This window comes from Amia ocellicauda, chromosome 6 (assembly GCF_036373705.1).
Source record: "Amia ocellicauda isolate fAmiCal2 chromosome 6, fAmiCal2.hap1, whole genome shotgun sequence".
Lineage (NCBI taxonomy): Eukaryota > Metazoa > Chordata > Actinopteri > Amiiformes > Amiidae > Amia > Amia ocellicauda.
This window is the reverse complement of record NC_089855.1, coordinates 18,975,436-19,263,793: the sequence shown is the minus strand read 5'-3', so window position 1 is coordinate 19,263,793 and position 288,358 is coordinate 18,975,436. Positions and strand designations below refer to the sequence as shown.

At 37.2% G+C, this 288,358-nt stretch overlaps 4 protein-coding genes across 6 annotated transcripts in view; all 4 read left to right on the top strand.

The window, feature by feature from the left end:
• Positions 1-2,244, top strand: part of LOC136751168 (T-cell surface antigen CD2) — an 8,511-nt gene extending 6,267 nt beyond the window's left edge. Inside the window, exons 4-5 of one of the 2 annotated variants that reach the window (XM_066706532.1) lie at positions 108-185; positions 1,289-2,244. In XM_066706532.1, the coding sequence (XP_066562629.1) occupies positions 108-185; positions 1,289-1,530 (320 nt within the window). In that variant the 3' untranslated portion in view covers positions 1,531-2,244. Of the gene's footprint in view, positions 1-35; positions 186-1,288 lie in introns of both variants that reach the window. The other variant, XM_066706531.1, reaches the window with a different exon arrangement.
• Positions 2,245-34,881: 32,637 nt separating this feature from the next.
• Positions 34,882-64,117, top strand: ptgfrnb (prostaglandin F2 receptor inhibitor b). The gene is made up of 9 exons (XM_066706530.1): positions 34,882-35,207; positions 38,382-38,747; positions 39,229-39,636; positions 40,596-40,982; positions 49,007-49,429; positions 53,185-53,589; positions 54,930-55,037; positions 61,467-61,772; positions 62,228-64,117. Exons 1-9 carry the CDS (start codon positions 35,147-35,149, stop codon positions 62,392-62,394), a joined length of 2,631 nt encoding a protein of 876 aa, XP_066562627.1. The 5' UTR covers positions 34,882-35,146; the 3' UTR covers positions 62,395-64,117.
• Positions 64,118-73,324: 9,207 nt separating this feature from the next.
• LOC136751165 (immunoglobulin superfamily member 3) lies at positions 73,325-97,954 on the top strand. 2 transcript variants are annotated; one of them, XM_066706526.1, is made up of 11 exons: positions 73,326-73,492; positions 76,805-76,934; positions 77,380-77,757; positions 78,372-78,782; positions 80,114-80,512; positions 81,182-81,577; positions 84,501-84,875; positions 85,610-86,005; positions 90,615-91,013; positions 91,648-92,037; positions 96,565-97,954. In XM_066706526.1, the coding sequence occupies exons 2-11, from the start codon at positions 76,862-76,864 to the stop codon at positions 96,783-96,785; spliced, it is 3,438 nt and encodes a 1,145-aa protein (XP_066562623.1). In that variant the 5' UTR covers positions 73,326-73,492; positions 76,805-76,861; the 3' UTR covers positions 96,786-97,954. The 2 variants fall into 2 exon arrangements, with proteins under 2 accessions (XP_066562625.1, XP_066562623.1); XM_066706528.1 differs by lacking the exon at positions 91,648-92,037 and having other exon boundaries at positions 73,325-73,492.
• Positions 97,955-161,579: 63,625 nt separating this feature from the next.
• On the top strand, positions 161,580-286,882 carry igsf3 (immunoglobulin superfamily, member 3). Its single transcript, XM_066706529.1, has 10 exons — positions 161,580-161,926; positions 162,603-163,260; positions 188,476-188,859; positions 237,845-238,258; positions 240,944-241,330; positions 244,759-245,160; positions 249,271-249,675; positions 280,311-280,718; positions 282,491-282,913; positions 283,056-286,882. The coding sequence occupies exons 2-10, from the start codon at positions 163,203-163,205 to the stop codon at positions 283,304-283,306; spliced, it is 3,132 nt and encodes a 1,043-aa protein (XP_066562626.1). The 5' UTR covers positions 161,580-161,926; positions 162,603-163,202; the 3' UTR covers positions 283,307-286,882.
• Positions 286,883-288,358: the final 1,476 nt, after the last annotated feature.

Below are 288,358 nucleotides of genomic sequence, written 5' to 3'. Positions count from 1 at the left end.
GTCACACCGTTGGTAATTGCTTAAATATTATTAAGGATCAGACAATAAAGAGGATAAGATTCTTGGCCTGGATTTTTGGACATTTATTGCTGTTATTGCTGGAATAGGAGCCCTGATACTTGTGGTGATCTCTGTCCTACTTGTCTGCCACTGCAAAAAACGAAGAAACCAACAACACTCTCAAGGTGAGAATGTGCAGAATCATGTGCAAAAACAAAACGCATTGTAGGGGAGTAAAAAAGTAACTTCTCAACACCAATAATACATTAATAATTTTAACAAGTTTGATGTGGATTCTGTGAAAAACAATGGGTCGCATAAGAAGCTAAAAAACTATATAAAGCTATGAAGCTATGACTAATTGTAGTATTAAAATATAATCACTGAAGGAACTCTTTAAAGGCCAGCTACTTTGAAGCATGAAGCATCTCTCATTCATATTTTCTAATTCAAACTTTTCCAAGTATGATGTCAAAGAGGAACCATTTCACTTGGTGACTCAGTGCTATAGGGTGCCAAACTGTTTCACTCATCTCAAGGCATCCAGTACCAATATATGGACTCCTAAATAGACTGGTATAAGCTAACATTTTATATAATTGTCTAGTTTTGACAATAAATGGTCTTTTTGAGAACAGTGGTTTACATATAAGTCAACCCTTATCACAGTAAATAAAAAGAAGGTGAAAGGATGACTGAAAACTTTTTTTTTTTTGCTAATCTGAAGTGACCTCTGTTTGATAATGTATGTATGTATGTATGTATGTATGTATGTATGTATGTATGTAGCATAATGACATGATCTGCTAAACCTTTAGAAAATTAAAACACTTAACAACTTGGAATTGACTACTGATGTTACACACTTTGAGGAGACAACACAAAAGGGGTCAATTAACTAACTACAAAATAAAAATGTGAAGACATGTTGTGAGAAAATTTGCCTTTTAATCTGCAAATCAGAATTCAACCAGAATGCCATAATTGTCCCACAGTAAACCAATACTTCAATCCTACAAACAATACAGAAAATTCCACAGTTGTTTTACATCTTTAAAATGATGCCATTATTCAGGTACTGCACTGCCAACTCCAACAGACGGAGATGGCAAATAATTTAAAGTGAAACAAAATACATAAACAGACTCTAGCTTGTTCAAAATCTGCATCTGGAGCTGAGCAGAGCACTGGGTTTAATACAAATAAATAAATAATACATTTTACAAAGATATTCTACATATCCAATGTGGTGTTTAATGTTCTCCTTCTCTCTTTCTTTTTCTTTCAGTAAATGAAGTACCACCTTCAAATATGCCACCTTCACATCAAAGACAGGCAAAACTGCAACCCCCTCCAAGAACCCGCTCTAAAGCACAGCCACAGAGCAGAGGCCAAACCCCGGCTCTGCCCAAACCCAGAGCCCAGGCTAGGCCCAAGCCTCAGCACAACATCGACCCCCTGTTAGTAGAGGAACAGCCCCCCCCCAGACCAAAACCAAGGTCAAAGTCTGCAAATCCCAACAAGTGTTAGAGGCCAACCCTCTTCCTTTGTAAAATGTATTAGTAATTCAAACAAACAGTAATGTTGATACTCTCCCTGCTATTTACTTTTATATTTTTGTATTGCCTTCTTTAACATTTCATTTAAAAAATCAATAAGAGATTCAATAAGGTGTTTTATTTCAAAGTTTGCCTCCTACCCTGAAACAAATATTTATTTCATGATAAATACAGCACAGTTCAGTTTATTATAATTATTATGTAGACAGTGTGTTATGCAATGAAACCTTCTTCAAAATTAATCTATGATTAAATTCAATACCTGTGTGTAAAGTAGTTTTTCAAAATTAACTAGATTTCTGTTGTTGTTTCATTTTGATTATAATGTCCAAGGAAGTCAAATAGAACCAACTGAAAGTGCTTTAGATTGTTTCTGGAAACCAAAAAAACATTGACCTACAACTGACAGGTGATATAAAACTGAAGCTGGACAATTCATGGAAACCATAGAATTAATACAAATAAACAAAAGACTATATCAGTAGTGAAATAACTATCTTAGCAGCTCTACTTAATTCACAGATTAAGACAATTACATGTTAATTTACTTATCTATTCTGTTTCCTAGATTTCATGTAAATCTATGTAAATAGTAAATGTTGCAAAACACAGCTTGGAGCAGTGTTTGTATGATTATAATTGATATATTAATTTAATGTTTAATCTACCAAATGGATTACTTTACCTGATTATATATATATATATATATATATATATATATATATATATATATATATATATATATATATATAGTGATTACAAACTACACATTTGTTCTTCAGTTAAATCCTTTAATCAACAATATTAAAGTTCAATTTCTTTTCAGCACAACAGTCTTTTCTGTTACATCAGATTAACATTTAGGAACCCAACATGACATATATTTCACATAATGCCACATTAATTGGGATATATTATATATTTTTGGCAAAGCAGATACATGTTATATACAGCTGTAGTTGACAGTATATACACACATCTTTTGAAACTATATATTTTATTAAATATTATCATATGGATACATTGGAAACAATATTTTTAATAGCTGTATGAGATACTTGCGCTTATATTTTGTAAGTCATCCTGGATAAGGGCGTCTGCCAAGAAATAAAATAATAATAATAATACTTCTGTCTGCCTTTTTGTTCCATGATTCTTTTATTTAAGTTAAGTTTTTATTTAAGTATTTTATTTATACAAACATCTGCCATGGATTTATGAGTTGAGGTTTTGAGGTTTTCCTGTTTTCACAGAAATGCATATATTAACTGTGCATTGTAGTTCACAATGTGGTTAAGCTAACAGCACTGGCAATCGGTATCTAAATGCATATTTGCTGAGTGTAACAACTGTATTGCCTTTTTATTCAAGTGCACTTCTAGGGTACAAATTACATACATATTTCCACTGCTACAAGAAAACAAATGTATTTGATGCAGTATAGTTGTATAGTTTTTTTTGTTTTGTTTTATCTCTGAATGTTATTTCTCCTACCCTCCTACGTTATTTTAGAATGAGTGAACTCTGTAAAGAATAGAAACAAAAATACATCTCTGGAAATATTTATGCGCATGAACCAGACCTCAAGTGGTCTGATTACACCTAATCTAAAGATAAATGCATCATCCTTGTGCAACTAGTTGCTAATTATATTGTCACGGCCACAGACCAGCACTCTTCTCCCACTCCAAGCACTTCCACTTTTACCCACTAGATGTCACCATCAACCTTCCTTACCAGTCACTTCTCCCAGCTCCCTTCAATCAATCAATCAATCAATCAATCAATCAATCAACATTCCTGAACACCATGTGCACTTGTTCAATCACCCTCTGCCCCCATTTGCCATGCAACTCCCAAACCTGGTTCCTTGCTTCCCTCTGGTCCACATATAAACCCCTCACTGTCTCTCACACTTTGTGAAGTTTTGTCAGTGTTAGCTATATCTCTGAGCAGTCTCCCCGTACCTTGTTATAACCTTGTATCCATAACCTCCTGATTGACATCCCAACCACGACATTGCTCTTCCCCTGATTGCCTGTTTGCCTGATCGCCTGACCCTTGCCTGTGACCTCGACCATGTCTTCGTTTTACCACTGATAGCTCTGTCCTTCCGATATCCGACCCCCGCTGTCTTGACCATCCCATCAGCACCGCAGCTGCGTTCCCCTGTTTCCATGCCCAAAGTCAAACATCTTTAATTCAAACATCTTTTTACCATATATTATCATATGGCACAGGTATATTGATTATGTATTTCGAATTTGGTTGGGGACAGATCTACAATGAAAACAGTTTGTTGACTATATAAATTATGTCAATAGTAACTTACAGTTGAAGTGTAAGTTCAATATTCAAACACTACAGTTTCTGGATCTTGACATTTCGAAGGGAGTAAATAACACCTTACAAACCACTGTGTTTTCAATGATGGATTGAAATTCTTAGCTACGAGTAAATAGCCAGCACCCACAACATATGATAAGAACAGTGATAGGACAGTTTCTACGTATGAGAAGAAATTGCAGCACTGAGGTTAGTTTTTAAAATAAATCCAAGAAATTGTATTGTAAATTCAGAAATTGGGGATATAATACTGAAATGTTAATAAATGGCCTAATAGTTAATAAATGCAAGAGAAAAAGCCATAGAACAAGACTCACTCCTCAAAAAGAAAACTGGTAAGAAAAAGAATGAAAACTATATATATATTTTTCAATTGAATTTAACTATTTGTCTAACGATGTTAGAAGAATACTTTATAAACATTGGCATATTTTGAAAAGTGATTCTTTGTTGAATGAAATAGTATAGAATGTCCCATGTATTACTTTTAAACATTAAAAAAATATCAAGGATAAATTGATACATTTGCTAAGTCCAAAACCAGACTTGGAAAGTATGTGGTTGCCAAAGTGATAACTTTAAATGTGGTCATTTTATACATTATTCCAATACCCAAAATACAAAATACATCTCTCATCCTTGTTCTGGTAAAAAAATTAAGATACATGGTTTTATCAATTGCAATACTGCTGGGGTTATCTATATGTTGACATGTCCCTGTGGATGCTCTGAGGAAGATAAGTAAAAAAGCGTACGCATCATGATGTTCACTTTTTCACCAATAAATTAAGTTTCATCAGTGAATATCCTGTTTTTAGACAGGAGCTGCTGTCCATCCTTCCTTGAATGGTTTTCCATTAGAGGATAATCTGTTTCATATATATAATATATCTCCTGCAGCTCCATGACAAGGGCGTGTATGAGTGCTACATAACCCAACATCAATTCTGTGAGCTATGGATCATTCAGCTATAAGACCAGCCTCACTGGTATGATGTCAATATGAAGCACCATTTAAGAGAGAACGATCAAGACACCAAATCGTTGGTCTTCTGTTTCAAATGCTGAATTACTTTTTGTGCTGCACCCTAGCATGGGATAATCTTTAGTGCAGATCCATTTGTTAATTTCCCTCTGCTGAGCTAATACTGTACTTCATGTGAAACTCTGGGTCATTTTTCTGTAGACTTGGTTCTCTCAAGGAGAAGCTTCATTACATTTCCTGTTTTAAATCTCCCTTTTGGATATTTTGTCCCACTGCTCAAGAAGGACTATTAGTAAATTGTTTCATACAGCTGCTCTGATCTGTTGATGACTGAGCGTTGGGTCCACTTGGCATCTGGTACATACTTACACTACAGTACAGCCTTCCCCTACTTTCATTCCACATACGTAGGGAACTGCACTCTGAGATTAATGTACTGGACACAAAAACCTTGTCTCTCAGCAGTAGTCCTGATTTCATATGATGACAGATTCTCCAGCTAAAGGAATAATTAGCCCATAAAGTGCAAACAAGAACCTTGTTGAAATAGTGGCTTGGTTAAATCTCCCTAGACAGCTGCTATTACAGCTGCTATAGAAACAGTTTTCCCGAGCTTAGTGTATTAGTACAACTTCCAAGATTTGCTTAGAAAAATCTTATTTATTATCTTATTTAAAACCAGTCATGTCTGTATAAATTTCCCAAGACCGTTGTTTTTCATCCAACAGCAGCTTTCCCCCTCTTCCACAGTCCAGATAAGCTTTTGCATCGGTGCAGACGTGTTACCTCTTTCCCAAACTCTCCCCACTCACACACAACCAGCACAAACAAAGATACACCTTTATCTCCACACCTAATTAGCTAATTCAGATATGCAGTTGTTGTCAATTAGCTAATCAGGCCCTGGAAAGAACTGGCTAGAACATAGGAGGTTTTTTTTCTGGAAACAGTGCCCTCTGCTGTCTTAAGCTCACATACCTATTGTCCACCACCTCTCCACACACCTCATTACACACCCTTCCCCTCAGCTCAACCCCCCGGGCTAGAGCTGCAGACCCAACAAAACAGTGAACCCTAGAGAGGCCATCTGCATTGCCATGCTTGCTGCCACGGCGATGTTCGATCTTAAACTTATAAGGCTGCAACGACAGAAACCACCTGGTAACTCTGGAGTTCTTCTCCCTATTAACCTTCATCCATTTGAGGGGTGCATGGTCAGTGACCAGTGTAAATTTCCTTCCCAGTAGATAGTACCGCAAGGTTTTTATAACCCATTTCACCGCCAGACATTCTTTTTCCACAATGGCATATTTACGTTCTCTGGGTAGTAACTTCAGCCTCAAAAACAAAATAGGATGTTCCTCTCCATTCTTGTCTTGTGATAGGACTGCTCCAAGACCCTCATCAGATGCATCTGTCTGCAGTATAAAACTGTTTTTAAAATCAGGCACCCTTAAGATTGGATCACTGCAGAGAATTTTTTTCAGAAAAGCAAATAATAGTTCTGCCTCTTCATTCCAGGTAACCATATTTGACCCTTTGGCCCTGGTCAGCTCAGTGAGAGGGGCTGCTATTGTTGCAAAGCCAGGTACAAACCTTCTGTAATACCCCACAATCCCGAAAAAGGCACAAACTTGCTTTTTGTTCACTGGCCAGGCCAGTTTTGAATGGCTTCATCCTTACTTGTTTGCAGCTTGACAAATCCATTGCCCACCATATATCCCAGGTATTTAGCCTCCTTTAACCCAACGTAACATTTCTCTGAGTTAGCCGTCAAGCCTGTTTCTCTAAGGCTGGCTAACACAAGCTCTACCTTACTCAGATGAGTCTCCCAATCCTACAGTTAAATTATTATGTTGTCTAAATAGGCTGATGCAAACTTTATATGAGGTTGTAGGATCCTATCGACTTGTCTTTGGAAGGTAGCGGGAGCCCCATGTAAACCAAAGGGCATCACAGTATACTGATACAGCCCATCTGGGGTTACAAAGGATGTCTTTTCCTTTGCTGAATCAGTAAGTGGTATTTGCCAATATCCCTTAGTTAAATCAAGAGGTTTACGTATCTAGCTTTTCCTAACTTCTCAACAATCTCATCCACTCTCAGCATAGGGTACGCATCAGATTTTGACACCTCATTCAGCTTTCTGAAGTCATTACAGAAGCACCATGTTCCAGTGGGCTTAGGCACTAATACAATGGGACTTTTCGATTCTTCAATAACTCCTAGTTGAAGAATTCTCTTCACCTCCACACCTACATTATCTCCATATGCTTCTGGAACTCTATAGGCTCTCTTATTTATCTTAACACCGGGATCAGTCACAATATCATGGCTCACCATGTGAGTCCTTCCTGGGAGAACTGAGAATATATCTGACTTACGGTGCAACATCACAAACACCTCGTTGGCACTGAGTCTCAGTCAATGCAGGGCCTATGTTAACTTCAGGAACAGGTGACTTACCACGTGCTGTCCTGTCCCCATTTGCCACATATGCCACTTCTCTGTCCTTCCAAGGCTTCAACAGATTAATTAATTGAACAGAAGTATTTACAAGTTGCCACAGAGAGACACAGGAAAGTACAGATGAGAGGCAGCCATCTTATTGTTTGACTAGTTTCAGACCAGTCTTAGCATTGCTCATTTTGTTTTAAGTTTGCATAAATTGAAGTTAGCATTGTCTGTAGTTTGCCTAAACTGAAGTCAATTCAGTTCAGCTGCTGTGTTGGTGAAAGTAAACAGTACTTTCTCTTTCCGTTAACACTGGTGTAGCCCTGGTCTCATCAAGAATGTCTTGCGGCCCACATTGAGTGCCAACACCCTTAATTTCCCTTTTTGTTGCATTTCCATACAATACCACCTCCTGGACAAAAGTTTTCTTATTCCATTGATTCTGGTCAGCTCATTTTTCCTTACGTGTTTTACGTACTTTACTCTCAGGAGGTAACAGCTCTTGCCCAGTGAATGGGAACACCTGGATCCAGCCCTCTTGTGGGTCACTCTCGCCCTGTACTACTGGGGAAACCTAAACCCCATTCATTTTCACAAAATCTGCAAAACCTGGGTAATCTCTACCCAATATCACCTATGTGGCAGTTTGGGTATAACTCTAACTCTCATAGCGTTTTTTCTGGCATTAAAATCAATGCTAACTTCACAAGTGGGGTAATAGTTGATGTCACAATGTACACACTGGTTTTAAGAATATTGTCTACTTGCTCAGGCATCACTTATTTAGGTGAAACCACTGTGATAGCACTTCCAGAATCAGCGAGAGCTTGAGCCGGTTTCCTGTTCATCAGAAGTTTTACTATAAATGTATGGTCAGCTAGGGCCACATTTGACTCAATCAGGCCACAGTAATTTTGTTGGGACACTGTATTGCTATTGCATTGCATTTAAAACACTTGTAATTTTTATACCGTTCTGCCAGTGGTGGCGTACCATCTCCCCTATAGTCCCCAATTACCCCCAGTGCCTTCAGAGCCATCAGCCACTCTTGCACTCCCCTTTGTTCTCGCTTACCCAGAGTCTTGTCAGGACGCTGCTTCAGCTGAGTGGCCGGAAGGACACTCTTGACTGAAGTGGGGCTTGGGTAAAAGGCCAACTCCTCTGCTGCCAGAAAACATTCCACGACTGCAACAAAGTCATCCAGGGTGGAGGGTTAATTTTGTCCCACACACCTCCTCAGAGGGGCAGGCATAGCCCTCAAGAACCTGTCCATCACGAGTATTTCTACGAATCTGGTAGCAGTATGTACATCGGGTTGCAGCCACCGTTTTTCCAAGTGGATTAAGTCAAACATCTGTGACCTGGGTGCTTGTTCCTGTTTAAAACTCCAGGCATGAAAACGCTGAGCCCTGACAGCGGTAGCCGCAGACCAGTCAGGGTGCCCATGCTGACCCCTGTCCACTGCCAAAAGTGACTACAATGGGCACGTGAGCATCAGAACTGGACCACGGAGCAATGGAAGAAGGTGGCCTGGTCTGGTGAATCATGAGTTCAAGGTGTTGACTTGGCCTCCAAATTCCCCAGATCTCAATCCAATCGAGCATCTGTGGGATGTGCTGGACAAACAAGTCCGATCCATGGAGGCCCCACCTCGCAACTTACAGGACTTAAAGGATCTGCTGCTAACGTCTTGGTGCCAGATACCACAGCACACCTTCAGAGGTCTAGTGGAGTCCATGCCTCAACGGGTCAGGGATGTTTCGGTGGCAAAAGGGGGACCTACACAATATTAGGCAGGTTGTCATAATGTTATGGCTGATCAGTGTATTTGTATTCTGATTTTTGCATCTGTTTTATAATAAATTGGAATGTTACAATTCCTGGTTAGTTGCTTTTTTTGGACTTGGACTTATAACACTGTAGCAAAACTAAGTTGTATTGTTAGCCCTTCATGTGGGAATAATGGTATAACGATCATTGTAAGGTTCATTGTGAAAAGATGTATTGTACCAAACCTGATGGTATGTAACCATTCAGTTTATTTTAATTATTTATTTCTGCACATGCATGTAAAATATAGTTTGTTACAAAGCTCTGAATGATTGTAATACCTATAATGTAGCTAATGTACCATACAATGGACCAGTAAAAGACTCGATCAGTACAATCACTACTATCAAACAGTCCCACTCTAGCCTACATTACCTTCTATAATACAGTATCAGTACCATTTTAAAGTAGCACGGTACAACTTCAGTACCATGGTACAAGAAAATCTCAAGTACCATGGTATAGTACCAGGGTACATGTACCATAGTACATGTTCCATGGTTCAGTACCATGGTACATGTAGTGTATGTACCATGGTATTTGTTCCATTGTACTGTCAAAAATAGTACTGTTCCATGCTGAAAATGTGATTGATTCAGACTCATCTTATTAATTTGATTTAGTAAATCAATTAAGAACAGGTTGAAAGAATATGTCCTGCATATAAAATGTCTGTTACCAAAATAAATGTCCAAATAAAAGTGTGAAAGTGAAATGCAGACAATTGTGTAAGTGTACTCATGTTTGTTAAGCATTAGAGCTTTCACAAATATAAATGATAATATAAATATGCCCATGTGAGACGTGGGCCGAGCTGTGACCCGGATGTATAAAGCCACTGCAGGAGGGTTTTCCTCATTCGCGATAAAGCCTTTGTTGAGGAAACACTGTGCAAAGTCTTGTTTTCACAATCATCTCCCCTGTCATATATTTTATCATTCTCTAACTGTTTATTATGTTCCTGAAACCTAGCAAAAGTGTTGTTAAATGGTGGTTGTGATGCTTGCAGTGAATGTGTACTAAGTTGCTTTAGTCTTGTGAATACAAGAGGAGATGCTAGTCTGCGCAACAAGGTGCCATAGTTTGCAAACATGCCACGATGTCCGGCCATGTTAAATTGCTTTAATAAAGCGTGTTGCTTTGTAGCCTGTGTTTAATGCTAGCAGAGGTAGTTGTTGTTTACATGTGTATGAATGCTATGCTATTAGAAAAGAGTACATCGTATTAAGGTGAAAATGTATTGATAGAATTTATTTATTATACATATATTTTAGTTTATATATTATTGTAAAGTCATATTTCCTGATGGTGTGCACATCTCAAGACCATGTTATATTGTCTTGTATATAGTATGTATTGTATATTTTTCTATATTTTATTGTATTGATTCACGATAAAACCTTTGTTGAGGAAACACTGTGCTGGATGGTTGTGTGACATGGGCTTTTTTTAGTTCCGAGCGTCAAACACAAATTAATACAATTTCAATTTGTCAAAAAACGTTTTTATATTGTTCAGAACATGCTGCTTTATGTGAACATACTGAACATTCATGCAATTCATCACTTACTTTTTCAAAAAATGTCAACCAAACATGAAAAAGCTCATATGGTTTGACTGTCCCAAGCTTTCACAAAGTTTAAACTTGAATAAAACTAAGGAAAATAAATGCAACTCTCCTCAATAAAGTACAGCTAACAATTTCTTGTATTCTTGTATTTTATAACTAATAGCTAAGCTTAATGTATGTTTTGTCTTTTTTAACACTTTTTTTGTCTATCATTACATGAAAACAAGTGAGCTAGGCTGGAGCCTAGTTTTATAGCCGGGCCGGCCTTGAACGCCTTGCTAATCCGAGTGTTATTAATTTTCTTCTTTTAGCTATAGCCTAGGTTACAAAAGCTAAATATTATAGTATTCTGACATAAATAAATCCTGGTTTTAAAGATAACAATAATATGAATGCTGTCTATATTATTATAATTAATTATTATAATTAAAATTAGCTAAATCTAATTATTGGGTATGTATTTAAAATATTTGAATACACTGTTTTGTTTGTTAACAGATACAAAGAGAAGAAACTCAAATGGGAAATCAAAACATTCAGAGTGAAGTCTCTTCCACCATCACGAAGAGAAAAGCTTAGAGAATTATGGAGAAATGCACAGTTAAACACTGTTTGTTTGAATGTTAAATGCATATAATACATGTTTTTGCATTGACAAATTGTAGTGTGGTGTGGTTCATCCTATGGTGTGACACTATATCATTTGGTGTGACATTCAGAATTGTGACCAAAAAAAGGCTTTGTTAGTGATAAATCATAAACATTTCAATGGAATACATGTAAAATAATATCAGCAAGAGACACAAGCATTTTGTTAGATTTATAACAAGGTTTGTTCGAATTAATCTAAAATATGTTGAAAGATTGAGAACAGATGTCTGACTTTGCGTGATGGTTACAAATAATAATATAAAATGTAATGAACTTTCACAAGGAAATGCTGAATCTCAAGATAGTAATGATAGAGAATTATGATAAAGTGAGTTTCTTAAGAAACGTATACCCCATTTTCATTCTATATACAATAACTTTCATGTCACACCATATGACAATTTTAGGCACTAATACAACAAGTTGGTGAATAAATTCAGATTCCGATACAAGATCTTAAAGAACACACATATTTTTGGAAATCTAAGAGTCAGTATAACACAACTCAATAATTTTCATGCCTAATATTTGAAGAAAAAAAAAATCAGGCTTATACGTCGACCACCCATGTATGGTCCAATATTACTGGATACATGTCTCAAGACATAGTAAAAAGCAATGTGTTAAAGTGTAACACAAAATGAAAGGCTTCTGGATTGGTAGTGAAGGTAAACTCTCCAGACGGTAGTGTTGCCTCATGCTGCAGACAGAAGAACACAGTGACCTGCCAGACTGCTCAGACAATGCCATCGTCTGCTGCTCATCCAGCATGGAGCCCAACAGCAACAGATCTATGGATCCCTGTAACTGCCCAGTTAGACCTTCCCCCCCATTATGGGCTGAAGAATATAAAATATCTCTGATGTGTAATAGGTCTTTATATATTATAATGTACTGTTTATGATTCATAATAGAGGGACATTATACTTAATTAACCTTTGGTAATAGAATCAATTATTTATGGCTTTAATTTGTAGTTCATTTTATTGTATGTGTAAATAGACAAAACTTCACAGTGATTGAAGATTGAACTAATCGAAAACTGGGAGAGGAGACAGGTATCGAGAGGGCGATGGAGGTGCATTTATACTGTGGTCACAGTATGTTTATAACCACTCGTATTACCACGTGTGGCTGTGTTATTGTCGTTGGTGCACTTCTGAGCTGATCGCCTCTTCTCAGTGGGGGGTCTCTTGCAGGTAGCGCAGATATTATTTATTTATGTATTTATTGATGTATTTATTGTCTGTCGTGTAGGAGTTGTGCATCGGCTATTGAGTTTAAGGCATTTATATTAAATGCTGGATTTCTAAATCATATTCAGGCCAGACGACTCTCAGTATATTTTTCTTGACCGGTTCTAAAAATATATAGAGATAAGTTTGGCACCATCCCACCTCATCTTGTTCGCTATGGCTTCAACAAATCTGAAACAGACTGCCATGCCATCATCGTCATCACCGATCGTTCTTTACGGGTGACGTCACAGTAGTTTAGCAGACTATATAATGCGTTCCAAATGAGCGATACGATCATTAGCTGTTAGTTCAGTTAGAAGAGAAACATCTATTCTTGAGTTGGTACGTGTTGCACTTTTTGTTGTTATATTTCTATTTTAATATTCTATATCATTGGAAAGGACATGGTGTTGAGCATATATGAAGTTAAGAAAACTCTTAGTCAGCTGGTTTAATTGCTAACCGCAATATATGGGTAACCTGTCTGTGTTTGCCTTGCTTTGCTTTGCTTAACTGCCTTTTTGTATGTTATTATGCAGAATAATTCCGAATGAAGAAGATGAAGAAAAAACGGTGCCCTATCGGACAAGGTAGAGTGTGTCAATTGTGCTGAGACTCTGGGATGCCATGTGTGTCTGTAGGGGGTATCCCCCTTCGTTTGAACTTTTCTGTAAGATAGCTTTTAAATAAATAACAGTGTTAAACATGTGCTTTGGTTTAATAATACCCATATCTCTGGAGTGCTGAAACAGCCATAATAACCCTTGGTTTATAGGGAACCTGAATGAGGATATATTTTGTGTTCAGGAAATAATAAATAATCATGTGTGTAAACTGACAAGTATGCTACTTAAAGCAGTAGGACATTTTACCTTATTTTGTAAAACATCTACATGCTGTGCCTTTTATATATGTATATATTTAATCTTACCGCTTCCATAGAGAGTGCTGTACCTGTGTCTTGTGTTGGCATGTGGACGGCTGAATGTCTCCTAACAGCCTGATGTGCATCTCTCTTCCAGTCCGACCCACCAATTCTGGCAAGGCAGACCCGGGACCAGATGCTCTCTGGGTTAAACGTCTGTTAGCCAACCTCGAGGACAGTTTCCGTAAAGCGCTGCCGTTCTTTCGGCAGTACTTGGTCGACAATCCTCAGGTGAAATCCTTAATCACAATGTATATAGTCTGAAAGAATAAGAAAAAACTGGAGCTGGAAGCACAAATCTAAACACCCACAATCTAAGGATAGCCTCAACAAAGCTCCCCCCTATTCCTTCATCTATAAATCATACAGATGCATATATAGTTTCACTTGACTGTTTTAAATAATAGGGCTCAAATGAAGATTTAAATTTATCTAAAGTTAGTATAAGGCATAACAAAATGCAGAAAACTGCAGTGACAAGTACAATCTATATTAAATTCAGTTCTCCTCAGGTCTTTCTACTGACTGAAAACCAGTGCAGGGAGTATTAGTTTTTTATTTTCTTGCTCTTGTCACAGGTGGCTTTAAAACAACGGCTTGTTATTCTCGAGGCAGTGGAGACAGTTTCCAGAAAAGAGCCACTGTCTTGCACAAAGAGGCTGATGACCGCAGTAATTTCTCTGATGCTGCCTAAGATGACTGGCTCCATGCAGCCGGCATTGAAGGCCCACTATACGACTGAGGTACGACTCATCAACAGCTTGTTCACACTTTCCACAATACATAAAAAACATCACCATCATGTCAGATAACCCGATGCATTTTCTCCTGCAGACCTATGTACACCGCAGAATTGCACTGTGCTATGGAATCATAGCCCCCTTGATCCCTAAAGCGGAACTGGAAGCATTCCTGGAGAGTGACATCATGCCCAAAATGATGGACTCCGTCACCTCCAAGGTAGGCAAAATATATCTTAAACAAGAACCACAGTATGATTGTCCCAAGGTGCCTGTTTCATTGCTTCTGACAAGCTTCAGACTGAGATGCTGTGCTCTTCCTCTTCCAGGACATTGCAGTGAGGGGGAGTGTGTGCTTCACTTTGAATCACATAGCACGGGCAGTCAAGGCGGCTGGAGTGGCCTTCACTTCCAAAGAGAAGGTGTTGGGTGTGCTGATGGTAAGTGAGGTTTCCTTGTGTTCTGAGCACGATTGTAGCACTGCCACCCCTTTCAGATTATTCTTGAGTGTGCAGGCGGGGTGAGACTGTTTTGCGAATTGTCATCTGGAAAAGGCTGCAGTCTTAAACCAGGGTGTTGTGAGGAATGTATTACGGCTGTTTTCTGAATCCTGATTTTGAATCAAGACTTAAGCAAATCATAGATCCTGGTTGATGCATAGTTACTGATGTGAACAGTCATTATTAAGTTATAAAATATATTGCACAGGAATGTAAGCCTTCCACCAAAGTTATTATATGTCAATCTGAAACTGGTCTGATCATGCTAAAGCGATTGTTACTGCTTAACTTATTATACAGCTCTGAAATATAAGCGTAGGCCATTACCTTTTCATATACAGCCACTCATCATTCATTTCCCATAGATGGTTGTCTATACAAGTCTGTTGTGTCTTCAGTCGCAAATGCTGTGATGTGAATGTGTCAGAGCCCATTTTCTTCCACTCCCCTCAGGATTTTATTAAGGATCAGCCTACAGACGGGTCCAGTCCATCCATCTGCAAGCAGGTCCTGTATGCCTGCTTCTTCCTGAGGTAACTCTTCCTTAGAAAGCTACCCTTCACTACAGCTCTCATGGCTGAAATGTGTTTGAACTCTTGACACTTAATTGTCAGTCAGTGCCTGATTCAGTTTCCCCCATTTAACACACCACTCACCTAAAACACACTCAGATGTGTGCTGTTGACAAAGAAGCCTCACTATCAATGTGTATAGAAAGGCTTGACCTGAATGTGTGTGCTTCTTCTATTGTGAAACTCTGATGGGTTGCATCAGCACAATGTTTTGGTTGAAATTATAAATTTAAAGCAACATGGCTTTGATTGTGATGCTCTGCTGGGGTTCCTATAACCTGATATTCTCACTCTTGTTCCCCAGCCAAGTGAGACCGGTCTTAAGGAAGCAACAGATTGCTCTTGTGCGGCTGAGTGTTGTTGAAATCCTGTCTCTCCCCAGGTAGACCCACAGTGGCCATTCACTTGAGGTAATGACATGTAACATTTGAAGACCTTCCTTCAACATCTGTAACACAAACACTGTACAATTTTTGTATCTCATACATTTTATTTGTGTTGTGTAGAAGGTGTACTCTGGCAATGCAAGGTGTCTCCTTGTCCTGCTCAGAGACATTCTGAAGCAGGACTTCACCCCCGACACACTTTTGGAACTGCTGCAGGTCAGTGCTTTTACCTTGCCTTAAACTAGTGACCATCGCATTATAGGCTGTCAGAGAGTGGACAAGGCTAATTTAAATGGATGGGCTCTGCAGGCCGACTCAGCCATTTAGTCTGTACATATCACTATTGTTCTCTGTACAAACAGCAAATTACAATTGATGCTGAACAACTCTGTGTGTCTACAGGTGCCATTGATTTGAGGGGTGATAGAGAAACAAATAGGGACTGCAGTATTTAGTGTGATGTGGCACTGTCGATTTTCCTACCTTTCTAGCACAGTTTAGAATCAGAGTAAAATCTCTATAGAAGTAATAGTTTCATAGTTTGTTTCTTAGAGTTAAGTCCTTAGATTAAAAGAAAGAAAGATTCATCTTGTGGGTTTGTTCAGTTCTTGTTATACTTTTGTTAACGTCCTCTCTCTCCCCCCCTCATGCCCTCTCGGTCTCTCTCTCCCTCTCTCTGGCCTCACTCCATCCTTCAGCCCCTGCAGGCCTTGTGTTTGTCTCCACACGGCTTGACAAGATTCAGGGCCACGGCAATGGTCACGACTCTCCTGCGGTTCTACCAGAAGGAGTCTGAATCCGTCCAGGTGAGTGCTGATCCAGGCCTCTATGCTCTGGACGTGAGTCACATTGAACTGTGTCAGTGAAGCAGAAGCTCGTGCTTTTGTCGTTACAGCAGAAACTGGTCGTTGCATTGATCTCTGGGTGGCTGTTCTTCTCTACAGGTACAAGGGAACGTCCCAGTGGGCCAAATACTGGCATCCCTGGTCCCACGATGCTTAGACCCTGAGCCGGAGGGCATAAAGATGGCTTTGAAGAGCATCAATGCCCTTATGCACATATGGCTGCACGGGGAAGGTAATGTAAAAACACCTGAATGCGTTGCTATTTAAGTGAACAGCTCAGTAAAGTGAGTACTGCTGTAGACAGTATTTTTACAGTATTCACTTTAGTATAGCACAGAGTGTGTGTGTGTGTGTGTGTGTGCCTGACAGTGTACAAAGCCTAATCTTTTGGTTAATTCTTTTTTTTTTTAAAGGTTGTGACTTTTCCAGGGATTCGCTGGATAACATGATGCGGTATATGGATGAGAACTCGTCTGTCTCATGCACCTGTGCTGATCTCACCCAGGTAATGCCAGCCTCCAATCCTGCTGCTATTACAGAATCCAGGTTGCCGCAACCCAAGTCAATATTTAGTACTTTAGTGTTGCTTTCCCTCAGCCAAACCTGGCCCACGGGTCTTGGGAGGGGAGCTGTAACCTAATCAGTGACTTTAAGAATGCCTGTGCTGTGTCGATGACTGAGGGGTGAGTGTGTCTCTGTGTTTCAGGTGATCGGCAGGTGCCTCCCTCAGCTGCAGATGGAGACCATGGTTCACAGTCTGATTCAGGGACTCACGGACTGCCAGCCCAGCTCTGCCCATGGCTCCTGCACTTTCCTGGGAAGCCTCTTGCAGGCTTACCCCACTGAGCTAACTGGAATGGTGAGAGGGAAAGTGTTTGAATGTTATTGTGTCTGTTACAGCTCTGAATGTGTCTATACCAAGTGTTTGGGCTTACAGCTGGACTGGAAGTTCAGCTCAGGCCACAGGTCTGTCAGCACTGCTTATGTTCTTGAACCACCCAATCTGCACCAACCCTGTCAGGGAAGAAGAGCCCATATATGTCCTGCAGTCTGTTTTTTTATAAGAATCAGATGTTAATTTTGTGATATGTACTGTTCATTATGTCAACCAATAGATGCCTAGAGTTTTTTATACATGCCATCAGGACAAAACTGAAAAAGCCTTGGATCAAAAACAGGAACTTCTAGCTGTCCATGTTTAGAATAAGTCTGCTTCACTAGGATGCTTTCTTGATCCATTTGAACAAGGATCTGGCCTCACGTGCTTTATCTGTGGCAGGCAGTAACTATGAGTGTGTGTAGGGAAACAGTGTGTGGATTATAACCTGTTCTCTGCTGTGTGTGTGTCTCTAGTTTGCGCCAGTGATTCATGGCTTCCTGGGCCTGTGGGATGTGGACGAGAATGTGAGGAAGAGCATGAGGCAGGTCGTTGGCCAACTGGCAAGAATGGACAAAGTCGCGGCCATCAATTCCCTAATCGGCTACACGTCACTGGCCGACAGGTAAGGATTGACGACATTGTCTTAACTGTCCTGTGAAGCCGATGGATACAATTCTCAAAGTCACACAGCTTGTAAAATGTTTGTGCAAAAGTTTCAATGATCATACATTCAGTATTTGTCAGATATGTGATAGTAATCCTGAATTACTTTGAGAAGTAGAGCCACACAATGTCCACGTGCTTTTTGTCTGCATTTTCAGATATAATGTTTTATGAGCATAAGCTCAATTCTATCATGTGTCGGGCTCTCATTCTTTTTAAGAGTGAGCGATGGTCAGTCACTTATTGCAGGGCAGCACACAATGAGGGTTTGGTTGTGTTTTCCAGCAACGTTCAGCACCTGCGGTGGTACAACGAGCTGTGGGAGGCCCTGGCTGTCCACAGTTTGAATCCATGGACACTCAGCGCACTGGTGAATTATCTCCAGACGGCGATCAGAGGTGGTCACACGGTGGCTGTAAGTGAATTCCAAACCCAGCATGACAAGGACACGTCCCAGAACTGTCCCTCAGACTCTTAATCAATCTGCTTTTCTTTGCCTTGCTCAGGCCTGTGCTATACTGGACAACCTTTCCAAATTCAGACCAGAGACCTTGAGGACGCAGTTTGCGGAGCTCTTCAGCGTCCTGCTGCCTCTTCTGGGTCCTGAGGCTCCCGCTCCGGGAGCAGGCCTCTGTGTTAAGATGTAAGAACGTGTGGGAGCCTGTGATGGAGCATCACATCAGAACAGAAATGGTCACTGTTTCATATGTATTCATTTATCTCTGATGTACAGTCAAGTGTCATTGATCCCCTCTCTCTCTCCAGCACTGCTGTGCAAGCCCGGAAAGTGCTGCTGTCTAGAAAAGAGCCGGACCAGGAGGCAAATCAATTTGAACAGAACAGAGCCTGGGAACTGATCTGGGAAGAAGGTCGGGAGGCAGAGGGCATCTTCCTACTGACAAGGTAAGACAAGCTGGACTCGAGCATTAGGACCAGAGCAGATACAAAAACCTTTGCTACAGATGTTCATTAATACCTGATTAATAGGGCCAATAACTTTCTAAAGACACCCTTTCAGAGGGGAAATGTAGATGGCTCATTCAGGCTGATTATAATCAAACCCCTAGCAGGGATACATTGAAAAAATATAATTAGCTACAGAAAAAGCTTGCAAAATAAATGAGTTGGCAGTAAAACAAGTGTATAAAGAATGCCCTCTGATCCTTCTGCTGTTGAACTACAGTGCTCTAATGAGGTTTGCTGTCCTAGTCCTACCAGATGTGGTACACAAGCTCTGTCAGCAATACAGCACCATGGGAAAGAGCCAGAAGCTGTGTGTGGCAGCCTTCTTCTGCGCGGTGAGTATCTTCACACAGGACCTTCATGTGATCCTATAGAGATGAGGAGTGCATGTGGACCAATGAATGTACTGTAGTTTTAAACTGAAGACCTGCTCCCTTAGCTGGGACAGTGAACTTGCTGGTGCCTGCAGATTCTCCATACTCATTCGTCTCTCTCCTTTCCTTTTTACAAAGCTTCTGCAACCAAGCTTCTCACACCTGCTTGACAGCAGCTTGTTAGCAGTGGTGATAAAGAAGATGCTGGAGATCTCAGAGGAGCCCCTGGAGGACATCCACAGACTGGCAGTGCAAGGGCTGAAGGCTCTGCCCAAAGAGGAGGTACAGAGAAATGATCCATTGTCCACCAGTCTGTACCCTCTCTATGAGGATCCCATCTGCAAGAGAAAGAGAAGCTGCAAGCCTTACATCCACCAGTCATGCATCTAATTATTGTCATTTTGTTGTCCATTTGTTTTTAGCTAGGTGTGTAGTGTACCTACATACAGGGAAAGGTTTTCATGTGTTTGGTGTTTGTATTTATGTAAATACTGATATACATAGTGTAACATATATCAAGTACTTTGCTTAAATGTATGATATCAACTGACTCTTTCATACTTTTCTTAATTACATTTTAACTGGTTGAGGAGACAATGAGGGCTGTAGTTTTGGAGAATAATGTGGGAATTGGAGTCCCTGCTCAGATGACAGAGTTGCAGCAATGCATGTGTATATGGAGGCTGATCACAGCCCTCTTCTCTGCTCAGATTCTCAGGCATGCTTTGGAGCAGCTGCATCTGCTGACTGGTGCCCTTTCAATGTGGGTGATGGATGGGAAGCCAGTCGTCCTGAAGGCCATCTCCTCTCTGGTCACCCTCCTCCAGCTTTGTGAAGTTGGAACAGCCACAAAACTCATCCCCAAGGCATACCACACAGCGAAGGAGTGTCTGGAAAGTGTAAGTCTTAGAATGAATCACTGGCCTTTGTTTCCTTGGTTTCAGTAGTGAAGAAGATTCTCTTTTGTCTTGAATCTGGTCACACAGGATACGGCCGTCAGGACACTGACTGTAGTAGCTCCACCTGACTATAACTAGTGGAGCTCCCCGTCAGTCTCTGGGGTCTATTTATTTACTACCAAGTCACATTACAGAATGAAAGACAGTGAGGACAGTCCAGTGCTGAAGTGCCGTGCCTGTCATGTGTTTGTGTTGCAGGTGAACTCTGAGATCCGCAGGGCCACTGTGGTCCTGCTGGGAGTGCTGTTGGAGAGGGCTTTTGGGAATAAAGCATTACAGAAGCAGTGCCACGGCTCCCTGGCCAGGCTGCTGCTTCACCTCGGGGACTCCTGCCCAGCCATCTCCCAGGTAAATGCGCTGGGCCGTGAAGACTGTCTGTGGGGGTTGTGGAAATTGAATATTTAGGGGTAAAGGCAGTACACACAAGCTGACAAGCTCTGAGTAAAGAAAAAACAGTGTCAGTTATCTTTGTAATACTCCAAGTGATAACACTTTCCTGCTGTCTTGCTGGTGCCTGAATAACCAGAGCTGTATTGTGGTTCCCCCAGGCTTGCCAGCTGGCTCTGCAGCAGTGCGCACCATATTTCTCAGGTCTCACAATGGTGATGGAGGACCACTTTAGCCGTGAGACCTTCATCTTCACAGCCTTCATCAGGGAGGTGAACTCTGTCCTTGTAAGTTACTGTACGACTGCTTTCTCTTGGGATTCTTGGTGGGGTTTTACTCATTGTGTGTGGGAAAGTATTCCACGTGCCGATGTTGGATGCTGTTTTCTGGAGCACATGGAGAACTGCCTCTTGTATTTTCTGCTGAAAGTTGTTCTTGTACTTGTAGCAACTGCGGTACCCTGATACAATGGGCGTGTACCAGAATGTTGCCCTACGCCTCACCAAGAGCTGTCACCCTAACATCCGGTCGAGTGCAGCTGTCTTCATCGGTAAGAAAGCCAGAGCAACAGAGCTTTGTGAAACATGTCTTTGTTGATGTAGGCATTTGGATATATATATTTTTTTTTGCACTGTTTCACACCTGTTGTTTTTCTGTGTCAGGGGCTCTCCTTGAGAAGATGGAGAAAGGCTTCTTCAACTTCCTTGCAAAAAAGAAGCTCAATAAAGGTAGTAGAACATCTCTGGTTCATGACTTTGAGTGCCATGTTCTTGCTTGCTTTGATGCAAGAAGGTTCCGTGGTTAAATAACATGAAAGAATATATGGAAATGAGAATAAAAGAAAATCATGTGTGCCTTAAGCTGTTGGACCAGTGCTTGATAATTGTGTTCTTGCAATTGAGATAACTAAAACTTTGATGGCCCAATAATTTTGAAAATCCCCAATAAATCCAGATATAGCATTGTAATGCTTGAATTAGATTAGATGCATTAAATAGCAATGCTATTTCGAGAAGCATTTTTGATTTGAGACTTCAGTACAAGACCCTATAATGAATCAGTGAATCTGCAAAACAAAATGCATCTCCAGCATGTTTCTCTTCCCAGGACTCTCTGACCTTCTAAAGGACCTGTATTCACGGGTCCAGAAAGCAGCAGCGGAAGTCAAGACTGGCTTCCCCCAGGCCTGATGCAGGCGCTGGGGACACTTGGGTGCCTCCTAACCATTGAGAAGGTAACTGTACTGTGACAAAGAAAGACAGATATTGTGCTGGGAAATGCATTCAATGTCATAAAAGCATCATTTTAATTTCATTTTGTGATGTACTTATCTTAGGACAATCCACAGGTTGGGCCACCATGCAGGTCCCTCTGGGCAGCAGTCTCAGAGAGAGGCTTACTCTTTTAATATTGACTGTTTAACTCCAGACGTTTTTCAAAGTGCCCTGATTTGTCCATCTGGAAAATGTGTACTCATCTGTTAAATCAAAACTTCACTGTCTTCCCCACAGCGGAGAATGTTCCTGACAAAGAAGATAATCTCTGAGGTAAGCACTAATTTCTATCACTCTCCGTAGGTAAGGTGCAAGTCACATGAACCTAATTTTCAGCTCTGTCTTGTGGACGACTGTGTCATTGACTGTGTGGAAGTTTCTGCTTAAATACTGAACACATTTGAATTAAATGTTTGTGGGCAATCTTAGTCAGCTGTGCTCTGTATGCAAGACGAATGTCCGAATGACTGCAAATCACTGTCTGATGCCCTCTCTCCTCATTCCCTAACAGGCAATTGAAGCTGAGGAAGACCATCTCTATGGGAAGCCAAATTGTCATTTACAGATATCTCAAAATACAATTAGAGATATCTTAAATTTAATTCAAATTTGTATTAAAACATCAGCAAATGTATGAAAACACAGCTGCTGAGGGTTGGGACTGGTCATCTGCACAGCTGCCTGCAGAGACTTATGGCAAGCCAAATTGTCATTTAGAGATATCTCTGAATTACAGATATCTCATTTTTCATTTGAGATATCTTGAATTGCTTTTGAGATATCTCAAATTAACTCTATTTGAAGATATCTCAGATTGAATTTGAGCTCTCAAAATGAATTTGAGATATCTCAAAATGAATTTGAGATATCTCAAATTAGACAGGAAGTCAATTTGAGATATCTCAAATTCATTTTGAGATATCTCAAATTCATTTTGAGAGCTCAAATTCAAGATTCAAATTCAAATTCAAATTCGAGATAGCTGGAATAGGACAGGAAGTCAGTTTGAGATATGTCGAATGTGAAAATGCTGTATGTTTTGTATGAACTTCCTGTCTATTTTAAGATATCTGAAATAGAACAGGAAGTCAGTTTGAGATATATCGTTTAACGCTTCCATTTCAAGATATCTCAAATTGGAGCTTTAAATGAGATATCTCAAATCGACTTCCTGTCCTATTTCAGATTTCTCAAATTCAATTTGCGATATCTTAAATTCACTTCCAATTTGTGCTGGTTTGTGCATCAAAAATAATTGTTTGTACCAACAAGGTTCTTGAGATATTACACATTATATTTTAATCACTTAACAGTGGTCTCTGTCCTTTATGCTATGATTGTGCCGATTTGTGCTGTAAAATGGATGATTTGATTAGCTGTTACTAGTTAGAGGACCCAAGAATTGACCCAACATTCTCCATTTTGAGACACTATTTTAATTCCCTCAGCAAAGTAAGGCGAAGTATACAATTGATTTTGGCATACTAACATTTGCTTTAATGATAATATTTTATATAATGTTGAATGGGAAAGTATTAGTAAGTATTAGTACTGGTTAGGCATTGAATGGAGGCAATAATGTTGCGTTATATGCACATTAGGAAAAGAGAATGTTGCTGCCATGCTCTTTAAGGAGTGAGTTTATTTGTTTTTCAGGAGCATAACTTTTCTCCACGTATTATTATTAATTTGTATACATTGAATGTACAGCATATATAATCATATAGCCTAAGTGTAGAAACTTATACTGTATATGTTGAACATTGTGCATTAGTATGTGCTGCCATTTGCAGATTTTTATTTACCGACTTACAAATATTAATCGTTGAGAAACATCCTACAATCATATGGCTCCTCCTGGGGCGGGTTATACTAATGGGATCCGATCCTGGATCCGGGATCCAATCTTGAGCTTGATCTCAATTGTGTTGTACAAAACGGATCAGGGCTCAATCGAGCTCATAGTAAGTGATGTGTTGCATAACAAAACCTGGTCTTAAACAATTTGGAATTTACCATACATTAAATATTAATTAATTAATTCATGAATTAATAAATATTTTGTACTGTGTAGGCAAATGTTACATATGGATATGAAACTATTAATAAAGTGTAGTTATGGTGGCAGTTGATACCAAAACAAAGGTTTTATGTTTGTATGACAACAAAATGTAGAGATAACTCAATAAACACAGCAGTGGATGTCCTGGGAAGCAGCATTACATCATGTACCCTTTAAGTTTAAATTATAACATCTCAAGACTGTAATTTACATGTTGATGACTTTCACTTTTGTCTTTTCTCATTCATAGATATCCTTCTTCAGGCTAGCAGTGTGTGTAAGGGCGTCTGCCAAGAAATAATAATAATAATAATAATAATAATAATAATAATAATAATAATAATAATAATAATAATAATAATAATAATGCCTTTAACAACCTTCTGGCTGTTGTACGCACAAGTCCTCATCACCAGGAATGTAATATGTTAAAGCAGCCATAAATATCATAGGTCATTCGGTTTAACTGTCTCAATTTAAAAGAACTGAAATACAAAACCTTTATTATTATTTTTAACTTGAATCAAGAAATCAAGACGCCTTTGGGCAAGATAGTAAATTAAACAGGCTCAAATGTACTCAAAAGAATGCTGAAAGTTGAGTAGTGTGGTTTGTCCCAAATTGCTGCATTTAAGTCATACCTGGCACAGAGGGAATCCTGCTTAATAATTAACCTTTCTGAAACCAAAACAAGGCCAGAGAAAAAGGCACAACCGAAACCATTATCTATGATTGTTTTCTTACGCAACAGTTTATTTTTTCAAATATTAGCAACAGCAGAGGAGGGGAGATTAGACTTGTCACGAAGATGGATTATTGTTTATATGCCCCTCTACTGCATATGATATTGAATATACTGAACTGACTATTATTGTGTAGAACAATATAAATCATGCATACACAAAAAAGACTATAAGTGTTATGTTCACATATATATTTTTTAATAAGTGTGGTTCTGATCTTCATTCCCCTATGCATGCGTTATTTTATGTTTGCTGAAGGGTGATTTTTTTTTTTTTCTCCAAACCTTTTGCTCCAGGTTATCTAAATTGAATACTTAAGGTGCAAATTTAGATATAGAAGATGTTCTTTTCACAGAAAATTAATTCCTCTTTTTTTCTGAAAGTAGATACTAGATATAACCTTTTTTACACTGACTAAATTTCTGCTGTGCAACTTCCTTTTAATAGTGAAACTGACCTGGAAAACAAGGTCTTTGACTCCTCAGAGATTTCAGAAGTGTATTTTGTATATAAAGAATGTAGTATATTGTCTGTTCTCTTGTTGTCTGTCCTTTTTAAAATATATACTAAATCAAAATCAGGCACTTTTTTGTGCATACTCTCTCAGGATATAGGCCTAATGTATTCATGTATTATATTCACATTTTAAATGTGATTATCTTAAATGGCTGAAAAATACATATTTTTAATTAGCATACTTTCCATCTTTCTCGTCAATTGATAACATCCTGACAATGTATTTAACGTAAGACATTGAATTGTATTGTTAATATTGCTATATTTGAAGTATGAGGTTGGGTGACATCTCCCTCTTGTGTCCAAAAGAGAGATTAAAACCAAAATAAAAATATCCTGTTACCATTTTCAAGCATGTGGGAAATAATAATAATATATAATAAAAATGCAATTATATTAAATATGTAAAGAACAATTATAGATACATTACTTAAAAGGCTGTGACAACTTGCTTTACTTTTTTCTGAATCCCACTGTTTACTCTTTAGGGTATACTTTCTTGACATATTGACATATGATCCATATTGTATCCTGGCTGGATTGTGATTGTTATACCTTGCAGCGATTTAGTTTGATCCTTACAGCTTCTGCCTGTTGCACTGAGGATGGCTGCTAGTTTGTTTTTCATTAAAACTACATTCAGATCAAACATATTCATAGACAATTTTGAAGCCAAATTCCAGAATGAAGTGTAGATCTCTGAGAAACGATATACAGTATGTGTATCTGCCTAGATTAAAATTTTAAGATTGGTTGCTGAAGGTGTAACACAAGTATGTCTACCTTACACAAATAAATGTGTTAGCACTGCAGCTAATATAATTCAAATTAATATCCTTTTAAGGGTAACTTATTTGTAATTGTGTTACTTATTTTCTAATTCTTAAAACTGTACTTTTTCTAAGTAGGAAATCATGTCATACTGTTTATGAATAATGTCAAATTCATTTACAAAATCGCTGGCAAAATTCCTGGATTTTTGCCATGCTTATATATTATTTATCACAGAACAAAGTTCTCTCCTTGAGAGAGTTATTATGCAGTTCAGTTGACTGACTCTAAAATGGGCATTAAATGAAAAGCCTGCATTTAACAAAACCTCTCAATTACCCTCTTCTGTCTGTAAACCAAGATAAGAAAATTCTTCTCATTCTTTGCATAAAATTTGGTGCTGCTAGGTGGCGATATTATCACATTTATTCATATTTTTCAAATGTCTCTTTTACTTTTTTTAAATTAGATTTGTATGAATAATAATTGTATTGTGATATACCACCTGCAAACCAAATGTGCTTTGACATTTGCTCAGACAGAATTACCTTTTGTAGAAAAGTAAACAGTAAGTGCAAGGAACTTTTTATATTGTGAATTCAACAGTATAACACAATGCAATCTGTGTGTATGTAAAGGACAAAAAAACAAAAAACACAGGCCTTGCTGCATGCTTCAATGTTTTAAGTCTCATTAAGATACAGTGGGGGAAAAAAGAATTTGATCCCCTGCTGATTTTGTACATTTGCCCACTGACAAAGAAATGATCAGTCTATAATTTTAATGGTAGGTGTATTTTAACAGTGAGAGACAGAATAACAGCAAAAAAATCCAGAAAAACGCATTTCAAAAAAGTTATAAATTGATTTGCATGTTAATGAGGGAAATAAGTATTTGATCCCCTATCAATCAGCAAGATTTCTGGCTCCCAGGTGTCTTTTATACAGGTAATGAGCTGAGATTAGGAGCACTCTCTTAAAGGGAGTGCTCCTAATCTCAGCTCGTTACCTGTATAAAAGACACCTGTCCACAGAAGCAATCAATCAATCAGATTCCAAACTCTCCACCATGGCCAAGACCAAAGAGCTGTCCAAGGATGTCAGGGACAAGATTGTAGACCTACACAAGGCTGGAATGGGCTACAAGACCATCGCCAAGCAGCTTGGTGAGAAGGTGACAACAGTTGGTGCGATTATTCGCAAATGGAAGAAACACAAAATAACTGTCAGTCTCCCTCGGTCTGGGGCTCCATGCAATATCTCACCTCGTGGAGTTTCAATGATCATGAGAACGGTGAGGAATCAGCCCAGAACTACATGGGAGGATCTTGTTAATGATCTGAAGGCAGCTGGGACCACAGTCACCAAGAAAACAATTGGTAACACACTACGCCGTGAAGGACTGAAAACCTGCAGCGCCTGCAAGGTCCCCCTGCTCAAGAAAGCACATGTACAGGTCAGTCTGAAGTTTGCCAACATCTGAATGGTTCAGAGGAGAACTGGGTGAAAGTGTTGTGGTCAGATGAGACCAAAATCGAGCTCTTTGGCATCAACTCAACTCACCATCTTTGGAGGAGGAGGAATGACCCCAAGAACACCATCCCCACCGTCAAACATGGAGGTGGAAACATTATGCTTTGGGGGTGTTTTTCTGCTAAGGGGACAGGACAACTGCACCGCATCAAAGGGACGATGGACGGGGCCATTTACCGTCAAATCTTGGGTGAGAACCTCCTTCCCTCAGCCAGGGCATTGAAAATGGGTCATGGATGGGTAATCCAGCATGACAATGACCCAAAACACACAGCCAAGGCAACAAAGGAGTGGCTCAAGAAGAAGCACATTAAGGTCCTGGAGTGGCCTAGCCAGTCTCCAGACCTTAATCCCATAGAAAATCTGTGGAGGGAGCTGAAGGTTCGAGTTGTCAAACGTCAGCCTTGAAACCTTAATGATTTGGAGAGGATCTGCAAAGAGGAGTGGGACAAAATCCCTCCTGAGATGTGTGCAAACCTGGTGGCCAACTACAAGAAACGTCTGACCTCTTTGATTGCCAACAAGGGTTTTGCCACCAAGTACTAAGTCGAAGGGGTCAAATACTTATTTCCCTCATTAACATGCAAATCAATTTATAACTTTTTTGAAATGCATTTTTCTGGATTTTGTTGTTGTTATTCTGTCTCTCACTGTTAAAATACACCTACCATTAAAATGATATTTCTTTTTCAGTGGGCAAACGTACAAAATCAGCAGGGGATCAAATACTTTTTTCCCCCACTGTACATGGTAAACTTTTCTATCATAAAGGTAAGAATAAATGAAAAATAGCTTAATAAGGTCAGTGTTGTCTATTGCTTAAAATTCAATATATTGTTTCAAATGGTCAGTTTGGATGAAAAGTAAATGTTCATTAAGGTTCTAAAATGTGTATTGTGTCTAATGTGTGATGATATAATTTATTTGGCCAATCCTTTGGAAATTTACTTTTGCTTTTATTTCTGTTAAGGAAGGTGTGTGAAAGTACACAGTTGGAAACCTTGTCTTTATCTTCAATTGTCCAGACAGAAGAGAGAAAATCCAAACAGGCAATATAATCATTGGTTTGGTCAAAACAGAATACAAGGTGACTCCATGATACACTCACCTAAAGGATTATTAGGAACACCATACTTATACTGTGTTTGACCCCCTTTTGCCTTCAGAACTGCCTTAATTCTACGTGGCATTGATTCAACAAGGTGCTGAAAGCATTCTTTAGAAATGTTGGCCCATATTGATAGGATAGCATCTTGCAGTTGATGGAGATTTGTGGGATGCACATCCAGGGCACAAAGCTCCCGTTCCACCACATCCCAAAGATGCTCTATTGGGTTGAGATCTGGTGACTGTGGGGGCCAGTTTAGTACAGTGAACTCATTGTCATGTTCAAGAAACCAATTTGAAATGATTCGACCTTTGTGACATGGTGCATTATCCTGCTGGAAGTAGCCATCAGAGGATGGGTACATGGTGGTCATAAAGGGATGGACATGGTCAGAAACAATGCTCAGGTAGGCCGTGGCATTTAAACGATGCCCAATTGGCACTAAGGGGCCTAAAGTGTGCCAAGAAAACATCCCCCACACCATTACACCACCACCACCAGCCTGCACAGTGGTAACAAGGCATGATGGATCCATGTTCTCATTCTGTTTACGCCAAATTCTGACTCTACCATCTGAATGTCTCAACAGAAATCGAGACTCATCAGACCAGGCAACATTTTTCCAGTCTCCAACTGTCCAATTTTGGTGAGCTTGTGCAAATTGTAGCCTCTTTTTCCTATTTGTAGTGGAGATGAGTGGTACCCGGTGGGCTCTTCTGCTGTTGTAGCCCATCCGCCTCAAGGCTGTACGTGTTGTGGCTTCACAAATGCTTTGCTGCATACCTCGGTTGTAACGAGTGGTTATTTCAGTCAAAGTTGCTCTTCTATCAGCTTGAATCAGTCGGCCTATTCTCCTCTGACCTCTAGCATCAACAAGGCATTTTCGCCCACAGGACTGCCGCATACTGGATGTTTTTCCCTTTTCACACCATTCTTTGTAAACCCTAGTTTAAACCTGGTTGTGTGTGAAAATCCCAGTAACTGAACAGATTGTGAAATATTCAGACCGGCCCGTCTGGCACCAACAACCATGCCACGCTCAAAATTGCTTAAATCACCTTTCTTTCCCATTCAGACATTCAGTTTGGAGTTCAGGAGATTGTCTTGACCAGGACCACACCCCTAAATGCATTGAAGCAACTGCCATGTGATTGGTTGGTTAGATAATTGCATTAATGAAAAATGGAACAGGTGTTCCTAATAATCCTTTAGGTGAGTGTACATCAAACAAGGTTTAAAATGCTGAGTTCATTTCTGCACATAAGAGTAGCTTAAACATGCTGGAATTACTAAAACCAATTTCCCAAAGTGGATGCTTTGATATTTTTTGGAATATAAACAGTCCTCAAAACTCTATGTATTACTTGGCTAACCATGTGACATTCATTGTTTAAGTTTATTTAACTTTTTTCTTTCTTTTCACTGAATATAGCTTACAAGTTCTGCTTACAAAGTTTTGTTCGTATTATTCTTAACAAAATAATGGAGTTTATGGCACTCCTATACTGCACAATAGTAGGCTGAGTAGGGTGGGACACAGGAGTGAATTGAATCCTTAACACAAGCCGGTATTATAAGCTGAGGGTGAAGCACATTGTTATTTGGGTATGTTCAAACAAGTTGTTAAAATTGACTTTTAAACCTTTTTTCTAAAACTGGGGAAATGTATAAGTTTTTTTAGAACAGGTTTAGCTTTTTCTTCAAGTGGGGTTCGACTTTAGGTATATGGCAGGGGACTTGCATACCTTACATTTTAGGATTGAATCTGTAGAGAAGCAAACACATCTAACTTAATGGTAGGTATGCAAGTGTTTTTAAAGATAAAAGCTAATTAAATTAAAATTTTAACCTCCCACTTACCACAGATTACAAACCCAATACTTGTAATGGTTTTCAGCCAGAAAAAGAGATGATCCTCTGTTGACCAAAATGTCTGCATCATGTACTAGGTTTGTAACTTGCTAGTGGCAGGAAGGTAGAAGTAGCAAAACAGTTATTTTAGCAAACCATGTTCCTGTTAGCAAACTGAGAACACAGTGCTAACCTCATGTCAACTAAAAATAGAAATTGTGCCAGCCCTGCATTAAAAATATATTTAACCTTTCACCACTGACCTCATCCACTTCAGTGCAGTAGCTCCCAAATTAGTGTAAAGGAGTCTACTAATAAATAAATAATACAATTATTGATATTGAGGTGTCCATAAAAGTTGATTTAGCAAGCACATGCTTGTTTACACTTAGAAAAATTAGTTACACATGTTTTTAAATACGTGATATTCAAATGTCTACATACCCCAGACATCAGTATTTTGTGAATTCTCCTTTAGCTTTGAAAACATGGAGGAGTTTCTTCCTGCAGCCTTTTAAAACATTCAGCTATATGCTTGACCACTCCTCTATTCAGAATCTCTCCAGCTCCTCCAGACGTGTGGCTGGTGTTTGTGGACTGCTTTTATCAGCTCATGTCACAATGGTTCTGGAGATTGTGATGGCTAGTTGACAATGCTGAATGGCGCGGATGAGTATTTAGGATTGTTTAAAAGTCCATCAGTGACCAAGCACAAGTTTTTGGATAGAGGCACCAGGTTTTTGAGTAACATATATTTTTAAATCCATTAGTAGTATATTTCTAAGATGGGAACCTGGTATGGAAGACTGAAAACAGCCCCAAACAAACACACATTTGCATGCTTTACAGTGGGTATGATGTTCTTCTCCATTTAAGCTTCCCTTTTTCACCCACCAAATATACATACATATGCACCCTGGTTTGTGCCCAAGACTTTGTGTGTACATTTGTATTTTCACGACAAAATTGAAATTGACACTTTCTCAGAGCTATAAATAAAAGTATGTATAACACTATGCATTGCTACAGACTTCTATTTGTGTCCTGTTAAATCTCATAACATCACCAGCAGTTCAATCTAAACTTCCCTCCATAAGTATTCTGGGACATCAATAACCACGCTTTATTTGAATAAGTACCTCTTTTTCTAGAAGACTTGTTTTAACATTGGAACAATTTGCAAAGAGTATTCTCATAAAGCTGTGACACCATATATTTTTCTACTTCCTGATTAGAGAGAACTATCATTATAGGGAAGAAAGGGTTGTAGTAGATTAACTCACAGTTTTAGGCTATTATGAACATAGAGGCAGCATGACGGTTGAAGTTTCTGGGGAACCATAACTCAGAATTATAGTCCTTACACCAAAAGGTATTATGAGTAGAAATGCAGTAACTCTTTCTTTGACAGAATGACAGAAGACCCCTCTAAGAGATTTGGGTTGTAAATACTTGTAATTAAATTACAACAACAGGGAAATATTGATGAAAATACTGCTATTTTAATTGTAACTTTTATTGCCATTACTTCCAGAACTACTACTATGCGTAGATCCTACAATGATGAGTCACCTGAAACAGAATCCGTTAAATGTGTGCTGTAATTTAAATGGTCCATGTTATACTTTTTAACTTTTGACTTTTGGGGTATTACTTCTTCTGCTGAGACACCTGTTAAAAAGTCTTTCTCAAAGTTGATTCCCTGTAGAAATATGTTTTCCCCATAAAGGCAGTGATAAAAAAAGTAAATCACTTTTAATAGGAAAAAGGACATGTTTGTCCAGTTGAATCTTCTGTTTTTCATCCCATCTCAGCTCTGTTTATTGAATTCAACCCGTAATGGAATTGGTATTTTGCCTAATTGCCTTTATTAATTGTTTTAAGATGTTCAACATTTGCAGATTTCAAGTTAATTACAACAATTGACTGTTAATCTGAAATCTCGAACTGTTGAAGAGCAGAACACAATCGAGAAGGTCTAATTTGGTAACTTGCGAGTTCTATTAAGAGTTAAATTAAAGAAGTGAAAGTGCTGTTGGAATGAAATCCAGAAGACATTGATCTACTGAAGGTGAAGTACTGGCCTCTCCATACAGTCTGAAAATATGTTGAGAAATGTATTATGCTTACATGAAACGTGCCTCATATTTCCCAATTCATCTCTATATATCAGCAGATATAATTATCTGATTTTAAGGTCTGACAAACTGATATTTTGGGGTCTTCATACATCACATCAGCTTTACTTTATAATTACATATTTGGTAATTCACTTGACCAGGTGACAAGGCATTTAAGAATGATTTCTTTATTTTACAACTAGTTTCTACTTTTCATGTCAGTAACAGGAGCTATGCTGGCTTCCTTCCTTCCTTCCTTCCTTCCTTCTGTCACCCCGGTAATTTCATGTTTAATATAGCTTTGACCTTTTACTGTAGTTTTTGTTAAATTAATAAAAATATTAGTCTTTCTTAGGATTTTGTGTGACAAAAAATTCACAACAGAAAGACACACATATATACAAGAAGCATTGGAAACATGCATTGAATACAATGTGCCTGGGCTTTGATGACTTAGAGAAAGCATTTGATTCAATATATACAAACTCAGTCATCAGTGCTCTAAGAAACAAAACATAGAGGAATCCTATATAACTTTTCAAATATATCTATAACAATGCTACATCAACAATCCGACTCCACCAAGAACAAGATCTGCAAGAACAAGATCTGCAAAGGAGTATGTGGCCAACTCCCCCCAATCATGACGCCCTTGACCCCGGAACCCACAATTTCCCGCTCAGTAACGAAGATCACCAAACAATCTGCCCCCCCCCCCCCCCCACAAAGATCAGACAGGCAGAAACACAAACACACTGCAGCCCCACTCACAACACAACAGTCCCAGATTGCTACAGTGAATAATATCACATCAATTTTTTTTTATTTGAATTGAGAATTGTCCTACAATTGAACATCTTTAATAGTATTTAAATATGGTGTGCACATAAAAATAATTGAGTGTTAATCATAAATCTTGGATACATTTCTTAATCCGAGCTTACTTCATCACGGCTTACATTTGTGCATCTGTCATTAAACATAAGCGTAGACCAAGATTAGTACTCAACTAAGATTTGTTTTAATGTGCATTTATGCAGTACGATTTAAGACCTTAACAAGCAAGCAACCCAAACAAGAATAATATGCATTATATTCCCTGTCTTACACGGAAGAATAGTTCTTATAAAATATGAAATGGACTTGATTTGGTAAACTTTATTTATTTATTAACAGTTATTAAAAGATTTCACTATACTTAGCAAACTGTAATTTAACCCATGGTTGTTTACAAAAGATGATCCCAGGTTTCATGTTGTTTATATCATTAATACAACAATTCCCTGAATAATGAAAACTTGGGGGTGGAATTTACTACAGCAGTGTTCATGGCCAGGATCATTTGAAGAGCTGTGGAATGTGCCTAGGGTGAGAGTCTGAGCCTCGCATGGAAGTTAACTCTTGGCACAAAACATGGTTTGCTTAGTCTTGTAGTATCACCATAGAAACTGCTAGAACCCCCCAGTGGCTATTGTTTTTTCCTGATAGCACACAGTTATTGATCTACACCTCATTGTTCAATTAATGCCATTCCAGTTTCACACACTGTGTAAAATGTGTTTGGGGGTATGCAAAGTGTCTCTTCTTGCGCTGCCACATTTCCATTTGTGCTCAGAGATTTTTTTATCATTCTTGGGGCAAGTTATGATATGTCAGAGACACATGTACTGAATACAAACACACACACAAAACCCATCTAAAATGATTGGTTGTCAATGTAACTAGTATGGTATAATGATTGAATTTAAAAGGGAAAACAGCTCATGCTCACCAAACACACTTACAGTACAGCTTATGTGACGTCTTTTATTTAAAGTATCTATCAGGTATAAACAAATACAACCAAACTAAACAGACATCCAAAACTATATCAACATATATAATAACACATAACTATATATGTGTGTTAGTGCAACAAAGGTTGTTATGGTCTCTGTTAAATATAAATCCCTCATACTTTACACGCACAATGCTGTGGACATTACTACCTGTGGTGGTTAAAGGAAAAAAAGTTCAATCCCCAACTTGTTTAAAAAAAGAAGAAGGGAAAAAAAACGACTTCCGGATTCGCGCGGTCCCCGACTGAACTGGAATAAAGGCGTGAAAATGAATCATCGTGTCCGTCCCAGACGCCAGGACGCGCTGGTTCTCAAGGGCTGTCAAGTGAAAACGCGTGTAAATACTTTTTTTTGATACACCTTTTGATCTTATTTCTGCTCTCAGTAAGTTTTCGTTTTCGTGAGGTGAAGTTGGCAGTAGCATAAATCCAAGCAAAGCCCTAAGGGATCCTGTCTGCGGGGCTGCTGGCCGGTGACAAAGGAAATCCAGAAGGAAAAAAAAAAATGACGCTTTTTACCAACACGGACCACATCGTCCGATTTGTGTTATTGTCGTTAACGTGTGGTAAGTGTTTGACTGCTGTTTATATATACAAGAGTTGTGGTGAGTTTTACATGCGTGTGCGATACTACAGGTAATCTCCAATGAATACATTTTTCCATGGTACACTTAAATGTCATAGACGTACTTTGGAATAGAGTATATTTAATCTCTCTCTCTCTCTCTCTCTATATATATATATATATATATATATATATATACTCTTCAAAAGTCGATCTTTGTATCTTATCTACTTTCTATTAATAGCAGTGTGTTGTGATTTATTTATCATTCAATGTATTTTTACATGGAAAAAGTGTATTTTCTCATTTAAACCAACTGTGTATAGGCTAAGTGAAGATACTTTGAAGCTTTTTTTTTTTTACATCGCATCATTATTTTGGCAACAAAGTTACAATAAAACGTGCTTGGGGGGGGGGATCTGGTGCGGCCACACTTTTCTTAACATAGTAACAATGTAATACAATGATTCGAGCACATATGAAGAGAATGGGCGGTTTTATATCAATAGGTAATAAAATGTGAAGGGCTGGGTCAGGAGGAATGGCTGTTAGTGTTACACATGCACCAGGGGCAGGAAGGTACGACAAGAACAGTCACCTCTATGTAAATCGCTATATCGGTACTATATTCAAAGCAGTATGACCCTGGCAGCTGGTGACTATTATTATTGCAAGCTTAAATTCAATGGTTATTGTATACGGTTTATTGATCACTCTTATTGATCTCTTCCAGTGAATCAGGACGATATTACTGTCGCCTGTTGTTATTATGCTGACCTATCATTTAAAACATGACTATAAATTGCAGATTGTTACTTTCACACTATGCTTCTTGATGTATTATTATACTTATTTCATTAAGTTAATTCACCTGCACCAAATGCATACATACACCCCACGTGCATTATTTAACACTTGGAGCCTTATGGGAACCAGCACATGGCACACCTTGGTTTAATACATTTACAAACCCAAGTTGTGGACAACATATTTACTTTTGTATTATTGTGAAGTGCTAGTGGAGGCTTCAGCTGAAGTTGTGTAACAGTGACTTCTCTCTAGTTTGATTTAGGCGCTCTGCAGTCGGTTGTAAGATCTTAAATTAGGCTGAGTAAAGTGATCCAAAGCCTGAGCTTCAACCACAGGCCTGCTTTTCTAGGAAGACTAGAGGGCTCGTTTTACACCGCACAGGGGGAAGAGAGATTTGGAGTAAACAGTTCATTTGAAGAATAAGTGACCCTTGCCTCTTAACGAAGGAAGGAAACTGGACGATAACAGCAGCACCTGATTTGTAGCTGTTTGGAACAATACAATCTGGACCTAATACAAAGTTTATCCATCTCTGAAATGTTGTTCCAGTAATAACACCTACAGCAAAATCAGGTTAATGCAAAATAACAACAGCTATGTTTGATGAAGCTGCTACATTTTCTTCCTGACGGCTCTTAAGTAGGCCGACTCCTGTCCTTCGGAGAATGAGAGAGAGAAATTTATTTCTTCCCATATGTGTTCATTTAAATTTTGACTTCGGTGCAGCGGTCTTTCGTTACCTCTGTAGTAGCACACAAACGCAGTGGAAGTGTATTGAAAAAGAGTACACTATTAAAGGAATACAAGATCAATTTGGCAGGCATGTGCTGTTGTATGCAGTGTGTGAGCAACTTGTGTTTGTTGAGGAGTGTTGACAGCTTAACAAAATGCTTTTATTGATCTCCAATCTAAGAATAATTTAGAGTGACTTTTCCTGCAGAACATTTTTGGTATCCACGTGAAGGATCTAAGGATCTGACTGGATGTTATTCGTAGTTTGTGTATCATGGTACTTTAGCTTTAAATGAACACGAGATGCAAGACTGTCTGGGCTGAATACAGTGGCCAACAAAGTTTATTGTAACCGTTCATTAAGTGTAATTAAATGGTGATTTAGTGAATAAAATGAAAATGTACAGCATATTTCATCATGAATGTGAAAAATATTGATTTATTATCAGTTGCCAATCTTTCAAAATGTTTAGTATATGTAATATTTCGTAATCCACAATATTTCATCATATTCACACTCCTAAATCAGGAAGGAAGTTAATGCCACTCCTGTATGCTAATCCTCTCCAGCTCCTCCAAGCTGCATGATTTGCACCAATTAAGTTCTTTCTTCTTGATAATACCACAAATATCTTGCATTTGTAATGGCTTATCAGATATCTTGACTTTATGCTCCCGAAATCATTTGGTTGTAAACTTGGATGTGTGCTTCTTGACTAGGGACACAAGGTGTTTGGGCTATAATATGCTAGTAGACTGGGGTGGTGTAAGCCTACAATTGCCACCACCTTAACTGTATTAAATGAAAGTGAATACTTCACAAGTTTTCTCTAAGCTGAATCAATGTTCAACAAAGCTAAAACTACAACTGTACATAAAAATTGGTGGTTAGAGGTATGGAGTCACCTGGAAAACTTACTAAAATAAATCCAAGAAAACTATTGTTATGTACTGTTATTTTCTGACCATTTACTGCAAACGTTTCTCACACAATACCACATCATAGTATTTCTATTGCTTTCTTTCTGTTAAAATCATTAAACTAAGCAAAAAAAAAATGAATTGAATTGTATTTCTTAACTGAAGTAATTCTGCCATTTTTTCAAACCTACACACACACACACACACACACACACACACACACACACAAACATACTCTTAATCTAGCTTGTCTAGCTAGAATCTCAATCTGTTCAGGCAAGCCTTTTTCTTTTTCTTCCCATGTTTCAAATAAGATGTGTCTGGACCAGTACTGTATCTTTTTTTTTTTTTAATAACTTAGATTTTGTGCAGCAAGCTAGCGATGTAACTGGAAGAAACAAGTACCCTGTTCTGTACTGTCCAGAAGTACACTGGCTACAAGATCTCTGCTGGAGTCATGTTTCAGAACTGTGTTTTGTAACTTTGTGTGTGGACAACTTATTTGTCTTTTTGTATTATTTAACCTTTCTTTTCATGAGTTGAAGTCAATATTTTTTCCCGCTGCGTTCAGAAAATATCTGGAAGGTCCCACTAGTATAATTATTTAATTAATTTAAATGAATCATGGGCATCCTTTATGTAAGACTATGGAATGATAAATGCATTAACACTTCTCTCTTTCTCTTTCCATCTGTCTTCAAATATTTTACAGCACTAACCCTGGGAAGGATAGTAACAGTTCCTGAAGGCCCTTTGATTCGAGTAGAGGGACAGGATATCTCAATTCCCTGTGAAGTCAATGACTACGAGGGCCCCAGAGAGCAAGACTTTGAATGGAAAGTGATGAAGGGAGGAAATGAAGTTCAGATTATTTCAACTTTTGATTCTTCGTACAGTGACAGTTCCTACGCTGCCCGAGTGAGAAATAAAGATATTACAGTAGATCGAACTGGTGACAACACGGTTGTTCTTAAGATTAAAAGAGTGACGTCAGATGACAGTGCGTTTTACAGCTGCATTACTACCAGCACCGATTCTTCAGTCAAAGGAAACTACGATGCAAGCATACAAGTATTAGGTGGGTTATGGAGCTCTGCATAAAACGCATACAAAATGTGCAGAATATAAAAAGAAAAGTATTGGTGTTTGGATGTAGACTAACAATGAGTAAGACTGATTGTAACATGCCTACTAGCTCACTTTTATTAAAATATTATCTATTAAGCTTTTGGCCTAAAACAGATGAGATTAGTTCTACTGGAAAAACATTACATTTAAATTCAATGGGGTGGAAAACTACAAGAAATTCCATGTATATAATGCATTACTTGGGGATTTTCTTTCAGTGATTTTTCTAAAATTTCAAATCTATTTGAAAGACATGCTTAGAATTACCCCGCAAGTGCATAAAGTGCACTAAGAATAGAGCGTGAAACAAAACTTATTCTTTGTTTCAATGAGTGGAGTACCATGAATTAAATGTCTTTCAAAAAACTGTATTACTAGAAAATGCACTGTATGCAGTCCTATTTTACCTGTTATTTCTTTTCTGTATACAGTGATTCCAGAAAGCCTGAAAATAATATCTCCCCAAACTTCAAAGACCGTACCTGAAGGCAGTTCCTTTAAGCTGCTTTGCACAGCCACCATTGATTTTGTAGAGCACACTTACCTATCAGTCAGCTGGGCAATCAAAAGGGGCTCCTCTTCTCAAACGATCCTCACTTTCGGTCCAGATGAAAGCATGAAGAGTGAAAGCAGCTACAGTGAGCGATACGCGGATGGCAGCGTGCGTCTGGACCTAGCAGGGAAAGGGCAGTTTGACCTGATAGTCTCTCAGGCTTTGCCCTCTGATGAAGGAGTATACATGTGTTCTGCCAGTGAATGGGTAAAAGAACGGGGTGGTAACTGGGAAAAAATCTTTGGAAACAGCACTGAGGTTGGTGAGGTGAAAGTGACTCCAACAGGTAAGCTTTACCCTCTCTAAAAAAATGTAAGCAGGTTGTATTAGGAGGGAAATTAATTAATAGGGAAAATAAACACAAAAAAATGCCACTGTTGATGCTCTTAAGACATTACTATTCCTTTATCATTCAAATTGTTTTTGCTTATTTTATTAGCCTTCATCTTTTGAAAAAATTGCTCCTGGAAAGACTCCATGTGAATTAATGTTTACAAACATTACAGGGACCTATTTGAGTGTAGTCTAGATTCAGTTCAAATTAAGGCATCAGTGAACGTAAAACCAGTGTACAGCATTCATTGGTTTACGCTTCACTTCTGTTCCTAGTCAGCTTTTCAGAACCTGTTTGTTTTAATCACAGACTAGCCACTGCCCTATCAATCTAATAAGGAATGAGTAGTCATACATTACGTGGTATGCAGTGAAAGAACTGAAATGTGTTGTGAAAAACAACACACCTTCAGGTTAATCCTGTATTAATCTGGATGTTTTTGTGAACCTGGTCATTTGAAAAGTTTAAGTTGTTCTTGTATGGTATTCAGTTGTAAGCCTGCTTGGAAGCAGGTGGCACTGTTTGAGTAGTGGTTGCCTAGGATATTTCTGTCAAGCTTTATTCTATTTAATGCAAGTCTTTTTAATTAAAACTCTGTCTGTGTTAACTGAAAAAGGAATACATGGAAAACGGTTGCTAGTGGAAATAGCACACAGACAAGTCAGACATGTTGACATAGTCCCTATAATTAATAATACAGAAAAAAATGCAGAAACAAAAATAAACATCCTGTTAAAAACTTTAATAACTCAAATGATTAAAAACTGATTCTGAATAATATTTTCCTTGTGTTTGTAAGTATTGTTTATCTGCATCACCTTTTAATCAAGATCTAATGTTTTAGTATCTTTCTCATTATTTTGGGAACATTTAGCCTCACGGCACCCCTTTCTGTTTTCCTCTCATTTCAGCGCAATCTTTCATGGTCACCGTGGCACCCAATGCCACTTTAAATACGGACGACACCCTCCACTTAACCTGCACTACTGAGACCAATAATTATGATGTTCTTGGAATGGAGGTTTCGTGGTTTGCCAGTGCTACTCCAAGTAGTGTGCCAGGCAGCGCCCGGTTACTTGTACACATGAGCCGTGATGCAGTGGTGAATGGCTCAGACCTCCTCAGTGTGAGCCGTATTAGTCCAAACGCCTTCAAGCTTGACATCCACAATGTGGACAGCTCAGACTCTGGATATTATTTTTGCCAGGTGGTAGCTTGGATGCAGCAGTCCCCTGGGAAATGGTATAAAGTTGCTGAGAAGACATCAAATGCTGTTAATGTGATAGTGACTTCCCTAGGTAAGTTCCTTGTGGTTATTCATCTACAGAAGTGTACTGTTCACAATTTCTGATGTGCGTAGTTTTGTTTGTTCCAGTAGCAAGCAAGGATGTGCCATTTTTGCAGATTGTTCTGTTCTCTAATATCTATTGTGCTTGGTAAGCTTGATTTAAGGTGAATATTAACTATGAAACATGATAACCATTGGATAATGTCATAAGGATGGCAAACTAGTGAGTTATTCTTTAATTTCAAGTTGCTTTATTCAGGATTGAGTGAAATGGGTAACATTTTAGTTGTTGCTACCTTATGACTATAGCAACTAAGTATACTTCTGAAGCTTAGCAGTTATCCTCCTGAGTTTTCAGGGAATACAATATTCATTAGCTTATGGTGGTTTTGTCTTAAGAGACCATTATTCTTTTTGAAAACAAAAAGTAACCCTTTCCTGTAACCAGCATTCCTGTGGCACAGAGCAATAATAATTCATTTTAGGAATAACATTTTCTAACAACTGTTGCGGGAAGGCTGAAAAGTTGCAAAGTAGACTGGAAAAGGCAAAATATATATGGGGATTGGCCTCTATAAATACATTAGAGATTTCAAGTCATGCGTACTTGAACTTCTACTGTCTATTAGTTTTCAGTCTGCTGTCTGAAGTCAACCATGGCAGTATCTTTCACTAGTTCAATTCAGAGCTTTTTAAATGGCCTGCAAGTCATTCTAGAGTGAAAAGTGAAACTTGAACTTCAGTTAATACAATTCCGGGTTTAGGCTTAGTTACACTTTAATGAGGGAGTGTGCAGAGTTACACTTGTGTCAAAGGTCTTTTCCGTTCTGAATCAGTATTTAGTTTTGATCCAATTCATATCTCTCATTCAGAAGCGCTTTTCTTTTGTTACTACATCCTAACTCCTTGAAGGCTTTCCTACTCTTCCCTTTTGGTATTGTTGTTTCATTAGTACTAAGAATATCTGATTGTGGAGTGTCCCCACATGCATAGTTTCTGCAGTACGTTAATTAAGGGACATATCCTCCCACAGCCAAATAAGATACATACTTAACAATCTTCTCCTAGAAATTACAGATCACTGAAAAAATACCTCTTGAAAATATTCACACCTGTTCAATCATGAAGAAGACAATTAAATAAAACATTAAACACCCAACTGTGCCTTTGTAGTAGTATTTTTGTTTGTCTATATTCAGCTTCCAATGTTGTGGTTAACTCGCACTTTGATTTTAATGATAAAGATATTTATATGCAGGTAATTTTAACCAATGCAATTTGTGTCCAAGTGTATTCATACCCTCCATTTAATGCTACCAATTTAATTTAGCAATACAGATGCAGGCGAACATTCAATAAACACTTTTCAACTCCCCCCAAAAAATAAAATAAGGCTCCCGTGCTTACTCATATTTTTAAATATAATTGTTCAAATGTATTTCTACTCTATACATAAAATAATAAATGTGTACTTAAAACATGCAATTAAAAAAAGTATACTATTAAAACCTGATATCTGTCCTATAGATGTTTTTGTTGGATATATTTTTATTTATTTTGGATTACCTGTAAAATATACTCAATCATCATAGTTACTATGAGGTCAGAATTTTTGAAAATTATCAAAGCTTGGAACCTTCATTGAAACATTGTTGAACCTTTGAAGGTTGAAATGTATCTTTCATAATAATAATTACTTCAGGCTCTTCTCAGGAGGGATATCTTTACCACTCTCCCATGCAGAAACCTCATGTAGGCAGTGTGGCTTGTAAGCTGCTTTCAGTTTAATAATTGTCCTTTTAAGGTTTTCACTTGAGGTCGGGAAATTGTGATGCACTTTTATTGCTAAATCAGATTTTGGTTATACTTTATCAGTGGTGTAACTATAGTTGGCGGAATCTTGCAATAAATAATGATATTCAATATAAAGATGCATGGTATAGATACTACAGAGTTTATCGGGAGTAATTTGAAATTTGTCATTGCATAATATTACTGAGTAGAATATTAAATCAGTAGCCATCTTTATACCATAACCTAGCATATCTGATGATTTCCATCTTTTTAACCTCCTATCTAAATCCTAATGTTATCAACCTGGATAAATACTCTCAATATGAAACATGTTGATATTTTCTACATAGCTAGAATCCACAAGTTCCCCCATTTACTATAATATTGGAAAGACTGTCTAGGTTGTGTATTTTACAGTTTAAAATATGAATCAAAGCGTTTTGTTTAGCAACATTAAAAGATGCAGCTAAAGAGAAAGCGGGTCACAGATTACCCACAGAATAGAAAAAAAACTAAACAGATCCACACTGACTTGCAGACCTAACACAATTCTCACCCACTTCTACACCTGCCTTTGTGAGAGCAGAGTGAAAGTAATCACCAACAATCACCTCTTGCCCAGAGGCAGTGGCAGCATGTGATCTTCCTCGGCATAGTTATACATACAGCCCATTTAATGGAGCCCAACGTGTATCCCATTCAGAAAACTGGCATCTGGGTATGTCTTATTAGGGGGATAACTCCTGTTAATAGATAACAATATCATAGTGTCTGGCTGAGGGCCATCATTAGAGACTTTCTTTCTGAAGTGTCAAACTGTAGTAATGGAAATACATTTCTAGTCTTCTAAAACTATAGCTAATTTCTCCTGCTTGAAAATTGATATTTGTTTTGAAGCTATTGATTTTTGCATCAGCTGGCCTTTTAAGTGGCCTGCTGTTGACAACAGCTCTAGCTGTGGTTTGGCAGCTTTATTAACCGCGTAGGCTTTTGTGCCTTGGAGTCTGGTGATAACTGCTCCTAATGACCTCCTATATGCTGTGGAGATCTCCAAAACTGGACATGAGAAATCTGAGTCGGTGACCCTGCTTTTTAGAATTGCCCACACACGCAGTATTTTGAGTCAATAGTGTCATGAAAAGTAAAAAAAAAATAATAATTCCATTCATTTATTATTCTTATTACTGTTAATAATGCTAATGGGTTACTTAGCAGATACATTTATCCAAGGCAAGTTTTAACAATCATTAAAATTCAATATTCTTCAGGATTACAAGGCTAACAACATACCTATTAAAGTGAATACAATTAAGGTATGAAGATTAGAATTAGAATTAGAAGTTCCAGTGTTCAGATTTCAGTGATTTCCCTATATTAAACAGTATTTTTGGCCATTTAATTCTCTGTCTTCTTGAAGGTTCTAAGGCTCATGGAAATTAAGCAAATTCAGATGGTGTGTTGATCAGTGAAAACAAGGCATACTTTCAGTGTATTTCTTAGAGTTGCTGATTGAATGCTGTCATGTCTGAGCATGTCTATTGTCGTAATACAATATCTGTGACTTTTTTTCATGGAACAATGTACCTGAAATACCGGAATGCGGTTATGAAGGATTTCCCTTTTCTCAGAATATACCCTGAAAATGTCATGTCTTGTATTTTCATTTGAACTTTTGTGATCTAGTGTTGTGAATGGAAAGATTTATGGGAGGAAATTCTGCTATTTTGGAGGTGCACAGAAGTGTAGTTATTTTGATAACTGATAAAAATAAGACTTAAAAGTTCTGGTCCTAATAAAGCTAAATCAGCTTACAGTGCCATACTCAACACACAGGCATACTCTTACAGCATCTATATATATATATATATATATATATAAACACACAGTGAGGGAAATAAGTATTTGATCCCCTGCTGATTTTGTACGTTTGCCCACTGACCAAGAAATGATCAGTCTATAATTTTAATGGTAGGTGTATTTTATCAGTGAGAGACAGAATAACAACAAAAAAATCCAGAAAAACGCATTTCAAAAAAGTTATAAATTTGATTTGCATGTTAATGAGGGAAATAAGTATTTGACCCCTTCAACTTAGTATTTGGTGGCAAAACCCTTGTTGGCAATCGCAGAGGTCAGACGTTTCTTGTAGTTGGCCACCAGGTTTGCACACATCTCAGGAGGGATTTTGTCCCACTCCTCTTTGCAGATCCTCTCCAAGTCATTAAGGTTTCGAGGCTGACGTTTGGCAACTCGAACCTTCAGCTCCCTCCACAGATTTTCTATGGGATTAAGGTCTGGAGACTGGCTAGGCCACTCCAGGACCTTAATGTGCTTCTTCTTGAGCCACTCCTTTGTTGCCTTGGCTGTGTGTTTTGGGTCATTGTCATGCTGGAATACCCATCCACGACCCATTTTCAATGCCCTGGCTGAGGGAAGGAGGTTCTCACCCAAGATTTGACGGTACATGGCCCCGTCCATCATCCCTTTGATGCAGTGCAGTTGTCCTGTCCCCTTAGCAGAAAAACACCCCCAAAGCATAATGTTTCCACCTCCATGTTTGACAGTGGGGATGGTGTTCTTGGGGTCATTCCTCCTCCTCCAAACACGGCGAGTTGAGTTGATGCCAAAGAGCTTGATTTTGGTCTCATCTGACCACAACACTTTCACCCAGTTCTCCTCTGAATCATTCAGATGTTCATTGGCAAACTTCAGACGGGCCTGTACATGTGCTTTCTTGAGCAGGGGGACCTTGCGGGCGCTGCAGGATTTCAATCCTTCACGGCGTAGTGTGTTACCAATTGTTTTCTTGGTGACTATGGTCCCAGCTGCCTTGAGATCATTAACAAGATCCTCCCGTGTAGTTCTGGGCTGATTCCTCACTGTTCTCATGATCATTGAAACTCCACGAGGTGAGATCTTGCATGGAGCCCCAGACGGAGGGAGACTGACAGTTATTTTGTGTTTCTTACATTTGCGAATAATCGCACCAACTGTTGTCACCTTCTCACCAAACTGCATCACACTGATTAAAAGCCCACACAGATGGTAGATCACAAATCGCCGTCTTCTGCCATTTGATTGTTTGGAGACATTTCCATTTTATTTGATCCTGGAGGCATACCACACCTAGTGAAACTGCCTCATCTTCACTATCATGCTAGAGTCTTCCCTGTTTCATAGAAAGGATAATTAAACACTTGAACAAGGAGTTTATTGCCAGCAACTGGTAAATATCCATATATGAATCAGTTGCAAGTAATGTTATGTTACAATTTAATTTATTCCAGTTTTCTCATCCCGTGTGATTGTTTTTTGTGTACACTACTATTTGCCGTATGTCAGCTGGAAGAGATTGTGAAAAATGTACTGCACCTCAAGACTCGGATCAGAAGGTGTGGGCACACTGTAATGTTGCCAAAGCTTCAGCACACAATATTTGACCTAATTGTGCTATAATTAACTTAATCTCTTTGTTCCCTCTTTTGATGTTTTTATGAGAACTGTGAACTCCTGAAACAGATGGCATTTTTGCATGAAACTAAAATGCAAAACTAGAAAATGCAGTTGAAAAGGTAGACCTTGGAAACCCAATGATACTGTAGTCACATTAATATATTATAATTTATGCTGCAATACACTTTGTAAAAGATACAATGTTGATTCTGATTTATCCTTGGCTACTTTAAGTACAGATCACACAGCACACACTGTAATTCTATGATCTAGACTGACATTGGGCTGCATTGAATAGATGTTCAATTATGTGTCTGTGTTTGCCTATGTATGCATGCATTTCTATTTTGTTTTCACCCAATGCAAAAACATTCAAGACCTTTTTCCAAATAAATATTACTTTGGAAGAGAATAAAATGCAGCAAAACAGCAGAAATCGATAAGATAAGATGACCTTAGAAGAACTTTAGTGACATTCAAGAGAACGCATTTCATTTTATCAGCTTTGAAATACAAAACGAATTTAGTATAATTATAAGTATAAGCTGGCTAATCAATCTTAAGAATATATAAGATAATACGTTTTAATAGCCTTCAGCACAACTAACTAGTAACATTCTTACAGGAACAAATAATGAAAATGCCATTTTGCCATGACATTATGTCAGTGAAACTAAATCATACTAAATGAATTTAAGAAATCCTAAATTATATAAAAAATTATAATGATGATAGCAACCTTTTGTTAGTTAAATAACTCTCAAAGGTCAAACCAAAGCCTTATAGTAGTAACTTTCTTACAGAAATAAAGAATGAACCCCATGATGTTAAGTAAAGAAATAAATAATACTAAAGCAATGTTAGAAATATTAAATATTTACAAATATGTATATATGTCTATTAAACCAGCAGATTTATACTTTTTCTAGTTAAGTAATCTCCATAATCTCAGTATCTCAGGGAGTGACACTTGCGAAGCGGCAAACATAAACAGTACAGACTGACAAGAAGGAGCAGCAACCGTAGAGGTAACAGTGAGAAGATAAGCGCACAGAGGACCAGATAGTGAGACACAGTCACACGAGTTAAACTGGTATGTGTAAATCAAGCAGGGTCTTTAGTGAGATATGGTTACACATTGTGCTGTTGCTGTTTTTTCACCCCCAAAACAACTAGCTACAGAGCAATAGATGTGAGAGAGAAATGGGGAAAAAATATGTCAAAAAGAGTTTAGTCATTGCAAAAGAGTCCTGAGGACCCTGACACGATCACACTGAGGGCTGATATCCTGCCTCTCAGCACCACGGTGGGTTTTTGCAGAGAGCTGTACTGTTCTATCATGCAACACACAAAACTAGATCCCATAATGATTATTTTATTACCACAAACCCTGTACAAAACTATGCACTCTCATGTACACTCCAGTGGCCGTTAATTTCTAATCTGAGTAACGTAATTAAGTAACATCTCTAAATATATTCTGTATAAATTCTTTGTTTTTCACTGTGTGACTGTCCTCCTTTTTACAGTTTTACAGCATTCTTGCAAATAAGTGCCTCTTGTAGTAGAAGGCTGAGAAACGTCTGATTTTCCAATTCTTCAAAAAAGAAAGTTTCAAGCCTTCAAATAAAGAGTGAAAAATGCAATCAGTCTCAATCAACATGCATAGCAAACAGAAATTGGGCTGATATTGTACAGCTAAAATATTTAGTTTTGTAAAGTGCTTTATAAGTATTAATGTCTCTATCCAGGTAATTTCTAGTTGTAACAAAACATACACAGCAAACAGAAGTAGGGCCTACGTTATATTCAGATTTCACGTTCCTTGATTAGTATGCAGTATGTAGATAACAGGGCTGTCTATTTTTACATATAGTGAAGGTGCTTACAGACGCAGCATCACCCTGAACAAATCTGTCAAATAAACAACTAGGACATAAATTACAGGGGTCACCATTAACAGTACATTATCATTAATCTATTAATTAATGAACTCTTAGACATTGATTTAGCACATCAGCTATAACGGCCTTTACAGCATATAAAATGACTTGGTCATCTAGGTTTTAAAATATTGTTACATTCAAAATTCATAAAAAGACAAATAGTAATAATAGAGAAAAGTCAGAAAGGAGAATTAATTGTTATATTTAGGATTTTACTATAGGCCTTATAACTACTGCCATCTTCGAACACAACTAAATGATTTAATTTATAAAAAAAAAAAAAAAATGTACTGTAGCAGGTTATGCGTAATACATTTGCAGAAAGTAATTATAGTTTTGTCTCTGTAAATTGCAAAGGGAATGCGAACCTTTCTATAAAGGAACATCTAGTGTTTTGAGAAATTCATCAGTAGCTGCAGATTCAGAATCCACACAGTATTATTATTATTATTATTATTTATTTATTAGCAGACGCCCTTATGCAGGGCAACTTACAAAATATAAGTGCAATACAAAGCACAAAAAATGCACAAATACAGAGCAGTTCAAGGCATAAAACATTACAAATACAGTACAGCGTGATTTGGGATTTGTTGAACTTCGTATGTTGGAATAACATCAAAATGGCCTGAGTTTTGCTTTTTGAATCTTAAGAAGTAAGAAGTAAGAAGAAATGTATATAAAGGCTTGACAGTAGTTACCAAAGCATCAAAGGGAAATGCACAATAGTGAATGAGTGAATTATAGTATTAAAACCTGATTCTTCACAATTAAGATGTATAGACCAATAGTTTTAAGAAAAACAAATGCTTATGTTTTCCTTTTTACCTTTCACCCACAGAGCCCTCCTACGATGTAACCCTCCAAGCGGTTCAAACCCCTAGCTTTTCAGATCAGCCGACAGAGCTGGAGTGTAAACTTATAGATGTGAAAAATGCCAAAGGTGTCCGAATGACTGTTGCCTGGAATTACAGGAAAATCACACTTGGAGATATGCCAGTAGTCATTGAAATGATTGCCTCAATGAATGAAAACTGGGATCTGCAAACTGGAGAAAAATACAAAGACCGCGTGGATAAAGGTCACATAGTTCTAAGCAAGGTTAAGCCGGACAGTTTTAAACTGCAGATCCTGCACACACGAGACACAGATAGAGGAGACTATTTCTGCACTGTAACGGCATGGACCCAATCGAGGGATGGCAGCTGGAAGAAGAGTAAGGATGTAAACTCCAGTAATGTCCGAATAAACTGGACTCAACAAAGTAAGTGACTTTCCAACTCAATTTACACCACCTATATAATTTATGTGGTTCTTCATACCACACTTACTTACTGTGGGGCATGGCTGCTCCTATAAAAAGATTTGAGGTGGGGAAAATCCTTTAATTCAATAGATATAAGGTAAAAATGTAAATGGTATTTGGAAAATCCATTTTGGAATAAAATGCATAGCCCTTTGTAAGATGAAAATCTTATGAAGAACTATGCCAATATAAAAGGCCAACCGTCACATTAATACTGATGGTTTTATGAGTAGGTGAATATCTGAAATCTTTTTTGGTCAATTCTAATTACCATCTACTTTTGTTTCAATGTTTCAGCCCTCCAGGGCCATACTATGCATGCTTTATACTTTTATTTCATCCCCTACCATTAATACATATATAAAGAATCTGAGTACATAAAGTCTGCCTTTCATGTCTAAACATGCAATTAAAAATAATGATCCGTAATGTATTACATTTAATGAACAAGAAAGGACAAACTTCAAGTTCACAACATGGTGTGTAAGATACCATTATGCTTAGATAAAGGCAAGCTGTAATGTGCTGTTTTCAGTTCTGTCCTTTCAGATCCTTTAGTTATGCTTTTCTGATTTCATGCATGAATAAATAGATTAATCTGTAATTTCTCTTAACACATTTACTGGCAGTTCTTCTTCCTGCACAGATCTTAAATACAAGGAGCTAGGAAGACATGTTAGATTATCAAGTACCAACACAGTGCAGATGGAATGGGCATAACACTTATTGTACTGCAGTGCACGTAACCCATAGACACTTTGGTAATAATTTATATCCTTAATTTTATGATATTTTGTCCAGATTTCCCCCACAATGTATTTAACACCTGTACAGCCAACAATACTGAACCCTTCCTTGTCATTCACTGGTAAAAGTGAAGCTCTGCACTAAAATACATCCAGAGGTGTTTTACCTGTTGAAATATCATATTTCATGCTTTCCATCTTTACTAACATCCGTGCTTATGTTTGTAAAGAAAGCAGAAGCTGGTTGGTGATTTTAACCACAAACCTCAGTTTTATTTTGGGCAGATGTATTTTTAAATAACTAGGACCAGCTTTTGAAATATAATGTATATATCTATGTCCACATTTTAAAGATTTAACTAAAACACAAATTAATTGCAAAGGCTATTGTACTTAAACTATAGGCTGTGGGTTCTAGAAAAATGTATGACTTTGTAAAGGGATTGAAGTTGATTCACCTTCAGGTTAATCTGATTATTTCAAATGACAGTACAATATAGTTTTTGCAAAATGTATATTATTTTTTTGTATCATTATATGGTTTTACAGTTATTTACAGTCGATGTTTCTAATAATGAATCAGGGTTTCCCTCAGAAATTTGCTGTTCTGGATCTGAGAGGTTCTTCTTTTGTGTGAGATGAGAGAGATTCTTCTAAAAGATGGTCTCCAGAAACCTTGTGCAATGTGTCCTGACATAGCAAGTCCGTTTTTGTTTTGTACAAAATAGGCCACATAATACAGAAAATCGTGTTTTTCCTCCCAGGAGTGATAAGAATATCTCTAAAGCCTTTTGGGGGAGAAGTTTTGAACTCCACAAAGGTTAGAGATTTTGGCCTGATTTCAAAGATGATGTGTGACTCTTTTAATTGACTAGTATTTTTCTCCTTTTGAGGACACATTCAAGTGCCTTTCATTCTTGTGAGCATAATGTTCCCATCATAGCAAGTTTCATGGCTCGATGAGACTAACAATGTTCTTTTGTCAGGAACTAGACATGCACAATACTGGTGAAAGAAGAACTGTCCCAATAAACCCCATGAATTGGCTAGCATGTCAGAAAAAAAACACTGGGTCACAGATTTTTTTATATACACATTGTTATTCTTTTTACCAGGAAAATAATCATACATACATTTCCCCTTAAACTACTCTGCAATTAGTTTAAGGTTGTTAAATCATAGGGATTGATCTTTATTCAGAGTCCAAACAATGTTTGTGCGGTTTAGGAGTGGGTTTTATTTACTGATCCTAAATAAAGAGTAATTTAAAGGGCCTTTCACACCTGCGGTTTGATGCAGATTGAAGTGCACTTCGGTTAATTTGGAGCTGTACACCAATCAGCCATAACATTATGACCACCTGCCTAATATGGCCCTTTTGCTGCCAAAACAGCCCTGACCCGTCGAGGCATGGACTCCACTAGACCTCTGAAGGTGTGCTGTGGTATCTGGCACCAAGACGTTAGCAGCAGATCCTTTAAGTCCTGTAAGTTGCTAGGTGGGGCCTCCATGGAGCGGACTTGTTTGTCCAGCACATCCCACAGATACGGATTGAGATCTGGGGAATTTGGAGGCCAAGTCAACACCTTGAACTCGTGATTCATCAGACCAGGCCACCTTCTTCCATTGCTCCGTGGTCCAGTTCTGATGCTCACGTGCCCAATGTAGGTGCTTTTGGCAGTGGACAGGGGTCAGCATGGGCACCCTGACTGGTCTGCGGCTACACAGCCCCATACGCAACAAACTGCGATGCACTGTGTGTTCTGACACCTTTCTGTCAGAACCAGAATTCACTTTTTCAGCACTTTGAGCTACAGTAGCTCGTCCATTGGATCGGACCACACGGGCCAGCCTTCGCTCCCCACGTGCATCAATTAGCCTTGGCCGCCCATGACCCTGTTGCCGGTTCACCGCATTTCCTTCCTTGGACCACTTTTGATAGGTACTGACCACTGCAGACCGGGAACACCCCACAAGAGCTGCAGTTTTGGAGATGCTCTGACCCAGTCGTCTAGCCATCACAATTTGGCCCTTGTCAAAGTCGCTCAGATCCTTACACTTGACCATTTTTCCTGCTTCTAACACATCAACTTTGAGGACAAAATGTTGCCAAATATATCCCACCCACTGACTGGTGCCATGATAACGAGATTATCAGTGTTATTCACTTCACCTATCAGTGGTCATAATGTTATGTCTGATCTGTGTATGTGAATCCTCTGATAGTGACATGATCGCACCAGGATGTGGATCAAAGCAAACAGACAAAGACCACTAGAGAAGGGTGGTCTCCATTAGTCAAACACGGTATGTTTGTGACTTTGCTCTTCATAATGTTTTGCAATGTGAAAGCAAACACATTCTGGTAAATTTTTTAAACAAAGCGCTCCAAACGCCAAATCAAATTGTGGAAGTGATGTAGTCAAACGTAAAAGAATTACTATGTGTTGTCATTGTGTTGAAGCCCTACAAACTGCTACCCAAAATGCATTACATGCAAAATATCTTTGCTGAAATTTGTAATAATTTCTTTGTATGCTCTGTTTCTTCTGCGTTTATACAATAAAAGCACAAAATAAAGGAAAGGTAGAGCAAGACCACAGTATGTAAAATTGTCTCCATTTATATTTAAAATTAAATAAAATGGCACTCGAATAAACTGCATGAAAAATGCAATGTTAAACTATTAGAATTGTGGTCCACATGAAGCTGCTAGTGGACTTTACACAAACAAACTTGAAATCACTTTAAAAAAAATTAAAAGTTCAATAAAATGTCCCTGATATGTAACTCGCCAAACCCAAAGTGTTTGTTTGCAAGTGACATGAGAGTGCCCTAAGTCTTAGAAATAAGACCTGCAGGCTTCTTCTAATGCAATCTTTTTATGTGCATGTTTTGTTTTCCTTTGTACATGTTTGTGTGAAATCACGTGCAGCAGTGACACTTTTTTTGTACATTTTGCTGTAGGTCCGAAAATCGCTGTTGTTGCTGTGCCCATGAAAATTGCCTTTTCTGGCGGGGACACCTTTGAAATGAGCTGCAACGTGACTGGTGAGAATTTGCAGAGCCCTCTTTACTCTACACTCATAAAGGTGGAGGAGTCCGTGGGGGGGAAAGTCCGGAAGATCATCTCTCTAAGTCGGGACTCGGTTTTGCAATTGGAAGAATGGAATGACAAGGATCGTTTGGACAGTGTGGTCCTGGAGAAAACCAGCCAACACGAGTATCGCTTCAGGATGTATGGAACCCAGATCTCGGACACCGGATTCTATTTCTGCGAGGTCACTGCCTGGACACCAGATGCTGGGAACACCTGGTCACCTGCAACCACTAAAAGTTCTAACAAAGTGAAAGTTGCCTTTGATGATGCAGGTAAACAAGGCTTGCTTTTGCTAAATGTACCACATGATTTTATTAGTATAGCGTCTTTGGTGAAAATTATTTACCCAAAGGTGACCTTTTTTTGTCAAACTGTGCTATTAATTTGTTGATGTGAAACGTGTTTAAATTTAAAAAGTAAAATGAAGAAGAAGAGTAGCACCTTGTGTGATTAGATTAACTCAGTGACCAGCTCACACCCATGAGATCTGTAATCATTTAGTGTAGTATGTAAAACCAGGATCTGCCTAGATGGGTACTCAGATTTCAGTTTGATCTACATCAAATCTACATCATTGATCTACTATTGATCTACATCAATAGTTGTCTGTATCCTGAAATAGTCCTTCCATAGAACCATAAAATCTCTAGCAAACTCAAGCTTCCAAAACACATTAAGCATCTGTGGTCCAGACATTGTCTCCATTGTGGATAAAAACAGATGGATTTGAAGGTCTATTGTAGATATACTTCTTTACCCAAAGGAGAATCCGAAGCTCCTATTGTCACTCTATCCTGAGTCATTGCAGTTTGAGAGATATTTGGAAAAATAAATGGATAAAAATTGTATGAGCTCCCCGAGGGCAAACTTCTCTAGTTCAAACAAGGAGCCAGCTGTCTGAAATAATAACTAAAAAAAGACTTTGTGAGGAACTGTTTTCCGGTGTCCCATTAAGAGCAACTTTCATCCATTAGAAGTGACTTGTGAGGGGTCTAGGTGTTAACCTGTAAATCAGCACATGGATTTCATTACTTAAATGAACAGATGGGTTTACTTAACTTCTTGCAGATTGTGCACCTTATACAGATGAACTCTCAGAGCTCATTAGACTAAACCATTTACAGGTATATTGGTTATTGCACATCATTTCTTGGTCAAGTCACAGAAGCACTTTAAAATGCATTGAGCTCCAGTGTAGCTGTATAAAATGATGTAAGGATAGTCAGTAAGTTGTCTTTTGTGGAATGTGCAGTACAGAGATTGACATTTTTTGAAAGTTTTTTGTTAGAAATTGATTACTTTCTGCAGAGGAAATATTTAAGTTTTTCCAGGGTCTTTACAATCTAGGACTAAAAATAGTGATTTGAGGTATAGCATCCTTTAAATATTTTTGGCCCGGAGATAAGTATTAATTATATTGAGACAGAGATAAGAGTGTGGAGAAAAGGCCACTACTAATATAACGCTACAACCCTCCAAGAACTTAATCTGAAAGCCCTGCTCTGAAAAATACGTATTTGAAGTTCAATGCAGTTGACATTGCTCTTTGCTCCCCAATTAAGTCCTGTATCTAAGTGGGAACGATGACCTCTGTGCTTTTGTTTTCCTGCAGGTCCAGTTTTCAATGTCTCCATTCACTCGGACACCTTATCAGTTTTCCCTGAAGAAACCACCAAAATTGACTGTGTCATCTCTGCTGTTGGGGCAGCCTCTAACAAAGGCAAGTGTTTTTGTGTTGATGGTGGTGGTGTTGGTGGTTTCTTAGTAAATAATTAATATTCTTCTACCTTAGGGTTTTGTCATAGGTTGAAATAATCCATTAACCCTGTCAAATATATGGGTACATAGGCACTGTGAGAGATCTGATTAATGTATTGCTGTAGTGAAATTACTAGAATGGTACTTTAACCAGTTTGATACTTTTGCTATGAAAGAATGAAAAACACATTGTTACTGATCAAATACTTGTATGACATCATCAGCTTTGTAGCTCTATAAAACTATTGCCTTCCTCTTAACCTCAGACTATAATAATTATCCTGGATTGGGTAGATGAGGAATTGACTAATTTTCCTGTTAATAACAATTTTAAAAGGTGCAACTCGGGACATATGGATCCTCCATGTCAGGGGGTTGTGCGAGATATACAGTAAACAATATAAAGTCTTGCATCCTAGATTGTAAAAACTGCAGTGTACTGACCACTGTACCACTGACAATTTTAATTAATTTTGTTATATAGTTGAAATTGTCACATTTTAATTGCAGCTTTGTATGTTGAAATCCTTGAGGATAAAATATCTATGCAGTGCATTATGCATTTCTAGTCATAATGGAGAGCTTTGTGGATCTGGTATATACAGCTCTTGGAAAAAATGAACAGACCACTTAACATTGATTTCTGAACTTGGAGTGGTCAGAGCTGTATATGTATATGGTGGTCACCATTATTAAGGCATTCATAAAAGTACACATTTATTTCAGGCTCACTCTCAAAATACTACAAGTGCACCTTTCCGTCCCTGTACAAGTATTGTTTTTAATCTAGAACTGGAAATTACGACCTCATTAACATCTGTTTTCCTTCACCACTCTCTCTAACAATCGCTTAGCAACAACATTTAGGATGTTATAATGAAACATTCACAATACCTTTCGATTCCATCACTGCATTTGTGACAGGTAATGCCACATACCTGGGGAACTCTATGGGTCAAGGCTTGAAACCTTGTGCCAAAATGTATGGCACATTTACGTAACCACCTTGGTTATCTCTGGAGGATGACACTTTTGCAAGTGAATTAATTAGTTGTGTCTGGAAAAACATTTTCACAGCCTGCCTTGCCAGAAAATCTTGTTTACTTATCTTTATGAAAAGAGGAAGAAGTCTTTGCATCTTACCAACCACCATAGTAACCAAACAGAACAGCTGGTTCAGTGCACCTCTGTCTCATATTGAGCCCAGTGAAGTGCTGTGGTGATTCAAGGATTGCAGAGATTGTTGATCTTTGGGAACCCACAGCAGTGATTAAAAGAGTTAGTTTGCATCGTGAATCCTTTTTATTTGTTTTGTTTTGTTTCGTTATTTAAGTTTACTTTGCAACGCCTATTGCATTACTACATTTTTTGTTTTTGTTTTATGTTGCTAATGTTAATGTTATTAGTAATTGTTATTAGAAGCCCACACTTTGTCTTTTACTGGACTTCTTTTGTAGTTTTTTTTTTTTTTTTAATTATTATTTCACATTCTTAATTGTCCAAAAAAAATCTGAGGACACATGATGTGTGTGACCACTTACACACTGAAAAAATTAAAAATTTCCATTACTGAAAACGCACAAAATTCCTGAGAGTATAAGAATATGTTTTCCATTTTTCCTTGGCTCCTAATATAGCCTGGTACTAAAATGTACTCTTCATTCTTCAGTAGTAAGAGCATGGCTTGGCCTGTGATTGTGTCTCAAGGAAACAAGAATGTGATTGATAAAAGCAGCTGCTGGGGACATTTATCTTTGCTGTTGATGGGTTGAGATCATAATACTGGAGGAGAAATAAGGAGGCAAATGTATATTTTACAGTCAGAAAGTATCATTGCCAGTGACACAATAGTATTTGTATGGTGATGATCAGCTGCCATGCAAACTGAGCGAAAAAATCTGTTTATAATTCTGTTGAAATAGTTTTTTCACAATGAACTTTTGTGTTATTTTTAAACCATCTCTGGTTACAGAAAAGCTCTGGGCAGCATAACATACTTTATGATGTGAGCCATAGAACAATTGTGAGCCATTGTTTATAGTTACTTAGATTTCCATAAAATACTGTTCTTCTAGGAAAAAGCTGTCCCTTTTTCAGTTGTTGTTTCCAGTTTGTGTACATGAGTAGCTTGCACCTTTAAAAACATTTGAAACATATTTACATACTACTAGTTTCATAGCCTTAGTGGCATTTTGTAGTTTAGTCATGCAATTATACTTAAAAGTGGCTGTCATTAACTACAGTGTGGGTCTGAAGGGAATGAATATGATTTTTATTCAGACATTCAGATCCGCCATGGGAAATTGTTGGTTTTCGCTGTTCAGAATAGAGACCAGCATAACTGTTGCCTGGGTTATGTTGAAATTAAAGTGATCTGCAAAAAGGCCCAGAACTCATTTACAAAATCAACCAAACTTTTGTATTACTTTGAAATTATATTAAATTATTATTATATTTCTTAGACCATGCCCTTATTCAGGGCAACTTACAATTGTTAAACTATCACATTATTATTTACATATAATTTCCCATTTATACAACTGGATTTTTACAATCCAGGTAATGTACCTTGGACAAGTGTACAACAGCAGTGTCCTCCAGCTGGAGGGAGAAGGAGAGAGGGAGCGAGGGAGAGGGAGAGAGCGTGAAAGAGACTCACTCAGTGCCTGCCTTTTCTGGTCTTGCACTGCCTCTCAGACAGCTAGCTTCGCTTCAAATCCACAAAAACATACATGTGCCCTCAGAAACGCACTCTGACAGGACATCTGCAACTTTTCACACTGCAGATCCCCAGCACAAACAAGCTAATTATGGGATAGAGGACAGACTCATCTCTTACTAATCTTGCTGCAGGTGTGCTTGTGCCCAGCAGCTTACACCAGCCCGTTTTGTTTTAAGCCAACTTTGAGCACACCCAGTCCCAGCAGCAGTCTTTAATAGTGAGTCGTCCCTCTGGTAGTCGCAGGCCATCAGAGTTGGTCAATGGCATTGTGTGCATTCCGAATGTAATGCATGGACTGTAGGCTCCAAGCAAAGGATTTCATTGGTTGAGCCACCTGAAATCCCATCATGTGTGTCTTTTCTCTAGAGAAATACACATACCCTAAATCAGTTTTAAAAAGTAAAATGCTTTTGAAGGTTTGACTAAACCTTGCAGTAAAAGAGACTGAACTTCTAATTATATGGTCATCGCACAAAGATTTGTGTTGGTCACATCTGCATCGTGCAATAAGCTGTTTAAAGCAACCTGATGCCGAGGTGACCAAACGCACCCATTTCAAACACTTTTGAGACAATGAGGGCATTGACTGCTTTACATAATGTTTCTTAAATGTCTTAAGGGAAGTTATTCATTTCCTTCAAAAGAAGAAAGAAGTGCTCAGCATAGCGTCACTGCATCCTGCTTCGCTTGAAAATACGTTTTTAATTTGTCAGAATGATTCATTCATGTTTTTTTAATGTAAAGTCTGCCTTTCATTCCTTAGGAAACATGTTCTTAGAAAAAACAGCACTGACAATCTTGATGTTGTGGAGAGTCTTAAATTGTAGAAAGAGAAGCTTGTTTATGCTTTTACAGGAATATTGCATATTCTCTAACAGTCACTGCCGACCGTTAATAAAGATGAGGAATTATATTATTAGCTTTGGATGTACTGAGGTTCACATGGCTTTGTTTAGAGACAAACTTCTCGCATTTCCTGACTGTACATTGCCTTTAGTTTTGAAATTCAAACGGGATGTTTTTTTGTTTTTGTTTTAACCACCTTATTTATATAAAAATATTGTTGCAATCTTACTCACACTTGCATTTTCAAGCATATTAACTTCTGTTGTATGCAGTGAAGCCTGGCAGAATTAAACCTTTCGAAACCTTAAGAAGGAAGTGCAGTAGGGGCATTTACTTTATGATAACTATTGGTTGGAATGGATTGCATCAACGATTTATAAGGAAATAACCTTTATCAAATATTTAAAAAGATTTTTGTGCTTCCTCAATTTTTTTTGTGTATATATATATATATATATATATATATATATATATATATATATATATATATATATATATATGAGTGTGTGTGTGTGTGTGTGTGTGTGTGTGTATATATATATATATATAATTGGAAAAAAACTAGATAAAGAATATTCACATTGGGTCTGTACAATTGTATTTAAATACCCAGAAGATGTTAACAGATTTCTTTAAATGTGGCATTTAAAGGTCCTGGAGTAAAAACATATTCTAGGAGAAAAACTGTTTTGAATGTGTATGCACTTAAATAAGATGCTTAAGACGTTAGTGTGTATAACCTCTAGTCCTGTAGTACTTTTTAATATCCTGCATTTTTAGGATTTACACATACTGCGGTATGTTTAGCAGTATGAACACGTACGATGTGTGTATGAATAAAAATACTTAATTGTATTAATTTGTATCTATTTGACTTTATTTGTATCAATGAGTTCTAATAAAACAAGGTGCTAAAGTATATATAAATGCTAGAACTATTGTTATCATCCTTTACTTTCTAAACTTTGAAACTGTGTCTGTGCTGCCAAGCAGAGACATTTTAATGCATTATAAAATAAACTTCACAGACCACTTGTATGGAGACTGGGAGAAAGGCCATCAAACAGCTGTACAGCACCTGTTTTTAAGCTGCCTTTCAGTCCATTGTGCTGCAGTAAGTTATGGTAATAGTATCCCACAGGTTCCTCTCCTTCAGTAAACTTACATTCACTGCATTAGGGCTCCTTTTCATGTAGCTGTCTTTAAACTGCTCTTTGTATCATACCTGGTCTCCAGTTTGCAGTTCAACAGATTTCAATGTCTTATTTGTGCTTTTTTGACTTTTTATTTTTATTTTCAATTAAAGTAAAGATGGTAAAACAGAGCACAACATATTTTAAGGTAACAGTTAAGTGGAAAATGTAATCTTTCTGTGGCACAATAGCATGACCAGAACAATGCACCGGGATAATGAATGCTTACACATTCATTACACAAGAATAAAACACCATTTACTGTACTTTGCAGATTACTAGATGTTTTTAAATTATGCTTTTTACCACATGCACTTTTCAGAATGTAAGATGTGTTAATGACAAAAAGAACTAAAAAACATTCTGGAGAGCTGTGTGCTATACTATACACATACAGAGAGCAGGCCAGGTACTAAATTACACCTCTGCCATATTTTTCAAGAAATATGCTTTTTTTGCTGCTCTGCTTAAATCATAATAAAAGACCATGGCCAACACGTACAGTACTATTCTGAATTGTCATGTTTCACCTTGAATTGAAAGGTATTTTAAACCAGGCAGCTACTTTTTGTGACTTTAAAAAATATATATATATCATTTACCATTTACCAGGAGGTCCCTAGACAATCAAGTATTTTTTTTCCCTTGTCCACTGTAGAGGTAATGATTTTTTAAAACTTAGATTTTTCTGCTTTCTAACTACCTAGTTAATTTAATTGCTGTCATGTACTTTACCCCCCTTAAGTTGTTGTTAATAATAATAATAATAATAATAATAATAATAATAATAAATATTATTATTATTATTATTATTAGTAGTAGTAGTAGTAGTAGTAGTAGTAGTAGTAGTATTTCTTTGTAGATGCTTTCACCCAGTACGTAATAGTTGTGCAAAAGAAGAAAACCATATTATAATAAGACACTTGTGGATTTCTACCTTCCTACAATGCCCTGAACTGAGTTTCACTGCACACAAAAAATAATGTTTGTTAACTATTTGGTTAACACTGCTAAAATTATACATTCATAACTTCCATTCAAAGTGAGATTTCAAATACCTCACCCCCTTCTTTTCTATAGCAGGTGTGATGCAGCTTATGGCTTATGTATGGGTCTTCTGTGCAAACTGCACCTGTCATGGGGCTTGATGTGGTAAAATGAGTTGTTCTTATTACTGTCAGGAATAGGCTGTTGTAGATGGCTGATTCGTTATCTCTTTTGCCAATTGACCTAATTAGGAATGCTTGTAAAAGCAGTTCCTTGCAACCTGAGAGCTGCCTAACTGACTGACTCATCTTGTAGGTGTGATGATGCCACAGCTGATGTAAGCTATGTAGGAGCATTTCATGTTAGTGACACTGAGCTGACCTATATTGATTCTCTCGGAGTCTACACTCTCCGCAGTTGCCATTTTTTTTTTTTCTCTCATCTTCTCCCATAAATTGTTTATTTCAGATCTTCCTTTCAAGCATGGACTCTTTTATGTCAAACTAAATGTAATTCGTTCTGCAAATAATTTAATTTTTTGTCTAAAAAAGTATCTTTCACCATTAGCATGTGGTGCCTTGTCTGTGTTCTGCATTTCTCTTCCGAGAAGCAACATTTTCAATTACTTGTGTTTTGTTCCAAGATGACTTCTCCTACGAGGTTGCATGGTTTCTTGACCAGACTCGGTACAAGGAAGGCAGTGTGCACAACATGGCCTTGGTGGACCGTTGGGGTGTGGTGAAGAAGCCCCATCCAAATGGCAGCAGCGACTGCAGCCTGGAGAGGATTGATGAAAAGAAGTATCGCCTTAGCATTCACAAGACTCAGAACAGCGACTATGGGGATTACTATTGCACTGTTACTCCCTGGGTGAAATCCTCCGATGGATCCTGGCAGAAGTCAAAGGACATCACCTCAGAGAATGTCTTCCTGGTTGTGAAGTTTGCAAGTTAGTTATCCCTTCCTTGCAAATATGGTTTCAAACAATATTTAAGTTTATATAAACAACTCTGACTATCCAGCTACTGATCTTGAGTGTGAAAAATCTGTATGTGGTCTGTGTAGTCTAGTCTCTAGGTGGATGTGTGTGTGTGTGTGTGTGTGTGTGATATAGAACCTTCTCCATAATAGTCATATATTTCCTTAATTTATTGACAAGACAATAATTGTTTCAGAAATATAATCTGGGCCAGTATTTGCATTGCATTTTTTTTTTTTTTATTGTGTGATTGACCATTAAGGTTTTCCCATATGTACTCTAAATGGCTCTTAAGCATCCATAGAAGGACTTGAATGTTTTTTTTATTTCAGCTGCAAAAAGTTGCAGTAATTTTGAAATCACACTATATTAATTTAGATCGTTAATCAGATTTGTCTGTGAACCTCTTCTGGTTGTGTTTCCAGTGTGGGAATCGATGAAGTTGCCGCTGCTGTATGGAGCTGGTGCCGCAGTTGCTGTTGGCCTCCTGTCAGTGCTGATTGGCTTCATCAGTGCCCGCTGCTGCTGTAAGCAAGATGTTGAGGACGACCCCAGGTCCAAACGCCGTCTGATGTCCATGGAAATGGATTGAAAAGAGGGGGCTGGATGGAAATGGAATTGTCTACCAATTGTCTATTTTGGCTACCTTCTGATGAATGTGATGAGATTCAAGCTTTGCGTGCTCAGACACTGCTGGCAAGAAGCCATTTAGAGCTAAAGAACTCAAGCCAATAGAATTAAGTCAATCGGTCATCAGGGATTGATTTTTTTTTTTTTTTTTTTCCTCTCTCTCTCTATGTGTGTGTGTACGCTATTTAAGGCAACAGTCAAAGGAGTAGTGTCTTCTCCATATCCTTTAACTGTTGCCTTAAAACAGGATTAAAGAAAGAATTTATGTTCATTAAATAAAATATATGTAACCCAACCACTCTTAGAATGTCTGAACGAGGGAATTTCTGTCACTGACAATTGCACTGAACTCAGGAAGGTTCCACTGGCAAATATATACCTCTTAAAAAGAGATGACTTTTATAATACTATTCAAATCCAATATGTTTGAAAGCTTTAACTGGGGGCACTGCATTTTTAAGTTTTTAAGACCATGGTCAGAGGAAGCTGCTCGGATCTCTCGGAGGCTGTGAAGAGAAGAGTTTTGTATACGTACTCTACCCAGTACTGTTATTAAAGTAATTTCATAATCTAGTCCACCACCTGGGGAAGAAATTCATGAAGAGATCTATGAATGGCATTCTGCCAGTGTTAACGTTGTCTGGCACAGACGTGCAGAATGGTAAGGGAGCAGAGGGAAAGAATGTCACATTGCCCTGGCTACAGCCTCATTTCACTTGGCATGCACTGTTTGACTATATTCACAAAGAGGGCAATAACCTTCATAGATGTTCTCATCTTTAAACTGATCTCCTTCAAGATTGAATTTTATATTTTGACAGAATGATACTTTTATTTTGTAAGAGATGCTGATTCCGATCAGCAGTGGTCTGCCTTAAGAATGACCATTTGGAAATTTCACTGTAGTTTAAGTCTCGACATTTTTGTGTCTGCCTACTGCAAAGTGTGTTCATATGAAGATACGTTATTGAGTGTAAGGCCATTGAAGTTACTTCTAATAGTTTAATATAATTATCTCAAAGCATTAATAAGTGTATTCCATTATTATTATTATTTTAACAAAGTGTTCTCCGTACAGAATAGTGCAGCGGTTAGTGGTTTGTTTTGGTTATGTGCTTCTTATGTGGGTTGGAGGTGACATTGACCAGTATCATATTGGCCACACTTTGCAAAAATAAATGTTTCTTAACAGCTGTTGGGTCAAATATTAGATGAGTCTAGAAGGAACCATCCGGGCGTCAGATGCATCAGAATTTACAACTGCATATTGCACTCGGGAAGGCTGTGGTGGTACAACTGAAAATGTAAACATGGAAAGGCATTCCAAGAAATACTTAAGGGAAAACACTCATCGATCTATGTTTTGAATCAATGGAGATATACGATGTACTGCTCAAATATGAATACACAGTGAAAAGCCAAAGGTTCATTATTATGTTTTTTAAGGATTACAGTCAAACCTTTGTAAGATGTTTTTATTTTATTTTGGTGTGTTTCGTATGTAAAGATACTAAGATTTTTAGTTTTGCACAAAGGAATGTTTGTCAAGATACTGTATTTCATATATTATCCAGGGAATTATCAGATTTCTAACGATCACAGAGTTTTAATGTTTTTTTTGTTTCGTTTATTTCTCTTCTAACACACATTAAAATGGTATTATAATAAAATTTTTACATGTTCAATGTGACTGCAATTGCTATTTTTATTTACAGTGACGTCTGTGTTGCCTATATAGGCAGTATGACAAAGTTTTTATTTATAGTAATTGTTACTGTTACATGAAGCAATGTTTTAAGACAGCAGGGAAACTGTACCTCTGGCTGATTGATGTGGGTGTAAATCACTTATTCTCTTATGTCACAGTACCCGTACTGTCATGAACTGCACCAATTGGTTCCCTCAACTGCCATAAAACCTTTTATTCTCATAGAAGGGGCTTGTCCATATCCATCTTAGCTATTGTGCTGTAATCTGCCGTTCATGGGAAACTGTCTCGCCTTTCACATCTTCACCCCACCCAGCAAAGCTGCTTGTATTCATCCTTAAAAAGAAACAAAACCACAAGGTCATCCGCTTTCTTATAGGGTTTTGGGGTTTTAACCCATGTACCGTGTCTGTAGTTTTAGGTTACACCTGCAATTTGGTTGCTTTCAGTCTCTTCCTGTATTTGCTCGGATGCAGTTTCCTTCAAGCTGCCCTCCCCACCCCACCCCACCTTGCATGGAAAATGCCATTGAAATCACAGCATTTTAAAAGCCACTTTGGAAATCTTGCCGAAGCAATTCAAATGCAATGATTCAATGATCATCCTTACAGACACTGCAACTAAGTCTCTTCCTATCTGGGGTGATTAGAGCAACTGCTGCTGTCGTTTGGAGTAGACCATGTGATCAGCACATCTAATTCCTAGAATAAATGCTCTTAAATCCTGTTGCTTTTAAAATGCATTGACCTTTTTCATTCATAACTGCAAAAAAATTGTCTGATAGATTACAACCACTCAGCTGCTGGAGCATCAGTTGTCTGATGGCATTTGTGAGATTTCGTTTCCTTATGTTTATGTTCCTGGTGCCAGGATCAGACCCCACATGTCTCCTATCCATTTGTATTAACTGTAAACATTTTTTTTGCTTTTAGTTAATTTGTGTTTACTTCCATGTAGAGTATTGTCCTGCTTCTGGAATACAAGTGTGGAATTGTCAACACACATCTCTCTCCATAGCAACCTCACACATAAGGATGTTTGCGACACAATTTCCAAATGTAGCCTTTGGAAGAAATTTCTTGTTTAATTTTTCTCCCCAGCATTGGAGAACATTGGTAAACAGCATTGCAGCACCGCGTCTCAATGAGCGTACCCTTTTGTTCATTCTGCTTTGAATCGCTACTGTCGGTATAGGGAGGTAACGTAGATTGGTGCTCTAATTATTCTTCTGCTGCCTTTTGTGGGGGGGGGGAAAGATTTTAACTCTGTAGTTGTTATGTTGTGGCAGAACTCATTAACATACACTACACAAGACCATTCAAAAAGTTAATTGAACTGATTTTCATTCGTTTTACAATCAAACTTTATATTATATTATTAACAAGCAGTCACTGAAATGCATTTCTAAGATATTTCCAGACAAGAAGCCAAGTTTTGGATGAGTTGGCGGATAGCAGTTGCAGGCAGGAGGGAGAGAACCACGGTCTGGTCGAGTAGCACATTACATTATTTGTCATTTAGCTGATGCTCTTAGCCAGGGCGACTTACATTTGTACCCATTTATACAGCTGGGCATTGGAGGTTGCTCAGGAAGAATCCACAGGTGAGTTTCACAGTGGAGATGTACTGTGAGGAGGATAGAGTTGGGTCAAAGGTCACTTCAAGATTCTTGGAAGCGGGAAGGGTGTGGTAGATTTCAGTTGAATTGAAATGGAGAGATTAGTAGAAGGTTAAGCTTTAGACGACGCAAGTGCATACAGGAGGTTGTAGAAGAGAGACTGGAAGAGATGTGAAAAGGGATGAGAGGGTCAGAAGAGGGAAAAGATAAATATGTTGGATAATTCTAACTTGGCTGGGACAAATGCTTGTTCTTCAGAAGTGGCAATCCAGCCTGCTCTGTCCTCTTGTGTTTAGTCACTTGTCCAATTGATGCTCAGGTTTTCTTGGGATAGTTTCTTCTTATAGTCAGCAGTAAAGTACAAATCCTTGGTTAAATCCCTGATGCACAACATAATTTAGCAGACCCAATCATCTTTTTTTTTTTTTTTTCTCCCCCTCTCTCTGGGATTACATTCTTTCCTATGAATAAAGCTATGTACTGAAGCCCAAAACTGGTTCCCAATCGAAAATATCACTCTATCAAAGCTGCCATTGGCCTCTGCACACGTCACTCAGAATAGGTCCCTTCCCACTTCCTGTTCTATGTGACGTATGCGCAGGTTTGTTCTCTTTTGCCGGAAGCTAGGACTCCCGCGTGCCCTTACAACCCTTGGGCAGTGCTTCATTTTTCAAATAGTCGGGGTTGCATTTGCAACCTATCGTTATCTTTCAATTCAGGAGCCGGTTACTGTATAAATAAACGGTCACAAGGGAGGAGGCAGCGAGCTGATAAGGCTGCCTGCCCTAAGGTGACCGCTAGGGGGTCTTGGCAACACAACTCCGGACAGGAGCAACAGAGGCCCCTTGGGGCCAACCTAGGCTGTCCAGGAGCAAGGACCGCAGTCACGCTCTACCAGGAACTGCAATCGGCATATACAAACGGAGGTCTACAGAGGTCAACTCTTATGCCCTCCGCTTACAATAGCAAGGCCGGCTGCTCTACTAATGCATCTAGGAGCAAGGCCGTATATATACTTACACAATATATGGTGCGGGCAATCGAGCAACTTGTGTGCCCACCGCACGTTAACGTGGCATTGAACACCTGTTCCTGCAAGTCTGTCATCATCACCACTCAGTGACAGACTGGTCGTAGTGGTACACCGAGGGTCAAATTGTAAGGGCTCTGCCATCAACAGAGCACCTTCCAGCACATCGGAGTAACTGTGACTCAACGTGCTTGATCGCGGCGAAGATGCATCTGTAAAGAACCGAACCACCACTGCAGGGTCCTCAATCGGAGGAGGCTGAGAGGGAGGGTCTGTGATGCTGCCGCTAGGAGGCCCAGGAGCCTCTGGCAAGGGGACACCCTGACGTGAGCTCTCAGTCAGAAGAGGGAGAGACACGCGTGTATGGGGGCAACTCTCTCTGGTGTTAATAAGTGGCATAATGGCAGGGGCGAGAGGAGCTCATCACCGAGCACACACGCATGTGACCAGGGAAACGTGCAGCGGTGCGCCGGTCAGTGTTTGCACCATGGGGCACCAGTCTTATGATAGACTGAGGTTTAGACAGGGCAGCCGGGCCTTGGAGATTACTGCCGCTGCTAGTGCTCCTGCTGTGGAGGAAAAAGCCCTGTGAACAAAAAACCAACACAGCAAGGAATTGGGTAATATATGGCACTATATTAACACAATTATTATTTAGAAATGTTCTATCTGTGAACCGAAACTGAAACTGAATGCGCAGCCGGAGCTCTGGTGTGTGGACAGACAGGATCAAAATTAGCTATAAATATAATGAATAAGACACACAATAGACAGAGATGTAGTGAAATGGTGGTGAACAACACTATTAGTGAAGCCAGCCAGCCAAAATATGCAGTATTTAAGGTCTAATGCAACACACAGACACAGAAAGCCCACGGTCTCGGGTCCAGAAAAATGGCAAAAGAGGACAAAGCTGCTACACGTTTTACAGAACAGGAAGTGGGAAAGGTTCTGAGTGACTTGCGCAGGGGCCAATGGCAGCTTTGATAGTGACATTTTCGATCGGGTTCTACGGAAGTGCGCAGAAACCAACTTGGGCAGTGCTTCCAACTTGAAAGATAACTTGACCACAAACCTTACTCCGTCAGTTAAAAGAAAATTAAAATATGACTTCATTTAATAAACACTACATCTGATAAACTGACTACAGAAGGAAATACTAAATTGTTATTCTTTTTAAAAAGCCATCTGTAATGTTTTGGTAGTACTGAGTAAATTCTCACAGTATGTTTTTCAATATACTTGGTTTTCCCTAGCACTTAATGCATTCTTGATATGAATAGAAGTTTGCATAATACAAAGTTTTATACATAGATACCAGGGATATCTTGTGCTCCCTGATAATATTGTTCCCGTGCATGTGGTAATGTGTAGTGGTGGAGTAAAGACTTTTCAATAATGCAGTCTGAGAAGTGCCTAGACAAAGTCAACAGTGCCTAAATCAATATTTGAACAGCAACACGGCAATATTGTGAGCACACTAGCAAAAAGGTCGAGGGATTTTTGTGACACGGTTAAATGCATTTCGTGGTACTCTCTTTTAGACGTGTTCCTGTAATTTGGAGCACAGCCTTTTGTTATAAACTCACAGTATCAGAAGTTCACACGGTTGGCATAAGTATGCCTGCACTCACAGTTCTGTTCTGCAGTAGTTTGCTGCACATTATATCCCATTTTCTTTGTCCAGATGCTTTATAAATCCTTCCCTCCTGTCAGTGTGAAAACTGGTCACTGAACAGGAGGACTGTATTGAAGTCTGCTGATAAGTGGAAAATGTAACTTCTGTTAATTGTTGACACGTGCTGGCTGGATCATGCGCAAGCGAATGTGTATGAATATGTATGAGGACAGTCTGCTATACTGGACTAGCTCTTTAGGCCCCATGCACAGAATTTACATCAGTGTAGAGGGTCACCTGTTCACGTCCTGCCTTGGGACAATCAGTAAACACACTGAAAATTAACTTTACAACCGATGCTCAAATTGCAGTTTGGCCCAAGTCTTTTCATTCGCTGTTGCCTAGTTAAGATATATTCCCCTCAGTTTATCTGTGCGCCCAAGCATTGCTGATGCTTCTCAGTGACTGTGTGTTCCAGGCTGCACGAGGAAGAGATTTAACAGATGGCCTTGCTGGCTTGATATCCACATGGGCTATGTATATGTGTAAAGACGCTGTTTACATAGTTGTGATCAAGTGTTTTTTTCTGCATTTAAAGCTGAGTGTCACTGTCCACCTTCTGGCTGAGGGTCATATTCCAACCAAAATGTATTTACAATGCATAGAAGGCTGGGCTCTACATTATTTTCCTGAAATTAATGCAGAGAGTTCTGAAGCTGACCCTTTTATCTGTGAAATATCCCTCTTCTGAACCCTACAGTAATAAGTGACTGTGTTGCGATACATTCTTGCCATTTCTTCATGCTTTGATTTAATGGAATGCAGAATTACTAGCCGTGACTGAGAGCTGCAGATCTGAACTTTAAGTGTAAGGAAGTTAATTAAAATTAAATAGTTTTAATCGTGAATCATGGATTTGTCCACAGAACTCGAAATATTGAGAACTGTTGATGTGGACTTTTAATTATTTGTATTAATCTAATAGTAATTAAGGAAATTTGCTAGAGATAGTGTTGCTCTTTAAATACTTTATCCTCGGCTCAGTTAACAATGTTCCAGGCATGGCTTTTCATCGAATTGTTTAAGAAATCACAGCTGTTGTAACATGGATTTGTTTTGTTTATTTCTTTAGGCTTCACATACTTGAAAAGTGACTGAGTTCACATACATTTAAAAAGGTTTTGCTATGAGCATTCAGTAATTAAATACTTTTTCCAATACAATACCTATGGTTTATTCATGGTTTTGTTTAAGTATTTATTTATTTCAAGTTGCAGTCACAATATTCAAGGACATTGTGTGGTCTGAAGTTTTGCTTTTCCTTATACATATTGACCACCAGGGGGAATGAGTGAGCTTAAAAGAGCATCTTTATCATTGATAAAATATGTGCCTGTAATATTCCTCACAGATCTAGTATTTGCCTAATGATCTAGGAAAAACAGATTTATTATATCAGTTGAGTATTTACAATTACAATATTTAGTGAGTCACTTCCCACCATACAGCGTTTCTCATTACTGCCTGAAATTAGTCTTTAGCACAGTCACTTCACTATTATTTTCATGTAACATGGGGAAAGAAAAATAAATTACATTTCAATTAATATAGCATGAAGGCCTTTACAGAATTATCAAACTAAATGTAAAGCTTACACCACACTTGTGTTCCCCAGAGTTCTGCACTGTACAGGATAATGTTAGAGAGCTTGACTCATAATAATGTTATTGGGAAGTGAATCCATACTTGGTGTATACTTTACAGATTGAATTCCTTGCTTAAACCCCAGGTTCCCATGAGCAGCACCATGACTGCAAAATGCTTGACAAGGTGATCTGAGACTTCTACATACTTCATACTGTCCTTTTTCTGTAAACCGCTTAACTGCAATCCATGTGATTTTCCAAAGGCTTACAGAATATGTTACAAGCATTATTATTATTATTATTATTATTATTATTATTATTATTATTATTATTATTATTAATAATATCATTATTCAATATAAGAAAGTGCATCAACAATGAGAGCAATTTCCATAAAGGGAGATGAATGCATGTACCCTACATGTTGTTGAGCCCATTTATATAGAGATCATATGTCTGCTGTGATATGCATATCCATGTTTAAATTCATCACAAATGCTATTGTGAAAATAGAGCATGTTGTTTCTTACTAAGCTGGTTAAATGAATCAATCTAGAGTAAACATAGACCCTCCATTTAAGGATGCTGGGGTCACAGAATTAATCCATGCACAGTAGGAAACAAAACTGAAAGTAAATTGGGAGCCAGGGATTGGTAACAAAACAGGTTGGGATCTCAGCAGAAAAACATGAATACATGCAATCGTATATGCATGTATCCCCATTTAGTGTTGTTATGTTACATATGGAAGCCTTGTGTCTGCCAGGTTAGGCTTTGGCTCTCCATGACCTTGTACTGGATGACTCAGTTATTGACATTGGAATGATAGATGTTGTATATTTAACCTATTACAATCTGCCTATTATCAGATAGTGGACAACCACAGGCGGTTTTCCTACTGTTGCTATACCTGAGTGGTGTCTTGGCCCAGTGATCGAGCTAAAAATGTACTTGAAAGTAGCATATAACTGATATGTATGTGTCAAGAGGTTGTTTACAGTGTATTTAGTAAAGTAGTTTATTGAATCACATGGATCTGTGACAGATGTGGTTTGGTAAGGTACTGAACCACATCAAAATCTATTTTAAATCATGAGGTTCTGTAGTTTTGTGGCAAGTGCCATCACGTGTTGTTATTGCTGTGGACACTACGGTCATTTAAATGTAGGCAGACCAGACTAGTGCCTTTACCTCTGCCATGTTCTTGCTTTTTTACCTCTGTCAAATGATCACATTGTTAAGCATGACTCATGGGGGTTTTAGGTACAATATAATCTGTGACTGAAGTAGAAAAACTGAAAAATGCTGGAACACTTATCATAAGATAAACAAAATGATTGAAGCCAATTTTTTTCTACTGATCTTGAAGTACAAAATGTGTATCAAAAGTGTGTGCAGTGTGGAGTAGTCACCCCGCCCCGTGCCGCGCCCCCTAATCCTGTAGGTGTTTAGCCAGCTACAGGAGCTTTCGGAGCTGAGGGGAAGTGTGTGCCTGTTGCCTTCACCGAACCACATCCTGACCCTGAGGCTATTTCCCTTCCCGTCGCCGCCAGAGTTGACATCAGTCATCAGAAAGGACATTCTGGGTTGGTCTCCGTCCTTGTGGAAGTTAGCAGTTTCAGCCTAGTTCTACATTTCATACAATTATGATAAAGAGCCTCTGCCTGGTATAGTTTTTCTATGATGTTTCGTTGTTCTAGTATTCATGGAGTGATCCTTCAGAAAACCATCACGTTATGTTTATTAATGCAAAGTTAAGCAAATGACGATCAGTTTGTCGTGAGAATCTTTAAACCCACAGCTAATCCATAAACGACTTGCACAATCTGAGTCTCAGATGCTCAGATCTGCATGAGTCACAGGCTTTAGTCAGGAGATATCAGCAGACTGTGGGCCAGGCCTCCTCAATGCCTGTGTGACTGCTGTGCATTTTGGTTCTTAAACTGTGCAACAAAAGATTGCAACAGATCCAGTATAAGACATAGATGTAAATCTTAATATCTGGTCACAGTGAGAAAATAATAAGTATATCATGAATAAAAAAACTGAGGGCTCCCAAGTGACATAGGGAAATTCCATATTAGGAGGATATAAACGAAAAAATTATAGCTAGTTCAAAAACTAAACAAGAAGTCTAAAATCAAAACAAAACAAGCCTATCAAGAACCAGCAGCATTTTCACGTCACCGAGAACAACAGCAACCTACATCTTAATGGTCAGCAATGCTTTGATGATTAATGATATCTGATACTATCTACATACAGCAAGATCATCAGCATTTCATGACAGGAAAAAGATTGGCATGTGAGTTTCATATTTCAATCTTTCAGGTCTTTACTAATATGTGGAGTTTGGTAACTACCTTGATTCATATCGAGACTGATCTGACTGCATCAACTGTCTTACATGCATCAACTATTGCATTTTGTAGTAATCTTAGTTAGGAAAATCGAATTCTACAGTTACATGTAATTTTCCATTCCATTGCATTTTTTAATTGTTTGTTGTGCAGTACATTAAGTATTGAACAATCCCAGAATAGATACAAATCCTTTTATTTTCCTGATCAAAATAATAAATAAGTGTCCGGCTGATCCACAGGATGTGTGTTGTTTGACACGCCTAGGGACTGATGTAACATTCACAGTGATCTGAACTGAAGTGATCAGATTACACTGCCACCACCAGATCCAGGGTCTTTCCACTGCTGCTACCAGTCAGGCATATTGACAGTTTCATTCTTAACAGGGTGCTAGTGAAGATCTCTGCTGACGATTATATCGCACTCAACCTGTTCAGTTTAATTTACATAAAAATGTTCCCAGGTAACTGTTAGCCTTGTAATGACCTTTCAGTTTAAGAAACGTTTATTCTATAAATGAAACAACTCCATTTAAAATGATCAGGAAAAAAAGTTTTGGGCATACTTTTTTAATTAAAATATGCCTGAAAAGTCACCCAGAGAAAATAATTGGTGGAACAGTCCCTTTTCCAAGGTAATGGATATCGTTAGCAATGCTTTTTTTTCTGCTCCACCAAATTTAAGATGGGGATTGGAATAAAAGAAAACATATGCTGGAACTATTAAGCAAGAATCCTTTAAATCTAATAAATGTTCTGGTAGATAATACAAATAAATGCTTATGTTTTAGTTTATTAAACACTTATTACTGCCCACAGATTATTTTCTGTAGATAACACCTATGACCTTGGTGATCAGTAATGCTAAAATGTATGAGGAACATCTTGTGTTACAGACGTGGGAGAAGTTGGCAGAGATTTCCACACCGAAGGCTATTTCAAAACTAGGAGGCTCTGTGAAGTTTTAAATGAAGAAGATACAAGACTTGTAAAAGGTAGTTTTATCCTGTCGATATGAATGTGAATATATGACTTCAAAAAGAGAGATTTGCAGGTGGACGACTGCTCTACGTGACAGGTAAGAGAGCTACACACAAAACAATGTCCTCCATTAACCTCAAACTGAAAGGGAAGGTGGAAAGAAGATCTGTGACAACTGTTTATTAGCTGTACAGGAGAGTCATTCATAAATTCTGCTTTGACCTGACTCTAATTAACAAAATGTTTAATGTATCAAAACGAGGTGCTTTTTTTTATCAAGGATGCTTTGCTGACAGGAAATACATAGACACTAATCTGAAATGGTTTTTACATGTTTTACAAATAGTCTGGAACTCTAATCAAGCCTGAGACTTGACATGTTGATTAGCCATGAGTTATAGCGGACTGCTTTTAATGTGCTTCTTTATCCTTGGTCAGATCTGAATATTCACCAAATCAATTTGTAAGTTGTTGCCACGGAGCCTTCAAAATGTATTTATTCTCAACGTTTCTTAATATGTTTTGCAGTTCACACTTCCGATACTTGGAGTTCTGTAATTAATGTACATTATTCACATTTATTGTTAAAGACAAGATGCTAAACTATTAAAAAACAATAGCATGGGATGCATTTTTGTGCATAATTTGTTATAATGCATTAACTCATGCATATGCACATTATGGCTTTATGTTATTCTTATAGCCAGCATTTAACAAAGTTTTTTTGATATTGATGTATATGAAGAAAAATATATATTACAATAAAGTCTATTTAGAAAATGCAATGATTGATACTTTAATTTTATTTGATTACCACATCCCATAATTAGCAGTGATGACACGAGGATACTAGTAGAGATAACATAAACACACTGTTGCCTTGGTAATGCAATACATGCCAAGCCAAGTACTCAGACCTTTGAATTGCCTCTTCCGCTTACTGGTATCTTCGGTTGTAGCAGGAGTGGCTGTGTGCCTCTTTATTCACTTAAGTTTTACCCTGGGATAAGTTATGTCAGCAGCAAGACTTATGCTATAATTTATGTAGGCAGGTGATGTCCAAGCTGCCACCTTGGGTAATATCTGTACATATCTGAAGACCATATTACATTATGAAAACACAAATAAAATTATTCCTGCCTACAACAGTTTTATTCTTAGCAAGGCCAAAAACTAAAAAATATCTCCATGGTTACCTCATTCTGAAGCTTCTGGAAATACATGCTTGGAAACCAATAACTTGAATCACCTTTGTAAGGGCGTAAAGGGGGCTGTCAGAGATGCAAGGCCAGTGATAAATAACTTTGGTAATTCTAGCTATGTTACTTCATCTGATGTGGTGTCAATGTTGGGATATTAATCTCTCTACAGGCCACAGATGACAACATCTGTTTCAGAATTTTCCACTTTGCTGTTAAACTCATAACATAATCAGGTCTTGAACTTCACATAGGAAACACCACATTTAGGTTTTAAGCAATTATTTTTAATGGAAAAAAGAAAGATGGAAACATGCGACCCTTTACTGGAGCTTGTCCACTCAGTTTGAAATGCTGCCATTGAAGTTACTTTCCCTGCCAATAACTACCCACTAATGTGGAGGATCAAATATTCCCCTCCATATGGAAGATTTAAATAAACCTGAGCTGGAAAACTGAAAAATAATGACGACAGGTAACTTGTTGATGTTCTAACCAAAGCTTAAAATGAAATAGGGTGTTTAAACATAATTTGTATTCTCATTGAGATCCACAGCACTTCAAAGTGTTCAGGAAAAAAATCTAATGCAATAATATATTGCTTTACAATTTGCAGCACTCTTATGTGATTGCAATGTGCCAATTAACCAACATGCATATTTGCTACAGGCTTCTGAATGGGGTATGTGTCACAGGTGAAATGACAAAAGAAAACCTGACTACGCCACCCCAGTAATTTTCTTTAGGATTGGGAGCCTCTACACACCTTCTAGGCCACACAGGCTCTTAAAAAGGATCTTAGAGGACCCAGATTCTACTACAAATAAAAATGGTCTGTTGAATTGTATGACTATAATAACTATAATGAGCAATAATATAACAAACATCCAGCAAGATTATGCTGGAAAAGTCCATTTAGTTTACCTGATCCTCTCTGTATGCAGCAAAATGCATGTAAATCATTCCATATTTATACAGATAGTTGCTCGACAGGCTATACTATGTATATAAATGAAAGACATCAAATGTAAGTAAGTGGCGGGAAAAAGTTTTAAAGTGTTTTTATAGTATTTATTGTATGCTGATTTTGCTTGCTAGCAATAGTATAAATCAGTATTAAATAGTATATATGATTAAAAATGTATTGTGTGTACGTAAAAAAATTGTTTTAATGTATTTTTGTCAAATTATGGATATTGTCTTGTTAATGATCTAATGGAGACTTATTCAGAAACCACACATTATCTGTCACCTGCTGAGATTGTTGAGCTCTCATTGAGACTCATGTTTTTTGCGTATTACACATCATCACAACTAAGCTTCAGAAAGTACATGAATAACTAAAGTAAATTTAAATTTAAATTAAATCTTTAAGAAAACGGTTGATGTGTCAGTAGGCATAAATGGCTGCAAGGAACAGACTGTTAATGAAACAAAAAATACTGAAGGCACTAAAAAGAATGCCCTTGGTCTGAACCTGGCCTTTGTATGCACATGCCTTCTAGGACATGGGATTATAAGGCAAGACAAATGCATGTTTATTCTATTTCTACTCCAGTGAAAAGGTTGAGCTTTGTCTAACTAGTTTAGTTCAGGGTGTGCAAAGGACACACTAGAATATGTTGCATATTTTAGCAGAATGTGTTGCATTAGCGACGTTCAATGTTGTCTGCTAAGTTCATATCATTTTTCAGTTTATAAGAGACACAGGTTCACATTTAGATATGTAGAAATTTCTCACAATGCCATAATCTATGTGAGGGATCTCAAATCCATTTACTTGTGAACCACTATTTTCTGACTTTTATTCAAAATCTGCCCCCTGTAACTTCATTGGTCTGATGTGCTGATGAACTGGATGAATGTAATACTTCACTCTGTGTGTTAAAATATGTTTAGTAGCAGTGGTGCCACTTTGAATCAAACTCTTTTTAAACCATCATCTTGAAGACCTTAAAACAATGTTCTATACATCTAACTGATCAGGTTAATTACAAACTGAGAGAGACACTGGCACTACAAAATCTGAGCTTGAGACCTCTGCTCTAGATTTGTGGTATATAGAGAATAACACAATAACTCAGGTAACAAAGACACAGCAACTGATACCCTTCCCTACTGAAGGCAAAGCAAACCCTTTTTTCTTATTTTATTAAGTGTACTTGCTGACATTATGAAAGAAAACCACATTTCATCATTTCCTCTTGCAGCTGAAAATTGTCTGTCGTCTAGCTGTCAGGAAGTCTCTCTCTCAGACGTGAGGCAGGATGGAGCGGTCACCCTCTCTCGATGGCTGCATGGCTTTTCTGCTGTGCTGCCTTGTTATACTTCTACAATGGGGTAAGTTATAAACTCCACTGCCGGCTTTCGGTTATTGGTTTCCTATTCTTAGTAAATAAATGTATTGTCTGAAAGAGTTTTCTCAAGCTTAGTTCTATGCATTCAAAACAAAGTGGTTTAGTCACATATAATACCACTGTTCCTAGTGACACCTCTCCAATGTCCCATTACAAAGCAAACAGTGGCTCTGTATGACCAGCTATTGTTAATAATAAGCTTTAGCTCATACAATCATAATGCAAACTGAACAGTTCTCCCTTCACAACTCATTCAGAGATCTTAGTATCTTAGTATATGCTTTTCAAAATACAATGAGGGAGACTGATGAAAGAAAACTGTCAAAACTACTTTCTTGACTGGTGGCAATGGAAAGAACATTTGAAAAAATGTGAAATTGTATTAAATTGTAACATATTGTTTGTGTTGTTATTTATTTTTTCATCAGATTACAGTTTTGCACAAAGATTGGTCCAAGTACAAGATGGTCCATTATACCGAGCCAACGGCTATCCCATCACAATAGCATGCAATGTCAGTGGGTTCAAAGGACCTTCTGAGCAAAATTTTGAGTTTTCTATGTACTTGTCTGCCAACCCCACAGCTGAAATTAAAATAATCAGTACGCTGGATCCTTCGACTGCCTATGCCATATATAGGCAAAGAGTTAAAAATAAAGAGATCGAAATTGAGAGAATCACAGGTTCCTCTGTACTATTACACATCAAAAATCTGCAACAGAGTGACCAGGGACAATATGAATGTTCGACTCCAAATACTGATGGAACTTATTTGGGAAGTTACAGCGCCATGACTGATCTTAAAGGTAGGTATTTTGTTTGTTTTTTTGTTTGTTGGTTCCTTTCTTTTTTCTTCTTCAACGGTGCATATATTTTTGCATCTGTACAAGCTGACAACTTTGTAGGGATACTAAACTTGAATATAGATAGATTAATAGAGCAAAACAATACAATTAATTACATGTAAATTGTGATATGGTTACTAGTAGCTCTTCATTATACAGCTCTGGAAAAAATCAAGAGACCACTGTAAAATTATCAGTTTCTCTGGGTTTACTATATATAGGTATGTGTTTGGGTAAAATGAACATTTTTGTTTTATTCTATAAACTATAAACTACTGACAACATTTCTCCAAAATTCCGAATACAAATATGAATGGAATGGAATGGCTGCCATACATTTAGAGATGCTGATTTAAGAAACATTTGCAGTGGTCTCTTATTTTTTTCCAGAGCAGTATATCTTGTGTTTTACATATTTCTAAGCAAATACTTATAACTTAAAACTAATTCCAAAATAAAAAGATAGATGGGTAAATATTAAAATAAAATCTAATCGTCAAAATGCTTTGGGAATCTGCTTTGATCCTGGAATAATAACAGTTACTTTCCATTCCTGATCTGGAAATGCTTTGCAGTCATACAGGACACTCTGACAGCATCCATGAGCACAGGTCCGCTTCGTAAACTGGAAGGAGACCCTCTGCAGCTGGAATGTGAGGTGTCAAGCCAAACCCTGCAGCATACACACATATCTGTCACCTGGTACCTCCGTAAGGCTGGGCAAGATCCACTTCAGATCATTTCTTTAATGAGGGATTTCACCCTGACACCGGGCAGTGAATTTGAGTACAGATATAAGTCGGGACAAATTGGTCTGGATAAAATTGGGATCACAACCTACAGACTGACGATCACTCATCTGCAAGTCGCGGACCAGGGGAATATCTACTGTCAAGCAGGAGAGTGGATTCAGGATCCAGACAAGTCCTGGTTCAAAATCGCTTCCAAAGAAACACAGCCCTCTTCTGTAGAGGTGCAAAAAGTGGGTGAGTTGATCTTTTAAATATTACCCTTTAAAAGCATTGAAATTGTATAACTACTACTACTGGAAGAAGCTTTTGTTTTCTATTCAACGTGTTCACCAGTGTCCTAGGAAACTGTAAAGCAGAATAATAAATCCATGGAAGTAGTGGGACAGTTATTAAATCATTGTCAATCCAATCTGATAAAGCATGACATACACACACACTATGTGATTTGGTAGTGGCACCAAAATGCTACTCCTGTACATGTGCCGAGAATGCAAACTTTGCTTGAATAAAGGAGGCGGGCTGAAGAGAGACTAGATTTAATTTATAAAATAGATTTTTCTTTCTCGTATTACAAGAATATTTGTATAATTTTCATTACACCTAGGCTGCTTACCAGGTAAGGGATATTGCCTAGGGATCAATGATTAATACAAACCCTCTTATAGAATAACTATGTTATGTTAAAATAAAGACTGAATGTACATTGAATGTCGTGTAAGATAAAGCAATAATGTGTTGGCAGTTGGCAGCTGTTCAAATAGAGCAGGGCAGTAAAAAACACACTGTTTGACTCTGATACAAGGGGGATGTTGCAAAGGTCAAAGAGTCACCCAAATAACCCAAAAGGCAATGGCACTAGATTATAATCTGCACACAGAAGACCTATTTATGCTTTATTTTGTGCCATTCATGGGTTCTCAAGTCACGACTTAATAAATGTGGGTGGTTGGTCACTCTATGACATATGCATGTATTACATTAGGAAGTCTTAAGATGGAATAACCAATTGTTAGAAATGAAATAAAAACACTGTAGAAAAGTTATAATGGTAACCATGATAAACTGGCAGTGGATAATTAAGATGACCTTTGGATCTCATAACTGTAAAGAAAATGTTAACTAATGCATTCATTTAAATTTACCATCGGAGAGGGAGCAGAAAATGCCAGTTAATTGGCAAAGTATTTTAATTATTTAATATGTCAATAAAAACACTGGTTATACACAAGCTTTCTTTTTCTCATGTAGTCTCCTATAATATCACTAATCAGCCTTACATCTGCAAATGAATAAAGTGTAAATTGTGTATGCGAGCAAGAGAGAGCATTGCCGCTGAAACAGGAACTGAATGAATGTGTGTTACATGTAGAGATTAAAAATACTGTCTGAAGATATAAATCTAATGATTGTATAGTTTTGTACACCGGTAAATAGATGTTCTCCTCCCCTCAAAGAAAACAAAGCCAAAGGCAAACACATTTTTTTTTTATTGCTAAGCACTTGGAATAATGAATAATTTTGTGAGGCAAAAACAAATTGTACCTAAAATATAAATTGTTTTCCAGACAAAGAAACTGATGATTTTAATGTACGCATTGAGGCTACAGAAGAAGAACTTCAAGAAGGAGAAACTTTAGAGCTAAAATGCATTGTGGAAATTCCAAATATTCTTGACCATTACTTCTCCGTGGCCTGGTTCAAAGACAGCCAGGAAATGGCTCGAATTGGGCCCATGGGTGTACTGACCATTGGAGGTCGCTACACAGGGAGAGAGAGTCAAGGAGAGATCAGAGTCTTCAAGAAGAGTGGCAGTGATTACGTGATAATAATTAAACACATCAAGACAAAAGACCAGGGAGCATACCATTGCTCAGTTTCCAAAGAAGAAAAAAGTCCAGGTGGACCTTTTACAACCAAGGAAATGAAAGAATCCAGTCAAGTACAAGTGCAAGTTACTGCTCTCGGTGAGTTTTTCCACTTTAACAGAAAATATTTTTCTTAAACCTAAAAAGGTTTCTTCTTAATATAGTAAGATTATATATAATGTTTAAAATACATTTTTAATCTTCTGATTTCACTAGACGTTTGTTCCTGCCCCCAAACCACATTAGATAATTTACATCCTACTGATACGTTGCAGTGTCTGCTAGCTCTGATACATTGATATGTATCCACGTGTTGCAGTCATTGTCATGAAAACCATTTTGAGCATTCTACTTGATTTATTTTTCTTATTATAAGATATAAATACATCTGCTTTATTACTTTTTTTTACTTTTAATCTTTTTTCATTTGTTTTGGCTACACAATAATTTGTTTTGACTAATGTTTTCTACATACTGGTGAACAGTTACCAAGCAGCCATTTAATATGCAACCATATTAAAGTTTAATATTAAAATATTACACTATATATCTTCATGTGACTTTCCCATGGGCATTTGCTTCCACACTTCACAGATGGCACACTTGTGTACATTGTTACATAAAATACCTTCTTCATTGTCTTATTAATTATCCATTAAAAAAAAAAAACATTTAAGAAACAGGCAGTTTTACAATACTTATAGCTTTGCATGTTAGTTAAATAAAGTGACTGCCAATTAACTATGGGTAGCTTTTGTCTTTGCACAGAGAGCAACTTCAATGTTGCGGTTTCAAATCGCACAATCAACATTGTCGAAGGTGACCATCTTCAGATCAGTTGTAAAGTTGCTGGAATGCAAGGGCAAGTATCTGTTGCTTGGCAGTACAAAAAGGACAATCAAAACCCCTTCAGTGATGTCATCAGCCTAAGCCTGAATGGGGCTCTTGGTGCAGGGGCCCAGTACCGGCAGCGTATTGACAGGGGCGACATTCGCACTGTCAGAATCAATCAGGAGTCATTCGTGCTGGAGATGTCACACTCCCTCCCATCTGATGCAGGCATCTATAGGTGTGTTGTAACAGATTGGATTGCACAGACTGATGGCAACTGGAAAGAAAGAGATAGTAAATCTCAAGAGTCGTCTCTTACAGTTTCACCTCTAGGTAAGATCATATTCTTTATAAACCCTACAAACAGTATATATAAAGATATAATCGCATCAGGTATTTTGCCAAAATATATTATAAAAAGGAGATACTGTCTTGTTGCTTCTACCTTAACCGGAGGAGCTCTTAGAGTAATCCAAACTTGCTAAGTGACTTTCATTACCAAATAAATATAGTACGCTCTTAAAAGGAAATCTATCAATTTGTCTTAAGAGAAACGTATGCCTAATTACAGTACTCACTTATGGCTGTGATACCTGGTCACTTAATGCACAAATGATGCAGAGACTGACAGCAACACAAAGAAGCATGCTTGGAATAACAAAAAGGGATGGAAGAGGAAATGAATGGATCCAAGTCCAAGTCCCCACGTAGTCTCCTCTGTTCCAGGGTGAAAAGGTTCAGGTCCCTCAGTCTCTCAGTAGGACATTCCCTTCAGACCTGGAATAAGTCTGGTTGCTCTCCTCTGAACTGCCTCTAGAGCAGCGATATCTTTCTTGAAGTGTGGAGCCCAGAACTGTCCACAGTATCCAGATGAGCTCTAACTAGCGCATTGTACAGTCTGAACATCACTGCCCTTGTTCTCAATTCTACACTTTTGACAATATACCCTAACACTCTGTTTGCCTTTTTTATTGCTTCCCCACATTGTTTGGATGGAGAAAGTGAGGAGTCCACATAGACTCCTAGGTCTTTCTCATGCTTTACTTCATCTAGTTCTATTCTTCCCATAGTGTCATTATAGTGGACATTTTTGTTACCTGCATGTAATTGTTTACTTTGTATTGCACTTATGTTGTAAGTTGCCCTTGATAAGGGCATCTGCCAAGAAATAAAAAATAATAATAATTGTCACAGGGCACACGGTATCCAACTAGCCATCTGGTGGTAAGAGAGAGTAGTGCACCAGGACCCGCTAAAACATTTAATTGGATAAGACGTCCATTATTTTGTGAAAGTGGGAAGTAGCAGAGGCCAAGACTCAGAGACAAGACAGCATATAAAATATGTAATGGGGTTTATTAAAATATTAAATACATAAAAACACCCACTGCTTGGCTAGGGTGCAAAGTAACAAAAAAAGAGAAAAGAATAAACTAGTAAAATCAGGTTAAATAAGCGTCAGCACTTCTCTCTTTGTGCGGGCTTTCCCCAGGCTGTCCACTCTAGCGCTGCTGAGTTCAGCCTTGCGTCAATATCCCCAAGGTGCTTCTTGTGTGATCCTGTAGTATCTTCCCTCTGTAATTTCTGCCTGCCTATCAGTTGGTCAGTCTTCCACTCTCCAGTCGGTACCAGCGCGGTCTTCAGATCTCTCCCTTCTGTCGGGTCCGCAAGTTGAAAAATCTTGAGGCCTTCATCCAGCAGTGGATCGATATAGGCTAATGGTGATATGACTATCTATCTATCTATCCTTATACATAGGCATAGATATATACAGCTCTGGAAAAAATTAAGAGACCACTCCAAGTTCAGAAATCAATGTTATGTGGTCTCTTAATTTTTCCAGAGCCGTATATATGATATTCAAAGGACAAACCACAAATTGGGTGTGGCTTGTTTACATGTGAGGCTTCTAAGAATATCTGCCCTGGGCCTGTTGCCAAGCCGTGTGGAGGGCAGTGTTTCGGTACTTGATATCTTCCGTACTGAAGGTACTGCAGCATTTTCATATAGGATTTCAGCTTGATCGGGAAGAGGACACTTGCTGGCTGCCACCGATCTGTGTATCTCTCACTCCCTCTTTCTTTCATTCTCCTTGATTTAAAGTTGTTGGTTTTTTTTAAATAAACTTGTATAAAAATACTTCTGGATGATATTTTAAACAAATGTATATATGTTGTAAGTTGATTAAAAAATGTGTTCTTAAATTATTTTCAAATCAAGCAGAACTAATGTAAACTTCAGTTCTCAATTACATTAGTCTCACTGTTTGCAAACCAAATGTTTTTCTGTAATGGGCAATTCTTCAAGGAATGGATTAAAATATCAGTGGCAGATGACAAACGAATTATTGATTAGCTCCAGTCATTGATCACTGCAGATAAGATTTATGATTCAGTTTTCTAAGTCAAAGATGATGTAAAGCATGAATACCCATCAAATGCTTAGCCCTCTGTGGTAATATGTATGGCAAATTGTACAGAGCTCTATTACAGATACATAAATACTTTCAACAAACTTTAGATTAAAAGTAATTTCCTATGCTCTTTTATTAACTCAATTGGATTGTCATTGCAAAGAACATGACTATTTATTTCTCTGCAATATTATTAATTTGTAACCAGACTCCATTCCTACACATTCTGAGACTTAAGTGCCCTGCCATATCATTAGTACAGGCCAGGATTAACCAAAGTGTTAAAAGTGCTTCAAATTGGAAGTAGCAGTTGCTGGAACGTGTAACAGGGAGTCAGAGATAATTAGTTTTAAAGGGAAAAGGCAGATAATTAAATAGTGGTTATGTCTAAGAATTGCCAAGGCCATGGAAGAGCTGCAGTGATATGAAATGATCTCCATATGTGTTCTACAAGAAGTGTGAGCTGCAGAACTGTCTGTGCCAACTGTGTTTATCACCATTGTTAAAAGAAAAAAGTCTTACTTAACATATCAGACTTACCTTACAAGGTAGTTAGTATGCAGCAAGGAAAGCAGTATGTGTAACATTATGTGTATTTACCTGTTTACCTGTAAAATTGTACATACTTTCCCCTAGCAGTTTTGTGGTAAAAGGTTTGATGCTTTTTTGGGATGTGGCATTGACTGAGGTCAAAATCAGGGGTGTGCCTGTGTATGATGCATGTTGGGTAAAATAATGTTCTAAATAATTAAATATTTTGAAGTATTATAAAAAATATTATGTTTCAGTGCATTTCAAAATAAATATCATATCAAATTCACCACATATTTTGATGTTTTTCAGATTCTGTTATGCGCACTTCTATAAAAAGCCGTCATGCACAAATTGAAGAAGGGAAAGAAATAACGTTGATCTGCTCGGTAAGTGGAACTAAAGTCCCACTATCCACTACATGGAAATTCCAGAAAAATGGATCATCACAACTGCAAGACATAGTGACCCTTCACTACAATGGGGATATCAAGTGGCATAGAGAACTCAACAATTTTGAATTCAAGACCTCAGTGCACAAAGATGACAGGACCTCCTTCTTAAAAGTGTCCAAGGCTAGTATTTTGGAAGCAGGAACATATCAATGTGTTGTGGAAGCATGGATAAGTCAAACAAAACGAGCAAAAAAAGAATCCAATATGTTAGCCATCATTGTCACTAAACCAGGTAAGTGAAAATTTAAATACTGTACTTTTTATGGTAAAAGTTTGAAATCTCATCATGCACAGCATTATAATGTTCTATGTTATCCTGGGTAAAAAAGGCATATGAAAAAATCAGCATTAAAGCAAAAAGCAACAGTATGCAAATATTTGTAAATATATAGATAGTGTTTTTATTATTTTATTTTAAGTAAGTTATTAGAGATTTTAATTTCATTATTGTAGTTGTGCTGGTGATGTTCTTAAGTTTCCAGTTGCAAGATAAAGCAGAGAAAACAAGTTTGCCAACCTTTGTATGATGGTGCTTTTATTGCATTTTGTATCCAGGGAATCACCTTTTATTATTCTTATATTGTATAATAGTGCATAATGGTAGTTTATTTTATTTATCTAAAGGCTCTGTGTAACGTTTATTAATTTGGAGCAACTATTGTATACATTGTCATATCACTACATGTTCACACTGAAGTGTTAGTCTCTTGCCCAGACTTGTCTGTAGGCTAATTAGTGAAACGAAACCTACAGAGAAATTTCAGAACACCTTTGTATTTTAACAAAAAAAATCTGTCAAAATAACAGTTAATACAGATATAAAACAATGTGAGGGAAAAAGGGACTCTGAAGAAGTGTTATGTAGAAATGATTCAAGAAACTCAAAGGCATGAGGAAAGGCAACGTGTGGTATTTGATTATAAACTTCACTTTCTTTTCACACTTTCATCATTCCTATCATTCCAGGCAGTAAGCTAACTGTTAGGAGTGAGCAACCCGTTTTAGAGCGCAACGTGAATGGGGATGTGGAAATAGCATGTCAAATCCAAGGTGCTACCAATTCTAATTCTCAGTTTGCCGTATCCTGGTATTTCACACCCTCCGAGATGGGGAACACAACTATTCTGAAGATGGACCGTTATCACATTCTAGAGAATGGAGAGATGATGAAAAACAGGAAGCATAAATTCCAACTCATAAGACAATCTGCAGATTCTTACAAACTAGTCATCCTACAAACTGAGTTTGGTGACAGTGGAAAACACTACTGTGTTGTGGAGGAGTGGGTACAAGATCCCAACAACAAGTGGTATGCTCTCCCACAGCAATCAGCTGAAACACAGCTCATCATTAGAGCTACAGGTATGTAAAATGTTACACATATACACAGTGCCTATAGAAAGTCTACACCCCCTTGATCTTTTTTCACATTTTGCTGTGTCAGTTCTTCAAAGTTTCAGATATTTATGTTATTATATATGTTATTATCTAGACACCACATGCCACACTGTTAAGGGTAAAAGTTTGTATTATGAACAAAAAAAATATAGAGAGATATTAAAAAAGGAAAACTGAAATATCATAATTAGATAAGTCTCCCCCTCACCCTGAATTAATACTTGGTGGAAGCACCTTTAGCAGCAATTATAGCTGTGAGTCTGTTGGCATAGGTGTCTACCAACTTTGCACACCTACATTTGGCAATATGTTACCATTCTTTACAAAACTGTTCAAGCTCTGTCAAGTTCCTTGACCAGCGTTGATGGAGAACAATCTTCAAGTCATGCCACAAATGTTCAGCTGGATTTAGGTCAGGGTTCTGACTGCGCCACTCAAGGACATTTACCTTTTTCCTTAGCCACTCCAGTGTAGCTTTGGCTGTGTACTTCAGGTCATTGTCTTGCTTGAAAGGTGAACGTCTTTCCTACTTTAAGCTTTCTTGCAGAGGGCAACTGGTTTTCCTCAATAACTTTTTCTACATTGCTCCATTTATTTTCTCTTCAACCCTTCAACCCTACAATCCCCCACAGTCCCTACCGATGAGAAACATCCCCATCACCAGGCTACACAGTAGGGATAGTGGGTGATGCACTGTGATGGATTTGCCCCAAACATAGCACTTTGCATTTACGGCAAAAAGTTCTGTTGTATTTTAGTCAGACCACAAAACGTTTTTTCACATGGCTATAGAATCTCCTGGATGTTTCAGGTGGGCTTTCTTTAGTAATTCCTTCTTGCCACTCTTCCATACAGCCCAGATCAGTGGAGTGCTTGGAATATTGTTGTCACATGCACACTTTGACCTGTCTTTGCAATAAAAGCCTGTAGCTCTTGTAAAGGTGCCATTGGCCTGTTGGTACCCTCTCTGATCAGTCTCCTTTCTTGCTCGATCCATTGTGCAGGGACCACCTGATCTAGGCAGGGTCTTGGTGGTGCCATACACCTTCCACTTAATCAATTTGACCATGCTCCAAAGGATATTCATGGCCTTTGATATTTTTTAATACCCATCCCTTGATCTGTGCCTTTCAACAACTTTGTCCTGGAGTTCTTTTGAAAGCTCCTCGGTGCTCATGGTTGAGTCTTTGCTTTCAAATGCGCTACATAAGAACATAAGAACATTAGAAAGTGATTGTGACAACTCTCTGTGTAAAGAAGTGTCTCCTGTTTTCTGTCTTGAATGCCTTGAAGCCCAATTTGTGTCCCTGGGTCAGTGTGTTCCTGCTGATCTGGAAATGCTCCTCTGATTGTATGTGCTTGATGAATCAAGTCCCCACGTAGTCTCCTCTGTTCCAGGGTGAAAAGGTTCAGTTCCTCAGTCTCTCAGTAGGACATTCCCTTCAGACCTGGAATAAGTCTGGTTGCTCTCCTCTGAACTGCCTCTAGAGCAGCGATATCTTTCTTGAAGTGTGGAGCCCAGAACTGTCCACAGTATCCAGATGAGCTCTAACTAGCGCATTGTACAGTCTGAACATCACTGCCCTTGTTCTCAATTCTACACTATTGACAATATACCCTAACACTCTGTTTGCCTTTTTTATTGCTTCCCCACATTGTTTGGATGGAGAAAGTGAGGAGTCCACATAGACTCCTAGGTCTTTCTCATGCTTTACTTCATCTAGTTCTATTCTTCCCATAGTGTCATTATAGTGAACATTTTTGTTACCTGCATGTAATTGTTTACTTTGTATTGCACTTATGTTGTAAGTTGTCCTTGATAAGGGCATCTGCCAAGAAATAAAAAATAATAATAATTGTCACAGGGCACACGGTATCCCTGAGTAGTGCACCAGGACCCGCTAAAACATTTAATTTGGATAAGATTTCTACACATGTCCATAATTTTGTGAAAGTGGGAAGTAGCAGAGGCCAACACTCAGAGACAAGACAGCATATCAAATATGGAATGGGGTTTATTAAAATAATAAATACATGAAAACACCCACTGCTTGGCTAGGGTGCAAAGTAACAAAAAAAAGAAAAGAATAAACTAGTAAAATCAGGTTAAATAAGTGTCAGCACTTCTCTCTTTGTGCGGGCTTTCCCCAGGCTGTCCACTCTAGCGCCGCTGAGTTCAGCCTTGTGTCAATATCCCCAAGGCGCTTCTTGTGTGATCCTGTAGTATCTTCCCTCTGTAATTTCTGCCTGCCTATCAGTTGGTCAGTCTTCCACTCTCCGGTCGGTACCAGCGCGGTCTTCAGATCTCTCCCTTCTGTCACGTCCATCTCGTTCTCGTTCTCGTTCTCCACAGTGCTTCCCTGCATTCGCTTTCTCTTGAGCGGTCCGGCTGTTGCACTCGCCCACTGTCCGTCTGCTGGTCTTCTCCCCCTCTCCAGGTCACCATGCACCTTAAATACAAAGAGCCCCTCCCTTCTACTTCATCAACCTTTCGGTTAAGGATACCGTTCTTTCCCCTGGCCAATAACCAAAGAGCTTCAACCAACATTCTCAGGTCGCAACCGAGACTATCCACAAGTCCTGTCTATGCACAAAAAAAAGTGATCAATCAAATGTGACATAATAAAAAGAAGAATGTAATAAAACATAAATATATAAGTGCTTCAATAACAAAACAAGTAAATAAATACAAACCACCGTGTTCAAATAAAGAAGGTGCTCAGACAGTGGGATATAAATAGTCACTCCTGTGACACAATACCTTGCCCTTGTCCACATTGAATTTCATCTGCCAGGTGACGGCCCACAACTGAATGTTATCCAAGTCCCTTTGAATAGCCTGTGCTGCGGAGATTGTATCTGCTGAGCCACCTATTTTAGTATCATCCTGCAAATCTGACAAGATTGCTAACTATCCCAGAGTCCAGATCATTAATATAGATTAGAAAAAGCAAAGGCCCTAGTACTGATCCCTGTGGAACTCCACTAACAACCTCACTAAAGTTAAAAGCAACTCCTCTAATCGACACCCTCTGTTTCCTATACATCAACCAGTTCATAATCCATCTACTTACATCTTCCAATTTGAGGATCAGTCTTTGGTGTCGATCCTTATACTTAGATTTTCAAAAAGCTTTTGATATCGTATCATATGCTTTCACATGATCCACAGCTGCAGCTGCATGTTTAAAAAATTATAATAAATTAGTAAGACATGATCTGTCTCGTCTAAACCCATGCTGACTATCTCCAAGAATATGGTTTTCATTAAGATGCTCCTCTATTTTCTGTCTAATCATTGTTTCCAACATTTCACAAGTAATGCAGGTGAGACTGATTGGTCTGTAATTTCCTGGCTCAGTTTTGTCCCCTATATTGTGGATTGGTATGACATTTGCTGTCTTCCAGTCAGTTGGCACATCCCCTGTTCTAAGTGTCATTTGGAATATTTGAGTTAGCGGCCTATAAATAATTTCCCTAATTTCTTTAAGTACTGTTGGAAATATCTCATCTCGCCCCGGTGATTTGTTTGTTTTTAATTCTGCTAGCCCCTTTAGTACCTCCTCCTCATGTATCCCGATCTCTCTTAGGGTTTGACTGGACTGGTTGTTAACCTGTGGCATGTTATCTTTTTTTATTTTGTAAAAACCTCTGTGAAATACTCATTTAGAACATTTGCTACATTTTGTTCGTTTTCTAAGATATTTCAATTTTTGCCCTTTATCTGTTTCACTTCCTCCTTTATTGACCTCTTGCTGTTGTAGTTTTGAAAAAAGCTCAGGTTTCTTTCTATTTCCCTCTTTGCTTTCCTGATCCCTTTCTTAACATCTCTTTGTAGTTCAATATAGTCTTTGTATTTTGTTTCATATCCGTCCCTTTTGTATGCGCTATACAACATTTCCTTTCTCTTTGTATTTTTTTGCATACTTCTAATAAACAATTGTGGCCACTGTTTTTTAGGTCCTCGATTTGCTAAGTTTTGGTACAAATTTCTCCTGAGCCTCAAGTAGTATATTCTTAAAATATAACCATCCATTTTCAACTGAATCTGTATCCAATGTGCTCCAGTCTAACTCTTCTAAGTGCCGCCTCATACCTTCAAGGTTTGCTTTATGGTTTGCTTTTCTAAAATTATAGACCATTGTTTTTGACTTGGTCCTTGTTTTTTGAAAGTATGCTTCAAAGCTATTTTCAAAGCAGAAGGAACCTACAGGAACTGCTGAATGTATCCTGAATTCATGTGATTCACTACAATTTAACACAGGAGAAGGCCACTTAAGTTGTGCGATTTTTAAGGTAATTGGTTACACCTGTCCTAATTTAGATTTGCTATTACAAGATTGGGAGTGGGGGGGACTTATACAAGTAAGCTATTTCAGTTTTTATTTTTATATAATCTGTTATAAAACAAACACACACATATATAATTGAACATGGTGCATATCTAAATGAATTGATGTGATATTTTTAAGGTCACTGCATAACAGTATACATAATCTTAATTGTTATTTTTATAGCTTGTGACATGTAACGCTCTGCTCTCTATCTAACAATATCTGTCCTCCTATAACAGAAAATAATGTTAGGGTCCTGAAGAACAATACCTCTGTCCGCATACCTGAGAGTAATGACTTTATCGTAAACTGCACAATCGACAGTGACATCCAAGCAATGTCACACTTCTCAGTGACCTGGTATTATCAGAATCATGAGGATCCTAAGCTCCCCCTTCTGACGTTCAGTCATGATTCTGTGTTCGAGAATCTGTCACTAAACAAAGAACTCTGGAAGAGAATGCAGTTTTACAGTCCTTCTGCTGGCACTTACAGTTTAGTGATCCGCAACGCGGGCGTTGATGATACAGGAAAGTACTCTTGTAAGGTGGATGAATATGTACTCAACTGCGAAGGTAATATGCAGCCACGCTCCACTGGTGAGTCAGGATTTACAGAAGTTGTTGTACATCATCCAGGTATGGCTTTATTTATTTATTTATTTATTTATTTGTATTTTTAATTCCATTTCTAGCTCTTTGGATCTAATAATCCAATATAATGATTGTCCTTCTAGATTTAGCTGGTCACATGGCAAGGATTGGTACCAGCAACACACAGTACTTCACTTACATGTTTAGGAGCTTTCCTAGAGCTTCCTTAGAAGCACATTAGGTAAAATAAATCAAATAAATAATTTATTTTGGTAAGAAAAATAAATCACATAACAGGTAATTGATAAGCATGTACTCCAGGATTTCAGTGTTTTTAATGCATATACTACTGTAATGATTGTCTGATGCTCTACAAATACTTGATGAAATAAGTCAAATCTATACTTCAGAAGATTGCATTATAGTAGCATCCTTAAAAATATGTGGTGAGGTACTTCAGCATGTTTTCAGATGTTTTATTTATTTTTCTTTAAATTTGTATTTGTGTCTCTTGATTTTCTGAGCAAACAGGCATAATATTACTATTATTATTCTATTCAGTATCTCTAAAGTTGTGCAAACACCTTTTCCATGTCTGTGAAAACCTGCTGTGTCTGTTGATTGATTTCTCAAACTGCATGATACTAACCTCATAATTTGTGTCACATTTCTCACACAGAGAATAATCTGCATGTGTCTCAGAATGATGCTGTGATTAATTTAAGGGAAGGACAGGGCAGTTTTACAGTCTACTGCAACATAACCACACATTCAAACAACAAGTCTGCATTTGAGGTGACTTGGTTGAAGACTGAAGAAGGAATTACCCATCCCATATTCAAAGCATTGCGCAATTCTACCCTTCAGTTCCTATCTAAAGCCAGAGACCACTTTGTATTCAACAGGCCCTCCACAAACTTGTACAGCCTAACCCTTCCAATGGCTAAAGAAACTGATGCTGGGATCTACTTCTGCAATGTAGAGGAGTGGTTGCTTAACCCAAGGCACAAGTGGTATAAGATTGCGGAGCGTACATCAGGAAACTTAACAGTGTCCATTACAGCAGAAGGTAGTTACATTTAGTTACCATTCTTAGTGCATTACACATGCATATTCATGTTCATTTATATGCAAGTTGTAATTGATCATACATTTGTGTAGAAACTGGCTTTAACATTTAATCTCCAAGAGCTCCATGACCTAATACAAATATATTTTGCTTTTAGGGTTATAGTCATATTTGATTCCACTTTGGTACATGCACTCCTCTTGTTCTTGCTAGTGATTCAAACCTTCAATTGGAATAAGTCACTCTGAATGGTGCACAGGTTACATATCTTTCCCCCCACCCTTTTAGGTAGCTTGAATGAATGTTTTATTTTAATTAACAACTAAGCTTATTCATGGCAATGCAAACACACTGAAAACAATGTTTGTTGAGCAATATGGTAATGATATTAACAAATATATCAGTAAGCAACAGGATAGCATTAATTGCAGATTTTTATACTAACTGGAATGATATAGCATGCTGTGAATAAAGCTTTAAGAGATTAAAGTACAAATTATGAAATATTATGCCAGCAATCCATTTGAAAACAAGTTTAATTAGATCAAAGGTGATCAAAATTATTATTATTTTGTTTTATTTAAGTTAGAATAAATAACTATTAAAAATATAGGGCTAGATATTCAAACTTCGCTCAATTTCCGCGCAAATTAAGGCTTTCACGCAATTCAAATTCGATTGTGATATGCGCATGTTTAATGTCAGGCTGGAATACATTTGCATCTCATGTTATCAAATACCGAGTCATTACCATATGTTAATAATGGCATTAAAGGAACAGGACTCTGCAGGTGGATGAATGAAGGCAGTGCTGGACAGAGGCGAGTGCCATGTTTCATGTTCTGTTATTTGTACACATACACACATATATCTAATTAGAAATCACATATAGCATCAGTCCACACCGTGTTATTGTGTGTTATTATACCGACTTATTGAAACGCAATTCTAATGAAGAGAAGCTGTATAAAAGGCTTATTATTGGTCTTATAATTGTTCTCTCATTTAACTTCGGAAATAATATATATAAAGTACTGTGCAAAAGTTTTAGGCAGGTGTGAAATGATGTAAAGTAAGAATGCTATCAAAAACAGACATGTTAATAGATTATATTTATCAATTAACTAAATGCAAAGTGAATGAACAGAAGAAAAATCTACATCAATATTTGGTGTGACCACCCTTTGCCTTCAAAACAGCATCAATTCTTCTAGGTTCACTTGCACACAGTTTATGAAGGAACTCGGCAGGTAGGTTGGCCTGAACATCTTGGAGAACTAACCACAGCTCTTCTGTGGATTTAGGCAGCCTCAGTTGCTTCTCTCTCTTCATGTAATCCCAGACAGACTCGATGTTGAGATCAGGGCTCTGTGGAGCCATACCATCACTTCCAGGACTCCTTGTTCTTCTTTACACTGGAGATAATCTATTAACATGTCTATTTTTGAAAGCATTCTTACTTTAATCTTAAGTGGTCTCTTATTTTTTTCCAGAGCTGTATATACAGCACTGTGCAAAAGTTTTAGGCAGGTTGAAAAAAATGTTGTAAAGTAAGAATGCTTTACAAAAAAATTTCACACCTGCCTAAAACTTTTGCACAGTACTGTATATACAGCTCTGGAAATAAATAAATAAATAAATAAATAAATAAATATATATATATATATAGATATAATTTAAAAAAGAAAAACAAAATCAAATAAATTACAACATACTTCAGGATTCAAACTCAGAACACTTGGTTTACAACACTATTCCTTAACCTCTGTGCCACCAGAAATAGTAGTAGACTATGAAACCTGTTTTAAATAGTCTACAGCCTACGCAAATAACTGTTTTAATTAGTTGTATATAACTCCACTATTGGAATTAGTCACGAATAAATTTGGAAATAATAAGAAATTAGAACAAATGTGTGTGTATGTGTGTGTATATATGTATGTTCTATGGCCGTATGATAAGCGAATGCACTCATGGTTACATTAGCTCATGTGGAGAAGGCATGACTTACAAACCATAAGAGCATTATAAAAGTGCAATAACAGTCTAAAATTACAGATCAAAACAGTACAAATTACAAGTTCAAAATTGCATAAGTGCATACAAAAATATACACTTAATAAATACAAGTCCTACATACTAGATTTGTGAGCTAATTATTGTATGCAAGATATAGTCATAGTTATTAGCTCTGGGGAAAGAGACATATGGGCAATCAATATAAACATCACGAGTACTAGCAATGACTACGTTTCACATGTATCTATGCATGCATGTATGTATGTATGTATGTATTGTCATTCTGTCAAACAAACAAACAAAACCTGTTAGGAACTTGTTCTGGAGCATCACACAACCATTCATAAAAACAGACAGCCCCATTGCGCTGGAATGTCTGCGGATGTACCGCCAATATTTTTCAAGGTGTTATTTTGTGGGTCGTAAACCTTTTTTTTTGCGCGGTGCACAGCTACGAAAAAAGCAGGAAAAATTCATAATTTCAGTCATTCCACCCATTTTGCTCCTTGCATACAATTAAATGGTGAATGGCGCAGAATGGATTGTAACGCTCAAAACAGACTTTTGAATATGGCAAATAATGCTCATTTTTGCGTGATAGCCATGTGCACCTCTCTGTATGGAGGGTGATCAGTGCCAAAATTAAGATTAACAAGATTATGAACATGAAGATACAGACTGTCCGCTTTTACAATGTTGCCATAGAAAGTGGTCGGACGTCAGACAAAGAGCAATGGCGGACAGACGTGTTTCAATGGAAGTTAAAATTTAATAGTTTCCATATTATATTTTGTTCATTTTAATTCAGGACATTTTACAAAGACACATCTACTCACACGGTATCTATAGATTAAGGGAGGTGTTAAATTGAGTCCTACATTTTACTCTATTGCATTTATTGTAGGCTTTATACAATTTATTGTGGAGCTATAGAACACATGCATATACAGATATAGGTAGGATATATATATATATATATATATATATATATATATATATATATATATATATATATATATATATATATATATAGTGGTGTTCGAATTATGATGTATGGATGATGTTTTTTATGTATATGTATTGTTTTACAAATATATTTAAATTCATGAAGGTAAACGGTTCCAGAGTATGGAGGACTATCCATACTAAAATTAAAAATCAATGCACAGAGAAAATAAATTATTAAATACATAAATGGACATTTAGGCCTATCTGTTTATTTCAACATTTATTTATTCATGTATTTATTTGTTTATTTATTTCAAATTTATTTATTCATTCATTATTTTAAACATGTATATACAGTATTTATTTCCCGTTTGTCTCTTTACTTTTTACATTTCTCAGTGCACTTTTAAATTTCGTAGCATCTCTTGACTTTATTTTTCAATGTGACAAAACATTGAACTCTGTCAATCAGAGCTAGTGGGCAGTGCGCTTATTAAGAACATAATACAGTTTACAATCGAGAGGAGGCCATTCGACCAATCGTGCTCGTTTGGTGTCCATTAATAATTAACTGATCCAAGGATACTATCTAGTCTATTTTAAAAATGTTCCCAAATTTTCAGCTTCAACCACATCGCTGGGGAGTTTGTTCAGATTGTGAGACTCTCTGTGTGAAGAAGTGTCTCCTGTTTTCTGTCTTGAATGCCTTGAAGCCCAATTTCCATCTGTGTCCCCGGGTGCGTGTGTCCCTGCTGATCTGGAAAAGCTCCTCTGGTTTGATGTGGTCGATGCCTTTCATGATTTTGAAGACTTGAATCAAGTCCCCATGTAGTCTCCTCTGTTCCAGGGTGAAAAGGTTCAGTTCCCTCAGTCTCTCAGTAAGACTTTCCCTTCAGACCTGGAATAAGTCTGGTTGCTCTCCTCTGAACTGCCTCTAGAGCAGCAATATCTAATAATATATAAATCGTATAAAGCCTAAAATAAAGTAATTTAACACCTCCCTTTATCTATAGACACCATGTGAGTGAGTAGATTTTCCCAAATAAAAATGAACACAATATAATATGGAAACTATTAAGTTTTAACTTCCATTGAAATACGTCTGTTCTCCATTGCTCTGCATTGACATGTCTGACTTCCGACCAGTTTCTATGGCAACATTGTAAAAGCGGACAGTCTGTATCTTCATGTTCATAATCATCTTCATGTTCATGTTCATAATCATCTTCATGTTCATAATCACGTTCATCTTAATTTTGGCACTGATCACCCTCCATACCTCTGTCTGGTGCCCAAACCCTATGAATATCTAGCTCATAATGTCCTGAATCAAATTAAAACTCTGCCCACCTACAAATGTGCAGTAACAACATGGTAGTGGGTGGCAGGTTTGTATTGGGGATAGAATAATCTTTTGACAAATTAAAAGCCATTGGGTATTAGACTACTTATTTCCTACTGTGGGGAAGGGAGGTGGGTCAAAGTTTTGATTTGTTCTGGGCTGAGTCTGTTTGAACTATTTGTTCATTAACTGATGCTGTTTTGTTTGTGTTTTTTCAGATGTCAGCACATACTCCACTGTTTGCAGCTCTAAATCTCTTTTTGATTTTGTCTTCATCTACCCGTTCATCATCATTGTGCTTCTGATTTGTGTGATCTTCTTTCTGTACTATAAAATGAGGAAGGGTGGAATACACTGCTTGTCCAATACAAACAGACAGAATAAAAGCCTGTGGAAGGAGAAAGACATTCTCCAAAACTTGTCAACCTCTCCATGCTGAAAACCAAAATGGGGATGTGCAAATGAGGCAACTTCCAGATTTACTAGGTATGTTTTGATTGAAAATGTTCACTTTTTCTGAGCATACACTTATTGCAATGGCATAATGTGCTGTAACAGAAATGATGAATGTTATTGTTTCAACATTTACATTTAATGGTACATGTGGATTAGAAAACAGCCCTAATTTGTGTTAAGCATCATATGCACTATCTAACAATCTATCTACTATATAATTTTGACCCTCTATCAGTTCCATGAAGACCAGTGTATTTCTTTAAATATGGTTCAATATCATGTGGCTAAATACATGGGCTCCAGTCAGTACCAAAATGTATCCCAAATGTAACTACACAGTATTACCATACCATAATGGGATCCCATATGACTCTGTTACCTCATTGAAGTGTGCATGCAATAAATTAGAATGTAAGGGATGTATGATTATTATAAAGATTTTTTGACAACACGTTGAAGAGCTTTGAGTTTGTAAAGTTTTCTTGTTGTTTTAACTCAGGTATTTTTTTACATTATATTGGATTTTTAAACTGCATTTATTAACTTTACAACTTTGCATTAATGTTGGTAAAAAAATTATATTTATATGTAACTTATTTTATATAAACACACCAATAACAAAACAATTAGAGTATTATTTGTTTTAAATAACTTTTTAAATATTTTTTGGTGAAATGATTATGTTGATTACTGTATGATGTTGATTTAATACAAAATCTCCAAAATATAATATTTTTTTCTATTACAGGATAGTAAATTCATTTTTTATGATACAATTATATATTGATATTATTAGTTTTGCTGATCACCAATTCTGATCAGTTCACTGCAGTGTACTTTTGTGTATGTTTTGTAAATAACGGGACTATATATATATATATATATATATAGTTTGAATATAAAGCATATGTTTTGTGTATTTTCTATCAAAGTTGTATAAAAGTTATATAATTGTATTTCTCTCTTTAAGAGTATATAGGAATTATGTCTTGCATGAAAATATTGCTTCATTCACTCTGTCAGGTATTAACACTTAGGTCTAGTTCTTGTTTTCCTCATAGTTTTCTATTATACCTGTTTGTAAAGGTTTGCAATTGTCACTCTTTTGTGTTTTTATGCATTTTCTCAATAAATTTCAGAAAGAAAAATGAATGAATGCCTTGCTATAAATTCTATTCTATTTCCAAGAAAGGTTATGTCTTGTTCAAGGTTCATGCATGTATCGTTGGATACAGCAGGAGCCTGCACAAAAACTGTGCAATATTTAATTTCCTATAGTGAAATTCTCTTTAGGCAGAAATACACCCTACAGGAATTTCCCAAAGTCTCCAGAAATTTGATGAGAAGAATCCAGGAGGAGAATAATTTAGATTAATCTTAATCTTAATGTCTACTACAGTGTGATGAAGTTGTATAAACTATGTATAGCTTCTCCACAGTTGCATACATAGTTCTTTGGGAGTAGTTTTAAATATTGATATTTGTTAGGGCTCATCGCCGGTTATTATTGGCTTTATTACAATGGTGTCCAGTGTAATTTATATTTTTTGGGAACTGCAATGCGGTATCACAGTTCAGAATAAATATTTGCAATATTATTACATTTTTAGAATAAGATGATTAATTAAGAGGATTACATAAACTTTCACCCACTTGCATATTGCAAACCATGTCCTTTTTTTGTTTTATGATGAGTGGAGCCTAGAGAAAAAACAAATCCACCACTGAGTGCTGGTTTGTCATTTGTTTGTATTTAATCCCAGCCTAAATCTACCCTTTTCTACACATTTTATTAGTAAAATGTAAGGAATTCATTTATTAATGTAAAACAAGCAAAGCATGCCCATGGCTACCAGGTTCTTTTCATTCAGATATGAGCCTCCATCATCTGATAATCTCTGTTCCTAATGAAAATGGACCAGGGATTATGAAGACACTGGGGTTTAATTATGCAACTTGCTGGTTTTACTTTTTTTATGAAAAATGGTGATTGGCCAAGAATATTCAGTGATAAAGGCATAGTTATTCATTACTTTTCTAAAGTTATAACCCTTTAGCTTTTTAAATCTGGGTTCAGTAGCCAACTACGCAATGTTGTTTTTGATTGAGGTCAAGGTCCTGCAGGGTTACAGAGAATAGTTAAACACAAACAGAACATTTGTATTTTACGATGTGTAATGAACACTTATTGTATATATATTTTTTTATATTAAGACTGAAATCAACTGGACAAGTAGATTTAAAATCTATGTGATCTAATTGTATTTGTCAAGGGATGAAAGATCTATGTGCAGAGGTTAGGTTTTATCTTCTACCTTAAAAACTCAGAAAAGAACAGGACTTTCTCAGTGAAAGGAATACCATGCCAGGTATTTTAAATGTTATTCTGTAGAACAATTAAGTTACACTTAGATGTGCTTGGCAGATACATATTTTCAATATGTGAATCAAAGCATTATTTTTCTACTAACCATATTGTATTAAAAAATGCATGAAGAAGCCTGAGAGAACATGAAATCCAGAGAGCATTGTGCTCTCAGCTGTCTCTTTTTTAACATCATTTTGAACTAAGTTGGTTTAAACTTTTGAAGAACATTGATTAAATTGTTACTTTGTAACAAGAACAGCAAAACACCTTGATCTATTGATCTAATGGATCAATAACTTACGCAAACCTTTTAGTTAAATTTCCACTACTAGCTTAAATGTTCCTTTTATGCATTTGACAGGAACAGGATGTGTGAAATAATAAAGCATACAATAATATGTGCTTTATGATAATTTAATTTACCTAGTTAAACTAAATATTTTACACAGGTCTTTATAAATTAACTATATATATATATATATATATATATATATATATATATATATATATATATATATATATATATATATATATATATATTAGCACCAGACAGATTTGTGTGTAATACAAACCAAAAGTTAAATGAACCAGTCTAACAAATATCTCTTAAAAACAAAGTGCATTTTTCTTAGTGTCCCTTTTTGCCTGTGGTTTATGAAAACTGCATAATTTATTTGTGAAAAGCCATTTACTAAATAAGTTACTTGAGGTTGTGAATTATTAATCACTTCCCTTTTATGTTGAGTAGAAGAGTTTTGCAGCAGATAGAAGGTCAGAGCAATTTTGCAGACTGCCCTAAACATAGCTAAGAGATATCAGGAACATTTCCTCAATTGACACCAGTCTGAAAGGACATTGGTTAAAAACTAAGATAACAAGGACAAAGAGCTATAGATGGTGGTTTGAATTCACTACCGGCTGTCTCACTGAAGATGCCTAATTAAAATACATGCTAACGGTAGCCTGATAGGAGATTCTTGATTGTAATTCAGCAGTCTTACATGCCCACAGCAAGCAACTGAATGTCACTTCTCTCGCTGACACTTTTAAGGTTTTCTTTGCATGTTAAATGCTTTCCCCGAGTCTTATCTTTGTTGCACGCTACATTGAATTCTTCATCACAAAATAATAATTTATTCTCAAAACTGTGGCAATGTTGAGGGATAGGGGGCTTTCAAGTTCACTATTCTCAAATCCTATGTACAGTATATGTAATGAACCTCTTTTGAATTATACATTTCTGCATAATATTTGAAAAGCCTGTGATTTTATTCAATATTTATGCTCTTTGATTAATCCTATGATTAAACCAGACCTAACAGATGAAAACAAAGATCACAATTCAATCTAGATTTCATAAAACTACTAACATTAACTACTAACACTACTAACTACTAAGTCATAGATGTATGTACAGGATGATCTCTTTAAAAACATTTGTATCTTTCAATTTCACAAGTGGCATGGGGTGCTGCTGTAATTTAAAAGAGGAAATGATACTAAAGTGATTATACCACAATAATATTGAATTATGCTAATTATGCACTTTGTTAAAATATCAAGCAATGCTGTGTACTGTCAAATTCTACTGAGAATACTTCACCACCTGTCTGACACAAGAACATAACTTTCATATGAATCATAGCCCTTCATTTGATCCTGTTTACATAATGGTTATAATGATTAAGAGTTGTTTTATATCCTAAGGACAACTGGGATTCTTTTGTTTAATCAAATGGTATATTTTTGCCCAACTGTAGGACTAATGCTTGTTGCATTAATTGTGATTATTACACTTAATTATCTATATAGTCTTCAGAAATGTAGTTTACATTTTTCATTTCATTATAAATTATGATTTTTGTTTTTATAAATCCAATCTTGATTACGGCAGCAAATACATTTTTAATTATAATTGTCTGTTCAGGTACCTATCAGTCCTCATTCTTCTATTATAATAAGTGATGTACACACTTTTCCATAGTTGATTTAATTTAGTTGATTTACAATTAGTCTGTGGCATCATATATTTAATTTGTATTAATTGTGTGCATTAGTTGGAAAATATAAATTAAGTGGATTTAAAAAATAATAATAATATAAAGTTGGAAAACAATTAGTATCTAAAAGCCAGTAAGTTAAGTTTGAAAGAGTGTTTGTTGATTTCAGTTGCTGGTTTCTCAAAAGAGGAAATGTGGAGGGTGAAGGGGAAGCAAGGATAATTTGAAAAAATATCTTGCATATGCATTTCATAGATAAGGTACAAGACAGAAAACAGAAATATAAGGTATATATGTATATACTATGTATTTTTTTGTCTGTTTTACTTAAATTACCAAATTGTTATTAATTGATATTTAAAATGTTCATAATACAGTTGTGAAGATAATTATAATGACACCTGTTAATGTCAATGGATAGTGTGACATCATACCCTTCGTTATAGATCAGATCACCACAGCCTAGACCTTCAGCCTATTTACAGGTACACACAGGCAATTTACAGTAGCAAAATGGTTTACATAGGCGTCTTCCCTAAACTGCTACTGGGATCCCAAGTTCCTTTCAAAGCTACTTTTGAGGTTGCATTTTAAGTTTAAATGAACCAGTAACTGAGAAATGTGAATTAGAGTTTCAATTTTTCAATTTTTAATGTTTGAGTTATTTATAAATTCAGTTTCTGTGAAAATGTATTCTGTATTTTTGTTACGTTTTAAAACACAATAATTGATGAGCATAACTTTACATAATATTTATTAATTCTAGGATACAGATGTTGCATGCATAGTAGTAATGTTATTGAATATCAGAGGAGCCACCAGCATTTTCAGAAGTACAAATTTGATTCCCGATGACTGGGAGACCATAGCACAAACCTGGCAGCCATGGTGCAGCAAAGGTCCAGAGGAGGTCCTCTTACAGAAACATGCTGCTCTCTTTCTGTATGGGGACACATCATTATACAGGCAAGTTTGCATCTCAGTTCATCATTAGTCCATTAGGGGGCTGATTTACATGGCAAGATTTCCAAGGGTAAATCCTATTCAGATTTTCAGATCATCTCATTAATCACTTTTCCAAACTAGAATGACCAGTGTCTGGCCATAAGGGCACAGACATTTATACTCTATTGTAACCAGTCTGCCCCAGACTAAAGTAATCTACACTTCAACTCAATAGTCAGTCAGTCACTTTTATTTATATAGCACATTTAAAAACGACAGTTGGCCAAAGTGCTGTACAAAATCAACAATTACAAAATTCATAATAAAACACAAAGACAACATGAAAAAAACAATAACAATAAAAGAGTACCATTAAACATGCATATTTCCATAAGCTACAGAAAACAAGAGTTTTAAAAAGGGAAGGTAAGTTATTCCAGAGTCGTGGGGCTGCAATTGAGAAGGCACTGTCACCCTTCAGTTTTAGGCGTGACCTGGGAACAGTCAGCTGCACACTATTTGATGACCGAAGAGGTCTAGAGGTGTGATGGTAAGAGAAGAGATCCGCTATATATTGAGGAGCCAAACCATCCAGACCCTTATAAACAAACAATAACATTTGATATTGAATTCTGTATTTGACAGGAAGCCAAAGGAGAAAGGCCAACACAGGAGAGATACTATCCCTCTTTTTAGTCACAGTTAAGTCTAGCAGCAGCGTTCTGAACTAACTGAAGACGTGACAATGAAGACTGTGAAGTTCCCAGATAGAGTGCATTACAGTAATCAAGACTGGATTAATTAAAGGCATGAACAGTCTCCAGATCTTTGAATGACAGAAATGGCCTTTTAGGCAATACTCCTAAGCTGAATGAAACTGCTTTTGACCACAGAATTAATTTGTTTGTTAAAATTTAGGTCCGAGTCAAGAATAACACCTACATTTCTAATGTGTCTGCAGATTTCTAGATAAAGGTCCCAAGTTACTGGATATTTTTTTCATAGAGTTCGGAGGGCCAAAGACCATGACTTTTGTCTTAGATTCATTGAGCTGTAGAAAGAAGAAAAAAGAAGAGAGCTGATACAAAACAACCTTCTTTAAGATTTTAGAGAGAAAAGGTAGCTTCGAGACAGGCCGATAGTTATTTAACAATGATGGATCAGGATTAGCCTTTTTAAGCAGGGGTTGTACCACAGCATGTTTAAAGCAGGATGGAACTGTCCCACTGATCAAACAACTATTTACTATAGACATAATGCTGGGACCAATAACGTCCAGCTCCTCTACTAAAATTTGAGGTGGAACAATATCCAAAGAGCTGAGAGTGGGCTTCATGCATGTCTACTAAATGAGGAAATGATACAGAATCAAATTTAATAAGACGAGATAAACATGAAGTTACTTCTGAATTTTGAAATGAAGAAGATGGAATGCTAGATCTTATAACATCAACCTTATTTATAAAATATTTCAAAAAATTGCAGGAGATGGATCGAGAGATTCAGGCGCTACAGGGTTAAGTACACTGTTTATAGTGCTGAATAAGACTTTAGGATTATGAGCATGTTTTAAAATAAAATCAGAAAAATATTTTGCTTTAGCAGCCTTAATAGCATGCTGATAATTAAACATGCAGTCCCTCATAATTTCATAAAAAAAACTTGAAGTTTATCTCTCTTCCACTTCCTCTCTGCCTTTCTCCACTCCTGTCTAAGAGCCCGAGTTTCATTACTGAGCCAGGGCTGTACTATAGTTTTAGGTTTTATCATTTTAACAGGCACAAGAGACTCCATAATATCCCCACAGACAGCAGTAAACATACAAATCAACTAATTTGAACTCAGACTAGTATGAGTAGACGCAATAGTATAGGCAAGTGGAGAAATACTATATGCATCAAAGAAAAGCCTGGATGTGGCTGAGTTAAACGAGCGAACATGCCAGCCTGCTGACACAGGGCCTGAAACTGGCCTAATCAAGGTTGTTTTAAAAATGACAGTGGTCAGACAGACAATTATCTTCAATATCTGTATTACAAACAGAAAGGCCTAAAGAAAGAATCAAATCAAGAGTGTGACCATACTTGTGTTTGCAACCTAAAATAGACTGTGTGAGGTTAAAAGCATCAATGAGTGTAAAAACTCCTTGACCATAGGCTTTGTAGGACAACATACATGAATATTAAAATCACCCTAAATAAGAAGCCTATCAACATTAGTTACAATAAAGGATAAAAGCTTCAGAAAGTGGGCCCAGTTCACCAGCACTGAGCCACGTCTCAGTTATAAGACGAAAATAATGAATTGATTATGAAAGTTTTACTTGAGATTGATCTTACGTTTATTAAAGCCATCTTCACATCAGAATAATCCATTGCAGAATCCGTTGATTGATGGTGCGATGGTAAAATAACATGCTGCGACTTCGGCCATGGAGTAAAGTCTAGCAAACGAAGATTTCGATGGTTAGGACCTCCTTTACTGGCATAAAGCCTTGGGGAAGCAAAGCCAAATATTAACACCCATCGTGAAGGCTCCAGTAGAACTGGAACAAGGTTAGAGTAACTCGGTTCAAAGAAGCGGCCATGTCTACAGATGGAAGTGGGGAAACCCAAAGCTGGAGGGCTTGAGAATCTAGCCAATGCGCACATATATCTCCTCACCCACACCAAAACACTGCCACGTTTACCCTGTTTTCTGTAGAGTTTTTTCCTATGATGAACACAATCCAATAGGCGACAGAGATCCGGTGGCAGTGCAGTCGAAAATGGAGGAACAGGGATCTTTTGACCCCGAGCATTCCAGCCACGGAGATCGCCAACGGAGACACAGATGGTAAGGAGAGATTGGCGATCATAGGCAAATGCAGAGGCTGACAAACACACAAGCAAAACAACTACAAATAGAATACGTAATCCAGACATCAGATGACGGCTTGCCAGAACACACACTGGCGCCATCTCTATGCTGTCCTTCATAGTCAGAACAGAACAATAGTCATTCATAGTCTATTTCTGCTGGTATTAGAATGGGTTGTATATGTTATTATTACAACATTCCTGACTAAAAGGCTTTAATAGATTTACTTATATAACCTCAAAATCACATAATACTGAAAACATTTCTAAAAAATATAACTCAATTTTCCATACACTCCATACATCAGTGAAATATATATATTTTTTTTATTTTTTATTTCACAACTTCAATATTGCAATATTTGCTATGGCTTGAAATTGCAACTCTTCTAGTTGTTAAAGACTCTTGACAAACATCCCACAATGTAGACCATGACAAACATTTTGCAGAAGGGGATGCTGAAATCCTGTGTTAGATAACTGGGTTCTTCAGAGACTGAGAGGAAATAGGACATGACTCAGAACACAATGAATTTTTGTCAGTTGCTAATCACCACAATCTTGCGGCAGCCTTTTAATAATAATACTAATATATACACACACAAAGTAATTTTTAATCTGTATGCACCCCTAGTTAGGCTTGAAAAGCAGTTCGTTTTTTGTTTGTTTTTGTTATTATTATTATTATTATTATTATTATTATTATTATTATTATTATTGATATATAAGTATTTATTTATTTATTTATTTATTTATTTATTAGCAGATGCCCTTACCCAGGGTGACTTACAAAATATAAGTGTAATGATACAGTACAGTTCAAAGCATAATGCAATTTACAAATTCCAATGTACACAGGAGTATAGGAAATATACAGTAAGAAAACTATAAGTCCTACATCCTAGATTGTAAAAGCTAATAAGTGCAGACAAGATGTGAAGTCATAGTTAAGAACTAAGGGAAAGGAGGCATAGAGGAAATACAAAATAAACAATACTAGTACTAGTAATGCAAAAGCAAGAAGCATGACAAAATGTTGTATAAGTGCAACTAAATTACAAGTACAGTCTGAACAGATGCATCTTGAGTAATTGCCGAAAGGAGGTCAGGGAATCTTGACTTCAGTGGGAAAGTTGTTCCACCACTTAAGGGCCAGGGATGAAAAGGAGCGGGCTCTGGAGGAAAGGGAGTGGATAGGAGGCAGGGTTAGTCTTCTGGTGCAGAAAGACTGGAGAGATCTGTAGGGGATGTATGGAGAGACGAGGGTCTGAAGGTAGCTCGGTGCAGTCTGGTCGAGACAACGGTAGGTGAGGGTCAGTGTCTTGAACTCGATGTGTGCCGGGATCGGGAGTTGCAGTCAGACCGGCCAAGAGGGGTTTGCAGTAGTCCAGGCAGGAGAGGACCAGGGACTGGACAAGCAGCTGAGCTGAGTAGTCGGTGAGGAAGGGTGGAATTTTGCGTATGTTGCTCAGGAAGAATTAGCAGGTGTGTATCAGCGTGGTGATGTGCTAGGAGTGTAGGAGAGTGCAGGATCGAGGCTGACTCCTAGGTTCTTAGCGGAAGAAGAAGGAGAGAGTGTCGTAGATTCTAAGGGCATTGAGATGGAGAGGTCAGCAGAAGGGGGGGAAAAGAGGAGATCCGATTTGGAGAGATTGAGCTTGAGGTGGTGTGAGTGCAACCAGGCGGAGATAGCGGACAAACAGGAAGAGATGCAAGAGGGGATGAGAGGGTCAGAGGAGGGAAAAGACTGGAAGATCTGGACATAATCTGCGAAAAAATGGTAAGAGAAACCATGGGATGCGATGAGGGGGCCCAGGGAGCGAGTGTAGAGAGAGAACAGGATGGGGCCCAGGTCAGAACATTGGGGTCCACCTGTAAGGAGACGTTAAGGTGTGGATGAGGAACCTCGCCATGTCATTTGGTGGGTCTGGTTGCTGAGGTAGGAGGAGAACCAGGCTAGTGAGATCAAGGAGGATGAAGACTGAGGAGAGGGAGGTCACCCGAGCACAGCTGAGGGAGTCAGTGACCACCAGGAGAGCAGTCTCAGTGGAGACTCCTGGTCCACTTGCCTCCTTCCTGGATGAACCAGACTTCCTTCTCTCCTCTCTCCCCTCACTGTCCCCACCTACCATCCTCCTGGGAGACATCAACATCCACCTCTCCAACCCCTCCCACTCTGCCGAATTTCTGCCCCATCTCCACTCTTTTACCTTCTCTCTCTCCCCATCTCCCCCCACTCACAGGGCAGTAACCAGCTAAATCTCAACTTCTCTAGAGGCTGCTCCCCTTCGTCACTCTCCGTGACACCCCTGGACATCTCAGACCACCACTTCATCTCTTTCTCCCTTTCTCTCCGCTCCCTCCCCAACCCACCCACTCCCTCTGTCACCTTCTGCTGTAATCTCCGCTTCGTCTCCCCCTCCACCCTGGCCTCCACTGCTCTCACTCTCTTACCTTCCATTGTCTGTTTTTCCCATCTGTTGGTTAACTCTGCTACCTTCTCTTTGTTCTCCTCCCTCACCTCCTCCCTTGATTCTCTGTGTCCTCTCACATCTCGTCCTGTCCGTGCCTCCCCTCCTCAGCTTTGGGTCTCTTCCATTCTCCGCTCAACCCGATCCACTCTGCGCGCCGCTGAACAGAAGTGGAAGAGGTCCAAACTCCCAGCTGCCCTTGAACACTACCACTCTCTACTTTCCACATTCTCCTCCTCACTCACCTCAGGCATGAAGTCTTACTTCCAATCACTCTTTGAATCCTCTGTCAACAACCACCGCAAACTCTACTCCACCTTCACCTCCCTCTTAGCCCCCCCTCCCCCTCTCCCTCCTTCCTCTTTCTCTGCAGATGATTTTGCCTCCTTCTTCTCCTCCAAGATCACAGACATCTCCAAGCTCTTCAACAGTCCCCCCTCCTCTTCCAACCCACCCAAGCCTCCCAACGACCAAGCTTCCTTTTCTTCTTTCTCACCTCTCTCGGACTCTGAACTTTCCTCTCTCCTCCTAGGTCACAAACCCACAACATTTGCCTTGGACCCTCTCCCCACTCGCCTCCTCCAAGCGACCGCTCCTGATCTACTCTCCTTCATCTCCTCCCTCCTTAACGCCTCACTACTCACTGGCTGTTTCCCCTCTGCTTTTAAACAAGCTGCTGTCATCCCACTCCTTAAGAAACCTACCCTTGACCCCACCTCTCTTCAGGACTACCACCCCGTCTCCCCGTTTCTTTCCCATCACTCACATCTGGATCCTCTGCAGTCCAGCTTCCGCACAGCTCACTCCACTGAGACGGCCTTCCTGGCGGTCACTGACTCCCTCAGCTGTGCTCAGGTGGCCTCCCTCTCCTCAGTCCTCATCCTCCTCGATCTCTCTGCAACATTTGACACTGTTGATCACTCCATCCTCCTCTCCTGCCTCTCTGACCTTGGAATCTCTGGGACTGCTCTCACCTGGTTCTCCTCCTACCTCAATGACTGGACCTACCAAGTGACATGGCGAGGTTCCTCATCCACCCCCCAGCCTCTCCTCACAGGCGTTCCCCAAGGCTCCGTCCTGGGCCCGCTCCTGTTCTCTCTCTACACTCGCTCCCTGGGCCCCCTCATCGCTTCCCATGGCTTCTCCTACCACTTCTACGCTGATGATGCCCAGATCTTCCGGTATTTTCCTTCATCCGACACCCTCATCCCCTCTCGCATCTCTTCCTGCTTGTCTGCTATCTCTGCCTGGATGCATACACACCACCTCAAGCTCAACCTCTCCAAATCTGATCTCCTCTTTTCCCCCCTCTTCCTCACCTTCTGCTAACCTCTCCATTTCAATCCCCTTGGAATCTACGACACTCTCTCCCTCTTCTTCCGCTAAGAACCTAGGAGTCACCCTCGATCCTGCGCTCTCCTACACCCAGCACATCACCACGCTGACACGCACCTGCAAATTCTTCCTGAGCAACAAACGCCGAAACTTCCTCAACAACTACTCTACTCAGCTACTCGTCCAGTCCCTGGTCCTCTCCCGCCTGGACTACTGCAACTCCCTCCTGGCCGGCCTGCCTGCAAATACTACCCGCCCGCTCCAACTCATCCAGAACTCCGTGGCTCGTCCGGTATTCTCTCTGCCCTGATTTGCACACGCTACTCCACTGCTCCGCTCCCTCAACTGGCTCCCAATACCGGCACGGATTCAGTTCAAGACACTGACCCTCACCTACCGCTGTCTCAAACAGACTGCACCGAGTTACCTGCAGACCCTCGTCTCCCCATACATCCCCTCCAGACTGCTGTGGTCTTCCGGTGCCAGAAGACTGACCCTGCTTCCTCTCCACTCCCCTTCCTCCACAGCCGCTCCTTCTCATCTCTGGCCCCTAAGTGGTGAAACGAATTGAAGTCAAAACAGCAGAGTCCCTGACCCCCTTTCGGCGATTTCTCAAGACGCATCTTTTAAGACTCTACTTGTAATTTAGTCCTTTATTCTCCTGTAAGATTGCATTTATACAATGTTTTGTCATACTCTTGCCATTGCATTACTTGCACTTATTTTGATATCACTCCCTTTCCCTTAGCTCTTAACTTTGACTTAACATCGTCTGCACTTTTTAATTCTAGAATGTAAGACCTTATATATTGTTTACTGTATATCTCGTATACACTTGTGTAAATTGTGAATTTGTAAAATGTATTATGCCTTGAATTGCTCTGTATTATTGCACTTTTTGTATTGCACTTGTATTTTGTAAGTTGCCCTGCACAAGGGTGCCTGCTAAGAAATAAATAAATAAATAAATAAATAAATAATACATAATACATAATAATAATAATAATAATAATAATAATAATAATAATAATAATAATAATAATAAAGTGCTTGGAATGTCTGGAATGCCAACTCTATTAACTTAACTGTTCTGATTGCAGAAAAGGTGAAGCTAAGCGCACAATAATGCTGCAGTCCATAAGCTATTTCCAAGCAACTTGAAAGAGCTTGAGCAAATCTACCAAGAAGAATGGGCAAAAAAAATACACCAAGCCAATGTGCAAAGTTGATAGAGATTTACCCCTAAAGACTTGCATCTGTAATATGCTTTGCTTCCACCAAATATTGCATTGAGGGATCACATTTACATGCACATTGGAGTGGCAGACACTTAATTGACAGTTTGATTACAATAACTGCAAGAAAAGAAACCACAAAACTAGTTTTTAAACCAGCTTGCCTTGATTTTGAATATTAATTAATATGTTTTCTCAGTGCTGTTTGTTATAAACTTAAGCAGCATCATATTGTTTATCAATCACATTATGTGCTTTCTCAATATGACACCAAGAATCATAGATGTAATTACTGTATATGTATGCGTGTTTGTGTGTTTAATTGTCTATGCTGCATAACTTTAATTTTGATGGCATTTGATGTTATTTATTAAGGTCACCATTGGAAAGAACAATATAAAGCATATTGCTTCAGTATTCAATACTTGATCCTTTAAAGAAGCAATTCCTTAGGCAAATCCTAGATTATTTCTCATGAAGTCTGGGTGGGCAGGTTTCACTTACTACGAAGGGAAAATAAGTCATCTTGTGGAAGAAATAATGGCAAGGTCCCATTACTCAAATCACAAATTCACTCACTTCAGAGGCTTGTCAGCTTCTTTGGTAACAATTCCCAAATCATTTTACAAGGTCTTTCATTAATCCAATTAATCTAAATCATTCTTTATCTGTTGCATCTTATTATTTATTAATACATTTAAATGTGGTTGAATCTACAGTGTAAAATTAGGTAGTAAATAATTATTTTCCTTTTGCTGTTCCTTGTCTGTTATGCTAATTGGATTTGTTATTGATAGTCATTTGTTTAGCCAGTGACACTTTGCTTTACGTCTTATTTAACACCATTTCTAAGGCACCTGTGAGTAAATACAGTAGAAATACTGTAGCTCCATCTGCCGGGCTACATCTGTTGAGGGCCACCTCTCAGACGTTGACTGGACATTGCGCTCAATAGGGGAGCCAGTGGACCCTGTAAATAGTTTGTGAGTGTAAATAGGGGTGAACTGGTTGTCCAATGTTCCCAGTCCCCTCTGTGTCTTCTGTTGAGCACCGTGCTTTGCAATTATGTCATTGATCTGTGATTTTGAACCTGGGAATTTAAAAAATGCTATAATATATAATAAGTTCCTTTTTTTCTGTAAATTAACTTTGAGTAATATATACGTGTGTGTATATATAAAATATATTTGCACACACACACGTTTATATATATTCTTTTGCAACCTTACAGAGGCCTGACAGCCCATAATAAACTGTTTAATTGATTTAAATGTGCTGCTAAATTGCTTTCTTGCCATCTGCCATAGGATATCAACAACGCTCTTCCTCCTCCAGAACATTTTAATTCCTTCTGCTGCTTCCACCCATCCGAGGGTGTTAAAAACCTAAATGCTTCTTGTCATCGTGCCAATAAGAGATCTGAAAGGTTGCTAAGTGTGGTATGTACATATGCCCTGGATCTAATTTTAGATTTCTTAAGCAGGATTTCCTCCCTGCATTCAGACAATAAACTTCTGAATTACTGTGCATTCTAGTTTGATTTGTTAGTGGAATTAAAATATATACTGGCTGTTACACAAGCCCACACTTGTTATACTTTGCAAATCACTTAGCATCTGGAATGGGAACAAAGACAAAATTCTCTCTTGTTATTTATTGGCAACCTGTTATCTTGGAATTTGTTAGATTTATCTTGAAAGCCATACAAAACTATGTATATATATAAGTGTGTGTTATTTCATATATACTGCAATACAACATAAAAAAGATTTGATATTGACATGCCGTCAGCTGCTTATACTACTTAAAAGGGAACTACTACCATTCCTAAAATGATGGTTGTATATGTCTTTACATGTTGCTATAGTGTATAAAATGTATAGCACTACAGTCCAGTAGAGGTTTAGCTTTAGTGAATGTATAGATTTCCACATTACATGTATAAAATCAAAATAAATACCCAGCTAGTCACTTTGCATTTCTGTGAAAAGAAAGACAGTCTTAGTAGGTCAGGCTCAATAGCATAAACTACAATGAGATGAACATTTCTTTTTAACGCCTGTAGCACTTTCTCCCACGCAAAGATGTTAGGTACTTAGTGAACACACTGCAGATGGATTAATTTTGTGTTGATGTAGAGATAGCATATCAAGAGTTATGGATACATTAAGAAAAGGAATATTTGTATAATATTTAATAACTCTTGTGTTTTTCATTTGTACAGGCCACATAAAAATATCTATCAGTAACCTATTTATTTATAGGGTTATATATGTGTTTATATTTCACACAGGAAGTGAAGCTTAAAAATAAACATATGGTAATTAAACTGTGGGTGGATCTAAAGTGAAACATTTGCATTTTGTCTTCAAAACAATATTATTTATTTTAAGGAAAAATGCAAACTTTGAGATTAGATTATTGGTTCTCACATCTGGCTCTATGAGCAGAAACTGGTAAAAATAAATTAGAACAGGTTTGTCTTTTTCATAGATTGTCAAGAGGAATACATTTTCCCCCCACATACAGAAACACCCGCCCACGTATACAAATAAATACATATTACTATGTAGAATCTGAAGTACCTGAATAACTTTCCTGATATTCAGCTTCTAATGTTGAAGCCCATTAGGGTAAATTCTAAAAGAAAGAAAAAAAAACATTTTGCATGAATAAACTATTTTGCCAGAGTACACAGGGAAGGCAAATAAGTCTTCCCTGTGTATGTTTTCTCAAATCTCATCTGGTTATGATCAAACACAGTCAGAAGCACTTGCATTTTTTTTTTGCATGATTTGTGTTTTGAGTTTAATTTTGTTCTAAAGCAAGAAAATATATAGAAAGATAGATATATAGATGTGTTCATACTGTCTCACTCTGCAGAATGGGCTTTGCATTGATAACAATCCTCTGTGTTTTAGAGTGGTCTTTACGTGTGGCAGAGCAAGCCCCCTTTAGTGGAAAACAAATGTTGAAATTGAGCAGGACTGTACAGGTCAGCTGAGAAGAAGCACGTGTTTTTCGTAAACTGCACAAAAGCCTGGCAGGAGAACCCATTGCCTCCTGAGAGATTCATCTGTAAACTGCTAAAAGCAAAGAGTCCTCTGCATTTTACAGTATATTCTTGATATGCACCCTTATCTTCCCTTTTATTCCTCTCAAGTCCTGGTATTAGCCTCCACTTTCTGGGCTGGATTACTACTATTCTGTCCTTGCTGGGCTTCCTAATCTCGGTCCTATCCCTCTGTGGCTCCTCCCCAGCTCTGAAGCTTGTCTTGTTCTATAGCAACTTTGATACAATCATCCTACCAGCTTATTCTCCACTCTCCACTGGCTGCCTATCAGATTCAGCTGCCTCAGATTCAGTTCAAGATCCTCATTACTTACCTCCCTTCATAACCCCTACCTACAGCGCCTCTTTGTGCCCCATCCCACCTTTTCCTTTAATCCCCACTTCTCCACACAGTCCACCTGTAACCAAGTGTTCAGTGTTTTTTGAGACTTTGCCAGCAGACTTGGAGTCATCCACATGCACTCGTCCTGCAACTTTCAAATCATAACAGATTGTGTTAACGAAAAACTGGAACCACTGCAGACCGTTCAAAGTAACCAGAATTGATTTATTTCATTTTAAACCGTGATAATATACAGTACAATGAGCAGGCAGCTTTGATTATCAGAGGCATATGGATATTAAGTATAATCCTGATCTAAATGAGATGGAGCAGGAGATGCATATGTACAATGTAGAAGTCAACAGCTTCCTGGAGTGTTTAATTAGTGAAATTAATTAACAGTAGGATTCCAGCTGTCAGAGTCAAGGCAGAGAGAAAAATTCAAAAATAAAAGGATTAGCAGTCCCTTCTAATTCTGTGACCAGGATACTGAGGATGGGTTCAATATCTTCACAGTGCAGATGAGCGGTAGATGTAAAGGAAGATATAATGCCCTTAACAGAACTGAACAGCGACTCAGCACTTTAGTTGCAATTTAAATATTGAGTTTTTTACTTTCAATTGCAATCTCAAGGTACAGAGTCAATCTCTTTAACTAAGGCTTGAATAAGGGGGCAAATCATATTGATGTATCTGTAGGAAACTGTTTGGTTGGTGTGTTCTTATGTGTCCAGGTAAAAGAAATGAAAAGATTTTTATCTCCCACTCAGGCAGCAATTTTTTTCTATTTCTATTGATCTGCCGGTAAACACAATCTTTCAAAGGAGCAGGAGAACATAGCATTATAGGCCGCCATGTGTTGCCATGACTGTGGTAACATGCCTGTAGATTTCATTTTCACTCTTTGGATCTGAGGAGTTAAAAGTCTAATGAAATCACTGTACAAATGTCAGCTTGCATCCCATCAGAGATGGTGAGGGGGTGCATCCTTCAGGCTGCTGTCTGTCTGATGTCATTCCACCATTTCCAAAGCATGGTATAACTGAAACACCTTCTGCTTAGTCCTCAGCAGTGGTGAGATTTTAGACCAAGTTGAAATATTGCATGATTTAACGTGTTTTGTTGTTCTTCTTTTGACATATGGATTAAGCAGCCTTTTAAAAATCGTAACTGTTTTTTTTCCCACTAATTTGTAAAACTGTGTTGACAGATGTCTTAACTACACATCTGCTAAATGAGGGCTTCAGTTAGGAGAGTAGCTGTTGGAAGCTCATAGTGTTCATATTATTGGTATCATGCAGCACATTTGCTTAATTGCAGATGGTATTATTTCTCTCAACCAATGGACAAACTCAGGCTTTACCCTCATTAACTGAATACCAGATGGCAGAGATTTAATGGAAACCTACAAGCGTTGGAACAAGGTTCTAGTCCTCGAGGGTCTGGGCTATACCTGGTGGAGGAAATAAAGTAATACGCTAATTTGGATTTCACTGTTCATTGAATGAGTTGTGATACCGCTTTTCTTCGAAGAGAAGAAACAAACAATCAAGAAAATGATTTTTAAAATACACATTAGTTCAAGTGATCACATTTCATAGAAAATGTGTTTTTTAAAGGGAAATGAGGCAACGTGGGGAGTATGCATAGGCTGTTGAAGAACTTGGGTTGAAAATGAAATGCCTTCTAGCTCATGTAATAATACATAATAAAAACATTTTAAATAGGTTCCAGATTATACAATTTTGAAAAATGAAAGTGTTATTGTCTTTTCCAGCTTTTATGCTTAACAGTTTGATTCCTATTATTATTTTGTTTCAATCAAACCTGTGCTGAGGGGAAAATTGTTTATGAAGCTGTGCTGCTCTTTTGTAATACTGCCTCTCATATAATAACATGTGTATGATGCTAGCAAGTAATTCAAATACAAATAGTTTCATTAGGATTTGCACCTTTTCTGACTACTCTGCTAAGTATGAGACATCAAGGGCCGTATTCAGAAAACATGTTTCCCTAATGAGGGAGAGGTTGTATGTGCAACATACTTATTCTAGGGTGCGTAAGATTCAACAAAAGCAAATTGAATGTGTTGTTTTGTGTGTGTGTGTGTGTGTGTGTGCGCGCCTTTCTGTGTTTTTCATCTTTAAAGAAGGGATTGTACATTAGAGGTCATTGAGGTTTTATAAATATGTAATCTAAATTCCTTCCTATTTAACACACTATTGTGTAACACTTCCAATTGTGTCTTCTATGCTATTACTGTTTCACAGTGCTGTAAATTATAGATCTTAATTACCAGAAATGTGATCTTGTGTACAGTACATTGTGTCCAAAAGCAGTAACAATAGTATTACAATTATGCTAATTAACGAGAACTTACTTTAACAATGGTACAGCTATGTGAGCCTGAGAAGGTAACAAGAGAACAGTTGTATCAGATGGAAAAATAATGTTATAATACACTGTGAAGTTGTTAAGTGGTTTTGTTTATACAAAGTTGCAGTGGAACAAAAGCACAAAGGTCAACCTGCTAGGTACTGTCAGTATGTGTCCCAATCAAACAGCTCCCTCTGGTGGTGTCCCATGAACAGTTACATAAAGAAGGCCACGCTCAGCCGCCTTTTTGCCATGTTGTCTGGTGACGACAGCAACTTTTCCTTTCCTCCTGCTACCCTGTATATACAGCCTGAGACAACTGCCGTTGTGTAAAAACAAGCTGGGTATTCAACCTGCTGACATCGCTGTACAAATGAATGCTTGCCGTCTCATCTTTAACCAAGACACATGGTCCTTTCTGATCGATCCATTTCACATCTTTACAAGCTACTTTGTGATGAAAGAGAAAATCATGAGTTCTTCATGAATGCCATTAAAAATGATCACAACACTTTAGAAGGTTGTATAGGATCAGGCTATTAAGAATTATCGCTTCAGCAGGAAATTGCAGTGGGTCTTCTTAGAATTATAAAACACAGAAGCCTCCTAAACTTTGAAGACAATATTTATTGAAGTAGGCTGATTTTTTAATGATTGAAGGATCTTAAAAAGCATTGTGGGACGAGCTTCATTGCAGTGCTAATGAGGCTGTTTGGATGTAAAAAGCTGCTTATTAAAAAATGTGAGCAGTGATGTTAAAGGAAGTAAAGCGCCAAAATAAATTATTCCATGGACATCGGGGGTGATTACACTTCCCAGCAAACTGTGACATTAGAAATATTCAGATTGCTGCTATGTGTGTGGAATTTACATGGCCAACTCTGAAGGGTGGCTGGGCTTCCCATGAGCACAGTCTGGCAGATTAAGAGTTATGACCTTTTTATCTGCTTTGGCCTTTTCCAAACTTTCTCTGGGGGCATGGCCATTTTCATGATGGGATGTATGATCTTCTTGTGTAGATTATTTTAATTATTCATGAGTTTCGTTTGAATTCAAAACTATATGTTCTTCAAAACATGCATTTATTTATGTCTTAAATTATTTGTATACATACAAATATGGACAGCACAGTGATTTTCACTTTCCCCTGTTTAGGAGGCGCAAGTATTGTTCAGCATTCATACATCTCTAATTCAAACAACTATTCACAACTCCAAGGTCTGCTATCTATACTGTAACTCAGGGTCCCCTCTCATGTGACATCCTTAAATCATGACACACTGATGTCATTTATTTTAAAATAATTAGCAATTTAGAAATATAGTACTTTGCAAAAGTTTTAGGCAGGTGTGAAAAAATGCTGTAAAGTAAGATTGTTTTTAAAAATAGACATATTTATATTTATGAATAAACTACATGCAAAGTGAGTGAACAGAAGAAAAATCTAAATCAGATCCATATTTGGTGTGACCACCCTTTGCCTTCAAAACAGCATCAATTCTTCTAGGTTCACTTGCACAAAGTCAGGGATTTTGTAGGCATATAGTCAGGTGTATGATTAAACAATTATACCAAACAGGTGCTAATGATCACCAATTCAATATGTAGGTTGAAACACAATTATTAACTGAAACAGAAACAGCTGTGTACAGCTGTGCTGTAGCAGAAGGCAGTTTGTTCGCTGAAGGGCTGGAGAGCGGTACACGAATGAGTGTCTGCAGGCAACAGTGAAGCATGGTGGAGGTTCCTTGAAAGTTTGGGGCTGCATTTCTGCCAATGGAGTTGGGGATTTGGTCAGAATGAATGGTCTCCTCAATGCTGAGAAGTACAGGCAGATACTTATCCATCATGCAATACCACCAGGGAGGCATCTGATTGGCCACAAATTCATTCTCCAGCATGACAACGACCCCAAACATACAGCGACAGTCATTAAGAACTATCTTCAGCGTAAAGAAGAACAAGGAGTCCTGGAAGTGATGGTATGGCTCCACAGAGCCCTGATCTCAACATCGAGTCTGTCTGGGATTACATGAAGAGAGAGAAGCAACTGAGGCTGCCTAAATCCACAGAAGAACTGTGGTTAGTTCTCCAAGATGTTTGGGCCAACCTACCTGCCGGGAAGAATTGATGCCGTTTTGAAGGCAAAGGGCGGTCACACCAAATATTGATTTAATGTAGATTTTTCATCTGTTCACTCACTTTGCATTTAGTTAATTGATAAATATAATCTATTAACATGTCTATTTTTGAAAGCATTCTTTTAGCATTTTTTCACACCTGCCTAAAACTTTTGCACAGTACTGTAGATGTTAATTAGCACCTTTCATGTGATGTAGCAGATATTCTACAAGCTTTAATTCATAGAGCTAAAAATCAATCCAAAGTCAATAGCAGTACCCCTCTACCTATCTGTATATTTATCTATTTTGTGTTTGTTTGTGTGTGATTATTAAATTTATTGATGTATTCAATAGTTCGTTTTATATTTACTGCTTTTGTTTTCTCTTATAATATCAACCTTTTATCCCCACAACTGGGACTTATAAATAGAACTAAGAAAGTAGTTTCAAATATTGCATGAAATAAAATGCCTCACTGCTATGGTAATCACAGAACACAGATATGTTTTGTGCAGGACAGTGCAGCCTGGGTATTAGTCATATGCTCTGGAATGCAAGTGCCTCCCACATAAAGGTTGCTGACACAGAGAGATGAAAAAATACTCTTCAGATATTATTTATCTGCCAGAATCCATGGATGACAAACAATGTGGATAAATAGTTTAAGGATATGATGGGTATTTGGATATATTTTAGTGAATTAGAAATGACGGAATCCACATGACACCAGCAATTAAAATACCCAGGCACTCCTGTAATAATGTTGTTGTTTGTAATTTTGAGTTTTGCCTGAAATCCTGACCGACAACTTTCTCTTCTCAAAGAAAGTCAGCTGTATTATTGCATTGAGGAGTTGGTGTTGAGTGGGAGACAGAAACAGAGCTAAAAACAACTAATTGCACCTGAGGATGTGAAACCAAAAACAGCATCTTATCTTTGACACATTTAACACATGACTATTTGAGGTGTGTCTAGTTCACATTGAAATTTATAATTAGGATGTGTCATTCCAATATATGAATACCACAGGATAAATACATTAATATGTCATGCACTTCATCTGAGTTCTGATGTTAATCACATGTTACGTTTTAGGGTTAGGGTTAGGGTTAATTTGCTCAACATCAGAACTTAGATGATGTTCAAGAGGTATTGATGTTTTAATCCAGTGGCATTCATGTATTAATTCATGAGGAATAACACCACCTTATTATAAAGTGTTACCATCACCATAAAATACAGGAAGACATATTTAACCAAAACATTGCATTATGAATCACTTTCTTTCAAAATTTATATTAATTTATTCTAAAGAATTAATATCATTGCTGCCTCTCAAATAACCTAAAGATCTAAATTTGGCAGAACATCTGAGTTACCACTTTCCAGGCTGGCTACTTCACACCACAGTTGTTATTCCCAGCAGATGATCGGGTGCAGGTTTCCATGTATTCAACAATGCAACATTGCATATAACCCAATGCTCATTAACATGATGATTCAGTTCATATCAAGACTCTAGTGTGATGAGTTGAGGTTGTTGTTTTGTTTTCAGCATGAAGGAAAAGCAGCTTATACATATTTTCTGAGATGCAAGATAAATGCTGGATTAAGCAGCACAACTGGTGAATTGTTCTAAATACAATCAGAGGGGGCAAAACATGAACTTTGACCTGGAATTGATCTTTTAGACAAAACTCCCTTTACAACCTCTTATTTTAAGAAACTTGGCTTGTTCTATCTTGATCTTCACACATATGTTGTATCCACTGCACAAATGTGATTATTCCAAGGTATTTATTTATTTATCTATGTATTTGTTTATTCTATGTCTTTTTAGATTATTTCTGACATGGATAAAGAAAAATGTATTGCTTGAAGCCAATGTTTTATGTGATTGTCATTTTTTTCTTCGTATACTCATGAGTGTTCAACCTTCAAAAGAGGACGTATACAAGCAAAGACACGTAAAGCATTTAAGTAGCCTAGGGAAATCATTAATTAGTATTCCAATATGAACCTGCAACGAATCCAGTCACTAAGTTTGAAAGAAAATTATGTGCTTTATTGGAGATTGGATGCTCAATAAGTAACAAAAAAAAAAACCTTTTATTTCACCCAAAGATATTTTGTATTTTGATCTCTGTCTTATTACTGTTTTTAATATTAATCAACACAGGAAAAAGTGTAACACCATTTCCACATTTTCAAAACAACCATCGGGCAAATGCTTCCAGCAGGCTGAGCTCATTTCTAGATGTATTGTATATGCCTCCTGATTTGAGACAGGGCAGAGGGGTTATGAATACATTTACAGACATCTTCAACATTTTGTCTTCGGCTTTCTATTCTTGATGGCCTGTCTGATCCCTCCATGATGTCAGGTAGTACGGCTTCTACAAAGTAATTGAAAATGGGTCACTTGAAAATGGTTGAATGTTAATGGGAGGTAACTGACTGTTTCCAAATAAATTGAGTGCTGCATATAACTCAGACATGGACTTTAAATTTCCATTTCTATCCTAAGGGGACTTTCATAAAATCACCATTTCCTCACACTGGGGCATCGTCTCTGGTGTGGCTTTACCCATTTACTGCTGCAGCAGAGGGACATTTTCTGTTATCAAGATATCAAGACACTAAGAGATATGCTAGTAATAAATGGGTTGGATTTCCTTTCTAAAAATGTAGTAATCTCAAGCAATTTTTAAAAGCCTTAATAAAACAAAACATTAATAAAAAGTTTTCTAGGCTTCACTCCTAATTAATTTGCAGCTTGGGTGTTTTTTTTTTATTATACTTTAGTGTCCTCTCAAAACTATGTGGGATTGAATGAGATTATTTTGGAGAAAACACATAGATTTAATTTTAATTTGATTAATGCAAAGCAGATTCTGCCTGCATCCATTGCTATGGCAACATGCTGAAGCACAAATACTGGATCTGCACCTCAGAATTTACTATACTATATTATAAATATATTTACTATGTTTGTATTTGTTTGACTGTGCGTATGTACAATGTACCTAGATTCACAACAGGATTAGGGCATGTCATCTTTAAGCTTTTGCCTTTAATCATGATGATACAGTTCACTGATTAAGAAATCTCCTGTTAAATATTTTTCTTTTTTAAATACTAATAATTTCTGTAATTATAATACGTTAGTTTTATCATGTATTATCTTGGTTTTAGGAGAAATAATTAAGATATTATGAACTTAGATTTATCAAGCGGACCTTTTAGTTTTAATTCCAGAACAACAAGATGAAGCTATTCTTTTCCATACACTTTATCGGGGGAAGTAATATTTTCTCATATAGGTTAATGTACCCAGTACTAGCATTCTGTTGCAGGACATACTTTAATGTAATTTATTGATTCTTTACAAATATTATTTCATGCAGTGGCTATAATAGGAAATGTAGTAGACAATAGAGCTTTTCTTTAGCTCATTTTTTGTCATACAATGGAGGAATAAAGACACTTTCAAGCCCTAAAATACTATTTCCACTGTCGTTTTCCTTTGTGCTAATACTCCTTCTAGGGAAATATGGTTCAAGGTTTGAATTGGAATAAATGCTTGATAAATAGACCACATAAACCTTGGAGAGGATATCACAAAAACTGTCTGTGGTTTTTACATTAAGGCAAAATAGACATATGTGAATTGATATAAAAATGAATATATTTTATTTTTGTCCATGATGGTTTTGACAGCAAATGAGTTGTGTCATATCAGATATCTTCCTCTATTTGTCTAAACAACAGGTGTGTGTTGACAAAAACAATTTGATCATAAGCTCAACCTTGTTTTTCATCTGTGTCCCATTAGTTTCACTCTTGAGTTTATCTGGATGTTTATAAAAACAGTCATCCTTTTGTGAATAGAGCCCATAAACATGATGAAAACCTAATGAAGTGGTAGTGTTTGTTTTTAAAATCTTATAGTCTTTATGCAAATGTTTAAGTCCTAAAATGAAACAGTTGCCTAAGTCCATAAAAGACTGAGACATAATTCCCACAATAAAAAAATTGAAATAGGAAAAACAAATCAATGCATAACCTTGGTGAGTTATTGACTACTGTATATTACATGTATGGACAATCACTCCCTTATTGGAACACTGACCTTATATGTAGATTAATGTCTAAAAACACAAATTTGCCACTTGGCCTATTATGAATCACCCCATGGGAACTACCAGCCAAAAAGCAGCAGTAACATTGACTTGATGCAAGGCCCTCTAGTCTAGCCTGTAAGACACACAATCTGTGTTCCAGTGGGGTGCTTTTACAAGATGCACCACATGGGAGCCCCCCTGCCCCAAGATACCATTTCATTGGCTTCTTTCCTTGTTTTTGGTACAGATTCCCTAAGGTAACACAGGCAGCCAAGGCTTCTTCCATTAGATGCTCAAATTAGCTTTCTTTCATTGTATGTTTAACTTTCAACATTTTCTTCTATGGTACAGTATCATCTATCTTTAAAATTATATCTTATGTCCAAGTAAGAATTGCTTTAAGTCTTGAATTTAAACAGACTTCAGTTGTATGCTTCATTTACAATTATCTCAATGCTCTTGGTGTTTTTTTGGCAAGGCTCCTTGAGGTTTTTAGAATATATATGAATTGCAACAGCTCTCTCCTGATAAAAATAATAGCGTTTAACTGTGGCTAAACACTTTCTGTATTTGTCAATATGTACTTATTATTCTATTAAAATGAGTCCTGAGCTACCATAGTAACCATAATCTTTTACACTTTGGCTCCACTTTGGGTCACACTGTCACATTTTTACAGATATCCAATGTTTTCTATTTACTTGTCTTTTTAGAAATGGTATATTGTAGTCATTAAACACAGTCCCTTCTATATCAGTGTCAAAGGGTAGTTCACTATCGCTTCAATAATATGGTGTCAGAAACTATTTAAATAATATGTATAAATGTTACCTATAGAAACAGAAAAACTATAACAATGCTTCAACTGCAAACATTTCATACAACAGTAAGTCTAATATATAAATGCATTGATAAGAATCTAAAATACTTCTTAAATAAATCATTATAAAATCATCCCTGGTGAATCTGAAGACATGTTATGTATTGCAGTCTATATTCTCTGTTCTAATCAACTCAGCAGGTGATCATTAAAGTTGACTAAAGTGTTTACTATCCTTCCTTTTATACAGTTTATATTGTACATCAGCTATCATTGGCTGTAAATTGTGATTCTATGATCGTGGGCAGGCTTTTTAATTGTCACAGGATTGTGTTGTAGTTCAGGCTGGCAGAATTTGAATAAGTGGTCACATATTACCAGACAATTCACATGGATAAACACTAAGTAGGATTTATCTGCAGTTTATTGACTAAAAAAGTTACACCAAATAGCTCCCTTGTAGTGTTTCTTGCTTTTATATCAGACAATAAGGGATGAATTCTTCATTTGCTCAGAGTCGTGAGGATGCTTGAATAGCCATTTACAACAATGGCATCTGCTGTGTTGCTCTAATCGACTCAGATGAAGGGCATTTTATTTTGTATTAAGTCTATAGCTTTGGTCAAATTTAGGAAGATACATTTTGAATTTGAATAAGGTTTAAATTTATATCATTTCAAAATGTATTAAAATGTCCTTGACACTGAAACAAAAGCTCTTGTTTAGGTGAAATTAATTTAGGAAATATCGATAAATTGTTAAAAATGTATGCCTTTAATAACATTTGTTTTTATGTATTATTATTTTTTATTAGAATAAGACATGATACCTATTTGAATTGATTGATATTATTTTAAGTTTACAGATGGTGTATTTATCTGGTTACGAATTAAAGATGAATTTCACTGTAATATGTGAGAGACATGTGAAGAGTATTTACCTGACTGACTAATGTGGAAGCCCCTTTGGTGGGAAAATGTTGTTCCAATCTTCAAGCCTCACTGATTTCTCTAACATCAGTTTCAGCTCCTTTTCTGTGATTGTGGAGGCCTAGATTTGTGCAGTATGTTACTTTGTGAGGAAGGGTGGCAGTGGGGGATACTACATTACCAAAATAAAAAACAGTAGTCCTACATTATCAACTTCACACTTTAAAGAGACCCTATTCCTAAGATTTTAAGCCACAGAGTGCCTTGTAATGAACAGAACCTCAATTTAATTTTGGCTACAGTACATTTTCCAGAACCAAATTATAAAAAGGCAATAAAACATGAAATGTTTCAATTAAGTGTTAGAATCGTTACATATTCATTGTTACGAGTAGCAAGAGTCTTGAGTGCCATACAAGTTTTCATAAATAGGTGTCGGTTTCTTAAACTACATGTTACAACAGTAAATTTAAGGTCATCCTGTCCCACCTTCCCTGCCCTGCTGCCAGATGACACGGCTATGTGAAAGGCATGGCCTCCAGAACCACAAGCTCTGCTGTGCATAAGAACTAAACAAAATGCGTTCTTCAAGATCACCTATCATGAGCTTCCTGATTACCGTTCACTGTTTGGAAAAATGTATTTGAAAACAAAGCAAAGGTAGCACAGTCATTTACATGTTTTTAATGTGTCACTCTCCTACATTAGGACTGTTTGTTATGGTTATGGTTGTTTTGGTAGCTGTTGTTTGTCACCTCCTCCCCTGTGTCAAATGACATTGACCACACATTTTTTATATAGTGCTCTTACCCTTTGTACTTACACTTGCAATTGGTGAGCTCCCTGAAGTGCAATCTGTGTAGATTATAGGAACTTTATTTTAAAGTAGTTCAAAAAAATAAAAACATGTATGTAGAATGAGTCAAGTACTGTTAGGTGAAACCTTGTGGATTACGGTTGCTCAACTCTTCTTGCTTCCCTAGTCTTTAACAAATCAAGAAGACCGCTTTCTGTGATCTTAACCATTACATTCTGTACAACTGGGTTTGGAACGGCTTAATTGTAGGCTTTTGTGGCTGTGAGGGTGTTTTTCTGTGCCTGATTCAGATGGTTATCAAAGCAACTGTTGTGCGTGGGAGCACTGTGTTGTACGAAGAGAACCCAGCAAGACAACAACTGCTGGTCTGCAAACAGACAGAACTCTCTTTCATAACTCCAATGTGTCTTTATTTCACTGACAATACTCTCTCCAGACAACATTTAAGTGTCCAAATTAGACATTGTCAACGAAGAAACAAATCCCCATGATTTTCAGATGGAACTCTCCTTAAACAAAGTCTTATGAAAGACTGCTCCCATACAAAATATCTGAGCTGTGTAGACAAATCATAAGACCCTAAATAAATCACAGAATTGTTGTGGTTGTATTGCATTTCCATATCTATCCTTGAAAGCTGGCTTCTTGAGAGAATTCGAATCGGTGCTGTGTTTGTTTCTCTGATTTTTAATGTCGACATATAGTGGTACTTTCTGCCAGAACTGTCGTCATTTACTGTAGATTGTATCTGTATGTCTAGAATCTTCAAAGAGATTGATTTGTAAGCCCAGGTCTGCATGAACATACAGATATGACCTGCCTCCCACTTCCATCATCAGTGTTCTGAAATTACATTAATTACAGGGAAAAATGGAAGGTAATTGTGTGGCCCTACATTCATATCACTTAATACTTTTCAAATGCAAACTTGCACTGAGAGTAATTAACTTGTACCTGTTTCTGTATCCTTGTCAACTATGCCTCAGCAGACGGACGTCCCACTACAGACTAGCCTGACCTGTTAGAGAATTCAGAATGCTTCTCGTCAGATTCAGTGAGTTTATTTATGTTTTTAAGAACATGAATATACATGGATATATACACAATTTACACAATTGTCAGACTAGCTCTGTGAAGCTTATGCACTACTCTTGAAAACCCTTGCATGGTTGCATTGTGTGACCTCCTGCTTGGCGGTAGGGCAGATTACAAGTACAGTCACCCCCCAGGGTAAGCGCTGTCTGCACAATGGAGCTCTGGGGCCCCTCCCATGCAATGCAGACCAACGTGAGTCAGGGGATGACTGTATTAGAATCTTGTGTATAGCAGTTCTGTATGTTTTTAGAAGCTGACATATCATGAAATACAAGCACTTCATTTAAATAAATATATATATATATACATATCACATCCTGGATGACTATAAGCACCCAGTAAAAAAAAAAAAGAAAGAAAGAAAGAAATGAAATCCTCAGATGTCCAATAAATAATTACACACATTTTCTCCTCATAAATTTGCATATTTTCTTCACCAGAACATAAAAATGTATTTTCTGTGTTCTGCTGCCTATTTTGCATATTACATCCTACTTACATAAAAAAATCAAACGTTTTATTTTGCCTTTTCACCCATTTCTTGAAACAGCAAGCTATGGTACAGGGTTTTAGATGTGTGGAATTTCTTATTTCTTCATATACTGTACCAAGCTGCAAACATAACTGACGGATGGAGCACTCTTGCTGTAGTATCTCAGCCAAATATTTGTGCCACGGATCACATTTAATTAACAGAAACAAAATTAAACTTCAGCAGGTGACCTTTCTAATCAGGAAGAGAATGGTGGGATGACAAAGTCCACTGAAGCAAGGAACGTTCCAGTATAATTACAGTGATACAGTATCCGCTCCACTCCAGGAACTACAGGAATCCAAAAGTATAAAAATGCAATATATGCAAAATTATGCTATATTTTATATATTGTAATCTGTGGATAGAGCAGGATTAGATCAAAGTGCAGTTTATAGCTCTTTGGAACACTAAGGTTCACTACTGACCTTGAAGCAACCTCTTTAGTCCCTTCTAGAAGTTACGTATTATGGTTTCTGATGTAAAACATGTGTGCCTGAAGTGGATGAAGAAGTCTGATGCTGCATTTGGACTAGAGCAAAGTGTCTAATCTTTGATCTGTGATTATTGCAGTTGTTTATTGGATTGGTTAAAACTGTTACAGAACTGACAAGTTTTAGAAAAATACACCACAGGTAACATTTCTTTTTTTGCTTTTTGAAAAGTGATGGGGCAGAGACTTCCTTCACCAGTGTCCATTCAAGAAAGTTTCTGATATCAAATCTGAGAGTATTAACATGTAGAAGAGTACATTATACTTGTTTGCCCATCTTACAAGCCTTAACATGCAGATTTTACATCACATCATCGATGTTGCATTTCTCTTGCATTTGATTGTCTAAGGCTGTCGAAGTCAAAAGTAATACTTTTGATATATTTGTTCGGTGGAAAGAGAGGGGTTTGATTTAAATGTAGTTTTTAGCTGTGTGAAATAATAAGGTACTTTTGAGCTCTTTCATTTTTTTCCAGGATAATAAATTCATTTCTCTAGGTCTTTTCTTTGCGTTTTGATATGTTCTTTTGATTTTAAGAGCTTTGTTCTGTGGAGTCATTTATGAGGAGAAAGATGGATATAAGACACGAGAAATGGAAAGACTACTGAAAATAAACCATAATCCCTCCCTCATCATCAGTCAAAGGCAAAGGAGATGCTTCAGGCAGTTACATTTCTCCTGCAGCTATCTGGCATCTTCCCAGGTCCCTGTAGAATACTCCTGGACAAGGAGAGTGGAGTAGATTGAGCTACACTAATTCTCAGTTTTATCCAGTTTCTTAGGTACCAGCAACAGTACCACTTCGGTCTGCAGTCATTTTTATAGGTTTTGCAAATTAATTATCCACATATCAGCCTGAAATGTTACTTTTCCCTTTTAGTAATATAAGGGGTTTTAGAAGGGTTTTATTTTTCTGCTTTGCTAGGAAAATGCACCATAATTAACAGAGAAATGTATATGATTATTTAGCAGCTTGTATGATTTTTTTGAGGTCCTAGATTAAATTTTGCATGTAAATGTACGTAATTTCATCACACAAAATGCTGACCTACAGATCCCATCAAACACAAGGTTACAATTTTTATTGTAAGGGATTCATCCTTCCACCTAATGCAAACTAGCTATCAAGCATTGCATTCATAATGTTGAAATGGATGGCTGGGTTAAAGTGTTGATCTGGTCTGTGCCAAGATAACACTGTAATAGCATTTTGTTTAGAGACAACATTAAATGTTGCCAGAATTAAATGTCATGATTAAGCAATTAGACAAGTATGTATGTAAACTTCTACCAAGATTTTTCATTTTTGCCAGTTTACACCTAATTAATTCTTTGATATTATTTTTAAACAGCACTGCCAAAGGCAACACATACACATTTAAATTAGAAAGCAATACTGCCAAATAAATGTCAAGATGTGCTGCTATAGTTGAGGTCTGATGCATTTTTATACCTCAACTAAAATCCTGAAAACTGAAAAATAATATTTGATTCCTTTCAAGACAAAAAGCAATACCCCTCCAGTCATTCAAAAAATAAGCTGATAGGCAGTAACTTTCCTACACAACTAGATTGTTTCAGTTAGGCACCCTCATATCTGTGATCTTGTCAGAAAGCTCTTTTCCATGCATTGTATTGTTGGAGCTGTAGGGAAGCAATTTAGCAGGCCTCAGAGCTTGTTTCCACAGGCAAGAACTGTCAGGACTGTAAACGAATAGACATATCATCCACATATTAAACACACACACACACACACATTAGAACATATCAAACTTAATAATGAGAGGTCAAAGAATGGGATTACATTGTAATTAGAAATCTCATTAGGGAGCATCTCTACCCTGGGGGAAGTTGTTTAATCAAAGTAACAATATTTCATTAGGACCTGACTCACAAGCTGAGAATTACACACAAGGAAAAAGCAAAATCAGTGATAGTTGTACAAATATTCCAATATGGAAGGAAAGATAATCCAGTCCAACAATTATTATTATTATTATTATTATTATTATTATTATTATTATTATTATTAGTAGTAGTAGTAGTAGTAGTAGTAGTAGTAGTAGTAATAGTAGTAGTAGTAGTAGTAGTATTTCTTTGCTGTATTTTTGCTGTATTTATTTATGCTTTGTGGATGTTATGTTAGGCCTAATTTCATTCTTAAAATCTTATTTTTAAAATCACAAGAGTAGAGATAAATTAACTAGACAAATATATGAATTGCACAATGAGGAATTATTAGTTGAGGAAATATTTTGGTAACGTTATTTTGAGTGACATAAATTATATACATTAATGAAATTCTTGATGAACAAGGTCTAATGCACATTTAATGAACTAATAACCTGGCATGCCATTAGAAGACAATAGACATGCTGTAAGTAATGAATATAGCATGAAAACTATGATGCTCCGATGGAAAGATAAATCACACTAATGGAAGACATTTATTTTAGATGTATTTAATTGGAGAAAAGGAAAACTCATTATTACATGCTAACTGATATGTTATTGATGTGTTATAGAATGTAATAGTAGTCAATGAGTTAATTTAAAAATTAGAAAAGCTTAATATATGACATTGAAAGTACTGCCAATGAATCTTCACTTTACAGATTGCACATATAGTCTTCCAGGGATTTGTTGATATACTATACTTGTTCGTAGCAAAGTCTAAATATATCTAATAATAAAATATTGAAATGCCCAGTGATGCCCAGCTCCTAGGCATCCCGTCCTAGGTGTATTCCTGCCTTGTGCCCTATGCCTGCCGGGATCGGCTCCAGCTTCCCCACAACCCTCACCAGGATAAGTGGTTTTGAAAATGGATGGATGGATGGACAATATTGAAATGACAAACATATCAATATAGAAACAATTAACACATATCTGGATAAAACGTATGTTGAATAGGCAATTAATCTTTCTTTCATTCTAAATGACCTCTGTCTCACAGATGACCCCTTGAGAAATATATTCCAATGCAAAACGGCTATTTGGCGATCTCCTGGAGGATCCGTACACAACAAGTTCTGCATTTTTATAGTTTACATCTTGGCTGTCCTAAAGTGATTTCACTTGCTGTAATTTGATCTGACACATTACTAATAAAAATTGTCAAGCGCTTCAAAGATCACATGGTAAAGTCCAACGTGGCAGTCGTTTGAATAAGCTGTGGAAGAATGGGAGGATTTCAGAATAGTTTAATGATACCTGAAAGCATGTCACTCATCCAGCTAAATGAGCTCTGGATTTTAACTGCAAATATCACTCCAGGGTAATATTGAAAGTGCATGAATCCATTCATTCTTGAGAGATGGCAGTGTAAAGAGTTAAATAGAAGCTGCTGCTTTAGAGGACCTTGCAGAGTGGATTTGATGCAGCTAATCAACATGCTGAAGGGGCTGGACAAAGTCAACTCCAATTATTACTTCAAGACTAGAGGTCACAAGTGGAAATTAAGATTAGGTACATTTATAACTTAAAAAAGGAGAGGCTTCATTACACAGAGTAGTGGGAGTCTGGAACAAACTACCCAGCCATGAAGTTAAAGCTGACCTTGTCAAGAAGCAACTGGATGAAACTGCAGGATTGATTAGCTACTAAAAACCAAACAACCTAGATGGGCTGAATGGTTTGTAACATTTTATATAGCCCAGCCGAATTGTACGTGTTAAGTTCTTTTAATATTTTGTGAGTTCAGTTTCCTCACCTCCACAGGTACTTCAAAGGTAAAACATGTTAGCATCAGGTCTCCCTAAACACTCCAGTACCTAATCCCTTACAACTCCTATACTGATGAATGAATGACTTGAAATGTAACATTTGACCTTGATTTACTATGCCTCATTTGTGATTTAAAGCAAGAAGAAGATAGATGAGGACTGAAATAAAATCTATTATTGAAACACATGGTTCCGAACAGGATAGAGATGATGATAATACCATGTTAACATGAAAAATGGAAGAAGCTGGCTTCCTTTAAGATATGATGAAAAGGATGCCTTTGTAAGTTTCCTCGTGGACTGACACTGAAAGTAAGGCGTTACTTTAAAAATCGTAGCCCACTCTTTGAAATCTGCGTAAAGCTGGCTAGTTTCCAGTACTAATCTTAACACATTAATTTGGATTCAATTCCAGTTTCTTTTCCATAGATAAAAGTGTTTTAGACCTGTGTTAGTTTTATTCTATGGGTTTAAAACACAAATGTATTTGGGTTTTAAGGAAACATTATTCAAGGTTGAATTTGTGCAAATAACATATTTCTAAATTACATTTTCTGAGTTCATATGAAAGGAAGAATGAAAGTTCAAATGCAATCCAAGAAGTATAGCTCAATTTATTTTGCCCCTCATTAAAGGGAAACTGGCATGGTTACTTAAATGGTGGTTTTAATGTGTTTTGCTATAGTGTTTTAGTAAGGCACTAACAATCGATTGACTTGATAATAATGACTCCAGTTGCCACAGGAAAGACAAATCCAGTGACTTTGTAGTTTGTAGTTTGTCTGCTATCCAGGATGTTATAATACATCTTGAAACTCTGGAGGAGCAAACATGGTGATTTTTGACATCCTCCATTATTTGTTAAGTTTGACATTATTTAGTTTTAAAAGTTGGGTATTTGATAGAATCAATCTGGAAGAGTGGTATACATCTTACTTAAACACTACAGTAACAAATAAAGACTATAATTTTAGGAATTGTCTGTGTAAAGTGATTACATTTTTAATATCAATTAATCTTTCTCTCAGTTAGCTTATATACACCTATTCAGCATCATCTATACTCTTTGTTGTGTGTCTCCCTAACTTTGAGTATGGAACACAATAGAGCTTTACCCACCTTCCACCATGGTGAGACGTGTCTTTCCACACTCCCTCCAGCAGATGGACATGCCTTTTTGTTAGCCATTATGTCTGCAAAATGTGTGTGTGCTTTTCCAGTCTTGGTGTTTTTTTATTTTAACTGTCTGCCAGCCTCTGTCTATACATCCTGGCAGCCTGTTGACCTCTGAGGTCACTTCCATAAACCGCTCCCTCCCATTTTCTTGTTACATTTCCAGTTGAGTGTGGACTGTTCTAGTCTGGTAGATGATGTGCAAAACAATGTTGGTTCCCCTGTCCACTTACATGTTTTAACAATACTTTGTGATCAGATAGAGGACTCACCTCCTTGTAGGTTTTGGTCTTGGACTTCGCTTCTCTGAGCCCTGTCTTCCTCCTGACAGCTTGGATACTCAGTATCCCACAATAATTGTGGGTGTTATTCTCAACTTGAAAGGTAACAGTTATCTGAAAAAGAGAATAACACCCAAAGCAAAAGTAACAAGATACCTGTGTGCTGAGGAAGTGCACCTATCCTAGGCTTTGATATAAAAATCCTTCACAACTTCTACTGTAACATACAATTACCCATAGTCCCTTTTAGTGTTCATCTTGTTTTCAGAAAACAGGGGTTTTATACACAACATTACTCATTAAGTGCGAAAAATTTACAAATATATGATTTTTATGTCTATCAACACATACCATAAATCCAGCCAGAGCATTGTACTGTACCTGTAAAAAGTACATAAGGTATTCAAAGCTACAGATCACTAAATATTGTTGCTTTAGCTTAATAATGCTTAAAACCTAGTTTACTACGTTCCTGAATAATACAATATAAGCACATAAAGCATAATATTCTTCTGACTCCCATCACTCAAGCAACTCAAACCAGCTGTTAAAAGCCTCCCATCAGGACAAGCTGTGTCTCCAGCCTCATTTGCAGTCATTTTGACATCTGCTGTCATCAAAAGATAACAGCGGGGGTGGAGAGATGGGTACATTCTAGATATGTGTGTGTTTATGCAAAGTCAAAACTGGCAATAAAATGGGGGGGATTAAAAATAAAAAGCAAAAGATCAGAAATACTATCTTGTTCACTCCTCGTCGGTTTTTCTATATAAAATATCAACTAAACTCCACCTCAGTCTTCAGCATCTTTTAAATGGAAATTCCTTAGTAGGTGTGTAGTGTATATAGTACTGTATCCTGTATATATAAAGTTTGAATTTTATGTTCATTGAAGTTGCCTATGTACTGTGAAGTACTATAACCTCCATCATTGTACAATATATGTATTTTAGTGGGATATACTGCCCGTCAGATCTGACATAGGTGGAGAAAAGTATTCTCTTTTAGTTGCACAGTAAGAGACCCACTTCACAGTGAGCTTGCTATAGTGGCCAGCAATTCTGGATAGTCAAACAACAAAATACTTTCCCTTCTGCAAATACTAATCAAAGATAAAATAAATGTCAAACCAACCTCAAGCTCAGCATATACGATTTTCAAATCCCTGGATAATGACAAAGTTAGATTCGGTGCTATTTTAGGAGTAGATATGTTTTGTATTCATCATAAAAGGTCACCTTTATTTCATTAAAACCTGACTGAACTGAGAGCTTCTCCAGCTGTGGTTTTCTTTTTTGCGTCTTGGATGAACATACAGATAGGGGAAGCAAATTGCTTTCCTCAGCATCAGTGCATGGTTATAGTGATGTCTTCTGTGAGTTAAATCAAAGACATGTCAATGGCTTTCCCGTATAAAACAATTCTCCTGATATTCTGCAGAGGAGATCTGAGTGGGTAAAGAACACAACCAACAATGTACAGGATTTTGTTCACAAAAAGTTAGCAAAGAGGGCCTTAAAGTTGAGACATATATTTATTAGGGAATGAGTTGCTCTTTAAGGGGTAGCCAAACATATTTGAAAGCCTTGTTAATTACTCCAACCCAAGGCAATCTAGTCTGTACTCTCTTGGCAATCAGTCAAATACTACCTGAAGGGAAGATATGCACTGTATTACTAACTGTATTAGTAATGGGACAAACCACCTTTTGCAGAAATTGACATTTTTTTATAGAGAGCACCATGGATACTAGTATATATCAAAATGTATTGGATATCTGGTGTACTGGTGTAATTTGTAGTGCCAGCATGGTAGATCATTTCACAAAGCTGGGAGAGTAACGGTAATGAGAGTGTTCTCAATAGTGTTCAAAAACCTTCATGATCTTAGTGCTAAGGAATAGCTCTGGGATGAATCACATTGTATTCCTCTGCCAAGCTATCAAAAGGATTGCAGCGCAGATTAAGGCCAAGGACTGCACTCTTCTAAATGTGTGTTTTGAGTGCTGTACTCAATTTATATGTAATGTAGTATTGTGTATTTTCCATTCCTTCCCCAAATAATTTACTGTCCATACATTTTCTCACTTAAATACGATATTTGACAACTCTATAAACCATTTCTGATGAGAGAAATTATAAAAGAAATGACATTTTACTTGGATGTGAATGTGATTTATATTTAATGGGCACAATTCAGAGTGCAAATTGATTTCACCTCATTTTCCCCTTGCCAATGCATTCTGTTGTAACATATTACCTCAGATATTATACATGCCTAGTGGGAGCAGGGGGGAAAGTGACATTTCTATTGTCACCGCCAAGAGCCTATTAATTAATTACATTTGACGTGTAAACAGCAGCAGTGCAGCTTAATTTAAAAGCTTGGACTGATAAAGGTTCATACCACAATATTTCTGTTGTGATACAAAGCCAAGCAGAATGTTTGCTGTAAATACATTATTTTACATGTGTGAAGTAAAAGTAATAATGATAATAATAAGCAGCCTTTTATACTAAAACAAAAAAGGAATCTGGTGTCAGTATAATCAGTAAAACTGTTACTTGTGGAAGCTGCTGTATCTACACATTGAGCAGGAGAGTTTGAAAGAAAGTTTCCAATCTTTTCCAATCCAGGCTAAAGCACCTTAATAATACTGAGGAGAGGAAAGAGGCTCTTAAAATAGCTCTCAACACTGCAACAGAAATATGACATTATATAACAAACCTGGTGAAATACATACATACATACATCTGTATTATTATTATTATTATTATTATTATTATTATTATTATTATTATTATTATTATTATTAGTAGTAGTAGTAGTATTATTATTATTATTATTATTAGTAGTAGTAGTAGTAGTAGTATTATTAGTATTATTATTATTATTATTTGTTCTATCATATATTTAGACACATTATCAATACTAAGAAAAAAGCTAATTGAGTTTGTCTTTCTATTCTGTAGGTAAAGCAGGATTTGCGATACCCAGCACAGATTGGGACCTTAGTGACATGATTTCTATTCCCTTTTAGTTTTGCAGTATTTGGTTCAACTGAATTAATGATATGCTTAATGGGACCTTATAATTGTCTTCAGCGAAAAATGTAGGTTTCAGTGGGTAATCTCCAGCTTTTAAAAGGCTGAAAACCATCAACAAGATCATTGAAGCATGTTATGAGATCAATTAGGGGTCCAAACACCAGACACTGGTGTCCCATGGATTGCATTTAAGAAGCCCTGCTTTACATTGTGAAAGGACAGTGTGTTTGATTTAGATTTTAAATGGTGCAAGCATCTAATTGTGCACATACATGCCTGTAGTCTCCTGTTGTTTTCCAGTCAAATAGAAATTCAGAGACAGATGTGCCTACAAAATAAGAACAATATATTTAGGAGGTCAGCCTGCCTCTAGGAGGTGACAGTTGTCATGGAATACTTGACATATATAGAAGAAACATTTAAACTTCAGATGCATTATACTGCATAAGAGCAGCAAGGCTATAGAGGTTTATACAGGAAGATGTTTAAGTTACTTTAAGGTCAAAAAACACCATTATGAAAGCATTTATAGCTTTAATGCATGTTTTTACTTAATGGCACTAAAGCTTGCCAAAAGCTTTCTCTCACTGAGCTCTCGTCAGCTCTTGTGTCATCAAGGTGTGTAATCCCAGTCAAACAAATTTAGCAAAGTGTAATTCCCCCCCAATCCGGATATAAATGTTCAGCTAAAGAAACTATAAAACTTAGTTTATATCAGTCTTTAAAAAGGCTGTGGTTTTGCATGTTTGCATGGGTGTACAAAGTATTTAATTCTGTGCAACTTCAAAATGTGAAATGTCAAAATGTTTTCTCTAGTCGTATTATTTTGTTAGCCTAGGGAAAGCACTTGACACTCATCCTTGCCATCCTACATTGTTAATATCTTTCTACTTACAGAGCCTCGAATCAAGAGCTCCTTATAAAAAGACACGTTCACAAAAAACAGTCAATATTCAGTGGGTTGAAATTCTGTTTAAAATCTTATCCTGAGGTCAAAACTGACGTAGATTTTGCATTACTCTTTTATTTTTCAAATAATGCTATGTATTACATTGTTTAAGCATGTATCATCTTTGTTTGAATGTAAATTAAACTAAATATATATTTTTCTGTTTTATGTTTTATCCGCTTTGAATTGTGATCTGGAAGTTACCGTGCTCTGAAATCCAAACTTCTCTGATGTTCTTGAGAGAGAAACTCCATTGAATCACTAAGTGGAACTGTGAGACAGTTTGCTATTACCTCAGATCAGTTATTTAATTTGAACTCATGTTTGAATTCATGTTATATAGCTTCACTTCCTGTCTTTATTGTACTTATTAATTAGTTCATAATTATCAAGACCCACAGTAAAATATTTAAATGCAGAGTTCTGTGACCACCACCCATAAACCTGATATCAAAGCAGCAAGAAGTGGAACTGAAATAAGAAACATCCAAACAAATATTGAATGTATTATAATGCGATTAAATATTGCAAATAATTATTTTCTGATAGCATTGTTTTCTAACTGTTTTCTAAAATAATATTTAAGATATTTAAGATGAGCTCATGACTCATTCTTCAGTTTTAACACCAGAATATGCACTATACAAAAACAATGGGGCTTTATTTCCAGTATCTAAACATGATGTCTACTAAGCTTTATTTGAAATGAAGACATTCATGCACGGAGACTGCAGTATATTTTTAGACATCTGATTCAATTGATTAAAACATTTGAATGTAAATTGTAAAGTGAAAGATGTGAAATCATATGCAGTTGTTTGCATTGGGTACCGCATTTCCATCTGTCACGCAACACTCGCCCCTCTGCAGAGACAAAAAAGGACGTGCAACAAAACAAGAAGCAGCGCCTGTTGAGAATTCACCTGGGCCGCTTCCAGCTTTGAGAACTTCTTGGATTTGATTTATGGTTTAATTTTAGGAGCCGGTTAAACTAGATTCAGATTATAGAATAATGTATTTCTTGTAATGCAATTTAAAAGACAGTGACATTCATTATTGACATTTGTGAAATTGGAAACCATTTTACATATACATTAGCATATCAATATTTATCAGTATCGTATAACCAGTAAATGCACAGCCAGTGGATATAAATTATGTTACATTTATTTTCTCCTGCTACCCTTCTTAAGGATGGATTTTATGTTCAGGCGAGGCACTTAATCACCAGACGAGCCCGAATCAATGGGGCTGCTCATTCAGCTCCAGTCTCTTTAATCCTGCGTACCCAAAGTATATAATCCATTACCTCTTGCAGATGTTCTATTTTAGCACTGTCGATTCATCACGTACACTTAGACACACGTATTAAGTAGTAGTTGTTGTTTTTAACAGTGAAGGTCAACCACTTAATAGTAAGGAGAAAAGCAAATGTTTGAACCTTTACTTGGATTATTTTAAAGATTCAAATTGGTTTTGCCTTTCCATTCAGTCTGTGTCTGCACTCCAGATTATTTTACAATTATGTGTAACTTGAACATAGAAGTCCTAAAGATCAAGACATTGGTCTCAATGCCCCAGCAAGCTCCAGAATTTGCTGAAGACAACCCCTCTGAAACCAGGATCAAATCAAAAGCTTGCACATCCTCCGATATCAATTACAATCCTTGATGACAGTCTATCATGAGGTATTGTGAAAATTTGTTTTGCTATTTATCTCATAACATACATATTATTGTGCTTTTGTGGAATACTTTACTTCATGTACACTAAGGAGTTAATTTCATAAAGAGCACATGGCACAATACGATCACAAAAAGAAAGAAAGAATGTATTGCTGAATACACTTAAAACCTTAATGTCCTTGCCAATCACTCCAGACCCACATACCTCAGAGTAGGTAGCTGTCTTCTGTAGCATGAAATTAAACCTCACTCTTGAGAATAATCACCACTTAGAGCACAAAAATCATAGGACCTGCTTCTGAAAAGAGTTTGGGATTTGTATTTACACAAAACAGTGCTGAGATCCAGGTCTCACACAAATATTTTCCCATTGCATTATGTTATTATTTTGTAAATTCATTATACAAGTTCAAGTTTCTTGTTCATTAAGAATACTGTGACTTTATATGAGCTGTGGAACTATTAAAAGATTATAGAAATCCAGTAAATAATGGTTTTCCATTTTTTGTTTTTATGATCTAATTGTAGTTACTGACTTCATGAAAGAACAGTAATTCAAATACTTGTCTGGCTAATAACTCTTGATTCTCCTTGAATTACTCTAATGAATTCTTGAATTCCCAATGATTAGAATAAAGGGTTTGTCAATACCAATACTCTGTCATAGTTGTCTCCCTTACTCCTCAGTGGGAACAAAATGGATTTCCCAGATAATAGAATAAAACTAGGTTTTCTGAAGGGCCCTTTGTGAGAAGATTTCCGCATGTCAAATGGACAGAAAATGGAAACTTCAAGGGACAGGCCACAGGGTTTAAAGGCTTGACTTTGGCACCTGTTTCCCACAACAAACAGAAAGCCTAAAGTGCAAATTAGTTAATTAGAATACCATCTGACTTGGATATAAAGATTTCTTCATTTGAGCAACTGTTGTTTTAGCAGAGGTGGGGGTTTAAAAGATGTTCTATAAATGTTCTTACTTACAAGTAAAACTCCTCTACCATTGAGAACTTGACTGCATTTATATATATATATATATATATATATATATATATATATATATATATATATATATATATATATATATATATATATATGCTGGTGGGTTCTTATCTCTGGCACAAGCTGTGGAGAGTAATGGATAGTTATACTTTTTATACCTCCCTGCACATGTTTTACCTCTCAAGTCACAGAAAGAGGTGACAGAATGCTTCAGGAAACAAAGAGTAGACTTTAGTAATAACAGAGACTTCAGTGACATGCCATAAAAAGCCATGGCACGATGTAAAGTAAGCTATCCCATAATTAGGGCTCTGTGTTGTAAACGACCAGCTTTCCTAGGCTGCACTTTATTCCTTGCAGTGCAAGGTGGTCATACAGTCTGCTTAATTAGACCACTCATCCACTTATTGATTAATAATCTCCCAATTCTTTAAATCATCTAATTAGTCATTCTATTAAAGTGCGTTGGTGCATTGATTAAGCAGCAGCAACTGTGGATGTTTTTTTCAGTCATGCATCCCTTTATTACTTCTTATTCAAAATTATGTATTATGTGATAATAAATAATTTTAAAATTTCTGTTTACTAGTAGAATCATATAAACAAAAACAAAAAACACTGTTTCCCAGAATAATATATATAAAATACTGAATTAATTACATCAAAGCTGTAACATATATATAATAATAATAATAATAATAATAATAATAATAATAATAATAATAATAATAATAATGCAAGGTTGCTCACCTCAAGTGAAAAGTCTGCTATTAAATTTAAACATCGTCAGTTGGCAGTCAACTCTTCTTTCACAGACTGATGTTGCTATATAAACACTTGCCTATAATAAGAAACACTTATTTCGGCATCTACAGAATTGTTAACAACTGACAAATATAGTTTAGCCTTTTGTCTTAAACTGGAAAATATTTATTTACCTGCATCGTTCTACTGCAGTTTTGTGTCCATTTCTGATTTACAGAATATTTTCAAATCTTGGAATAGAATATAATGGGAATGTTTCCAGATCCAAACTAAACACTTGTTCCATGTTGAATATCCTTACTGCCATTAGAAAGTTATGAGCTGGTTGAATAAAACATGGTTTATTTTTTCCATTGATCCAGGTTGTAGTAATTAGTAAATTTTTCAGAAATGTCATGGAAGGTTTTTACACAGTTTGTTTATTATGACATATGTGCTGGGTACCTCTTGTCCTATTGTTTGTATATGTATTCATTCTGCAACTTTATTATATAGTTGATGAACTCTCACTTCATGGCTTTCAAACCACTGAATCAGATCCACCAGTTCCTTGCCATGCATTGCATTCAGGGAGAGTTAAGATTTTACATTTTGCACATCTTTAAGCAATTGTTGGTGGTCATTTTACACTGCAGTGATTGATGAAATGTGCATTTCCTTTTCCACAAAACCTGCAAAAAAGGGACGTATTTGGAATGATATTCAGCATATTCAGAGTGCCCCATGGTGTTAGGCATGACTCAGATGGCAACTTTATGGGTAAAGCACAGTCTTCTTGTTGGATTGTTTCTGTCACATGGTCATTAAAACGTACTTTTCTGCTTGAGCAATGTTTAAATAAATAATATTATAGTTGCAAACAGCTTATCTGCCCAGATTTTTCTGGCAAGAGCTATTAAGTCAAATCTATTGAATTTGGCAGTAAACCTCAAAGAATGTCATTGTATTCCTTGATCATATAACTGGCTTTATTATGGTTTCAGTATTTATATAAATTGTCCTGAAAATCGGTGCTGCTTTTCTCTTACTCTTTTGTTGACATCTTATGTGTTGCTACTAGCACATTTTAATGATTTATTTACATTACATATTCTAAGAAATTAAATTTAATAAGATGTATTAGTAATCAACGGATACAAGACTTAATAAATGTCCCAATGTGCTTTAATATATGTTAATAGAGGTTTAGATGATTAAAGGAATTGGGAGATTATTAATCAATAAGTCATTTAATTAAGCAGACTGCATGACCACCTTGTGCTGGGAGGAATGAAGTGCAGTCTAAGAAAGTATGTCCCATAAAATGCAGGGCCTTACCCGAAATATATATTTGTATGATTTTTATTTTACAATAATTACTGAAAATGCGATCATAAAAAATATAAACATGTAAATAGTTTCTAGCAGTCATATTGCTAGTATGTATAATCGGTATCACAATGTGTGAATGTCAATGCGGTGCCTAAGTTCTACAACAAAATATTTTGGATGTGCGTTATTAAAAATTAGCATGAGTCTCCACCATATGCAAGTGTTATCTGAGTCACTTGAACTCAAAATTCACATAAAAATATAAATGTTCTAATCTGCCATGTGCCAACAGATATCAGACAGAGTGGGTCCCAATGTTATTGCAAATCAATCTTGTGATTATATCCAACCCCAAGGAGATTAGTGAACTGAGTGGGCAAGCAGAGACACCACACAACTTGAACAGGGGAACTGCGATCGAGAAACTTTCAAATAGACTTCTCTCTTAAACATGTCATAGGACCAAAGTCAAATTAAAATACTTTTGTTGAGCAATTTAAATAAGACTAGATAACTAGAAAATAAAAAGGGTACATGAGAAACTTTCATGTCTACACAATATTCTTGAAATTCAAGAAAGTATTAAACCTATTAAACCACTGAAAAGATTTGCATATGAGCAATAGGAGTGATTTCTCTGCCAGTGGTATCTAAGGTGCTTATATGATAAGCATCTTCATGCTGTCATCTTACCACATACAAAACATTAGTCATGGTTCGTCACTGAGACTCAGCAGCTGGATCAGTGAACAAGTCCTGGAATACAGAGATATATGTTCGAAAGAGGACTTCCACCGACTGTATGGAAGAATCCAGTAAAAAACCCATTATGCATGACCCTGCTCCACCACTTTCCTATAATTCAATGCTTAAATGTAATCTTAAATCTCTTTGATATTTCACTTCCCCATTTAGTTTATGATTGCATCCATGCAGCCTTTCCCAAATCTGGTCATTTGATCATCTATGACTCAATTACAGATGGGACTTTTCGTACTGTTTTTTTTTTTCTCCCTTTCTCAAGCTCCAGTTCCATGACTGTATGGAAACTGACTTGTGAAGAGACATTTGTAAGAAAAGTCTACTTTTTGTGCTTCCCTACATCCTTCCACAGAATAAGGTATGGTTTTTGCCTTTGGGAACACCAAACACTGATGACTGAATGCTTGAAAGAATATCTCCATCAGAAAGGGATTATGTCTGTGTGAAGGCCAAAACAAATAGACATATCTAAATGTATGAATTACTTGTTTGTCAATATCTGAATTTCTGTGGTTCTGGGGTCCCTTGCTCAACATCAGATTATTTTAAGCCTTGGTGCACAGTCCTGAAAGAAATCCCCCTGAGCATAATTGAGAAGATAAGAACATAATCCCAAGAATCACTATGAACAACAGAGGACTCCACTGCACCTTACATCAAAGAAAATATACCCTTTCTCAAATGTCTTACAGTCACTGACCTTTATTATATGTTTAACAATTCCAAAATGTATCCATAAAATCTCCACATCTGTTCTTGTCTGGTCAACCAACAAACTGTAATAGCAAGTTTTTTCAAAGCTTTTTTTCCCCCCCCCACGCAGGCACCATAGTTACACCATAGCATCAACTATATTTGACTACATGTCAGATAATTGCATATCAGTGATACTTCTTGAATGATCTCATACACAATTGCTCTCCATTTGCATTTAAAATGATATTCACTGATAATGAGGTATGTACACTTCACTGCTATTTCATGACTTGCAGACTTCATTTTAGATTCTACCTTTAATTCTTTATATCAATTTAAATATACAGTTTAAATACAGTCAACATTTTTAATTAGGATAGTATATCTGTGCAATTCAATCAAGTAATTAAAAAATACACTGTAGTTGATTATGCCTGTAGGATCTTGGAACTATATTTGCTTTAATTACTAATGTATAACTGAAATGGATAAATTTAATTTTTTAAAAGCAGTTAATTATTTAGCTATACCAATAATGTTCTGTTAATTGCAGCCAATGAAGATTCAAACTGGAAACTTGTTTAATATAAAATATTTTCTTTCTTACTTTAAAGTAAAATTACCTTTATATAATAAAACCTAGCCATTCATAAAACAATTGTTTTAGGTTTCTTCGAGCAGACTTTCAAGAAACACCACTAGGTTATTAAATGCCTCGACTTGCAAAGTAATATTTCACTTTCAGATTTAATAGAATATACTTGTCAATGTTTGTGCCCAGTATATCTAATGTCATTTATTTTTCATTTTGACACTGAATGTTGTTGTTTACACATTTTGAAAAATGCAATCTGTCCCTTATAAGGTAAAGGAAATATATGGATTTAGATGAAAAGTACAAAATGAGCAATCATGACTTTGACAGCTTCATAAAAAATTATTGATGCATTCACGGGAATGTAATTAAGTTTGATTTTCTGAAACTCTGTGTACAATTCTTTGTCAGAGACCCAGAACAGTATGGATAATGTGCGAGATGTGGGAACCTGGCAATATTCTTACTTTGACAAAGAACTCAGTCCACCACACTTTAGGTTTCGGGAGCTTGTCTAAATTTTGAAAACATTCTATTGACTTGCTATCAAATCCAAATAATGGTGTAAAATGGTGTAATTTTAACAGCTTCTAAAAACCTAAAGCTACAAGATTCCTCAAACATGTTGTATTCATATAATCACAGTATCCTGATATTGATAAAGTGAGAACTTGTTTGACTGCTTCAGTTGTGCCAAAAGCTAATACAAAGACAGAAAAAGAGGGTTTAGAAAAGGTTTCTTATGCCTTTGATTTGAGGTTGTTCTCTCTGTCTTCTTTATCCCCATGTGGAGCCAGTCTATAGTACTTACATAAGAAGAAGAAAAAACATGAAAGCCATAGTCATTTTTTCATAGTATACTGCAAAAGTGCTAACCCCCACCTTTTTTTTAAATAAGGGATTATAACACATGAAAGTACGTTTTAGTAGGAAATGTGGCATTCTGCAACGATACTAGTCCTTTTTTTTAACCAAAGTTGACAGAGAAACATAGATTGGCCATTTCTGTTATTTTGTTTTAAAATGAATACATACATTTCCCATTTTAACTGTATTCATTTTTTTTTATCCAGAAATGTTTAGAATAAGTCAATGTAGCCCTCTAGCAAAATAAAATACTCTGATAGCATGGACAATGAATGAATATCTTATGAAGTGAAATACAAATGCATTTAAGCTTTCAGGGAATATAATTTCCTTATGATGATTGAGAATACAGTGAGCCTTACACAAGATAAATAGCTCTTATAATGTCAAAGCAACTGCTTGATGTTATAAAATATATGTATAGTTGATTCAGACACTGCTACCTATCTATCTATGCATGTAAATGTGTATGTATTTATGTATGTAAGAGAGAGACAGAGAGAAAGAGAGAGGGAGGGAAGAGCAGCTTTACATTAAAAAAACACTTAGAAATTTCAGAACTACTGTTTCAAAGGCTTCTTCATTTGAGATGGTGCAGCGTATTTTTTTAAATCTATATGGAGCAACACCACCAACTGCAGAGATGTTTCAGGGCACCATGAAATGTCAGAATTAAAATAAAGATACAAAATATCACAGATCACAAGACATTTTCCACAATAGATTATTATCATGTGTTATTGGTGTGTGGGTTGTAACACTGTCTGCTGAAATCATATGCTTAGACTTTGCCGCTGCTAAAGGGGAAAAAATGATTTTAGACACTAAACATTTATATTGTGAAGCTGGAAATGTCAATCTGATATCTACATTATTAGAAAGAAAGAAAGATTTGTTTTATTTGCAGAGATCCATTTATGGTTGAAACTATAGAGTGGCAATCTGTGATGCAATACTGGGATTTCATTGATAGGCTAGATTTTCATTAGATTTGAGGCCATGAGAATAGTTTAATATCAGTGACCACTAGGCTGTAATTTATAGGTGGTGACTACAGACAATAATTATGCTTTGTTTAAATGAATGGCTACTGATGTTTACTACTAATATCCAATGACAGCTGAGGAACAAAATCTTGTATTTATACAGGGCAAGATACCTCCTCAGGTAAAAATTGCATCATTAGGATATTAAGTCCAGACATTGTTTGTTCTTGTTTTTGTTATTTTAGCAATGATGATTGCTTCTGATGTTCATTGAACTGGTTTATTTTTAATAGAATGACTGTGATCCAATTTCAAGTTCCTTTTCTATAAATCAGTTCTTAAATTCTCACATTTTTTAACATGCAGTGTCACCACTTTCTAATGAGCCAAGACATAAACTGTATTTCATATTCTAGTCTTCTAGATTCTGCTTCCTGCATCCTATCTTGTGTTGTGTGTTGTTGGCTAGCTACATGTTAGGATGAACTGTGCTGAACACCCTGTGTGTATATATATATATTTATATATAGATATATATGGTCAGGGGTTTCCCTTAATAAGCAAAGTAGGACTGCCATGATAACCCCCTGCTCTGTTTACACTATGCTAATGAAGGAACACTACAAAGAAGTCACTTTTGGTGTTCGTGTCCTTTTCCTGAATCTTTGATCATCTCTTCACTAATTCCTTAAGGCAGTTTTTCCACCTTTACAACATTAACATATAATGCTCAAAACCAGGTTAATCCCCTCTTCAATGGATGGAGTTCCCTGGATTTAATGATGTAAGAATTGGGAGGTGCTAAACTAGTGCAGATTTTCAGCTAATTATTTCCAGTAATCAAGATCTCAGGTGGAATGAAAACTAGAAGACACTGAGCTACTCCGGGTGTGAAATGATATGCACAACAACTGCTCAGATGATCACTGCAGTACATTCTTGATCTTTAAAAAGGTCTAATGGACCCAGAGGTAGCAACAACACTGTTGGTTGCATTTTAAATACAGAAACTAGATAAATGTCATAATAAAAAAGGTAGACTTTTATTTTAAAATAATGTAGTATCTTAAATAAGCATTCTTGATTTCCAGGATGAGACAGAACAACAAAAATACCCTGATCATTCACATTCCATCAATCAGTCTACCTAAAATAATGTTTGTTTATTGAATTGTTTTTAACATCTTATAGAAATCACTTTAATGCTAGTTTTCCAAAATAATAATCAGTTTCTTTCAATCTCTTTGTACAAATAAATATCTGCTTTGCTGCACTACTGTGCTTATTAACATTTGAGATCAGATGGCTATGACACATGGGCCTAGAAAAGCAGATGGGTGGTTTTAACACGTTTAAAAATCTGCTCATCTCACAAACAACACTAACAGCCTTTCACTCTCAGGAGACATGACTGGTTGATCTGGACGGAAGATAGCAAAAGTGAATCTCTCTCTGTGTCTTATAATTTATTTATTTTTTTGCATCTGTTGAACACGGATTACAAAATTCTTTTTTTTAAAGAAACTAAAATCAAAAGGTCAATGGTGGCTCAACGGATGAAAATAGGATGATGTGAAAGGTTGGTTATCTAATCATGAAGTTGCTGGATGATGTCCCAATAGTACGATGCAATAGGGAGCTCTTCGTTAGCTGTCACACCTCTTTAGCATGGGGAGTAATATTTCCTATTCCACATCCACACATGCCCTAAAAAGGTGACCACTAATTGAAGGTTTGATTAGCTCAGGGTTGTGGATGATTAGAAGCTTTGGCTGTGGCATTCATTCAAAGTGGTGAAGCAGCATGAACTGGAATACAAATGAGCACAAGCAGAAGTGTAACTTGTTTGATCAGAGCTTGTAATTGTTTGTTAATTTCTTTAAACATTTCTTAATCTTACGACTTCAGCCCTGGCTCCACCAAACTCTCACACTTTACATTCAGTCTTGCACCTGGCGTGTATTTGTTGTTCTACCAATGAAGAGACAAAAAGAGATGTGGAGAGGAGAGCACTCAGCACTGAATCCTCTCATTGAATTAAGGATAACTAAACAAGGTAAGCCAGATAATGGCTTCCAGCGAAAACAAAACTAAAAGACAGAAGTTTATCCTTGGGGACAGCTGCTATGATGTGACAGCATCCCATGATAGGATTGTTTTTGACGCATGCTCTTCCAGCCTTGGTTCACTTGGAGGTCTCATTAGCTGTGTGTGTGTGCGTGCATGTGTATATGTGTGTGTTTGTCCTCATTCCTTGTTACATGATGCCTCTTCACATGCAAACTAATGCATATCTCCGTAGAGGCTATGGATATTTGCATATAGATTCTACAGTATTGTGTACTTGGATTTCCAGAATGTATTACATAGATGTAGTGAAAGTCTCGATCCCTCTGAATCTATAGGAATCAGTGTTGGTCAGTGTTGAAAGGGGCACATTCTCATCTGGGTGAATTGAGACTTCTAATATGCATAAAAGTGTAAAGAGGACGCTATTATATATTTTTAATGGCACAAAGAAAGTGGGAACAGCTGACCCTCTCTGAGCTGCTATGAAAAGATCTTAATGTGATACAGAAATGAGCAGGTATTGGGGATATGTATTATTCATGTAGCTTAGATCTGAACCACTGTCACAGACACAACTTCAGGTATCACTGCCACTAAGCCAGAATGAACATCAACCCAAAATACGTGTCTGTGAGTGCTGAGGATCTGTCTCGAGAACCCCAGTAATGGACATCACTGAAACAGGCACTTATACTTGATTAACCCTTTAAATATTTATGCAACAGGACTGGGTCATCACTGTCAAACGGTAGGCATTGTGGAGAAACATTGTGGAGTGATTCAGACTTCAAAAAGGTGAATATAACCAGTTACTTCAAACTGACTTCCTCCAGCAGAATGACGGGACATAAATGGAAGCTGAGCAAAAATAATTTAATGTTGAATTCAGAACTGAGGATGTTCTCTCTAAGCACAGGGTGATGAGAGTCTTGAGCCAAATATATGGGAGTTAATCAAGAATCGGGTCTTAGAATCACTTTGTATATAGGGCACATTAAACAAGCTAAAATACCAGTTTTCATTCTACTTTATTTAAATGATTGCAAACACAATGTGCTCTGGTAGGGGGGGAGATAAGTCTTAGCCCAGCAATTACTGAGTTTAAATGAACAAAGAATTACCGTCTTATCAAATTTAATCTTCACGTGAAACCTCATCAGATTTCAACCTCTATGTTTTTGTAATACTATTTTATTCAGTGTTGCAATGAGCTTTCACTAGGGGAACATTTAATGATTTTCTGATACTATTGGGACCTGTAGAGTGAAGAAAAACATTCTGTGTATTTTGTAAATTACTTTACATTAGACTTCTTATATTATTGACTGAATCTTTTTTCATTCTACCACTCTTGGCTTGCCTGTATGAAACAAATGTGTTCCCTGTAGGATTCCTACTAAAACATTTATCAACAAGGAAAGTGTGTTTTTATTAACAAAAGAGACTATAAAACATTGCAAAACATCATGGATTGTTTCTGTAATTTTCAAAATTATTATTATTATTATTATTATTATTATTATTATTATTATTATTATTATTATTATTATCTATTTCTTAGCAGACACCCTTGTCCAGGGCAACTTACAAAATATAAGAGCAATGGATCAATGCAAACACTTTTCTACCATGATGATCATTGGAGGTTTAGCTGCAGACCTCATTCACTGATACAAACTGTTGACTGTCAAACTAGTACAATACGTGCCTTGGTTTTAAGGTACTTATTAGAATGTTCCACTTCTAATTAAATATAATCTCAAAGAAACAGCAACAAAAAGGAGAATTAAGTTCAGCATGTTATATCCACTATAAAGATGTTTATTACTTTTGTGTGCAGCAATAATGTTTCATTTGATCAGTGTAACACTAGACATTAAAGAATCTAGTCAATGTAAAAACAAATGAAATTCTCAGACAGCTGTCAATTGTCATAATGTATTGAACATATCTTATTACATTATTAATGTGACATTATTTAAAACCATATTTTAACCTTGGTTGGGTTAGGGTGAAACAAAAAAAGATTTTTGCTTTTGATTTTCCAGTTTCATGCTTCAATAAATTATATTTCCTGTTATCAGTAAAATACTATGTTACATGCCTAAATTATACAAAATATGTCTGATTACATTTTACCACTCTTTCTTGTGATCATAAAGTCATTTAATTTTTATACACTTTTGTTAAACACTTATTCGCTGCACAGAGCCCCCAAAAGATAAGTGAACCATAATCATACAGCTATTTCAAAGCTGCAGAAATCCCATTTGATAAGATTAAAGCACAGTTGCTCTTTGATTTTCCCTAAACACACCTGCATAACTTATACAGTATTAGCTATGAAAAAGTACTGACTGACTTAATCCCATTCTGTATGGTCAAAATGCTAAACAGCCTTGTCAGTTCTTCAGGTAAAAGATACAGAACTGAAATGTGAGAAACCTATTTAAAGTAAAAGGCAAGTGAAAAGGGCAGCATTTTAAATAATACCGAGCTCATTAAAATGCTCCAGAACAGCTTGCAAAACACAAAACTGCTATTTAATTTATGGCACTACACTTCATCATACGTGAGGGCAAAGGAGAACCTGCTGTGGCAGAGCAGAACAAGGATGTTAACACTTCCCTTGAAACGTATCTTGAAATTGTGCGACTTATGTCTTGATAGTTGGCTGGAGTGCATTTATTATTCTGATGCTTATAATTTCTGTGCACACTTACTTTCTAAATTTTATATATATATATATATATATATATATATATATATATATATATATATATATATTGTTTCTTTGTTTAATTATTAAATATACTACAAGGATGAGTTTAATATTCATTGTTTGAATTTGAACATTGCTCTTGATTGAATGTTCTGTAATAAATTATAAAGGTAAATGTGGCCATATCTTTAGTTACATCACAGTTTCCACTCCTAGGTTCTCACTCATAAAGGCTGCTTGCTGTTCCCATGAAGTTACAGCCTAGCCAAGGGCTTGTTACAAAAGGTCATTCCAGTTACAATACAAATGATGAACTGAAATATTTATCACAATCTATTAATCTTGCTTCTGGTCGCAGTATTGATTCATTTTTATTTTTGCAGCCTGAACGCCAAAATTTTTTAAATGCATTTACTGTACACATCAATGGATCCAACTGAAGTTACAGCATGTTCCTGAACAAAAGCACCATAGAATTCTCTTTCTCTCTGCTTTACCCTGATGGGATCACTTGTAATATTTATTCACATTTATTATTATGTTCCCTGCTCAGTTATACTGTGCCCCTCAATAATGTAACTCATTAACTTACAGATTTGAAGAGCCTTTCAACTAGTCTCCACTGGAAGATAATCAATGTGTCTTCTTATGTCTCGCTACAGCTGCAAAGAAAACAAACATGGAGTTACATTAAGCTTTTCAACAGCCCTCAACCAGTTGGTAGTTTGTCTGACTACAAAGTCAGTACAGAACCTGACTAGGCAGCTGTCCCATTTACAAACAAAGGGACATGTCATTGGCAGAAGCACAGTTAAATAAATAAAGTGCCATATTTCTTTTTCATGTGAAACAAAAGAAAGTAAATGTTGTTTCTGGCATCAAATTTGTTTAAGCCCCCTTTCTCTTCAATCTGATAGTCACATTTATTTTGGACATGGCCCAAAAACAATCCCCTACTATAAACGTCTATGTAGCTCACATTTACTTAACCGTCCTGCTTAATAATGATGTATTTAATTTTCAAAAAGTACTTTGATCTAATAAGTTAGTTATTTAATGTAATACAGGTACTTGAGTAACACATCCCCCCATGCTGCCACAATAAGATATTGTAATCTCTACATTTTTTATATTCAGTCTTTTGTCTCCCAAAGTCATGATGCAAGTCTAAATTGCCATTAACATTCACCAATACCACAATTTCCAGTCTCCAATCAAACACAATCATAACTTGGTTTTAACTCCATCTCAACAATGCTTGACTGATTTTTGTTGGGTGGATTCTTGAGCTGTACACTTGGTTTGCATCCTTGAGTATTTTATGATGATGACCAATTAATAAATATGCAGGAATTGTAAACATTGATCAAGAAGATTACGGAACAGATATTCATATTGTCTTGCATGTTATAGCAGTTTTATCAAATTGAAGGACTATACTTTGCTGAAGCACTCATATATCTAGAAGACTGCTTATTTCCCAGGAAAAAAACACTGAACTGAAAATTGTACTGAACATATTCCTTGAGTCACTTGATACTACTAAATAATATGCTAAAATAACAAAAATACACATAATAGATACTTTTTGTAAAGCTGTATACAACATGAACAATGCAAGAGTAAAACAAGTAGGACTATGCCATTTCTATTATTGCAGATATGAAAATGGTTGTGTGCTTCCTCGGCCATTTGTGAGTCATTCTACCTGGAAAGATCTTTTATTCTGTTGACAGCTTCATTTCTTTCCCATCTCACAGAGGCTGAATCACTTAAACAAATATATGCTTTTAAGTTTGACAATGTCAAATCCTTCACCTTCAGAAAGACCTTTCCCCACAGAGAATTTAATCACTTTAATTTCAGAGAGCGTGACCACCTATTACCAGTTTGAGAAAACTGAATATATGTTAATGTAGACTGGCAGGACATTTACAAGTTGTACATTTTTAAATCTTCAACTCGTTCAATTAAACTGGCTGCCTGCATGAATGTGGGTTTGTTGTAGGATGTTATATATAGTGATTGACACTAATACATTACAAAGAGCCCATTTTACTAAATGTGTGTGGGTGTATATGTACATGTATTATGTTTACACTGTATGTAATATAGATATCTGTATAGATGTCTTTTTTACATCGAATGTCAATATTTGTTCATCTTTGTTATTTGTACACAGTGTTTGGAACTGATTATGTCATGAAAAGCATTATTTAATCAATAAAGAGACCAATAGATTACAGTTAATACTAGTTTTGTACAATACCAATATTATACAATTTCAGCCTTGTGACACAACAGAATGCTAAATTATGTAGTAATCACTACTGGAAAGTCTACAGGCAGTTAATTATTTTCACCTTTGAAAAACAAAAGTCAGGTTTGACAGTTTTGCAGATATAAAAACACTTTCCATTACTGTGATCTGTGAAGGCCAAGTGCCCAGATTATGCCTTTTGTTAATGTGACATCCTCTGCAAAATAAAATAAAACTGTACTATTGGGTATGACATGCAGTAACCTCTTGATATTGTGATGTCTTGGTGGACATTTAATTGAATTCTCTGTGTTCCTCAAGCTGTCCCTTCAGAAATTAGTGATTGTTGTCAATTTAAAAACTAACAAAAAGTCAGCAAATTCAGTTTCACAGTCTAAATACAATTTCAGTGAAGATTTGTGCAAGTTAAAGGTTTCAGATGAAATTCCGTTAATTCATTTGTAGTGATCACATTTAATGTATAAATACATATCTGTTGACGCTGGCAATCAAAACTAGTAGACGATTGAAACCAACTGCTGTGGTAAGTTACTATGTTGTCCTTTGGAAAAATAGGTAACTTCAATAATTAGTGTAAATATTGCTTACCTTGTGGCATGTGTTTGTACATCATACAGTACAATGTGAATCAAATGGTACATTCTACAGCCTAGTACTTCAATCAAAAAATCAATCAAAATGTATTTATAAAGCACAAAGTGTACCAAAGTGCTGTATAATCACAATAAAACAATACAATGATTTAAAAAGACTTAAAAAAATAATAATTTGATATTTATTTTACAAGAACATTTATAATGTTCCAAATGCTACTTAATCAAATATTTAATAATGTTTGGTAGCTTAAATAAGGGTACTATCATTCCTGTTCCTTTAATGGCTCTGTTATTTGATCCAGAACAACAGGACAAGACTCTCTGACTCACACAGTCAACACACATATGCACACTAACTGACCAGCACAGAGACACTGACAAACATATACACAGACCCGTGGTACAGAGTTAACATAAGCAGGCATACTATAAGCATAAAGATGAGGCCGCGACACCTTTGACCCCTGTGACAGTAGGATATGGGATCTCCTTGGAGTCGGAGAGCAGCGACCTGGATCCGTTCATGCACACATTCACCTGCACACACAGACACAGGAAAAAAACAACTTTTTGGTCACATTTGACAGTTTTTGGTCACATATAACATGTTTTGGCCGTGCATGATATTTTTATGGTCACATAGAACATTTTGTGGTCATGTTTGAAACGTTTTGGTCACATATGACATTTTTACCTTGAGTGTATTTATGTCTTCTGCTATTTGATTGTTCGTTATAAAGCACTTTCTATTGCATCTACAGATGTTTTATTTCCAGTCCATTGTTGTTCAAATCCACTAAGAAAAACTATAATACAAATGATCTTATTGTTTTCCCCCAGATCTGTTCTTCTGTTTTTAAATAAGAATAATATAACTGCAATCTGAATATGTACATATATGTTGGATGTTTTCATTTCATTCTAAATATGCACTTTAGTTGACCTAACACAACATAATTCATCTATGAATAATAAAGTTGTATATATAAAAGCTTACATCCCTCAGTTGTTTTTCCTGCTGAAGATACAGAAGTTGAAGTTTGATACTATTATGCAATATAATGTTTTATCAGATATGCCTTGTTGCATTTGTATTTTTGTTTACTGTATCTCTAAACGTTATTTGATGAAGTGCATTAAATTAAAGAAAAAAGTAATGTATTAATTGCAGAGGTAGAGTTGAGTCCTCTGTAATCACACCCTACCACTTTATGTTACTGCACCCACCACCACCATGTCTCAGGGTTTATAACTTGAGAGAAGATGGAACAGCTTAAACAACATTTCCTTACTGTAGACATTTTAGTCATCTCATAAATGTATAATCATAGGGTGCTAAGGAATCAGGAATAATGGTTTCATATCTCAAATAAAATTAGCACTGAGGGTTTGTTGAACAAAAATAGAACATTCAAAAGGGCATATGAATGTTTTTATATTCACAAACGTGGGATGAACTCAAACACATGACAGCACTCAAACAATATCATGTTTGCATCTGACCTCCTCAATCCTAATGGATAAATAGTGTGTGACGCATGATAGGAAGGATTAACTTAAAGGTAAATAAAAACATGCCTGGCTTCTGATATGTCACTTTTCAGTACCAATTCATATGCAGCATATTTTAAAGGAATATTCAATCTCTCTCACTCCCTCCATCTCTCTAAATATTTTACCAATACCAATCTTTGTGTGATACCTTATTTGTCAGAAACATTTGCTTCTGAGGCATGCACTGTGGGTGGAAGATAAAAATGTTCATGTCTCTCTTGGTAGATCTTTTACACCTGCAACCATAGATCAAGATGGAATTCAGCCTGCTGCAGTAAATCACATGCAGTGTCATAGTCCTTTCTGAAATCAATGAGGCTTCTGTCAGCTTCATGATGTTTCTCAGACCAAATATTGAATCTATGGACATTCAACCTCTTTTTAAACCACCTTATCTTTATGATGTTTGCTGTCTATTCAGAATTATTTTCTTTGGATTAGATATAGAGCAATTTCTCTTAATTTATTATGACCAGTCATTATTTTATCATATTAATTTGTTTTCTACGGGTGTCAATGTACTCATTTAAAGTATGCCTGCAGGCATCTGTAGGTTTGTTGTGTCACCCAGCTTTAATTTGTTTAAAATCTCATTGAAGTGTTTAATGTATTCTCCATTGGATTAACAGCCAATCCTACAAAAACATGCACTGTAGAAAGGCTATTTTTTTAAAACACTGATATACTCTGTATGCACTGCTTACTCTAAGCTTTTCATTAAAAATCTTCCGATTCTGCCAAGACGGTTTGAAATTTAAGAAGCTGCAGTGAATCTATATATCTTCCAAACAACACACAGACACTAAACAAATTACAGGATATTCAAGAATGGTAATATGTGGATGAGGTGTAATGAACAACATATAAGAAACCAGGCAAAACAAGAACATTGTGAAAGACAGAAGCATTTAATAGGATGTGATAAAATCAGAATGGATTTTTTTAATTGCCACTTTGCCTTGGGTTCCTTATCACTTGGCTTCTGATATTGTTTCCAGATTGTTTCCCAATTTCACTTGTGCTGTTATTTACATACTTTGTGGGGATCTGTAGGAATACAAAGTATAAACATGCATTATCTGTTTTAATGGGGAATATAAACTTAAATAAATGCATCCTGTTGCAATAAAGAATACATAAAGACATTCAGATGCAATTGTATACACAAGGAATTAAAGTAAAGGGTTGACAACAAAAACACAGCTTTATGAAAACACGACTCCCATCAGCCAGCTACATTTTTCATGCACAGCATATAACTTGGTATTAGAATACAGCTGATATGGAATTCCCAAACCTAATACTTTATACAGCTCTGTTCCTTAGAGATAGGGAATGTCATTATGTTTTGTAAGTATCTAGTCTTAATTGGGTTTTGTTTTGTTTTTGACACAAATATAAATAAACAAATGTTTATTGATTTTATATTTATCATGCATTCAGCACAAGAGCAGTGTAAAGGCATGGAACATGAAATACCTAAAAACAGCAGGCTGTGATTTATTTTTAAAAAGCAATATCAATCACCAATTTTCAATTAGACATCCCACTCTCCTACCTCTTCTCTTTGCTGTATCACTAAAGGAGTTCATATGATTGTTTCAATCAAACACTTCATAAACATTTCAACAGTTATCATTGGTTATCCCAAACAACTGCAGTATAACACCTTTGAAAGTTACTTTTCTAAAGTGCCGTTGATAACACACAATATCAAAGTATGCAACATCCAAACTAACAATTACACAGTACAGTAATATTAGGGTGTGTATTATATTAATACAGTAGTTTATTTGATAACTGCATGCATTTTCTTTTCGTCAGCTCAATATTTTCAAAGTCTACAACTTTGGTTCAAGGAGCAGTGTAGTAAACGTTTTCACCTTGGGGTGGGGCAACAAAACCACCTGGGATATATAGATAGTGGTGCCTAAGATGCTATTTAAAGATGGTCATTTATCTGGTTAGGATTGTGTTAGGATTATTTTGTACTCATGTTTAACCTCCAGTCACTGCACTTTACTACTACTACTACTACTACTACTACTAATAATAATAATAATAATAATCATCATCATCATCATCATCATCACAATAATAAGAATAAGAATAATAATAGGTATTAGCCTATTTATATTCCTGTAGAATATCAGCCAAATCAATTAATCAATAATTGACATCCATATCAATTACTAATTACTCAAATAGCAGGTATAAACAGCTATGACGCATGGACAAAGCCTCACTAGCTGCAGGCACAATAACGCACTCCATTCACTAAAGAACGCGACAAATTGTCGTTTCATATTAATATGTTGCATTTAAAGCCCTGCAATTTATTATTTAATTTGCCGGAAAATCTAGCAATTTACGGTCTCTATAGAGTAGACTGATCAAATGCAAATTCAACCTGCAGGCAGATTGAACAGCTCTAGCACTAGGAGAGGCGTAAGTCTGTAGGGAATCAGATCAACTAGATCACCCGACCAAGCAATGGATCAGTTCAAATAATATAAGATAACATTTCCCTAAAATGAGTAAACGGACTCATTCCCCAACGTTTCCTCACCTCTGCAGCCCATTCCCTCCGTGTTGCTCAAAGGGTCAAATTTAGGAGTGTGCAGTACCCGTTTGCGCTATTTTTATGGCTGCTTTCCCGACACAAAGAAAATAAATGAAGTGTGTCTGCAATGCATTGAGAAATAATTGCATCTGAACTGAGATTTAATCAATGCTAATATTAAAGTCAACAGTAAAGCTCAATTTAGCTAAATAATATAAGATATTTTTAGTATATTCTTAAACTTGCTGTTATAGCTTATTAATATTGACCATATCATAAATAAGATCATTTAAATGAAGTTGTGTAAAAAGAGCTGCAGACTTTGGAGTAAAAATAAATACACTTAGAAGACACTATTTTTAAAATGCTAAAATGTAGATTTCATGTAAGTAAAATATTGTAAGCCAAAAACATTTTATGTTGTAAGTCGACCTGGATAAGGGTGTCTGCCAAGAAATACTACTACTACTACTACTACTACTACTACTACTACTACTACTAATAATAATAATAATAATAATAATAATAATAATAATAATAATTTTAAAATGATCTACTTAAGCAAACAATTCAATTAAATAATTGTGGGCTCAGGTCTTGTATTTAAGCTACCCTTATCTGTAGGGAGCATGTGTATCTATATTGGATACATATGGTATTCATTGGGAAATGTAGTATTCAATTGAAATACAGCTTCCTGGGTTGGGACACATCACAATTCAATTAGAGTGCAATGTGCTAAGAAGGAATTCAGTTCCTAAACTGAGATGTCTTAATTAATATCCAGTTGTTTTCACAGTTTCATTGTGAGACGGGATTTAATCTTGGAATCATGAAGAATGAATACTCTTGCAGATTTTATTTATTTTTTGGGTTGTGGAAACTTGCTTGACAGGTAATCACATTGCTGCCAAACTGGAAACTAACAAATAATTATAAGTTTTGCTACACTTCACCAAGCAATGCAGCACAGGTTAAACCTTTTCTGTCTCCCAGCGTGAGTCAGTCCCAGCAGTCCTACAACACCTCTATCAAGGCATTGAGTGTTTTGAAGCCCCAGGTAGCCCCTTGCACATGTATGTGGTCTGATTACCGCCAAACATTCCCAGCCAAACCAGTTTGTATACAGGGAACTGATCCTTGCACCCATCATGCATGGAGACACACAGCAGGCAGGCACAAACAACAATCACACACACTCCACACTGCCCATCCCCTGAACAACAGAAACAATAAACACACAGTTCCTTGGTTTCCATATTCACTATTCACACCTGACACTTTACTCTACATTGTTTAAAGACCTTAATGAATGCTTCATGTGATTTAAAAACAAATTATAACACACAGTATTTGACAACTGCTGATTAGCTTTTGTATAGAATGCTACCCGTCATTGCTTTTTTTCATTTAATGATAAAAAATGAAGGCCCTTCTCAGTCTACTACAGTGATGAAATACTATAATCAGGCTTTAAAATGAGCCAGTAGTACCACTGAAATGACTAAAGGTTCATTTGTTGCTGTTCAAAAGGCGTTAAATCAGTTCCCCCTCGACTACATTTGAAAAACTAGGATCATTTTCCAGTCCTCTATGTCATGGACAAGACAGTATGTGACTTTCCCTGTAGTCCCCATTAAATATGTAATCATCTACCCATTCTGCCAGTGACAGCCCAAATATTAAATTAAATTGAACAGTTCACTTATGTTATTAATACTATTACATGGTCACTGACCTTCTTTACTAGATGAATCTTAATACCTGATGGCTTAAAGAGTTAATTTCACTTCTGAGTGTACTGTATTCTGTGTAATATATTATTCTCTTTGCTTTTTCATCCTGTAACAAACAGGTTTAAGTTTGTGTACTTACTTCTGCAGCTGTTCTCTTAAGGAGGCACAGTGAGTGACATATTTGTAAGAAATGTATTTTTGTAACAAAAGAGCCATTTACTTTTTAAAAACTGTTACTGCTTATCTGTATTTCCCTTGACTACTAATTCCCTGTGTGCAAGTATTTGGATTAGACATTGTTCTGTGAAATGGTTTCTGTGATGGAAGTTTGCTATTTATTACACCTTTTTGATTTTCTGCTGGTTCTTGAATAAATAATATAGTCTGTTCATCACCACCTAACAATATACGCATTGTTGGGGTATAGAACAAATATTATTTTTAGTCTGCATATTGGAACAATTAAAGTTAAACTTCCTAAACTTTTTACCAATTTCACTGGTTTCTTGCTCCAATGATATACACTCACCTAAAGGATTATTAGGAACACCTGTTCAATTTCTCATTAATGCAATTATCTAATCAACCAATCACATGGCAGTTGCTTCAATGCATTTAGGGGTGTGGTCCTGGTCAAGACAATCTCCTGAACTCCAAACTGAATGTCTGAATGGGAAAGAAAGGTGATTTAAGCAATTTTGAGCGTGGCATGGTTGTTGGTGCCAGATGGGCCGGTCTGAGTATTTCACAATCTGCTCAGTTACTGGGATTTTCACGCACAACCATTTCTAGGGTTTACAAAGAATGGTGTGAAAAGGGAAAAACATCCAGTATGCGGCAGTCCTGTGGGCGAAAATGCCTTGTTGATGCTAGAGGTCAGAGGAGAATGGGCCGACTGATTCAAGCTGATAGAAGAGCAACTTTGACTGAAATAACTACTCGTTACAACCGAGGTATGCAGCAAAGCATTTGTGAAGCCACAACACGTACAACCTTGAGGCGGATGGGCTACAACAGCAGAAGACCCCACCGGGTACCACTCATCTCCACTACAAATAGGAAAAAGAGGCTACAATTTGCACAAGCTCACCAAAATTGGACAGTTGAAGACTGGAAAAATGTTGCCTGGTCTGATGAGTCTTGATTTCTGTTGAGACATTCAGATGGTAGAGTCAGAATTTGGCGTAAACAGAATGGGAACATGGATCCATCATGCCTTGTTACCACTGTGCAGGCTGGTGGTGGTGGTGTAATGGTGTGGGGGATGTTTTCTTGGCACACTTTAGGCCCCTTAGTGCCAATTGTTCATCGTTTAAATGCCACGGCCTACCTGAGCATTGTTTCTGACCGTGTCCATCCCTTTATGACCACCATGTACCCATCCTCTGATGGCTACTTCCAGCAGGATAATGCACCATGTCACAAAGGTCGAATCATTTCAAATTGGTTTCTTGAACATGACAATGAGTTCACTGTACTAAAATGGCCCCCACAGTCACCAGATCTCAACCCAATAGAGCATCTTTGGGATGTGGTGGAACGGGAGCTTCGTGCCCTGGATGTGCATCCCACAAATCTCCATCAACTGCAAGATGCTATCCTATCAATATGGGCCAACATTTCTAAAGAATGCTTTCAGCACCTTGTTGAATCAATGCCACGTAGAATTAAGGCAGTTCTGAAGGCGAAAGGGGGTCAAACACAGTATTAGTATGGTGTTCCTAATAATCCTTTAGGTGAGTGATATATATATATATATATATATATATATATATATATATATATATATATATATATATATATATATATATATATATATATATTGGTATCCTATGGACGTTCTGAGCATTGAGATTAACCTATTATCTCTGCAACAGAGTTTCTCATAAAAAAACAAATAATGTCCTATAGTTTTCCAGATTCGAACCCCACTGTCCTGCTGTGTCCTTATAGTTATGTATTTGTGTGACTATCATACTTGGAGATTGAATCACTGTAGTGTATGCTGATGATACATCATTATTTGCTTAAATGGTAAAATTCACTGGTGCACCACTTGAAATGCGAAAATTCTGATGTTTTTATGTTCTGTGTTCAACAAGGGATTGGATCCTCTCCTAATCCACATCCTTCAATGTTAAGAGATTACTCTTGTCGACAGAATACCCTGTTAAGCCTCTGTTGTATAAGATAAATAATGTTGAACACATCACAACTGTGCAGTTTTAATACTGTTTAGAATGTATGAATTCAATATTCATAGATAAAACATTTTTCTATTCAGTGTTTCGTATAATGTCAGATAAGGACTGGGTCCATAAACTCCGATATGAAAATACAATTTTAAACAATGTTACAACATGGCTTTCATTTTAGTTCCTTAATCAAGTAGTTCATTTGAACACATTCCACCTTCAAATGCAAGTTTATGAAAAGCTGAGGTACAAAAGGAAGGAAATCCATATTGGTCTGTTCTATATAAAAAGGCTGGCCCACCTTTTTTCAGAAAGGAGGGAGCGGGGGAACCATCGCCAGGGTTGCGCAAAATAGTATTTATGGTTAAAAAAACGTACAATTCATGAAATCTCAACACTATAGCCCTCAGTGGATTTGTTGTGGTGCTAACAATCCACTGTGCCTTAGACAGCAGGCCCATCATCACAGTGTTTTGTCTTTGTTTACAGATGCATAATTTGTCAATCAATGGTTTATAAGAGATTAACCAAAATGTGCTTTTCTAAACCTGAAGCTGTGTCCTTCTTGATGTCAGTTTTTGGAGAAAATAAGATAATTTGTAGTGTGTGTGATCATTTATAAGTGTCTGTTGTATTAAGGAACTGAAGCATCAGAGCATCTGACCAAACCAAAACTTCGACCCCATCCACCGATCAATAATATCTACCCCAAATCACTTAAAATGAAATCAATCAAAGCCACAGAGCGCTTTACAGATTGATAAACAGACATCAACAATAAACAAATAAATAAACCATGAACAATTCACAGACTATAAAAACTATAATAAAATCAAATAAAATAAATAATTAGACACAGAGGAGAGAAAAATATAAACTCCAATGGATGGCAGATTGGTATAGGAGAAAATAAATCTTGAGGAGTCCATGGCTAAAATCCTATAATCTGTGACTTCAAAGTAGTCCCAACACAGTGTACTTTTGACAGATATGTATTTTAACTGTAAAGTTTAAAGCCAACACAATTTGTCTGCACGACTAAAGGTATCTTTATCAAATGATTACAAGGAACCCATTTATTTTTCTATCCCTACCGCAATTATGCTGGCTCTGTTGGATAACTTGAAACGTAAGAATGAAGGCAAGCCAACAGGGAGCCCTGCTGGAGTAGTAAATTCAAATCAGCTCTGCCTGCTGTCCAATGGGGGACACATGGACATGAATCCCTCCTCTAGGTGGGACAAGCCCAGTCCACAAGCAGCGCTCCATCCCTCCCCGGAGGCGGGCCCTCAGAGAGAAGAAAGGAAGCACACTGCTTAGTTTTCAAATTCAAGGAATACAAATCTTTTTTAAACAAATGCAACAAGAAACTAATCAAGACCAGATCGGTTTTGTCGACCGCTAACATACCTGGAACAAAATCGAAATTGCACATGCGCTTTTGCGGTCTCTGCAGTTCAAGTGTTTTTTTCCCCGTTTTGGGTTTTGTTTTTTCGTACTTGCCGGGGTTAGACCAGTTAACACGGGCTCAGCTGGTGCCAGGAGGACTGATCGGTAGATGTGTGAAGGAGAAAGTGGATTGTGCAACAAAAAGGATAATACAATTCCTTCTAAGTGGAAAGGTGCATGTATTGTGGAGATTGAAGAAGGTATAGATTTTATTATTATTATTATTATTATTATTATTATTATTATTATTATTATTATTATTATTTAGATGCTGGAGACATTGAGGACAAAAAGCAGAGTCCAATAAGTAACCAGTGAAATCTGTTATTGTGTTGCATGTTCCGATACATACTAGCAATTTGATAGATCATTGATCTAGTGCATGTCTTGTCTAGAAAGGTCCACCGCTTCTACCTTTGTTTCGGGGCTGTCTGGGAATATATTTGAATGTTAATAAAGAAGTGCCATAGAAATATTGCCCCTTGACTTTAACCTGGTGAATTAATGTTGATAAACAGGCATTTAACCCCCCCCCCCCCCCTTTAGAATAATACATGATCGGCAGTGAATGACTCCACAGAAATTAGAAGGAAATAAAAGTTTGGAGTGATTGTATTGTCTTTCCCATTGTATGCACCCCCTTATAACGACAACGCAAGAGGGAATAGGGATGCATATGATGTGCAGGGCATTAGTCTACACTTGGTGGGTAGATCCACTTCACATGTGCCAATAGCTGTTCCTGCCGAGAAAGTGTCATCGCCAAGCACACTCCATGCCTCTCCTTCCCACTGGGGATGAAAGCTGTGAAGGTATCGCATTAATGCAGAAATCTCCTTTTGTACAGTCTTAAAGCAAAGCTCCTTCCTGTTGCAGGATTACGACCCGAAACGCCGCTGATCATCTCGACCTGCTGCCTTAAGTAATTCGGCTCCTACAGCGCTGCTCTGTGCAGATTCGCTTTTCTCTCTATATTGCATTACACATCTGAGCAGAGATAGATCGGCTTGGAAGAAAGTAGCCAACACTGAGCAGCCTGCATTCCGGATACAGTCGAGGAATTGGACATCGCATAGGTGGAACACTAGGGAGGGTCACGTTTTTTTGGGGGGGTCGTTAATTGGCATTTTAATTGGAATCGGATCACCAATTAAGATCGAATTATGAATGTCTGGGCGTTCTGAAGCCCCGATTCCGTGTCACTTCCCACATCCACAACACAATCTTCATCTTTTGATTGTGGAATCAAATTGAACCTTTCTTTCAAGGAGGACTTCATGTTCAACTCGATGAAGTGAGCTATTCTCTGCTGTCCATAGGTTGTGGTCTAATCAAAGTGGTCTATACGCCATTGATTTATAGGCTATTGGACACAGCTTTTTTTTTTTTATTATTATTTTTTTATAAAAGGAAGTTACTGAACATTGTTTGACAGGGCAATACTGTCGAGTAGGATTAAGACTGTCTGCTGGCTAAATGGGAACTATCAAAAGCATGGGAATCATTGTGGCTCTTCTTGCTTGCGTTTTACTTGGTAAGTATTTATTTACTAATTCATTTATATATCTATTACAATTCTGCATTATCTCCAATGTATTCAGCTATCTTCTCTTTGTATATGTTCACTTCTGTACATGTATTAGATGTTTCCAGGGGGTAAATTCAAAGTTGATGTTATTTATAATAATTAATATAGTGCTATTTATTTGTAAACTGACATGATCTAGATGTGGTGTAGATACATTTGACTCGTAGTCGTAGATGTATACATATTAAACCGATGCTCTGCAAACAGGTTTCCCACAGCAGTGGATGCCAACCCCCATCCACTTTTCATTGCTCCATGTGTAACTAAAAGCAGCCTGGTGAGAGGTGCCCTGAGTGGGCCAGGCTGCCACACCTCACAGGGCACTCCTCCAGAACAAGCGTGGGAAGATAACCATTTCCTATTACTAACTCACTTATCATATGCCATTTGTGTAAGACACGATTGCAACCTCCAGCCAAAAAAGAAAAAAAAAGAGATTGACGTACACATTTCTCAGTTAACAATCTTACGTTGCTACAACGTTGTGAGAACATGACTTGTTTCATACCCAGTTAACACATAAAAATGCTAGAACAAAACATCATGTACCATTTAACAGATCTAATTTATTGTACTTTTATAAACTGCATAAAATGATAAATACTTGATTCATAAGCAAATCAAAGCATACAAAGCCATAGATTATTCTCTCTTTAATGGATGGTTCCAGTATAATATGGTGGTTTTTGTTTTCTAAGGGAAAGCATGGCTCCTCAGATTTCAATGTGGATAAGCTTACCTAAAGCGGTTTGATTTTGTCATTAAATTAAACAACATGAGTTGAGTATTACTGCACCACAGTATTACATCAGGTTATATGGTTAGCCGAGGATTAGACCGAAAGGTTACAAAAAATAAACTTTGTAGAAATTAAATTGAGTCTCTTCATGAATAAGGCACTTAAATAATAATATATTGTATATTTTAAATGACATAAGTCAAGAATACTTAAGGCATTTTGAAAACATACACCATAAAAAATATTGTAGAAAAGAGTGTTTCTTCACTTTATACATCACTTTCCTGCCAGCATCATCCTAGTGGTTTAACCGGTCTGACCGATCTTTCTCAAGCAATATTGTGAGGTTGAACATAAGGGCTCTTACAGCTTCTCTTCACAACAAGCCTCTTTCCACAAAGCGCTTACTCAGCACACCTGGGTGCTCACCAATCTTCGATTTCATGAGATCAGGCATGTTTAATACTGTTTGAGTCAGACCAGGCTTACAAAAACATGCTCAAAAAAGGAGATTACTGCCTTTCAATTACAGTTAGTCATTTCCCTTACCCATCCTCAGGAAAGGAATTGGAATTTATCACACAAGGTTCAAACATCTGTATCTGAAAGGGGGCTTGGTGGCAAAGTAGGTTAATGTGATATTGCAGCTTGTCAGCTTAACCCCCTGTGGGCTCCAGCCCATCTCTCCATGCAGGATCAGATTAAAATACAGCATAGTTTGGCATCATTGTTTGAACTGTTAAGATGGGGCCTGCCAGCACTGGGAGCGCAGGCTGAAATTCCTGTTCGACAGCAGGTGCTCTTCCTTCTAGTAGGGCCGTGTTACATTACGGAGGGTGTGGTTTGCTGTAGGAGCTCTTCCTTTTGGCATTCAATACCTCCGCTTTCTTTCACCTTCATCTGAAAAGCAAAGTATTCTTCACGAGGCAAAGGAGATTTCTAATTTAAAGCAAGAAAGGGGAAAGTACTTTTTCTGCCATCCCTTTATTCAGTTATGCATTGTATTCACACTACTAACCAGTAGGGGCTGCTGTTCCAATCAATTTCAGAGTTGTGTCCATCTAGGAAAAAAAGCTTTCACATTTTTTTTATGGAGTTAATATTTCAATTATTTTCTATTTGTTGGCTCCAGGTTCTGATGTCTGCCCAGAGTACTTCAGTATTATGTTTGTAAGCATTTAATCAGGGAAAAATCCTAAATTATGTAACATCTACTGTACATCTGTGCAGTTTGGGAAGACATTGGATTGGAGACAGCTGTGTATCACCTGTAGTATTCATTGTTGACTTTTTATTTTTCCTTGTGATATATTCACATGCCTGTTTTTATGTATTTAAAATTGTGACATTATTCGAGATGAATATTGAATGATACATAACTAGCCTAGTTTATTTTCTTTGTCTTAATTTAAGCATAGCAAAGGTTCGATTTCTGAACATGGTTTCTTTCATTATTTACTATAATTCCTTACATTTGTAGTTTCGTTTTAAAAAACAGATCTATATGAAAATTACATGAATTAAGAGTCCACAGTCATGAACACATGAGTTGTATGTAATGGAGCAAGGTGCAAGCACATAAAGCAGATGGATTTCTTTTGAGGGTTACAATTTTGGCCTGAAGTGTGAATAGTCAATAGGGGAGTCGTCAATGAACTTAAAATGAAAACAGTGGTCATCCATTTCTTAAACTACAGTAATCAGTCTACTAGTCCCATATTAAAATGTGCACTTCTGTGTTCAACTGCATTCACTACCTCATGTAATCACCCATCTTTTTCGTTTTGTTTAGTCACTCAAAAAATGAGCCATAAGTCAAATCGCATAAGACTTTGGTTGAAACTAAACTAAAAAGTTGCCTAAAATGAGCTGAGTTGATTCCCAATCGATCAAAAGACTTACTGATGACTAAATGTTTAGTGAGGTGCATTGCCACTTTTTTGGTAATATTGTTGACCTACCCTGTGAGGTAATAAGATTTAATTTTCAAAGTGGTCGTACATTTTAAAGCCACATGACCATAATAGTGTGATATCATTACCTCCAAAGATGCTTGTATATCAAGAAACAAAGGGTCTGGATGCCACAGATGTTGTGAAGAATGTATTATAAATGTCCCTGTTGAACAATTACAATACATTACAACAAATATTTATACTTAATTGCTGTTGAAAAGATGGCTGAAAATGGCACTTTACGGTTCCAACTTTTATCATTAACTGGGTTGTATACCTAAACAATTATAGTCTGTTAACCATAAGCTTACATACATGGTTCACTCTTTCAGTTATTCCTGACATGTTTTGTATAAACATCAACCAGGTTATGTCCAAGCAGCATGTTTGCCAGCTTTCCTCTTCCCTACACCTTCTCATATTTCTTTATAGGAGAGAAAATATTTACAGGCGACATCTCAAGGTTACACAGAACCAAAAAAAATATATATTCTTTTTCCCCAAGCTTTCTAGGCTAATGCAGTTAATTAACTTCTCACTGTTTATCTCTTCCGTTCAAAGATTTATTTTTATTGAACAAACGCACTATGGGACAAAAATGACATACTGTAGCTTAGCCATTGAAAACCCTGAACCCATTAAAGGACTTCCAACCACAATAGAACAGTTCAACAGTTGAAAAAATCTATATCTTTGCAGTATGCTCACACAACCAGTTTAAATAACCCTGTATGTTCTTTGAATTGATTGCTATGTGCAGAACAGTATGAATGTGAAATTATGTTAAGACATTTAGGATGATATATGCTTGTTGCCTAAATATAAATGACCACGACTTGAGGGACATTCTGAATGACAGACTGATGCATTAGTGGTCTTCTTGTCAAAGTTGTAACATGTTAGGAATGGCAGCTGGCTAGTAAAGTATTTGTGGTAGGATGTTCCCTGTAAACAACTGTGTTATATTTTTGGATGGCTAAACACCCTATTGAAATGATGAAAATTAGGAAAGATGGCTACCACCAATTACAGAAATTGAGATGTTAACTGTTAACTTCCAGAAGAAGACCAAAGCCTTTTTAGGTAGTCCTAATGCACTATATGTTGGAATTAGGACAGCTCTGAAGAAGGATTTTGGGTTGAAAGCACTGTGTTTAAAAAAAAAAATGTAATGTTTAGTACGCCCAACAACATAGTAATCCTTCGTTATAGTAATATTAATTATGTTTATCAGGCAGTGCAGATAAATGAGCTAACAGCCAGTGGGTTTCAGATGGATAGTATCTCCAAACATTTTAGAGACCTACTTAATTAAAAGTAAACAAATATCAGAAATTTTACAAGCCTTAATGGAAAATAAAATCTGGATTTAATGGCAAAAATACATTATGATCCAGGGTAATTATTTATTACAGATGGGCTTTTTTTTTTTTTAATCTGTTGTGCACAGTGTAGGGATTTTCTCTTTTTATTTTGACTTTACAGCCACAACCTTGGTAGCCTCAGCTGGGATATGGCTTGGCCTGCATACAAAATGCTGAAAATCAATAGCTAAAGTAAACCTACTTGACTTTGGATATTTAAGTAATACCCTCAGGAGAGAGTCCTACTATCAGTTATCAGTTATGGAAAATCACAGTAAACCGTAATCCACTGAAAATGGACCAATCCAGCTTTCTGCTTTACAAGTAAGTTGCGTTTTGTCCTTAAGCCCTTCCCTGTCCTGTAGGTGGTTGCAAGAGATACTGACCTGGCAAAGGGAGAATATCTGAGAAGCCATTGTGCACAGGGGTATTTTTGATTGTATACTGGAATGTTGTTTTTGTTGTTTGTTTATTTATTTATTTTAAAGTAGTGTTTTCATCTCTTAATGTTACTGTTTTTGTATGATTTTAAAATGTGTGTTACCATATAACTGGGTATATATTTTGTGGAAGAGTTCTGCATTACACTGATGTTAAATTTACTTATTTACTCATAGACCAAGGTTGATACATTCATTATACTAATCTATATTGAGATAGTTGTTAAATTACATAATTCCTTGTAATGCAGTTCCCGACTAAGTCCTGTAAACATTGAGGTGCTGTGAATATTTACATTGTTATTTTTTAATTTTCCTCTAATTGTAATATAGGCTTAACATACATTTTCCACACATTCATTTTGTCCTTTCCTTTTTGTCCTAGTTTCCTGTATAGTATGCTTACTGGCCAATCTCTCTAAATGAAACAAACTTAAAATATTACTCTTGCTATGCTTGCACTATACAATAATTACCCCATAAGTGTAAATACACTTTATTAATTTGAAATATACTTGGCTGGCAATATAGCCTACATCCAGGGGCATATTTGTGTTTTTAAAAATAGGTTCCGTTTACAAAAGTTTGTAAATATGGACCTTTATATATTGCTTGCTACAAGGCAACCTCTGTTCAAAAGGACTGCAATTTTTTCAGATCAATGTAATTTCTTATACCCATTAAGAGCATTATAGCAATTCCATTTACTTGTGACTTCAGTTCAGTGGAAGCACTAAGAGCATTCACTGTTATGCATTTCAAATTTCAGATGACTCTCAATGTCTGCAATTCAGTTTTTTCTGTAGTACAACAGATGTTTTTTTTTCTTTTTTAATCTTTTCCCCCATTTCCATTAATCTGATGTGAAGTGGGAGATGTGGGCCTCAATAAGCAATGATTGGAACCAGAGTAATTGCTGATGTACTTCACCTGGGCTTACTGGTGTGTCAGAAACCAGCAACAGAGGTTTTCACTGTATCATCATTAAATAGGAAGATTATGGTTACATAAAAAATAGTGCACTTTGAAAAATCCATTGAAACGCTGTGTCTCTGTGTGTTTGTAACGACTTCAGAAATTAACTAAGCCCTGTGTGCACAATTTCAATGGCTGGAACTATCACAACAGAAAACATGGATCAAGGAAATGTTACTCCACACCAGACACTTGCTTTTCATCACAATTTCAACTTAACAAAAGCAGACCATTCAAACTGTGAAGTTATCTATTCATGCTATTAAAATAAACAGCAGTTTACATGAGGCTACTTTTTGTTTGTACACTTGGAACACATTTATAGCATGGTACATATTCAAACTACTGTTTGTCAATGGCTTTTATTTTGAGATTTAGACATTTTATTTGATTATTTATTAACACATAAATACATTAAAGAATACACAATTGGGTCTTTGAGATGATGACAGTTATTAATTTTAAGTCATGATATACTGAAGTAAAAACAAAAAGGACTGACAACCATAAACACTGTATCTATGAATATTGAAAGCCTGTTCAAAGGGCTTAATTATTAGTTTCTATTCCAGCCTAGGCATTGAAAGCACCCACACACTATTCACAACAGATATGGTGGCAATGCAAATTAGTCTCATGAATATGCAGGTTTTCATTCAAATTCCATCACCTAGTTAAAATAAGATGTATAGTATGCACATACCTTTTCAATGACGTTGTATCGCCAGTAAGTTTATAATGTTTTGCAATTATGTCTGTCATTAATATTACATATCCTTCAGATTTATGTTAGAATTTCTTACAATAATATTTAATTCTCTATATGCTTAAGCTTGTTAATTTTCAATGTTTTCTTGCAGTCTCTACCTTTTAAAGCTGTAATTACTGTTGTTATAAAACTAACTCAAGTTGTTTGATTGGCTCTTAATTCGAAGAATTACTTGACGGCATGCTGATGGACTATTCCATTATTCTAACAGGTCCACTGCTTTGTGTCCCCTAATTGCAATTTAAATCATGTCCTATTAATGGAAAGGAATTCTTAATAAATGTGTGATTCCTCATCAGATTACCATTATTTAATTGAGGAACAGACATGGATTAGCAATGCTAATTACAGCTTTAAAGGCAGGCAAGGACAGCAGAAATAGTGACCTGAAAAAACTTTGTATGTAGTAAGAGTTGGTTTTCCTCAATTAAATAACTCTTATAAGACTTTTGACCACTTGAGGTAGATTTCATTACAATTGATCGGACAAAATATACAGTGACGGAATAAAGTATTTGATCCCCTGCTGATTTTGTACGTTTGCCCACTGACAAAGAAATGATCGGTCTATAATTTTAATGGTAGGTTTATTTTAACAGTTAGAGACAGAATAACAACAAAAAAATTCAGAAAAACACATTTCAAAAAAGTTATAAATTGATTTGCATGTTAATGAGGGAAATAAGTATTTGATCCCCTATCAATCAGCAAGATTCCTGGCTCCCAGGTGTCTTTTATACAGGTAGCGAGCTGAGATTAGGAGCACTCTCTTAAAGGGACTCTCCTAATCTCAGCTCGTTACCTGTATAAAAGACACCTGTCCACAGAAGCAATCAATCAATCAGATTCCAAACTCTCCACCATGGCCAAGACCAAAGAGCTGTCCAAGGATGTCAGGGACAAGATTGTAGACCTACACAAGGCTGGAATGGGCTACAAGACCATCGCCAAGCAGCTTGGTGAGAAGGTGACAACAGTTGGTGCGATTATTCGCAAATGGAAGAAACACAAAATAACTGTCAGTCTCCCTCGGTCTGGGGCTCCATGCAAGATCTCACCTCGTGGAGTTTCAGTGATCATGAGAACGGTGAGGAATCAGCCCAGAACTACACGGGAGGATCTTGTTAATGATTTCAAGGCAGCTGGGACCATAGTCACCAAGAAAACAATTGGTAACACACTACGCCGTGAAGGACTGAAATCCTGCAGCGCCCGCAAGGTCCCCCTGCTCAAGAAAGCACATGTACAGGCCTGTCTGAAGTTTGCCAATGAACATCTGAATGATTCAGAGGAGAACTGGGTGAAAGTGTTGTGGTCAGATGAGACCAAAATCGAGCTCTTTGGCATCAACTCAACTCGCCATGTTTGCAGAAGGAGGAATGACCCCAAGAACACCATCCCCACCGTCAAACATGGAGGTGGAAACATTATACTTTGGGGGTGTTTTTCTGCTAAGGGGACAGGACAATTGCACTGCATCAAAGGGACGATGGACGGGGCCATGTACCGTCAAATCTTGGGTGAGAACCTCCTTCCCTCAGCCAGGGCATTGAAAATGGGTCGTGGATGGGTATTCCAGCATGACAATGACCCAAAACACACAGCCAAGGCAACAAAGGAGTGGCTCAAGAAGAAGCACATTAAGGTCCTGGAGTGGCCTAGCCAGTCTCCAGACCTTAATCCCATAGAAAATCTGTGGAGGGAGCTGAAGGTTCGAGTTGCCAAACGTCAGCCTCGAAACCTTAATGACTTGGAGAGGATCTGCAAAGAGGAGTGGGACAATATCCCTCCTGAGATGTGTGCAAACCTGGTGGCCAACTACAAGAAACGTCTGACCTCTGTGATTGCCAACAAGGGTTTTGCCACCAAGTACTAAATCAATTTATAACTTTTTTGAAATGCGTTTTTCTGGATTTTTTTGTTATTCTGTCTCTCATTGTTAAAATACACCTACCATTAAAATTATAGACTGATCATTTCTTTGTCAGTGGGCAAACGTACAAAATCAGCAGGGGATCAAATACTTTTTTCCCTCACTGTAAGTTCAAAAGATACAATGTCTTTATTATAGAACAAAGGTACAATGACTATGCTAAATTACTAAAATAATATATAAAATAGGCAGTTGCATAAATTGTATGACAAAAAGGGATACAAATTATAGCAGTGACAGTATCCTATTTAAGGGGAAGGTTACTTGAAATATTCAATGTTGTAACTCCAACCCTAACTTCATATGTTAGTATTGGTTAGTTATTTCACAGTTTGTTTTATCAGTCTCAAATGCTGTTTCGGGAGAAACCCATATGTTGCTCATAGGAGACCTTTCAATTAATGATTGGGCACAACTGCGTTAAATGTAGACTAGATGTCAATCCGCTATATTATTAGCTAATATTGAATTTGGTTTCAAATTTGGTCCAGCCGCTTTCATCGTACATTCCTCGTTGGTGGATCCCACATGGGATTGATGCTGCTGATTGGCTGCTCATCAACTAGTGGTCATAGGATTTATGACCTCATGTCCTCTTTGATGGTGAGATATGGTGGGGTGATTGACACCTTCCAGAACAGAATCATAGGTTTCAATTGTGGGAGCAAGTGTCAAGCTGCCACCAAACTGGCTGAATTCCCATTTCCTGAATGATGGCTTTCTATCGAGATGTCCATATCCTCCTAAACTGTGTGACAACACGGCACATCTTTGATGCATTTCCAGATTCTGAAGTGTCAGAGATTTGGAGAGGGAGAAGAGTTAAAGAATCACAATAAGAACATCAGAAGAACATAAGAGTTTACAAATGAGAGCAGGCCATTCGACCCATCGTGCTCATTTGGTGTCCATTAATAACTAAGTGGTCCAAGTCTATTTTTAAATGTTCCCAAATTTTCAGCTTCAACCACATCGCTGGGGAGTTTGTTCCAGATTGTGACTACTCTCTGTGTGAAGAAGTGTCTCCTGTTTTCCGTTTTGAATGCCTTGAAGCCCAATTTCCGTTTGTGTCCCCGGGTGCGTGTGTCCCTGCTAATCTAGAAAAGCTCCTCTGGTTTGATGTGGTTGATGCCTTTCATGATTTTGAAGACTTGAATCAAGTCCCCATGTAGTTTCCTCTGTTCCAGGATGAAAAGGTTCAGTTCCTCAGTCTCTCAGTAGGACATTCCCTTCAGACCTGGAATAAGTCTGGTTGCTCTCCTCTGAACTGCCTCTAGAACAGCGATATCTTTCTTGAAGTGTGGAGCCCAGAACTGTCCACAGTATCCAGATGAGCTCTAATTGTTCTAAATTCTGCACTTTTGACAATATACCCTAATAATCTGTTTGCCTTTTTTATTGCTTCCTCGCATTGTTCAGATGGAGAAAGTGAGGAGTCCATGTAGACTCCTATGTCTTTCTCATGTGATACTTCATCTAGTTCTATTCTTCCCATAGTGTAATTATAGTCAATATTTTTGTTACCTGCATGTAATACCTTGCACTTGTCCACATTGCATTGCACATTCATCTGCCAGGTGTCGGCCCACAGCTGAATGTTATCCAAGTCCCTTTGAATAGCCTGTGCTGCGGAGATTGTATCTGCTGAGCCACCTATAGTAGTATCATCTGCAAATTTGACAAGTTTGCTAACTATCCCAGAGTCCTGATTATTAATATAGATTAGAAAAAGCAAAGGCCCTAGTACTGATCCCTGTGGAACTCCACTAACAACTTCACTCCAGTTATATATACATATATACATTTATTTGTAGATTGATTGCTATATCATCCACAATAATTGTGAATTAATTTTGAAAGATTAACAGCATTCAGATTGTGTTACAGTTTTGTCCTTATTTTCTTTTTGGGAATGGGGAGAGTGGACTAAACAGATGTTTATTCTAGTTTTGCTGACCTCTGAATGAATAAACAATGATACTAGTCTATAACCATGTTGAATTCCTTCTCGTATGCATGCTTATTTTAGTCGCAGCTGTATGGAACATAAACAACTTCAAATGAAGCCCTTGAGTATTTGTTCTAATCCCCCTTTGGTCAGGTATAACAAATGGAGAGAGGCACAAAAATAATTTATTCTGTTTTGAAATCCAAAGAGTATATTATGTATGGTCCTCTGGGAAGTGAGTGGTTACTCTGACAAGGGATAATGATTTTACAAGGATATGTATCCTTCAGACTGGTGCCTAGACCATCTCCAGGCATGGGGAGATTGTGTGTGTGTGTGTTTGTGTGTGTGTGTGTGTTGGGGGGGTGGGGGGTAGGCTGAGCAGCTGGGAGTGAGAGTGCCCCAATTTGCCAATGAAGGGGGTGTTCACAGACAGACATTGGTGTGCACTGAGGGCAATGATGGGATGGGGAATTGGTTATGGGAAATGAATTGGCCATAAACTTTAAATTTTTAAACACATCTGTGTTAATAATGGAGAAATAAATGAAGAATTCTGGAAAGTCTGTGAATAATTCACGAGCATCAGATCCAAACTAAATAAGCCAGAGGCTGCTGACCTGATGCATGTGCGAGACAGAAAGGCAAATTGGAAATCAGACCGCTTGTGTTGCACTCAGCTGCCGTCTCACAACACTGAGCAGCGCTCCACTGGGTGACAAATTCAGACTTCCTCCCACAGGCCCAGTTTGCCATTGGCCGCTGTACAATCCGACGACTCTGGTTCAAATGTACAGTTTCTCAATGGAGACATAAATCATGGGTAGTTAACTTGCTTCTGGCAAACATGCAATGCAGAGCCTGTATTTTTGGGGGAACAGGCTTAATATTTTCAGAAACGGCTGACGTTTTTCAGATGGATGAGGTGAGATTGTTGTTGTGAGAGTGCATATTATTCGTTTTCAGGATTGGGACTTTCTGTTATAGTAGACTTTATCCTTTGCTCATGATATTGAAACATGCCACTGGTCTTTATTACATGCCTAATTTTAATTTTTAAGGTCCCACATTCTGTTCATGAGCACACAGTACTTTAGTCTGTCCATGTTACACGAATACCTGTTTATTACCATTGATTCCATTTTATTACAAAATAATTATTCCTGGTAATGATTGCTGCTAATATTGTAATTTGCTGTTTGTGTTCAATAAGTTTCAGACAATCTTTGACAAATAAAAAATAAGGAAAAGTATACCATATTTTTCCTAGAAGCGACAGAAAATGTATATTTAACTGATTGCTAAAAACATAGTTGATTATGTTACACAACATAATCTTATTAATAAACAGCCTGTAATAATGTTTTATTTTTTATTTTTACCAGCCTATATTTTGTTTTAGTCATCAGTGATCCTCCACATAGAACACTGTTGAGAGCCAAAATTCAGTAACTGATTAGCTTGGGTGAAGGCTTTAAGTTTCTATTCCTGTTCATAAAATGACAGCTTGCAGTCTTGTGCAATAACGATAACAACAGGAGTTGTTGTGGGAGATTGTGTAGATAACATAAACAAGCCACTACAAAATATAATTAGGATCTCAAACAACCTCATGACTTAGTCTCACAGATGCATCTACTGAACAATTAGATAATTGGCAAGCCACCTCATGGAATAATAAAAGTAAACCCATCCCTCAGTCACCATTCTTTTATCTTATACTATTGGTATCAATAACTTACAACACAGGAGTACATAATTGGACCAAAAAATTATAATAATTGGGAGGAACCTTTGGCGTCAATGTGGAAAATGTATTATTTTCAGGTAAGTATTTGCATAGACAAATAAGCTTGGTGTATATGTGTGTTTGTGTGTGTATATATCCATTTTGTAAGAGAGCTGAATGAGACAGCCTCCCAGCCATTTAAATGTCAATCTATTTTGCTTAAGCTTTACCCCTAAATGCATGAATTGGAAGGCTATAATTGCCCTCATTAGTGTGGGATATTTTATAATAAAGCAGTAACTGATGTGTTGAATACTTAATTATTCTTTAGATCTGCTTCATTGCAGAAGCTTGATTGACAGCTTGGGGCTTTGGCAGTCCGGTCCTTATAATTAACCCCCGAATGTACTAGGGCCTTGTATAAAATCTAGGTTAGATTGATTTGTTTGAACTCATTCTACTTTAGATGATGGAAAATGTAAATCACATTATTTCACAATATTAGGAAGACTTCAGATATATGAATGCTTAAGATATTTTATATATAAAAATGCACTGAATATGAAATTAACAAAAATGTAAAGCTGTTTTAGAAACTATATATAATTTCTCGTTAAAAAATAAAAATAATATATATACGCATTGCAATATATATTGCAATTTATAAAGACGTGGAATACAACGGGCCAGTGAAAATCAATCTTCTTAAAAAAAAATTTCTTTTTTTTTTTTTTCTAAACATTTAATTTAATTTGTATGCACAGTATAATGTGTGGTCTGTACCAGTGTGAAATTATTTTTAAAGAGCAAGTAGCATGTTTTAAAAATTCCATTGTCTGCTGAAAGCAGTTGTAGTAGTAGCAGCAGATATGATTTATATGTAATAATATATACTTAATATATTACATATGCAAAGAAGTATAATTAGGAAATGTACCTCCAACAGAGAGACCTATTACAATGCTTCTCGTCAAAAGTGAAGTTAAAGTTCTTTGTCTACAAGATCGTACACTTTATTCTTTTCACAAGACACAAAGTTTTAGATTAAAATAGGAGTGTTAGGACATTTTCTTTGTATTTTATTTCAGCATAATTCCCCATAATCAACGCACGTTTAAATGAATGCACACAAGCTATACCAAGTTCCCCAGTATAATATTTTATATCGGAAAAACTTACATACAGACATCATTAAAATGTTAGGTATTTGTGGTTGCTTTGAAATAGTACATTTACTGAACCAATCAGTAACGGAATTGGTTAGGCTGACCAGCTTTCTCATTCAAACTCTTAACTTTGCACACCACTCATTTCTTTTCAGAAAGCTTTTTAAGATGCCTGTATTCCTTGAAGCCAAAAATCTAGAGCATTTACAGTTATTGTAATAGATGGTTTGTAAATTAAAAATAAAGAAAAACAAGCAAACCATCTCTACACCCTGTGTATGGTAGTTATTCCAGATTGAATGTTTATAAATGCCATTCCTTGTGGGTGAAGATGAAGCCATAATTGCTTTTTCAGGCTTCTACAAAACCACAAGAACGACCACTGCTGCGGCCACCCCCCTAATGTTTAAAAATACATTTTAAAGCCCACCCGCCACAGGGCATAAAAATAGAGCAAGAGAACAACCATCCACCCACCCCATGAAGCAATGCCTCAAAGTTTTTCATTTTACAGGAGCACTTATACAGTAGCATGGCAGACATTTTAATATCTATTGAGCCGTGGAGATGTTTCTTTTAAACCCTCAGTAGTAGTGGAAACATTTATGTCAGATGATATTCGAATAATTGTACATGTAAAAATGTGTATAAAGAACTCTGTGTATTTAATACATAATGTTTTTGTTGGTATTACAATTAATTATTGTCCGTTTGTAAGGTGCACTATGGGACGGAACTATTTTGGCCGCATGTAAGGCTCAAAAAGTACAGTATGATCTTTTTTCCAAGTACAGTACGAAAGCAGGGATTTTTCTTAGAGGTAGGATTCTAGATTCTAAGATGTTTGATGGCCGTTGAGTGATATACAGCTTGAACGACAATACGATATTTGTTTGGTGTTTGAAGCATTCATTGTATTTCATGTCACATTCCATATTTTTCCTAGTGCCTATTGACAATGTCATAATTTAATGGTACAAAGTTACGCTGTTGTATTTTTACAAATTGTTAAAATTATGAAATACATTTTGTACCATACTGCCACCTTTGCTCTTTTGAAATAACTAGCTTTTACTACTGACAATCTAAGGATGACATTTTTCAAAACCTTTTTTTACTACTCTATACATGGCATGTGTTTCATCTAACTTTGTTTTTAATGTAAATTGAACACGCTTCTTATGAAGTAAGTTACTTTGGCAATCCTACAAACTGTTTAAAATGTATTTGTTTGCTAGTTTACTCATGGCAGCATTGCAAACTGGTAATTGTTTCAAGTCTGCTATAGAAATACAGGTCTTTGCAGTAGATGTGGTTCTAGATGGAATTTCAAAATTGCAGTTTTGTTTTTTATCAAACCTTTACATCTGTGCTTTTTTAAGTATCTACGCATACATGTTTGTTTATTAAAGTTAAGATTGATTGCAGACTTGACAATGTTTTATAGGGCTGTCATTTGTCATTTGTTTTTTAGAGGGTTCCCTTATTAGGGTTATGGCTTTAGCCTCAACACTGAGCTGTTTCTACAGTCATTTAAAATAGCTTTGCAGATGCAGTTAAGTAAAATGAAATCAGTTGTGGGTTGCTAGAATAGACCAAACATAAAAGGAGGTGGGGGGGAAGAAATAGCTCAGGAAGGTTGATAACATGTTGATAATAATAAGGTCCCCAACCCCTGTTCAAATTCACACTAGCTGATTTTCAAAAGGGTCAAGATAAGATGCTGGCTACTTTTGGTATTTTCAAAAAGTGGTTATTATATATTTTATATATATAACGGAGTTTGTCACCTGCATGATGTTTTTGAAATTACTACCTACGTGTGAAAAACTGTGGAATCATGACAGTGGTGTTGATATTAACTATTAGGTAAAAACATAAGTTTAATGTGAATTAAAACAAAATCTAACAAAAAAAGACAACAAAAACAACAACAAACCGATTTAATACAGCTTAGAAATACAGAGTAGAAAGTTAAATCATTCTGGAGTTCTCTCAAAAGGTCTCTAGCAATACAGTACACAGAATGATGGTGAAATTCAAGTCTCTTAAGATGTAAAGCTATTTTTTGTTTTTGTTTTTTGGAGTCGTAGAAATCTGAACACACTAATGAGATGAAGGGTCCCTGTAGAAATCACTCCAGAACCTCTTTTTTACAACACTGGCTGTAAAATGCTACAACAGCACTGGACAAATGCTGTCTTTTCTACAACACTGAAGTGCAATTTCAAAATACTCAGTTCTTTCTCGTCTTTTTTCATCCTTTCAGAAGTCATGTCTTTCATTTATGTTATACCTTTTTTTTATTTACTGACTTATTTGTAACAAAGAAGGGTCATTTGTATGTGTCATCTGCAGCCAAAGTTAATTTGTAAAGTAGGTTCTGATTGAGAACCATTCTAAGAGGTATTTTATGTTTTTGCCGGCCATTAAAAAAAAAAAAAAACGAAAAAAGACAGCCAGCACACAGAATGTTATTCCCTTGTCTTGTTATTGGGCCCCTTTCACGCTAGGCTTTGATAACACCAATTCAGGTGCGAAGAAAGTGGCTTTCAAGATTGTGGCAGAGAGGATTATGGTAATCATCTCAGGTGTTAATGAATCCATTGCAGTTTTCTTTGGATAAGATATGTTCTGCACTTGATTGGATTATCTTTTTTTTTTTTTTTAGAATAATCCTTTTACGATTTCCCAACAGCTTGCATTAAGTTTTTTTGGTCAAATGTGCTGGCTGACTTTTCTAATAACAGATTAAAGCAGGACTCCGGCTACCAGCAAGTGTGTGCAGTGATTTCACAAGTCTCCCTTCGTGTCTTCTCCGGAAATGTAAAGATATGCAAAACTTTAAAATAATTTTAGCAGACTACTTTTTCTTCTTTTTTATCTTTGTATTTTTTTCTGTATGACACTGATCAGATATAGAGGATCATTAGACATTTAGTCATTAGAATATCTGTTGAATGCCACATTAAAATCCAATGGTTTTGATCTGATAGATGTGACTAATTGGAAAAATTAAAGACTATAATAATTATTTAATTATTATTAGTAGTATATATAATTGTTACACTATCACATTATTTTTACATAGTTACCTCCACACTCCAGCCCAATGTACTTATAATAATGAAATGAAATAACACTTAATGTAACATATTAGATATATGTAATATAAAACACCTTTGCTTACCTGTCAGGATTCCCAAATGATGAAATATATATTATTTTCTAAGATGTATTAGATTAGTGCTTTATTAACTCAAATGGCATCTTGTTCTTCTCAAATGTTTCTGAAAGCTTCATAGAATGTGACCATGTGACCTTAAATGAACCCTTTAAATATCATGCTTGGTTATGTTACAGTAAAGTCGTGAAGTTGAATTAATGTTGCTTCAAATGTATCTCTTTATTCCTTTCCTTAATGCCATAATAATTAGTTTCAAAAGGATTTAGAAAAAAATGATCAAAAATGTTATAAGAAATAGAAAATGTTTTTGATCACTTCAAAGATTTAATCAACAATTATCCAGTACTAAAATACACTAATACTGCATGAGGATAGCTGACAGATTACAGTGCATTAGCTTAATTTTTTCATTAATACTTCAGCATTTATTCATTTTAACCATAAAAAGGTTTATTGAAAGTGAAGACAAGCTGTAGGCCTATTGATTCAGCAGCTATTTGTATTATCACAAAATTAATATGGAGCATTATAATTTTGTTAAGGAATGTATTAGGATTGAAACCTAAACCTGGAGGATATTTAACATTATTTAGACGTCAAGTCTAAGAGTATTTGTAAAAGAAGACATCTCTTTAATAGAACTTCGAAATGTGTGAAATGTGAGGTTATTTGATTGTGGCGGCCATTCATGGAATTATTTATTTATTACAGGCCAATAGTACTTTAGGCAGGTAGAAGTGTCTATCAGTGCAATAGCTCAGGCAGAGGGATTGTAATTTCACTGACAGGCTTTACAGACATCCACAGTGTTCAACCCTTTGAAGTCTTTCAAGGCTGTAAATCCTCACTGAAAAGGTTTAGATCTCTACAAATGAAAGAAGACATGTGCATGAATTCTTTCATTTGAGTTGTGAACAATGGAGGCAGAAAAGCATAAAAATTTGATACAAGTTCTGTTTTTAATGCAAAAAAAAAAAGTAAAAGAAAAAGGACAGTTTACCTTTTGGATGAGGAAAAAAGACTTGTGCATTGTTTGAAAACCGCTCTTAAGAGAGAGACAATTATAAAATTGGGTCTGGTGAGGTTTGTACTACCTCGGTGTCCAGAACAAGTTTGTCAACATATTGAAGTTGTATCAGTTTCTGTTATTCTTTGTATTACTAAAGATTTTTTTTTTTTAGATTCTTAATTCCATTATTTTGAAGCCTTTGAGCAGTGTCTTTGAATGGTTTAGTTCCTATCTAATATTAATATACATTACCTCATAGCAATCTTTACATTTTCCTCAAATTATTGTGAAAAGACATATTAGAAATATCAGGAATCTGAATTGGTAGAGTTTACAGTATACTATTAACAACAATATGAGCAATAGTCTTAACAACTAGCTATAGGCATTGGGATTGTAGTTCTTACAGAAATGGTGTGATTGTAGGAATGTTTGCCAGCATCCTGTCCTGAGTAATATCTTCTACCAGTGAATTTATTTTTGTTATGTACAACTGTGTTAGAAACCCTAATACATTTCATTCCTCCCCTGAGAGAAAAAGACCGGTGAAGCTATAGAGCTTAGAAGGTAATATCATTGCGAGTTCAGTTTAGTTCTTGTGCTTCCCGTTTCCAAATGACTTGGTTGTGTGGCATGTTATTAACTCTGACATTCATCCTATGGTTGACTGAGAACAGCGAGAAAATTGCTTGCTCTGCTGATAACTTTAATATTCGCTTTTCTTGAGTATTATATTATTTTTGAATATCACATTCAAAATGCATAATATAGCTACTCTGTCCAATTAAATATTTTTATTGTTAAACATATTTTTTTGTTGGCAATTTATAGTAAAATACCATTACCGGAGAAGTAGTAGTAGACTTGTCTGACAATGTTTTGTCTTTTCATGGGCGACAACCATTGTAAAATGGTTTGTTAAGGACCATGTATATTTCTTGGGGATCTTGCATTGCTTAAAAAACACAAAATTAAATCTTAAGTATCCAGTTATAGAATCTTGGGGGGAAAACAATATACCCAAATATTCATATTTTCCCTCTTCCGCATCCTGGAGCTAAATATTGAATGACTTGGGACCAGGGGAGGGAGACCTGTCCCAGTGGCCCGTGTCCTGATGACTAGGCTGTGTCGGCTCTGTCTGGCAGAGAAGCTTTGCTTTTGGTTTTATTCCAGTTCCATATGGCCATTATGGAAATGTGAATTCATCTTGAAAAGTGGTGATGTTAAAAGCAGACATTTCTATATTTCAGAATTATTTTTTATAACTGACAATCATTTCTTTAAAATGATCTGGTTTGGTACTTTGTGAGACCTTCAAACAACAATAGAAATTGTATAAACCGTGTGGATAATTATATTCTCCATGTAATATAATTGATTTTCATCTTGCCAGTAATGTATACACTCACCTAAAGGATTATTAGGAACACCTGTTCAATTTCTCATTAATGCAATTATCTAACCAACCAATCACATGGCAGTTGCTTCAATGCATTTAGGGGTGTGGTCCTGGTCAAGACAATCTCCTGAACTCCAAACTGAATGTCTGAATGGGAAAGAAAGGTGATTTAAGCAATTTTGAGCGTGGCATGGTTGTTGGTGCCAGACGGGCCGGTCTGAGTATTTCACAATCTGCTCAGTTACTGGGATTTTCACGCACAACCATTTCTAGGGTTTACAAAGAATGGTGTGAAAAGGGAAAAACATCCAGTATGCGGCAGTCCTGTGGGCGAAAATGCCTTGTTGATGCTAGAGGTCAGAGGAGAATGGGCCGACTGATTCAAGCTGATAGAAGAGCAACTTTGACTGAGATAACCACTCGTTACAACCGAGGTATGCAGCAAAGCATTTGTGAAGCCACAACACGTACAACCTTGAGGCGGGTGGGCTACAACAGCAGAAGACCCCACCGAGTACATTTTCATGCATTGAATTTACCATTGATTTTATATTGAACTCATGATTTCTCTGTGAAGGATTTTTAATGGCACTTTGCATTTTTCATTTACTTATTTGATTCGTTTACATTTTGAAATTGTAATACGATAAAATATTTACATTAGCATTCTAATAATGAACACAAACTAAATATCATATACAGTTTGTGTCTATTAGTAATAGCCTAGTTTTTTTCCCAAGCATTTATTGCTGTGAGAAACTTTTCTCCACTTAAACTCAGCAGGCTGACTGAAAGAGGGTATTGTCTTTGTGGAATATGAGTCATGTCTAGATGTCCCAATAGATGACCAAACTCTACCCACCTGTCTCATGTAGAAGGAAGTCACTTACTGTTTATAATGACAAGACAAAATATCCACCAATATTATCAGATTTAAGTTTTATTTGTGTTTATAATGTGCAGTGTTGTCTCCGATCTAAAATTTCTATAATTAGCCTGCCAGTTTGTGAGTTTTTAAAATGATTTTAAGTGATGTATTTGTTGTAAGACTAGAATGCAATTCCTGCACATTGTAGTTGCAATACCATCCTGATTTTCCACTTAATTTTGGAAGAAGTGGCTTCTCTCCATTTATTACTGTGGGATTTAATTCTGTGATTTAAAAAAAACCAAATCATTAACTCATGAATATTGAGCTTTGTGATGTGACCTTCAGCAATGCATTCGTTTTTGCTTCAAACCTGCAGTACATTCCTCTCAATTTATATATTCATATACTGTTTGTATAAGTAGAAACAAGACTAACCTTATTACTAACCCAACTAACCCAAACCAATGTACTGATTTTTGTCACAAATTATTAGGATTAATATGCAAATGTCGTCCCCTGTAGTACAAGTTGTAACTGTCAAAAGTGAATAACATGCTGCTAAGGTTGTCTTCATGCAATCAGCATAGCATGTGGGTGGAAATGAGCCTTGTCAACTCATTACTTTGAAGTTCTGTACTGTCTGGCAGTGTGAATCTTTCCGAGTCCCAAGGTTTACACTGAGCCTGTGAGTCCATGTGGAAAGGTGCCGTTCTAAAAAGCACTCTGTGTCTGCTCTGTGGTAGTCTAAACAATAGGTCTTAATAACTGTCTCGTTGCGGAGAAAAATGCTACACTTGGTTCCCATGCCAGTCTTTTTGAAGGTCTGTTAAGTCATCGTGAACTAATGATATGTTATTGCTCTCAATTGGCATGCGTCCTGCATGCATTCTCTCCTATTACATATCCCTCAGAGCTTTCGCTTCGCTGGCTTATATTGATTTTATTTCCCCCTTTAGTTCACTATTTTTTAAGGATAGCTGTTAGCCACTAATATTTTTTTATTTATTATAGATTGTGCAATTCCACAAAAAGTAATTCTGTTAGTTATGGTTAAATGTGTTCTATATACTTAAGCTTTGATATTTGCTATTAAGAAGTCACAATATTATTTTATCAAGCGGACATGTCCCTTTGTAACAGCACTTACTGTCCAACCGTTCTTCTTTATTGTGGGATTGATGTGGTCCTGTATGGCTGAGCATTTGGAGCACATGGTTCACATGCCTTAGTTCCCCTTTTATAAGTCTGGTTGTGTGACTGATTTGACATAGTCAAACTATAGATTTAAAATCAGGATATCAGTCTTTTCTTGACTGTTTAATAGTGATCATTAAAAACATTGCATACTCATTGGCTAAAAAAAATAAAAAAAATGCCTTATTCTCTCACTAACTGAAAGTGATGGTACCAGAAACTGACAGTGGTATCACCAATTTGATTCGAGGAGATCAGACGGAGAATACCCTCTCCTCTGAATGATCTCATTGTCATAAAATTAAGTGTGGTTTTATTGCACTAATTGGATTTAACATTCCCTAAAAATCACAAAATTAATTTAAGAGTGAGTTTGACTTATTGAATCACAAAAATGACAATCATAGTGATAATTATGAAGACGTTGTACTCACACAGGAACAGTGCTTTTATTTAATTATTTTCTTGATTTGGCAATTAGAATTACAATTATTTTCATAAAGTAAAACCATTAAATTGGTAGTAACTTTGTATATTTTGTTCTGAAAGATAGAACTTCCATACCTTTAGGTAATTAATGTTCGTAGTTTTAAATGTTTTCTAAAAGGGCATTGATTTTTGGGAAAAGAATGAGAGTGAGTTTTCACTGTTTTTTAAAATGCCATCTCATTAATTATGGAGTGTGTCAATAATGAACCAGGACTTACTGTAACCACTGGCCTTGATGACCTGTTCTGGACATTTGCGTTGAGTCAGCATATCCATTCCAGACAGACTCTTTATGGCCGGCCCCATATTACTACAAGGCTTGGGTTTTCCCAGAAAAAACGCTTGAGGTCACAACTATGCTTCACAGCAAATGCATTCATCATAACTGACATCAGACTTCATGTCAAACAGACTCATGTCACTTCAGAGCTTCAAAGCAGTTTGTGTGAGGCAACTTAGGCTCCTGACAATGTTGAAAAGTATTCCTGACATGACTGCCTCTCAGTGAGACATGCAGCAATAGTGTATCCTCTATTTTTGAAGGAATAGGATTTAAATAAATAAATAATTCCTAGATTTTGACATGGGCTCTGTTTTCCTACTGTACTGACACATGTGTCAAGTCATACTCTTCCACGTGTGTTCCTAAATCTGTTGTGAAACATTCACATTTTCAGTAATTTAAAAGGCAAAGTTTTTAATTTGCACTATTATTTTGAAGTTTTATTTCTTCTTAATTCGGCTTGAATTAGCTGTGGTTAAGAGGGGTGAGGCAAAACTCCAAAATATACTGCTTTTTCATTTTTTTTTTTTTTTTAATTAACAACTTGAACTTTGGCTTTCATATAGCTGTGACTTTAAATGGCACCTAATTTAAATTTAGGTAAAGCGTAAGAATTATGGTATTGCCCATTGCACTCATTGCATCGCAGTTACCAATTCTGGATATTGGTTGACACGGCAATTTAACAAAAGATTCAAAGAGCTAGAACAATTTAGTTTAAAACTATATACTCCAGGGTTATTGCAGGGGGTGTTAATTAATATTACATAAATCTGTATTCATGCTTGCGGAGCATAATTAAGGGAAAACAAACAGCCAGTGCAATGACTATGGAGGGTATATTAAATATACCAATATTTATTAACTTGGTTACAAGATATCTTGCTGACAATGACTAAATATATTCAATCTCTCCTCTTGTGTTGCTGAGTGTTGCAACTTTGCTTCTTCCCAGCACTATTCCCCACTGCTGAGCATTAATAACTAATAGATATTCTGCTACTGACATGATAGACAGCTCACTTATTAGCCATCTTCACATTACCCTATTGCTTTGGTTTGAAATGCACTGGAAGTTATGGCCCCAGTGCAATGTGGGAATCTCACTAGATGTCTCGGTGTTGTACGACAGGTAACCCTTTTCATGTAGGTCAGACACAGTGCTGTGCTTTATAAGTGACCTTAGAAAGATGTTACCTAAGAAAGAACTGACCCAAGAAACCCCGGGAGAGCGGTACAAGACACTATACATAGAGCTCACCATCGCACCAAAGATGAGGCAATGCTTCACGAAGACGCAGGCTGTTAAAAGTTTTTATACACAAAGACTCGTACAGTTTTGTTTTTTTCTCTTTTCTGTTATTTTTCTTTTCACAAGGAGCACAGAGACTGACAGGGAAATTCTGTAAAGAGAAATGCTCTGAAATGTCTAGGTCAATTAAATATCAGCCGCTTCACAAAACCTACAGCCGACAAGACTTCAGGTTCTTTTGATAGTACAGGATTCTAGTCAGAAAAGACAAATTTATTGGATGGCTACACACACTGTGCTTTGTTTTGTTTGAGATCAATAATTTATAATACCGTGGTTATTTTCCCCCCTCTTTCTCTCAGATACCTACCATGCTTAAAGATCCTTAAGTCTTATTTTTTCTTCCCACTACTTATATATTCTTAAGACCCACAACACAACATGGTACTTTGGAAGCTTATTTCTACAATCTATAACACTTTTGGCAGTGCTTCGTGGTGCCTGTGAGCTCCCTTAAATGAGATTAAACACCACTTACTTCTGATGTTGTCTTGGATGCCTGTTTTGTTCTGTTAGAGGAAATAATCCTGACACCTGGCAAAACAAACACAAAAACAATAGTGCACTGTATTCTATACTCCATGACTAAGGATAATACTCACTTTGTATTGCACTTAAATTTTGGATGAGGACGTCTGCCAAGAAATAAATAATATTAATAATAATAAAGATATACAGGCCAAACGAGGGTGTTTGTTGTATGTTTTCCAAAACTGGAAGAAAAGCAAGTTGCAGCAGGTAGCACTGTTTGCTAAGGCAACTTTGGGTTCCATTACAGATTAAGTGCTAAGTCAATTACATTTGCCACTTGTTTAACCTTTGGTACAGAAACGTTTAAAGCTGCCCCACTATAAACTTGGCATTCTGCCTCAGAAGGCTTGAAAACAAGAGTAATCCGTATGTTAAATTAATGTAGCTTTCGAGTGATGGCTTTTATTTAGATACTGTGTTCTTGCAGTTTTAGAATGAAGCCTAGAAATGGGGTATGCACAACCAGTTTAAATGACTTCATTGTAAAAGGGCACATCAAACAATATAGGCATGTAACTGAAAAAGGATGTCAACGATCACCGACCCAGGAAGAAGAAAATCCATCAGTTTTGGAACAATCGTTATCAGAGGAAGCTTGACGTTTTAGTGACAATGTTTCAGAGGGGTGTGTGTGTGAAGTTCTGATTCGACACACGTAAACTTCGAATTAGGAAGCTTGGTGTCTGCCAGCAATATGAACTGTGAAGTAATTACCCCCTTCACAATGATCTGGCTCCCTGCCAACCTATAATGAAGATTTTTCAGATGCACTGATGAGACACCCTCTCTGGATGCAAGCGAGCATCTTCAGGATTATTAATAGCTGGAGGTGAAAGATACAGTATCAGAACACAGACGTGTTACTGACTGTACAGTGCCTGCCCCTGTCAGCGGGCAGCTACCGGGGTATAAGATGGTGTAGATTTCCATGAGCTGTGCCCTAGATATTGTGTAAATATTTTAAACCAAATAAATAAGTTGGATTTGGTCTGTCAGGAGACGAGGCAGATTATAGAGACAGCTTGACATCCGTTTTGAGCCGATTTGGAGACAGATGGAAATAAGAGATGCAAGTGAATGAAGGAAAGAGCAGGATGATCGCCCGTTTGCACCTAGAGGATGATGGACTATGGAGGTGGGGGGGGGGGGAAATAACTTTTAACCACCTGAGCAGTACAAGAGGGCATATTATAGTAGTAGTCTTTTCCTGGTTTTACATTTTATAGGTATTTTCCTATTCACAAATTATGTAATTTATATACAAAACGTACAAAGTTTTTGTTACAACCTAACTGCCACAATGCATGATGGAAAATGATGAATGTTTTGAAATGTCTCCAGGTACTTGTATGTATACCTGTATGGGATTGATTTTTGTATATAATAGTTGTTTATTGTGCATTAATGAAAAATCACACTAGTGAATGAACACTGAGGATGTAGTGGCAGCTGATTATTTAAAAGGAAATACAATACACTAGACATTAAGAAATGCATTTACTTGGGTGTTGGACTTTTTTAAATGACCCCTCAAAATTATATTTTGCAAACCTTACATTTGAATTAAAGTTCAGTTTGGTAGATTTTATTTTCACCTATACTATAACAGTATGCAACATAACACTTTAAAATCTATGCTACTGCACCATAGATTTAAAAAAATAAATAAAATGGGTAGAATTTATATTTTTGTGTGTTTTGCGTGTGTTTGTGAGCTGGTGAAAACCAAACCCTAGACTTTGGCATTCTTAGCGCTGTGCTCAAACCCAATGAGTCACCAAGACCCCTGAAGCTGACCTAGTAGTAATTGCTGTTACACATCTAATGTCTCCCAGTGTGTAACATATTCTCTCTTCTATTCCCAGCAGGTACAAGCTCCTCATTAAAGCGGTTAGTGACTGTGCAGAGTGGCCCCCTGTACCGCACTGAAGGCTCCCACATCACCATCTGGTGCAATGTTACCGGCTATAAGGAGGGTGTGGTGCAGGATTTCGAGTGGTCCATGTATCTGCCCTCGACCCCCAATCGGGAGATTCGTATCATCAGCACCATGCAGTCCGACTACGCCTACGCCATGTATGCCCAGCGGGTCAAGAACCAGGAGATCTACATTGAGAGGCTGAGCGGAGACTCTGTGCTGCTGCACATCACCAAGCTGGAGCTGAAGGACTTGGGGCAGTTTGAGTGCTACACCCCCAACACCGATGGCCAGTACCTGGGCGTCTACAGTGCACGGACCAACCTCACGGGTAAGAAGTGCTGCAGTCTTTCAATTAGCCAGTTCTCCTCAGATATTTGAATTACTTTTAAAATCATGCTAATACCCATAAAAAACATGCCCACCCTTACAATCTATTCCAAACCCAATACTGGATGGCCGTGTTCAGTTGACATGAGGCTTGTCTGTTATCTGGTGAAAGACTGCCAACAAGGATTGTGTTTGGAATTTGCTATTGGGCTGTGGGTCTCTAAATTGTCACTCAATCCAGGAGTGAATTTCTACATAGAAATCCAGTCAGGGGTGTTGTGTATGCATTTAATACTTAATAGAGCATGCTTTTTTGTCTCTTTCATTAATTATTCATTAATAAGTTATTAGCATACGCTGAATATTACATGGACTATGATGTTCTGCACCACCTGTCTTGGTTCACGAGTGTACAATAACACTTCTTCATGAAAGTGCTGCCATCTCCCAGATCCCCAGTTTAAAATGGTGTTCAACCCAATTGTATAAAGGCATTGAATCTTTTCAGTGATTTGGGTTTAGGATAAACAGTTCCCAGGCTTAATCATCTATCAGTTTAGTAAAAACTACAACTTTCAGTGAATTTTAAGGAATTCATTAATCTAAATTGTTTTATCTTGGCGACGGAATCAATAGTAGTTGTTGGTGGAAATCCAGATGAATCCATTATGAAATGTTTGCGGAGTATGTTTCTTGTTAGGGAGACATTACTGAAATACTTTCATTGCATATTAATGGTGGGCTGTGACATCGAATGCAAGGAATGTGGCGGGCGATTAGGTGGAATGCCTGGCTTCACTTTATAGATGTGACTTGTTGGCATAAGGAATACTAGTAAGAGCTCATATGAAAAAGATGCAGACCATGCTGTGACCTACTGTATTACTAACCTCTTAACCCATTTCTTTGATCACTTGTATCACATTACTGGCTAAGTCCTCCTCCCTCACAGCAGCTGCAGACAGCTTGTCAGACAATACCTAAGCATTGAAAAGCATTGTTAAACATATGGTGAACATACATTATCACATATTTTCATAACTGTGGTTTATCCGCTCTATGCAGCATTGTTTACATGCTAAAACACTGTTCCACTCATAATGTCAAACATCTGTTTTAATGGCAAGTATAATTTTGTAAGTTGACAAAGGGGGAAGGAAAGAACAAATAATATTAAGAGTCTTTAAACTAAATTAATATGAAAGGGATATAGTTGCAAATTGTTAAGATCGAAAATATTTTACTACCATGATGATGCTCTGCTTTTTCAGTAGTCATCTCTCACTTCTTCCATACACAACTCTCTGTAAGACCAAAGGTCTTAATTCCACAACCCACTAAGATTCTTAGTACTCACTCTTTCAATTAATTTTGTTAACAAGGTGTTTTGCACTCCATTGTGGAATTGTCAAATCATGATAATTGTGATAGAACTGCCCATTAGGTTTGTATACTCTCAGTTCCTATTCTTCTTCTTCCAATTTTAAGTAACACAGAACATTTTAGTATAGAGTCTTATTTATTTATTTTCTATTTTTGGAACTTAACCACAGTTAAGACTTTGTATATGGATATATGGCCATGTTTCTGAGTTGGTTTCCAAATGGCAGATACCCAGAAATTGTTACTTAATGTTAAGAAAATTCTTCCAGTGTAGTGGTATTATTGTTTTTCATGGTCTATGTACATACATTTTCCATAATTGCTAGTAATAACTGTGGCACAATAAACAGTTTTGATGAACAGTGTTGTTAAACTTTCAAATTAAATGATTTTATCAATGCAGTTAATACTTCAAAGACGTGTTATCTTCAACCAGTTGTAAGTTGTTTATAGTTCAATTCATTTGTATTTTATGGAGGAGCTCTTCACAATAAGCAAGATTTAAGATATACTGCAGTAGGGCATGGTACAAAGTGCACTACAAGAATCGTCTATTCATTAAACCCACCTTTATAGCCCTCTGACTTAAAATGCATTTGACACCATGATATAGCATAATAATGCAATCCGTACTGTTCTTGGTATACGTATTTGAGAATAAATTGATAAGTTTAGAGTTTTCCCAGATTCATGTTTTGATGAGGTTAAGCAAACATGCTTTGAGGAATTCAGTCTGTTGGTATATAGAAGCTGAGTAACCTGCACATTTAAACATTTGTTACAAGACATTACCATTCTGTGGTAATATTTGTTGATTTCAGAATTGATATTTACGGAAGTACTGGGTGGTGAGACACATTGTGTGTAAACTATTACTAATATTCTATTTCATTTTCATGTATTGATGCATAAAATCTGTGTATATTTCATCCGTTTAATCAGACAGTTTGAGATGATTTCCAAATGAGTCGTTTTCCGTCTCACACTGTCTGAGCTTGTTAAGCTCGCCAGCACTGAATACTGAAGAGTAGTTGGACTGACACTTTAAAAATAATGTAATAAAGTATTGATCTACAAAAAGGTGGAATGTTTAAGATTTATCACAGATCACAGTGTTTTTGCCATTTTTTGTAATATTTCAGTGACCTTCTCTGGCATGGATACTGCAAAGAGAGAGTGCTAGCAGGAATCTTCAATATCTCTGTAAAAGCCAACTCCCCTGGTGCTGTTGCAACTTGCTTTAATAACAGCTGGGTTGCCTTTTGTTGTCATGCTTACCTGCACTTAAACATGAAGTTGAAAACTTTGCACATCACTGATAATGCGGCAAAAATTATACCTGCTGTTTTTGAATTATTAAGATATGCTGTTGGGTTGTTATTTTTTCAGATACAAGTACTTTGGAGGGGTAAAACTACTTGATCACGAAGTGCAACAAAATGGTCACACTTCATAGTTGTGAATGCTGTGCCATTTATTTTCTACTTTTAGAATGAACTACATAGTGCAACCACAGTCTGAGAACATCTGATCCATATAAAACACGTTTCAACAAAACAATATTCTGCTTTGATCTCATCATCTAGGACATTTCCCACAAAGCCCGTAGGAGCAACCCCAAATACCCTAGATCACCTGTAATATGAGACATTGGAGAAAAGAAAATACATGGAATCATGCAAGAAATTGTATATTTATTGCACCTTGCAGGGTGCTCTGAGAGGGGGAAAAACTAAAAAAAAACTTTAAAAAGTACATAACTCTGCAGGGCACTGAATGAGATACCCCAGGCATAGCAATCTGCTCTTGTAAAATAAATATATAGACACCCATATGGCAGAAACTTACATTTCTTTTTAACTCTTTAAATGTGCCTCTTGTGGCATATCTTCACAAAACCTCATTTTGATAAAGTTCAGGACTGAAAGAAAGCCTTCAGTGAATTATGGCAAGCAGCTCTGAACAGAGATACCCTCCCACATCCTGCAGGTCTTTCCTTCTGGAAAGATTTAAAAGCAAATGACAGATTTTCTTAAAATCTAAATGGTTGCTAAAAGCTTTCGCGAACAACAATCTGAATGTGGGTGAACATGTGGATGTTTATTCCCAAAGACTAAGACCCAGTGGGGATTATTTTATCATACGGTTGTGTGGCACACATCTTAAACCACTAAGAGGGCTGTAAAGGGTATATTTGATGTATGGAGCCCAGTGTAGGAGATAACGTTGTTGTAGTCATCTTTCAGTGCCGTAGGGTTTTGTTCCTTCCTTTTCGGACATCAGATAGCAGCTTTTATCAGCTGCAATGCCCTTGGTGGTACTTTTCCTATGTCAGCACAGAAGTCCATGGAATAAGGATTTGTCTATCATACAAATAAATTATGTTTTATTTTTATTTAAGATGTTAACTAAGATAAACAAGCCTTAAGATGATAGATCACCTATCATTGAATAGGATCCTGGGGGCAGCATACACATTAGAGGTATGAGTCGGTAATAAACCCAAACCAAAACAAACCAAAAAGCAGAATCTGCTGCATTTTCCTGTTGGTTCCCTGATGCATTTTTCAAACTCCCAGCCATAACGCATAGTGATGTATGTTTGGCTATGCTTAAATCAGCAATGTACAGCCTCAGTAATATATACAATTTTTCCAATGTATTAAATCAAATTTTGAGTACCAACATGTAATGTATAATGGATTTTCCTTTACACTAACAAATATAGTGATCCACAGTTCCATAACTTATTTTAAATAGCAATAGATCTACTTCTCTTCAGATAATTAAATGGATACAGTTGAATGAGAAATTAATTTATTTTGCTGGCATTGTTAATGCAACAGCAACTAAAATAAATATCTGAGTATACTATTGACTGTTTTCTAACTGTAAAATCAGCTTCAGTCATAGTTAGTTGAACTTCTGCTAGAAAAAAAACAAAACTCTATCCCCATCATTTCACTGCAAGCAAAATGTATTTTTGTCATGTTATCTGAAATACCTTATAATGTTCATAATGTAGCAAGTTGTTTGAATGAACAGTTGATAACCAGTACCTTGAAAAACCTGCCCATCCAGATGAGGATCCACAAGCTCTTTGCTTCCTTTTATCATAGCATTGTGTAGTTTATTGGTGATTATGTGAAACCGAGTTCTATCCGTTATAGCATGGACTTACATCACTGTCTGCACTTTACTGTATTTGGAATTAGTTAACCTATAGCACATAGGGTATATTTCATCATTAATTATTTTTGCCAGATATTAAGCTACAATTCTGTAACTTACATTAGAGATTTTAAAATGTGACATTTTGACCTAAAATACTGGGAATACAGGGTTAGTCTTAATTGTCGGAAAAATGTGTTTTAAGTGATTATACAATGTAAAATTAATCTCTGGATATTTGTTTTCATTTTAGACTAATAGGTTTGTGAGGAGCTTTGTACCCAGGTCTGCCTCACAGATGGTTTGTGGCTCAGGCAGTGGTGTTAATGTGTATACAGTGTACTGGCCTACTAACGTTCCAGATGGGCGCTGGGTATTTGCTGATGCCAGTGTGTCTAAGTGTCAGGGAGGAGCATGGGGGGTTTCCATAGCAGTTGGACACTGGCCATGCCTTGTGGATAGCACTGAAACTGTGCTGAACATGAAGAACGGTCGTTTCGATTGCTGAATATTCTTCAACACCCGAGCTGTCTCCTTTTGTCATGCACAGTTGTTTGGGGTGTGGTGGTTGCAAGTAAACAGATCCCCCAGTCAGTTTAAATAAAGCCCAGGGCTTGTTGACATCTTGGAATCTGGTGTCACAAAGGGCTCCCTAAATCAAACAAACTGTTTAATAGCTTCGGCTGTTATCCCATCGGAAGATGAATGCTAAGCCAAGGCAAATGGTATCTCGCCAGTCAGGCTATGAATGTTAAATTTCCATCCCCCATGCAGAAGCACTTGTTCAGGAAGACACCAGATGCCCCGAGCAACTGGCTGGAGGAGCGCCAGACAGAACAAGAGAGAGTGTGATTGTGCTGCTCAGAGCACCGCATCTGACTGCTAAATAGAAAACGTGATAATTAGGCACAGGTGGTAGCATACGGCACCCATCCCTTTTTCTTAAACAATCACTCACTGAACTGTGCAAGTGGAAGGACCCCTGAGGGTTAAGTCGAATGCCACTTCTGGAAGTGTCTAGTAAAGGAGAGAGGTCTGAAGGATGAAGAAAAAACTAGTTGGATCTGTCAAAAATAAACAAGAAATACTAATGACCTTTGTCCTTGCGTGTCTTCATACTCTGCTGTGGTAGTTTACAGTTTAATTTCAAAAGGACTAATTTTGAAAAGGACTCTGTATGAAACCATGAACCGCATTGAAAATTCCGTATTTATCTGGAGTAAGTGAAACAAATACATTGAGGGGAAAAAAGTATTTGATCCCCTTCTGATTTTGTACGTTTGCCCACTGACAAATAAATGATCAGTCTATAATTTTAATGGTAGGTGTATTTTAACAGTGAAAGACAGAATAACAACAAAAAAATCCAGAAAAACGCATTTCAAAAAAGTTATAAATTGATTTGCATGTTAATGAGGGAAATAAGTATTTGATCCCCTATCAATTAGCAAGATTTCTGGCTCCCAGGTGTCTTTTATACAGGTAATGAGCTGAGATTAGGAGCACTCTCTTAAAGGGAGTGCTCCTAATCTCAGCTCGTTACCTGTATAAAAGACACCTGTCCACAGAAGCAATCAATCAATCACATTCCAAACTCTCCACCATGGCCATGACCAAAGAGCTGTCCAAGGATGTCAGGGACAAGATTGTAGACCTACACAAGGCTGGAATGGGCTACAAGACCATCGCCAAGCAGCTTGGTGAGAAGGTGACAACAGTTGGTGCAATTATTCACAAATGGAAGAAACACAAAATAACTGTCAGTCTCCCTCGGTCTGGGGCTCCATGCAAGATCTCACCTCGTGGAGTTTCAATGATCATGAGAACGGTGAGGAATCAGCCCAGAACTACACGCGAGGATCTTGTTAATGATCTCAAGGCAGCTGGGACCATAGTCACCAAGAAAACAATTGGTAACACACTACGCCGTGAAGGACTGAAATCCTGCAGCGCCTGCAAGGTCCCCCTGCTCAAGAAAGCACATGTACAGGCCCATCTGAAGTTTGCCAATGAACATCTGAATGATTCAGAGGAGAACTGGGTGAAAGTGTTGTGGTCAGATGAGACCAAAATCAAGCTCTTTGGCATCAGCTCAACTCGCCGTGTTTGGAGGAGGAGGAATGACCCCAAGAACACCATCCCCACCGTCAAACATGGAGGTGGAAACATTATGCTTTGGGGGTGTTTTTCTGCTAAGGGGACAGGACAACTGCACCGCATCAAAGGGACGATGGACGGGGCCATGTACCGTCAAATCTTGGTTGAGAACCTCCTTCCCTCAGCCAGGGCATTGAAAATGGGTCGTGGATGGGTATTCCAGCATGACAATGACCCAAAACACACAGCCAAGGCAACAAAGGAGTGGCTCAAGAAGAAGCACATTAAGGTCCTGGAGTGGCCTAGCCAGTCTCCAGACCTTAATCCCATAGAAAATCTGTGGAGGGAGCTGAAGGTTCGAGTTGCCAAACGTCAGCCTCGAAACCTTAATGACTTGGAGAGGATCTGCAAAGAGGAGTGGGACAAAATCCCTCCTGAGATGTGTGCAAACCTGGTGGCCAACTACAAGAAACATCTGACCTCTGTGATTGCCAACAAGGGTTTTGCCACCAAGTACTAAGTCGAAGGGGTCAAATACTTATTTCCCTCATTAACATGCAAATCAATTTATAACTTTTTTGAAATGCATTTTTCTGATTTTTGTTGTTGTTATTCTGTCTCTCACTGTTAAAATACACCTACCATTAAAATTATAGACTGATCATTTATTTGTCAGTGGGCAAATGTACAAAATCAGCAGGGGATCAAATACTTTTTTCCCTCACTGTAACAACTTTTATTGTTTTGTACTCCACATCATCTCAAATTGCAATTGTTTTGCAAACCCTTTACATTAGTCCAGACAGTTTCCCAGTGGACTTAATATCCAGTTTTCCATGGATCAACATTTTGTAAGGCATTTATGTTTATGGCTATGAACTCGAAACTTCCTGGAGGGAGGTTTAATTGTTCACAGAGTTGATAATTACAACAACAACAACAAAATAGTGAATGTAATGGAAATAATACAGACAAGGTGCTGAGTTGAAAGACGCCAGATGGAGAAAGAGCTGGTTACTGGCAAGAGGTTTCCAAAAGGCTGACAGCAGGACTGTAAGTTCATAAGGGGAAGTTAGTTGAAAAATAACCAAATTCATCAGCAGTTTGAAATGTGTGGTATAATGCTTTTTGTAGTTATTCAGGCTAAGGTTCTGCAAAATTCTCTATAGCCATGGATAACTTTAATAGAAAATGAAATCCTTTTTGTGCCAGATTTAAGCAAATTATCTTTAAGAGAACAAAACACATAGCGAAGTTGTCAAACGAGGTTGTTTGATTTCACCCGTCCATCTCGTAAATAACAACTATGAATGAATGCGTCTTTGAAGTGGGGGAGACCTAACACCCGTAAATTACACTTCTGGGCAAATTATTCACTCTCTCAGTATTGGAGGCGGCCATACATTATTCAGGGGGACAACTGAATGTTCTCTCAATACTGGGGACACACTTCCCCCTGTCCCCCCTAAACCTAAGCCTATGTTAAGCTCCATTCACACTGAAATGCCAGCAAAATGCAGGCAACGTTTGCCTGTTTTTTTTCCTGTTGCATGCCCATTCACATTGGCTTTGAATGCCAGCAAATTGCAGGATGTACTCATACACACAGAAAACATAGAATGCAGACATTAGCGCTGTAGCCTCAAGAACAAGACACTACAGAAGCCTGTGGATTCAGGAGAGGAGACCCAGACCAATATTCTGGACGTGTTTGTAAAGGTTCGGTCATTTCCCCGTTTTGCCAGTTTCCTAAGGTTTGTCAGTTTGCCAGGTTCTAACCAGGACACTGGTTCGGTTTGGTATACCAAGAACAAATAGTCAAGAGGGAAATGGAAACGATGCATCAATCTAGGACGCGTTTTTGCGCTATTACTATGTCATCCTTTTTTAAACTTTGAAATTACTGCCTTAAATCAAATTAAATAACCTGAAACAAACTACCATCAGTGTACACTGTAATGCAGTCTAAGACATTTGCCTGTATAGAGAGATTACATTTTGCATGATTTATTGGTATATAACTTCTGACATATGTGTTACAACAGTTACATATGTCACCAACATGTTGGTTCATCAATAACACTCAGAATTGCTGTGACTACATTATTTTAACCTCTGCCATTTCTAACGACCCGGTCTATTTTTCTTTATGGTCACAAGTTCTTGTTCAAAGGTGGCTTAACCTTGTTGTGTTGTGGTCGGGAAAATGCGTCCCTGTTCTGATTGGTTATGTCAGTTAGCTGACGCACTGCGTGGTGACAACACTAGGACGTGACGCGTTATTTGCCATCATTCATTTTCCTGCTTAATTCACACAGACACCTTGCTGGAAAATGTTGGCAATTAGACTAGGACCCTTGCCGGAAAATTGCTGGTATTGAAATTTCGTCAATAACCCATTCACACAGACCTTGCCGGCAACCAAATGCCACCAAAAAGCAGACACTTGTTTAAGTGTGAATGGGGTATTAGTAATGCTAAGTAACATGTGAAGATTAAAAATATAGAGTTTGCAGTCTTTCAAATGCATCCAAAATTATGTTTAGTCTTCCTGTAATGATTTTAATAATTATTTACCAGACAAGATTAATCAGTTCTCTCATAGATTTCAGCCATTCTTTAAAAAGTTACCAAAATAATTGGCAAATTCAAGTAAATCCAAAAATGCTCTTTTGAGTCATCCTGCATCAAGTATTTGCCTAAATTGCATCTCAATGCAAGTATCCGTATGCCTTGAGGTTGAATCAGATTAAACCTGATATTGCATTTGGAGCACTTGGGAACCAAGTGGTTATAATGTTGCTGGCAGTAATCATTTCTCCTTGTCTCTGCTCTAGTGTGTTTTGCTGAGTGCAGCAATATGATGATAGGCAACACAATTTGTAAACCGGGCCTAAAGATAAGCCTTCCAGGACAGCTTGATGTTTTTGTTGGTAAGCAAACGCAGACCAGAGCCATTTAAGAGACAAGGACGTGGGTTTGAGCTTCACTTAAATGGACAAGTTTTATAAGGCATTTTATCCCTACAGGGAAGTTGTTAATTGTCTGGTTGCTTTTGCAAGGATTTGCGACTTTTCTTTGTCACACTGTAATTAAGCACTGTTGCCTAGGCAATGCTGCCTCCTCAGGAAAGACATTCTATTTACACCGAATAGTGAAATGGTGTGGCTTGAGCAATGTAAACATTTCCTGTGAACACACAGAAAACAGTCATGCACACGTCGTGTTGACACATGACGCGCAGATCTAATTCTCAAATACGTGAGTGTAAACGAAACACCCATGCCCGCTCCTGTTTACGGTTTCTTTGAAATGCAAAAGCCTTAGTTTGGCTAGAAAGAACATCTTTTCACCTAACTATACTTTAAAATGTCTGCAGTTTTTACAAATGCATGTGAAGTAGTACCCTTTAGACTAAACCTCCACAACATTCAATACAAGTGTTATTCAACAGCATAGGAAGCAGAGCAGACAATGAGAATGAAATTTCCCCATGGAAAGTGGGCTGTCTTTGAATGTAGGGGAATTTTGCTAGTAAGTACCGTGAAATTAAGAACTGTGCTTTAAAAAAAAAAACGTATACATGATAACGTATACATACTTGTCACATTTAGGTAGGAGGACTACAAATTGAGTGCTTAGCAGATCCACTAGCAGATACTTAACTGTACCAGAACCTTATGCACTTGATGATGTATTACACATTGATGGTAGTTTATTTTACGAGTGGCTAGATGGATGATATTCTTTTCTCTTTCATTTTTGAAATTTATTGAAATATATCTGAACTCCTCAATCCCAGGGCACATATGTATTCTTTGTGCATATGAATAACTTATGTGTTTCTTGAAATTTCAGACATGTATATATTCGGGCATAATCCCAATGACATTAGTGTGGTTGACATTTTTTTAAATTGACTTATTTTTCATGTTTTATATGTAACACAATGTATTCCTTATTGTTGTTAATCACTTAACTTTTCGTGTCAGAAAGCCTTATCTTATTTGTGATTTACAGGATAAATCCTTGGTAATGAGACTACAAAATGTCTGAAGCATTTAATCAGATTACAAGGATCTTATTACACAGAAGAGTTTGTATTAATCTTAGCACATTGTGATATTATATAAGGGGAACAAAAGGAGGTTTTATTGTAGTAATAATAAATACTCTAAAGTGTACTTTTCACCAATTTCTTTTGCCCAGACAGCTGGAATTTGTATCACTTGAAGAACATATTAAAAGCTGTGATAGATAACAGGGTTTTATTGCCAATTAAACCCATCATGTTGCTGAAATAGTAGCATGGTGTCTGAGTATCATACCTTACTGGATTGATAAATTGTTCCGTAGACATCCATACATTTGTACTAATTTTTTTTTCTCTCCTTTCTGCTTTTCCTGATCGCAGTTTTGCTCTGTCAGCAAATAATGCCTTTCTCCACTGAGCACGTTTTTTTTCTTCTTCTAAGAAAATAAACAAATCAAAAACATGAAACCAAGTAAGTCGGCAGATTAGCAGAATGTACAGGAAAATACTTTATTAGAGCATTTTCTCAGTAATCCTTGGAATATATTCAAACTAATTTGAAATGTCTCCTGACTAATTCAGCCATATAAATAATGTTTCCATAAACACTCCAGCATTGTGGTGAATGCTTTGTTATATAAAATGTAATGCATTTGATTAAATTCCCATTGCTTTTAATCAAAATTATACTAACTGGTAGAATATGGAAGTCATTTGATGTCAGTCTATATTCTGTATTTATATATTTTTCAATGTCCCCTTCAAAATGGGAAACAAGGTCACGGATGCATTTTTTTATTAGCTTTCCTGTGCAAGTCCTGCTGGGCCATTGTGGATTCCTAACAATGACCAGCACAGTTAGAAATTAGTTCTGTTGTCATTCTCTAGTTGTCTGGAGATTTTCTGGACAGCATCCAAAAGAGGGTGAGAGATGCACAGTGGTGGAGGTGAGCTGGGGGTCTTGTCTGTGCAGGCAATTCAATTGTAAGACTTTCATTTTGAATTAGTGTTTTCATTGACAAGATGCATACGAAACACAGACAAGTCTGGAAGATAGTTGCTGTAATCTCCCAGTCTCGGGCGTGTGTGGGACTGGACAGTGATAGTGTATGTTAAAGCTCGCTAATACAGTCAAGGAGTGGGCAGCCGGAAAACCACTAAGTGCACCGAGTGCACTCACGGATAACGCTAAGGAAGGCCGTCTACACCACTGCAAGTCTTTCGGTGCATTATCCTCATCAAGTGTGTTCAGTCCATGGTGGAAATAGAAGGGCAATTTGACCTTTAGAGAAGTGATGTTTTTAGATTAAATGAATTTGTCTGCTATATGGCAAAGTGTTTCACAGCCAATATGCATTTGAATCCATACTGTAAGAAAAACAACATAAACAAAAAGTAGCATTAAACTATACATACAGTTAGGTCCGTATATATTTGGATAGTGACACAACTGTCAACATTTTGGCTCTGTATGTCACCACAATGGATTTGAAAGAAAGTGTAGATTTCCATCTTTAATTTGAGGGTAGTTACATCCAAATTGGGTGAATGGTGTAGGAATTACACCCATATTTATATGTGCCACCCCCAATTTTAGTGGCTGAAAAGTATTTGGACAAACTAACATAATCATGAATTAAAATGTGAGTTTCAATACTTGGTTGCAAATCCTTTGCAGTCAATGACTGCCTGAAGTCTGGAAGCCATAGACATCACCAGATGGACCTAACTGTATATCTAGTCCTGGGAAATGTATATTGATATATCCGTATGATATTCATGGACAACAATGAGATGTTTTCTCTATACACAGGAAAATAACATTGAAAAACAGCATGATGATTACTGCAACCTTCTTTCTTCTCCATGGGCTGTGATTATTTTATAGTAACATTTACAAATAAAAACTACAAGCTGTGTCACTCTCTACTGTAGCCTTTCCTTTAGAGAACCAACAATTGAATGGCAAGTATTTTTCAAGACATAATTACAATGTCTATAAAAGTGAGAAAGACAAGGTGTCAGATTGAAACAGAGCTTTGATCCACCTGTTAACTGAAAACAACAATGCTGTATTCAGTGGTGGCTTCTTATTTATCCAGACACTTATTTTTGATACTCATACATATAACTGCCAGGTACATGTTTGTAGTTTGCTATTAGCTGTTCAGTTAAGGGTTTGAATGAATCTGGTCAAATGTCTAAATGCTTGTAGGCCTGTGGTTCACATTCCTCACTTACTAAACCACAAGACAACATTGACTCTTTTTGTCCTGTTCCACATGGGATGAAACCCTTCCGTGGTGCTGAGTCAGAAACTACAGGACCGTCTGTGGCCAACTCCCTCCAGGTAATACTTTTCTAATTTACACGGGAGAGAGATGAATCCAATGAAATATTTAGTGTCTTAATAAAATACACTATACTTTGGCCCCCAAAAGCCGCCATCCATGCATATGATTATACAGTATCTGAACAGCAAACGCAATATAATTAGAGTGCAACATGTGGCTTATGTTGTAGAACGATTGTGATTTTCGTGCAGAATGGATGGGGAAGAACCCCGTACATCATCACAGCCAGCCACTCATCCCAATTTCAGTCATTAGCATTTGTTAGGAAGACGGTTCCTCTGCTGCACCTGCCACATGTAAATAATTTATCAGTGTCTGTTTGATGTAATCACAGAGCCTCGAGCCCAGCTGATTAATGAGATCTGTGTTCCAAGTCGCTAGCCATGAGGGCAATCGTTAAGAAGAATGTTTAAGGAGTTGTTTAATTAACTGTGCTAAAATAAATAATGATATCAATAAAACATACAAATAGTTTTGTTCACAGACTTTACTTTGGGCTTTAATTTCCTTTAAAGGCTTTGCAATTGCTGGTTTAAAGGTACATGGAAAGAACATTTACAATTAGATGTTACAATGAAAACTGTTGAAATTCTGCAGACTGTTGGTTTTACACCCAAGATGGTGGAAACCCGTGTCATCTTCCAAAGTTAGGAATATAGAAATTTGTTATTAAATTTTTCCTAAGTAAATATTATACTTTTTTTTCCCTTCACATTTTCACAGCAAAATGTTTCAACCAACATTCTTCAGTAACAAACTTTTTTAGTTTGTTGTTCTAAAACAAAGTACTTCTGTTTTGCAGTGTAGATGTCTTTTAACAGTGAAATAAATAAATGCTGTGCTGCTGAGCACTTCAGTACTTTATCTTTAAAGATTTACGTTTGATAATGTCTATACATTAGGAATAGGTTAGTGGAAAAAATGTAAGATTACACTCACATTCACATGTTTAGCAATATGTCCAGCATATCTCTTCTTTCCCAACTCTTCTCAAAAAAGCATTGTCTATGGTGGAGCTTATAGTGACTGAAATATGATTTCTCTCCAGGAAGGGAAATTTATTCTGGATGCCTGGGGATTGCCTCCAATCACATGGTAGCCAATTGTATTTAAAATGGTTAAATGATAATAGATAATACCTTGGACCAATTTATACCATCTTATTAAATAATAATTATTTTATAATTTGCATAAGTATTAGGTTTAGAAGGTTGAAAGCAATATTGTCTGGTCTGAGTCAGTCCCGTCTGTTTGCCAAATATACACATTGTCATTCGCTATCTGTATGTTTTTCTTCACAGCAGAGAGAGAAGCAGAAGATCCCTGTTTTTGTATTTATTGTCAGGAGTCATGTAGCGATTCCAGACTCGGGCATTATTATTTTTTTCTCTGTGTGCGCCAATTTAAAATTAAAAAAACAAGAGAAGCCATAATACTGTCTTCTGCTGCATTTTTTTAATCCAATGAAAGGTGGCATATGGTATGTTATAGGTACAGTGTCCTTCCTGTTTTGTCAACAATTGAAGATTGTTATAGTTTACTTTATAGTTAAGATGACATTATTCTCAAATTGTTATGTCTACATATGTTCTTTGTAGTAAATACAGATGTTTGGGCATTCAAAATCTGTCGAACTTTGGGTTGAACAGATCCTTCTCATTGTTACTTCCAGGTGTTTGCAGCTTCTGGTTGTAGTGCAAATGCAGGTGTTATCTCCTCTATGAAAATGGAAATTTGAATAATGTGTGTCATTTTTGTCATCATTATTTGAGTTGTTTTTTATATCCTAAAGCACATAAACACCTAAGGTTCAAATTAAAATGAGGAAAGAATTATAATGGAATATTCTTGAACTTAACTCTCTACTTCAGTATGATTTACCACCTAAGGAAAATAACTTGCAGCATTATTTATTGAATAGGACTGTTGAAGTATTTCAAGAACAAGAACTCATATTATTATTATTATTATTATTATTACTACTACTACTACAACAACAGTTACTAATAACACCTTCACAGTTCTGACAACATTCAATGTTGTATTTATAGAAAATACTTATTTTCATGGAGAAAATGCCTCTCCTATGTTTCTAGCTTTTATCACCCTGTTTTTGTTGTGCAACATGCCGTGTTCATTTATATCTAAGTGGTGGACTCTTGCTGTTGGCAAAGAATGGCTCTTTGGAATTGGGTTTGAGTTAAACTCAAGTGTGGTAATCTTGCCTTGGAAGATTGGTACGATTTGCTTCAATATCCATATGAAAAGAAAGGACATCAGGAAGTGGCAACCGTTATATCTTGCAAGAGGTTTACTATGTTTTTTTAAGCAGCCTCCATCCAACTGATGCAGACTATGCCATTAAACACATTTTCTATTACAGGACCATTTTTTGTTCAAAAAAGCTTGTAAAACAACCTGTGATTATCTAACAGAAAATGCACCACATGAATATGTGGCAAAACCAAATGAGAAATTTTCTTCAAATTCAAAGCGCATTAAGAAGTTGAAATGACCTTCTGAAGAAAAACCAATGTATTAAGCATGATCATTGTGACGGCCCTGGGCTGTATGTGGCATGCCCTGTTTCTGTCCATGATGTAACTGGACGTGCAGTGATGTCGTTGCAGTTTGTTTCAATGTAATGTCAATTAAATGTCGTGATACCATTATATATATGTATATATGTATATGTGAGCAAGTGGAGCTCAAATGACTAGGGAAAGAGTGAAGGGAACAAAGACCATTTAACAAACCACGACCAAGAGATTAAGTGATGACTCGCTCCTGTTTGTGGCTAGTAACAAAAAGACACTAAGGGTATTGTAGTGCTTGTCATAAGCACTGAGCAATATGTAGCCGGTAGTGCTTGGATCTGTGGGGGGATACGTGAGACTTCCTAAAAGAAGGCATTTAAAGTCTACTCGCCCACATTTAATGGCACAGCTAAACCACAACCAAGTGCTTCAGTGAAGTTATTATCCACACTGAGCACCACTAGTATCTTTTGAGCTATTCATCAAGTCTGAGTGTTGTGCAATATTGAGCGTCAAAGGGCTCCTATGTCCTAGAGCACCAAACCAAGAGGTTTGAGCACTGTGGATCCTTTAAATAAACAGTGGGCTGCAACTGAACTAAAGTAAAGCTTTTTTCCCTCCATTCTCTGATTTGTGCTGTAATTTAATCAGTCTCTCCTAAATGGCAAGAGGGGGTGTTCTGTAGATATATTGACTGGAAGAAATTGAAGTGAAGGGGAGAGAGGTTAGATAAGTAATAAGGGAATCACTTAAAAAGGAAGGAAACCAAAAAGAAAATCAACAATTTTTCCAGTGCCAATTTTGGATTATGCAGATGAAGTTTGTCTTGCGGTCTCTCGAGTCACAATTGTATCAATTGAAGGCATATTATGCTTTCTGCATATAATTCGCAATTCTTGAATTCATAAAAATATTTTTTTTTAATAAAGAGCTCAGGATCTTTTAGGGCATATGCAGCTGGAAGCAAGTCTGCACTGAAGAGCTCCCATAGCACAGTAGTTGAAAAGATTTGACTGTGCATTAGTGTCTTCCTTACCACAAAATAACACATCATTATGTCTGCAAAAAGTAATCTATTTCTAGGCTTGCTCCTTTTTAAGCAAAATAATACAACTGGGCTTTAAACTATGGTGTATCTCTTTAGTTGTCTTTTTAAACTGCTTTCCCATAGAGAGAATCTGACAGCTTAACATTGTTTTCATAAACTGAAAGCTATGCTGTGAACAGTTGAGACCTCTGCAAATTGAATTACATTCTGAACATGCAAAGCTTAGATTAATAATCATCTTTCTCTTGTACTAATGTAACGGCATATCCAAGACACGTCCCTCTCCTCGTTTGACTGAAGTGATGCGAAGCTAAGGTAATTTTTAGATTGTTGCCGTTTTATTAAGATATATATAAAACTAATAGTTGGTTATCACATTAAATGGATGATCAGACTGATAGAGCAATTGTGTGCCATAGACAGCTTTAACAAAATGCTGAACTTTAAAGACTGAGAATGTACACTCACCTAAAGGATTATTAGGAACACCATACTAATACTGTGTTTGACCCCCTTTCGCCTTCAGAACTGCCTTAATTCTATGTGGCATTGATTCAATAAGGTGCTGAAAGCATTCTTTAGAAATGTTGGCCCATATTGATAGGATAGCATCTTGCAGTTGATGGAGATTTGTGGGATGCACATCCAGGGCACGAAGCTCCCGTTCCACCACATCCCAAAGATGCTCTATTGGGTTGAGATCTGGTGACTGTGGGGGCCAGTTTAGTACAGTGAACTCATTGTCATGTTCAAGAAACCAATTTGAAATGATTCGACCTTTGTGACATGGTGCATTATCCTGCTGGAAGTAGCCATCAGAGGATGGGTACATGGTGGTCATAAAGGGATGGACATGGTCAGAAACAATGCTCAGGTAGGCCGTGGCATTTAAACGATGCACAATTGGCACTAAGGGGCCTAAAGTGTGCCAAGAAAACATCCCCCACACCATTACACCACCACCACCAGCCTGCACAGTGGTAACAAGGCATGATGGATCCATGTTCTCATTCTGTTTACGCCAAATTCTGACTCTACCATCTGAATGTCTCAACAGAAATCGAGACTCATCAGACCAGGCAACATTTTTCCAGTCTTCAACTGTCCAATTTTGGTGGGCTTGTGCAAATTGTAGCCTCTTTTTCCTATTTGTAGTGGAGATGAGTGGTACCCGGTGGGGTCTTCTGCTGTTGTAGCCCATCCGCCTCAAGGTTGTACGTGTTGTGGCTTCACAAATGCTTTGCTGCATACCTCGGTTGTAACGAGTGGTTATTTCAGTCAAAGTTGCTCTTCTATCAGCTTGAATCAGTCGGCCCATTCTCCTCTGACCTCTAGCATCAACAAGGCATTTTCGCCCACAGGACTGCCGCATACTGGATGTTTTTCCCTTTTCACACCATTCTTTGTAAACCCTAGAAATGGTTGTGCGTGAAAATCCCAGTAACTGAGCAGATTGTGAAATACTCAGAACGGCCCGTCAGGCACCAACAACCATGCCACGCTCAAAATTGCTTAAATCACCTTTCTTTCCCATTCAGACATTCAGTTTGGAGTTCAGGAGATTGTCTTGACCAGGACCACACCCCTAAATGCATTGAAACAACTGCCATGTGATTGGTTGGTTAGATAATTGCATTAATGAGAAATTGAACAGGTGTTCCTAATAATCCTTTAGGTGAGTGTATAGTGCAAGAAGTAGTCAGTCTACATTAAATGTTGAGGAATCACCAAAGAGAAAATGGAAATATACTTAATGAATGCCTACTATAATTAATCTGACATATTGGAATCGCAAAGATTTTAGTAACTCCATGCAGAAATACCATACACAATAATGATAGGTTGCAAATGCAACTTCGGTTATTTCAGAAAGAGAATACTATCCAAAGGGGAACGGGACATTGTCATTGCCACGGGAACTCGTGAACAAATTGTATAACAAAATTGCCTATAGGCCACTGTGCGAAGTCACTCGGGCAGACCCCTCCTCTGCCTGCTTAAACTAATACAATTAGTACACTTTTTCCTGGAGCCAACGGGCTCACGTGCGACCTTACATTCTTTGAGTAGTATTTATTTCTCTGATAACTGTGGTTGCATTTGCAATATACTATATACTATATACTATATACATATATACAGAATACTGCCCAAAGGGGGATGGGCTACAGTCTACCCAAGCCACTGCGAGGGAGGCCAGCAGCAGACAGATAAGGAAGCCAGCTTCAAGGCTACAGCCTGTTGCGAGATAAGGCCGTAACTTATAGCAGTAGACAAACGGGGTCAGGGAACCTACAGGGGCCCGCCCACCAACAATCAAGGAAACAGTAGCAGGGACCACAGGCCAAGCTCTTCTGAATACGAATAAACTGAAAAAGAGGGTGACCGGAAACAGCAGAGACCTGCACATCACCACAGTATAAAGCCAGGAGCAGGTTAAAACGTCACACTCCACTGGAATGGAAAACAAACGCATAAGGGAGGAAGGGACTGAAATGCGACTGCATAGCAGCAGTCAATAACATCAGGATCATGACTGTCAGGCCAAGCTGTACTGAAATACACTGTTTAACTGAAAAGAGGGGCACAGGGATTGACAGATACCTGCACACCTACCAAAGGCCAAGCTCCACTCGGACCAAAAAATAATACATGCTGATTGAGGGGTAGGGGACAACAGGCACCCATGTATCACCCATCAGACAAGCGCAGAAGCTATGCTTCATTGCTCATTGTGAACAAGTTTTAATATTTGGAGGGGAGTGGTTCATAACGGCACAACGGAGGCCAACAGCCTACTTGGATGCGCAGACAAAGGCTGACAGACAGGTACAAGTGTATAACAGAGGCAACAGAAGGAGAAAAATGCTTCTCAACCACCAACACAATAATAGAGGCCAGGAGCATGTGCCACACAGGCTACTGAGACTCAACTGAAGCCAGCAACGAATTCCCAATAGAGGCCGGGCCTGTCGCATCCAGTCTGTAGAACTGAATGAAAGTGTGCAGCGAAGCCCATCTCGCAGCTGCACAAATGTCAGTAAAGGCAAAGGGTGGTCACACCAAATATTGATTTGATTTGTCTTCTGTTCACTCGCTTTGCATTTTGTTAATTGATAAATATAATCTATTAACATGTCTAATTTTGAAAGCATTCTTACTTTACAAAAGTTTTTCACAGCTGCCTAAAACTTTTGCACAGTACTGTATATTAAATAGTTTGATCGTTAAAGTTTCAAATAATGCTGAATTATATACACTCACCTAAAGGATTATTAGGAACACCATACTAATACTGTGTTTGACCCCCTTTCGCCTTCAGAACTGCCTTAATTCTATGTGGCATTGATTCAATAAGGTGCTGAAAGCATTCTTTAGAAATGTTGGCCCATATTGATAGGATAGCATCTTGCAGTTGATGGAGATTTGTGGGATGCACATCCAGGGCACGAAGCTCCCGTTCCACCACATCCCAAAGATGCTCTATTGGGTTGAGATCTGGTAACTGTGGGGGCCAGTTTAGTACAGTGAACTCATTGTCATGTTCAAGAAACCAATTTGAAATGATTCGACCTTTGTGACATGGTGCATTATCCTGCTGGAAGTAGCCATCAGAGGATGGGTACATGGTGTTCTCATGTTCTCATTCTGTTTACGCCAAATTCTGACTCTACCATCTGAATGTCTCAACAGAAATTGAGACTCATCAGACCAGGCAACATTTTTCCAGTCTTCAACTGTCCAATTTTGGTGAGCTTGTGCAAATTGTAGCCTCTTTTTCCTATTTGTAGTGGAGATGAGTGGTACCCGGTGGGGTCTTCTGCTGTTGTAGCCCATCCGCCTCAAGGTTGTACGTGTTGTGGCTTCACAAATGCTTTGCTGCATACCTCGGTTGTAACGAGTGGTTATTTCAGTCAAAGTTGCTCTTCTATCAGCTTGAATCAGTCGGCCCATTCTCCTCTGACCTCTAGCATCAACAAGGCATTTTCGCCCACAGGACTGCCGCATACTGGATGTTTTTCCCTTTTCACACCATTCTTTGTAAACCCTAGAAATGGTTGTGCGTGAAAATCCCAGTAACTGAGCAGATTGTGAAATACTCAGACCGGCCCGTCTGGCACCAACAACCATGCCACGCTCAAAATTGCTTAAATCACCTTTCTTTCCCATTCAGACATTCAGTTTGGAGTTCAGGAGATTGTCTTGACCAGGACCACACCCCTAAATGCATTGAAGCAACTGCCATGTGATTGGTTGGTTAGATAATTGCATTAATGAGAAATTGAACAGGTGTTCCTAATAATCCTTTAGGTGAGTGTATGTGTGTATATATATATATATATATATATATATATAAAGTATAGACAGCAGATGAACGGCAGAAAGAGGCTGATTCATTTTGCGTTGAAATTAAGTGACAATGCACAATGGCCTATAGGCAGCTTTGGACAATGCGTTCATTAGTTTCCATGGTAACGACAAAATCCCATCCCCCTTTGGGTAGTATAGTCGAATCGAAAGATAACTTGTATTTCACAAATATACCTTTTACCTCTGTAAAATGTAAAGGTTGATATTATGCCTTTTAGAAAGCATTTAAGAGCAATAAGCAGGCAACCAGTTAAAGCAAAATCTCTGCTGGAGTGAGGCAGCCTCTGTACTGTAAAGCCCTGGTCCACAGCTTGACTGTGCAGACAGTGGGGAGGAAATGCTGCCCTTTGTTGGTTTCTTTGTTTTCTCTGCTGGATCGGCAGGACATGATCCATTTGAAGTCGTTTTCCTCCCTCTCAATTTTGCCTGCAGTGAGGTGCTTCTTCACAAGGGTTTGCAAATGGAAATCGTGGCTTTCTTTGCACCTTTCTTTGCTGAACAATGGGATGTCACCCAGTGAGATGCATTCCCTTTGTTCTCTGTCAGCACAGCCTGCTTCTGCTGTTCACAGCTCCAGCAGCCATGTATATTTTTAACCGCTGTGTTAATGTTAGCGCAACTAATAATAAATCTTCTCCCCACGCTGCATATGCAGTTCATACATCCCCAGAGTTCATAGGTGCCCTACTATAACCTGCAAAAGAATAATAGTCTTTTCTTGATTTGTTCTTGGATGAGCTGAGAAAAGCTATTGCTTCCACTGTTGTGCACTTTATTATATGACTTTGATTTCCTCTTCTTAGTTGCAAGAATAAGACATTGAGGTCATTTTATGCCTGAGTAAAATAATGGTGTTTTAGCCATGTTTGATGAGGGGGCACCTCTTTTTTTTTTTCCTCGGCAAATGGGAATGTAATGTTCTTGCCCATTGACTAGAGTATCTCAATAACAGAGCTACTGGATAAGGTGACTGTGATTGCTGTTCCTGTCAGGTGCTTATCCAACGGAACAGACTTCTCTGGAGCTGTTAGACATTTACCTCACTGGTAAAAAAAGAATCAAACGCATGAAATATGCTTCATAGCCTTTGCACTCATTTAAATATGGCAATGAAGCACTTAAGACTTTGCAAGGTCACCTCAACCCAATGAATAGTGTTGTGCATTAGCAACACCAGCTTATCAGCATCACCTGCTCTGACCTCTGCTATGCCAAGTCTATTTAACCTTGAAGGGCAATATACCCCAATGTTATGCATTGTCGTTCTAGTTCTTGTTCATAGTTTGCCTGCTTGATGTGCAAACCAAAGAGGGGATGCATTATCATGTAGATTTGCATAAATAATTCAAGGAGATTCATCATGCATCTTCAGCTAAAAGTACAAGTCTTGTAGTATTTAGAAAGTGCATATGTGTGTGAATCTATACATCTAGATATACTACTACCAATAATTATAATCAGGATAATAGTAAGAATAATAATTAGAATAATAAAGATTGTGTATTACTTTTTTTTTCTTTGAATGCCATTAAAATTAAATGAACTGAATTCCTGAAGTACTGAGAAATGTACTCAGTTGCAGTAGGGGCTGAATCTGTGTCTGGGGCTTGCTGCTCCGTTAATAAAGTGATAGGAGGAACCATGCTGTGAGGATTATAGGAGAGCAGGCACAGTGTAACCTGAGATTGACAGGATGGGCAGTATGTTGCACTTGGAGATGTATTGACACTGTTTACTAAATGCCATTCACAATTGTACTATGGATCTTCTGTGGACATTAAGGACTCAGATATTTTGAATGCAAGATTGATTTATATTAAGCTTTTTTTAAGTTGAAAACATCAGTTTGCAATGGAAGTGTGTAGACTGGTAATATCTTTTATTTGTTTTAAAGGCGAGTTAAACATTTTCTAAAATCTGCATTAGCGTGACAATAGCTCATCTTGAGTCTATAAAAAAAAAACAGACCTGAAGTTAACATCCAAATATTATCAAGTGTTTGATAAATGGGACAGAACTCTTTGATTGAAAATCTGGAGGCATGATGTCTGAAAGCTGCATCTCCCAGAGTAGGTGTCCCAGTTCCTGGCATACATAACCCGTGGACACGAGCTCAGGAGAGTCGGCTCCTAGGGTAAACAGAGTCCAAGATGATCCCTTGATCCTTGCCAACTATAAATACTGGTAGCAGAATTTTAAAATCAGTTCTGTGTTTCCCTGTGAGCCATTGGAGGCAGGCCAGCATAGGTATAGCAGAGGACCTTGAGTTTGAGTATTGATGTTTTGGTTTATTTATTTATTTATTTTTCTTGAATCTAAGAATGTATAAATATTTTAAAAGGGGCCAGGCAAATAATTATTATTCTGTGCTCAGTGTATACATTCAGCTCTTTCCTGATCAGAAACCGGATCTGCATGCTTTAATCTAGGCTTGTTCTTCATATTGACACCTCTAAATGTTTATCATAGCATATATATGGTACACAAAGCAGATTACCCCTGTGCCTTCTGGTTTTTGTTCCAGCTGAGTTCAGAGTTATTAGATGGAACATTAAACTCAATTAAAATTACGTAATTAGACGTTTTTAGTTATTTTCATGTTAATCGGTTTAAACCATTCAATAAGCGAAAGAAGAATGAAAATGAGATGGAGTACATTTGGAAAAACTACTTTTTTTTATGGCAGCAAGTTATCTAATCTAGTATTATTAGGTTAAAATTACACAAACCGTATTAATACCATATATAGATTGACATAGATTAAAGATGTACATATAGATAATCTACACATACACATAGAGCTATCCCTGTTTTGGGGTGGGTTATTCTTCAGCAAAACATCTGCAAGTGATTAATGTTTTTTCATCTGTTTGTGGCCAGTAGAGACACTGTTCCAGTAAGCATTATTTAATGCTTAGCATTACTAATTAAAATTACAACTCTCAAAATAATTACAGCTATGATCTTCTTAATCCTGGTGTTACAAAATCCCTTTAAATGTGGTGAAAGTGGAACAAAGTAAATGTTCTTAATCGTATATTATTTGTACTCAGAATCTATATAAATTACCTAGTTTATTGTGATGCAGATTAGGAAGAAATATTAACTTACTGACATGTTGTTTGTGATATCTGTACAACATTTATGTTCACACCATTAATTCTTGTCTGAATGTATTGATTCATTACTATGCATATATCCATCTACCACTCAAATTACTATAATCAATATTATCTGAAGAGATTAATAAAGAATGCAGGTAACCTGTTGGTAAAGAAACATAGTATGTACAAAATATTACAGCATTGCCTTCATGTTCATGTGTACTTTACCTTATCTTTTAGTTCATTACTATTCAAATCAGATGTGTACTAGTGGTATGCTGTGCGATTTATTTAATAATTGATTTGAAATGTTTTTTGTTTTTTTTCAATTACTCGATTTAATCGATTTCATTTTGTTGTCATGTATTAACGGCACCTTAACTAGATGATATTCTGTAATATGAAATCTCCAGTATTCATTTGATTGTCTTGCTCGGTTCATGTTCTCTATCCAAACAGCAAGTATTAACTTGTCAAAAAAACATTAGATCAATTTACATTCAAAATATGTATGTATAATATGTAAAATCAGTTCTGATTAAACAATTTATATTGTTCTAATTTCTTCAAGAATGGAATAATACTCCCAGTTCATTGCTAGCACTTTAATGCACAGACTCTTAACTCCACAAATCTGCAATATGGTAACAAATAAAATATTAAAACTTAAAACAATGTAAACCTTTCCAGCTTGCTCATATCAACAAACTGCAGCACAGGAAAACATGTTCAGAAACAAGAGCCAAAAAATATCTGAAATGGAGAAATGGAGTGCCGATGGCGCTCACATATAGGTCAGGGTCTGGGTGCTGCTGAGGCCTCCATTGGGGTCCAAGGGCAAGACCCTGAGGGACCTTTTGATATTTAATGAGTTTATCCTTCACTCCAATGAAACAAAATAAACTGTGAACAATGTCCAATATCATTACCCTACAACTATTCAAAGTACTAGAATAAACCACATCCCATCCACTTCATGAAACTATAATTCGGGGATCCAGTTGAAAATGTATTACAAATTACAAAGCCCAAAAAGAGGAAAGTGGGCATTGGATAGTAGTAGAAGTAATGCCTTCATGTACATATATACACTCACCTAAAGAATTATTAGGAACACCTGTTCAATTTCTCATTAATGCAATTATCTAACCAACCAATCACATGGCAGTTGCTTCAATGCATTTAGGGGTGTGGTCCTGGTCAAGACAATCTCCTGAACTCCAAACTGAATGTCTGAATGGGAAAGAAAGGTGATTTAAGCAATTTTGAGCGTGGCATGGTTGTTGGTGCCAGAAGGGCCGGTCTGAGTATTTCACAATCTGCTCAGTTACTGGGATTTTCACGCACAACCATTTCTAGGGTTTACAAAGAATGGTGTGAAAAGGGAAAAACATCCAGTATGCGGCAGTCCTGTGGGCGAAAATGCCTTGTTGATGCTAGAGGTCAGAGGAGAATGGGCCGACTGATTCAAGCTGATAGAAGAGCAACTTTGACTGAAATAACCACTCGTTACAACCGAGGTATGCAGCAAAGCATTTGTGAAGCCACAACACGTACAACCTTGAGGCGGATGGGCTACAACAGCAGAAGACCCCACCGGGTACCACTCATCTCCACTACAAATAGGAAAAAGAGGCTACAATTTGCACAAGCTCACCAAAATTGGACAGTTGAAGACTGGAAAAATGTTGCCTGGTCTGATGAGTCTCGATTTCTGTTGAGACATTCAGATGGTAGAGTCAGAATTTGGCGTAAACAGAATGAGAACATGGATCCATCATGCCTTGTTACCACTGTGCAGGCTGGTGGTGGTGGTGTAATGGTGTGGGGGATGTTTTCTTGGCACACTTTAGGCCCCTTAGTGCCAATTGGGCATCGTTTAAATGCCACGGCCTACCTGAGCATTGTTTCTGACCATGTCCATCCCTTTATGACCACCATGTACCCATCCTCTGATGGCTACTTCCAGCAGGATAATGCACCATGTCACAAAGGTCGAATCATTTCAAATTGGTTTCTTGAACATGACAATGAGTTCACTGTACTAAACTGGCCCCCACAGTTACCAGATCTCAACCCAATAGAGCATCTTTGGGATGTGGTGGAACGGGAGCTTCGTGCCCTGGATGTGCATCCCACAAATCTCCATCAACTGCAAGATGCTATCCTATCAATATGGGCCAACATTTCTAAAGAATGCTTTCAGCACCTTGTTGAATCAATGCCACATAGAATTAAGGCAGTTCTGAAGGCGAAAGGGGGTCAAACACAGTATTAGTATGGTGTTCCTAATAATCCTTTAGGTGAGTGTATATATGCATGCAATTAAATCATGTCAAAAAATGTAAATTAAATAGGATTTATTATGTGATTCTGAACTAGACAGATTGCATATGTTAACTGAATGAAATGCAGTTTTCTTAGTCATTGAAGGTATGGGTAATATGCTTTCGTTAAACTCCAGAAAATATGCTTTATTAATCTTTTTTTAGATGACTTAATTATATATTGTTTTCAAGGTGTATGACGATACAATGTGCTATAAGTACAGGGAATTGAAGTGTAACATACAACAAAGTTCAGCAAGTTTAAATGGTGCAGTAGCTTACAGGAGTTTACACAGTGTAGGAAGTAATTTACACCATAAATCGAGTGTAACATATCACATACAATATATATGCAGTGAAATGGGATTGTGGCAGTAAAGCCCTTACGTTTATTACGGCACAGTGTGAATGTCTGCATGCTGAAAATGATGCAAAAGTTTTCGTCTGCACTTGAAAAATAGTAGATTTAATCTTTGTTTGTGACTACAATCACTGCACTTATCAACATACAGTCATAGGGTAGCATTAGCACACCCTTCACAAATAATGAGAACTTACTTGGCGTGCTGGGTAACGCTGTTATGAATAAAGATCAGCTGATAGAAGGATGCATTAAAGTGTGGCCCAATATATATACATATTTTCTTACAATTGACCCGTACAATTTAGTATTTATTTGCTGAATAATGAATGGCATATTTTATGGTTCTCGAATGCCAAAAAACATTACTAGCAGCACTTTGATGTAAAAGCTATTTAAACTTTGTATTAAATGCATTAACTAAAAATGATCCAATATTGTGCATTGCATTGAGTGCCATCTTTTGGCTTCAGTATGCTAACATGCTTTAATTATTTGAATGAGATTTTGGCATCTGCCTTGTGGTTTTGGCTTTTCCATTCCTCATTTCAAACAACTCTGTGAGCACTGTGAAATTAGGTGAGCCTGGTACGACCTGGTACTCTAATGGTATCATTTCAGATGGAGGTGTACACTGGTATGTTTCCTCCAATTAAGGTTTACAGCTCCTGAAGAGCTAAAGCAGTTTCTCACTAGTGTGTGTTTTTAAGAATTTGTTGGAATCCAATTTATGGTTAGAGAGACAAATACACTTGAATTATGAACCATGTTAATAAAATAGTTCCAGTTCTACAAAAGAAGGAGTGAAATCTAATGAACCTTAAGTTGAAGCCCCTTTAAGCTTTCATCTGTTTGAGTAACTGAAAACTGAATGTGAATCCCCACAACAGTTATCCCTGTAATTTGCATTAATTACATTAGTTGAAGTGAATAAATGAGGTAAAATAGGTTGTGCTAATATGATCATTACCATTCTTCTAATTCTCTAAAGACAATTCATTTGATAAAAGTATGATTTCATGCATGGTTTCATGAAGACATTTCATTAAATACTTGTCATGTAATCAAGATAGGAATCAGTTGTTTTTTTCTTCCAAAACCTCTTCACTTAAATTATAAAGTTTTGTTTTTGCAATGTTTACATCCATCTGCCAAGTTTGAAACATTAAAGTCCCTGACCTTTAAAGCAATCTAGTAGTAAATATAAAACATGCTAATTGGGAAAAGAGCAGTACATCTTAATGTTGTTTTATTGCCCTTGACTGAATAATAAAAAAAAAGAACACTATATAACCTTGTAGAGAGTGTACCTTTGATTTCTCTATATATTTTTGGTAGTGTACTGATCTTTCAATCTTTCATCAGTATGTTATTATGAGTCACTGTTTTCATAATGTTCGCTGGTTCAACAACTCGGGTCTAATAGATATTATTCATTCAGGGACACGGAAAGGGTCTCTTCCTAGCCATCACCTTCTAAATTTTTGAAATCATCATTTCTAGTCGCAATTTCTCGGATGAAAGCTTTTCATTTTCTGATTTTAAAACTTACATATTGCAGGTGCACTTTTTGTACCTGAATAATTGCAGTGAGCTCTTTAAAACAAACACAGAGTAATGTAAATGCAGACCAGTCGTTTTTCATTTGGGAAGAGAAGAATTGCAAGCAAGCAATTAAAAAAAAAAAAAAAAAAAAGAAAAATGTACACTTGATTTTCTGGCAAGTCATGTGAATAGTGCATTGAAGCAGAATAATATAAAAAATTGTGTCTGTGGATTGTATGTGCATATGTATTAGAGATGTGATGGACCTGACAGAAATCTGCAGCCGTCGAATGCAGATTTTAAAGCATTAAATCGGTCTAGTTTTCAAATTAGCTGTAGAGCTAATTTGTGAGTGAGGTTAAACACACAAGTGAACTCCGCCATAGATGCCACCAACACTGAAAATACATTCACTTTGTAGGGTGGTACAGAAAAATACACTTCAGCCTATCTTGCAAGGACAGGTAGTCGACACTGGTTCATTCTCCACCACAACAACTGGCTTTTCTTTTGTTGAATTATAGTTATACCAAAATATGTAGTTGCCTCCAGTGGGGTAGTTGTAGAATGAAAAGGAGCGGGTGCTGCATGCACTGTTTTTATATTAATTGGTACATTAATAAGAGGGCTTTATTACTTTTTCTCATCATATTATTTCCTACAAATACACCGCACAAGGAAATGTTTTAAATATATTTATAAATAATTTTACATATTTAGAATTGAGAAGCATGGGGTTGAAAGAGTGGCACAACTCTGCCCGGCTCCACTACACCCTTGTGTCAGAGGCGGAGTTTCGCCTTAACAGATTTTAAAGTGCCTGTTGGAGCGGCGCTCTGATCTGGTGCGCTCCGACAGTATTACAGCCCTATCTGTAACAATTACACCATCCCTTCTCTCTGTAAAACAACATCTGGACTGTACTGAGTGAATGAGCGGACCAACTTCATACATGTGTTGAAATATTGAAATATTTTGCTGCAAATTTGAATTAGTTTGGTTTAGTATTAGACGGAGTTTGGATTTGTTAATCCTGTTAAAGGCCCAGGCCTCCTACCGAGGCTTGAGATCGCTACACTTTTATGTCATTTGGTTTCATTTTTGTCTTTTTTTTTAATAAAATACCCTGAAGTGAAAAGAGGATGGTCTGGATGTGCAACAGTAATTATTTAAAAGTCAATTATGGTATAGATGTTCTAGTGATGGTACGATATGCAATTTCCACGGTATGATAACTGTAAGCAAAATTACCGCAATAAACCGTATATCACAGTATAAATCATGCAATTTAATTCTCTATAGGTCTATATTTTAGAGAATAAAACAATAATCTAACTTTTTAATATTTTATTTTTATAGCTTTTAAAGGTAGGGAGGGACAGCAGAAATAAGTTGAAAGTAGGCTGCCCTCATTATATAAACCATTTACCCTTTGCTCAAAAGCATAATAATTCTGTGTTGCAGGCCTTGTCTTTTTAAAATTTAAAAAACAAACCACCAAAAAACAGATTAATTGTGCTGCAGATAAATTCAGCAGATAAAAATAAATAAGTAAAGTGCAGTTTATTTGCTGGTAAACAGAATTAAGAAATAATTGGTCATACTGCTTACAACACAAACATTCAAAATTGATTATTTTAATATTTTGATTTTACACTGTCCTTTCCATGCTATTGAGGTTCTAGAACAATTAGTGCTTAACAGGATCATAAATATATTTCATTAATTGGGATAGGTTTCAATTTGTATTTGTTTTGTTTTAAGTAGCCAAAGTTCCTGACTCCTGAGTTTTGCTCTTTCCCTTAATTTTATATTCTCCTTCTGAAATTTCTCTTCTGGCACATCAAATCAATAGTGCATGAACGTCATGTTCATGGGAGAATGTGGGAGGATTTCCAAATTCCACTACAAATATAGGGAAAAGTCTGCAGCAAAGTGGCAACAGAAAACAACCGTATATATTCTTATGTTGACGTTAAACCTTCAAGTAATGTACTCTGGGATCACCAGGTGCCAAGAATATCTACAGCCCTAGTCCTACACAGCCATAGGCAGCTTTCAGTCATCAAAGAGCAGAGACCTGGGAAATATGTTCTCATAGTAATGAAGCAAATAATCAGTCCAGTTAAGTGAGTCAGAGCTCAGCTGGAATGAAAGCCGAAACACACTGTGACTCTGCAGGAGCAAGGCCACACATCCCTGTAATGACGCGTGTAGTAGCCTTACCATATGTCTCACAGACCAGCGTGTGCAGCAGCAGACCTCAGCAGCCTGTTCATTGTTTAGCACAGTTCAAAATATCTTGTGTTTTCAGGCATGCATTTCTGCATGGTAACCTCATAGCCTTGATGCGAGTGCTGCCATTATTCAGATCAGTCCCAACTTCGACATCTTTTCTTGTGTCCACCTAGGTCTAGAACCGCCTGCCCCCCCAGTTTCAGTTGAATCGATGAGCCATCCACTCTGTGATGCATTAACTGTGTTCAAGAAGTTCAATTACTGTTCATCTAAATATACCCACACTGCATGTACAGTGTCTTGACGTTTTATGTAATTTAGGTTATTTTTTTAATGGTTGCCTTTTGAAAGAGGGGGAAACAAGAAAAGATGATCAAACGATGACCTTTAGAAATGTGTAATGTGTTAGCTGGTAATACATTTTCCACGGTGAAAGCTCCTTGGTGTCCGGATTTTATTTATTTATTTTTGTCCATTGTGAAGCCGTTTATAAATGATAGATATGGATACTAAAGAATCCCTTTAAGCAAATCCTGATGTACAATTGACATCCTTTAGACAGGGAGAGAGGGGGGAGGAGTCACTTACTGAGATGAGTAGAGTATGACTGTTTATGCATTTTAATTTTATATTGGGGGAAAAAAAAAAAAATAACTAATGAGCTCAACATGTTGTCAGAGGTTAAGAACTTCATAATAGGAATATCTAAATAGTGTATTAAACACTTGTATTATTAATGGTCCCCTGCTGTTACAGGTTCCTATTTTTAAGAGATATGAATCCGAGATCCATTGTCTTGAAAAAATGCAGGATTCAACAAAGCATCCCCTCTCCCTTGCAGAGACGGGAGACACAGGAAGTGAAGTCCTCTTTGAAAATAAGCAGACACTCCATAAAAGTCACATCAAAGGACATCCACTGACTTTTAATACACCCAGAATTTTCATAATTTAATGATACCGCTAATCAAAATTCACCACCACCCCCTTGCCCCTCGCCCCTCCCCCTGCCCATATGAACACATACCCTTACCATTGCAAAATGGAAGCCCAGCCAGATAAACAAACAAAGTCAGAGCAGAGCTTTCAACTCCAGATAATGTTTTACAGAAGATTTATGTATGGCTGCTTTATTGAAAATCCTTGCTATCTCTAAAGCACTAAGCATTCCCAGAAGGCATGAAAGCCCTGAGATTAAGATGAAGCAGTTCTCGTGGGAAGTGGAGCCCTGTATGTTGATAAGCAAGGCTCACAAAAGGCTCCTTCTGTCAGCCTGCCTTTACAGCACACAACATTAATTGGATTCCCCAAAAAAATAAAAAGGCAGACAATAACGAGGAAAAGGCAAAAGTCCTATTAAATAGTTTGTTTTGGCTTTGCACAATGAAATTTAGAAATCCACCTGCAATTTGGTACTTGAGGGCGTCTGGGACAATCTTCTTTTCAATTCGTAGTTGACATCTTTTACCCTCTCCTGCTTGTTGTAATCAAATTGGAACTATCGATTGACAAAATAAACTTTCCACTTTGACAGGAGTGTATTTCAAACAAGTTTAATCTGACTCATGTTTACCGCGCCATTTACCACATTTAATGAATGCATTCTGATACCTTCCATCTGCAAATGTAAAAATGTTCACAACATAAAGGATGGCAAAGAGGTAACACTGTTTAGTATAATGTACTACGGGTTTCCTTGAGATGATATTTGGCATTTTTATCCATGGGTTCTCCCGATTGCCGCATGCTGGCATGAAACAAACCTACTATCAGTGTTTTCAGACATCTCTCCAAAAAATGTCTATGCAGCATTTTGTGTTTCTTCTTTCAATCCTGCTCAATAATCCTGAGAAAGAAGCCTATGACTTTTCATCTTTGCATGAAGACATCGGCAGCTGACAGGTCTATTAAGGATGTTTGATGGCTATAAATAGTTTTAGTTAAACTTACAAGGAGATTCTTAGTGTCAAAACCCATAATTATTCCATTACCCACAGGACCACCTGTGAATAGTGACACAGTGAATACCTTAATATATTCCATGGCCAAGAAAGCTTGGACTGATACAATCAAAGTAAAATTAATAAAATGGCTGTTAACATTCCAAGTTAGAACCTCTGCAGTAACAGGGTGATTTAATTTCAAATTTGTATTAAAATTATTATGAAAAGGTCACTGAAATGAAGGTAATAAGTGTTGTATCAGTAGATTGTGGAACCAAGGAGAGCTGATTGTCAAATCTGTTAATGTAAACCAAGCTGTTCTATGAGAATCTGGAGTCAAAAGGACCTACACATTATGTTAAACTGGAAGTTAAAGTTCTTGTTTATAGGAGGGTTAGTTGTATGAATTTAGTACATTTTACAATAATTTAGTTTGGCACAACAGAAAGCACAGCAGAAACATCTGAGCAGGGTTACTTGTAGGTCCTGTGCACCATTTTGCATTATGGAAGGATAGTGGAAGAGTTAGTATGAGGAAGGATCACACTATGAAAGTTTTACAGCTTGTTAATATATTATTAAATATAAGTCTGAAGTTAGTGCAGGCTTTTTTCCGATCAAAGTATAAAACTATCAGAACGGTAGTGAATTACTAGCTTACCTTAAGTTTTTCTACTGTAACTCATTTGAATTGATACAATAATCCATTTGTAAAGAGGCAATTAGATTATTTATAGCATCCGTGCTGCCAGGCTGAATTACAGTATGTTCTATCTGTATTCATCCCGTTACTTTTTATCTAAAATATTAAAATTAGTTACGTGGTAAAACAGTGGTTTTAATATTCTGGGAGTACTAGTCTTTGTCATCACTCCAACTTTTCACTATCATTAGTGGAACTAATTAATCCTGCCATGCATTGGTAATTAATGTAATTTCACTCCTTAAACCTTGAGTGGAATGAATCTCCATGGAATTGTGATGTAAAAATAAGAATTAAAAAAAACTCACATTAATGCTTGTTGAAATTACTTCTGGAAAATCTTGGGAAAAGCTTTACAGGATCTACACAGTTCACTTATCCACTTCCAATTCACTTTTGAAATACGATCAAGAAATATCAATATACTGTAACAGCGCTGGGGAAAATTCACTTTCAACAGCCAGATACAGTCAGTGTATTCAACCAGAGAGGTACAGGCCTAAAGGCATGATATGTTAGTATAATAAGGCCTCTTAGGTTTCTGAAACACCATGGTTTACAATCTTGCAAATATACTATTGTACCATTAAAAGGTATATTGTCAAAGTCATGATTGTAAAAGCAGTGTCACTTTGTTTGGCAGTGTTTTTATGAAAAGCAATGGTATGGATAGTGTATGGACCCATTCGATTACCAGCCCTTAGCACACGCCCATCACTGCGCCAACCATTACAATGCCATCGCTTTACACCACAGACTGCACTGCACTTGATAAGTGTTGTCTCATGGTAATGTCCTGTAACCATTTCTAAGTGGATCTTATTTGGGAAGTAGATCTGTAGTCAGATTTTCAGATTTCATTAACTGCCCATGGGCAAATAAAACAAAATACATCTACTTAATTGGCATTTTTTTCTGTTAATGTTTGTTTTTACGAAACTCACAAAAGATTGTTGCGATTTTAAGTTGCTATTGGAATTGAACATGCCTGAATTTAATATTTATATTTATTTCATATCTTATTTAGGGTCTTGTATTCTAGAATTGTTTGTTTTCCCACTACACCTGCCTGAAAGATTACTTTTTTTAGTCCTGAAGGAGAAGAACATCAAAGGAAATGGCACTGTGCCATTCTGTAAACAAAAATATAAACCATGTTTGCAAAATGGTTGCTATATAGTTTAATTGCCATACAGAGTGGCATTAGCATCATTTGCATCAGTTTTCCTTGCGATTCAGTTTTGTCTCCTTGATGAGAAGCCTAAACATGTAATATGCATGTGATTCCAAATCTGGATATTTTCCCTGTCTCCAAAACGGAACATGAAATGGGATGGAAAGTCATATTTACATGTTTCTAGAGACTATTTCTCCTCATGGGTCTCTACATGTTCTAAGTAGAGTAAATAGACGTGTCCTGATTTTGGCTGTATCCCAGCTTATCAAATATTTCCAGCAGATAAGAGAGGATATGATGATGTCCTGCAGCTAATATAAAGCAAACAGTCAGAGGAGCTTAATCTTGGATTTAAACCTGAAATCTGTAGTCTAAACAATAGCATACCAGAGGATGATTTTATACACATTTTATAGGTTTTCTTCTAATACTGGTGGAGGCGTGGGCTGGACATCTGTTTAGTGTTGGCTGATGTGACTGGAGTTCAGGCAGCATTTCAGGAGGTCAGTACTTATGCAGACAAGCTTCTTCAGTCACTAGCACCAGGGAGGAGCCATCCTGAACACAGGCAGAAATAATCACCTTGCATTTGACCTTTTAACAGTAATAAACACATTAACTATGTATGTTTTTATTTTTCCAAAGCTTTATTTTAGATTTTCATTATGGCTACTCATAAAAGGGTCCCATGCAGCCTTGAAAAGTTCAGAGTATGTGTTGTGCGTTTCTGTGGTTGGTAACCTAAAACTGTCACATGTCTTAATGTGAGGGGGCCAGAATGTCTTGGGGGGGGGGGGGGGGGGGGAGTGGTGAAGTGGTGGCATTGAGGTGTTGAGAGGGGGTGGCATTGAAGGCTCAAGGGGTGGCATTGATGTGTCGAGAGGGGTGGCATTGAGGCATAGCAAAATGTATGATCACTGTTAGTGTGTGTTTGTGTGTGTGATGCTGCCGCAGTTGCGGTGCCTCTGCATAAAACACTGTTACTTAAATATAAAAATCTGTGTGTTTGGTAGTGACTTCTTTTATGTTTACAGTTAATTTATTTGGGCAATAATACATTCTGCTCACAAGATTTGAAGAATGAAGTTGAACATATTTGTAAAACAAAAAAACAAAAAAAAAGTTTCATTAAGTATTCTCTGGATTTCATGATGAAATATTTGAAGCTATAAGATGTATCTTTGCAAAGATGCAAATTTCGTTATGGAGAAAAATGCTGCCAAAAGCAAATAAGACATTACTTTAAAATGAATGGAGTGGACGAAAAATGGCATAGCCTTAGTTTTGTGGTTAGAGACTAATAATAGTGATTGGCTCCAGAAATGGGGAGGATTTGAATACATTAAAATAACAATAACAATAATAAAAAAAAATAGTTTGCCAGTCAAATTGTCTCTATATGCCTTTTCCTACTATCAGAAGGTGATTTTCTGGTTTCTCGTCTTCCTTGGTGTTAATTTTTAATGTTGAAAATTGTGATTTCCAGCTCACTTGTAATATGCTGATTAATAATTAAATTGAATATATGTATAGTGTGAAACTCCAGTTCCCGAAAATTAAGACTTCAAAACTGAATAGCATTTCGATTTCTGTAGGCATGTTCATATGGAGCAAAACAAATGTTTCTGAACACCGGAGTATAAAGAGGAATGGTGATGGGTCTGGAATTGTGCTCTTGTGTAATAAAACCACTCTGCAGATAGGATTTGCCATTATATCGTCTTTATCACGGGTCCAGATAAATTACACACAGTCGAGCTAGCTTGATACTTTTACCTAAGACAAGCAAGTTCTTTAAACCTTAATGGCGCTGTATCCATTCTAAGACAAACGCATCAGGATAACTTAAATGTAACAAGCAAATGGATTTCAAAGTAGCTGCTTTCTAAACATGAAGACATCTTCCGCTCCTTCCAATTCAAGTGCAGCTTTCAATGTTGAAAAAGCAAGGGTAAACTTGGAATATATAAGGCTTTTTTTCATAGCTTCAAAATAAATATTTTAGGCAGAATATGGTAAATTCATATACACTGTTGCTGTCAAATCTACTGGATCAGTTTAATGACTTTATGATATGTTCTTCCCTTTTGCAATTTTACAGACATGGTGTTATTTACATGACACAGAGGAGTCTCAGTATACCAAAATGGCATGCGTCACAATAATGTAGGTCATCCCTGAGCTCCTGCTGTTCCTTTCTCACTGTTTTTTGCCTATCATACCGCTATCATGCATGTTCTTGGCAACTCGTTAAAGAAAACTTTTTCCTTATATTCCAGCTTATGCACCACATTTGCTGAGACATTTAAAGAAAAGATAGCATATGCCATCTTTTCTCAGTATAAATATTGCCTATCTGAGTAATATTGATATACTCGTTTCTATAAATTCTTCCATTGCTGTCTCCTCAGCTTTTTTTCAGTTGATAATCTTTAAGATGATTCATAAATTAATATTTTTAGGAGCATCCATGTTTCTAACTATTTATATTTAATTTAATTGGATGATGGGTGTCTTACAGTATTTACTTGAGAAACTTATTTACATGAGTTATTAATGAGCCACTAAATGTTCATGTAAGATCTTTTCATGTATACATAAGGTATTATCTGTGGAAATTCACAGGAAGACATAATTTTTCACTCAATGGTGTTGTGAATGAGTTTGAACATTTCATAAACTGAAAGGCAACATGTGCAAACTCCCCAGTGCTTTTGACACAAATGGCAGATTGATGGAGGAGGTGAAACCAAAGTGTGTATTAAAAGAAGCTTATAACTTTCACAATAGAAGATTTCATCTTAATTTTTATTTTTGTTTGTAACCATCCAACTTTTTTGGCATAAAATGACTTTCCATCTTGTAGAAATTATCACCTTGTGTCATGAATTGTTAATGACCCATATCTGAATGTTTGCCTCTCTACTTGTTGAAAAGTGCTTTTACTGCATTGCTCTCTATGTACTGAAATGAAGTTGATGTGTAATTGTCAGCATATGTAGCACCACCATCAAATGCCCACTGTTCAGATTGAACTCAATACAGGGAGCTTCTGTTTGGATCTCTCAATGCCGTGACCATTGTGCCATTGAATTGACATTCTCAGAAATGTTAAATTTAATATGGTTGTCTTTTCACAATAGCATGCAAACTGGCAGGAATTTAGAAAGGGCTGAATTGCATGGTTTCCTTTGACTGGCAGCAAACAAACTATAACTGCATTTTTGTGTTGCTGCACTGGGCTTGTTCCAAAGGTACTCTGTTGTGTTCTGAGAGTTTATGATGAAATTGTCCTACAGTACAAAAGGCCACTTTTAAACATGCCAAACAATTCATCCTGTATCTAATTCCAAACCAATTCCACTCTGACTGAAGAGAAAGTCATAGCAAACATCATGCCATGCCAGTGCTTAAGGCACAATAGTTCTAGTCTTGAAGGAAAATAAAGTACAAATCAAATACAAGTCTCAATGAACTGTTTGAAGGTTTAAGTCCTATTTGTATGGTTTTAAAGACGGAGATCTGAACTGTAGTTGGTAAATGGTACTGTATCATTTGCTAGCAATGGTAAAAATGTTGTCTTTAAACCTTTAGAAAGAATTGTACATGAAACCAAAGCCAAGGGATAGGCAAGGACATAATTTAAGTATTGTATACTTGAGCTCCTAAGTCAGGATCAATTAAAGCCTTTGCTTTATAGTGTAGGTGCCCTGTAGTGTAGACATCACTGATTTACACAATTTTACTGGAAAAGAGCTTGAACTTAATACTTAAGTCCTAGTTCATATAAATGCAAAAGTCTTAAAAACTACAGTCATTGTAGCCTGTGTGGCTGGGAATAATGCCCTTTGATTAATATTAATTTATTTAATTCTGTTACACCTTCTATAGCACACATAAGAGTTATAGGTATCTATTTCAGTCTAGTTGTTGTGGAAAATTTCAAATCTGTTTGCTTTATGAAAAACTATGAGACTTTCAGAGAAAATATGCTTAAAAAAAGGTTATAAGGACTTCTATTTTATAAATTCATGCATCTGCTATCACTGAACTGTCTCTTTATATTTATTGAATGTTTTCTCCCTACAGATTTGAAAATGGTAGAAATCAACTAGCATGTATTATTCAGTAATGCAAGCTTCACTGTGGTGTCACTGTGGTGTACATGAGTGTCTGTTTAGTGTTTTTTCTTTGCAGCTTACAGGTCTTGTTTGAGTTTTTTGGTGGTGGTGTTTTTTGATGGTGTTTTTTACTTTTTTAGCTCTGCAATATGATAAACTTCACAAAACAGGCTGAAGTTTTAATATGAACTAATATATTTTCAGTTGAATCTTTCCATTTCCTATCTGAGCCGGGCAACTGTATTCGACCCTGTTTGATAGGGCTGTCTGACCACTGCCAGTTGTGGGGGAGGGAGGTGGTGCCCTCTGTTCGTACTTGACTGAGTTCAGTCTGCTGGTGGCCAACTGGTTATCCTACATCAGTCCTCTCTCTCTTACCTTGACACTGGTTTTAATAGTGTGTAAATCAGTAGATGACATGTTACAGAGGACATATTAATGTTGTCGTCTTAGAAATCATGAGAACTGTTAACAATTAATGGCATATATATGTATATAGGCTGTGTCCTCTAATCTCAGCATCCAGTGGCACAATTATAGTCTGCAGGTCCAAATAAGAAAAGAGTGACTGTGTTTTTAAATCAGAATCCTGCTTTATGTCTGATACACTGACTGTAACTCACAACTCTTGCAGTCATAAATGCCATCAATGGTTAACAGTTCTCTCGAATTCTACGCTTGATTATCAAATGTATCAGATCTGATGATTTCAATATGGAAATGGACATACTAATGCACTCAGCATGATTAGTAAAGTCCAAATTCAACAAGGTGATCGCCTTAGCAATTCAGGTATCTTTCCTCAAAATAGTATATTTTACCTTGAAATCCCCCAAAAAACACTAAAACAAAGTATTGTTTCGTTTGTTGTTTTGGGTTGATTTTTGAACAGCAGTAGATATTAAATGTTTAAAAAGGATAAAACCTGTACTTGAATGTCCGACAGGATGCAGTCTTTCTCAAGAGAAGTAACTGGGTATTAGGCTGAACAAACTTGTATATGTAACATGCCTGAACAAACTGAAACAGAGAGTGAAGGATGAAGGAGGTATCGTGGGAGTGGTTGACTGGCAAGTTCACATTACATGTATTTTTTTCCTTGCGTTGGATGCTGTTACTACAACACAGCAGCAGAGGTGAAGATGGCTTTAGTGTTTCCCACAAAGAGCGGTGGGTGGTGCAATATAGGACAAACCACACAGGCAAGCTGTACCTAAATATTTTGGGGAAAGATTTCAATATATCGATTTGATACAGTGCTTATAAAACAAATGTGAAAGAACTGTCAAACTGATTTTTCAATACTATAATATTTATTTCAATTTTTTATTCAAACACATAAAAATGATGCTTGTATTTTAAGAGTGTCAATGGATGGGACACCTGAAAAAGCCTAAATAATTATAGGTAACACTTACCTGGAGTAATTATTATACTTAGTATAATAACCTAACATTTGAGCTGATTCTTGTATTAGCTTTATTAGCTTCCTGAGATTAAAAATCTATTGAATGAGTGTACATGCTTCACAGCATTACAAAGCTTCCTGCCATCTGTCTTCCTCTTCTTCTTAATAGTAAGTGAAGCCAGAAAAAATATCTATGGGGTTGATCGTTCTGCAACTCCCTTTCAAGAAGTGGAATAATTCTCACTCAATTAGAGGACTAGAAACTGTCAACTCTGTCGAGAGACTTCTCGTTTCCATCAGCTTTGTCGGGTGTTGTCCAGGAGCACCACGAGGGAATGCCTTGTGTACACAGACCGTGTGTTCAGCTGCTGGAAAAATTCCACCAAGTCATGTTTTTTAATTTTAAATAGTTTTTTTTTTTTTTACTTCAGAATATTAATAAATCCATTTGCATTTTACATTTCAAGCTTAGTAAGTTTTTATTTATTTTTTTATTTTTATTTTTTGTTATGTGTTGGTTGTTGGCGTATGCATTGGCAATGGAGCATGCTTCAGATTCTGCAGGAAATTCTATTATAGAAAATTCTGCTTATGTTTGCTGGCAGTTCAACCAACTCGGAAGAAAATCGTCTTCATGTAATTGGAAGAATCTTATTTTTTTTGTTATTTATAATTAAATGTTATGGTTTATTCTGGTAATAATTTAATTTCTTCTTTTTTTTTTTTTTTAAAGAACTCTGGCACCAACAGAAATACATCCTTCTGACTCAGACCTCTTAGTATATAATCCACAGTTTTACATAACTGTTGCAATTTTAATCATTTGGTTTTAGCACACTCTTTATGAAACCCATCACAAATCAGGACTGTACTTCAGTTGACTTGTACTTTATTAGCGGCATGATTAGGTAATATCTAAAGAATCTATAATTTATATATTCAGATTTGCTCAAAGGCTTGTTAAATATGCATTGAATCATATCAGTTTAAAATGACAAAAAAACTTTGAACATATTCACTTTGCTAACATACAAGTAAACATGCCAGACTTTAGAGGTGTGGAGAAATGTCCTGTTAATGATTTGTGCTAATATTTAAACAAAGGCGATGCAGTATTTTAAAATACTGCATTAATAATCTGGCATGCAAAGGCCCATATTCATAAATATTTTTCATATTTGTAAGATGGAAAAAAAACACCCAATGGTACAGATTTGTATTTTATTTTTTAAAGCATCTAATTTTACTACTCTTAAATTAAGACCCTAAGAAGTTTTAGGTGACACTGCCCTAACTTTTTGTTGTCTTCCTCATTAGGAAAACCACTTGTTACATAGCATAGGGCAACTGTAAACATTTTAATAGTGTGGCCCAATGCATTTCCTATACTTTCTTCAGGATTCAGGAAAGTCATCCTGCTGATGATGATGATTATTAATCTATCTTTTATTATAGCTTATTATCAGTAATTGTTAACTTGAAACTAAGTCCCGGGTTTTCTCCTAATACACACATTGATCGATGGAAGCACACTTACACTTAATTTAATGTAATTTAGCACAATTTCCCATAATCAGCTTGCATCTCCGCATGACACCATGGGGGTTAAGCCCACTACTGTAACATGATGCAAAAAAAATAAAAAATTATTGGTCATAAATTTGACATGCAGTTGTCTAATCAAACCCTTATGTTACACAGCAGAGAAATCTGTACTGCAGTCTTAAACTGAATTATATGTCCCGTCACAGTTATGCATATCTGAAATCCAGATGTAAAAGATGCACTCAGGCATCTTAAGACTTTCTTTAAATCTCTCGCTGTGTAAATCAGATGTTTGTCAGACATACCACAGACATACAGTACCCATGTTGATTTGCTATGCTTTGACTGTATGGTCTACAGTATTTCACTAAGCTCTCTCCTAATATGGTGGTGTTATGATATAGGTCACACTCCCACTTCTTCCCATAGATGCACATTTTCTGCAAAAACAGACTGAGATCTCTGTAGTGTGCCCATGCCATGTCGTTTTTTCTTTAAGTTGGAAATGTACATGAAATGTTTTGTTTGCCAGCTAGATCCCGACCTGACAGTTGCTGTGTATTTTGTCATCTTTCTCTCAGGGTATCACGGCAGGACACCTTTTGTTTTTTGCTTTAACTTGTTCTCTTCCCTCTATCATGTGATTGTTCTATTTGGAGGTGGGGAATCATGCAGTATCTTTAACATCTCTTTACCAATGCAGTCATAGTGACCGAACATGGTGCTGAACTGTTCACACCTAAAGCTCATTTCAACATATGGCGGCACCTGATTTCTAAAGCTTGCTTTTTGGTCTTGTTGCATGAGCGTCTTCAGTTCCTTTATTTTCTGATGACAATGAACAAAGTAATGGCAAATCCTTTCTGGCATCATGCCTCGTAGCTTGTTTTGATGTGATTATTTATCCCTGCAACTGGAATTCCACAGTTCATCACGGGAGAATGATGACCCACTTAAAATCTTAATGTGTGTGGTCAGGAATGTAGCGTTTAACTTTACATGCCCACTGCCGAATGTCAAGAAACATACTTTCTGTAGAGCTGTCTCTTCTTTAGTTGAAAATCTTCAAGAGGGCTCAGTGAACCTGCATGTTGGTCTAAACCTTTTTGCATCATCACATTATAGATCAGCTTAACTTGCTATCTTAGTCACAAATGTTACCTCCTTTACACCCAACTGCAAGAAACCAGTGCCGTCGATGAGCTGGAGTCAGATATTGCATCACATCACTGAACTTTTTTTATTACACTCAAGCCAAGTAAACTCTTGTTTTCCAGGTTTTTTTTATATAGAACATCCCTTAGCTACAGCAGAGTGGTGTGCATGTTCAGGTTCTGGTATATTTATTTGCTGCCTGGCAACATCAGTTATGGCATTCTTCCACATAGTTGTCAGTTTTTCATTAAACAAACATATTCAATAACTGTACATCCAAAGAAATTGTTGGCAGAAAAATGTAGAAGTAGTTCTTGTTTATTGTACACATTTGAGCATGTTCTTTGTTTCAGTGAATCTATTATATATAGATATAGATATATACATATCTATATATATGAAACTTAACTAAAAATCTTGATATTGAGTTGAAACTCAATCCATCTGATTTTATACCCTCTTCTGCAGAATATCTGATCTTAATATGGTAATTATTGTCTATGGGGATCAAGTAAGTAATCTCTTGATATGTCCTTCACATGTCATTTTTACCTCATCAAATATTTAGTAGCCCTTAGATTAGAGCAGTCTGACTGTGATTTGACATGGGCAGGCCTATGGGGGGAGTCGTCAAATTTACAATGATTTACAAGGTTCTTTATCAGTGTGACAAATAGTGATTAGAAATTAAATAAAATATACATGAGTTCAGGGCAGTCTCGAATTGAGATTGGAAGAATATGAAATGCATTCAGGAGTCATCTGGACAGTTGTCATACCTGTATTATTGCCAATATTCCATCATAAAATGTGTAGGATTAAATTATTTAGGAAGAAAGCTGAAGTACTTCAGTTGAATATGCTTTGCACATTAAATATATATATAAATTTAGAAAAAATATACAGTGCCTTGTAAAAGCATTCAGACCCTCTCATAGTTGCTTTAAAGCTTGCAGTTGTGATGCTTTGAAGTAGGAATTAATGTGTGTGGGTGAAGAAAAATCATCGACCAGGTACATACAGTGAGGGGGAAAAAGTATTTGATCCCCTGCTGATTTTGTACGTTTTCCCACTGACAAAGAAATGATCGGTCTATAATTTTAATGGTAGGTGTATTTTAACAGTGAGAGATAGAATAACAACAAAAAAATCCAGAAAAACGCATTTCAAAAAAGTTATAAATTGATTTGCATGTTAATGAGGGAAATAAGTATTTGACCCCTTCGACTTAGTACTTGGTGGCAAAACCCTTGTTGGCAATCACAGAGGTCAGACGTTTCTTGTAGTTGGCCACCAGGTTTGCACACATCTCAGGAGGGATTTTGTCCCACTCCTCTTTGCAGATCCTCTCCAAGTCATTAAGGTTTCGAGGCTGACGTTTGGCAACTCGAACCTTCAGCTCCCTCCACAGATTTTCTATGGGATTAAGGTCTGGAGACTGGCTAGGCCACTCCAGGACCTTAATGTGCTTCTTCTTGAGCCACTCCTTTGTTGCCTTGGCTGTGTGTTTTGGGTCATTGTCATGCTGGAATACCCATCCACGACCCATTTTCAATGCCCTGGCTGAGGGAAGGAGGTTCTCACCCAAGATTTGATGGTACATGGCCCCGTCCATCATCCCTTTGATGCGGTGCAGTTGTCCTGTCCCCTTAGCAGAAAAACACTCCCAAAGCATAATGTTTCCACCTCCATGTTTGACGGTGGGGATGGTGTTCTTGGGGTCATAGGCAGCATTCCTCCTCCTCCAAACATGGCGAGTTGAGTTGATGCCAAACAGCTCGATTTTGGTCTCATCTGACCACAACACTTTCACCCAGTTCTCCTCTGAATCATTCAGATGTTCATTGGCAAACTTCAGACGGGCCTGTACATGTGCTTTCTTGAGCAGGGGGACCTTGCGGGCACTGCAGGATTTCAGTCCTTCACGGCGTAGTGTGTTACCAATTGTTTTCTTGGTGACTATGGTCCCAGCTGCCTTGAGATCATTAACAAGATCCTCCCGTGTAGTTCTGGGCTGATTCCCCACCGTTCTCATGATCATTGAAATTCCACGAGGTGAGATCTTGCATGGAGCCCCAGACCGAGGGAGACTGACAGTTATTTAGTGTTTCTTCCATTTGCGAATAATCGCACCAGCTGTTGTCACCTTCTCACCAAGCTGCTTGGTGATGGTCTTGTAGCCCATTCCAGCCTTGTGTAGGTCTACAATCTTGTCCCTGACATCCTTGGACAGCTCTTTGGTCTTGGCCATGGTGGAGAGTTTGGAATGTGATTGATTGATTGCTTCTGTGGACAGGTGTCTTTTATACACTGGGAGCCAGAAATCTTGCTGATTGATAGGGAATGGAAGTAGAGGAAAACCTGTTTGTCTGCTGAAAATTCACCCATCAGCAAAACATTGAGCCAAAGCACAAGTCCAAAGCTCCACTGGAGTGGCTAAACAATAGAAAAATGAAGGTCCTTGAGTGACACAATCAAATTCTATTGTGAATATGTGGAAGGACTTGAAAACTGTAATCTATTAGTGATCCCCAAGCACCTTGAGAGAGCTTCAATAAATCTGCCAAGAAGATTAGGTAAAAAGTTGGTATACACTTATCCAAGAAGACTTGCAGCTATCATTGCTCCCAAAATCAAGATATTTCATTTTTTCTCTTTAGTTTTTGCTAACATTTACTGTAACTTATTTTACCCTTAAAAGTCTTCAGTTTTAGCATTCAAGTCTTGAATAAAATATTAAGTAAAAAAAAATAATAATAATCATAATTTTATAACTTCACAAAATGGGACATCATAGGACGGGTCTGAATATAAGAATATATTTTGGCAATTCTGAAGCCTCGCTAATAGGACTAGGGCTTTTAGTGATGCGGTAAGGTGTTATAAAGCCAAATCCTCATGACAGGGATTGGTTGTGGGGCAAATTTTTCCAGTTCTTCCTACTGGAAGAGAGATGGGTGATAACAGCAGTGTAGAGTCATAGAAAACCGTTTGCATTGGTTTTGACCATTGAGCACTAAGGAACTGCAGAGCACCAGCTCACCACTGAACAGCTGCTGTAGAATTGTGTTGCCAAGTAGTACGCAGATATTAAGATACAAAAAGAGCCACTGAGATTATACCAAGGCCAGTGAGTATGTCCCACAGACACAGACCTGGGTATAATCCAGTATAATGCACACAGTTAAACCCTTGTAGATGCAAGCTGTTGTGAATAATAAAAGAGCTCAGGCCTGATTTCCTGTTTCAGGGGAGCAATGCTTTTGATGAGAAAACAAGTCTTAATAAGGTTACTGGAGAGATGTTTTTATCCGTCTGATTATAACCAACACTACTGTGTATACTGCACTGTATATATAGAAGGAAAACAGACTTATCCTTTATTGTAATGTAACTGATAGGTTACATGATTTATTGTTGTTAAATATGTTTTTATTTATTTTTATAGTACATACAAGTGGTAAGTGAGAGGGTTCGCTTCCTGTCCCCTGCGAAATACGGTGCAAACAGGGCTTGTTCAGATGGTTAAAATGCCCATTAGCTGCTGATTAGCTTTTCTAGCTGACTATCTAGAAATTGGTTACTAGAGAAGAACTGGGTCACAATTTTAAGTGTCCTTATTTCAACTTGATAAGCAACTAGTTTACTTCTGACTGGTATAGATACGTCTTGGAGTTTTCATATTTTGTTTCTGATCATGTAATGTCCCTGTAACCATGTATTGTGTGGATTTGCACTTTCCATGAAACTTGGGAGGTGGGGGGAAGCTTATATTGACTAAAGCTCATTCTTTTTATCTTCACACCTAAAAATGTTTTCATAATTAGGATGTAGATGCATTGTAATGACAATTAAGATTGAAAAGCAACCAGTGATAAGGAAAATAAACACAGACAAATTAAAGCCATAGCTGTAGATGCTTGGTGATGGTGGTACTTCCTCGCTTCTAACTGGAGTGAGGTTGTTAGTGGAGTTCCACAGGGATCAGTACTAGGGCCTCTGCTTTTTCTAATCTATATTAATGATCTAGACTCTGGGATAGTTGGCAAACTTGCCAAATTTGCAGATGATACTAAAATGGGTGGCTCAGCAGATACAATCTCAGCAGCACAGGTTATTCAAAGGGATTTGGATAATATTCAGTTGTGGGCCGACACCTGGCAGATGAAATTCAATGTAGACAAGTGCAAGATATTACATGCAGGCAACAAAAATGTCCACTATAATTACACCATGTGTGGAATAGAGTCTACGTGGACTCCTCACTTTCTCCATCCAAACAATGTGGGGAAGCAATAAAAAAGGCAAACACAATGCTAGGGTATATTGTCAAAAGTGTAGAATTGAGCACAAGGGCAGTGATGTTCAGACTGTACAATGCACTAGTTAGAGCTCATCTGGATACTGTGTACAGTTCTGGGCTCCACACTTCAAGAAAGATATCGCTGCTCTAGAGGCAGTTCAGAGGAGAGCAACCAGACTTATTCCAGGTCTGAAGGGAAAGTCTTACTGAGAGACTGAGGGAACTGAACCTTTTCACCCTGGAACAGAGGAGACTACATGGGGACTTGATTCAAGTCTTCAAAATCATGAAAGGCATCAACCACATCAAACCAGAGGAGCTTTTCTAGATCAGCAGGGACCCGGCGATGCAAATGGAAATTGGGCTTCAAGGCATTCAAGACGGAAAACAGGAGAGACTTCTTCACACAGAGAGTTGTCACAATGTGGATCAAGCTCCCCAGCGATGTGTTTGAAGCTGGAAATTTTGGAACATTTAAAAATAGACTTGATAGGATCCTTGGATCACTTAGTTATTAATGTACACTAAACGAGCAAGATGGTCGAATGGCCTCATCTCGATTGTAAACTTTCTTATGTTCTTATTTTTAAGGCCTACACCTACACTGTGACACCCTGACTCCCAGTATTTTATGATATGGTGTGATGATTATGTGCAATACATTTCTTGTTTTCCTACTTTATTTTCAATCTAAGGAAAATATAATTTGATGTTTCAAAGCCCCATCAGAACTCTTCAGAACCACAGGTTCTTTACAGTGGGTTTCATTTGGATGGGTTTGATTCCAATAATATGCCCAGTTTGTGGCTTTTAGGCTTTTTTGCATGTAGCCCATTCTCTAAAATGTTGATGGCGAGAGACTGATGAAAGGCCTAGTTTGCATGATTATAATACTTCTAGTCCATCTGGAGGGACTAGTAAATAGTTTAGATTTTTAGCTCCACTGTAATTATGTAAAAACCTCCACTTCAGCAGAAGGTTCTCACACCTGTGTGTGGTTTAAACCCAAAAAGTGTTCTGGCATGAATCCAAGGCCCCAGACACTGTGTGTGTTTGATGACCTTATAGTGGCTTTGGACAGAATTAGGTAATGTCTTATTTTTTTTTATTTATCAACTTGTTTTTGATTACATTTAACCGTGGAGTGAAACCAGATTGTTTCATCGAGTCAGATGTGAATCATCAGATGGATTAAGGAAAAGAATAACTCATGTTCCTCTTTTAAATTCCTTTTTCCATTTTTTTTTTGCATTGAAGATTAATTACTTCAGCCTCTTAATAATTTTGACCTTCCTCTGATATTTCTGAAGATGTAAATATTTAGGGCAAGAAACTTTCTTTAGACTACTTGAACTAGAACAAGAGTTTATGCTGATTTAAAAAAAAAAAAAAATACTGCTGATGCGTTTTCTCTCAGAACGTAGATGTTTTTCTGTGTTTTGAAATCCTTTTCGGCCTGTAAAGCCTGTACAGTAGTGTCTAATCATTCCCCACACAGAATGTAAACTAAATTGCAATCTGAGATTTTTATCCCTATGTACAGTGCTTTTTGACATGTTTTTGTTTATCTCTTCTTACATTGCTTTATTAATTCAACAGTGTTTGATAAGATACAAACTGTTTTTTGATTGTTTAAATATACATATGCATACATTATTCACAAAGTTCCATTCCAAATTTCGGGCAGAGAGATCTGAGCAATTCCAGAGCAACATCATTGTGTAGAGAGCCCCTCTGTTTTGTATCGGAGATTCAGTCGTGTTGAAAGTAGACATGAAGGAGTTTCTTCTGTTGTGTGTGGTTTAACTCCTTAAAGGAGTATTTCATGTGATTGTTTCTCTTTATCAGTCTTCCAAATTAGAGTAAAGTCTGATTATCGGTTGAGGTCAATCAACAGTAGTAGATTTCTCATACAAAAGTAAAGCGTCGGTTTTAACTAACTTAACGACAGTTTCGCCGTTTAATTCTGTGTGAGGTCATCTGTAGCCCGTCCCTTACCAATCTTGATTGCAAGGTGGTTTTAACATCAGTCTAACCATGCTCCCTTGCCTTTTGTCTTGCAGTCATCCCAGACACTCTGAGTGTGGTGTCCACGGCACAGACGCTCAACAAGGTGGAAGGAGACCCCATACAGTTAACATGCGAAGTGTCCAAACAGACCCTTCAACACAGCCACATCTCCGTGTCCTGGTTCCTGCGCTCGCCGGACCAGACTAGCACCCAAGACCTCATCAACCTCTCCAGGGACTTTGTGCTGCGCCCAGGGGGGCCCTACAAACAGCGCTTTTCCTCTGGGGATTTGAGGCTTGACAAGACCAGCAGCACAGCCTACAAGCTGACAATATACAAACTGCAGCCTGCTGACCAGGGGGAGATCTACTGTGAGGCAGCCGAGTGGATTCAGGACCCTGACAGAACCTGGTTTGCCATGACTAGAAAGCAGTCAGAGAAAACCACAGTCGACGTGCAGCCCACAGGTATGTTTAAGAGTTAGTTCTGAAACATTTTCAATGAGGGGTTAATTATTGTGGATAAGTACATATATGTATAATATGTGTGTGTATTTATTATGCATAGTTATATAATGTATATTAATTTAGATATCAAGTTTTTAAAAAGGAACGCGGTCAAAAATAAGTACAAATCATTTGTATAACTTGGTATTTTTATACGGTATTAAAATATCATGCAACATAGTTTAGTGGAACTGATCAAATGCATTCTACTTTCAGTGTTGCACAACTGTTATCTCTATAACTAAAAGAACACTTGACAAACAAACAAGTCTGAACAAGAATTTCTCTAGACTCCATGTTTTCTCACTGCTAAAATATAGGATTGCAAATCCCTCGCTGTGACAGCAGGGTAATTACTCGTAGAATTGGAACTGAACTGCTTATCCACATTTGATGAGAATGCAATGACATTCTCTATCAAGCATACTTGAGAATATCAGGATATCAGTCTATATTAATTCAGGCCTTTTATATGACATGTCTCTCTTGAGGGGAGTGTGTCTGATTCTGAAGAAACTTTACAAGGACATTTGCCTCATAAAAGTCTTCCGGTTTCAGTGAATGTTCATAGCACTTATACCAGATCTCTGTAGTATTAAGAAAAAATCACACACACACAAAACACTGAACAACTTTACTGAGAAATGGTGGGGTATACGAGTTTCTGTGAATAGAGAAATATGCAGAAAAATAGTACTGCTCACTGAAGAGTGAAATAAAGCAGTGCTGAAGGGGTTCACAGTGTCCTTCCTGATCAAAGTTGAATGAATGAATAAATAAATACATATTCAGTTCAGACTGTAACACTTATTGCTCTAAATGCTTTGTTTGGTGGCGACATATTTCTCTTCCTTCCATTTGGCTTTTCATGATCTGGCTTTTCGGTATGAATGATTCTGAATTAGATTTGTATTATATATAGATTTATCCAACAAATAAATTAAGTGTCGAAATTGAAAAATGGAAGGAACTGCGATATATGCTTTTTTTAAAATTAAAATACATTATAACACATTTCACAGAGTACCGTATTCTGTAAAGCTTTCTCAGGTTCTGCCCATACGTCGCCTTCAGCAACAAGTTAATAAAATATTTGCAAAGATACAATTACTCATGTGAATGAGTGAGAGCAAAGTGACCTCTTAAGAAAGGACCCAACATCACATTTTATACATAAATATAAACTGCCCACACAAATTTTGTTATATTAAAACAATTTTACATTTGGATAAAGACACAACTCTGTTTACTATAATGGTTGTGTGCTTTCAATAATAACTGACATGTTCACACAAAGCTTAGCTTTTGTTCTTAACTATTGCTGTAAGATCTCTGTTGCGAAATAATAAAAAATAGCATAACAAATGCTAAAAAACAACACTGTCATACTGGCATGCAGATATTTGCCCACATCCTACAGATCAGGGGAAATGCAAACATCAGAAAAATATAAAATTGTCTAAGGTAAAACTTCAGCATGACCAAACGTTTGATCCTCCATTTAATTCTGATCTGAAATGTGTATTATATTGTATTCGTTTCATAAAAATGTCAACTTCAATGATGGGAAGGAAAAGAAACCATGGATTTTATTAATCCATTAATCATCATGGCTATAGACTACACTCAGTAGTAAACCAGCAATGGAAAACCACTGACACTTTGAGAACAAAGATAATTTTGAGTTTTCCTAATGCTGGATAGTAAGGCCAGGGAGTAGATGCATTATGTGGTATTATGCCTCCTAAAAAATGAATATAATGTATAAATACTTACATAAATGTAAAAAAAATCTCAGATTCTGAAAGCACACTGAGTTCTGTGATCTTTGCCTTTTCTTGAATTATTCATTTTCTGTATAATTGCTTTTATGTTGCATCCTTGTTTTATTCCTTTTCATTTAATATCTCAGAGGAAGCATTGGTCTTCATTTTGTGCAGCTTTAACAAATCCTCATAAATGAGTCGTAAGATATAATTTGTTTGTAAAATAACCTTTTTTCCACAGGAGGGTATGAAATACTTATATGCTCAGTGGGCTATTATCTGTTATTGCATTTGTAAAGAATGATGAACATTACAGTCGGACACAAATATACAGTAGTGTTCTTCCCATACGAGATTTCCTTCATTATAACTTTATGCTTTTACATTAAAAAGAAAATTTGAGTTTTAATAAGTCATATTACTGAGCTGCATTTAATCAAGACAGCCAAGAGGAGAATAATGATGATATGGATAGATTTTGTTCTCAGACTTGCACACATTGAAATTGTAATTCCGTGCAGCAGGAAGGTTGTTATGATAAAATACTATATGTAATGTTACCATTTGGTCATGCTCCACAAACCTCAAATATATGTAGTGTAGTAATCTTGACTAACATTATGGTGAGTCTTTCACTCAATAAATGCAAGTGGATTTCTAAAAAAAGTATTTACTAAATCGAAGGGTAGCCAAGGAGCATGTTGAAATGCATCAACAAAAATATATATTTTCTAAGCAATGTTTGAAAGTAATATGATGTTTGGTATGTGTGTGTGTACAAATGCTAAATCTATGTAACTATATATATTTTAAATATATACAACTAAATATGAATATAGTTTGCAAAAGTTTTGAATGTGCTCTTTTCTCTCTGCTGCAGATAAGGATTTCAGCATTCAGCTCAACACAGAGAGACGTGGCTATACAGCTGGGGAGGCGCTGGAGCTTCGGTGCAACATCGATGCTCAGAATGTCCCGGACCGGTTCTTCTCCGTGTCGTGGGTGTTCAGCAGCACCCCGGTGGCTGTGATTGGGCCCAACGCTGTCCCAGTGCTCAGCGGGGACTACATCAAGCGCGAAGCTGCCGGCCAGATGATCGTGCGCAAAGAGAGCGATTCTGTGTACCTTCTGAAGATCCAGCGGCTGCGGCAGGAGGACAGTGGGAAGTTCATCTGCAGGGTAACAGAGAGGGAGAAAACAACCACTGGCGAATTCATTGACAAGAACAAGAGGTCAAGGAATGTCCAGATCTCTGTGCAGTCCTTGAGTGAGTATCACTGCTGGAGGTTTAGCATTTCCTCTTCCTGTATTATGTTTTTTCATAGCTTCACCCAAATGTCTCTGAAAAGCTTTGGGTTCCATTGTAGTGACAAGCATGTAAGTGGAAGTTTCTGGTAGTTGGCCATTATTAGATCATTTGTTTTCCTTGACTACTTGACCTCTAACAGTGTTAATGTAATGATGCCAAATAATACATGGGATGCATGTCCTAGATATTTTTAGTCCTAGATAATAGTACTATTTGTTACTTCCTTTTTTATCAGTACATGTCTAAATGATACATGACATAAACAAACTTGTTTTGTTAGTCATTTATTTCACATGGCTGAAAATGTACACACAAATGTAATGAATGCCTCAATGAGAAGGAAGTAATACCTAAATTAAAGGGTATTTGTTCAGCCCAATTGCATTTTAAAGTCTGTAGAACTGAAGTATATTTTAAGTGAATAAGATTGTATGTAAATTACGAATGCATCACATTTGATGACATAACATGCCTGCGCCTCCAGGCTGTCATAGAACTTTTTAACACATTTTCACACTGGATTAATGTATTCTAGTTAAATGAGGAGTCAGTGGCCAGGCTCGAAGGTTAAATTACAGGACGTGACCTGGGTTAAAGCAACCAGATGAGCATAAAATTAATGTCATCTCATCTGGTATCCCACACTTAATCCTACCACTGGCCAATGGTCCATGAACACATTTCTCTGCTGGCAGTAGCACCTAGGATTTTTGAAGAATAATTTCTCTATACCAGATTTTCTAGTTTCAAAATTTCCTCTGATCTGATTAACTATTATAATGTGCTGCAGCTCACCAAAAGGCAGTGCAGCTTCTGAGAATTGTTTTGAAGGAATGGCTGCACAGGGATTAAGGAAAGGCACTGTCCATTTCCAAAGAAGTCATTTAATAAACTCATTCATTTTTCCAAGACTATATTAAATTAATCAGTTTTTTTACTCTTCATCCAGAAGCATTATCTAGACTGCGCCTTGATATTTCAAGCCATTATTTCCATTGAATCACTTTGTTGCATTTCCGACAGCATGTGCCATTTTACATTACTGTAATTGGTAGCAGTAATATTAATTTTCTGCACATGCAGTGGCCTCAGAGAGAGGTTAATATAGGTGTTTTTTGTGAAAGGCTAGTCTTCTCCCATTTCTGTGATTTTCTTTGTCTCTGTGAATGGTTGAGGAAAGAATACAGTGTTTCTCTAAACAGATTAAATGTGTTTAAAAGAAGAAATAAGAGCTCAGAATAACAAAGACATTTCAAATTTTAATAAAGACAGTTGAAGAGATTATTTGTATGTTTATATATCACAAAATAGTTACTGGTAGTATATTTCAATGAACAGTATACATGTACACCGATCAGCCATAACATTATGACCACTGACAGGTGAAGTGAATAACACTGATAATCTCGTTATCATGGCACCGGTCAGTGGGTGGGATATATTAGGCAGCAAGTGAACATTTTGTCCTCAAAGTTGATGTGTTAGAAGCAGGAAAAATGGGCAAGCGTAAGGATCTGAGCGACTTTGACAAGGGCCAAATTGTGATGGCTAGACGACTGGGTCAGAGCATCTCCAAAACTGCAGCTCTTGTGGGGTGTTCCCGTTCTGCAGTGGTCAGTACCTATCAAAAGTGGTCCAAGGAAGGAAAAGCGGTGAACCGGCGACAGGGTCATGGGCAGCCAAGGCTCATTGATGCACGTGGGGAGTGAAGGCTGGCCCGTGTGGTCCGATCCAACGGACGAGCTACTGTAGCTCAAATTGCTGAAAAAGTTAATGCTGGTTCTGATAGAAAGGTGTCAGAACACACAGTGCATCGCAGTTTGTTGCGTATGGGGCTGCGTAGCCGCAGACCAGTCAGGGTGCCCATGCTGACCCCTGTCCACTGCTGAAAGCGCCTACAATGGGCACGTGAGCATCAGAACTGGACCACAGAGCAATGGAAGAAGGTGGCCTGGTATGATGAATCACGAGTTCAAGGTGTTGACTTGGCCTCCAAATTCCCCAGCTCTCAATCCAATCGAGCATCTGTGGGATGTGCTGGACAAACAAGTCCAATCCATGGAGGCCCCACCTCGCAACTTACAGGACTTAAAGGATCTGCTGCTAACGTCTTGGTGCCAGATACCACAGCACACCTTCAGAGGTCTAGTGGAGTCCATGCCTCGACGGGTCAGAGCTGTTTTGGTGGCAAAAGGGGGACCTACACAATATTAGGCAGTTGGTCATAATGTTATGTCTGATCGGTGTATATTGAATCTGATACAACTTTAGGACGTCCAAAAAGAAACTGTTGGATTAGAATTGATAAGGTGGCCTGAGAATAATGAATGATTTAATTGTTTTGATAATCTTTGGCAGGAGTGCACTGGACCAGGTACCCTTCTGAAGCAGTGCACACTAAAATACAGATAACTGAAGCAGTGGAGAAAATCATATAATCAAAATAATTTGAAATAATGGCTGCTGTTTACAAATTATATAACATCTGTTGTGTTCACTTGGTAGATTACAGCCTTATACCCAGTTTTCCTTCAGAAAGAAACAATACGACTTGAAAACCCAATACAGATGTCACATTCATTACAGTCAAATGTAAAGTGTTTTTTTTTTTTTTTTTTTTTTTGTCTGCGTTTGGTTTTTTCTATGTATGAATGTATGAAACCATTGAAAGCACAGAGAGAGCTGTGATTGTATTTTCTGGCCTTACATGCCTGAATTGAATTCAAAGATAGTCAAATTTGATGTGGAGCCCAGGCTTTTGTTCCAGTTTCTACTCAGAATTGCCAGTCATTTTCTATTTTTCTTTTTTTTCTTTTAATTGAATTGCGTTAAATGTCGGACTATTTTTTATTTAAAATGTAATGTTAAAACGAAAGGGTTGAACAGTTCAAGTGTTTTATGTTTTATTTTAAATACATAATTATTTCAGATAACCTTGTATTTAATTTTTATTATGTTTAAATGCTGCATAATTCCTTTTGCAAACTATTGAAAAAGGCAGGGTCAGATTTTAATGTGGGTATTTTTGTATTATAATTTTAATGTTTTTATATGACTGTATGTTGACCCACACAGATGATGATAAACCAGAATTAAATGCTAGGAGGTCTTTTGCTTGTCACCTTAAAGTCTTAGATATGTAAGTCCTCTGATTTTTTTCGTCTTCCTGAAGTATAAGGGCTTGCTACAATTACTCAGACAATGTGCTTGACAGGCTTGAGAACACGGAGACACAAGCTCCTATCAATCAAAGCCATTGCATTTGACAGCGAAGGATGCTTATCTGTACTTCATTTCCATATCTGAGCACATTGAACAGCATTTTGAAACCGGCTTTTTAAATTGTGGTAATAAACGCCCTTTTCACATTCTCTGCCTCCCCACAGAAAGCAACATCACTGTCTCTGTGTCCAGCAACTCCACCAGTGTGATAGAAGGCGATGGCATTCATTTCACCTGCTCTGTGCGCTCTGCCGCGGACAAGGCGGGCAGTCTGTCCTTCTCCTGGCAGTGGACAGATGGAGAAGGCACCTCTTTGGAAATCGCGACTGTTGACCTAGACGGCACAGTCCGGCCCGGCCCGTCGTACCGTGAGCGCAGCAGCTACGGTGAAATCCGTGTGGAGAGGGTACGAGCCGACACCTTCACCCTCTCCGTGTACAACAGCCTTCCCAAGGACGAGGGGCAGTACAAGTGTAACGTGGCTGAGTGGATCCAGGGAACCGATTACTCTTGGAATAAGATTGGAGAAAAGTCGGCTGTGAAACTTGTAACTGTCACTGCCGTTGGTAAGTACTTTTCTGTTGGTTCGAGTGGTTTTCTTTTTCAAGAAGTAGTGTTTTTTGTTTTTTTGAGAAGCCACTATATATTTCGGTCTTTGAAGAAAGCTGGGTACCACCCACCAATCGAAATAGTCTGCATGTGCAAATGTCCATGTGCCATCATGTCACTGAGCTCTTCAGTTCATACATTCATGTGCTGTGATATCAAATCCTGAACACTTGTGAACTATAGAAAGTCCCAGTTGTTTTGCTGTGTGCATTGTCGTCTATATTTTTAGCTTAACCAGGAGATACATCTTGATTCCATCTTTCTCTGTACAGGAGGCATTGTGTTTTGTCTGCTTTGTAGCTTTTTCTTCTCTGCAGTGAGTATAGTTCTAGATTACGTTGATTCCTACCAATGCCTCCCTCAGTTGTCTAAGTCAGACACCTACAGCAACTCATTTGCCGTTTAGTTTAAGGTATGCCATGCAGTTTAGCTGCACCCAGTTCACTGTGTTGTCTTGTTTTGCTGCTGTTGCTCTGACACTTACTATGTAGGTATATGAATCTGTGTCCCCAGGGTGAGTTTATTTTTCAGAATCCTGAAAGAATGTAGTATTATTAATGCTCCATCTTTTTTATTTTTAGATTCAAGAATTTGTAATCTTGCTGTGCATGGGATTAAATTACCTGTTTAGTATTTATTAAGGGCAACTTTCTTAAGAGGCTAAGCTTTACAAAATTATGAATGCATTGCTGTTTTTAGTTTTTCGACAATGTGCATTTGAATAAATTAGCAAGGGGAAAAAACAGCACATATATAGCCTTTTCCAACACCCACTGCTTTGGTCTTAAAACAGATGTGACAGCCATAATAAAATGCAGCATATAAATAGATTTGTGGTATTTCAAATTGGAATAAAAAAAGAAATGCAATGTAGACAGTGCAGAAGCACAGCTGAGAGGAGTGAACTTGTGCTACCCAGTTCCTCTGATGCATCTTGAGGTGATCTTTGCTCATTAATCTGTCTACCGTCACAATGAATATCTCATGAGAGCCAGCTAAAGATTTTAGGAGGGGGTTACATGGGTAATAATGATCTCCTGTGTGTTGTTTTTAAGATACATTATTTTTGGATGCTAAATACAAGTGCGCTGACTAGCAGAGCCTTAACATGTTCAAGATCATCTAAAAGAAACTAATCTAGAAATAGGTCTTTGTGGGATTGAGTGAGTATCAAAAGCAAATATGTCTCATTTTAGTAGGCCAGAGGACGTTGCAAATATTTCCCTACAGGTTTGACTGTATAATACTTGAATAAGAAAAACGTTGCCCGGTTAGACAAAAGGTAACTATAGGTAAAGGTATGACTGTGATCATTTTTCATCTAAAAGAATGACAGGGAAAGAAAGTCCCCAACCCCCGCTGGAACTTTTCTTGAATAAACAGCACTTTAAAGCCCCAGTTCCTTAGCAAATCTTGGAACAAACGCCATTTTCAAAGCTATCGTTTCCCTTAACAGATCCAGGGTTATGGCATCAACCTAGGATTTGCTTGTGTATCACAAACCAGGAATATGCAGCTATATGCTGTTCCTGGATATGTGCTATTGCTGTGTGTGGGGTGGGTGGGGGTGTCTGGAACGCCAATTCATCTAAACCTCCATCTTCATTCATCTCGAGGAAACAAGTACTATTCTTTACACAGGTCTTATTTTCCACTCTCAGGTGCTTTTTGCAAAACATAATAAAAGGTTTTGAAATATGCTTTATTAATTATCAGTGAGGTTTGGTGAATTGGGAGGTTACTAATGCATCCCTTCTCTTGAATTGATGTATGGAAGAGGTATGTTCAAATTTCATTACATTTGAGATGGATTAGAAAAAGGTGGGCTGAGGAAACAAAGTACAAGCAAGTATAAACTAGCCGTTGTTGCCATGAGATTACATGGTACAATATTTGAATTGAAGCTCATCCAGATATTTTATTTTACATTAGACACACTTTTCCATGTTGCATCTTTAATTCCTCACAGTGCAGTTCACATTGCTCCCATTACAACTTGATTCAAATGGAGACATCAGATGAAGAATTGATGAGTATTACACATTGTTTATTTGTAACACATTCAAACATTTTACTTCTCAAATTCCTCAGAAAATGTCCCCAAGTTTCACCTCCCAGCAATCATCTGTCTTAGTTAAAGGTGATGGTATGAATATCTCTGTACTTGAGAGAGCAGTTTGAAAATACTAGTTATGATGATCTAATCTGAACAGGAGTAAAAATTATGGAATTGGAAATAAAGTGATCAGGGCCATCTGGAAAATGCTGCAGTGCAGCTGGGATCACGCTGTGTTGCTGCTGTTGTTTTCCAGGTAATTAATGGCGTATTGATCTGCACTTACACATGGTATGTGATTTCTTCATCAGAACATCAGTTAAGCAGGTGGCAGCTGACATACAGACAAATTAACTACAGATTTATTTATTTTTGTGTTGTTATTTTTCAGGGGAGGATGTATGGCATATTGTCTCAGCTTTGATAACTTGATGAAACACATGTTATTTATCATTACCTGAGAAACTGCCCACCTACTGTTGGTACTAGGAAAATACTTTTATCAGTAAGTTGTCTCAGGCAGGAAGGTTCTCTTTTTAATGATTTAATGAATGCCCTGAAAACAAATCAGAAATCATACCAGAAACAGCAATTATAAGAAGTACTACTGATGATTGTTAATAATTGTCATCTCTGGAGAACTCTGCAGTATACACATTGAAATTGTGGATAAAGTAGGCCACGGATATTACTGGCTGTCATAAAAACATGGAACAGGTTAAAAGTAATCTGAATTTCTGTCTGTTTGTCACTCTTTCACTTTCTCTCTCTCTCTATTGTAATATGCTTGTTATTTCATGTCCAACTCTGGTGTAGTACATATTTTCCAATATGTTGCTTTTATTTTGAACAGAATGAGTTCTCTACAGTAAAATCTGATATTATTAAAATAAAGCCAACCACCTTTGAAAGAGATTAACAAATTCCATCTGTCTGGTAAACTGGCAGTTCTTTAAAATCTGCTTACATTTTTTTACTTTGTGTTGAATGAATTGATTTAGCATGCTTCAGGTCACCTTGTCCAAATTAGGCTCTAAGTAAATGGAAAACGGAAAGCCTTTTTCATAGAGAAGATCAGCTCAACACTTGCACTGTGTTCATCCGTGTTCAACTGGTGACATGAATTCTGTTCAGAAGAAGAAAAGTCAAGAAAAAGGTGTGACCTAATCCATAGCACATTTCACATTTCTGGCACCTTGAATATAAATAAACCATTAAAAAAAGAAATGGCGGAACAAATTGATGCTTAAGAAGTTTATCCATGGAATGGAGTAATTCAATCTAAAGAACATGTTTTGTACATTTCAATTACCAAGTAAAACCTATACAAATATATAAATAATTCAATTTAAACAAATTACTGATTAAATCAGTCTTTCTATTTCTATTTTTTTATATATACACAACATGGCCAAGCACAGTAAACATGAGGTTCCAGTTATGATAGCAGCTACAGAACTTCATGTAGACATTACAGCCCAGAGAGCCAATACAACACTCCACTCTCTTCCTGTAGTGCAGTCCGAAGATAAGCCCGGTAATTAGTCGGAACATCCTCAGTATCATTAAGACAAATTGAAGAATAAAGCTGATCTGAAGAACGTCTTTAGTTATAATGAGTCCTGCCATATCTTCTGGTGTAACCTAAAATGATGGGAGTAATTTTCGGGGGAACTTATCTACCTTAATGACCAAATGGCCAAAAATGAAATGGCTTCGGGGCATTAAGATAAATATTTAAATTTAATTTAATTTTAATTTAATTTTCAACCATACCTGAAGTCTTAGAAAATTATTCCATTTCATATTTTCTAAGAGCAATATTTAACCCAGCGTGGTGCATTTTTTAATTTTCGTTATTAATAATTTTGCACTTGTTAACTGTTAGTTCACTAATTTGTTCTAGAACTAAAAAAACAAAACAAAAAAGTCTCAACTGCAAAGATTTTTTGACAGTTACAGTCACTGAGCCATCTTACACTCAGATTGTATTTTTGTCTTTCCTTCACAGAATCTGTGTTCTCCATCGCAGCTTCCTCAAGAACACCTAGCGTGACCTACAATGACTCCTTTGACCTGCAGTGCATTGTGAAGCCCCGTTACAACCCCCGTGTGCCAGTCTCCGTGACCTGGCGCTTCCAGCCCACCAACACCACCGAGTTCCGCGACCTGGTCACTTTTACCCGAGACGGCACCTTGCAGTGGGGCGAGCAGTTCTCCAGCTTTGGGACAAGGACCACCATCGACAAGTCTACCTCCAACAGCAACTTCCGACTCAGTGTCAGCCGAGCTAGCAGGCAGGAGTCCGGGACCTACCAGTGCACAGCCGAGCTGTGGAGGAAGAACTACGACGACACCTCCACCAAAGTGACCAACAGGACCTCCAACCTGCTGGGCATCAGCGTGCTAAAGCCAGGTAAGTTCAGAAATAAACATTATCGGCCAGCTGTCAAACTGTCCTTGGTTGGCTTGGCATGTTGATATCCACTATTGTAGGCTGGACCTAAACATATTTTAAGTTCATTGGTTCAGAGTATCCCTTGCCTGAACCAATCCTGTTAACCAAATTTGACTGACATTTCTGAAAGACTTTGAAAGAGGGGGTAAAAAGCAGATTAAGTTCTGATGTCTGTATTTTATTTTTATTTTTTTATTGTAGGCTATCTAGAATTCTGTATTGCTCATTGTGACTTTCAGACTATACGGGTTGAGCAAGTGTTGCAGTCCTGGTCAAATATTCCCACATCCTTTGTAAGCTTTGACAGCAATTATTAAGAGAGGCTGATTTGATTCAGAGAGTAATCATTAATGAAAGGAGTGAAATACAATGAAAACCACAAAGTAGTTGAAGTGCATGTTCTGTGCACTACCGTTGGGCATGCATTCTCCAGAGAGGTTTAAAAAAGGTCTGTCACTTTGTAGAAATTATATATATATATAAATAAGTTGTAAAACATTTTACACTCAAGCCCTTGTTTTTGTGCCATAGATCAGAGATAATTAATACCAGGAGGGAAAGGCAGGGACAGAGGTCTGACCAAAGCCACATGCTCATTCCCCTCTAGAAGCAAAGTGCATTCTGTTGATGATCATAAAATCTTTCATTAAGTGATAAATTGAAAGTTATTTGAAGTGCAGGTTTAATGGTCACAAAAGTAAAAGTGCACAAAACTGGCATAATGAAAGTTATGTACCCTATATGACGAACTGAATGGAATAAAACATTTGATGCAAATAAAAATGCATTCATATTTTTACTGAACTTAAGAGCTATTATTTAAAACATAATGAAATAAATTGTAGCAGTAAAACACACATTTAAAGCTCATTTTAATGCATGTTGGAGATATGAATACATCTTAAGTATTAACCTCTTTAAAAGCTCTGTCCCTCAGGACATGTTATATGATATTTAATATGATTATTAACTCAGCTGTACTTTGCAGTGTTACGGTTTCATATGATGCAAAAGTAAAGAATAGCGTTATTGTTTATATTGTGAACTATAACCTGTGAACTCAATTTGTTTTTTAAAAATCAACATAGGTTTGCAAAAAGTGGAATCAAGTTTGCATGATAGGCAAAATAATTCCTGTCCCTTTGCTTCTCTACAAGGATAAACAAATAATATCACACACTAACAGCCATTAATTGAGTGTGAATTTTCATTTAATCATTTGGTAATTATTTCTTGTTTGTGATTGTGATACACTTCACTAATGCTGGCAAACTTTGGGTCAGGGGCAGCTGGCATGAAAACTATTTTGCAAGAACCCCTGCAAAGGTTGTTCGTCACACTGTTGGATCCCTGTCAGTTATATTAGTTTGTTCTCAGGGCACCGGCCTCTTAACTATAGCTGATATTTGCATAATGCAGTTGAAAACTTATAATGAATACATCTCTTGTTATTCTTTTCTGTACATATCTATGCTGTTTTGTAGTCTCTGCCGCGTTTTCCGTGTGGTTTAATTGCACTCTGTCTATACTCACCCACTCATTATACCCGCTCTCCTTCCACGTCTTATCCTTCTGCTGTTCACATTTCCCTACTTCTTCGTTCGTTAATTGCTGTTGAATTGTCAAGAGCCACCGCATAGGTCAGACCATGGGCTCTGGTGTCTGAGTTCATTTCCTCCTAATAGCATTGAGTGGAGACAATGAGCCGTTAATATATTCCCTCTGTACTGATACACTTCCCAACATGAGGGGAGTAATTAGGGGAAAGGGAGCGAGAGCTCATTTAATCTGGTCCCTGAGGACATCTCTGATAAGTCTCCAATACAGCCTAACGGTACTGACCCTGTGCAATTCAGCAATAAAAGAGAACATTGGCAGCGACTCTCGGTTTTGTTGAACTATATTGTAGCTTCAAAGTCTAAAGACTGTTAATCTTCTTGGTGCAGTCCAAAGTGTTGCTTATTGTTTTCATTTAAAAACCACCATGTCCCTCGCTGGTTCTGGGAATCTGACAACGAAAGTCTCTGCTAGGACTTTCGGAAGCTCTAGCCCAAACAAATACCTTCACAGAATTTAACCATCAACACATTCGCTATAAACGTTGCTGTTTCCGAGCAGTCCTCAAGATGTACTGCGTGCAGCAGAGTGTTTTGTATTTCCATATTTCATTCTGGTTGTATTTCTGCTTTCTCAGTTACCCTCGGTTATAATTTAAATTTGATACATTTGAAATGCTGTGCAATTATTAAGCTTAATAAGAGGACATGTGAAAGGGAAGAACTAGAGTGCTGTACAGGAAGCAGGGCAAAATATTCTGTAAGAGGGTATTATGTATAACTTGCACAATAGAAATTATTGGGACAGATATAGTGCTTATAGAAAGTCTACACCACCTTGAACTTTTTTCACATTTTGTTGTCAGTGGCTCAGAGTTTCATGCATTTAAATGAGGATTTTTCCCCTGCACTTATCTATTCACCATACTCCACTCCACACTGTGAAGGGGACAACAAAATATGAAACAAATTATTAAAAATACAAAATTGAAATACCATCATTGGATAAGTCCTCATCCCCCTAAGTCAAGACTTGGTAGATCCACCTTTGGCAGCAATTACAGCTGTCAGTGATTTGGGGTAAGTCTCTACCAAGATTGCACATCTGGATTGTGCAGCATTCACCCATTTTTCTTGTCAAAATTGTTGAAGCTCTGTTAAGTTAGATGGGGTTCGTTGGTGTACAGCAATCATTAAGTCATGCCACAAATTTCCAATTGGATTTAGGTTGGGGCACTCAAGGACATACCTTTTTGTTTCTTAGCAACTCCAGTGTAGATTTGGCTGTGTGCTTTGAGTTGTTGTAATGCTGAAAGGTGAAGTTCTGTGGCCTTGTGTCCAAATGTTTTTCCACATGGCTACAGTATCTCCTGAGAGACAGGATTCAAGGTGGGCTTTCATGAGTATCATACAGGCCAGATATGTGGAGTCCCTCTCTCATCAATCTTTTTCTTGCTTGGCCATCCAGTTTGGAGGGGTGGCCTTATCTAGCCAAGGTATTGGTGGTGTCATACACCTTCCACTTCTTAATAATTGTCTTGACTGTGCTCCAAGGGTTATTCAAGGCTTTGATATTTGTTTATACTCATCACCTGATCTGGGCCTTTCAACAACTTTGTCCTGTAATTCTAAGCTCCAGAACCTACAGGAAGTGCTGAATTTATCCTGAAATTATGTGAATTACAACAATTGAACACAGGTGTAGGCCACTACACTTGGTGTGTGATTTTGCTTACACCTGAGCTTATTGCTGTGGAGTGAGTGGACAATTATCCAACCAAGCTATTTCAGTTTATATTTTTAATTAATTTTCTAAAAAATTCTAGAATATTTTCACTTGGAATTTGTTGGTTACGATTAAAAACTGTTTTAATGCATTTATATTCCAGGCTATAAAAGCCACAAAATGTGAAACTTTCAAAGGGGCTATAGGCATTGTAAATTAAGAATTTAAGCAAGGACTGGTTCCACTGAGACACTGAGTTGTTTTTAAACTTCTACGATCTGATTAATGGAAAACAACAATTTCAATTAAAATGTTATTATATAAATATTATTTCTTGTTTAATATATATTTACTTCACCAAAATTCTATGAAAACTATGAAATGCATAACTGTATATTCTCAGTTTCAAACTGGCTATATTTGTTGTGCATGTTGCCAGTGAAAAACCAAATGCCTTTACAGAAGGAGCTAGCTGTGAAAGTTAGCAGCTAACTCTGGAAGACAAATGCAGCCCAGCTTTGAGTTTCTGGAAGCTCACTGGGCTAAACATTCAGATGAGTTGTGCATGCCAAGACTGATTTGGCTTACGCTGCTGTCAGTTTAATTGTCTTTTTCAAGTAGAGCTTTGAAACTGAGCTCCCATCTCTGTACAGCTTCCAGTGATGATAAACAATCAGCCTCAGGCTTTGTGCTACACTGAGTAACTGAGATATCAATCCTGTGACCTCCAGTTCCGAAAGAATTTCTATTATCCAATTTGAGACGTCATGCTAGTTGAGATGTATACTTAAAGACTTGACCCGGCCAGCACTCTTACCCAAATAAACTTAGCATGGCTTTACTTTCCATCTGTGTATTGTAGACTATGGAGGTGTATGACAACATAATTACATTTTGGAAGAAACCAAACAGTTGCACAATATTATATAGCAGAGGTGAGGTCTAGGTCAAGGTTCAGCATGTGTTTTCTGGGGTCTGTCTCTCTGGAGGGTTTTAATGGAGATTCAACTTTTTAACCTGCTCTTCAACAAATATACCTTAAAAACAAGGTCAGTTAATTATGTCATTGGGGTGGGAGGGACACTAGCTGGATCACATAGTACTTTAAAAGCAGCTTTGTTTAGGTGTACAGCTGTCTAATAGGGTGGTCTGCTTTTAAAATAATTATACCATACAATATCATAACATTTTCTTTTGTGTCACAGAACAGCTCAACAGTTCCCTATGTGGCTTTTCAATTGTTCTTTACTGTTCCTGTTTTTTGTTTGTTTCTCTAACATGAGGAGCATTGTTCTGCATGCACACTAGATTGGTTTCCTACCTGTAGGTGTAGAAGAGAAAATTGAATGATATTGAATGCTATAATTATTTTTAACAATCTTTGTGGGATTGCTGTGAAAGTGTTTGTACACCTGTAGCATTTAAAGCAGATCTCCTTATTTGTATTTGTTGTAGCAACTGTAAATGGCTCATAGAATTGTTTTTAAGTTGTTCTTCTATGGGACATTTCTATAATGGTATCTTCACACCCATCCCCTCTGGAATTCTCCAGATTGTGTCTAATGTGTACAGAGCTTGTTAACATATATGTTTTCTGTTCACCTCCACTTATTTTACTGTGTCCCTGTTAAGAGTTATAGCTAACTAGGGATAACCTTTCTCTGTGGTCATGCACGGTTCATTTTGTTCTGATGCTCTTAATACGGCTCAGTACTGGATGTTATCTTCGTACTTCATTAACATGAAGATTTTCATCGGGAAAAGCCCTCTCTTACAAAGAACTGTGTCTTTACTGCAGTAAGATATACAGCGCATGTACAGTGAGGGGAAAAAAGTATTTGATCCCCTGCTGATTTTTTACGTTTGCCCACTGACAGAAATTATCAGTCTATAATTTTAATGGTAGGTGTATTTTAACAGTGAGAGACAGAATAACAACAAACAAATCCAGAAAAACACATTTCAAAAAAGTTATACATTGATTTGCATGTTAATAAGGGAAATAAGTATTTGATCCCCTATCAATCAGCAAGATTTCTGGCTCCCATGTGTCTTTTATACAGGTAACGAGCTGAGATTAGGACCTCTCTCTTAAAGGGAGTGCTCCTAATCTCAGCTCGTTACCTATATAAAAGACACCTGTCCACAGAAGCAATCAATCAATCAGATTCCAAACTCTCCACCATGGCCAAGACCAAAGAGCTGTCCAAGGATGTCAGGGACAAGATTGTAGACCTACACAAGGCTGGAATGGGCTACAAGACCATCGCCAAGCAGCTTGGTGAGAAGGTGACAACAGTTGGTGCGATTATTCACAAATGGTAGAAACACAAAATAACTGTCAGTCTCCCTCGGTCTGGGGCTCCATGCAAGATATCACCTCGTGGAGTTTCAATGATCATGAGAACGGTGAGGAATCATCCTAGAACTACACGGGAGGATCTTGTTAATGATCTCAAGGCAGCTGGGACCATAGTCACCAAGAAAACAATTGGTAACACACTACGCCATGAAGGACTGAAATCCTGCAGCGCCCGCAAGGTCCCCCTGCTCAAGAAAGCACATGTACAGGCCCATCTGAAGTTTGCCAATGAACATCTGAATGATTCAGAGGAGAACTGGGTGAAAGTGGTCAGATGAGACCAAAATCAAGCTCTTTGGCATCAACTCAACTCGCCGTGTTTGGAGGAGGAGGAATGACCCCAAGAACACCATCCCCACCGTCAAACATGGAGGTGGAAACATTATGCTTTGGGGGTGTTTTTCTGCTAAGGGGACAGGACAACTGCACCGCATCAAAGGGACGATGGACGGGGCCATGTACCGTCAAATCTTGGGTGAGAACCTCCTTCCCTCAGCCAGGGCATTGAAAATGGGTCGTGGATGGGTATTCCAGCATGACAATGACCCAAAACACACAGCCAAGGCAACAAAGGAGTGGCTCAAGAAGAAGCACATTAAGGTCCTGGAGTGGCCTAGCCAGTCTCCAGACCTTAATCCCATAGAAAATCTGTGGAGGGAGCTGAAGGTTCGAGTTGCCAAACGTCAGCCACGAAAACTTAATGACTTGGAGAGGATCTGCAAAGAGGAGTGGGACAAAATCCATCCTGAGATGTGTGCAAACCTGGTGGCCAACTACAAGAAACATCTGACCTCTGTGATTGCCAACAAGGGTTTTGCCACCAAGTACTAAGTCGAAGGGGTCAAATACATATTTCCCTCATTAACATGCAAATCAATTTATAACTTTTTTGAAATGCGTTTTTCTGGATTTTTGTTGTTGTTATTTTGTCTCTCACTGTTAAAATACACCTACCATTAAAATTATAGACTGATCATTTCTTTGTCAGTGGGCAAACATACAAAATCAGCAGGGGATCAAATACTTTTTTCCCCCACTGTATAGACATGCATACACACACAATAATGCTCTGTGTGGTAACCAGTAAAAACAGCCTTTTCTCATAATGGAATATTGCGAAATTTGTGTGTGAAAATGTATAAAATGTAGATTAAATTTGAGAATCCTGACAGTATGCTCCTCGATCCTACCTGATGATCGCAGTAACTGTGCAGGCTCTGTGTTCCTAGCATGTGGAGCCTCTTCATCTGTGGTCGTAGGCACATGGTGTGGAGGCACCTCGTGGAAATGGCCAATGATGTAACCGCATAAATAAGCCTACCCCCACCCCCACTCTCCTGTTACATATTGTGGAAAGAAAATCACTTGACACCCACTGAGCAAATTGAATGTGAAGCTTGTGGTACCATCCCACACACAAGCTTTTAGCATAATTAAAGAAAAACATGGCTTTGGAGTCATTATATAAGGTGGTAATAATATATACCAATTTGAATTTACATCCCTTTTAATGTCCTTCAGAAAAATAGCCAAAGACTTATTATTCATCAGTTACACATTATTTAATAATATTGCAAGTATGTATAATGGCAGTATCTGGTTTACTTTATAACACTTTTGCTAAACACTTACTGTAAGAGATATAATGTTCTATTGCATTTAGACAGGTGAAATAAAAAACATGTCTTTACTATTTTCAATGTTTGTTTCTCCCATTCGAGTAAATTTGAGATTTGGGCTGAATTCTGTCTTTTCTGATTAGTCTTGCTCTACTGCTTAGTACTTGCAGTGCTTATTTTCAATGTCACACTAAAACCTAGGGCTTTCTGTGTTTTTAGTTTGTTTTGTTTTGTTTGTGTTGAGATTTGACATCGGATTGTGATCTTCTGACAAGCAAATCAAGTCCCTTTCTTTCATTTTGTTTCTCTTTCTTTCTTTTTCTTTTTCTTTCATTTCATAATGCATTGTTGTTTAAATCCCACTTTAATACACAACATAAAACCGGAACAGGGCAAAAAGCGTTAAAGTTGGTCCATATATGGTTTTAACTGCAATGGTGTTAATAGAGAGGTTCTGAATAACTCAGTATTGTATTATAACATAGAACAGTCAATATGATGTGAAGTTTCTCCAGTTGCCCTGCACAAAAGCTGCCAAACATTTAACGCCTTTTTTTTTTTTTCCGCCTTCAAATTAAAAGCTCAAATCTGACTACCAGATATTTGTACCTCTTTGAGATAAACAGAAGCTCTGTTCTGCTGGAGCAGTCTTTTATGCTCCTTACCCCTGAGTCGGATGATAGACTATTTACTGGAATTTATTCCACTTTCAATGCTACAGCCTCTTCTATTGTTTTATGCAACTGAGAGGAATACATTTGAGTCACCTTTCCCTTGACCACAGAGCACAGTAGTGATAGGTACTGTTTGGATATGGGGTGTCCCAGAGTAATTGATTTATACTTGTCTATGATTTGGATTTCAATGTCCTGTTAAGAGGTTAGAGCCGTGTTAAAACAGTGGTCATGACAGCCTTTTTGTTTTTTTCAGCTGAGCGTGCGTGTCCTCTGCAGTTCATAAACCCAACAGCTCCCCCTGTGGGAGCCTTATCTCTCAGCTGATGAGGAAGAGCTCAGATAATAATGAGGCTGTGCGGTTCATAATGATGTAAACATTAATTACAGATTATCATTTGAAGAAGATAATCTATTAATATTGCAGGGTTTTGTGGAAATAAACTGAAACCTCAACTACATTTTAATGGGTACTGTATGAAAGACAACCGAATGTAGGAAAAGTTCATTGTTGAAACTGCATTGGGTGTGCAGTACGGATTACATGATGGCATGTTCCACATTTTCACTGAGTTCCTAGCATTGTTCCTTCTGACACACATTTCTTTCTGCCATTGTCTCATTAGTTAGGGGAAGGGAGCCCCCTGATGCACTTCTAGGAAGTTGTCAGTTGGTGTCGAATCATTTTTGAAGCGTCTACCCAAGAACCTGCCTAAACACTGAGGAATGGATTATTTGTATTGTTATTGTCCCATCTAGTGAAGTAGGAAATGAGATGCGCTTTTGGCTAGATGATGCTGTAACACCATACAACTCACCTACTTAAGCCAAAGTGTGTTATTTAGGGGAGACTCTGCGTGACATTTCTACTATTAATTAAAATAATAATGTGATAACTCACAAGAGTCGTATACACCGAGAATATATATCCTTTCCCTGGGTTCCACGACACTGTAGTTATAGGAAACAGCCCCTGAAAGATTTTTAGATCTTCCTGCATGTCTGACAGAGAAGATGTAAAGAAGAGGCAGCCAGCACAGCAGCAAATAAATGAGGTTGATGTTATGTTCAAAGGCAGTGGAGCGCTCAGCACAGTGTCACCTGTTGATTTATTTATCCACCAGCTCCTAATTCATTTGCTGCTCCTGGGAGGGATTCGCGCGTCGCAGTTTACCACAGGCCATACGACTGCTGCGCGGCACGGGTTCGCAGAGGGCCGTATGAGCCGCCAGGTCCCCGGCTTCCCTTTCATCTCGTCGCATGATTTGCCTGGAGCCTCGTTGCATCATGTTGTGTGATTCTCGAAATAATCTTTCACACACGTAAATCACAATTTTTCGTGGGTGGCTTTTGCATTCATCTGCATTAAAGTGTGAACTAAAAGTATTAGACATACTTACTTAAGGGCTACTCAGAAGACGTGTATGATGCCATCCATCGCTCTCAAACTGTAGTTTATAGTCTGCTTCAGATTGTGTTAATACGCTGATCTTAATCAGTTGATTCCATCAGCCCTCTTCACCAACAAGCTGGTACTGTTGTTAATAGGTCATGGGTTTTACCAGTAGTTTTCCATTTTCTTATTTTAACCATTTAATGGATGTTTTTCTCAGAAGGATATTCAATCATTTATGCCATAGGGTCAGTGAACTGTTTAATTAGATATTTCAGTAATAATTTCTGAAAGGAATACCATCAAGGTAAAGAATGTTCCCAAACTGCAACCTTAGATATTTATCTTACATCGTATTTGCGTTACATTTTTTCAGTTGTTTTTAATTAAGTCCTCATATATCTACCATATACACATTGCTGGGAGATTAATTAATGTGGGAATTAAACAGAACAGCTGTTTTGGCACATAGAATACATTTGTATATCTGCATTTAAACAGGAGGTGTATAAACGTTTGGCTGCCAGTCCGTCTGTCTTTACTCTGTTCAATCAATTGTAATGTTTACAGTTTTCTCTAAGCTGAAGCGTACCTCAAATTCTGGAAAGATATCATTAATAAACTAGTACAGTTTAATTAAAACTATTTTATAAACTGAGTCGCTGAATAATAGTTTCAAATGGAGCATGTGAATACTCCCGACTATAGTGTACATATATATATTTATGTATAAATGTGTGTTTGTATACATGCATTATATATATATATATATATATATATATATATATATATATATGTTTTATATCTTTTTCACATTTCTGTTTTAATATAATTGAAATATATGAAATAATGATGTCAGTCATAAGCTATTCCATATTTATGAAGTGCTCTTACAAATTAATGCCTTCGTTGAAATTTAGCAGTTAAGAGGCCTGATCTCCGTGGTAACAGTAATGAGGAACTGGGTAGCGCATCTGGGCCCATACTCCGGGATATTCATCATATTGTGTCAAGCTGGATGAACAAAGGGAAATTCAGCCGAGGAAAATACCGGCGCTCAGTACGTTGGTCATAGGTGTGCATCAACGTTGTTAAATCTTTCCCTTTTTTCATATCTATGACAATACCGAATTGTGGCTATGGACTCGAGGGCAATTATAGAAAGGTGTGAGGGATTTGCTAAACTAGTTTGAGGAATATTGGGGCAGCTTTAACAGCTTCCTTTCTTCGCTTTTTTTTTCCCCCCTTTCTTCACCCACTGTGTGTTTGACAGCACAAACAACTTATGGCACACAGCTGGCTCACCGTCTTCACAGAACTCTATGAAATGCAGCATCTGAAGCTATGTGACACTGCAAACGTGGGCTTCAGAGTTTTAATCAAGATGGTTCTGTCAGCTGTACTGCTCAGCCATAGCAGCGGTGCCACAACACAGACAGCTTTTATACGGCCTCATATTTTTGGCCCCAAATTTATAACCAAGACTGAAATTTATTTATTATTGATTCAACCGTCTTAAATGCTATTTACAGTGAAGCAGAGGAGTCCAAACATAAGAGTCTTACAACATTTTGTGCTCTTCCATTTCCACAGATATTAATTTCGATTTTTATAGCTACAGCCACCTCTTAAAAAATCATAATAATGTTATTATCAATCAATCAATTTTTATTTGGTGTAGCAACCATCACAACAAGTTGTAACAAAGATCAGATTTAAAACCAAAAGGGACAGTTACGATATGGATACGATGATCATGAGAGTCAGTATAACCGTCTGGCACAGAGGAGAGAAAAATAAAAAAACTCCATAGAAGAGAGCAATCTCTAGGGGTCCAAGGCTCGATGGATTTCCTCCCCTCCTGGCAGTGGGTTCATGGTGAGAGGATGCTTTTGAATCGCTAGTCCCTCAACACTGTTTATTCTGTAGAGGACTGGTCTCCTTGAACAATTGATCCGCTTCTTTCTGCTTGAGGATTAATTTATGAGAAATTACTAAAGTCTAGTTAATTCCTCTGTATAATCCGCTATCTTTGCTGTGGAACCTGACTGATCTCTAAGAGTGAAAGGAATATAAATAAATTAAATATTGAATCAAAAGAAAATGTAATGGAAAGCTGTCTTATTATGGCATTAGTCTCATAGTGGCAGTAATAGTATACCAGGTATGTCCAATTGAAAAGCTTCAGGGATATTTATGTGTCCCCTTTAATAATCTATTAATTATTGTACACATGGCTGGGATTTTTAATTAACACCGTGAAATGAATACTAAATAACTAAACTGTGTTATGAAATGTTATGTCAAGTAAAAAAGTTTACGTCAGTCATTTATGTTCTTCTGATACATAGCATTTCTTTCCTGGAAAGTAATTCAGTGTAAAACCAAGCAATACAAGCATTCAATACAGCTTATAAGAACATAGGAACCTTATCATGGAAATCTAAAAATATTATTTATTAAATTTATTAAAAACTTATTTAGCGGTTTCATTCAGTCTGAATCTTCCACCTAGGGACCGTATCCTGCTGTTGAATCTGAATGTTTATGCAAAAGCCTGCTTTCATGTCAGCGATGCTTATAGTGCTTTTCCACCGACAAGGAGCCGCTGCTCGGCCTGGGAAGCAGCTGGTCTTTATGAACCGGCGCGCTTTTCCACCGGTTTCGGACCCGAACGCTGACGTCACTGGTGTGGGCGTTCCCAAGCGCGGAGTAGAAGAGAAACACGGCAGTAATAATGAGCACCGAGGACTTTAAACCATATTATACATCATAATCAAACTCATTCAGCGTCTACACAGCACAGATACACTGTAAAAACAACACACAAAAACGCGAGATCACACATGTAGCAGAAACAAAAATACAACTATACGAATATGCTAAGATAACTCTGGATTGATTTGTATTGATGCATTAAGGGATTTACACCGATTCGCTATTTCAGACACTTTTACTGTATTGAATAAAATACATGCATTCGTCACCGCGCACACAGTTCATTATGAACATACTTTGTATGAGTGGATACATTTTCATTCATTTTGTGGCGTATTTTTAATTTTATTCTTGTTTAAACACAATGACTATAGGCTAGCCTGTTGATTATGGATGCGGCTGTTTTGGGGGTATTTGCGGCGTAGTTGTGGGCAGATCAATAACCTGTCGGACGATCTCAGGTGATGTTAATGGTTTGATGGGAAATTGTGCTTATTGATGAAGTCTGGGATGATGGTCGCAAATCACTGTTGCTTTGTCGCTGCTGCCAGACACGCAGCGATGCGCTTATGTGTTGAAAGTCGCCCTGGATAAGAGCGTCTGCTAACAAATACATAATAATAATTATAATAATCATAATAATTATAATAATCCATGGTCAGCACTGCTGGCGTGTGAGCGCAAAGCGCATCACTGTCACAGATCTTACTGTGAATTTGATCTCTTACTGTATAATGTGTGTTTTGTGTAATTCGCCCTGTGCTAAGAAAATGAATGTATTCATACATTATGAATCAAGCGCAAACCAACCCGGCAGACGTGACTCGTAGCGGCGCTGGATTCGGCGTCACACCGGAGCAGATAATGACCAGTTCATTAACAACAACATGTCTGTCCAATCTGTGTCCGCATTAACTCATCATCATCTCGCTGTAACACGGCTTTCCTGACACGGAAGCTGCGCTCAGTCGTCTCTCATCGCTGCCATTTGCCAACAACTAACTAGTTATTGCCGTGTGAGACATATTGTCACTGTAGTGTCTCTGACAGACCGCTGTTCGCTACTGATTTCGCTCATTTTTAATAATCTCTCCTCGCTGCTCGCGTCTCTGCCGGCATTTTAAACATGGCGGCTGCGCTCCGGCCAATCACTTCCTGTGGAGACGACAACCCCGCCCCCCGCACTGACGTCACTGGTTCGTAGGTTCCAGACCAGCAAGTTTTTGGTGCCAGAAAAAGCGGCTCCGCGGCACCGAGCCGGGTTTTCTGCGGGGGAAAAGCAAAAACTGGTTCCAAATTAGGCACCGGCTCCTTGCCCAGGGCCACCTTAGCTCATGTGTGAACGGGGTCATAGTCCAGGGTCAAAAAGCGGGACTAGTTTCACCCGGCCTGAATCTCTTGAGGGGCCTAAAGGCGACCTAACTGTAATTGTGACGCGCCGGCGCTGGGCCGGGTGGAACGCACCAGTGCGTGACGCAGCTCAAGCCCCGCCCCCAGAGACGCCGCTTCTCACCAACGCAGAATAAACACAGGCGCCAGAACAGCTACACCACTGTCTCTACATTGAGTCATATCGATCTGTAGCCTTAAATGTACTGATACATGTATACTAATTAGTTATAATGTAAACAGTTCAAACTACTCAATGAAAATAAGTGTGTGTAGCTGGTAAACTTGCTTCTTGTTCTACTAAGTATGGTTGAAGTCTGTAATTTAACAGTATGCAATTTTCAGATGTAAAATGCATTGTGAAATTGTGAATGGGACCAGGTAACTTTATTCACTTATCCAAATTTTGCATTAAAACTATATACATTTAATTAAAGCAGGTTTCCATTCAATTCAATATCCAATCCGAAATGCAATTATATTGAGCTGAGCAGTATTATTACAAATGCTGGCATTGGAGGTAACAACTGGGACGATGCAGCAATTAAAGCCCTGTTTACAATGTGGATGGAAGATGAAGTTAAAAAGAAACTGAAGGAAGTGTATGAGCGCTGCTGCAGGAGGCTTCTTCCGATGGGTATCAATCACTCGCCTGACCAAGTTAAAAAGGAAATAAAAATGCAAAGATGAGACTTTAAAAATGGCAACAAATGCAGTGGAGTCCAGAGAAAAGGATGCAAGTTTTTCAGAGGAACTCAGAAGAAATACTGAGCAGCAGCTTGGATTGCATGGAACACATCAAACTGCAGCAAACAGCACCGAAGAGACGGACCATTTTGAAGTACTACTACTATAATATATGTAGTGTGTGTGTGTGTGTGTGTGTGTGTGTGTTTGTGTGTGTATGTATGTAAGACACATTTTCAGATCATAAATCTCAATAGGCTATTGATAACTAATGCATACAATTTCTTGTGATTTAATGCAGTTGTCCTACTAAATATACTTCGCTTTCAGGTGAATTGTATAACAGCACTTTTAGACTTGCAGAGCCGAAGATAGACATTTGAAAAGGGAAATGTATTAATTAAATTCCCCATTGAACCAGCACATAAAATGTAGCCTATATATATCAATATTAATAAGTTGTGATTATAAATACAGCGCATACACCTGTAAGCAGACCTAATGTCATGTGTAACTGGTTTGTTTGAGCACATTTGTAAAATTCCTGGCATGCATTTTGTTTAGGCCTCCTTTTCAGCTGCATAAATGAACGCACTTAGGCCTCCTAAAACTGTGAACAGGGTCAGAGAAAAAGCCAGACTAAATTTGAGGTGGCCCAGGGCCGGCCTAGTGTGAACGGGGTCTTTGATCCCTATGAAAGGATGTAAGGAGAAAATGCCTAGTAGTGTGCGTGTGAAGCTGTGTGCACAGTGAGAGCCCACACTGAGGAGGTGAGAAGTTTGTTGTCTGTGTCCATTAGCATGGGACCCCCATAGGCCTTGATGCCACCCTGTGGGACAGCAGGACATTTATAAACATTTGATGGTAATGGTTGCAAATGGAAATCACGCTTAAGGGATTGGAGGGGAACACAACTGAAGAAAACTCTTTTACTTAAACAAGCCAGAGCTGGAATAGTGCTCATGCCAGGGGTACGGCTGGGAGTTGGCCTTCAGGAATGAAAGTACCAGAATGAGAATAATAATGAAAAAACACTTCACATTCAGTCACATGAGTTTATCTATTTCCCCCACAGGCAAGTGTGTCATGTGTATGAGTTACATTAATTTTTAAATATCAGTGTCTCTTTTATCACAAAAAGAAGGTAGTATTGAATTGTTGATCAAATAATGTATTCTTATTTCCCTTTAAGACCATACTTGACATAGCTCTGTTGTTTTAAACATGTCAGTGTTTGATACCGGCAGAGTTGACGATATTGAGCAACATCACACGGTGCAATCTGTTTGGTGGTTTCATTCGGTGCCGTCCTGGTGACTGGATTTTTTTATATTTCTGACCAATGAGCAAATTTAGACAAATAAACACATTTTCAGAGACACACCTTTTTAGGCAAACAAGATCTAATATTGTGTCAGTTTAAACATAAATTTAGGCTTCAGTTGACATGGATATTTTACCTTTATTCAGACTGCCTGCACTAGATAACATAGACATATTATTAACTGCATGTTTAGGTAATACTTGATAGTAGTATTACATCAGACAAGGTTCACTTCTGTTTCCTGCAGGGTACCTATTTTTAATTTAGAAATAAATATGTAAAATATTCACTCCTCTTAGCAAAGGCAGTATTGAAAACAGGAGAGAGACGTGTCTATTTTTACTAGTCTTTCTGTTACACACCATTAGTACAAGGGGAAATCTCAACAAAGCAGCTGCCACTCAGTGCATTTCAAAAACATGTGATTTTAAGTATTTAGCTTGACAGCAGGGAAATCATTTGCTTTCGGTAATACAGGTTCGGAACTATTTCTTTGCAGCAAGGTGACAACAACATTAACCATGTGGCCTGCCCTGCCAAAAAGGAATGGAGAGGCATTTTTTATCTTGTCATTCCCCTATCCCTAACTGCCCTTGACATCTCAGGATTTTGGAGCCTCACAATTCTGTTTTTAGATTTCTCAACAAAAAAGTTTCCTGTTAAAATGTGTATATATAGAGCTGAATATACTGTATATATTACAGCGTTATTTCTGAGCTCTTAAAGGGTTAACGAGGACAGTGCCAGCTACTGAATCTGCAAAGTATGTGAATTGCCCATCTCTAAGCTACCATGCATTGCTCTCTTGTTGGCAGTTAATAAGCTATGTGCAATATGAAATTTTAAGTTGGTTACTCAATCAAAACATTTAATGAATTTCTGCTTAACGAAAAGCAACAATTTGACACTGCACTTCACCATGCAAGTGTGATATTGTGTATGGCTGTATAAAGCTGAAAATTATGGCTGAATGAGAGTGGACACAAACTTTTTTTTTCCACCCTCAGTAGGACTAGCGATAGTGAGCTGCAGTTTGCAATTTGAACAGCAGACCAACTGTAAAAGTTTGGACATTTCCAAAATGTGTACTTCTTTAAAGGGAAATCCTGCTCAAGGGTAAGATGCACATTCCTTATCAATCAATTTCCTGTCAACTATAGGAGTGATATTCACAGAGAAACAGCTGTGCTTTACTTGGGGGAGGGGGAGCAGGGGCAGCTGTTATCTATTTCTTTGGGCTTACAAAATGTCTGTGGAAATCAACATGACATCAATAGTGAGTCATTGGTTATACTTAAATTACCCCGAACTTCAAGCTGTCTTAAGATGATCTCTGGTATGCTTAAGGTTTAGTCCACTGAATTGTGTTTGGAAACAGCCATAAGTTGATGCAAGCGATCATAAAATCTGTAGATGACTAAAAGCACCAATTTCTACAAACTCATCTCAGCACTGGCCTACAAGACTGAGCAGAGTATGTGTTGTAATTCACTTAGTTTACTTGTGGATTTCTGTGGAAATAGTAAAAAGTATATGTGAGGTTGCAAATTCAAGCTTGCATAATGTTTATTGATTTTTTTTTTTTATTTTATTTCTTCACAATGCTCCAAACTGTGCCCCCATTTTTTAACACAGAATAATCTGAATACTCTACAGTACTGAATGAAGAAATCCTACCTAAAACAGATCGCTTGCTAGGTTCCTTATTCCATGATTACTTCACTCCTTTTAAAAAATAAGGGCTCATGGAAGTTGATAATTACAGCTCTTGTAATATATATTTCACTCCACTTTGAGATCCTTGAACACTTTTATCAATTTGTTCTTGCATGAATCAGCTACAGCATTAGTATCCTGACACAAACTGACCTCGCTTTCAGTTGGGAAACCAGGCCGACCATTGAGAATAAGACTGGCTCCTGGGCTGTAATTTCTATGCTTGTAACTGCCACCCTTGGTTTTATCATTCAGCCGTTTTAAACAAAAGGCAGATTTTCTAACATGCTAGCTATTCTCTTCTTAGATTACTTTGATTGTTATGGTGATTGTTAATTAAAGTAATAAATGAAGAGAACTACAGAGTAGAATATGGTAATTAATAGGAAATAAAACACTTGGCATGTTTAGTAATGCAAAAATAAAAGCGAAAACAAAAAGACTTCAGCAAAACGTGGGCCTTTAATTATTTCCAACCCACATGACAATGCTCTACTAAGATGATAAAAGAAATTAGCCTTGAGGGAGATATCCATCAAAAAAGTGAAGGGGGATCACTTTTTTAAGTCATCATTTGTATAAGCAAATGTATGAGGATTTCCTCATTTGGGTTTCCTTCTGTGTTACATAACAATATTTAATAGGTTCCCTGTGTTATGGTAATTTGGTATTAAGTCAAATCTGATTATTGGAGTTTACAATAGACATGTGTTCTCTTTTTTTTCCTCTTTATAGCTTTGCTTTGCCACCTACAAAGTTTTCTAAAACTATAGATATACTATCTTATCACAAATCAGTACATTGTGAATATGTCTATACTATTACTATTACTCTGCTTTAATGTAATCATTCAAAATATCCAAACGACAATGAATTAATTTCTCCATAACCTTTCATTATCTCAATACACAGCTACTGTTATTGAGATAAACCATCTTAATTAGGTTCTGTGTTTCACTCCTGATGCAATAATACAGGGCCTTGTCAAGAGGCAAAAAACAGGGGAATGGGGTAGAAAAATTTTGCCTGAATTCCAGTACAAAATGCTATTTCTTGACTTGTTTTCTCCTAAACAGACAGCCGTACTGTCCAGGTTATTATAACAACACGGAAATAATTATGACCTGATGCTTCAAGGCTCTCTGTGATGCCACTTTCAGTGGAGTAATTGCAAAGTGGAAATGATGGGCAAAGTTCTCTGAAGATTCTGAATACAAAAGCCACACATTACAATTAAGTAAGGATGGTACAAATACAAATAAATAAGCATTAAATGTATATCAAAATATTTAAACATATGGGTTTTAATTTGAAGTAACAGTATTGTAATGCTACTGTAAACGTGTGCCTGACATGATTAAGTGAATGTAAACTTAGAGGTGATGTCACTCATGATTTGTCCACACATTAAGGAGTTTAATTAAACATGCAATTCTCATAGTAATTCAATTATGTTGAAATAATGAAGTGGAGTTCTTTATCTTTCGCAAATGCATGATATGACCTATTCTATTTATGTTCACTGAATTTTAGGAAGATATTTCATATGAAGTAGTACGATGTTTTGTTGTTTTAGTGGTTGCCTTGTTTGTTTTATATTTCTTTTTCTAATTATGATGTTCAAGGTCTACACTGGTTTCATTTTTATTATTTCATTTGAGGAGAGAGAATTTCAGGCACACCATATATCATGCCATTTTTATGAGGATAAATGATTGTCCTGTGTAATTGAAATAAACTGTTGGTGTTGCCTGCACAGAGAAGCAGGGCCCCAAAGCCAGTGTTTCTTTTAAATGTTTATCTGATCAGGCATATTTATATTTCATATAACTTTACTGCTGAGTAAAATTACATTTAAATGATTATAAAGCCAGGATATAAATACAGTATCCAATACATATGACACAAAGTAAGGACACTTCAAGAGCCTTCTTGATCAGGTGATTGCAATTTAATATTTCATACTGTTTTATTAACTATAATGGAACCACTCTTATCAGGTCAGAAATGCTTCCAGTGTCTGAATTTGAGCCGTTTCCATTTATTAAAAACATTAGTTGAGTCTTACAATTTGAAAGTGGTGGTGACAAGGTGTGATATAAGGCATGTGTATGCCTCCTTCTATAACACATATTAGTTACTTCCATTTGTTAGAAAAGCATAAATTAATAGCCTTGCAATCACACCTGTCTTGCATCTTTTTATTTCCCTTTTAGATTTGTTGAAGGGTTACTGTTTGTGTTCCAGTTTGATATATTTTTGTTGTTGTTGTTGTTGTTCATTTTCTTTTTCCAGGGATTTAATAACTACAAACACATGTACAATTCCCTAGCCCTCACTTGAGGTTTCTGCGTTCCTATCTCCTGGAGACAATTTAATATCTACAGTATTAAGCACTAGATTGCTATGTAGTGTAATGGCTCTGCCAGCTCAAGAGATAAATGCAAGTTATGGAAAATGTAATAATTTCAAGAATTGCAAATTCCTTTATTGGATGCTCTGCTCACAGAACTGTGAAAGAGTATTAGCTTCTCCATGGCCAGCTTGCAGACCTCTGTGCCAGTCTTTTGCCTAGCTATTTAGGTGCCACCCTGACTTGTAACACTTATATATAGCTACTTCTCTTGGTTTCCATGACTACACATGACTTACAATGTTTTCCTTTTATAAGACAATATGATATTAGCAGTGATAGCATGTAGGTTACTTCTTTAACTTTCAGTCTGACGCGTAAAGGAGACAGTCTACAAATATACTTTAAGCCACTGTAGATCTTTATTTTAGCATATTTTTGTAAACAGGAAGAATTCAAAGAGGCTGGTGCCTGTACACTTTGAACATGCTTTCAAAGAATGTTTTCTATTGAGCCGAGCCAGTGTATGAAGAAATTCTCGGATAATGACTTGTTCAACTTCAAAACAAGGTTTGTCTTGTCATAAAACAGATCTGGAATCATTGCAAAATAATTTTCTAGGTAAGTCACTGCAGTTATTTTATGGCCAATGGAAAAGCAGTAATGCTAATATAAGTTGGCTTGTCGAAGCTAGCTATGCTTCTCATTGAAACTTTTACTTTATTTACTGCTAAAATAATGTACAGTCTTTGTGGAGACATGTCACTTATCATTAGTAATAATGTGTTTCCTCCACTGCCTTTTGTATATTTATTTGTTTGTTTGTTTGTATTGATGAGTTAGTCTAGACATCATTTACAAAATCCATTACATTGGCATTTTAATTTACCAATAGATTCTACAAACCTTTGCAGCCTGAAGGACAACAAGGTTAAGTTAAAATGTGATGAGTTTTAGTTTTTGTTCAAACTAATGGAATGGTCTTGAAGTAGTGTTCTCTCAGTTGCTCAACGGGTTGCGCACTCCCTGTTTTCATTATTCAGACTCTTCACACAGGTAGTGGAGGTCCCAGGTTTTAATTGGTGATCCCTTCACACTAAAGAAGTATTCGCCTTTAAATATGAGAAATGTTTGCAGGGAAAATTAATATGAAGGTATTTGCTAGAGTGAAAGCATGTTACACAGTGCACCACTTCACTGAATAAAACAAAATGCAGTGTTTACAGATCGTTTGGTTTCACATTCTGTTGAAATCTCAGTATCATTTCTGCAGCCCCAGGCTGTCTTTCAAGCAAAAGAGGCAAGCTTGCATTATAGAGATTAAATACTGTAGAAAAGAGATTCCATATTTCATCAATGCTTTTAGCCAGCAGCTATGCCAATAGGGTTTATTTACACAACAAAAAATAAATAAATAAAACGTATTTGCATGCGGAACATCTATTGAATTACAATGATTTCCCCAGGAATCCTAATTGCTCTGTGGTCAAGGTACAACATAATGTTTTTCAAATCAGAAAACTGCTTTTTCTTTTCTTGTTTCATAATTGAAGATATTGGTGCACTGGGTTTCCCCAGTACTATAGCAAACAAAATTACAATTTGAATAAGAAATTTGAAGTTATTCAGGTTTTGACTCAGTGCCTTTAGATTGTTTAATTTCTGTACTCTGTTTTTGTTACGATTATCAATTAGAAAACATAAAAAAGTCTTGTTAAACTTAATTTCTTACCATTAGAAATGTGTATCCATTACCAGGCATTTTTGCTGGAAAGTCCATGTATTGGCACTGCAAATTAATCATTGAGATAAATTTGGTTCTGAAAGCAGTAATATTTATGCCAGAATTATGATAATGTAGTCTTTAGGGTTCTTCTGGTAATGATGAAGTAGCTATCGTTTGCAGTTCTCGAATGCAGCTCAAACACGTTATACACTTAACACATAAAATAAACAATGAACCCCCTGTGCTGGCTGGGCACCCTGTATTTAAGCCTTTAGCTAGGTTGTCCTGCCTCTGGCACCCCGCCACCCAACTGAGAGGATGTAACCAAAAGTTAACACTGCATGCATGCATGCTTTAGAAAGGGTGACCTCAAATATATTGACATACAAATTGTTTGGCATCCACAAAGGTAATGAACTCAAACTAACAAAAACAATTATATACAGATTATGATGTGGACTGCCTAACAGAACACCCCCTGACATATTACAATAATTGCATATTTATAGTTATTATACAGGTATGCCCCATATAGTGCTAACCCATACAAAGATTATTGATATAACGTGGTTTCCCTGGAAAAAAAAAAAAAACACTATAAAAAATAAGAAAATCCATTATGTGAGTCAAAAGGCTTGAGTCAGAACAGTCACGGCTCAGCCACTTGCATTGTTTACATCTGCTCAGCCAATAACAACTAGCTTGCCTCTCTCCTTCAGTGTAATTTATCTGCATCATCTTAAGTCACATTGTATGAAAAAAAATTCTGCTGGTTGGGGCGCATATTTAGCTACCTTGTTAGGTAAAGAGAGCAATTGATAATGTTTAATTAAGAGATGATCTGGGAGGTGGGTGTGGATTAGGGACCTTGGGGAACAACAGCCATGGAGAGGCAGCTCTACCTCAGCAGAGTTTGCAGAATTGGCCTCCATCTTAGACCCCTCCCTCACCCCTACACCTACCTTCGGTTAGTGTACACTTTGTGTGACGTTTTACTGATGTGACAGTATGTGCACTTCAGTGGCTAAGGGAGTTGGGTAGAAAGGAGCAAAAAGAGTTAATGTGACACCCTTCACCACTGAATCACAGTCTAGCGCAGTGTTTGTTTTCCCTTTAGACAGGGCAGAGTTTGCTGCACACAGCTGGATAAACTTTAAAAGTTTATACCTCTGTCACTGTTTTTCTTGAAAATAATATAATTTAAAAATATTTTTTAACTTAGCCTATATCATATAGATAGCTGCTTAATTCATCAATTGAAAGCATTTTTTTCTTCTGTTTAGTACGTGTTTTAGCTCATACGCAGCAGGATATATGCTTATCTTAATGTATTTTGCGACTATTTTATTGAATGTATTTTGTAATCTTCCCACTTGTCTCCGCCTTTAACGCAAGGAATTCTGGGACTTCAGCACTGCAAAAGTGAACTGGGGTGTACAGTCACTCGAAGGGTGCGTTGGAGACCACATAGAGCTCCTTTCAATCGTTCCCTATTTGGGACACCCCTTAAGATGGTGAACGTACTACATCCGCCGCGCAAGCGAAGGTAACGAGGGAGCAAGGGAGCGGTTTGGGGGACAGCCTTGGACGTCGTCGTGATGTGCCTACTTTAAAAAGACTTTCACTTTTCCCTGTAGGGGCTTGAGTCTGGAAATGAGAGGCTGCAAGACAGCCAGCAAGAGAGCAATCAAGAACAAGTGAACGTTTTAGACAACGTGGTGCTTTATTGCTGACTGTGATTATTTCTTTTTGTTGAATCACTTTTTTTTTTTTTTTTCTGTGAGCCACATTTTCTTTCACTTTTTTAAGTAGTCTCGTTCACTTAATGTTTAAATGTGTTATAATTAATTTCATGTCTGGCTCCCTTAATGTTTTAAGTGTGTTCATTTTATAAATAAATACTTTGTTTACCTATATTGTAGCCCACATTTATCATTCATGTGTAAAAAATAATGCTGTCAGGAACGCATCTCCTTTAAATCACTGTTAAATTAACCCCATTAAAGGCTGATTTTGATGGCGCCCTCTTCCGCTGGAATGCATCCTAAGCTCTAAATGAGGTATATTCATATATATTTTAATTATAATTCATGTACTTGATGTGTAACATATATAATCTTAATCATTAATTTATTAATCAGTAATAAACTGAAAATGTAATGTCAGACATTGGATGTAGCACTTGGTAAAAAACACGTGGTAACACCCTTGACCCTTTAGTGATTTAGATTAAGGTTTACAAAAGCAGTAGTCAGAAGTTGATTTTTACCTTTACCATCTTATAGTAAATGCGTACAGACAACCAATACAACCGAACAATTTTTACTGCCTGAGACAAATATTGACGTAAAATATTGGAGTTTTTTGCATTAGCTGAGCATTCCTAAAAATGAAATTGATACAGATAATCAACCATGAGCTGATTTACAGTGAAAGACGAATAAGAGATTATCCTCATGTAGTGCAGTTGTGGCTCCGATAGACAGATGCTTTGTTTTTAATACACAGTATCTTTCTGCTGTCCAAGCATTCATGTCAGCACTTTTATAGGCGCTTTCTGATCAATTACTGCCTTTGTTGCCAATCTATATGCTCCATCCAGGAAGAATTATGCCTCCACATACTAACCTTCATCATGTAAGCCTGCTATGGAATTCCTGGGAGCATGCAATCAATATGTTACTTAATTTAATTAAGTGTACACCACTGCATCCGCACTGTTTAGCAACCTGAGTTTGTCTGCGGTATAAATATTCTATGCTTATGAATATCTTATGCACAGAAAGAGTTTGGCCTTTTGAGTGCTTTAGCATCACATCAGGGCCATTTAGGTGCTTTCAGGGGAAGGAAGCCAGACCCAAGTAGCATGGAGTTATGAGAACCTATACTGAACACATAAAATAAATAAATAAAACGACATGTAAGCAGATTTCAGATTTGTCTCAGATCCTGAAGAGGCTACCTAATGCCGTAGACATCATTGGGTCATTGAAAGGTATTTTAAGTGCTTACCCAGCAGTATTTCCTTTGGTACTAAATATGCACATACACATACATCACTCCTATAGCATAGTCTGGTAATGGTGGAGGAAGAAGTGGAAAATAATTATAATGATGAAAGATTAAATTAAAAAGGTGCAACGTGTAGATTTAACTCTCCAACTATTAATATGGTTATGATATTCTTGCAGCCATCATAGAAAATATGCAAAAGTTAAACATATGGTGTGGAACCAGACTATTTTCTTTTCTATTTCTGTTTCTCTTGTGTCCTTTATTTCTTTTCTGTGTGGTTAATTACAGTCTATAATGAATCAAAGGTCAAATTAAAACACTTCCACCCACTAGTGCTGAGTCCTATACACAATCAGCAGCCTGTAATGCGAAATGGAATAATGTGGAAGAGTCTGATAGCTGAGCTCTGTAAACCGTTATTTATGCCGTTTTCTGTCCTCTGTTCCTCTGGTAGTCTTAATTGTTCCCCTTCTCCCTTTCCATAAATGTTCATTTTTACATTAGCGAGGCAGGGCTAAGCTGTATGTCCACTTGGTTTCCCTGCAGTTTGGGGACTAATTATGAACTGGCGCTGTCTGTTCTGTTAACAGATAGAGATAATTACAGTCTTAATTATATTATTGATCAAGGATGTGAATCTTCAACTGACAGAAATGAATCAAAGATATATGCAGCTCATTAGCATAGATATTATATTTTGAATCCTCCAGTATAACTACATTTTTATTCCTTACAAAAATACATTTTTACAATTTAGTTTTTTGTCCTCTTTTGTTTATTTTCCACTGCAGGCTGAGTTTATTATTCTAGGTTGTGGTCTTTATTCACAAAATTGACATGAGTATATTGCCCAAAAGAGTTGTAACAGAATAACATTTGGAGTCCTTATTCTTGTAACTGACAGAGAAGGAATGCATTAAAAAAAAAAAAAAAATGCACTTCAATAATTGGGATCCAACTGTTATAAACTACAAAATAATGAAACTTTTTTTTCAATCTGACAACTGTACAAGTTTTCTTCAGATCTTGCTTTGTTCTAAATTTCATGATGTGAACCCTATATGTCGATTTTTGTGGAGCTTTTGTTTTGTTAAACAAAAATGTATTAGTCCAATAATCAAAATCTGCAATGCTACATGTACCACAGTTTTGTTGTTGTTTTTTATAGATTTTTTTTTTTTTAATCCTACAGGAAAATGTCACACAATTCACCTCCTGAGCTATTTATCTCACACTTCACAAATTAATTGTTTTCCTTTCTTATTAGGAAAAAATGCAGCTGTGAGTTTAGCATGAAATAATAATATTTTCAACAAAGAAACAAAACCAGAACAGACCAAACCGTATTCAGCATCTGTTGAAACCTATGTGTATAACAGTACAAATTGTCTTGGGGTATTTTTGTTTTCAGTAGTACAGTATCTTTATTGTTTCGGTTTGGCTGACAAATACATTGGTTGATTCATTAACCCGAGAGATTGCTTTATTCATCTTATAGGTATATTTGACAGATCTACAAGCTCTCATATCATTTGCCTTTAGTCTGCCTTCATGGGGACCAATTAATGCCTATGAGTTATTGCTTTGGAATCGTTGCATTGACTCACCTGAATAGTCTTGCACAGAGACATTACCTCATGGCGATTTCAGATCATCATATATAGAAGGCATTGTGTGGGCGTATCACCCTCTGAGCATTCAGCGCCATCCTGCCCATGTGTATTATTCAGAAGAGAGCCGTGCATACAGTTCTCAGCCTGCAAGAACAAGCAGGGATATCATTCTTGTGTACTGCAGCAGACATTATCAGAGAGATTGCTGATACAGGTAATTAAGTTTAAGTCATGGGGAGGAGAGGTAATTCAATTTTTTTTTTTTTTTTACTTTTATCCTTTAAGGGATGCATGATATGAAAAATGTTTACGTGCCCCATATCTCTGCATGTTAGCGCCAGTATACTAAATTGAAGTATAAATATGTTTGAAGAAATTACTGGTTTTACTCATTGACCATTATAGTTTTTTTAAGTATACACATTAACCAATGTACAGCAGTCTGTGGCATTTGAGACTGAGCACATTGTGGCATCTAAAAAAAAAAAAAAAAGAGGGCAATATGTCAGAATGTCACATATGCAGAAAAATGTACTTGTCTGTCAGGAAACATGAAGTTTTGTCACCAGGGTCTAATTACTAAAAATAAGGTGTCATATCAGTCAGGCAAAATAGGTACAGTTTAAAGTGAAATTGAAATGTGAAGAGGTGCCTTTTGGGAAGGCAAGGGAAGTTTATTTGTCTCTGTCTGCTCTTAACAAAGCATTGTCAGCAATATTTCAGACAGCTGCAGCTCAGTTGCTTTAAGCAGAATGTTAGTAGCATGAAAACAAAGCATATGCCATTATTCACCAGTGTTTTGTTATCTTAATTAGTGTCATTGGCTCTTGAATTCTGTTTTTTAAATTAATTATTGGTGATGGAGAAAGTGTTATAGTATAGGCTGTGCAAAAAAAAAAAAAAAATCTTTCAGAAGAAATCCTGCTTTGACAACCTTGAATTTCTGTAACTGAAAGTTAAAGAAAAAGTGTGCATTGCAGGTCAGGGTGTTTAATATTCAGTTTTTCTAAATAATCACATTAATGCCTGGAACCCTTTTAATGATCTTACTAATGTAGGCTTGATGTGCCATGTGGCCTGTTGACTAGAATGTGCTTCACGATTTCACAGCAGGCTTCACATTATTCCCTCAAGTCTCCTGACACTCCAGGTACCAGCAGAGCTCTCAATGGGCTTCTTTTAACTTCCTTTTTACCACGTCTCAATACATCTGCATCTATAAATTCAAAATAATTAATGTTATCTATGTTATGCAGACTAATGAGTACCGTGTACTTGCTGTACGGTGAGATTCCACCATGCCAAAATTATCTTTATTAATTCTGATTTGATTTTCAGTAGCTTCACAAAAAAATAAAATAAACTGGAAACAAACCAAAAAAGAAGAAAAAAGATGCTTTGGCATCTCATTAGTTATGTTTCTTCACTCATTTCACTCAACACTACATTTTAAGTGTTTTTAAGTTAAAGGGATAAATGATAGACTCCTCACAGAGTGAAGAAAACAGCATCAGTATCAATATATGGAGTGCCACCAATTAAGGAGAGGGGATATACAAAGAGACACTGAATAAAAATGGACGACCTCAATAGGGGAAAAATATTTCAAGAAGCTTTGAGTCACGGCCACAGCAAGCGTCCTTTCCTTTCATAGTGATCTCAGAATTGGCGTCTGTGATCCAAGGAGCTAGGAAGGCAAAACCCGGAGGCAGTGAATCTCTATTCATCACGTCAGATCCATCCCCACTGAACTGGTGTCTGTGGAGCCAGGTCGATACTCACTGGATTAAGCCCAGTCCTCCAGATCTGGTGTGCTGGCCATTGTCTACTGATTATATTAGTTTCCTAAGTGAAAAGCCGCTCCTGATCTCTCGGGCGTCTGAGCGCAAATGAACATGTCTGTGAGGTGATGTCTGGATCTGTTGATATAAGGAAGTGGGAAAACCATACCAAATAAGGGATAGTCTCATTCCATAGCATACCCAATCATCCGAGTGTCACCTTCTTCTTGGGTCCTGTTGTTCTTTGTTAATATGAGCACAGGCATGCAACAAACTACTCAGTGCCTGTTTTGGTTTCTTTGTACTGTACCACACTGAAATAAATATTTAGTCTCCTTCGGTTACCAAGTAAGGGACTAAGAGAATTTATTTTCTTTCTAAAACAACATGCCTACAGAAATAATCACTAGCTACTTAGATCCACAAACCTTTACACTGATGTGCTCACAGTATGTTCAAATGTATATAGAAATGTAATGTGTTTACATATCTAATTACAATCTAACAATGTTATGAGGGGTGAAAAAATGAAGCAGGAAAAGCTTTATCTCCATAGTACCAGTTGTATAGCAATTAGCTGGATACAAACCAGAAAGCTTGAAATGGAACAAAACCAAATATTAAATCAAGGCTCATTTGTGGTTTACCGTATGCTGGTGATTCTAACGTTTTCTGTCCAGTTTCACTTTACAACTGGTGCCTTTTTAATTGCAGCTTGCTCCTTCAAATGCATAAACCGATTCATTTGTTTCCTTCATTTCTTCTTCTTTTTTTATAGTAAACACAATGAGGTTCAAAATTGTGCATGGAGGTTTAATTGGCTTTATGTAATCAGCACATTTCTTACCATAGAGGAATCTCCTGCCTTTAATTGGGTCTTTTTTACAGACTCCTAGGCATACAGATTGTAACACAAGCAGGTGCAAGCACTGCTTCTAGCAGAGGAAATGGAGTAACCTTGGAAACCTCACAGACATTAAAAATCCCAACATCTTCAAGGTTATTGTTGTTTATTTATTTGTGTGTTTGTTGTCATTCAATAACTGTGGTGGCCGATTTCTCGCTGGATGCAAATTATTTTAATGTGCTGGTTTGAAAAGCCTTTTCACCCCTGTTGATTTTAAAGGTCACCTGGGGACAGAGTGTGCCTCACTCGGAAACAACAGGCCTATGTGCAAACCAATTGTGTAGAGATCTCCCCGGGACCCCAGATCATTTTTTATGATCATATGTAATTAGAGCAGTGAGAGCAGAATATAAATCTATCTTTGTGCTCATTTTATTGGGTGCATGCATGCTTACCACAGAGACATTAATGGAATTATTTGGGCAATTCCATCCCATTTCTTTGTGTCCAGGATTGTTACTGTTGATAGACCTGTAGTTATATCCATGGTGTCAGTACATCCCTATTGGCTTTTTAAAATTGAAGGCTGTTTGAAAGGAAAGAAAGTCTCTTCTACCTCACAAAAATAGCTTATTTACATTAATTTGACTTTAGGTATCTCCAGGGAGCACTTCATTGTGTGAGTATTTGACAAGAAATTGTATAATTTTGAATTGATAACAGTTCCCAGGTATCGATTCTATATTCTTTTACATATATTTCCCATGAGATTCCAATATGGTATCTGAATTAAATAGGTATACGGAAAAGTAAACACAAGTGTCTTTCACTTATGCATTGGATTTAGCATCAGTCACGACTGAACTTTGTAATCCGAAAGGTTTGTTGTTGTTGGCATGGGTGTTATTAAAGTTAATATTATGGGGGCGTCTAAATGTGTACAAAGGAAGGAAGTGTTCTTTGTGCTAATATTGAAAATATGCTATTTAGTTGTAAATGCATTTTCTTGAAATTTTTCTTCTGGATTCTGCTAAACTTTTACTTTATTTTATGTTTTTTTTGTTGTTGTGTTTTTTCCAATTCCTACATTTCTCATTATTTGCAATGTGATTGTGTTTTAAGTGTTTAATTTTTGATTTATTGTGGGAAAAACACTTTAGAAAACGAGTGGAATTTTACTTCATGGAGTCTGAATTCCACAGAATTATATCTCTACGCTGTCAAAACAGACAGGTTGCTTTGTACCGTGCCGGTGCACAGCAGTCAGCCCGCTCTAGTTCCAACATTTCAAGAGGTTGTGAAATAATTCTTTTAGGATTTTTTTTTTCTCAGAAGCTCAGAGAACCTGAGATAGTTGCCAGACATTGCAAACTTTCTCAAACTTCCATTCTCCTCTGAAGATCACTAAGAATAGTTCAGTCAATATTGCTGGGAATGTGCTATTAGGAATCTGTTTAAATATAGAAAGAACAAGAAAATGTTTAAATATGCATGTGTGTTTATTTATATACGTGTTGTGTGTGTGTATGTGTGTATATGTATGTATGTGTGTGTGTGTGTGTGTGTGTGTGTGTATATATATATATATATATATATGCATACACACATGTACACATTTCCCATATAGCCTACGAACAGGTTTCACCCAGCTAGCCCTCTGTCTTTAGGCAGTGCTTTGCGTAGAGATTGACCAATCAGTGGAACTAAAGCCACCATCCTGCTGAGATGAGCACGGCAAATGCTAGAGTAACTGGAAAATTGGATTTTTGGATAGAATTACTTACCCATAAAAATGAGTAACTTTTTTTCATGAATTTTTATTTTTAAGCATGTAAAAGTAGCCCGGCTCATCACCTAAATTCAGAGTGTACCTTGGATGGATTGCTTGCTTCAGTGCACAATTTGTTTATAGGGCAGCTTAATCCCATAGGCCTCAGAGAGTACGGTGATGGGCAGGCCTTGCTTTTAGCTGTGCTTGGTGTCTACAAATTACATAAGAACGGAAAAGCATTCCTTCAGGGGTTCGAGTATGACTTAATAAAATGAGTTTACTGATTAGTTTCTTGTATTTGTGTGTGTGTTTGTTCTTGGCAGTGAGCAAACTTCAAGTCAACAAGTCAGACCAGAACTTGGTTTTTATGGAGGACAGTCGTGTTCGTCTGAACTGCTCCATCACAGCCCAGACAAGCCCAGACTCCCAGTACACCGTGCTGTGGTATGCCAAGAAGACCGGCGAACCGGACGCAGAGCTCCTGCTCAAGATCAACCACAACTCTGCCTTCGAGTACGGGACGTACGCCGAGGAGGAGCGCCTAAAGAGCCGGGTGCAGTCCGAGCGTCTTTCCCCTCAGCTGTTCAGCCTCACGCTGCACCAGGCCGAGCTGAGCGACACTGGTACCTACTACTGCCTCGTTCAGGAGTGGCTGCTTGACCCCAACAACATCTGGTACCAGCTGGCCGAGGAATCTTCTGGGTTCACTGATGTGCTTGTTAAGCTGCCAGGTAAAAATGTTTAAAGAAAAAAAAAATCTGTTGGCTAGCTCAAGCAGAAGTTAAAAGTAACATAAAATACTAGTATGACAGATAAAAGATTAATGAGGTTCTTCATTAATCTTGTATCTGTTAATGTCATATTAGTATTTTAAGGAGGGAATCCATTACATAGACCTTCAAAAACATGACATAACTGATTTCACTGAGGAAGCAGCAATTAAGAAATGCTGTTTGTAACGGAAATGTACATTTTTACATATAGAACGTGTGGTAGCCACTTAGGCTGTGATGGGTTATGGATAAATTTGCTCTAATCCATCTCAAGAAATAAAAAGATAAGTCCATACCATTGCTCCAAAGCATGCTTTAGAACACACAGCTCTTTCGCACTAACCTAAATGTGTAAACTTAAATTTAAAAATCACCATGAAATTCACAGTCAGAGCTGTTGCTGAATGTTGCACTGTGAGCTTGTAATACAATTTTACAAAGATGACACCATAGCAGAGAAGTGAGGGTGCCTTGATACTTTTTACAACTTAGCATGGGTCAGATGAATGCATCATTGATCTAGCATTCTTGAGTTTTTGAAAGATTTGGTTCTTCCTGATTTTAGAATGTACAACACGCAACTGTCTTTGTTGTACATTATGCTGCAGATGTTTCAGAATTGATAAAACTCCATTCTCCCATTCATAACTAGAACTCCCTCTTGGCTGAGGAGCTGTTTTTTTCCATGAAGTTCTGTTGCAGCATCATATATTACTAAATAGAAGCCCACAAAGGCTTTGCCAATGTACACTTTCTAATCCTTGTGTGCTGCTGTGTCCCTTCGGGTGTTGTATAATTCAGTGCTACCATGCAAGCTGTTGTCCATACACCATATTTTGAACTGCTCACAAAGTCAACTCATGGAGTCCTTCTATGAAACTTTCTAACAGAATTAGGACTCATGGGAACATAAATACCATATCTGATCAATTTTTAACTCCACTAGGCCAAGCAGATCAATGTTGTCATTTACTTTGAGATGACCACCATCATCTTCTAAAGTTCAGTTTGCTGCTACTGAAGTGACTAATTTCACTTTTCAAAAATATTGTGATTATTTTAGAGACCTAACATTCACAATAATGTATGCCATTTAGTGATCTGTTATGTAATGTGTCATACGATTAACATTCAGTCTAACAAATAACATGATTAAAAAATAATGTATGGGGTGCAGTAGGTGAAAAGAGAGGAATTTTAATAAAGTTTCCTGTACAGAAATGTAATACTTCTGGAGCTAATAACTGATAACTAAAGACCAGCATTACTTGGAAGTTTGGTATAATTGCTGTAACAGGTTTATAATTGCTTATGCATGTGGGCAGCATTCTCACAGTTTACCTTTGGGAAAATTAGTGTTTCAATTACTATACTAAATTATACAAACATCCAAGAAAATAATAAATACATTTAAAGCAGTAGGTTGCTTTGATAGTATATTTCCTGAGTTTAAACTCAGTAACTACATGTAGTTACATAATGTGTATTATTTGGACACTTTCACTGTCTTTGATTAAAAATAAATTGCAGAATAAAGCCGCAAAGGTATTTTCAGTGCTACAACCCACTGTAAAAGGAACACAAATTAATAAGAATAAGTTGTCTGTATCTTTAGGAGATTAGTCTCACACGTTTTCATATTTTTCAACTGCTGTTATTCGAAGTGCTTTGGTAGCATAATTTTGAAAATTTAGTGCAGTTGTTAATCACATGCTTGTTGTGTCATGCAGAAATTAGGCTGCAGGTGGAGGAATCTGATTCAAACATGACCATTGAAGAACAAGAATCCTTCAGACTCGGTTGCAGCATTCCCTCGCAATCCAGCAAAGACTCGCGCTTCTCCGTCTCGTGGTATGTTCTCCGCGTCAAAGACAGCGGGAGGGAGGAGCCCGAGTGTATCTTCTCCATTGGTCACGACGCCGTCTTCGGGAATGGAAACTGCAGCCCCTCTGAGGCCGCGGGCCCCAGCTCCAGACTGCAGTTCGAGAGACCCACCTCAGAGTTGTACAGTCTGACGATACAGAAGGCCAGCCAAAGCGATGCAGGAAACTACTACTGTCATGTGGAGGAGTGGCTGCTCAACCCCAGGAACGCCTGGTACCGCCTAACCACAAACAACTCTGGAGTGACTGTGGTCAATGTGCTCGGACAAGGTAAGCTAATCCACATAGAGCTTTCATATATAGACAGCACTCAGTCAAGCATGAACTTTACCAACTCAGTGATATGAACGTGTCTCACTCATCTATTTTTTTGTTTGTTTGTTTGTTTGTTTGCTCTCTTCTATACTTGCAGGTTCATCTCTACAGTCGGTGATTTGTTCCAATGACTCCCTGTTCTACTTTGTCTTCTTCTACCCCTTCCCCATTTTCGGGATCCTCCTCATCACCATTCTTTTGGTGCGTTACAAGGCCCGCAACTCCAGCAAAAACTCGGAAGGCAAAAACGGAGCTCCTCTTCTGTGGATCAAGGAGCCCCACATCAATTACTCGCCCACCTGCCTGGACCCTCCCGCTCTCAGCCTCCACCCAGGGTCCGTCGAGTAAGACAATAAGAAGATCCTTGAGAGAATTTTCAAGGATGATGAGAAAGACCTTTGGGCTGCAACCACCGGCTGTAACTAATCTCCAGTGTGTCAAAGCTGTCTCCCGTCCATTTCTGTGACCTGTCAGTGGGGCCTCGCTGATTAGAAATTAGAAGTAGCGTCCTTCCAAACATGTTTGATACTCCCTCAGATTTCCTCCTCATCACTGAATCTCAAGCAGTTTCCCTGTCCTACCCCTTCCCAATCAGCACCACAAACGGATATAGAAGAAAGGTGCCACTTGCCAAATCACATCTATTTTTGTTTGGCTTTGCATTCTTTGTTTTCACTTTTGCTTTTGTATGTATTTATAAATACTCATTGTTTGATTTTGTTTGTTTTGGTTATTTTGTATTGTTTTCATGCACATATCGTTGCATTTTTTTACTTTTTATTTTAATCTTCAAAGACTACTAGAATGGACTACTTGAATACCTTATTTGGACATAAGAAGAAGCTGTATATCTGTTTTGGACTGCAGACCTATTCACATTGAAGGCATGGCACTGCAACAGTGTGGACTTCTCTCGACTTGAACTGACAATGAAGTGCCGTTAAAATAAACAGAATTTCTTGTGTCCTAATATGGAATGAAAGAGACTTGACAAAATCCCGGCCATATAGTGATACCACACGTTGTTTAAACCTGTTGTCAAAACAGATTTCAGATGGATTATTTTCCTAAAATGAGTAACAGTGCAAAGCCTATAATATTTTAAAAATTGGGGTGTAGAGCAATAGAGCATATGTGCTTCTGAATTAAACAATCACTTACGTTAAAGCTATATGTAAACGGACAACTGAGAGTGTTGGTAATGACCTTTGTGCAAGACTGGACACATTCACCGAATGAGTACAACTTGAACCTACTTCGCTGCTTACCCTCTCTGAGATGAATGTTCTGAGTAAAAACATGTCTCAGTCTGTGGGTTAACAAGAATTGTATTATGACTGGGAATTCAATGTATTTCTGAAATATTGCAGTGAAAGGATTTTGTTGTAATTCAGCAGTTGTGCTGTCCATTCAGCTTCAAAGAAATCAACTCATGGCAATTGTTTTACTGTATTTCAGGAATAGATGTATACTGTAACTTATACTCTCAACAGTATTTCTGAACCTGAGGACTGGCGCTAAATGTTGCTCATTAAGGATATTTCCATTCCAAGAACTATGCATCAATGATACACTGGAGCTCCAGATGCCTGATTCACCCTGGAAGGAAGTGAAAAGCTGTACTGACATTATTTCTGTAAGCATATTATAGCAGGGGCTCTACGGTGTGCTTATGGAAAATGTACTAAACAATACGTCTGGTATATGGTCTGATCATGAGCACCCTTTGAAAAATAGAGGTGGCAACAGTGTAAGTTGTATTATGCCAAACGTTTTGTTATTTTCTTCTGTTTGAAAGACTGGCTTTTTTCTTCTTCTTTTCACTGTCCTAATGTTCTATCAGATTTACCACATGATGCTTCTTATATCTTAAAAGAATAATGTAATAACATAATATTGCATAACATTTCAAATCTTATTCGGTACATGGCTGAGAAACTTCTAAAATAAGGACTATATGACATATTTGAGCAGTGGGCAAAACGTGGAATTCAAACAAGTGAATTGAGTCAGGTTTATATATAAGCAAGAAGGAGAAAAATAAATTTAGACCATCCGCCCACTTGTCTGAAGGACGAAACACTGTCAGAGAATACAGCCACAGTTTCAAAGCAATGGCAACAACAAGGTAGCGATGTTCTGGTGACAAATCACAAATGTTCAATTAAAATATTAACTGTATAGAACTTCAAAGACCTCGAATTATATGCTATATGTGGAAATTAATACAAGGTCATGTGTGCAGGTTTTTTTATATATAATACTTGTTAGTTGTTAATAGAAGAAAATTAAAACCATTTTATCATAAGTTCCTAAAATCCAACTATTACCTAGCATAATATTGCACACCTGATAGCTGTAGACAGCTAACACAGAATTATGCTAAACAGGCACTAATTTGCACACATTGACCGCTGTATATTGCCATAAAATCACCTTCATCTATTAGTACCACATGGCCATAACCTAGAACCTAGTATGCATTTCAAATGTGACTTTGCTAATGGACAACATGCTACATTGTGTAGGTGAACCATGCCATTTTAATTTGCTCTTTTGACTGTATGACAGATATATTCACTGACGCTTTTTTGAAATTGTATTTATTTAAGTGTAAAAACTAGTTGATATGTGGATCCTTTCTATATTAAAGCTACAGGAATCGATGTTATAGCAGGCTCTTTTACTTTGTAGAACATCTTAAACTTGACAGTGTGAAACGGCTAAACTAATTGTACAATCACCAACCAAATGTAGTACCCAGTGAATTTTTTAAACTAGAATAATATAGCGTGTATGGAATTCAGTGAAATTCATAAAATATATATATTTGAGATGATGGTTGTGGAATCCTCACATGAACCATTTAAGTCTTATTTTTTAAACAATAGGATGAAGTCAGCTTTTAACCATTTGTGTAGGAGGTCAAGTCCACTTTTTTCTTTCTTTTTTTCTTATTCTATCTAACTTGTGTCAAAATGTATATGCATGACAGCAGGAACATTTTGATGTTTTGTAATTTTACATTCTTAGAAAATGCTCTCAAGTGTGTTTTCTGTAGCATGTACTGGCTTAAAAGTGGCTGTAAAAACAAATTGTGGTGGTGTGCATTAAGTTAAGCCAGTGCTGCTTTTTTAAGTGTTGTATTTTTATTTAAAAAGAAAAAAGAAAAAAAAAAAACTTCACAAAAATAGTGCACTGAGTTAAGAGGAAGGTACATTGCTAGGTTTTTGCTGTTGTTTTGGATCTTTTGTTTTTGCTTTTTTGTTTTTACTGAACTGTAGCAAGCGCTTTCAAATGGAAACTTTGAAAGAAAAAATAAGGCACTTTGAGTATTTTCCCATCTATTGCAATACAAATATGTTCAATATGTTTTTTGTTTTTTTTCATGACACAGTTATTCCATAATGAGCTGGTAAATAATTACCTACTTCTTCAGTTATTTACATTCTGAAATAGTACAAGAAAGCTTCTTAGTCAGGTTGACATTTTATTCACATAATCCTGATTTTATCTTTTTTTATGCATGAAGGCACAAATCTAAATGATTCTCTGGCTATACTGTATAGCTAGGTGGTGTAACAGCTCTCCTACCCCATAAATCTTATACAGTATGTAATGCACATACACAAACATTCCTTAACTGTGAATAAAATTAAGTTGATATTTCAGATGTATTTGGCACTCAGTGTGCTGCAGTGCAACATTTGAACATGTGGGAAATATCCTAACATGCAAAGCCTTCTGTTCAGGGTTTTCACTCCCTTGCTGTCATGCTGCAGTGTGATAGCAATGTGTTTCTTTACCACCGCTGTGTTTTTGAATTCTGCTACTGAGCATGCTCCTAGCATTGAGTCATGGTTTTAATCTGTCCATCTCTTGCAGTTGTGACAGCTTGAATAAATGTTAATTGTTTAGTAAGGACTTGCCTTCCTTTCCCGTTTTTAAATTGGTGTTTTTCGTGTTTTCTTTATAAACATTCTGTTTTCACAATGATATTGTATATCCCTTTGGTCAGCTTTTGAACTCCTTTTGTACACCTATATATCAATTGCTCACGTTGCTGTTGTTGTTCACTTGACACTGCCCTGTAAATTAAGAAACTCTTCTTTCCCAGAGAACCATAGCTTTCATGAGCACACAAATCATATCTTTATTGATTATCATAGAACTTATATTTGGAGGAGTATTCCACTGGAGATTTCATTATCACTAGAAATACAAATGCAGAAAATTTGGATTTTGAAATTAAAATGATAAGCACTTGCAAAAGACAACACTCCATGCATAGGTTTGCTTAGTAATGTAACAGTAATTAAGCTTTACAGTTACCATCCTTTGAACTGCCAGTATATATATATATTAAAATAAAAGGTTTCTAAGGCACAAGAATAATAAATACTTCACCTTAAATGTACTTTCCAGTTCAGGGAAGGAGTTGAAATGAAATGGGAGAAAACTGCTTACAGACCTAAAATATTTTCAAGTAATGTTAAATTTAATAGCTGTTAATATAATTGTGAATGATGCATATTTACTATTGTTTTTACTATTAAATCCTTAACATATTGCATCTTATGTTACCACTTACTCATTCTGTTTCAGGGTTTAGGTATACAATACTTCAAGAATGTCCTTGAAGTAAACAAGGACCTATCAGTGAACATTTGTGACATGGTGCATTATCCTGCTGGAAGTAGCCATCAGAGGATGGGTACATGGTGGTCATAAAGGGATGGACATGGTCAGAAACAATGCTCAGGTAGGCCGTGGCATTTAAACGATGCCCAATGGGCACTAAGGGGCCTAAAGTGTGCCAAGAAAACATCCCCCACACCATTACACCACCACCACCAGCCTGCACAGTGGTAACAAGGCATGATGGATCCATGTTCTCATTCTGTTTACGCCAAATTCTGACTCTACCATCTGAATGTCTCAACAGAAATCGAGACTCATCAGACCAGGCAACATTTTTCCAGTCTTCAACTGTCCAATTTTGGTGAGCTTGTGCAAATTGTAGCCTCTTTTTCCTATTTGTAGTGGAGATGAGTGGTACCCGGTGGGGTCTTCTGCTGTTGTAGCCCATCTGCCTCAAGGTTGTACGTGTTGTGGCTTCACAAATGCTTTGCTGCATACCTCGGTTGTAACGAGTGGTTATTTCAGTCAAAGTTGCTCTTCTATCAGCTTGAATCAGTCGGCCCATTCTCCTCTGACCTCTAGCATCAACAAGGCATTTTCGCCCACAGGACTGCCGCATACTGGATGTTTTTCCCTTTTCACACCATTCTTTGTAAACCCTAGAAATGGTTGTGCGTGAAAATCCCAGTAACTGAGCAGATTGTGAAATACTCAGACCGGCCCGTCTGGCACCAACAACCATGCCACGCTCAAAATTGC

Bases quoted from the DNA above. Each gene is read 5' to 3' on its own strand.
- ptgfrnb (XM_066706530.1), top strand. From the start codon at position 35,147: ATGACGCTTTTTACCAACACGGACCACATCGTCCGATTTGTGTTATTG. The intron at 49,430-53,184 runs GTAAGTGACTTT...ATTTTGCTGTAG, and splicing joins AATAAACTGGACTCAACAAA to GTCCGAAAATCGCTGTTGTT. The intron at 55,038-61,466 runs GCAAGTGTTTTT...TTTTGTTCCAAG, and splicing joins TGGGGCAGCCTCTAACAAAG to ATGACTTCTCCTACGAGGTT.
- LOC136751165 (XM_066706526.1), top strand. From the start codon at position 76,862: ATGGAGCGGTCACCCTCTCTCGATGGCTGCATGGCTTTTCTGCTGTGC. The intron at 76,935-77,379 runs GTAAGTTATAAA...TTTTTTCATCAG, and splicing joins TGTTATACTTCTACAATGGG to ATTACAGTTTTGCACAAAGA. The intron at 84,876-85,609 runs GTAAGTGAAAAT...CTATCATTCCAG, and splicing joins CATCATTGTCACTAAACCAG to GCAGTAAGCTAACTGTTAGG.
- igsf3 (XM_066706529.1), top strand. From the start codon at position 163,203: ATGGGAACTATCAAAAGCATGGGAATCATTGTGGCTCTTCTTGCTTGC. The intron at 280,719-282,490 runs GTAAAAATGTTT...TGTGTCATGCAG, and splicing joins TGTGCTTGTTAAGCTGCCAG to AAATTAGGCTGCAGGTGGAG. The intron at 282,914-283,055 runs GTAAGCTAATCC...CTATACTTGCAG, and splicing joins GGTCAATGTGCTCGGACAAG to GTTCATCTCTACAGTCGGTG.